Source organism: Pelophylax lessonae, assembly GCF_965119305.1.
Source record: "Pelophylax lessonae genome assembly, chromosome: 1".
Lineage (NCBI taxonomy): Eukaryota > Metazoa > Chordata > Amphibia > Anura > Ranidae > Pelophylax > Pelophylax lessonae.
Genome location: NC_138768.1, coordinates 476256728 through 476545085, shown reverse-complemented (window position 1 = coordinate 476545085; position 288358 = coordinate 476256728). Strand labels below are relative to the sequence as shown.

The window sequence follows — 288358 nt, the reverse complement described above, 5'->3', positions numbered from 1 at the left end:
CTGGGAGGTAGCAGCCGCGGCGAGCCCGCTTGGTCTGGGAGATGTGATGCTGACGCTGCCGACACGGGGGGAGGAGCCCAGGCTCGGAGAGCCGAGCAGTGTGGATGTAAATACTGCTAGGGGCTGCTGATGCCCTGCTAGTAGCAGGGCTTCCCGTGCCGGGCGCTGCATGGGGGGGAGAAGGCTGTGCAACATGAAAGACCATATCACTGATTGTAGTGCTGCTTACAGTTTAATATTCTTAACTGATATATATAGAAGTTTCTCATTGTTTATTAATAGTAAAACAAATGACAGTGCATCATGTATATACATGAAATATATATAGATAAATCATTTTGGCATTTTTACAGCAGTCCCAGGTATTGGATCCTGGACATTGTTGACAGCATAAATGGGTCTGGGGTTTGGAAGGAGACAATGACTGTCCTAGGACATTTTAAAAGGAAGGAGAGTGATGCTTTATTCCCATGGGGAAGGGACCCCATTTCGAGCAGTCAATCTATATGTATTATTCTCCCAGTAGTTGGGGAGGAGAGACAGATCGAAATGAGCAACAGATGTTCACAAAAACTGTACAGGATGGATTGGGGTGCACAGGGGTGCGAATAATGAGATAAGTGTATATTTGTGATAGAGATGCGGGGAAGGAGGGGACAGTGGGGGATTCTTTGTCCCTTGATATTTGTGGTCATTAAGGTGGGGCTCCGACTACCGATTGGTTATTTAAGTCTTAACTGCCTTTTTGGCAATTTTAGTCGGTTTTCCCGGAAACAAAGCCTTCCAAAAAGGGTCGGTAGCTCTCTGTTTCATTGAGGCCTGGTGGTATGGTGGCTCCCAGTCGCATTCCATCATATATACAATACCCTTCGTTTTGCAATTAACAAAGTGTGTTGGTGAAAACCATTCGCCATTCGGCAGCATTTTGGTGGTGCTTTTGATGATAACCCTGCATTGGGTGCAGCTCCCACAGGGTAAGGTGCCCTTTTCTTTACATGGGTCTTTTCTATAACCCTCTCTGTACTCGCTGTGTATGAGTGTCTGTTGTAGTGAGCCAGCTTTCCTGAAAGTGATTAGTGGTTGTTTTGGAATGAGATGTTTAATTAAAGGATCGTCAGTCAGGATAGTCCAATTTCTCCTAAGAATTTCACGGATCCGGTCGTGTTGGTTGGTGTATCTCATAATGAGTCTATTCATTGTGGTTGTTTCAGTAGGTTCACTTTTCTTAGGTTTTTTTGAAGAGGATTTCCTGTCTGTCTCTCTCGTTGGCTCTATTAAAGGCCTTTCTCAGGCAAGTTTTACTATAGCCTCTGATGGTTAGATGTTTTCTGAGGGCATCGGACTCCCTTCTGAAGTCCTCCTCATTCGTGCAATTACGCTTTAGTCGTAAGTACTGACTGTACGGGATGGATTTCTTTAGCACCTCCGGGTGAAAGCTTTTGGCATGTAGTACTGTGTTGCCAGCTGTCTCTTTCCTAAAAAGGGTTCCATTGAGGTTGTTTTCTTCGTCCTTGTATACCCATGTATCGAGAAAAATGATTTTTTCCTTGCTGTATTGCATTGTGAAGAACATATTCATATTGTTCTTATTCATTTTGTCGAGGCACTTTCTGATGAGTTCTTCCGGACCATTCCATAGGATGAATAGATCATCTATGTACCTTTGCCACAATGTTATGTGGCTGGAGTATATTGCATTGTCCTCATCCGATAGAAATTCCTCTTCCCATTTTCCTAAATATATGTTGGCGTATGACGGGGCAGAGCTAGTGCCCATCGCTACACCGCATGTCTGTAAGAAGTATGTTCCATTGAAGGAAAAGTAGTTATTATACAAAATGAATTCCAGCATCTGGAGAATAAAGTTATTAAATTTATTATCATGGCGGCTCTGTTGGCTCAATGCTTGTCTGACAGCTAGGATCCCTTTTTCATGCGGAATATTATTGTATAAGGACTCCACGTCGACTGTGATCAAGAAGGTATCTGGTGAGACTTATCTGGTGAAGCGTTTGGAGAAAGTGGATCGTATCTTTGGTGTAAGATGCGAGTTTTGTGACATGCTGTCTTAGGTGTGCATCGATCACACGGCTTATGTTTTCGGAAATGTTCCCGTTGCTGGAGATAATGGGTCTACCGGGTGGATTTTTTTCGTTTTTGTGAATTTTCGGTAACGAGTAGAAGGTTGGAGTGCGGGGATGTTTAATGCGTATGAATTCCCAGAGTGTTTGGGAGATTGCTCCCTCGTTTAGTGCTCTGTCCACTAACCTATAGAATGTTTCATTATATGATTTGATCATGAGGGGTGAGATCTTTTTGTAACATTTACTATTGTCCAAAATTTTCATGCACATTTCTGTGTATTGGTTATTGTCCATCAGGACGATGTTGCCCCTTTTTTCAGCGGGTTTTATATTGACATTATCCAGGCTTTTTAGTTTGTTGAGTGCATGTCTCTGTTGCTTGGTAAGATTATCCATCGTCTTGCTTTCCTCTAGTTCTTCAATCTGTTTGGTTGTCTGTCGGACAAACAGGGCAATGGAAGGATACAGGTTAAGTTGTGGAAATTTTTGAGATTTCTTTTTAAATTTATTGATGTTGGGGTTGTCATCTTCTTCCTCACTATCATCATCATTATCTGATATCGGTTCCTGTATTTCTGTGTCGTCATCAAAGCCACATTCTTCCAATAGTATATTTAAGTCTCTGATGGCCCTGTATTCTGCGGCTGTCAGGTTTGAGTCTTGTACTTCTTTTCTCAGGTTTTTTTTTCATACATGGCGTGTGATCGATGCACACCTAAGACCGTATGTGACAAAACTCGCATCTTACACCAAAGATACGATCCACTTTCTCCAAACGCTTCACCAGATAAGTCTCACCAGATACCTTCTTGATCAGTCGACGTGGAGTCCTTATACAATAATATTCCGCATGAAAAAGGGATCCTAGCTGTCAGACAAGCATTGAGCCAACAGAGCCGCCATGATAATAAATTTAATAACTTTATTCTCCAGATGCTGGAATTCATTTTGTATAATAACTACTTTTCCTTCAATGGAACATACTTCTTACAGACATGCGGTGTAGCGATGGGCACTAGCTGTGCCCCGTCATACGCCAACATATATTTAGGAAAATGGGAAGAGGAATTTCTATCGGATGAGGACAATGCAATATACTCCAGCCACATAACATTGTGGCAAAGGTACATAGATGATCTATTCATCCTATGGAATGGTCCAGAAGAACTCATCAGAAAGTGCCTCGACAAAATGAATAAGAACAATATGAATATGTTCTTCACAATGCAATACAGCAAGGAAAAAATCATTTTTCTCGATACATGGGTATACAAGGACGAAGAAAACAACCTCAATACAACCCTTTTTAGGAAAGAGACAGCTGGCAACACAGTACTACATGCCAAAAGCTTTCACCCGGAGGTGCTAAAGAAATCCATCCCGTACAGTCAGTACTTACGACTAAAGCGTAATTGCACGAATGAGGAGGACTTCAGAAGGGAGTCCGATGCCCTCAGAAAACGTCTAACCATCAGAGGCTATAGTAAAACATACCTGAGAAAGGCCTTTAATAGAGCCAATGAGAGAGACAGACAGGAAATCCTCTTCAAAAAACCCAAGAAAAGTGAACCTACTGAAACAACCACAATGAATAGACTCATTATGAGATACACCAACCAACACGGCCGGATCCGTGAAATTCTTAGGAGAAATTTGACTATCCTGACTGACGATCCGTTAAACATCTCATTCCAAAACAACCACTAATCACTTTCAGGAAAGCTGGCTCACTACAACAGACACTCGTACACAGCGAGTACAGAGAGGGTTATAGAAAAGACCCTTGTAAAGAAAAGGGCACCTTCCCCTGTGGGAGCTGCATCCAATGCAGGGTTATCATCAAAAGCACCACCAAAATGCTGCCGAATGGCGAATGGTTTTCACCAACACACTTCATTAATTGCAAAACGAAGGGTATTGTATATATGATGGAATGCGAATGCGGTGCCTACTATGTAGGAAAGACAAAACAGGAATTCCGGAAACGAGTAGGAAAGCGCATGTTAAGCATGGAAATGTGCAATTTCCACCTACCCCTTGGAAGACATGTCAGAGACAAACACGAATCCAAAACACCCAAAGTCAACTTCATGGCCTTGGATAGAATGCATGAACCCAGGAGGGGGGGGGGCGATTGGAACAAAATCCTGTTACAGAAAGAAATGCGTTGGATCAAATGACTGGGAGCCACCATACCACCAGGCCTCAATGAAACAGAGAGCTACCGACCCTTTTTGGAAGGCTTTGTTTCCGGGAAAACCGACTAAAATTGCCAAAAAGGCAGTTAAGACTTAAATAACCAATCGGTAGTCGGAGCCCCACCTTAATGACCACAAATATCAAGGGACAAAGAATCCCCCACTGTCCCCTCCTTCCCTGCATCTCTACCACAAATATACACTTATCTCATTATTCGCACCCCTGTGCACCCCAATCCATCCTGTACAGTTTTTGTGAACATCTGTTGCTCATTTCGATCTGTCTCTCCTCCCCAACTACTGGGAGAATAATACATATAGATTGACTGCTCGAAATGGGGTTCCTTCCCCATGGGAATAAAGCATCATTCTCCTTCCTTTTAAAATGTCCTAGGACAGTCATTGTCTCCTTCCAAACCCCAGACCCATTTATGCTGTCAACAATGTCCAGGATCCAATACCTGGGACTGCTGTAAAAATGTCAAAATGATTTATCTATATATATTTCATGTATATACATGATGCACTGTCATTTGTTTTACTATTAATAAACAATGAGAAACTTCTATATATATATCAGTAAAGAATATTAAACTGTAAGCAGCACTACAATCAGTGATATGGTCCTTCATGTTGCACAGCCTTCTCCCCCCATGCAGCGCCCGGCACGGAAGCCCCGCTACTAGCAGGGCATCAGCAGCCCCTAGCAGTATTTACATCCACACTGCTCGGCTCTCCGAGCCTGGGCTCCTCCCCCCCCCCCCGTGTCGGCAGCATCACATCTCCCAGACCGAGCGGGCTCGCCGCAGCTGCATGCGCGGCTGCTACGGTTGAAGCCCTTCCGCCCTGACGTATAGGACCGCGATGCGCTGTACTGCGCATGCGTGGCCCTAATAAAAATACGCCGGGAATCCCTGGAGAGTGTCATTCTTCCCCGAGCAGCGGAGGAGAAGCACCTCCAAGAGGACACAGGAACTAGAGGCTCTATAGGTCTAGACCCACTGGCCACCAGGTACTTTTCCAACCTTTTCAAAGGAATTTCTTTATGCTCCCTCAGCGGATCAACACTCAACAAATCTTTTTTAACCTAGATTGGCCTGAGAAAAAGAAAAAAACGCAAAACAAAAACGATCCAGACTAAGGAGAACCACTAGCCACCAGGTATTTGATAACATATGTGCAAGGGGTTGGTCCACTGAACTTATGGGCACCAATAAATAAAAATTGTATATATCCCGTATTTACCCAGATGGGCTAAGAATACCACAGAAATAGGACAAAGGAACTGTTTCCCCTAACCGCCAGCTAAAGGAGACGCTTATGGAGTCCCTTTAAAGTAAGAACCTGCCTTTAATTACCCTGAATGGACCATACCGCCATATACAATCTACCGAAATTACTCCTAATTGATGTCCTCCAATTTTTTAGGGATTCTTGCTGCTGCATAGGAGAAAAGTGTAATGAAGGTACCCTATAAATCGTGATTCTAGCATATCTGCAAAAAATACAATTGTAAGTGTTCCATGTATAAATTACTGTAACTTACCGTTACTGAAAGATACATATCTCATTACAATCTAATATACTTATAGATATGGTGATATCCGTAAAAAAAGGCAAGAGCCGAAACGCGTAGGTCTGGGATGTCTCACGTAGAATCCAGAAATCGCATGGATAACAGAGCATCCTTTAAAGTCACCAATCTCACACGTCACTTCTTCTACTCTTTATCACTACTCACTCTTGGGCCACTTGCCCAAATGAAGCACCTTTTATGATCGATGTTAGCACGAACAAATATATTTTATATAAAAATCGCATATGAAAATCGCATTATACTTTTTTATTTTCTTCTCCACTGCCTTAAAAGTCCCATCTTTTCTCTGTTGGCTTGAGGAACCAACAAAATCTCCAAACCGTTCAAAATGGATGTTGGCACACTTTACTATTATACTAGGCATCTGAGAAACCCCCCCCCCCCCCCTCTAGAACCTAGATAAATTTAAGCCTGTGGATGTGGTGTATCTGGACTTTCCAAAGGCCTTTGACACCGTTCCCCACAAACGCTTACTGTACAAACTAAGGAATGTAGGTATGGACCATAGGGTGAGTACCTGGATAGAGAACTGGCTCCAGGGGAGAGTCCAGAGGGTGGTGATAAATGGGGAGTACTTGGATTGGGCGGGTGTGGAAAGTGGGGTCCCCCAATGTCTTGTCCTGGGACCAATCTTGTTTAATTTATTCATAAATGATCTAGAGGAGGGGATATCTAGCGCAATCTCTGTATTTGCGGATGATGCTAAACTAAGCATGCCAATATCTTCTATGCAGGATGTGGAAATCTTACAAGTGGACCTGAACAAAATAATGGGGTGGGCAACTACATGGCAGATGAGGTTTAATGTTGAAAAATGTAAAGTAATGCACTTGGGCGTCAGAAACACGAAAGCAAGCTACTCACGAGGGGGGGGGGGGGAACCTCTGGGTGAATCTAAGATGGAAAAGCACCTGGGGGTCCTAGTGGACAACGGGCTTGGCAGTGACATGCAATGCCAAGCCGCTGCAAGCAAAGCCAACAGAATCCTGGCTTGTATAAAAAAGGGGATTCACTCCAGAAATAAAGAGATTATTCTCCCACTCTACAAGACTCTGGTCCAGCCACATCTGGAGTATGCTGTCCAGTTCTGGGCACCGGTCCTCAGGAAGGATGTGCTGGAACTGGAGAGAATCCAGAGAAGGGCAAAAAAAATAATTAGGGGAATGGAGGGTATCGGCTATGAGGAAAGACTACAAGCATTGAACTTATTCTCTCTGATATCATTTCCCCCTCAAGCGTCTCTTCTCCAATGTACAAATAACTGTACTGGTGAGGACCCTAGCATAAGGAACAAACTTTTTAGAGAAAGGGAATACAATAAGACACGTGGCCACTCACTAAAACTAGAGGAAAAACAGTTTAACCTTAAAATAGGTGAGGGGTCAGAGCAGAAAGGATGTGGAATTCTCTTACGCAAACAGTCGTATCAATCAGCAGGGAGCATCAATAGTTTAAAAAAACTATTAGATGGGCACCTTAACCACTTAAGCCCCGGAAGATTTTACCCCCTTCCTGACCAGGGGGTATTTTGCGATTCAGCACTGGGTGACTTTAACAGACAATTGCACGGTCGTGCGACGCTGTACTCAAATTAACGTCCTTTTTCCCCACAAACAGAGCTTTCTTTTGGTGGTATTTGATCACCTGTGTGATTTTTTTTTTGATCATGCGCTATACACAAAAAAATGGTATAGCTTATAATAGCTCCGATATTAGTGGCAAACTCCTTACTTCCAGCGGAGGTCCGAGTGTCATATTGGTATGAAATCCTCCACATCGCAGGCTCTCCTGCACGTCACAGTGCCCCCACACACACACACCCCTTTAGGGCCCACACACAGATCACACTTTGTCTTTTTTTTTTAATTAAAATGTCAAAATTAAATTTCATTTTTGTTTATGCACCACAGCTCAGTTTCAGTGCATATAAACAGTAGGCATTTGCACTGCACTGCTCTGCACTCAGTGGTACTGTTGCAGTGTGAATATGACACATAGAAAACAATTGTTTTCTATTGCCCATGCAGAGATCTCTGTTTTGCTAGGGCAGAAATCACAGACTCCCCTTTTACATCAGTGTCCTCAGTCCCCTCATTCACATCACAGACCCCCTTTTACATCAGTGTCCTCAGTACCCCCCTTTCACATCACAGACCCCCTTTTACATCAGTGTCCTCAGTACCCCCCTTTCACATCACAGACCCCCTTTTACATCAGTGTCCTCAGTACCCCCCTTTCACATCACAGACCCCCTTTAACATCAGTGTCCTCAGTACCCCCCTCCACATCACAGACCCCCTTTTACATCACAGACCCCCCGATCACAGACTGACCCATCACAGACGGACCCATCATGGAACCCCCTAGCCACAAACTGACCCATCTCAGACCCCCATCACAGGCCCTCCTTCACAGACTGACCCATCACAGGCCCCCAATCACAGAACCCCCCCAATCACAGACTGACCCAACACAGACCTCCCCATCACAGATTGACCCACCACAGATTGACCCGGAGCGACAATTTTGCAAAAATAACAATATTTCTCTTACGTCCTCTGACAGTCGCCGCCCACTCATTCAGTCTTCACCAATGGGTATTGACCTTTTATCCATAGGAGCAAGCTAGGCATAAGACTTGTTAAAAACAAAGTAATTTACATAGACACACCTATGGGGGCTGTCCCACTGGTCCAATACCCCCCTGCTATCAGCCATCCCAACTCTGTTTTTCTTCTGCCTAGTTAAGGAGTTAGATAGGCTTCCCTGTGCTGGGGCTACTGTCTCTACTGTCTCAGCCTTTCTTCTATTTTATGATTTTATTTTCTCAAGAGTGTTTTCTTACACTGCTAGCTGTTTATTTCTCAGCATTTAGTTAGTCGATTCTTCAGATGACGACGGCGTTGCGGAGCTGGGAGTCGCACTGGTCGCCCTGGTGTTAAAGGACAGAGGGCCTTATGGAATCCCAACCTGCCATAGAGAGTTTAGCAGGCTATGCATATGCCCTGGCCTCGCAAATGACCTGTCCCTGTCCTTAGGGATGAAAGCCTGCGAGGTGGCCACCTCGCTTGGACGTCTCACCCACGGTTCCGTGCGTTGCTAGCGTCCTGCTTTTTTTGGCTGACGGCACCCCCACCACCTGGGGTGGGAGGCTTCCTGTCGATGAGAGGCACCCACGCCATCGGGTACGGTAAGTACATTCTGTGTGGGGCCTCTGTCTGGGGATGGCAGTCTGATGGTCTGTGGTATCCCCTCATGTCTGTGTGTTTTTGGGGCTCCCTTACTACCGGTCCCTGCGGGGGGCGCTATCGCAGCGGGATCGCTATGTGGGGGGGTTGTGGGGGTCCCTCTCCTAAGTGCTACTGTTTATGTGGTTAGAGGTGCAGACATGTGTGGCGACCGCTGCGGGTTAAAATACCGCCGATCCGCCATTTTAGGTGTGGGCGTGCTGCTGGCTTCACTGTGGGCACTTATGCAGCATTGAATGTAGTGTGTTTTTGGCGCCTTGCGGCGCCATCTTGTGTGTGGCACTGTGTTCGTCTGGGCACATGTCGACGGCCATTTTTCCGGAGCCTCCCATTCACTTCTATGGGCATCCATTTTTCCTTGGTCTGTTTTTCCTAGTTCAGCCTCCTGCGGTGACATCACTTCCTTTTTTCTCTGCAGTGGAGATCGCTGGCGTGTGGTAACACTTGTGGGGTCTGTCTTGCTGTCTTTTTGTGGGGAATATCTCTGGCTGTCAGCTCATTCCTGCTTGCGGGGTCTGCTTGTATAGTACTTCATAGCGGTGTACTGCGGTGGGATCGCTGTGCGCTTAAAGGGCCAGTACGTTTAAAAAAAAAAAAAGGGAAAAGTTTTTTTCCCGATGGAGTCCCAGGACAGCAAATTTCCCCCAGCTTTGGTGGATGATTCAGGGTCCTCTGGATCTTATGCGATGCTTGCTGCACTTGCGAATTTAGTGTCCAAAGTGGATCTTTTGATGGCTGAACGGGATACTAAGAAGAGGCCTAGGCTTTCTTTTTCTTCCGATTCCGATAAGGTTGCCATGGACAATGTGCCCCTTGAGGGGTCTCGTTCTTCCCAGTCTGATGGGGAGGGGGAGGATTAGAAGGGGGATAAACGCGCGGCAATGGCTGCGCTGATTTCTGCTATTAAAGATACACTACATTTAGAGGATGAGCCCAAACCTCCGCGCAATCGGTCCTCTTTTGGTACCCGCAGATCCCGTAAGGCGGCGCAGGTGTTCCCTTGCCCCGCTGAGTTCCACGAAACTGTAAATGAACAATGGCGCAATTTTGTGGTGCCAAAACGGTTTCAGGTCCGTTACCTTGATGCGTCTCCTACGGATTCGCGCTGGACTGTGGCTCCAAAAGTGGATAACACTGTGTCTAGGTTGAACAGAGCCACTCTGGTACCCACCAAGGATTCCCCGGTGTTCCGAGACCCTATGGATAGGAGGCTGGAATCCCTTGCCCGCCATTCCTATATGGTGGCGGGGTTCCATACTGGAACCTATTTTCGCCTCTGTCATGGCGGCTCAGGCTGTGGCAGATTGGCTAAGGTGCTCAAACGCACTCTCGTGACGGATTCTGCCCCTTCTACTACTTTGGAGATGGTGGACCAGATTTACCATGGGGTCATGTATCTGTATGATGCGGCCTTCGATGAGGCCCCATTGGCGGCTCGCCTTTCGGGGGTCGCAATGCTTAACCGTCGATTGATTTGGTTAAAAAGCTGGTCGGCCGACCAGACTTCCAGGAAGACGGTGTCTGACATCCCTTATGCGGGAAATCGTCTTTTTGGGGACTCCCTGGATGAATTGGTTAAAGGTGTCACTGGGGGCAAGAGCACTCTGCTACCCCAGAATCCTAAGGGTAAATTCTTCCGCGGTAAGCGGGGCCCTTCCTTTAAACCAAATCAGAGGTCCTTTCGTGTCTTCAAGGCGCAGGACAAGGGGAAACCCTTCAAGGGCCAGGGTGGCCAGAGAAAGGCCTGGGCGGGCAAGCCAAAGGCTGCCCAGGCTGGTGCGGCGGCTCAGTCTGCCACTGCCTGAAGGGGCGCCCTCACCCGTTTCAGGGGTGGGGGGACGTCTGCGTGGTTTCCTCCAACCTTGGCTGCTCCGGATTCTGGACAGGTGGGTTCAGGAAATCATTAGATCGGGCTACAAGATCGAATTACTTTCGCGGCCGGCGGACAGATTCTTTCCCTCAAATCTTCATTTGACCCCAGATCGAGCGGTGCAGGATCTCACCCAGGGGGTTGTCGTCCCGGTGCCTCATCGGGACAGATTTCGGGGGTTTTACTCAAATCTGTTCACTGTGCCCAGAAAGGAGGGCAAAGTGCGTCCGATTCTGGACTTAAAAGCTCTGAACCGCTTCGTGCATGTTCAAAAATTCCGCATGGAATCCCTCCGTTCAGCGGTTGCCTCCTTGAGTCCGGGAGATTTCCTGGCTTCTATCGACCTAAAGGATGCGTATTTACACATCCCCATATTCGAGGTTCATCAGAGGTACCTCCGATTCGCTATCGCGGAGGAACACTATCAGTTTGTGGCGTTACCTTTCGGTCTCGCTTCGGCTCCAAGGGTGTTTACCAAAGTGCTGGCTCCTGTTCTGGGCCTGTTGTGGGCACAGGGCATTGCGGTCTTGGGATATCTGGACGATCTCCTGTTAAGATCGAGTGCCAGTCAGAGCCTACTGTGCGATCTGGCCACTACCATTCAGACGCTCTGGGAGTTCAGATGGACCATCAACGTTCAGAAGTCGACCTTGTCTCCTTTGGTTCGTCTTCCGTATCTGGGGATGGTCCTGGACTCCGCCCAAGCGAAGGTGTTTCTGCCGGAGGACAAGCTCCGGACCCTGCAGGACGAGGTCAGGTCCCTCAGGGATAAGAGGTCAATACCCATTGGTGAACACTGAATGAGTGGGCGGCGACTGTCAGAGGACTCAGAGAAAGGAATTTTACAGTAAGATTTTATAAAATTTAGGTTTTTTCACATTTTTTTTATATGAAATTCCCCCAAGAAATATGTAAAAATCAAAAACATTTTAATCCAATTTGTTTTCTGCTACATAGGTTTGGTAAAAAAAATCGCAAAAAGCGTATTTTGATTGGTTTGCGCAAAAGTAATTGCGTTTAATAACTAAGGGAAAGATTTTTGTCATTTTTATTGTTTTTTTTTTTTTTAACGAGTAATGGCGGCGATCTCCCTTTTTTTTTGCGGGACTGCGACATTGCAGTGGACAGATCGGACCCTTGACTGAAATTTTTGATACTTTTGGGGGTACCAGTGACATTACTACAGTAATCAGTGCTATACATATGCACTGTTACTGTAAAAATGACACTGGGAGGGAAGAGGTTAACTTTATTGGAGAGGGAGGGGTTAAGTGTGTCCCTAGGGGAGTGCTTCTAACTGTGATGGGATGCGGCTGTGTGTGTAACAGCAGAGATCGACGGTCCTACATAGCAGGACCATATGATCTGTGCTGTTACACAGGGGAGAATGACAGGCGGCTGTGTTTACATTAGCCGCCTGCCTTTCTCCCGCTGTATCCGACGATCACGAGTGACCGGCAGACATCGGGTCCACCGGTCACACGCGCGGGCTGCTTAGTGAACGAGCAGGGGCGGGAGCACGCCTCCGGCGGCGCACGTTGGCTCCCAGGTAACTATTATTACAGTAACAGTAAATATTTTTAGCACTGATTACTGTAGTAATGTCACTGGTCCCCCCCAAAAGTGTAAAAAATGTCAGTCAGGCGTCTGATCTGTCCGCCGCAATGTCGCAGTCCCCCAGAAAATCACAGATTGCCTCCATTACTAGTAAAAAACAATAAAAATGACAAATCTTTCCCGTAGTTAGTAGACGCAATAACTTTTGCGCAAAGAAATCAAAATACGCTTATTGTGATTTTTTTTTTACCAAAAATATGTAGCAGAAAACAAATTGGCCTAAAATGTAAAAAATTTAGATTTTTAAATGTTTTTTTTTTGGAATGTTATATAGCAAAATGGGAAAATATTGTTTTTTTTTCAGAATTGCCGCTCTTTTTTTGTGTATAGCGCAAAAAAAAAAAATCGCACAGGTGATCAAATACCACCAAAAGAAAGCTCTATTTGTGGGGGGAAAAAAGGACGTACATTTCTTTTGGGTACAGCATCGCACGATGGCGCAATTGTCAGTTAAAATCATGCAGTGCCAAGTTGAAAAAAGTGGTGCTGTACAGTGCTTTTAACCACTTCCATACAGAGCAGTTACACCCCCTTCCTGCCCAGACCTATTTAGCTTTCAGCAGTCTCACACTTTGAATGATAATTAGTCATGCAACGCTGTACCCAATCACGTTTTTTATCATTTTTTTTTTCACACAAATAGAGCTTTCTTTTGGTAGTATTTAATCACCAGTGGGTTTTTTATTTTTTGCGATATAAGTGAAAAAATAGCGAAAACATTTTGCAAAAAAAATTTGTTTTAGTTTTTATTCGAATATTTTGCAAATAAGTAATTTTTTTCATAAATTTGGGCCAAAATGTATACTACTACATATCTTTGGTAAAAATAACCCAAATTAGTGGATATTATTTAGTTATAAAAAGTTAGTCTACAAGCTATGGTGCCAATCATTGAAAATTGATCACACCTAATCACACCTGATGTAGCGACGGCCTATCTCATTTCTTGAGGCCCTGAAATGTCAGGACAGTACAAATGCCCCCCAAATGATCCCTTTTTGGAAAGTAGACATTCCAGAATATTTAGTAAGAGGCATCGCAAGTTTTTTGAAGTTGTAATTTTTTTCCCACAATTCTTGGGAATATGAAGAAATATTTTTTTTTTTTTACACAAAATTGTCATAACAAGTTATTTCTCACACACAGTATATGCATACTTGCAATTACACTCCAAAATACATTCTGCTACTCCTCCAGAGTATGGCAAACCCACATGTGTAAGACTTTTACACAGCCTAGCCACATACAGAGGCCCAACATGCAAGGAGCACCGTCAGGTGTTCTAGGAGCATAAATTACACACATAATTTCATTACAACCAATCACACTTTTGAAGGCCCTGGAACACCAAGACAATGCAAACCCCCACAAAATGACCCCATTTCGGAAAGCAAACACCCCAACACATAATCTCAGAGGCATGGGCTGCAGATAGGTACTCAGGTACTCTGATGGGCTGCAGACAGGTACTCCGGTACACTGATTGGTTTCAGAAAGGTACTCTGGTACTCTGATGAGCTTTAAAGAGGTACTTGGGTATTCTGATGGGCTGCAGATAGGTACTTGGGCACTCCTGGCTGGAGACAGGTACTTGGGTACTCTGGGCTGGAGACAGGTACTTGGGTACTCTGGGCTGGAGACAGATACTCGGGTACTATGATGGGCTGCAGAGAGGTATTCGGGCACTCTGATGGGCTGGAGACAGGTAATCGGATACTTTGATGGGAAGAAGGCAGGTACTCAGGTACTCTATTGGACTGCAGATAGGTACTCAGATACCCTGATGGGCTTGAGACAGGTACTCAGGTATTCAGAGTACCTATCTGCAGCCCATCAGAAGGGCTGGAAACAGGTACTCGGGTACTCAGATCACGAGTACTCTGGTGACAGGTACTCGGGTACTGTGATCATGGGTACTCTGATGACAGGTCCTCGAGTACTACGATGACAGGTACTCAAATTACCCGAGTAGCTGTCATCAGAATACCCAAGTACCTGTCACCAGAGTACTCGTGATCTGAGTACCCGAGTACCTGTCACCAGCCTATCAGAGTACCTGAGGCGTGCACGAGGGAAGTGATTGGACACAGCCGGTCACACGGTAAAGAGACATTTTTTTACTGGCTCTTTACACCGATCGGGGATGGGCTGTGTCCCGACGAAAACGCCGCATCCCCGATCGCCGCGCTGCGTGCCCCCCGGGGAAAGGGATTTCGAGGGAGTCTTCCTGCCGTTGCTATTTTACTATGGCCCGGTAAGGAAGTGATTAAGGGGGCAAAACCTTCCGGTCTTAAAGTGGTTAAGTGCAGTTATTTCTAAGAGTGTTCTCAAAATCAGCATCCTTTTCAGTCAAGTTGTGAAACCTGTATTTTTAAAAGTGTTTTTTTTTTTTTTATCAATAAACAACCATGAATTTGGAAAGCTGGTTAAAGCAGGGAACTCTTCAGAGAAAAATTATTACTACTTCTACTGTTTGCCACTTATAGAAACAGAGAAAGAAGATACAACTAAAAATTCAGAAAACATGCCTGAAATAGTTGTATCCACTGTTCCTTAACCACTTAAACCCCGGAGGATTTGACTGCTCAAAGACCAGAGCCCTTTTTCCAACTTGGCACTGCGTGAATTTAACTGACAATTGCGGGGTCATGCAATGCTGTACCCAAACGAAATTTACGTCCTTTTTTTTCCCCACAAACAGAGCTTTCTTTTGCTGGTATTTGATCACCTCTGCACGTTTTTATTTTTTGCGATATTAATAAAAAAATAGCGAAAATTTTGAGAAAAATTACATTTTCAACTTTGTCTTTTAAAAAATATCCAATATACTCAATTTATGTCATATATTTTGGCCAAAATGTATTTAGCTTCATGTCTTTGACAAAAAAAAAATCTCAATGAGCGTATTTTTATTGGTTTGCGCAAAAGTTTTAGCGTCTACAAACTGGTGTAAATACTGGAATTTATGCAGCTTTTACTTTCTGACTGCCTATCTCATTTCATGAAGTGCTAAAATGGCAGGGCAGTATAAAACTCCCCCAAATTACCACTTTTTGGAAAGTAGACATCCTAAGGAATGTCCTGAGAGGCATTTTGAGCTCATTGAATATTTCATTTTTTTATCACAGGTGTTTGTGTAAAAAAAAAAACAATTTTTATTTTTGTTATTTTTGAAAAGTTGTCATTGAAATTATATATTGCTCACACATGCCATGGGTATATGTGTAATTGCACCCCAAAATATATTCTGCTGCTTCTCCTGAGTACAGGGATACCACATATGTGAGACTTTTTGGGAGCCTAGCTGTGTACGGGACCCCGAAAGGGCGTAAATTTTTCATTGCATTTTCGCACTACCTATCACGGTTTAGGAGGCCCTGAAATGTCAAGATACCACAAACCCCCCCCCCCCCAAATGACTCCATTTTGGAAAGTAGACACCCCAAGCTGTTTGCTGAGAGGCATGGAGAGTCCATGGAAAATTTTATATTTTGCCACAAGTTTTGGGAAAATTAAATTTTTTTTTTTTACATTTTTTTTTTAACACAAAGTTGTCACTAAAAGATACATTTCTCACACATAACATGGGTATATGTGGAATGACACCTCAAAATACATTCTGCTGCTTCTCCTGAGTATGGGGATACCCCATGTGTGAGACTTTTTTGGAGCCTAGCTGTGTATGTGACCCCGAAAACCAATCACCATCTTCAGGTTTTCTAATGGCGTAAATTTTTGATTTTACTCCTCACTACCCATCACAGTTTCGGAGGCCCTGAAATTTCAAGATAGCACAAACCCCCCCCCCAAATGACACCATTTTGCAAAGTAGACACTCCAAGCTATTTGCTGAGAGGCATGGTGAGTCCATGGAATATTTTATAGTTTGCTACAAGTTCCGGGAAAATTATTATTATTTTTTTTTGTTGTTTTTTTTTACACAAAAGTTGTCACTAAATGATATATTGCTCACACATGCCATGGTTATATGTGAAATGACACCCCAAATACATTCTGCTGCTTCTCCCGAATACAGGGATACCCCATGTGTGAGACTTTTTTGCAGTCTAGCTGAGTACAGGACCCCGAAAAGCAATCACCATATTCAGGCTTTCCAAGGGCGTAAATTGTTGATTTCACTCCTGACTACCTATCACAGTTTCGGAGGCCATGAAATGCAAAGACAGCACAAACCCCCCTAAATGACCCCTTTTTCGGAAAGTAGACACCCTAAGCTATTTGCAGAGAGGCATGTTGAGTGTTTTGCAGATCTCACTTTTTGTCACAAAGTTTTGGAAATTGGAAAAAAAGGAAAAAAATGCAGTTTCCTGTTTTTTCTTCATTTTCCAAAATAAATGAGAGCTGCAAAATACTCACCATGCCTTTCAGCAAATAGCTTGGAGTGTCTACTTTGCAAAATGGGGTCATTTGGGGGGGTTTTGTGCTATCTTGGCATTTCATGGCCTTCAAAAGTGTGATAGGTAGTAAGGAGTAAAATCAACAATTTACGCCCTTAGAAAGCCTGAAGATGGGGATTGGTTTTCGGGGTCCTGTACGCGCCTAGACAGCCAAAAAGTCTCACACGGGGTATCCCTGTACTCAGGAGAAGTGGCAGAATGTATTTTGGGGTGTCATTCCACATATACCCATGGCATGTGTGAGCAATATATCATTTAGTGACAACTTTGTGTAAAAAAACAAAAAAAAAATAATAATTTTCCCGAAACTTGTGGCAAAATAAAAACTATTCCATGGACTCGCCATGCCTCTCAGCTAATAGCTTGGAGTGTCTACTTTGCAAAATGGGGTCATTTGGGGGGGGGGGGTTGTGCTATCTTGAAATTTCAGGGCCTCTGAAACCGTGACAGCTATTGTGGAAGTAAAATGCCCAATTTAGGCCATTAGAAAACCTGAAGGCGGTGATTGGTTTTCGGGGTCCCATACACAGCTAGGCTCCCAAAAAGTCTCACACATGTGGTATCCCTTTACTCAGGAGAAGCAGCAGAATGTATTTTGGGGTGTCATTTCACATATACCCATGGCATGCGTGAGCAATATATAATTTAGTGACAACTTTGTGTAAAAAAAAAAAACAAATGGTCACCTTCCCGAAACTTAGGGCAAAATATAAAATACTCCATGGACTCAATATGCCTCTCAGCAAATTGCTTTGGGTGTCTACTTTTCAAAAAAAGGTCATTTGGGGGTGTTGGAACTGTCCCGGCATTTTATGCTCAATCTTACCCACACATCAACCACTCTTCTAACCACTTGAAAACCAAGCCTTTTCTGTGACTTTTTGTTTACATGAAAAAATATTTTTTTTTACTAGAAAATTACTTTGAACCCCCAAACATTACATAGTTACATAGTTTGTGAGGTTGAAAAAAAGACATCAGATCATCCAGTTCAACCTATGATGTGCTTGTGTTTGCTGTTAACCGTACATTGTATACCCCTGTATGTTGTCATCTTTAAGGTGCCCATCTAATAGTTTTTTGAAACTATCGATGCTCCCTGCTGATACGACTGCTTGTGGAAGAGAATTCCATATCCTTACTGCTCTGACAGTGAAGAACCCCTTACGTATTTTAAGGTTAAACCGTTTTTCCTCTAGTTATAGTGAGTGGCCACGTGTCTTATTGTATTCCCTTTCTCTGAAAAGTTTGCTCCTTATGCTAGGGTCGCCAGTACAGTATTTGTACATTGATATCATATCCCCCCTCAATCGTCTCTTCTCCAGAGAGAATAAGTTCAGTGCTTGTAGTCTACAGCCAATGTTCTACATTCCCCCTAATTATTTTTGTTGCCCTTCTCTGGACTCTCTCCAGTTCCAGCACATCCTTCCTGAGGACCAGTGCTCAGAACTGGACAGCATACTCCAGATGTGGCCGGACCAGACGGTGGGAGTGGGTGAATAATCTCTTTATTTCTGGAGTGAATCCCCTTTTTTATACATGCTAGTATTCTGTTGGCTTTGCTTGCAGCGGCTTGGCATTGCATGCCACTGACAAGCCTGTTGTCTACCAGTACCCCCAGGTCCTTTTCCATCCTAGACTCACCCAGAGGTTTCCCCCCCCCCCAGTGAGTAGCTTGCTTTCATGTTTCTGATGCCCAAGTGCATTACTTTACATTTTTCAACATTAAACCTCATCTGGCATGTAGTTTCCCACCCCATTATTATGTTCAGATCCGCTTGTAAAGTTTCCACATCCTGCATAGAAGATATTGGCATGCTTAGTTTAGTATCATCCGCAAATACTGAGATTGTACTAGATATCCCCTCCTCTAGATCATTTATAAATAAATTAAACAGGATTGGCCCCAGGACAGAACCTTGGGGGACAACACTTTCCACACCCACCCAATCAGAGTACTCCCCATTAATCACCACCCTCTGGACTCTCCCCTGGAGCCAGTTCTTTATCCAGGTACTCACCCTATGGTCCATACCTACCTTCCTTAGTTTGAACAGTAAGCTTTTGTGGGGAACGGTGTCAAAGGCCTTTGCAAAGTCCAGATACACCACATCCACAGGCTTACCTTTATCTAGGTGGCAGCTCACTTCAACGTAGAAGGTTAATAGATTGGTTTGAAAAAAGAACGATTTTTCATGAATCCATGCTGATTACTACTAATAATACCGTTTTCATTACTAAAGTCTTGTATGTGGTCCCTTAACATCCCCTCCAATATCTTGCAGACTACTGATGTTAGGCTAACCGGGATATATCTCGGCCCTTTTTTAAATATTGGTACCACGTTGGCTTTTTTTAATCAGCTGGCACCATACCTGTCAGTAGACTATCCTTAAAGATCAAGAATAATGGTCTGGCAATCACCTGGCTGAGCTCTTTAAGAACCGTTGGGTGCAAGCCATCCGGTCCCGGTGATTTATTTATGTTAAGTTTCTCTAGTTTAGTTCCAAGTCAATCTTCTGTTGGCCATGGCGGTACTTCCTGAGGTGTATTATTTAGTTTAGCATTACAAGCTGAGTTAGTGTAGCCCCCCGATTCTTTTGTGAAGACTGAAGAGAAGAAATTATTTAACACTTCCGCCTTTTCTCTGTTCTCTGTGGCCATATTTCCTTTGTCGTCTTTTATGGGTCCAGTGTGTTCTGGCCTCGCTTTCTTACTGTTTATATACTTAAAGAATTTCTTGGGGTTCTTTTTACTCTCTTCTGCTATAAGTCTCTTGTGTTTTATTTTAGCCGCCTTGATTTCGTCTTTACATTTCTTATTACACTCTTTGTAATGCTTGAATGCTGCCAATGACCCCTCAGTCTTGTATTTTTTGAAGGCCTTTTCTTTAGTTTTAATATGCATTTTTATGGTGGAGTTTAGCAACGCAGGGTTCAGTTTTGCTCTTTTAAATGTATTTCCCTTTGGAATGCACTGGCCAATCCATTTGTTTAGTATGCTCTTGTAGCACTCCCATTTTTCCTCCGTGTTCTTTGTTCCCAGGGTTCTATCCCATTTGATATTTTCTAGCAGAGAGCGCAGTTTTGGGAAATTGGCTCTTTTAAAAATCCTTATATTACCCTTGTGTTTCCTATTACTGTAATTAATACTGAAACTTATTGACCCATGGTCACTGTTTCCTAAGTTGCCCCGTATTTCTATATCCGTGAGCAAGTCTGTATTGTTGGTAATCAGTAGGTCAAGTACCGCATTGTTTCTTGCCGGTGCATTCACCATCTTACACATGAAATTGTCCTGCAAAACATTTAGGCACTGCTGAGCCTTGGCTGAATGCGTGGTTCCTTCTGCCCAGTCTATATCTGGATAATTAAAGTCCCCCATTATAATGACATTTTCCATCCTTTCTGCCAATCCTATCTGTAAAAGGAGGTCTGCCTCCCTCTGGTTGGGGGGCCTATGGCATACGCCCAATATTAATAATATAATACGCTCAATTAAATAATATCTCATGGCTCTTTTGATCACTGAAAACAATCTTGGACACCTGTGATAATCAGATTGCCAGGTGAGCCCAATTTAAGGAAAAACTACTAAAGGAGGGTGTCCCACATTAATAAGCAGAGCACCATTTTCGTGCAATATGGGGAAGAAAAAGGATCTCTCTGCAGCCGAAAAGAGTGAAATAGTTCAATGCCTTGGAGGAGGTATGAAAACATTAGATATTTCATGAAAACTTCAGCGTGATTATCGCACTATTAAGAGATATGTGGCTGATTTAGAGTACAGACGTGTTTGTGCAGATAAAGGCACATTAAGGAAGATTTCTTCCAGATCCACGCATCGGATCAAGACAGCAGCTACTAAAATACTGGTGCCTCTGGAGTCCCACGGACATCAAGGTGTAGAATCCTCCAGAGTCTTGCAACTGTGCATAAATCTTCTATTCGGCCACCACTAGCCAATGCTCACAAGCAGAAACGGCTGCATTGGGCAGAAAAATACATGAAGAATTATGCCCCGTACACACACGTCGATAGTTGGCCGTGAATTTTCGGCCAACGTCTGATCGGCCTATTTTCGGCTTGTTAGTATGATGCTTTCGACAACTGACTCCGACTTTTCGGCCGAAAAAAATCTGGTGTGCAGGCTATAAAATTTTTGTTGGCCATCACCACAACGGCCGATTTTCCGTCAGTCAGTACAGATTTTGGCAGACAAAAATCTGATGAGCAAGACTGGGCATGCTCAGAGAAGAAAAAACACACGGACAGTAAACCATCACGTGACATCACTTCTGAAGTCGATTTTTGTTGGCCGAGAAAATTTGTGTGCGGTCTAGAGCACATTTCAACCAACACAACAACACTGGACAAAAGTCGCGTGTGTACGAGGCTTAATTTTCAAACAGTCCTGTTCACTGATGAGTGCCGTGCAACCCTGGATGGTCCAGATGGATGGAGTAGTGGAAGGTTGGTGGACGGCCACCGTGTTCCAACAAGGCTGTGACGTCAGCAAGGTGGTGGTGGAGTCATGTTTTGGGCCGGAATCATGGGAAGAGAGCTGGTCGGCCCCTTTAGGGTCCCCAAAGGTGTAAAGATGACCTCTGCAAAGTATGGACTTTCTGACTGACCACTTTCTTCCCTGGTACAGAAGGAAGAACTATGCTTACCGTAATAAAATCATCTTCATGCATGACAATGCACCATCTCATGCTGCAAAGAATACCTCTGCATCAATGGCTGCTATGGGGATAAAAGGAGAGAAAGTCATGGTGTGGCCTCCATCCTCCCCTGACCGCAATCCTATTGAGAACCTTTGGAGCATCCTCAAGCAACCACACTGATTAGTGACAATCTCGTCAAAATAGGCAGGAAAGGGAAAAACCTTATTCACCATGGAAGATTTGGTCAGGTGGTAAAATGAGCTCCCCAGGCTCCATGACCATAAAGAATTAATCAGAACCGCTGCTCAGCAAAGAAAAAAATATATATATTTTTTATAACGGGAGGCCCCTCCCCCCTGTGCACCGCTGTGGGACTACAAGAAGCAGCGCACGCGCGGCGCTGTATACAGCAAGGAAGGGTAGTGTACCCCCAGAGACTCACCACCTGACTGAAAAGTGCAAAAATGATCTGCCACACTGCTGGAAAGAGGAAGAGGAAATGCTGACCTGACACCCCGAGGCCTCAGCACTGTCTTCAGAAAAATGGCCGCCAATGCAAGTTTATGGGGAAACCAAAAACCTGGTCGGCAAATCACAGAGACCATGGAAAAATTGGCAGTACCACGTGGCGCTGTACAGGGCCCTGGACCCCACATAAAAAATTTACAGACCCCAGGAGAGGACCTCCCCTGCAGCACCCAGGTACAAACACCCCTAACCGGGACCGACAGAGGCATCACCCATAGCTGCTCCACCCCAGTACCATGTAGCCCCCAGTAACCAAATTCACCCATGCCCCCAAACAGGGGCCGGGGGGGGGAACAGGGGACAGGTGAGGACATCCAAATTTAAGGGGGAACCCTGTAAGGAGGAGGGGGAAGCACAAGGGGAAGGAAGGACACAGGAGGGCCTACCATCCCCAGGGGTGGTCCACGAACACAACAACAATTCCGCAGGAAAAGAGGGGGGACACTACTTACCATACCACGATCAGGTGGGCGCCACTCCCAGCAGTCCACCGCACCATCTTGGGATGGGGGTGCTGCGGCCTGAAGTATGCTGCAACTCTTGCCGTGACTACTGTCGTGACCAGTGCTAAGCGACCTCGGGAGGTGTTTCACTCGCCGGTCAGTCCCCGTCCAGTGGGACTTTTTTGTGGCATGAAGCTAGTAGTTTGGTTGCGATTGCAGGCCAGACTGGGAAGACCGTAAGGATCTAGAATATCCAGTGCGTCGCCCAGTCTGGCTGTTGATTATAGTTCTCACAGAAACAGTCGATTGTAGTTCACACAGGAACAAAAACAAAAGAAAAAGTAAAAAAAATTAAATTTAAATAGGAAAAAATGCTAGGACTGCAGCAGAGAGCCAGGTCCTTACTCCTGACTAAAAAACTGACAGGCGAATCTGATCGGATCATTCGTGTGAAAGGGGCCTTAAGCTTAATGCCTATAAAGTTTGGCAGAGTGTTAAGACTGTATTCAAACAAACTTCCCCACTAAGAAACCTTAGCATCTTAAGGTGACTACCTTTTTGTATATTTACTTCATTCAACTTTTATAGTGCTTATATTCATTACGGTTTTTATTTGTTTATGATAGTCATATATTGCAGTTAGGAAACGAAGTTCTGAGTCAGAATTTGAGTTAAGTAAGGTGTTCTGTTCTGGGGCACCCTGGTTTTACTCCTGCTGCAATATTGGATTTGAGAAAGATGTTAAAAAATAATATATATATATATATATATATCTAGTAATGGAAACTGCTGCTAGGAAACATTTTATTTCTGCACGCTTTATGGACTTATGATTGAATTCTTAGAATGGCAGAGCATTATTTTTAACTCCTCCAAAAGTTAAGAGTCATCTAGTAAATTAGGTGATTCCGTGGTTATTCATGTTAACTAGAGAGTATCCACCCTGCCCAATTCATGTGAAAAAAAAAATGACTTTGCCAAGCCATCATGAAGGTATGATAAGTCTTCACTCTTCATTGCTGAAGGTTAAAGGAGGACTCCTGCTGGACAATTTTCCTGGGGAAGCCTAGAGGAGAAGCCATGATGCCAACCCAAAGCCTGAGCGTTCCAATTAAAACCATAAGAGAGATCTGAGGTACCAGCCCGAAGACCTAGCCCAGAGGATGCTTTGTTCCTCTGCCAGTCTGTCTGTGAATGTCAAGTTCTGTCCTTACCCTTACCGAGAGGCAGGTTTTGATGGGATGGAGAACCTTCTAATTGCATGAGTGGGTACAGAATCAAAGTTTGGAGGTGTTGTAGAAGTTTAGGAAATGAACTTAGGGAGTGAAATAATGTGGACTTTGTATCCTGGAAATTTATGGACATTTGCAGGCCATACAAGAGAGACTCTTTGTGTTCTTTTCTATTCTTACTGAGGAATATTTTTTTCCATCCAAAGACTGTCGCATCCCCTCCCCTTTTTATCTTTCATGGACATGCTAGACAATTGAGATCTGATCTACTAATTTTGGTGTGTTCATTACTTTCTATTTTATACAGGCCTAAGGTAGGGTAGCACATCTATGGGATGATACATATTAAAATACAGGGTTTATTAATGTCACGGATGTGACAAATGAGGAGGTTGAAGGAATCTATCTTGTAAACACCCCTTGAATTATTTACAATGCTATGTGAAACTCAGTCTGGAGAACTTCTTTATGATTGAATATGATCTTACAGTTTGTACTTACATAGAAAATGAGGAAGTTACTGTAAGCTTAGCTCTGATCACAAGATTGTAGCGCAGAACATTTACTTAACTGTAAAAGTGAGTTGTTTTTGTATAACTAAAGATTTTATATATATATATATATATATATATATATATATATATATATATATATATATATAGATAGATATATATATAGATATATATATATATATAGTGGAGAATGTGCTCTTGTGGTCACTGAACGTACCCTAGGTAAAAGGGAGCCTATCCTTGTATGGTAGTAAACCATGGTGGAGTCACGTGTCATATCCTGTTTTGTATACTGTATGATACCCAGAAATAAACAAGCAGTGCTTTTCTGACACATGGTGTTTGGGTCAAAGTGCATTGCTTCCAAGGCCTTGTATATATATCTGGGCATGGTGAAACAAAGAAATGCTGGCAATTAAGGTAAATAAATAGAAAGTAGTAAAGGTGATAATAAGTAGCAGAAGTGAAGGGAAATAGAGTTTTTAACACCCACCTTAACAGATATTGAGACTTTCCTGTCGGAATGCCTGCTGCCCCAAGCTCTTCTGATAGGGCCCTCCTGAATGCCCCTCTTACAGTGGAGAAGCTCACTGAAGCTTTAACTCTTTCTTCCCCATGCTAGTTCCCGGGAGCTGACGGGCTACCAGTAGAGGTATATAAGAAGTATGCAGCTTTACTTTTACCCAGACTCCGAAAAGTCTTTGTGGATGCCCTAGAACTAGGACGCCTCCCTCCATCAATGAATGAGGCTGTGATAGTTCTAATACTAAAACCTGGCAAGGATAATTTGATTATTCTGATTCTTACAGCCTCATCTCCCTAGTGACCACAGATTTGAAATTATTGGCGTGCATGCTTGCAACGCACATAGCTAGGGTCATATCTAAACTTCTACATGGAGATCAGTCTGGGTTTATCCCAGCCAGATCCACCACACTAAATATCTGACAGCTGTTTTTAAATCTTCAAATACGAGTTGACAAACCTGGAGGCCAAGGTGATTTTTTTGCTTCATGCGGCTAAGACCTTCGACCGTGTCCAATGGTCCTACCTGTGGGAGATGCTGGCACGCTATGGCCTAGGGGCGATGGGTTCATTAAATGGGCAAATCTTCTACGCTCTGCCCGCAAGATTAGGAGACAATGGAGAGCTTACAGATCCCCTTCAGCTTCATAGAGACATAGGGCGGGGGTGCCCTTGTCCCCTCAGCTATTTTCACTAGCAATGGAGCCCCTAGCTGCTGCAACAAAAGCATCTCAACATATAATTGGGTTCAAGCGTGGTTTAGTTGAGGACAAATGGCTAAATTCACTATCCATGTGGATGTCTGTGAGTAGAGCTCAATAATTCAGTGAAAGGAGGATTGCACTTGTCACGGCTGTTGAGATTACCTGCTCTGAAGATTGGTGTGTCTGGTAAGTGGCTTGTCAGGACACACTGAGGTGCTGAGTGCTTTCTTACAGCTTCTTGGTGGTGGTTTCCTTGGTTACTATATTTTAGTATTAATCCCAATTACCACACCATGAGGATCTTTCTTGTTGTTTATATACCATTCCAAATATCCTGCCTCCTTCTTATCAAGTGGACTCATTGATGTCTGGATTACCCAAGACATCTTCCCATATCTGATGATAGGTTATTTCCTTTCATCTGGTAAGCAGTTTGAATCCTACTTTATTGCAGAAGCTGATTGATATATCATCTCAAGCGCCGCATATGAACTTTGCTTATATTTTGCACCGATTGTCAATTTCGGATTTTGCTGGCAGCTTTACTTAGGATTTATTTTGCAATTTTTTTAGCACGGATTTTTCCATATTTTTTTATGTCCCTAATTGCTTGATTTGGTGCTTTGTCTGGCTTCTCCATTAATTGGAGTAAATCTGTTCTGCTCCCTTTGGATACACCTAATTAGAAACTTCCATCTGATGCCCAAGAAATTAACCTGGTAACATCTTCCAGGTATCTTGGAGTCCAGGTCACAGTGGACCCTAGGGAATATTTAAAGCAAAATTTACTTCCCCTTCTTAAACAACTCCAGCTTAAATGTAACACCTGGTGTAAGCTTCCACTAATGTCATAGGTAGAGTAAACCTGATAAAAATGGTTTGGGCCCCACAACTTTTACAGATTTTTCATAAAGCTCCTCAATGGATTTTTGCGTATTGAAACTTTATTTAGAGATCTTATATGGTGGAAAAAGTAGTCCAGAATTAAATTAGCTACCTTACAATACAGTAAAGATCAGGGGGGGTCGAGTGGTTTCTAATCCTAGACCAGGGATCTCCAAACTATGGCCCCCCGGCTGTTGCGGAACTATATGAGGCATTGTAAAACTCTGACATTCACAGACATGCCTAGGCATGATGGGAATTTATTGATCAAAAGTTAGGATACACTTACATGGACATCATGAATAAACACCATGAATGACTGCCGAGGGGTTCCTGTGGTCCGCGGCTGCCTGCAGTTCAGACCACGGCGATGTATGTGACGATGCGGCGCCTCCTCTCTGACGCATTTCCTCCCTAATCGGGCATCAACTGAGATAGGAGGAAGCACGCATCGTCACTTCCGCCCTTTTGTGTGAGGTTGAAAGAGTACTTCCGGTGTCTGCATAGGATGTCCCGGTGTAAGTGCAGCATTGCCTGCTGCAATATTCTTAATATTTGAACAATGGCAACTTCGTTGGATGCACAATACTTTTAATATGCATCCTCTGAAATAAAATACAAATTAAAACGAATATAATAAAATGAATAAAATCCATGTGTGGTCCAATATTACGTGTTAAGTGAGTACCCCAGAAGTACCCCTCCCACATCTGATATATAATCTTTTTATTTTACATGCTTATTTGAAACGCAGGAATAAAATCAAAAGTTTACATCAGTTCTAAAATCAATGCTCAAATCTATCTGTTAATGCAAAAAGGAGGGACACCAGGAATCCCATTTCCTTTTCTTCCCCACTATAGGCCACTATAACGATTGCCAGTGGGTAAGGGTGCCCTCTACTGGTGCAAAACAGAAAATACCTGAACCTGGAGAATATTGACATTAACAATTTATACAGTCAGTAAACTGCATGTGAAATGTAAATATTCCTTTATCCCTTTGCTACTGCATAATAAAGGCCCATGATTGGGATATGCAGATCCAATGGGACAAATGGTATTTAAAATAGAGGAAAAATAAAATTAAAACAGTTGAATGAGAGATGAATGGAATTGAATAGTACATCTGTACTATGGAGGATAAATTAGCTATTATTGATGTAGGAAATGATGTCCCATTCAATGTTGTGTCCTGAGGGACGAAAACATTTGAGTTCATATATCCAGAAGGTCTCCCTTCTGGATATAGTTCTCTTCATGTTACTTCCTCGCCAATGTGGAGTACTTCTCTATACCTGTAACTTCTAGATTGGTGGGATCTTTACGGTGATGTGTTGCAAAATGTCCTGTAAAGCCTTTACGGATATTTGAAAGGTGTTCCCCTACTCGTATATTGGCTGTCCGAATGGTTCTACCTACGTACAGCGAATGCTGCACTTACACCGGGACATTCTATGCAGACACCGGAAGTACTCTTTCAACCTCACATAAAAGGGTTGGAAGTGACGATGCGTGCTTCCTCCTATCTCAGCTGATGCCCGATTAGGGAGGAAACGCATCAGAGAGGAGTCGCCGCATCGTCACATACATCGCCGCGGTCTGCACTGCAGGCAGCCGCGGACCACAGGAACCCCTCGGCAGTCATTCATGGTGTTTATTCATGATGTCCATGTAAGTGTATACTATCTTTTGATCAATAAATGGTTTAAGGGTAATGCACTATTGGCTACTTTTGTCTCTCTTGCTGCATACGGAGGATCAAGAGTAGTCAAGACTACCAGGGAAAACCGGTCCATCACAGCATCTGGATAATTTCAGTTTGGGAATTCCTTAAGGTTCTTACAGTTTGAATATCTGGTAAGAGGCTCACCTACCTCGTGTGCATAGGAAGTTGTGGGATGTGGATTCTCATCTGTCCCTCTCCCCAGCACGTGGTTTGTGTATTGGATCCGGTTGCACATGTGCCCTTTTTCATAGATTTCTGGTAAGAAGTAAAACGACACTGGTGGTGGGACCTCAGGCACTTCTTAGTGTTTTCTGGCTGTCACCGTCAATATCACCTGCTTCGTTTGTTTTATTTTTCACGGACATTTGCCGTTTTCACTTGAACTTTACTTACTTTTGTACACTTTTGTGCCACATTTGTCACGGACTTTGGTTATTTCACATGGACCTTTCTCCACTTTGTATTAATTGTTCACTTGTACCAAATTTGTGCACTGTCACATTATTTTCAGCAGATTTATTGTTTGGTTTTCACCTTATTGTATATTGCACAATTTGTTTGTTTATTTTGCATAATAATTTATTATTTTGCTTGATTTAAAAATTACTTTTTCAGCAGCAGCAGATTCTCTCTCTTAAGGGTGTGAGAGAAACATGGGATCATGGGTAAACCTTATACCTTTTTAAAAAATGATTTTTTTCCTTGTAGCTAAAAGGGCTGGGCTGGAAGGGAGCATATGCCTTTAGATACATGCCCCCTTCTATGAGACTGTAGTAAGAGGAGAGCCTCCACTGCAGCATTTTTATTGGACAGCTTGGACCAATGGTGCTTTACCATTGGTCCAAGGCTCCAAGCTGTCCATTGAGCTCAGTGCCTCTGACAAGAACTCAGAGGCACTGTGAGCTCATCCACTCAGTCTGCTGCAAACAGTGTGTGGCAGCTTGTATTTAAACTGGCCGCACTTTATGTAGCTTCTGACAGGCTGCGCAAGGAGCCCCCGTATCTCCGGAACCATAGGTGCTAGGAGGAGCCCCAATTTTGACCAGTAGTGGGGTAGGACTTCGGCTACCTATCCCTCCCCCCCCCCCAAATTTAGGGTCTCTGCGATCCCAGGTCGCCGAGCTACTACCTTGATCGTTTTTTTTTTTTCCTCACCTGCCTCCCCTGACTGTATGTCCTTGGACCCAAGCTATATATCTCAATTGTATTCACAGAATGTACTGAAGTCTTTCCTGGAACAGACAACTATTCTTCCAATATCTCCAGCTGAGACATGCCCTTCAGGCTCAGGCCAGATCTTCCACCCTTTCACTAGTACTGTAGATTATCCTTTGGTTAATGAGGTAATGATGGATAGGAATAAAAAAGTAATCATTTCTAGAATATGGCCCACCTTAACAACTTCTACACACTTCTTAAACAGTATTCCACTAAATTGCCATGTGGGAGCAAGACATAGGAAACTTTGGAGGAGAGGTATGGGAGCTAGCAATCCGCCCATCTTAGCTCAGTTTCACCCCCTTATAAACTGCCATAGTTATTTCTGTTACACAGTGCTTTATTTAGATATGGTAGACATGATTCTCCCCTCTGTTATAAATGCAGTAGACCGGTCAGAGACCTGATACATCTACTGTGGAGATGTCTGATACTCTTCATATACTGGAAGGAGATATGGATACTTCTGCTATATTCACGCTTACAGTTCCGATGGATTCTACTGTATGTTTATTGGGAGTGTTTGAGGAGGAACTCTTCCCTTTCCCCGCTTCACTTAAGCGTATCCCGTCAGCTGTATATAGCATGTAAACAGATTGCCAGATTTTGGTTGTCTTCACATGTCCCCACTACTAAACATTGGATTGATCAGGTCAATTCTATCATGATACGGGAAGAATTGCTGTATCAGCATATAAATGCACAGCGTAAGTTCCATTCTCTATGGCAAGCTTGGCTAGAAACGCCAGGATCATCTCCTCAATAATTGGTTCTGGATCGTTTGTTACAGGTGTTAGGCATGGTTATATTTCTTAGTTGTTTTTTTTTTTTTTTGTGGAATGAGATATTTAATGATTGAGGCTGTTACCAGCCTGTTGCCGCTTTGTTTTCAAAGGGCTTTTTTCTTTGTTTTATTTTCATATTCGTTTTCAGGGTGTTTCTTACTCCTTTTTTCTACCCTGATTGCAGTTTACACCTGTTTTGATTTAATTTTGATGTTAACGCCACCTTGGGGACAATGACTTTATTTCATTGTACTTGGTCCTTTATTCAATATTTACATATACCTCTTTATTGTACATTCACTATATCCCTTATACTGGAACTTCTGATCATATTGTACAATGTTATTCAACTGTAAAAGTTTATTTGTACTCTTTTCTCTACCTTTTGTGGTGGCCTGATAAAACTTTTTGCGATTGTGAAAAAAAAAATTTTGGGAGTGTCCTTCAAAGAAGATGATTAAACAAAATGACCACCTACCTCTAAATACTTCCCATTCGGCTGATAAAAAAAACACAGTCAGGAGGCAGTAGTTTCAACTCCTGCACTAACAATAGGAGGGTCTTAAGTCCAAAGTGAAGGGTTCAGGTGTGAACTACGTACAGAGTGCAGGGTTCAGGGATACCCACTTTTTCCTCAAATTGCCCCCTCCCTCAGTACAGTGCTTTACTCCCAAATCCCTCTCCTTGACAGTACCTGATAGAGAACTGCGGCTGCAGAAGAGCAGGACAGATTACTCAGGAGGGGAGTGTGGTATAGCTGCGGGGCCCTGGGCACAAGCTTCAGGAGCTAACAAGCACCATGTCTCAACTACCTATTTATGCAGAGAAGCAGCAGGCAGAGCACAGTTGAGATCACTCCGCAGCTGGAACTAGAACAGGATCGGCAAATGTGGTCCCCTGCTCCTCCTGTCACAGGCTTGAGCCTGCTTCTAATTAAAAATAATCCCAACTGGCTCCAAACTCTGGCTGGATAAGTGGTTGCTGGGGCCGAACCAACATTAAAGTAGAACTATAGTTAAATTGTTATTTTATTTTCCATTTTGGAGAGAGCAAGGGAAGGTTATAACCCCTGTGAGATTTTTATTTTTTTTTTGTTTCCCACCATGTGTCCCACGAAGATTTCCCATTACTTCCTGTCCCACAGCCAAACAGGAAGTGGGAGGAAATCTCTGCAGATTAAGGGAATTCCTTGGGGACAATATGTAAATAAAAAATAATCAGCGCAAGCCCACATTAAACAGAAAAAAAGAATCAATCAAAATTCTTGTGCACAAGGCTGCAAACAATCAGTGCCAAACACAAAAACACCTGTGAAAACTTAAAGAAAATAATATTGCTGCGCCAAGTCTTTCATTGGCGATAAATAAATAAATAAATATGTTTGGTGTACAAAATGTTATCACAATAACTCTAAATCAGTCCATCAACTGTGATACTAAAGTAATAAATCAAATTTCTGAGCCGTGATTATAAAATCAATAATAATAATATTCCCAATCCTCAGTGAAAATAGTGACTGAAAGAAAATCAAAAATCTTCATCCACAAACGTGATCAAAAGTGCTGCATGCTTCACTCCAGGTGCTCCTAGTGACAGGCTAGCAGCTCACCTTAGGAACAGACTCCTGAGAGTCAATACACACTCTGGGATAATCACTGCAGTCTGGTTTGCCTTCCCATCACCGCCTCCTGATAGTCCCTCCAGGTTTATATGGCATCGGTGTGGAAAAATAAAAGCAAGATCTAGTGCTCTCTGTGCTCAAACGCTGCCTGTGGTCTCTGGGGGGAGGGAGCCTGCACGTCATCACGACCACAGGCAGCGTTTGATGCTATAAGTCCGCACTGCTGAAGTGCTTTGAAATGTAAGTGCGATTTAACCATTTATGATTTAACCACTTAAGCCCCGGAGGATTTGGCTGCTAAAGGACCAGGGGTTTTTTTGCGATTTTTTACTGCGTGACTTTAACGGACAATTGCGCGGTCGTGCGACGCTGTACCTAAACGAATTTGACGTCCTTTTTTTCCCACAAACAGAGCTTTCTTTTGGTGGTATTTGATCACCTGTGCGATTTTTTGATCACGCGCTATAAACAAAAAAAGAGCGTAAATTTTGCAAAAATAACAATATTTTTCACATTTTTTTATATGAAATTCCCCAAAAAAAAAAGTAAAAATCAAAATTTTTTAACATTTTTCGGCCAATTTGTTTTATGCTACCTATGTTTGGTAAAAAAAATCGCAAAAAGCGTATTTTGATTGGTTTGCGCAAAAGTTATCGCGTTTACTAACAAAGGGAAAGATTTTTGTCATTTTTGGTGTTTTTTTTTTTAACGCGTAATGGCGGCGATCTGCGATTTTTTTTTCGGTACTGCGACATTGCGGCGGACAGATCGGACCCTTGACTGACATTTTTGACACTTTTGGGGTTACCAGTGACATTACTGCAGTAATCAGTGCTATACATATGCACTGTTACTGCAAAAATGACACTGGCAGGGAAGGGGTTAACTTTATTGGACAGGGAGGGGTTAAGTGTGTCCTAGGGGCGTGCTTTCTACTGTGTAGGGACATTCCTATTGGTGTAAAAGCAAAGATCAACCGTTCTACATAGTAGAACGGTCAGATCTTTACTTTTACACAGGGAGAACTGACAGGCAGCTTGTTTACACAAGCTGCTCTGTCTTTCTCCCTTCACAGGAGCGATCGCAGTGTGACTGGCGGACATCGAGTCCGCCGGTCACACGCACTGACTTGCCTGTGAACGAGCCGCGGCGGGCGCGCGCCCGCCCGCGATAGGCTCGCAAGTCAGTGACAGGCGAGTGACGTACCGATACGTCACTCTGCCTGGCCGGGGCTGACCGCCGCAGTATATAGTCGTGCGGCGGTCGGCAACCGGTTAATAAATAGCCTTAAAATCAGAGAGCACTAGATCTTGCTTTTATTTTTCCACACCGATGCCATATAAACCTGGAGGGACTATCAGGAGGCGGTGATGGGAATGCAAACCAGACTGCAGTGATTATCCCAGAGTGTGTATTGACTCTCAGGAGTCTGTTCCTAAGGTGAGCTGCTAATCTGTCACTAGGAGCACCTGGAGTGAAGCATGCAGCACTTTTGATCACGTTTGTGGATGAAGATTTTTTGATTTTCTTTCAGTCACTATTTTGGGATTGGGACTATTAATATTATTGATTTTATAATCACGGCTCAGACATTGATTTATCACTTTAGTATCACAGTTGATGGACTGATTTAGAGTTATTGTGATAACATTTTGTACACCAAACATATTTATTTATTTATTTATCTCCAATGAAAGACTTGGCGCAGCAATATTATTTTCTTTAAATTCCTTGGGGACCCCCAGGTCACCAGAACTAGTGTCCCCATTGGAAGTTTTCCCCTCTAATAAATTTGGGATTTTGTTTTATTTTTAATGATTTTGATAAACAGGACAAATAGAGAGGGTGAATTACCTTAAGGCTCCGTTCATATGTAGGCGTTTTTGGGCGTTTGTGTAGCGCGTTTCTGCTCACTGATCAGCTCTCAAAACGCCCAACAAGACAAATCCCATTCATTGCAATGACCCCTGTTCACATCTGAGTGTTTTGACGCCCTAAGGAAAACGCCCAACGCTCAAAAAAGTACTTGAGCTTCTTTTTGGGTAGATCACAGGCGTTTTGTCCCATAGACCTCAATGTAAAGTGATATTTGACGTTTCACAGGCGTTTTACAAGCGTTTAGTTGCTCCTGATCAGCTCAAACAGCACAACTCTCCACCCAGCTCTCCACCCAGGTCTCCACCCCCTTGGCATGCCTCTGCTGTGAGCACATTTTCCTGAAACATGGAGAACAGCAGTTAGGCAGTTTAGGTGACCAGACCCTGCCATACCAAGGTGACCGTAGCCTGCTGCCATACCAGGGTGACCGTAATGTAGTTTAGGTGAACCGACTCTGCTATGCCAGGGTGACCGAACTCAAGGTGACTGTGAACTGACTCTACTATGCCAGGGTGACCAAACGCTTCCATGCCAAGGTGACCGTAATGTAGTTTAGGTGAACTGACTCTGCTATGCCAGGGTGACCGAACTCAAGATGACTGTGAACTGACTCTACTATGCCAGGGTGACCAAACTCTTCCATGCCAAGGTGACCGTAACGAAGTTTAGGTGAACTGACTCTGCTATGCCAGGGTGACCAAACTCTTCCATGCCAAGGTGACCGTAACGAAGTTTAGGTGAACTGACTCTGCTATGCCAGGGTGACCAAACTCTTCCATGCCAAGGTGACCGTAACGAAGTTTAGGTGAACTGACTCTGCTATGCCAGGGTGACCAAACTCTTCCATGCCAAGGTGACCGTAACAAAGTTTAGGTGAACTGACTCTACTATGCCAGGGTGACCAAACTCTTCCATGCCAAGGTGACCTTAATGTAGTTTAGGGTAAATTGACTCTGCTATGCCAAGGTGACCGTAATGTAGATATATATATGGAATCAAAAAACACCATTTTGAAGCCCTAAAACCCAATAAATGCCCCTAAAAAGTGCCTAGGGTTCTGGATCATGCCCCAGGGACTATGAATCAGGCAAAAAAAAGTTCTTAAAAATTGTTGTTTTTGATAGAGAGCCAATTATTGAAAAAATTAAAAAAAAAAAAAAAAGAGATTTTTTGATTTTTACTTTGGATTTCAGATCTGGGGGGTCTAAAAAGTGTACCTGTGAAGTTTCAGCTCTGTTAGCATGTCCAGAACCATAAAAAAAAAAGATCATGCAGAAGAGGAGGTCCCTGGGAGGTCCAATGCAGAGGAGGAGGTCCCTGGGAGGTTCCTTTGCAAATGTTGTAAAAAAAACACTCTGCTTTTCCATTGGTCACCAAAAACACCTGTTAAAAACGCCCAAAAAAACGCCTGTAAAACGCTTGCAAACGCCTATAAAAACGCCTGTAAAACGCCAACGCCTACATGTGAACGGAGCCTTACACTCGGGGTATCGCCAGGAAGATCGCTGGATCCTGGTAGAGGTTTTACTTACCTTGTCACCGGGATCCAGCGATGTATGCGGGCGATGTGCGGCGGCGAAGCTTCCTCCCGATCCTCTGTGAGCCCCGGCTTCCGTCTCCTGCGACGTGACGTCCGCAGGGGAGTGGAACCGGCCGCAAATTCAAAAAGTATATGCACAAACACACTGATACACTGTAATCCTATTGGATTACTTTGCCAAAATAAAATAAACTGACCTTTGATTGCCCCCCAGTGCTTTCTCCATTGCACTTCCTGCATTTTTCCTGTACTTTGTGTCTGGATACTGCAGAGCGACCATGGCATCAAACAAGCGCGCTGCAACCTCAAAAACGGTATATGACCTGCTGGGCGACCACGACAGCGATACAGAATCGCTTGCAGAATGGAGTGATAGTGATTCGTGGGGAAGTTCGTCATTGGACGCAGAAAGTGATTTCAGCAATGATGCTGCGACTGTGCCGAGCGATGTGCGGACTTGGTGCGTGGTCGACTGCGGTACGGAGCACATAGCGCCCCCAAGGTTCCTGTTTCCCGGAGCACCTGATATCAAAGTGGATGTTGAGGATGACAACCCCTTGGCATACCTGCAACTCTTTTTGACCGAGGAGGTTATCGAAAAGATTGTTGTGGAAACCAATCGGTACCAGGAGCAACAAGCCGCAGCGCATCGGCGGTTTTCAAGGAGCAGGATGTGGGAACCCATGACCAGAGCGGACATCTGGAAATTTCTGGGCCTAATTATTCTGCAGGGAGTGGTGAGGAAATCCCTGCAGAAGTGGTATTGGACCACCAACAAATTATTGGCCACTCCTTTTTTTGGCACGGTTATGTCGGAGTACAAATTTTCGCTCATTATGAAGTATTTGCACTTTACAAATAATGACGAATTTGATGAGACTTCTCATCCAGCTCCGAAGCTCAAAAAGATTTGGGACATTTATCAACTAATTTTGAAAAATTTCCAGGAGTCCTATGTCCCAGAAAGAGACATTTGTATAGATGAAAGTCTAATGGCCTATAAAGGGAGACTCCGCTGGATACAATATATTGTGTCCAAAAGAGCACGCTTTGGCATAAAGTAATTTATGCTGTGTGAATCCAGCTCTGGATATATTTGGAATTCGGTCCTATACACCGGGAGAGGAACCAAGTTAAATGAAAGGTTCAGCAGCTATGGAATGGCAACGGCTTCAGTTCTGACGCTGATTGAGCCTCTGTTGAATCAGGGGTACTGTGTCACCACAGACAATTTCTATACATCCCCAGAACTGTATGAGTTCCTTCTACACAACAAGATGGATGCGTATGGGACCGTTAGAGCTAACCGGCGTGACATGCCCCCCACCTTTGCCAACAAAAAGCTCAAGCCCGGAGAATTAGTTGCCTGGCAGAAAGTAAAAATTTTGGCACTGAGATGGCGCGACAAAAAAGATGTCTGCCTGATGAGTACCATCCACAACACCGCTACTAGGGCTGGGGAATATAATCGAAAGATCGATGCATCGCGATTCGACCCTTCGCGATTCTGCATCGATGCGGGCTGCCGGCATAATCGATTATACGAAATGACGTCATCAGGCGCGGCCACGCCCTATCGCGCAAGGGAAAAAAAAAATCGCAGGATCGGCAGCTGATTGGTGGGTTAGTGGCGGGAGCTTAATAAAAAGGCTCCGCCCCTCCCCTTCCGCCTCTTTGACCCGGGCCGAGGCGCAGCAAGACATCCCCCACGTGTATCGGCGTCCCACCTGCGGCCTAGAAGCCAGCCAGCCAGCCAGCCATCCAAGCCAGAAGCCGCCAGTCCAGTGAGTCCACACACAGGAGCGAGGAGCCCCAAGTGCGTCCCCATCGCAGCCAGCCAGCGCCGCCAGCCTCACCTCACCTCACCGTAGCCGACAGGCCCTGGAGGCCCAGCCGCCACGCCACTGCCAGTGACTCCAGCCGCCCGCCACAGAGCCCAGAGAGCAGCACAGCACCTCTCCTCCTCTGCAATGCAGTGCACAACAACCCACACAGTAACACAGCAGGTATGTCTGAACAAATAATTGTGTAATCATTCATGGGGGTCTCTCGTCTGTATCTCTGGGGGATGTCTGTGATGGGGGGGCCTGGGACAGGGGACGGTCGGTCGGGGCCCGAGGGTACTGTTCTGCTGTGGCAGTCTGGCAGCCAGGGGGGTCAGTCAGTGTCAGTGGGGGCCTGGGGGTCTCTGTCAGTGTCAGTCAGCTATGGGGGTCTGGGCAAGGGGGGGACTCACTCAGTGTTTGTCAGTGCTGTGGGGGATTGGGGAAGGTGTGGGGGACATCCAGGTCTCTGTCAGTGTGGGGGTCTGGGCAAGGGGGGGACTCACTCTCACTCAAGTGTTTGTCAGTGCTGTGGGGGATTGGTGAAGGTGTGGGACTTCCAGGTCTCTGTCAGTGTGGGGGTCTGGGCAAGGGGGGGGACTCACTCACTCTCAGTGTTTGTCAGTGCTGTGGGGGATTGGGGAAGGTGTGGGACATCCACCCAGGTCTCTGTCAGTGTGTCAGGCTGCAGTCAGCTCAGCTGTGGGGGGAGGGGGGTCTCTGTCAGTGTCACTGTCACAGGCAGCTGTGGGGTAAGGGGGGGCCCCGGGGGTTTTGGCTCAGTGCATGCAGGGAAGGGAGTCTGACAGACAGACAGTCATATTTTATGAAAGATGTTGCTTGGTTGATTTGTTGCGGCTTAGTTTACAAGTTTTTTTTTTTTAGTTTTTTTTTAAACACTGACAGAGTTTGGCAACTTACGTCATCCGTCTCCGTCACATACGTGGTAGTATGGTGGTAAATATGGCAGAAGGAGAAAAAGATTGAGAGATAAAAAATGCACAAAGCGTTTTAAGAGCAAACATCTGGGCACATTTCGGATTTTACGAACACACAGGGAAGCGTGAGTTGGACAAGACACACGCCGTATGTAAAGCCTGTCACACAAAAATTAAATACCTAGGGAATACTACGAACTTGAGAAACCATGTTAGCCGTTTTCACTCTGAGTTAGTAACACCTGTCGCCACCAGCAGTGCCACCACTGCCAAGGAAAGACTGCTAGACCCAGATCAGCCAAGAATTGATGCCATATTGTCAACTTATCCGCCCAACTCCGAAAAAGGGAAGAAACTAACCAAAGCTGTGGCAGCTTTCATCGCCAAGGACCTACGGCCTTACTCAGTTGTGGACAACGCCGGGTTTCTCTACCTTGTGAAGACGCTAGAGCCACGTTATAAGATCCCATCACGCAGGCACTTTACAGAAAACGTTATACCTGCACTCTACCACGACACCAAAGCTCAGGTACTTGCGTCAATGAACCAAGCCAGTCGAGTCGCAATAACGTGTGATTCATGGACGTCAGTCACAACGGAGTCCTATGTTACAATAACAGCACATTACGTTACTAAGGACTGGCAGGTCTTGTCACATGTGTTGCAAACAAGAGCCATTTATGAGTCTCACACAGGTGCTCATCTGGCAGAGCTACTGTCATGTTGTGGAAGAATGGCAGCTGTCTGATAAATCTGTAGTGCTTGTGACCGACAACGCGGCGAACTTGATAGTTGCAGCTCAAGTTGGTAAATTTCCTCATGTTAAATGTTTTGCCCATACACTCAATCTTGCATGTCAGCGGGCACTGAAAGGGGCCACGCTCTCCAGGCTTCTCGCCAGAGTGCGACAAATATCCACATTCTTCCATCGCAGCACTAGAGCAAGCCACTGTCTAAAAGAGAAACAGAAATGTCTGGGCCTGAAGAATCATAAGCTAATAACTGATGAGCCAACAAGATGGAACAGCGCATATGACATGGTCGAGAGGTTCTTAGAACAACAACCTGCAGTTTGTGCCACCTTGCTGTCTCCAGAAGTCAGAAAAGGAGAGTCTGATCTCTGCACTCTCAATGAAACAGATGTGTCAAATGCAGAGGACGCTGTGAGTGCATTAAAGCCAATGAAGGATGCAACCTTGCTGATGTCAGAAGAGCGCAACCCAACAGTGTCTCTCATTGCCCCTCTAAATGCACAACTGCTCCAGAGCATGACAGACACCATGGGAGACACAGCCATGACCATGACATCAAGAATGCAATCAAAACAGATCTCCTGAAGAGGTACAGCAGTGAGGCAGAGAAGAAGATCCTTCATACAGCCTCTGCTCTGGATCCTCGCTTTAAAGGACTGCCTTTTATTCTCACAGAGGAGGAGAGATCGGAGATATACAGAGGAGTGACTGAGGAGGCTGCATCTTTGGAGGTAATTAGAATTTCATCATGTTTCCTGCCAGACAGCTAGAAGCTCAGCTACATTGTGTTGTGTAATAACATGCCCTGATTCACTGATGCGGTGTGGGAAGTGGAACTGTATGGTATGTATTACCGTGCAGTTTCCCACACCTCATCAATGAATCACACTCTTAGTCAGTTCAGCTCTTCTTATACTATTATCTTTTGTTCAAACACACAGATTACATCTAATAGAAGGACAAATGTGGATGAAGTGCCTAGGGAAAAAGCAACTGTGGAAGAAGAAACAAAACCCATTGAGGACAGCCATTCTCCTCCCAAAAAAAAGGCCACAACATCGCTGCTCATGACTTTGCTGGGGCAGTCTTTCACTGATGGTGCAATAGAAGCTAAGACCCCCTATGCCAAGGCAAAAGACGAAATGGAAAAATATTGTAAAGCCCCACCTCTGCCTCTCACTGAGGACCCTTTAAAATGGTGGCGTGAGCATGAGGTCATATTCCCCCTCCTCTCTCAGCTGTCAAAGCAATACTTGTGTATCCCAGGTACAAGTGTATCTGCAGAGCGGGTTTTCTCTACTGCAGATGTTATAACAGCGAAAAGAAGCAGTCTTAAACCTGAGCATGTGGATCATCTAGTGTTCTTACAGAAAAACCTACATGTTCCCAAATGCTAAGTGCTGAAATAATTACTAATTCATGTTTTTAATGAATTAGTAATTACTAATTCAGTCTGCCGCCAGTCACCAGTCAGTCACATCACCAGTCTTGTTTTATAGCTTTATAGCACTGATGGTTTGTTTTTGAAGATTGTCCTGTCCAATGTGTCCATTTCCAATCCATAATCCGTTCCGTTGCTTCACACTAAAAGTGTCTAGGCAAGTACTAGGGGTTAATTTAACCCTCAACCAAATAAATAATATTAAAGTGTATTTTCTTCTAGACAACTGACACCAAGCCAGCCACGGTGCAGCATTATAGGAAGGAAAATCATTGAGAGAAATAACTTGTACATTTGAAGCTTAACCTCGAGTAAATCTTATCATATTGGATCACAAACACCAATTGTGGATTCTTGTGTAATATACTATATTTGTGAGTTTGTGAATGTGACCCCCATAGGATTTCCTCAAGGTTAAGCTTCAGTTTACAATTTATTCTCTCAAGGATTTTCCTTCCTCTAATGGTGGCTTGTTGGCTAGCTTGGCTTCAGTTACAGATGTAATCGACATGGTAGAGTGCTGCTCAGTGCAGTGCAGGTAAAGTTTTCTTTCTGTAACGTGACTGACTGTCGTGACAACTCAAGAGGTTATAACGCAGCTCTAGCATTAACTCAACACACACACACAGTGTGTGTGTGTGTTGAGTTGATGCTGATGAGGCTGCGTATAAGCTTTTGAGTAGTCACGACACACACACACACACACACACACTGTGTTTAGTTGACTGGCAATGGCAGGGGCAAACACAATCGCAGTGAACCTGGAACATTTTATATTTTTTACAGCTTTTCTAGCACTGGAGAGATGGAGAATGGCTTGTTTTCAAAAATGGTCCATTCACATAAGTGAATTGATAATTATTTAAGCTTAAGCTTATATTTGTATAACTCCCCTCTAGCAGCCATCAACTCACTTCACTTGAGTTGACTGGCAGTTGCAGGGGGAAACAAACATCACGGTGAACATGGAAGTTATGCAGCAGTGCACTATTGCCAGGTTCACCTTTGATATTTGCTACTAGTCAGGAAGTGCTCTGTTTTGTAGAGGACAGGTTATGGCACACACCTGGAAATTATTGCAACGCATGTCTGTCTGCTGGTCTGTTGTACTCTGTAGCAATAGCAAGTGTAGGGGGTTTCCTCAACCAAACAAATACTAAAGGTAAAAGTGTATCTAGACAACTGAAGGCAAGCCAGGCAGCCACGGTACAGGAAAGGACATCCTTGAAAGATTAAATCAATCATACATTGAAGCGTAAAACCTTGATTAAATCTTTACTGGATCACAAATACACACAAACCTGACCTAACCTATATACCTTGAGTTGTACCAGTGTGGCAATGCCAAACCTTTCTTCAGTTCTCATGATTCTGATGCAGACAATCGTGTTGTGTGTTTTTTTGTGATCCCATGAAGATTTACTCAAGGTTTAAGCTTTAGTTGATGATTTACTCTGTCAAGGGTTTTCCTTCCTCTAATGGTGGCTTTGGCTTGGCTTCAGTTGGGTTTAATCGTGGTAGAGACAGAGACTGTCTGCAGGACAGGTAACGTTTTCTGTAAAGTAAGTGACATAAAAGTGACATAAGTGAATTGATAAGCTTAAAGCTTATATTTGTAACTCCCCTCTAGCAGCCAATCCATCAACTCACTTGAGTTGACTGGCAGTTGCAGAGGGAAACAAACATCACGGTGAACATGGAAGTTATGCAGCAGTGCACTATTGCCAGGTTCACCCTTGATGTTTGCTACTAGTCAGGAAGTGCTCTGTTTTGTAGAGGACAGGTTATGGCACACCTGGAATTTATTGCAATGCATATTCACATAAAAGGATTTATATATAATGTTTTGTGGGAATTTATGATGACCATTTTCACAAGAATATTAGCTTGGCTGGCTGGCTGGCTTCTTCTATCTTGGCTTGCCTTAAAGTACAACTATAGGCCAAACTTTATCCAAAATCCAAAAAGTTTGGCCTTTAGTTGTAATTTAAATGGTGGTAGGCCTGGCTTATATTAATATTTTCTTTTATGAAGCAGTAAACTGCACTACTACAGTTTTTTACTAATTTTACTGTTACTTCTAGTAAAATACTAGTGTTGTTGTCTGTCTCTGCTATGCTGTTTGCATTTTCAGACCTTCCTATATGTTTGCAGTGCAAGTGCACTAAAGTATGCAGGGCTTGTAGGCCATGACAGGGTCCAGGAAAGTGTCCTTTGAAGCAAATGAAAATAAAAAGGATTCTTTTATTTGTGACTGCTTGATTGTTTGTTTTTTTTGATAAAGTTTTGAAAACCATTGGGCAGTGGGCTGGGCATGGGCATTGGGCAGTAATCGTGATGCATTGTGATGCATCGCAGAATCGAATCGTATCGAATCACGACCCTAATAATCGTAATCACATCGAATCGTGAGGTAAGTGAAGATGCACAGCCCTAACTGCTACTGTCATGGTACATACAAAAGGGGGAAAAGATGTTATGAAACCGCAACTGGTCCTAGATTATAACAACACCATGGGAGGTGTGGACAGAGCTGACCAGGCCATGACTTTCTATCCGGCAATGCGGAAACAACAGAAAAAATATTATAAATAAATATTCAGGCACCTCCTGGAACAGTGTTTGTGGAACACATTCATTCTCCTAAAAAAGAAGAGTGACAGGCCTGTGGTTCATGCGGACTTTGTGTGGAAAATTGCTGAGCTAATATTTCTCAGGCACCAAACACCAACAGTAAATAGATCCGGACGCCGTGCTGCTGGTGTTGTGAACCCGAACGCCTGACCGGTCATCACTTTATGGACCACATTCCACCGACGGAAAAGAAGTCTGCACCCACAAGGATGTGTGTGGTTTGCTGTTCCAAGCATTACAACACTGGATGGAAAATCAGAAAAGAAACGCGGTACTACTGTCCTGACTGACGTTGGACTTTGCGCTGTACCCTGTTTCAGAATTTTCCACACCCGGGACGTTTATTGAAGCAATATGACCACTAATATTGCATCCTTTTTGGAAAAAAAAAAAAAAATATTGCATCCTTGTTTGACAAAAAAAAATGTCAGTGTTTTTGATTACGTTATTTACTATAATTTATTGAATAAAAAGTGTTATTTTTTGGAAAAAAAGTGTTATTATTTGTTATTATTTTATAGTTATTATATTATAATTTAGGATTTTGTGTTTCAAACTTTTTCATACCCAGGATGTTATAGAGAAAAACGCACAGTAAAAAAAAATCATATATAAATAGTTGGTTTGGACTGCTCATCCTTAAGAATTACATCCAAAATAATGGTACCGCTTTCAGTACCTAAAATCCGAAAGAATCATACCATACCGCCAGGGAGGTTAATGGGGCAGACAGCAATAAAAACTGAAAATTATATATTCACCTTTACATCATTTTCTTGCTCTGATGAATCTTCATAGCAGCATGGCATAGGTTGTGGCTCCACCCCTACAAAATAATAGGACTGGTTAACTATAAATCAAAGACAGACGGATCCCTCCCTGCAAGGGGCGTGACTGTGGAAATGGCGCCGTGAGACAGCGTGCAGCAAGGCTTCCGGAACGCCGGTGATTGACCGCTCTGAACAAGTTGGCGTTCCCTGCTAGACGCCGTGGAGACTGACCGAGCGGCCGGACACAAGAAACGATCATAACGGATAGCACGGCGGGAATAAGGAGGTGAATACCGTTTGCACCTGACCCATGAGGTAACCTCGCCGTAAATCGGAGGCAGAAGTGGCTGAAGTGTTGGCCGGGCTTGTGAGCAGTGGAGGAGAACGCTGACGACCGGGGTGTCTAGACTGGTGGAGCATAGGGGAGCAATACTACCTGACTGAACATCGGGAGTGCGTAGGCGAACCCGGAGGTAATATCGTTTTATCCTGATGTGTATGAGAGTATTGTGTGCTGCCCTAGGAGACAATAAAAGGAAGTAACATCTTGGCTGACTTCACCTGGTCTATGAGTAGTGGAGGGGAACGTTCGGCTGTTACAACGGCGGTAAGACACTAAGATATATCAGAATATTTTATTCGAAGCCTCCCCACACAGGAAAAAAGTGTTTTACATCCCAAAATGGCTCAGACACGCTCAGGGTCAGCCAACGCAAACACCTCCAAAAAAACTGGTAGTAATCAGCGAGATCCTAATGAAGCCCTATCAGTAGGCCAGCATCAGCAAGGAGTGGACAGAAGTGTAATAGTTCATGGAATAGACTCCCTAACTCCCCAGGGACCCCGAACTCAGGACTGGCAAGAGTTGTTGGCAATAATCCCCACAAAACAAGACATGTCAGATATGGCGTCTTCAATTGTAAGCGCCTTGACACAAGAGATAAATTCCCTTAAAGGACAAATGGACGTAATGTCTAAAAAAAAATAGAATCAGTGGAAACGGGATCAAATGCTTTGAGTGCCAGAGTTGATGACATAGAAGAAACCTATAAAGTATTTACCAGGCAATTGGTGACATTAAAACTCCAACAAGATGATGGGGAGAATCGGAGTAGAAGGAACAATATACGTTTGAGGGGGCTTTCGGATAAAGTCCAAGGGTTTGATCTAAAAACCAAAGTGATATCCATATTAAATACACTCATGGAAACTCCCCAATCTGAAGCCATAGAAATAGACCGGGTGCATCGGGTACGGGTACCTAGGAGTATGGGATCAGATTTTCCTCAAGATGTCCTGATAAGGATTCATTTTTATGCAATTAAAGAGAAAATAATGAAAAACGCATGGGACAAGGGTCCATTTGACTTTGAGGGTTCAACCATACGGCTACTGCCAGATCTTTCAAGACAGACACTCAGGATGAGAGCTATATTAAAGCCATTATTGGAAGTTATTCAAAATTCGGGGGCAAAATATCTCTGGGGTCACCCTTTTCATTTAATTGTCATTAAAAAAGAGTGTGTATATACTTTAAGGTGGCCTGATCAGCTGCCAGGTCTTTTTGAATTCCTGGAGGCCACTCCGGTGGTAATCCCGGACTGGCTCGGACTACAGGGATATAAAAATTCCCTGGGGTTCCTGGCGGCCCGGAGATGATAAGTGAAGGTCGGCCCTCGGATCTGGGGGGCCCCCCTCGGGGGTGGAAGAGGAGTACACTCCCCGGGGGTACAGTCTCCTAGATGCGGGGGGATATGATGCACCGAGGGGTCCTTATAAGGAGTATAGAAAGTAGGGGAATATTGTAGTAGATGTGAGTAGGAATGAGGGCTGCGCGGGTGGGCCATTAGCTGATGAAGTGGTATAAAACAAAATAAGGGAAAATTGGAATATGAATTTTTATAGTAAAAACCTTAGTTGGCTACTTAGTTAGAATGCCTCGGTAGAGGATTGAGTAAAATACAGGGACTCAAAACAATTCCCTTAAATAAGAGTGGCCCATTGCGCAGCCCCGCTCCTCGAAGTAAGATGTCAGAGCGGTCTCACCGGGTTCATCAGAGCCGCGCTCGCAGATTAAGCGAAGAAGTTATTGTTTGTATTGGTTTTTTTTTTGTTTTTATTCTCCAATGGGAATATGTTTTTTTTCCTCTGTCGTTTTTATTTTTTTTTTTCCTCCCTTTTTCTGTAATATAACGTAAGTCTCATGGAGCGACCCTCCCACACGCCCCTAGAATAGATAAGCGCTTAGTTGCGTTTTAGGTCAAGGATTGACAAATAGGGAAGCAAGGGGAAGCAGGTAGAGAGGATCAGCGTTTTTGATATATCCCCCCCCAAGGGTGAGACATTGAGTGGGGAAGTTATACCCCCCTCAAAAAAAAAATTTTTTTCTTTTTTTTTCTCTTCTTTTTTTCCCCTCGTCCCCCCCCCCTGATGGTTACAGGGACTGTCCCTGCAGCAAGATGAGTAGAGGAGGAGTGAGCGGGATGATCAGGGCTGTTAGAGCAGGTCTGAAATTTTCCTCTCTGAATGCAAGGGGGTTGTCCACCCCAGAAAAACGTATGCAGGTACTCAATGATATGAGAAGAGGACATACTCAGGTGGCCTTTTTCCAAGAAACATATTTTAAATGTGAGAGTGTACCTAAATTTTGTAATAGAAACTTTCCATGGGTGTACCACGCCCCCTCCCCAATTCCGAAGTCAAAAGGGGTCAGTGTTGTGATAGCAAAGGAAGTAGATTGGACATATAAGGAATCAAGTGTAGACCCACAAGGTAGATATCTCATGATAAAAGGAACAGTAGGACAAAGGGTAGTGACACTGATTAACGTTTATTTCCCAAACGTTAACCACTTAACATTTTTACAGCAATTACTACCTTTGATACTGGACTTCCGGGAAGGCCATTTAATAATGGGCGGAGACTGGAACTATGTGGCAGAACCCCTGATGGACACGTCACGGGTTCCTCCCATTTATCATATGCAAAACTCAATGGGCTTAGGAGGGAACTCTCCCATCTCGACCTAATTGACCCGTGGAGGATTATGCACGCAGGGGAGAAAGACTATTCATACTTCTCCGCATCTCACAACACTTATTCAAGGCTGGATAGATTCCTGATCCCTCAGGGTGACCTGGGCAGGGTCAAGGCTACTGCTATTGGGATGCCCATTATGTCAGACCATGCGCCTGTACATATGGTGATTGATTTGGACTCTGTACCACCGAAACCTCCTACTTGGAGATTAAATGAATCCCTATTGCAAGTCCCGGAGATGAGACTAGAAGTAGAAGTAGCTTTGGTAAATTATTTTAAAGAAAACACGGACCTGCTAACATCTCCATCTATAGTATGGGAAGCACATAAATGCGTGATTAGGGGGATATTAATGCAGCTGGGTTCTCGCCGTAAAAGGCAATATGAAAAAAGCGTGACGGAATTGACGATGCGTATGGGCGAGCTGAGTACAGCACATAAAAAATCACTGGCGCAGGAACACCTGCAACCTCTTATTAGGACAAGGGAGGAGCTAAATTAATCTTTTATACCAAAGAACAGTAAAAAGCTTGTCTCTGATGAGGAGACAATTATACGAATTCTCTAATAAACCAGGAGCTATGTTGGCCAGGGCACTTAGGGGACCCCAAAAAAAGACAGTGATTGCACAGATACAATCAAAACAGCATGGAAAAATTACAGAGACAGGGAAAATTGTAGAGGAGTTTGGGAGGTTTTCCCAATCCCTTTATAATATAGATATAGGGGGAGATAAGGACGAAAGGGACAGATGCTCGCTTCCAAAAGTGCGGGAGAACATTGAAACATCCGGGATGCCCTCGTTAAAAAAAGAGCAGGCGGAGGCAATGGAAGGAGACATCTCAGAGGAGGAATTAGATTATGCCCTAAACCAAAATAAACCACATAAGGCCCCCGGCCCTGATGGTCTAACTTTACCGTACTATAAACAATTTTGGACACAGCTAAAAATCCCCTTATTAGCCCATCTTAATAGCATCGGGAAGGGGGGTTCTTTGCCATCAGATAGTTTGCGGGCATATATTTCACTTATACATAAAGAAGGCAAAGACCCGTCATTATGTGGTAATTACCGCCCCATAGCTTTACTGAATTTAGACTTGAAACTATTCTCTAAGGACATTGCAAACAGGATTATAACATTTATACCTCAACTGATCCATTATGACCAGGTGGGTTTTGTCCCTTCAAGAGAAGCAAGGGACAATACGACTAGAGTAATAGACCTCATATTCCATGCCCACAGTATACAGAAGCCATTGTTGCTTCTATCTATTGATGCGGAGAAGGCATTTGACAGGGTGGCCTGGGACTTTATCCGGGCCACCCTGTCACATGTTGGGCTGGGGGAGTGGATGAGAACTTGCATCGTGGCTCTATATTCAGGACCTACAGCAGCTGGAGTTCTAATTTTTTTTAAATTAAAAATGGTACACGCCAAGGATGCCCTTTATCTCCATTAATTTTTATACTGACACTAGAACCATTATTATGTAAAATTCGGAATGATTTAGAGATCAAGGGCCTTCAGGTGAAAGGGACGCACCATAAATTAGCGGGTTATGCAGATGATTTAATTTTTTTTATAACAAATCCGGAGCAAATGCTACCATTAATCCTAGGGGCAATTCAGGAATATGGGAATCTCTCCTACTTTAGAGTAAACTTAACAAAATCAGTGGCATTAAATATCTCAATCCCCAATGATAGATGGAGGGAATTACAACCACTTTATACTTTTAAGTGGGCAAAAGACTCACTAGTATATCTTGGGGTGCATATTACATCTAAAGTAGAAGACATGTTTGAGGCTAATTTCCCTCCTTTGATGAAAACCCTGAAGAGAGACACTCTGAAATGGCAGTCCCTGGCCCTAACGTGGTTCGGAAGAAGTAGTGCTTGGAAGATGAATGTACTTCCACGAATGTTATATCTTTTGCAGGCATTACCAATAGAAATACCAGAATATTTTTTTACGCAAATGAGAACTCTATTGAGAACATTTGTATGGGCCAACAAATCCCCGAGGATAGGTATAAAAACTCTCTCCAGGCCCAAGTGTGAAGGGGGGATAGGGTTGCCGGACTTAAAGCGTTACCATAGGGCGGTACATCTTAAGCAGGTGCTTGATTGGCATAGTAATTCGTTAACTAAACAATGGGTGAACCTGGAAAATGAGATGACAGATCGACCAGTCCCCCTGGCCCCTTGGGTTCCAGTATCAAAGGATGATTCTATACTTTCCCATCCGTTGATGGGAACCACAATCAAGGCATGTAGGCACATACAAAAAAACGCAGGGATTGCACCCACAATTTCCCCAATGTTGCCATTAGTGGGAAATGCGGACTTCCCGACAGGATACTCAAAGGGGAAGATAAGAAATCTTGCCCGGAGGGATAAAATTTGTTTGGTAGACATATGGAGCCGGGAGAATCCTCCCACTTTGAGGGAGATCGTGTCCTGGTCGGAAGAGACCTTGGATGTGTTCTCTGCGTTTCAAATTAGACATTATCTTAGTAAATTACAAAAACAGGGATATTCCCCTCGACCTCTGACTCCATTTGAATCCTTATGCAGAGGAGGTAGTCCAATCCCACATGCCTTATCGTTTTTTTATTCCCTCTTATCTAAAGGACAGGATGAACAGACGCTGATTTTTCTTGGTAAATGGGAACGAGAGCTGGGGATTAATTTTAATCCTCAGCAAAAAAAAAAAAATACTTGTACTCACACATAAGGCCTCCATAGCTAATAAATATCAGGAGATTAGTTATAAAATATTGGTAAGGTGGTACAGAGTCCCAACAATCTTGCATAAAATGGATGGGAAAAACCCAGACAATTGTTGGAGATGCGGAGAGGGAGGTGGATCAATGCTCCACATCTTCTGGTCGTGCCCTCGGATTAGGGGTTATTGGTCAGAGGTAGCGAGAGTGATAAAAAATCTCACTGCAGTCGAGGTGGGAGGGGATCCGGCCTTATGTCTCCTACATGCGACAAAGTTATCAATTAGGAAATATAGAAACTCCCTCTTGAGTCAATTACTTAATGCAGCTAAAGCAGGTATTCCGGGGGTATGGAGACAAACCAATCCGCCTGCCTTACATACCTGGTTTTCGAAGGTGAATGAGATACACCGAATGGAAACGTTGATAGCGGTACGCAATGGGAGGGAGGAGAAATTGCGTAAGTGCTGGCAGCCCTGGAATGTCTATACTTCCTCGGAAGAATATCTGAGGGTCCGGGGAGATGGGGAGGAGGAGGGACGAGATACATAGAGAATCTGATGGTTGTGTGTTAGATACATACAGTGTACAGAGTGTAGTCTGTTCCATTGGGGGGGGGGGAGGGGAGAGATTTTTTTTTTCCTCCTTTTGTGTAGACGTTATGGTCTCGCTGTGGGTTGGAGGGGATATATTAAGGCCTGGCAGCAGATAGGGTGGTATATGGAGCTCAGGGGGACACAAATCCCATATCTCTTTTTTTTTTTGTTCTCTTCTTTGGTTGATAAGACAAGGTTGTGATTATGGTATATTTTTGTTTTGTATTTTACTTATACAGTCTACAAGATTGTGGACCTTTTCTAAACAACATATATGTGGTCATGGGTGGGATTGGGTTTCAGGGTGGTATTTCGAGTGGAGATGGTTTGGTGTTTGGTATACCTTGGTATGCCCTATATTACACGTATATATTCTACAAGATTGTAGTCCTTTTTAATAATATGTATATGTGGGTGGTGGGTGTTTTATTATTTTTTTTTTCTCCCCCTCCTTTCCTTCTCTCTTGAACTCCCCCTTTTGGGGAAGGAGGGAAGGGAAGGACGGGTAGTACACTTGAGTTGGGTTGATGGAGATGGTTTTGTGTTGGTATATTCTAGTAAGTCTTGCATTATGCTTACATAATCTACAATTTTGTAGTCCTTTTCAATAAATATGTGTATATGAGTTGTGGGTGGCGGGTTTTTATGGTGGTTGATTCACTTCCCTTTTTTTTATTCAATTTTTTTTTTTTTTTGTGTTTTGTTTTGTTGTTGGGATTAGTGGAAGCCGGGGTGAATTTATGGAAAGGAATCCTTATGTTAAACAGATATACAGGCAAATAAGTACTGCCAATTTGTTTTTGGATTATATTATATGTTAACGTTTTGTATTTCTGTTGAAAAATAATAAAATTGGAATTATAAAAAAAAAAAAAAAAAAATCAAAGACAGACCAGGCTTACAGCATTCTCTGTAACTCTCATAATTTGGGTGGGAATCTGTATGCTGCCATGAAAATCCACCAGGAAGGGAAAATTACAGAAAGGGGAGTATACGACTTTCAGTTTTCCTGGCGCATCATGGCAGCATACAATAGGAACTAACTTGTCATATGGTGGGGCAATAAACATTTTGTAATGGTCAATAGAGTAAGCAGAATGAATCTTCCAAATGTCGTGAACTGCGTCGGGTTTACCTTATGAAAGCGTAATGAAGGTATCCTGGGAGGACCAGGTTGCTGACTTGCAAATAGCCTCAGGAGACACTCAGTACTTCGCTGTCCACAGAGTTGGTATTGCCCTTGTTGAATGTGCTCTTAAGTCCTCCGGAACAGAAAGGTCTTGTGAAGCGAAGGCTCTTACTTGTTTTATTATTTTGGAGGTGACTGTACGTGTTGATGCTGACTGACCCTGCCTTAAGCCATGCCAGAACCAAGCACAGATTTTTAGCTTTCCTGAATAAAAAGGTAGCTGTCAAGCAGGCCATCAGAGTTAGATCAACATCCAAGTTCTCCCACTTCACCAAAGAAAGATGGTAAATTGACTTCCTGGTTAAAGTGGAAGGAGAAAGACACCTCCAGGATAAAAACGGCCTGAGGGTTTGAGGACTATTCTGTCCAGGTAGAACAATAGGTGAGGCTCCTAGAGCACTATGCCTGCACCTCTGACATTCTTTTCACAAAGGTTGTAGCAACCATAAATATGGTCTTCAGGCTTAGATTGTAGAATGTAGCCAATTCTGTAGGATAGCAATAAGGCTTTGATAGAGCTGAGGCCCATAAGCAAGTCCCACTTAGGGAACAATGGTTTCCTGGCAGATCTATAATTTCATGCAAGCCTTTTAAGAATTGCATTAAGTGCGGATATGACTGAATTTTAAACATATTTGAAACAAAGCCCCTATCCAGCCCCAGTTTTAAGAACTCTAGAACCTTGGCTGGTTTGGCTGGCAGAAGCAGCAGTGATTTAATGCTCAACAGTAGGAGAGACAGACCCTGGAGCCTCCTCAGCCAAAATGGTATAGTTGCAGTTATCAATACAGGATGTTCCACAGCCTAATGCCTCGTACACACGCAACGATTTTTGGCCGTGAATTTTCGGCCAACGTCCGATCAGCCGATTTTCGGCTTGTTAGTATGATGCTTCCGACAACCGACTCCGACTTTTCGGCCGAACAAAATCTGGTGTGCAGGCTATAAAATTTTTGTTGGCCGTCAACAGAACGGCCTATTTTCCGTCAGTCAGTACAGATTTAGGCAGACAAAAATCAGATGAGCAAGACTGGGCATGCTCAGAGAAGAAAAAACACACGGAAAGTAAACCAACACATGACATCACTTCTGAAGTTGGTTTTTGTTGGCCGAGAAAATTCGTGTGCAGTCTAGAGCACATTTCAACCCACACAACACTGGACAAAAGATGGCCGATAATCATTGCGTGTGTACGAGGCTTAAGAATTCTACCCTTCCACAGAACTTTTGTTCCTCTTAAAAAAGGAGTGAATGACCGAAGGGCATTGAACACTGCTCTCTGTTTCAATGCTATGCCTCATAAGCTGAATATCTCATGACCTTGAGCAGCCTGCTCTTTGAAATGCGTCTGCCAACCTTTCTGGCTGGGGTATGATGTGATAATGTTCCATTCAAAAACAATTGGTCAGTTTAGAAGTACCAGGGATACTCAGGCACTGCTCTGCTGACGAGACTTTGCTCCCAAAGTACCTTTTGACTTTCTCTATCAGAGGACAGATCTTACCCCGTGGAAGTTCTACTGAATTTTTCTGTGTATCCAAAAATGCCCCCAATAACCTCATCCTTTGGGCTGACCAGAGGAAGCGCTTCTTCCAAATAATTAGCTATCAAAATTTTGTAGATTGTATAGCAGAGCATCCTGAGGCTGGATAAGCATCTCACAATAGTTGGCTAGAAGAAGAAGGTCGTCCAAGTAGTGGTGTATCTATTTAGGGTTGCCACCTCATCCCTTTAAAAGCGAACGTATTAATTACACAGGTTCTGGGCCCCAGAACCTGTGTAATTATTGTGTTTGGTTTTAAAGGGATAAGGGGCAACCCTAATTCTCATCCTTGTCGCTATTGCAGACAAAAGGACCTTTGTGTATGTCCTGGGGGAGGTGGACAGACCAAAGGGGAGGCAAAGACACTGGTAGTGGAGCTGAAATGCAGGATGGATTAGGACAAGTAGGTGTCTGATAAACCTACAGAGAGCATCCCCCGATTTATCAATAATAGAATTGATTGGAGGTTCCCTATCTCTCAGGCTTCAAAATAAAGTGCAACTAGGGCTGCAACTAACGATTATTTTAATAATCGATTAGTTGCCGATTATTTTTTCAATTAATCGGATAAAATCCTAAAAAAACTCAATATGCCTTTTTTTTTTTCATTTATTTAAAATAATAATGAACAAACAGAGTGTTAGTGCCGGTTCACACTTGTGCGGTTTGCGAGATCGCATGTAATTCGGTGCGCACTGCTCCTAAATTACATGCGCTCTCATATGCGGATGCGAGTTCAGCCATACACTTTGTATGGCTGAATTCGCATTGCATCCGCAGCAAACTCGCACATGAGGCTTTTTTTGAGCCGCATCAGAATCGGATTGCACAGTGGTTCACACTTGTGCGATCCGATTCTGTGCGAACTTGCAGATCGCACTGCGATATGCGATTGCAACTGGGGGTGTCATTAACTTTTAATTGACACCCCCTGCATATCGCATATGGCAGTGTGAACTGCCAGATGTGCGGATGCGATGCGGGAACACACTGCATATTCGCAGCGTTCCCGCATCGCACAAGTGTGAACCGGCACTCGCACACAATTGCAGAAACAAAAACGTAAACTTTACAATTAACATTACACAACTATGCAAATTTTTAGAAAGCAGTACAAAAACACAAAACATTCAGGAAAAAAAGGTGGGCTTGGACTACACCTGTGCAAGAAACTTCTGGCAACACCAGTGATGGGGCACCGTTCCCCCACCCCCCCAGGCAACACCAGTGATGGGGCACTGCCCCCCCCGGCAACACCAGTGATAAGGCACTGCCCCCCCGGCAACACCAGTGATGGGGCACTGCTCCCCCCCACGGCAACACCAGTTATGGGGCACTGTCCACCCCCTGGGCAACACCAGTGATGGGGCACTGTTTACCCCCCCGGCAACACCAGTGGTGGGGCACTGTTTGGGAATAAAATCAAGTAACATTTGCAGGACACATAATGCTCCCAGTACTTTTATACCAAAACATTCAGAAAAAAAAGGTGGGCTTGGACTACACCTGTTCAAGAAACTTCTGGCAACACCAGTGATGGGGCACCCCCCCCCCCCCGGCAACACCAGTGATGGGGCACTGTCCACCCCCATGGCAACACCAGTGATGGGGCACTGTTTACTCCCCCCTGGGCAACACCAGTGATGTTTACATAGTAGGTGAGGTTGAATAAAGACAATAGTCCATCCAGTTCAACCTGTGTAGGTGTGTGTGGCTGTAATCATCTCACATACCCCTGAATGTTCTGATCCTTGAGATGTACGTCTAATAGTCTTTTGAAAGCCACCATACTACCCGCAGAAACCACCTCTTGTGGTAGAGAATTCCACAATCTTTTAGCCCTAACAGTAAAGAACCCCCCACGCTGCCTGAGATTAAAACCTCCTGAGACCGGCAACCAGAACTGGACAGAATACTCCAGATGTGGTCGGACCAGAGTTTTATAGAGTGGAAGGATTATAGACTTATCTCTGGAATACATCCCTTTCTTTATGCATGCTAATATTCTGCTAGCCTTGGCAGCTGCCGCTTGACATTGCATGCTGTTGCCTAGTCTATCATCAACCAAGACTCCCAGATCTTTCTCCATTTTTGATTCCCCCAAGGGTTCCCCTCCTAATGTGTATTGTGCTTTTATATTTCTAGTCCCCAAGTGCAAAACCTTACACTTCTCCACGTTAAACCTCATTTGCCAAGTCGTTGCCCACTCCGTTATTTTGTCCAGGTCATCCTGTAGGATATCTGCTTCATGCTGTGCAGTTATTGCCCTGCCCAATTTTGTGTCATCTGCAAAAACTGATATTGAACTACTGATCCCGACCTCAATGCTGTTTATGAATAAATTGAACAAGGTTGGTCCCAGGACTGAGCCTTAGGGAACCCCGCTTATTACCTCAGACCAGTCTGAGTATGCACTGTTTATTACCACCCTTTGGACCCGCCCTTTTAGCCAGTTCCGTATCCAAGAGCAAACCCTGCTGTCAATACCTGCAGACCTTATTTTATAAATTAAGCGCTTATGGGGAACTGTATCAAACGCCTTAGTGAAATCTAGGTACACCACATCCACTGGTCTGCCCCTATCTAGCTCACAGCACACCTCCTCGTAGAATGTTAAGAGACTGGTTTGACAAGAACGCCCATTTGTAAACCCATGCTGGTTACTGCTGATGATGCTACTATCTTTAGCAAACTCTACGATATAGTCCCTTATCATCCCCTCCAGAAGTTTACATACTACTGTCAGACTGACAGGCCTATAATTTCCCGGTATATGCCTCTGACCCTTTTTGAATATCGGAATCACGTTTGCTTTCCTCCACTCCCCTGGTACATCTCCTGTCCTAATACTGTTAGCAAAGATCAGGAACAGTGGTCTGGATATAACCTTACTGAGTTCCTTGAGTACTCTCGGATGTACGCCATCCGGGCCTGGTGATTTGTTTGTGTTAAGTTTATCCAGCCTTTCCCTGATTTCACCCTCTGTTAGCCATAGTGGCAAGTCCTGTGTATTACTACTAACCATACAGTCATGGTTAGTGTACCCCTCCTTTTCCTGTGTAAATACTGACGAGAAAAAAGCATTCAGCACGGTTGCTTTTTTAGTGTCCTCTGTAACCATCCTCCCATCATCGTTAATTATGTGTGCAATATGCTCTGCCCTAGTTTTTTTGCTGTTGATATATTTAAAGAACTTCTTTGGTTTTTTTTTTACTATCCTCCGCTATTTGTCTCTCAAAGTCTATTTTAGCCATCTTGATTTCGTGTTTACACTTCTTATTTGCCTCCTTGTATTGGTCGAAAGCCAATACTGTGCCCTCTGATTTATATTTTCTGAAAGCCAATTTTTTTCCCCTAATAAGTTTTTTAACGCTACGGTTTAGCCAGCCAGGTTTGGCTTGGTCTCTTCTAAATTTATTTCCCGTAGGAATGCACTGCAAGATGCATTTGCTTAATATGTTCCTAAAGCATTCCCATTTCTCCTCTGTCGTCAGTGATCCCAAGTTAACCCTTTCCATCAATGAGTACAGTTTTGGAAAGTTTGCCCTTCTGAAGTTAAGGGTTCTTATGTTCCCCACTTGACTTGCTATATTGTTATTTACGCTAAATGTGATCATCCTGTGATCGCTAGAGCCCAGGTAGTCCTGGACTTCTACCTCCGAGATTATGTCTGGGTCATTAGTGATCAATAGATCCAGGATTGCGTTTTCTCTAGTAGGAGAATCCACCAGCTGTGACATGTAATTATCCTGTAAGGTTTCCATGAATAGACGGGCCTTATGTGAGTGTGTAGTCCCCTCTCCCCAGTCAATGTCGGGATAATTGAAGTCCCCCAATATGATGACTGATCCTAGCTTTGCCACTTTACCCAAAAGTGCTAAAAATTCCAGCTCAATCTCCTCCCCTTGTTTAGTGGTCTATAGCACACCCCCACAATTACTTTTCCCTTTTCTCCTTCCCTGTGGAGTTCTACCCATACGGATTCTAACTCCATACTCATCCCTTCCGTAATGTCACTCCTCTCAATCACCCTTGCATTATTCTTGATGTAGAGACATACCCCTCCCCCTCTTTTTCCTACCCTGTCCTTCCGGTACACTGAATACCCTTGGATATTTGCCAGCCAGTCATGTGAGGGGTCGAACCAAGTCTCCGTTATTCCCACAAGGTCTATGTCCTCCTCATGTACTAACATTTCCAACTCATCCATTTTATTAGCTAGGCTCCTGGCATTAGCATATACCCCTCTTAGTGTTACGGAAGTTAAACGTGATTGGTGGTTTTGTTTATTCCTGTTTGGTCTGCGGTTCTCTCGCACAGACCTACCGATTGACGTTGTGGACCTACTGTCGCTGCTGACCCTACAACGGTCTTCAGTCCTTTGCTCCCCCCCCCCCCCCTGGCAACAACAGTGATGGGGCACTGTTTGGGAATAAAATCAAGTAACATTTGCAGGGCACATAATGCTCCCAGTATTTTTATACCAAAACTTTTATTTTTTATTAAGCTCCTATATACGGTAAATATAATAAACGCTTATCTGGATTAAAGAGTTAATATTCCTTATAAGGTGCAATATAATAATAGAAAAATAAGTGAATAAAAACATCCGTGTCAGCCAGAGATATGAAATAGGGAGCATAGAAAGACCACCTATATGTGCTATATGGACGTTTTTAATCACTTATTTTTCTATTATAATATTGCATTTTATAAGGAATATTAACTCTTTTATCTGGATAAGCTTTTATTCTATTGTTTGGCAGGCTGCATTACATGGACAGGACACTGTAACACTAAGCTCGGCACTCACGTGCTGCTTCTCTCCTCTTTTCTCCCTCGCCTCGATCTGACTGACTCCCTCACTGACGGCAGCAAGAAGGCGGAGAAGAAAGGCAGAGAGGATAGGAGGAGGGAGGGGGAGGTCACATAAGTGCCGAGCTGTGAGAGACAATGAGTGCACCGGCAGTTTCAGAGGAGAAAGGCAGGGAAAGTCCAGAACGCAGCGCAACTAATCGGAGGATCAACTAATCGATAATGACAATCGTTGACAACTATTGTAATTATTGATTTTGTCGATTAGTTGTTTCAGCCCTAAATGCAACCAACACTATGATGTCAAATCAATCAAGTAATACAAATTGCATGAATGCAATTTGTATTACTTGATTGATTTGACATCATAGTGTTGGTTGCATTTTATTTTGCATATTTTACAGCAGCTGCTATTAGTGTGATTGTATCATATGTTTATAATTTAACATTTATTTGGCTTTTAGCGCTGGGTGAGTGTTTGTCGGTCGTATCTCAAAAAACACTTTTTTTGTTATCTTTCAAGCTTGTTGAGTTTTTTCAAGTTTACCACTGGGCACAGATTGCCTAATTTTAACTTTTTTTTTGTTACTTGGAACAGAGGTGAATCAAATCCTAATCTCCTCTGGGCATTTGGAACCTTCACGATTGCTAGTTTTTTTTTTTTTTTATTCGGCTACAAACTGGACCAGAATTTTTTTTTTTTTTCCATCAAATCTGGTAGCCTGGCCGGCTAAAAGTGATCAGAACGTGGACATACCTTAAACTTCCACCAATGTCACATCAATATAGCCGATATGGGCCACTGATCCTGAATATTTTCCATTCAGGTGTGTGCGCAAAGCTTCACACAGGCACCCCCTGGATGAGTGCAGTTTTAAAAAGACTTCTGCTGTTCTCCCAAAGACCGGTGCCTTAAATTTTTAAGGCTTCAACAATGAAGATTGGGTACTTCTCCAGTTCCTTTTGTAATCTTTCCCTGGTCTGTTGAATTTTGCAGCTGGTGGTCGGCGGGATCTCCAGCCATAATGCCCTCCTTGCCGTGACCACGGGCTACATCTTGAAATGCATCAATTGATGTCTACTGACACCTCCACCACAGAGTTTCCCCCCCAATTTTAGCTCTTAAAAATTGGTTACCAACTTGTCACCCCATTTCCTCGAGAAGGGCTTCTTTAAAGAGTAACTTCACTTTCCTTTTCAATCTACAGGGCTGTCATTTTCTGTAAAATGCAATATGGCTATCTAGAGGTGTTCTAAGATACAAGTCAGATTTTTGGCCTCCACGGCAACAAAAGTGTATTTTTTTTTGTAAGATACTCCCAAACAGGAAATCAAGTCTAAAGGGATACAGACCCTGCCACTTTCCTCGTTAGAGCTCTGCAGGTGCAGCAGCTACTTGATAATTATGAAACCACTCCCATTAGGCTCACTCAGCACATGGGCTAGTTAATGCTGGTCTACAGTCACCTGCCGATGCTACAGTACGTAGGAGCACTTCAGATCTAGATCTAATTTTCTGATTAGAGCCTCCTTGAATGTAACTGCAAGGTGACGTGTCTTGCCAGTCGCATTAAATGATGCATCCATCATCGGAGGAGACAGCAGCAAGTTGACCTTTGGCTTTTTCAGATGATACAGTTTTGACAACCTGTTTATACAGGCCTTTTTCTCTGAACCCTTCCGTTCTTCCTGGATTAACCCCTCCAGTTGTTCAGTGAAGAAAAATTAGTAAATTCTAACCTTGTGGAGTTTCCTCCACTTCACCCCAGGCAATTGTGTCCTTAACTGCCATTGCAAAAGGCTCTGTTGGGCAAACGTCATAGCCTGTGGCCCCTTTAATGTCTTCATCCTCCAACAGGCTGTCCAATTTGGACACCACCTTCTGGCTCTGGTTGAAAGTGCTAGCTAATTCAGCTGCTGACTGAGGACTACAGGCTTCATATATCGACTCCTTGGCTGATTCTTTAATCAAGGCTGGTACTTTCCTGACATCCCTTTCGTTGTCAGTTGTCGCTTCCTCCAAGCAGACTTGACATACTAGCTTGTCAGGCAAGGCCTTTCCACCACAAACACAGCAACCATTAGGGCTCATAACCTTTGTAAACGAGAAGCAATAATAATGAGAGGCGCGATGATGACCTTGATCAATGTTGTCTGGACCTAAATGGCAACTGTTTTGGCTTACATCTTGAGGTCCTTGAAGGGCTGTATGCTGCTTGCTCCAGGCAGACTGGACATACAAGCTTGTCAGGCAATGACTTTCCACCACAAATGCAGCAACTTTAGGGCTGGTAACCTGTGATGTTTGTAGATGGGGAGCAATGATAATGAGAGGTGAGATGATTACTTTTATCAATTTTGCCTTGATGTCTGCTCTTAGATGGTGACTTGTCTTAAGCTTTAGAGGGCTCCCTCCATTTTGAGGTCCTTACAGGGCTGCAGATTTTGGCCCACTTTTTCTCAAGATCTTCACTACTTACCTAATACCTTTACCTTAAAAGCAATGGGTGGTCAGATTGGGCAGTGTTCCCCAAAGAAACAGAGCAAAGCGGCAGCCTGAAGTGAAAAAAAAGCATGACAGTGATCCCAGAGCAAGCATTGAGAAGGAGATGGGAAGAGCCAAGGTGAATGCCATAAAAAGGGAAAACATACCTGTAAACAATGGCCACATAAGCATCCCGCATGCATAAGTAAAGAATTCCACCAGGTTTTGGCCAAAACTGCCATAAAACCATTTAAAACTGGCCCATTTGGCCATTAGTGATATCAGTGTCTTAGCATGCTCAGATTGCCATCTTGGAAAAGGGCAAGCCAGGAAACTGATCAAAGAGGCCGTATCACTTCCTATCTTTAAATGCTCAAGAGTGTACTTGCATTGCTGCAACCATCTTGGAAATGGCAAATGCCCACAACACAGATAAACAGAGAAAAGAAGTAGAAAGCAAAAAGAAACCGCTGCCAATTAAGCCAAAGCTTGTTTAAAGCTTTGACAGGCCTGCACCACCAGAATGGGGCTTCAACCATATAGCTCATTTAGAGGCTGTACAGGAAAGACTAACCACACAGGAGAGGCTGAACTATGCCCCTGCAGACCACGAGAATGGGACTCCAACCATATAGCCAATTTAGAGACTGTACAGGAAGGATTTCCACCCAGGAGAGGCTGAACCTGGCTGGGGAGACAAACGGTAAGGGATACCTCATGACTCAAGTCCTGATCAGGTGAAGACAAAAATTAGAATGCTGCAAGTCGGGACTGTCTTTGATTTATAGTTAACCAGTCCTAGCAGGTTGTGGGGGCAGAGCCACAACCCATTGTATGCTGCCATAATGCGCCAGGAAAAGTTGACAAGCATTCTAATCCCTCTGCACTCAAGGCAAAATTTAAAAAAAACGTTTTTCCTTCAATTATACTTTAACCTGCCTAAAAAAAAAGATAAAAAGAGATTTTAACTGAAATTTAGTAACAGCTGTAAAAATCACAGATTTTTACAAACTGTCAATAAATGTACTGATGGTTGTCAACCCCGACACGTGTGTCACTACCATTTTTAATATTCCTGTACATTTTTTTTTTTTTTAGCAAACACAAACACACATCTAAATGTTTTTTTGGACTTATCTACACTCTCTGCTAGCACCAATAACTGTAGAAGGGAGTTCCACATCCTTATATGATAGTTTCCTCTCAATGCTAGAGTTCCCCAAGATTTGTATATTGCAATCATACAGTATCCCCTCCTAATCATTAAGTTACAGGGAGAATACGTTTAATGTTTGTAGTTGTTGCCCTTCTCTGGACTCTCCAGTTCAACAACATCCTTCCTGAGGATTAATTGTCAGGTCACAGTGGAAAGCATACTCAAAATGTGGTAGAATTATAGTTTTAGCGCTTGGGTAAATACTCTTTATGATGCATGCTAAAAGTCTGCTGGCCCTGCTTTCTGCAGCATGACATTACATGCTATTGCTGATTCTGTCATCAACTAGGACCCCGGATCCTTTACCATCTCCTTCTGTGAGTAACTTGCATTCATATTTTTAGTTCCCAAGTGCATTACTTTACATTTTTTAATATTAAATTTAGCTGCTTACCCTCTAAGTTATAGCCCTGCTTCGCTTTCGATCATCAGTAAACACTGTAAATGATATATATATTGGAATAAATAGGTCAAAATCAAACAAGTTAAACAGAATTGGTCCCGCTACTGAGCCCTGGGGTACCCTGCTTACAACTTCAGATCCTTTAGAAAATATGCTATTAATCATTACCCTTTGGAAGTATTCCTGCAATCAGTTTTCTATCCAGGTACATAACAAATCGTCAATGCCAAAAGACCTTAACATTGAAACAGTACATCATAAAACGCTTAATTTACAAATTCCTTAGCAAAATACAGATATGCTACATCCACAGACCTTTTATCCAAATACAACTTACCATCTCAAAGAATATTAAAAGGTTGGTCTTGCAAGAACAGTCTTTCATAAATCAATGCTGGTTACTACTAATGATCTGATTTTCATTAGCTAACTAATGGATATGGTCCTTTATCATACCTTCCAAAAGTTTACATACAGGTTAGGCTTAATGGTCTGTAGTTTCCAGGTACTGTATATACTGTATCTTGACCCTTACTTTTGAATACTGGTACCTAGTTTGCTTTTTGCCAATCATCTGGTACCAATGTAGTAAGCGTTCCTTAGCCATGGTATAGCCAGAACATTATTCCTAATGTTTAAGTTCTTTGAGGACTCTCAGGTGTAAGCAATCTGGTCCCAATGATTTGTTCTGATTACACTTTTCTAGTCTTTTTTGAACACTGGTATCGGTTAGCAACACAAGGATCTGTTAAAAATACTTAGCAATTATGGTAGTTTATTATATCCCTCCTTCTCTAGCATATAAATGGAGAAGAATGTACACTACTCAAAGAAATGAAAGGAACACTTTTTAATCAGATTATAGCATCAAGTCAATTAAACTCCCGGGATATTGATTTCTCCAGTTAAGTAGCAGAGGGGGTTGTTAATCAGTTTTAGCTGCTTTGGTGTTCATGAAATTTACAACAGGTGCACTAGATGGGCAACAATGAGATGATCCCCAAAACAGTTATGATTTTGCAGGTGGAGGCCAATGGCATTTTTTCCCTACTCATGTTATCTGACTGTTTTTCACTAGTTTTTCATTTGGCTAGGGTCAGTGTAACTACTGGTAGCATGAGGGAATACCTGGACCCTATAGAGGTTGCAAAGGCAGTCCAACTCCTCCAGGATGGCACATCAATATGTGCCATTGCCAGAAGGTTTGCTGTGTCTCCCAGCACGTCTCCAGAGCATGGAGGAGATTCCAGGAGACAGGCAGTTACTCTAGGAGAGCTGGACAGGGCCGTAGAAGGTCCCTGACCCATTAGCAGAAACCGGTATCTACTCCTTTGTGCAAGGATAAACAGGATGAGCACTGCCAGAGCTCTACAAAATGACCTCCAACAGGCAACTGGTGTGAATGTCTCCGCCCAAACAACCATAAACAGACTTCATGAGGGGGGCCTGATGTCCTCTAGTTGGCCCTGTGCTCACTGCCCGGCACCGTGAAACTCGATTGGCATATGCCATTGAACACCAGAATTGGCAGGTCTGCCACTGGCGCCGTGTGCTTTACAATGATGAGAGCATGTTCACCCTGAGCACATGTGACAGACGGGAAAGGGTCTGAAGAAGCCATGGAGAAGGCTATACTGCCTGCAACATCATTCAGTGGTGGTGGTGTTTTAGTGATGGTCTGAGGAGGCATATTCATGGAGGGACCCACAGACCTCTCTACAGGCTAGACAATGGCACCCTGACTGCTATTAGGTATGGGGATAAATTCCTTGGACCCATGGTCAGACCCTAAGCTGGTGCAGTGGGGTCCTGGGTTCTTCCTGGTGCACAACAATGCCCGGTCTCATGTTGCGAGAGTATGCAGCCAGTTCCTGGAGGGAAGAAATTGATGCCATTGATCGCCCCCCAAGCTCGCCTGACCTAAATCCAATAGAAAACCTCTGGGACATTATGTTTCAGTCCATCCGACGCCTCAAGGGTTGCACCTCAGTCTGTTCAGAAGCTCAGTGATGCCCTGGTCCAGGTCTGGGAGCAATTACCCCAGGAAAACATTAGTCATTTCTTTAGGAGCATGCCCCAACGAGTGGCGATTTTGGCTCTGAGGAAGAGGGTCCTCCCTCGAAACGCGTAAGCCACATCAGGTTTTGCGGACGCCATCACGCTATCCAGCAGTAGAGAAGTGTCCTGGAAGCAAGCGGTGCCCATTTCCTATATGCTTCTTCATATGCTGCGTTTGTGAGTATATTGTACGCTACCCTTCTTTGATTTTAATAAACTTTTAAGTGGTAATGCACAAGGTCAGTGCACCCTTCTCTTGTTGTTTTCTTGTCATGCCCCAACGTTGTCAGGCATGCATACAAGCACTTGGTGGCCATAAAAGACTATTGAGTATCATTTTGAGTTGCTGCAATGAAATTTCAGCAAAATGGACTAGCCTGCTGCATCATTTTTTTCACTTTGATGGAAATTAAAATTATCAACCTACAGATGGCTTAACTCAAAGGCATCCCCAAAATCAAACGTTGTGACATCCTTTCATTCCTAACACATTACCCAGTCCATATCAGTAAAGATATCCAGCATGAGATTTTTTTACCCCCATTGAGCTCTGATGGGTTTTCAAAGTGTTCCTTTAATTTTTTTGAGCAGTGTATTTAATATTTACCTTCTTCCAGTCACTTGTGACCAACTTCCCTTGGTCATCTTTTATAGGTTCAGCGTGTTCAAACCTTGTTGTTTTACTATTAATATATTTAAAAAAAACATTATGGGATTTCATTTTTTAACTCCTTAGCAATGTGTCTCAATCTATTTTCGCTAATCTGATCATGCTCTGGCATTTCCTATTGCACTCTTTGAATGCTGATGGCAACCCTCTGGTCTTATATTTTTTTTTTAAAGGATGTTTTTTTCCCTAATTAACAGCTTGCCAACTATAGAACACAGATATACAGAGGCAAGGCAGCTCAGCTGTGCCAGATCATGTACCTAGCAAGTGATCTGACACTTCCACGTAGGGGCACACACCACCGGCGACCGGGATGTGCAGTGATTAAACACAGCAGATGTCAATCACGGGTTTTGGCCAATGGATTACAGCCGGCACCCAGTGATCGTCATGAATTTACACAGGACAGAGTTCTGCCTATGTAAACAAGGCAGAGGCCTGTCCTGCCAACAGGGAAGTAATAGATTTTCTTTCCTAGCAAAGCAAGGAATAAAATCCATTATTCTATCTAGTAAAAGCACCTAACACAGTACATCAAAACACTGGCTAGGCACACATTTAACCCCTTAAGTACCAGTGTCATTAGTAAAGTAACGATACATATTTTTAGCACTGAATCCCAAAAAGTGTCAGTGTCCGAATGTCTGCTGCAATATCGCAATCCCGCTGATCACTGCCATTACTAGTAAAATAAGTAAAAAAAGAATTCAAGTATATATCCTTAAAGGCCCGTACACACAATAAGAAAATCGGAAGGGAAATCTCATCCGACAAACGATTTTCGGATTGTAAGTATAGTGCTCTCGACAGCCGATTACGGATTTTCGGATGACAAAAACTGGATGTGCAGGCTATAAAATTTTTATCGTACGTCAACACAACGTCTGATTTTCGCTTAATTAGTACAGTTTTCGTCTGAAAAAAATCTTAAGAGCAAGACTAAGCATGCTCAGAAACGAAAGAACACATACAAAACAATTCAACACATGACATCACTTCTGAAGTAGAATTCTATCGTACGGGAATTTTCATATAAAAGTAACCTCTTCACTTTCGAGGCTATGAGACTAGCATGAAACAAAAAACAGTCGACAGATCATTCGATAATCTGATCGTGTGTACGAGGCTTTAGTTTGTATACGCTATAACTTTTGCACAAACAAATCAATATACGCTGAATCCAAATTTTTTTTTTTTTTACTGAAAACATGTAGAAGAATGTATATTGGTCTAAATTTATCAAAAAATTAAGATTTTTTATTTTTCTTATTGGATATGTATTATAGCAAAAAGTAAATAATTTTTTTTCTTCAAAATGGACGGTCTTTTTTTGGTTATAGCGCAAAAAATAAAAAACGCAGTGGTGATCAAATACTATCTAAAGAAAGCTCTATTTGTGGGGGAAAATAGAATTTTTGTAAAGTCTTACCGTAAAATTCTTTTCTCCGAGTACTCTGACAGTCGCCGCCCCTTTTCAAATCCATTATGATTGGGTAATGACTGCACTTCCAGGAGTAAGCTAGGCAGTTATTAAACAGTTAATAACACAGGTTTTTTTTTTTTTTTAACCAGACACACCTCTAGGGGGCTGTCTCTCAGGCATTATCCCTCAGCTACTTCCTGTATCTTACCAGTTCTTGTAGCAAGCAGTACCGCCAGGCAAACACAACCCCACATCTATAAAAATAGACACCAGAGGGGCGGGGACTGTCAGAGGACTCAGAGAAAATAATTTTACGGTAAGACTTTACAAAAATTCTATTTTCTCTTACGTCCTCTGACAGTCGCCGCCCCATTTCAAATCCATCACGATTGGGATGTCCCAAAGCAGTACAAAGGTGTGAGGGGTGGGGAAACAAAGCAACCATCAAAGAGGTAACAAAGGCCACCCTAGGCAAAACATTGCCCTAAAGGAACTGGAAAAAACCAGGACAAGGAAAACCAAAGAAGAGACAAGACTCTTCAAACAACTGCCGCACTCAAAACCTTTGCTGCCAAAAGAAACATCCGAGGATGCCAAAAACCTCAATATTGTTGAATTATGGAAAGGTGTGCACAGGCGACCAAGTCGCCGCCTTACACACCTGAGCCACAGAAGTCTGATGGCGAAAAACCCAAGAGGCACTAATGGCTCGAGTGGAATGAGCCTTTACAGGGAAAGGAGGAACCTGACCCTTAACAAATTAGGCCTTAACCACAGTCTGTCTAATCCATTTTAAAATGGTTGCTGCAGACGCAGCTAAGCCCTTCCAAGGTCCCCCAGGAAGAACAAATAAGGAATCAGATTTCCTAACAGACTCCTTGGCAGATAGGGAAATCCTAATAGTCTGTACCACATCTAAAGAAGGTAAGACCACTTCTTTAGGACGCTTAAACTTTGCACAGAGCGAAGGCAACACAATAACCTCATTAAAGGTGGAAGAAAAAGACCACCTTGGTCAAAAAAACAACTGATTTAGTCGCAAGACTACCTTGTCCCTATGGAGCACCAAGTAAGGTGAACGGCAAGACAAGGCTGCAATTTCAGACACTCTGCGAACAGATGTGAAAGCCACTAAGGCGGCAACCTTCTGGGATAAAACAGGCAGAGGAATATCTCTGATGACGCACCCCCTGAACGAGGAACGAATCAAAGGATTGTTCGCCAAGGGGCGCTGAAAAAGGACAGCCAAAGCCAACAACTGGCCCTAAATCGTGGTCAGTGCTAAACGCTGATCAACCCCTTCCTGTAGGAAGGTCAAAACCTTCGCTACCGAGAAGGAATGAGGGTGTAAACCCCACGATTCACACCAAGTAAAATAGGCGTTTCAGGTGCGATAATAAATCTTCCTGGAAACAGCCTTCCGAGCCTTCAACAATGTAGGGATGACCGAATTCGGAAGACCCCTATCCCCTAAAACTTGGCTTTAGACAGCCACGCCGATAAAGCCAGCGACTGTAAAGCAGGCTGGAAGATCGGCCCTTGAGACAGAAGAACGTCTCTCAATGGTAGCCGCCAAGGAGGTTCGATTGCCATTTGTACGACATCTGCGTACCACAACCGGCGTGGCCATTTTGGGGCCACCAGAACCACCGGAATTTGTTCCGACGCTCTCTGCGAAGGAATCTGGATAACTGTAGAATCGGAAAAAAGGCATACATCAGTCGATACTGATGCCAGGGAATCATCAACGCGTCTGCTGCATCCGCCAGAGGATCGCGCGTTCTGAACACAAACCTGCTTAGTCTTTTGTTCAGCCGGGACACAAACAGATCCACGCCCGGAGACTCCCACCAGGCACACAGGAATTGAAACACCTCTGGAGGTAGGGACCAAACCCCCTGGTCCAGGGTCTGGCGGCTCAGAGAGTCCACCTGCCAATTCTCCACACCTGGAATATGAGCGGCTGAAAATAGCCAGGACATGCATTTCGGCCCAATTCAGGATCTCCATCACCTCTATAGTCGCCCGGGCACTTCTGGTGCCCCCTTGGTGATTGACGTAAACCTCTGTCGTGGCATTGTCCGTGAGTACTCGGACCGGACAGCCCCGAAGTTGGGATGTCCACCGGAATAGGCAAAGCGTAATCCTCGAAGTTCCAACCGGTTTATCGGAAGGCCTCCTCCATGGACCATCGACCAGGGGCAGACATCTTGCCCAGTACTCCACCCCAGCCCAAAAGCTGGCATCCGTGGTGATCACTGTCTATGACAGAGGTCGGAATGACCAGCCCTGATACAAGGCTGGCGATTGTAGCCATCACAAGAGGTGCAATCTCACTTGATGACGCAGAGAAAATCTCCTGACTAGACTGAGAAGATCTGTCCCACCTGGCCAGGATCCCCGCTTGCAGGGATCAGGTGTGAAATTGAGCAAACGGGACGGCTTCGAAAGCCGACACCATCAGACCCAGAGACCGCATACAGGTCCACAGGGAAGAGAGATCCTCGTCCCTAAGGGACTAGATCTTGTCCAGTAGAGTCTGAAGTTAGTCCTCCGGGAGAAAAACTCATGCCTGGGCAGAGTCCAAGACCATACCCAGATACTGAATACACACTGACGGTGTCAGTGTCGATTTTTGGAAGCTTATGGCCTATCCAAACTCCCAAAGTGTCTGGATCGTCACCGACAGATCCTGCGACAGGGCTGCAGCTGAGCTGGACCCCAACAGGGGTTCGTCCCGATAACCGAGGACGGCAATTCCCTTAAAACACATTAAAGCTAGGACAGGAGCCAAAACTTTGGCGAAGACTCTGGGAGCCGAAGCGAGTCTGAAAGACGCCACAAATTGGGAATGCTCCACCGCTACTGTGAAGGAATTTGAACCGACTAGGCACCAGGAATGGACGTTTTAACGTGCGCCACATTTCATTAACAGTGTAATGAAACTCAGCCGGGCAGGGAAAAACCTGCGCCGACTTGCGGGTCCTGTGCGTCCCAAATGAGGACACAACGCCCGGAGGACTGGGCTCATCCTCCAAATGTAGTGTTTCCTTAAGAGAAACAATTAATTCATCCATGGTCGCCCACTCTTCAGGCGATCCCGGGGAGGAGGTATCAACCCCTTCCACCTCTGCCTCCCCCTCAGACCCCAGCGGGTCCAAGGACGAGCGAGACCCTGGAAAGGGCACGCTCGCAGCAGCAGCAGCCCTATCACCATCTGAATCAGAGGAGAGAGACAATCTGGGCCTCTTTTTAGCAGCACGTTCAGCCATCAGCATTTCCATATTTGACACCAAGGTCGCCACTACAGCGGCCAAATCAGGTCTCAGAGGGGCAACAGGAGAACTGGGGACCCCCACCAAAGCTGGGGGGAATTTGTCACCTTGAGCAATGGCTTCTCAGGACAGCAAAGTTTGTACTGCCCCTTTAAGATCGCTGCGGAGTGCACAGCCCACCGCTACAGCTACAGTGACAAAGACCCCCAAACAGGAGAAGAAAAAACTGAGCCAGAAGCGACAATACAGAAAGATATTGAGAGAGATGACCTGCAGGCCCCGCAGAGCGTTGCCTGCCACCGATGTCCTGCTTCAGAGGAAAAGGAAGTGCTGCTAGAGTAGGCTGAACTTATAGGCTGCATGACTCAAGGAAAATGGCTGCCCCATAGGATTGCATGGAAGGCTCCGCCAAAATGGCCGCCGGACATGCGGTCGGAACGATCATTCTGCTACCGCAAAATGGCAGCGGATGGCGCCAAAACAGCATGTAATATTGCCCAAAGAGAAGCCAAACATGCCTGCCCATACTAAAAATGGCAGACCACGCGGATTTACCCCGCTGCACCCCCAACAAGCACCGAAGTGACACAGGGAAGGGGACCCCCTAAAACATACAGCACCGCAGCGCATGCACAAGCGATCCCCGCAGGGACCACATGAGGGAGTCACACAGGCACAGACATGGGGGACACACAGCAACACAGGACTGCCACCCCAGACAGAGGCCCCACACAGAAGTACTTACCTGTACCAGATGGCATGGGGTGCCTCTATGAACGGAAAGCCGCTGTCCTCATCTGACAGGGAGTGCCGTTAGCCAGGGACCTGACACTGCAGCATCGCAGATGTGTCCTGTGAGGTAGCCACCTCACGGCTGCATCTCTGCTGCGAGCAGGGATGGGTCGTTCATAGTGCCAGGACGAACCACGGCTGAACGCTCGATGGCGGGCTGGGGGTCCATCTGACCCTCTGCCCTGGAGAACCAGGGCAGTCAGTCCGAATCCCAGCACCGCATGAATCCATCTTCATCCAAAGAATCCACTAAAACTAAAGCTGACAAAATCAACAGCTAGTAAAGTAAGAAAAAACTGACATTTTCAAAAGAATATCAAATAAAAAAAGATTAGATAGGCTGAGACTGTAGCCCCAGCACAGGGAAGCCTAACTACTCCTGAGGCTAGGCAGAATGAAACTGAGTTGGGAGTGGTCACTGCAGGGGGGGTATTGACAAGATGGGACACTCCCCATGGGTGTGTATATGCAAATGCCTTTGTTCTTTTGACTAAGTCTTTATGCCTAGCTACTCCTGAGGAGCGGAAGTCAATACCCAACAGTGATGACATAGAGGTGGCGGCGACTGTCAGAGGACGTAAGAGAAAGCAGATTTTTCCTAGCTCATTCAGTATACTTATGTTTTCTGCAACAGCAAATTCTGTGGTGGCACCCTGTCTGTCTAAAGGTCAAAACAGTGCTCTATCTGGAGTGTAGCAGGGCCAAAGCTGCGGCAGTAAAGTCCTTCTTCCCAAAGCCCTTGCTTTTGTTGTGAGGTACTGTAGCAGGTGGATATACTGAATGTGTCCTTTAATACTCTGTGTATAAAATTAAATAAGTGCGCAGGATCAGTAGTGTGAATAGCTGCAACCTTCGAACCAAATGGTGATAAAAATGTGTAGAAAAGAAATCAGGTGCGCTAAAATTCACTGGTGTCACAAATCAGGAAAAGGTGTGACACTATAATGAGTGTCCCCCATATACCTGTGATGTGTTTCCAAAATTGATGTGCACTTGAACGGGTGTACAGTAAATACTATACACCCTGGTGCATATACTTGGGTGTGTTATGGTGAATAGGTGATGATAAATGGATAATGTGATACCAACATAAACCAACAAAGTGCACAAGTAATTCAAAGAAAAAGTGTCCAATATTTCAATGGTTGCCACCTCAGTGTATAGTCCATATACATATAAAAGTGCATAAAGTCCCAATCGTCCCCTCACAGGCTAAAGTAAAATCCACTCTGTGGGTTCCTCTAGATCCGTGGGGTGCAGATGGGTTCCACCACCTTTGTGGGGATTAGCCCCTTACCATAGAGAAAAGAGGTTAAGGACGGATAATCAGCCCAGTAGTGTCTTGGGAATTCAGGGAGGTCACCGTGAAATAATCAGATAGTAAGTGTGGCCTCTTACCGGATCGCTCAAACCAAAAGGCGACTGTCTCACTGATCTTTCGGTGTCTCAACCAAATCCCGGTCCACTCTTGTTCTGGGTGTTACTCTCCGCACAGGTGAGGGCTTCCACGTGTATCTCACAGAAACAGAATCAGACCATAGCGCAGTACCTTTGACAATTTATTAAAACAAAAGTATCCAGTGCACTTACAGTTAGATGTTAACTAATGGACACAGGAAACCGATACCGATATTGGAGAGGCCGTGGCCGTCTGCAGTGCGGTCCTCGGCAACTTGCGATGACGATGCGGCGCTCCTCTGTGACGCGTTTCCACTAAACAGTCGTCAACGGAAATAGGAGTAAGCCAGCACCGCCATCATCCGCCCTTAAGTATCCTGATGTGTGCCGAACTTCCGGTGTCTGCAATGTATGTCTTCCCCAGTGCACACAAGAAGTGACTTCACACTCGGGTCTGCCTAGGAGACTTCCTGTCTTTGAAGAAGGTAAACATCCGGGTTAAAGGCCGGGGATGTCAGCCTGACATTTCTTTTCTACCCATTAATACTCTCCCTGCCATGTTTTACTTGCAATTTAGCCTTCCAATGTGGAGTCTGAGCAATGATGACATAGTGGGGGTAAAGTCTTACATGCATGTCGTCAGTTACCCCTTCCTTCCCATTGCTTCTTTCAGTCAGTATATGGAATAGAGCTCTCCTGACTACTGCCACTGACAATTTATCCATTGCATGCACTCATGGCCAGGGAACATAGCAGCATCACACTACCTTCTCCTGACTACTGCCACTGACATTTTATCCACTGCATTCACGCATGGACCAGGGGACATAGCAGAATCACACTACCTTCTTCTTACCCTCTTCACGCCAGTGCTATAGCCAAATAATAGCTACAGCACAGTCGTACATTTCTGGGAGGGCGTCTATTGACGTCCTCCCGTGATCACGCGCATCGGCAGGGATCTGTGATCGATGTGTCCTTTGGATACAGCTGATCACAGATTCGGGTAAAGAGCCAATCATAGTGGCTCTTTACCATGTGTCCAGCTGTGTGCAATCACAGCTAATCACAGTGTAAACAGGATTTTACAATTATAGGCATTCCTCTTCTCATGCTGATAGCACATGAGAGGAGAGCCGGTAAGTGACAATCCCCACAGGGGACATTTACAATAATCATTAAAGCCCTGATTATCAGTGCAGCCCCAACAGTGCCCATCAGCATGATCATGCAAATGTCAAAGTGCGACAGCGCTGAAAGCTGAAAAAAAGGTGAACGTGCCAATGGCAAGTGGGAGAATAGCTTTCAAAGGGCTCCACAGGCTGCAAGGGGGTTGGGTGCAAGATTGCAAACCTGCACAAAAGGAAACACATCCTCCTTCTCTTGTTCTATAGTTTACGTATCTAAATTAAATTCTCCATCCTGAGCCCAATCTTATGTCATCAAAACTCAGCTGTGCATAAAAAGCAGATGCACACGCTTAATCCACCTTGCACTCTGGAATGCTGAATATCATAGGTATACAGATATTTGCTAGGGGACTAGTATTCCTATTATGATATTACACCAAGTCATGTCCACAATGTAGCCCCAAGGAATGAAATAGAATTTAAAAACATTTTCTGATTTTTTTTTTGCTTGTAGAAAATACATTAAACCACAAAAATAATCTTTAATGTATTCCGTGAATTCCGGTGTTTTAAGTATTACATGTACTAGTCAATATGGTTTGCTAAGAACGACTAGTCCTTAGAATTTCAATTTCATTCGAAACAGCCAGAATATCACACCATAAAAAAAAAAAAATCAAAGTGCGCCTGTCTGTGAGAAAAATTATAACGTGAAGGTAAACTCTCTTTGCATGCACCTGGAGAGGCCTACAGGCGTGCCACAGGGCCCTCTGATATGCTTGATTCAATACTTTCTGGTAGAGTCCATTTTCGCTTAGTAAATTCCAGTTATGGTGGTTGTGCATATTTTTTTTTTTTTATTATAAACAAGATTACAACAATAGCCTCATCATTTACAAAACCTAGATCTGCAAAGATTTACAATAAAGATTGCTTAATTCCTTGCATTGCATTTACTGACACAGAAGGGATTTTGTTTCAGCCAAACTACAATTTTACTTTAAACTGCAGTCAAGCCTCAAACTTAAATAATCGATCCTTATTTTACATCACAGACAAGGGAAGACAATTATTGCTGGATCTTAAACATCAGGCCCGTTTGTAGGCTGTCCTTCAGATATTCTTCAGAGATAAGTTGGGGTCTCCTGTCCAGTCAGCAGTCTGTAGGTGGAGGCTGGCATGGTTTTGATGTGGACCTGTTGAAAGACACCTATTGTTAAAGATTTACAAATATTTATATCACTTCTAGTCATCTAATGTATGTAAGAGGCATCTTGAAATTTTTAGGAAGAATATGCATTTGGCTGAAAACTACTATACCATATAAAAGTAAAAAATTAAGGCTGATGGTAACAATTTAAAATCATTAATTTCCACATTGGATTTTAATTATTTTAATCCTACTCCTATTAATCTGAAGAGTCTTGCAGTTACTATGCACTGCCATGTCACACATCACAGAGCCTGTGTTCTGAACTACAGAGGCTCAGAGGAGGAGTTTCAAGAGGCAGCACAATCATTTTGCTAGAAAATTACTTTGCAAAACCCACCATTTTATTCTCTGGGGGGGTTCTGTCTGTTATGCCACACAGTATTTGTGCAGAGACATTTCAAATGCAAATTTTTGGGGAAAAATACACAACACATTTTAGTGCACACAAATCCAATTTTTGGTAATATATATATATATATATATATATATATAAAAAAGAGGGTGGTATGCTGAGTAAATAGATACCAAACATGTCACGCTTTAAAATTATGCACACCGATGGAAAAGCGGCAAACTACAGTACATTAAATTATCAATAGGCGACATTTTAAAAGCCTTTACAGTTTACCAATTTAGATTTACACAGGAGGTCTGGTGCTAGAAATATTGCTCTCGCATTTGCCGTAATACCTCCCATGTGTGGCTGTGATCGCTGTTCACATATGCGTGCGTTCGCCTTTCCGCGGTAGGGGGGGAGGTTTTTTTTTTAAACCGTCACCATTTTTTTTTTTATCTACACGGTCTCAAATTTTTGGGGTTTTTCATCTACTTTATTGCTATCACAATGGATAAACAACATCCCTTTTGATAGTATGGGCAGTGACAGGCACTCTTTTCTGCCTTTTAAAGGATCAGATCAAACCAAGATCACTATGATCTAGGGATAGACCAATATGTTTTTTTCAGTGCCAATACCGATATTTTGGTCACAACATATCGGTATTGGCCGATATTTTGTACATTTAAAGTTCTGAAAATTAAAGACAATTTTTGACACAAATCTGGTACTGAACATGTTAATTTTTGTTTAATGCTTAATGGCTGGCTTGCTGGCACCATGTGGTGGGTGGCTGGCTGGCACCCTGTGGTGGGTGGTTGGATGGCTGGCACTGTGTGGTGGATGGCTGGCTGGTACCCTGTGGTGGATGGCTGGCTGGCTGGCACCCTGTGGTGGATGGCTGGCTGGCACCCTGTGGTGGGTGACTAGCTGGCACCCTGTGGTGGGTGACTAGCTGGCACCCTGTGGTGGGTGACTAGCTGGCACCCTGTGGTGGGTGACTAGCTGGCACCCCTGTGGGTGGCTGGCTGGTACAGGGCCTGTGGGTGGCTGTCTGGCACCCTGTCTGTGGGTGGCTGGCTGTCTGGCACCCTGTCTGTGGGTGGGTGGCTGTCTGGCACCCTGTGGTGGGTGGCTGGCTGGCACAGGGGCTGTGGGTGGCTGGCTGGTACAGGGCTTGTGGGAGGGTGGCTGGCTGGTACAGGGCCTGTGGGTGGCTGGCTCGCTGGTACAGTGCCTGTGCCTGGCTGGTACAGGGCCTGTAGATGTGGGTGGCTGGCTGGCACCGGGCTGCTGTGGGTGGGTGTATGGCTGTGATACACTCCCGCGAGACTAGTCCCGACTCAAGACGACACTGTCCAAGGCAAGGGAGGCGGCCTAAGAAGGTAGAATGACGTCACAAAAATATCGGCAATATCGGCCAGTTCCAGGGCCGATACCGATATATCGGGGAAAGTGCATATCGGCCACCGATATATTCGCATTGCCGATAATCGGTCTATTCCTACTATGAGCCAATGCTTTCCTAAGCCAGTTTCCCCATCGGTGATAGTGGAAGTGATGAAATACTCTACAGGTTCTTAGACCACAGAGATGATCGGGGAGATTTCGGTCATCAATATGGTCAGCCGGTGGAACCGTCCGCTTCAGTTCTGGGTGGGAAAGGGGGGTCCCTTCACTGCCTGCAAATGCAATCCAGCAGCTAAAAGGATCAATCTAGGGTCGCTTTTACAATAAAGCCCAATCGCCACCCGGAGAGGAAAAAAACTGAAAATACCGCGATGATGTGATGATGCTTGTAGCTGTAGGCATCATCCTGGTTTAACCCCTTCCACCTGGCGATGTACAGGAATATCATAACGGCTGAAGTGGTTAATATGCAGGTAAATTATTATAACCCTAGATACAATCCTATATCTAAACATTACCTCCCCTGTGGCATCCAGCAGGGTTCGGATAATTTTATCATGTGATGTGGCCACAACGCTTTGTCCATTTATTTCAATGATTCGATGTCCAACTCTGATTCCTCCTTTTTCAGCAATTCCTCCACGGACAAGGCTGCAAATCTGTATAGAAAAACACTGTAAATATATAATGATAGGAATTCCACAGATGTACATAAAGTAAAGAGCTACATCACATTTACCACTCCATCTTCCACACAGAAGCCCAGTTGGTAGGAAGCATTTGGCCTATGTATGATGGCAGTGACAACTGGCGGACAGTGCACAATTCTCAGGGTCACTTCAGACTGACCTTTTAGCTCCTACAAAAGACAACAGATAAATGGGAAATGAAGAGAATCTGTTATATGTTAAGGAAGATTACAGCATTGTATAGCGGATTAAATTGAATGGAAATATTTTTAACTTACTGTTACTGTATAGTTATCATTGGAGAATCCAGTGTATTGAAATAGGTTATATAAATGCCTGACTCAAATTTGCAAATCCTACCACACAAACTTCATGATGTATTACACCTTTAAAACACACGAGTGGTAATAGTAGAACTATTACCATGCCGTGCTTTTTTAAAAGGTAGAACTGTTACAACTCCGTGCATTTTAAAAGGTAGAAGCATATACTATACATTACCACTGTTATAGACAAATGTCAGCAAAATGTTTTTAGTTTTGGACAAAGTGAGAAAGGGTTAGACTCTTTCAGCAAAAGCCAGTTCTGTCTTTATATGTATTTTACAGTTTTTGGTGAGTTTAGGCACAATATGAATTCAGGTGAAATCCTTTCCAAATGGGACTTACTATATACCAGCACTTACATTCTTAAGCCAGATAAATGATTGGAGCTCCAGAGAACAAAACTAAAAAAGTCTTCAGGCAAAACTCCCTTTTGTAGAATACTTGCAAATATCAAGTGTAAATTTGAGGAGTTGCTAATAGCTAAAAATATTAGTACAGCATGCATAGATTGAAAGAACAGAACATTTGTACTGTTGAGCAATCAGCAACTTGAAAGACATCAGATTACAGAAAGAAAAGCAATTAGATATAATTACAATACAGGGTAGGTTATTTTGACTGACGTTTTTTAAACTGATTACATTAGAACATGTTTTTTTCCCCCATATTGTTAGTGTACCTGTACTGTTAAAGCCAAAGTCCTTTATGTTCTAAATCGGTTAGGGCTAGTTCACACCAGGTGCAGGAAAAACACGCTTCCACACCCCGCTCAAAGTGCACTGCTTGTGTGATTTGCTGAAGGTATCAACATATGGGACAGCAGACAGGAATCTTATACCTAAAACTTAAACTATTGAGCTGATAACTAAACGGAATAAATAATAAAACACAACACGATATTGGGTTGGAATAAAAATTAAGGCCGCGGCCGTTTATTATTTGTTTTTATTATTTAAACCAAACAAATAAACAATTGATTTCATAAGTTATTCATACAAAAACACGCAACCAACCTAGCCACTACGACCCAGGTTGTAAAATAAACAGAATTAACTCAAATAATATTATCCAACGATAAATGATAACACCGCAATCATCAAATCGAAACATTAAACAAATAAGTCCCCCTTTGCATTACACAAAGGTGACCCTAACAAATAATAACAACTGGCCACGACAAACACAAGGGAGGGAGGGAGGGGAACAACACAGCTCCGTTTCTAAGGCGACTGAGCCCGAGCTGCAGAGGGTCCCCCTTAAACAGCCCTGACTAGGGATTCTGGCATGAACTGGCTGACATTTAGGCAGGAGTTTTGAGCAGGAAGGGGGAACTTGACCTCAAATAAAGGTCATCTACACTAATCTCCACAAAGACCAGGCTAGTTTTGAGCAGGAAAAGGAGGCCGTCTGACCCCAAGGAAAAGGTCAGCTGACCTTTTCCCCAAAAACAGCAACATCACTCTCCTCACCCTGTGACCTGATCAACAGGAGCCTTGAAAATACTTTATCCCTGCCACTATCCCATGAGGAAAAGGGGTTCTAGAGACAGCTTCCCTTTTCCTTACATGGAAAGAATGCATTCAGATCCAGTGGTTAGACTGGGTATTGCCAACATCCCTGGGTAATGGAACTGGAAAAAGAAGAAATTCCCCTTGGGTATGGGACTTTATGGGCAATAACCAGACCTTGAGCAATAAGCATATTTCAATAGATTTATTATTATTATACAAAAAAAGTATATGAAAGTTCAATTCAAAGAATAACAAATTACAAACAAAACTTTAAAATGTCATGTGGCCATGTGCTACGTCACTTGGACCGAAGGTAGCTGAGACTCCCAAAGACGACCAGACGCGTTTCGGACAATCGCCTTTTTCAAAGGTCAAATAGTGACAAATCTCAGACTAAGGGTACAAAAGGTAATAGTCAGTAACAGAAAAAAATGGATTATCAACAACATATACATAAGGAGTTGTATAGCAAAAAATACAAAGTGTTTACTGTAACATGGCTTATAACCTCAGTATATTTGTTCACAATACAAAGGGTGTGTATCTAAATACGTACCACATGGGATAGTGCTTGACTAATAAGGCCACAACTATTAAAAACAGGCAGGAATGAACCTGCATCCAATAGGACTGCTGTGCTCCTGACAAGGTCACATATCGTTTTGCCAAGAAAGGGAGTATGTAAAACTCCAGCGAGATAAGGAAAAGCAAGAAACCAAGGACAGAAAGAGCTGTAAGAACAGCATAATGTCGTTGCACAGCAGGAATGGCCGCGCTCAGCCAAAAATTCCCACAGGGATCCCAAAGATCAGTCCAAGAAAAAGACGTCTAAATAAAAGAAAAATTAAAGTGTATACTAGTACTGGGAAGAAGTATGGTAAATATGGAAGACAAAATATCCCCACAGTGAATGACTATCAAATTTAAGAATACGTACTGTATTATGTGTATCGCCCTGTTATAATCCAGGAGGGTATGAATTGATGTCTTATAGGAGTATTAGAGTTGAAAAATCCCTGTGGAGAAAGTCCATGACAAAGAAACAATGCTGAGTGAGTTAGGTATGCACTCAACCGAAAAACGAATAAATATTAAAAGGTACCAGGGATCTAAAGGGCCTCCAGACAGAAAAGGTGTGTATCACCAAGACTGAAAGGTAGTCACCATCCGCCGTGAGTTTGAAAAATAGAGGGGGTCCAAAAGTAGAAAGGAGAAAGAGGGAGGGACCAAAAGAAAAGGAATAGAATGACATAGATAAGAAAGCCCAAGTAATGCTGAGTATAGACGTTTAGGTGAAGAAAGTACCTAGTAGTACCGACATGTCCAAGGGAGAAAGGGATCAAAGCCAAAAAGGTAAGAGAGGAAAGTATCTTGTGACCGGGCTATGGGCAATAGAAGGAATTGTCTGCCTTGTCACTTTACCTGGGTATCCGGTGAGGTGTGTTCAATGGCGGCGCGCACTCGGGAATGAGTGCGTCCGCCATAAAAGGACGCTGACGTATGCGCAGAAACGCAGATGGTATCCGCCCCTGGGTATGTTGTGGACCAATCGGGGTCCCCGGTGTCCGGATCGCACAGCGCCGCCCACGCCAGGGACATGCACCGTGGCGTGCGCTCCGGGCACGCCGACGCACATCATAACGGCCAGCAGAGCCCGTCCAGTGACGTGGCTTAGCAGCCGATAGTCAAATGTGTTGGAAAATCTTAGACAACCCCAAGTAGTATAAAAAAATATCTAGATCCACAATCGACAAGTATTTTTTTAGAATTTTACACCCTTGTCGATGGCGGCTACTGGGCAGGCTGCATCGACAAAAACACTTGGGATTATCTTCGTATCAAGTACCCTAAAATTCCGAATTTCAACAGCCTGCCAAAAATCCACAAGAACAAAACTGACCCGCTGGGCAGACCAATTGTTTCCGGCAGGGGCAGCATTGCAGAAAACCTTAGTAGGTACGTTGATAGCAAACTCTATCCTTTTGTACAGATCCTCCCCTCCTTTTATAAAGACACGATACATCTGCTACAATTACTTGAAGGCATGTCGATCCCTTCAGATGCCCTGCTGGTGGCGATTGTTGTAGAGGCTCTATACAGCTCCATCCCCCACCAGCAGGGCATCCGAACGATCGGACGTGTCCTGACCCAATCTAATTCAGACTCACCATCCACACTGAATTTTATTTCACAAGCCTTGGAGTACATTTTATCGTGAAATGTATTCTCATTTGATGGTTCCCACTTCCTCCAGGTACAGGGCGTTGCGATGGGGACTTGCTGTGCCCCATCGTACGCCAACCTGTACCTGGGGGGAGTGGGAACGATTTTTTCTTTCAGAGGAACTCCACCTGAAATACACACAATACATACTAGCATGGCATCGGTACATCGATGACGTGCTGATTATTTGGACAGGCACTCGTGAATTGCTCCTCGAGTGTGTTGACTGTATGAATAAAAACTCATACAATTTGACCTTCACTCTCAATTACGATCTAAACACCATCGACTTCTTGGACATCACCATAACAAAGGACCAAAGCGGACAGATAAAAACATCCATATTTAGGAAACCGACAGTGGCAAACACACTCCTATACGCTACCAGTTCCCATCCACCTCTGCTCTTGAAATCTATCCCATATGGACAATATCTGCGACTTCGCAGAAATTGCTCTGAGGAACACACCTTCAAGTCCGAGGCAGATAAACTGAGAGCCAGGTTAACAAAACGGGGATACTCACAGAAATGTCTAAAAAAAAGCCAACCGCAAGGCGAAAGCATGTAAGCGACAGGAACTTCTATTTAAGAACAAGGAGGTGAACTTGACGCAAAGGGAGGACAAAACACAACACCAAGTGCGCATTATCACCAAATATACCAAACAACACGACCGAATTCACAACATTGTGAACAAATATTGGCATTTGTTGACTTGTGACCCCAACCTAAATCCCTTTGTGACTGATAAACCTGCCATTACGTACCGTAAGGCACGTTCACTTAAGGATAGATTGGTGAACAGTGAATTTACGGGAAAATTTAGATGTGACCCTTGTAAGTGACCAAGCATATTTAGATGTGGTGGTTGCAACATCTGCCACCAACACTAACATTCTCTTACCCAATGGCCGACCCTACAGGCCTTTGCATTATGCAAACTGTAAGACCATTGGGGTGGTCTATCTCCTCCTCTGCTCCTGTGGGTGCTTCTATGTGGGAAAAACTAAGAACGAGTTTCATAAACGAGCACAAAGACACCTTTCTTGTATGCGTCAGTGCAACCCTGATCTCCCGTTGGGGAGACATGTTCTTGGCACACACAGGGGTATCTTCCCACAAGTCCATTTTGTCATCTTGGATAGAGTGCACCCCAGTAGCAGAGGAGGAGATTGGGATAAAACACTCCTTCAAAGAGAATCCAGGTGGATTCACAACTTGAAGGATATTATACCTCCGGGCCTCAATGACAATATTAGTTTTAAGCCCTTCCTGGAGGGTTTTTCTTCAGGGGGCTGGGACCCCTAATTTGGGAGATTTTGGTTGTTTGTCGATTGTGCGATTCGATACGAGATCTGCGATTCGATACGAGATCTATGTAATTGAAGTATCTCTGCCCCCCCTCTCTGACTCGCCACCTCTTCGGTCGTCACATAGTTTGGGATCTAACTAACAATATCCATAGGTACAATATGGGACCAAAGCAATTAACCCTACCATTTATTGTAGGGATAGAACAAAAGGCTGTATGGATGGAAATCCAACACTCATTAGTTTTTACTACAACCAATGTACAGATGATATGGACCAAACTCATGTCATGTTTCATGATATAAACCTCTCTTGAACTTCTATGGAATATGGTGAAATTGCATTGACAGTTCTGTGTGTCCCCCTGCAAAATGTGTCATATATTGGGGATCAGATGTGGTTTGAGGTCCTTTAAATGACTTGTCCTCTTTCTCTGTGCCGTGCTCAATATTCATACAGCTGCCTCTGCAAATATTTGTTACCATCAAAATTATTATCTTGTAAATTAGGGGTTTTCTGTTCCATGCTCATGTCCTGATAGTGGGATGTGCCCTGTTGTTGCGCCCACCAATTCCCCCCGGCGCACAAAGGGGTGGTTCCATGGGTGCAATATGGGACCATAGCAATCAACCCTGCCATGTGTTGTAGGAATAGAACAAAAAACTGTATGGATGGAGATTTAACATCCATCAGTTTTTGCTACAACCAATGCGCAGACGATATGGACTAAACTCATGTCATGTCTCATGATATAATCCTCTCCTGAACCTCTATGAAGTATGGTGAAATTGCACTGACAGTTCTGTGTGTCCTCTTGCAAAATGTGTCAGATAGATATTGGGGATCTGTTGTGGTTTGAGATCCTTTAAATGGCTTGTCTTCCTTCTCTGTGCTGTGCTCAGTATTCATACAACGAACTCTACATATATTTGTTACCATCAAAATTATTGTCATCTTTGTATACAAGGTGTTTTCTGTTCCATGCTTATGTCCTGACAGCGGGATGTGCCCTGCTGTTGCTCCCACTAATTCCCCCCTATCGGCTCCTAAGCCACGTCATTGGACAGGCTCTGGCATGGGCGGCGATGTGCTCTCCGTACATGGGGGACTCCGATTGGTCCACAACATGCCCAGGGGCGGATACCATCCGCGTTCAGCTCATGCGTCGGCGTCCTTTTATGGCGGACGCACTCATTCCCGAGTGCGCGCCGCCATTGAACACACCTCACCGGATACCCAGGTAAAGTGACAAGGCAGACAATTACTTCTATTGCCCATAGGCCCGGTCGCAAGATACTTTGCTCTCTTACCTTTTTGGCTTTGATCCCTTTCTCCCTTGGACATGTCGGTACTACTAGGTACTTTCTACACCTAAACGTCTATACTCAGCATTACTTGGGCTTTCTTATCTATGTCATTCTATTCCTTTTCTTTTGGTTCCCTCCCTCTTTCTCCTTTTGGACCCCCTCTATTTTTCAAACTCACGGCGGATGTATGACTACCTTTCGGTCTTGGTGACACACACTTTGATATTCATCCCCTTTTCTGTCTAGAGGTCCATTAGTTACATAGTTACATAGTAGGTGAGGTTGAATAAAGACAATAGTCCATCCAGTTCAACCTGTGTAGGTGTGTGTGGCTGTACTCATCTCACATACCCCTGAATGTTCTGATCCTTGAGATGTAAGTCTAAGAGTCTTTTGAAAGCCACCATACTACCCGCAGAAACCACCTCTTGTGGTAGAGAATTCCACAATCTTGTAGCCCTAACAGTAAAGAACCCCCCACGTTGCCTGTGGTTAAAACGCTTCTCCTCTAATCGCATTGTATGCCCTCGAGTCCTCATGCAATCCCTTCGAATGAACAGCTTTTTTTCTAAGCTGGGATCCCCATTAAGATATTTATAAATTGCTATCATGTCCCCCCTCAGACGTCTCTTCTCCAGGGAGAAAAAATCGAGCGATTGTAGACGCTCTTCATAGTCAAGGTCCTCCAATCCCCTAATTAGTTTAGTTGCCCTTCTCTGGACTCTCTCCAGCTCCAACACATCCCTCCTGAGGACTGGCGACCAGAACTGGACAGAATACTCCAGATGCGGTCGGACCAGAGTTTTATAAAGTGGAAGGATTATAGTCTTATCTCTGGAATACATCCCTTTCTTTATGCATGCTAATATTCTGCTGGCTTTGGCAGCTGCCGCTTGACATTGCATGCTGTTGCCTAATCTATCATCAACCAAGACTCCCAGATCCTTCTCCATTTTTGATTCCCCCAAGGGTTCCCCTCCTAACGTGTATTGTGCTTTAATGTTTTTAGTCCCCAAGTGCAAAACCTTACACTTCTCCACGTTAAACCTCATTTGCCATGTCGTTGCCCACTCTGTAATTTTGTCCAGGTCATTCTGTAGGATATTTGCTTCATGCTGTGCAGTTATTGCCCTGGCCAATTTTGTGTCATCTGCAAAAACTGATAACGCACTACTGATCCCGTCCTCAATGCTGTTTATGAATAAATTGAACAAGGTTGGTCCCAGGACTGAGCCCTGGGGCACCCCGCTTACAACCTCAGACCAGTCTGAGTATGCGCTGTTTATTACCACCCTTTGGACACGCCCTTTAAGCCAATTCCGTATCCAAGAGCAAACTCTGCTGTCGATACCTGCAGACCTTATTTTATAAATTAAGCGCTTGTGGGGAACTGTATTAAACGCCTTAGCGAAATCCAAGTACACCACATCCACTGGTCTCCCCCTATCTAGCTCACAGCTTACCTCCTCGTAGAATGCTAAGAGATTGGATTAGATTAGATCCCTGGTACCTTTAATATTTATTCTTTGTTTTTCGGTTGAGTGCATATCTAACTCACTCAGCATTGTTTCTTTGTCATGGACTTTCTCCACAGGGATTTTTCAACTCTAATACTCCTATAAGACATCAATTCATACCCTCCTGGATTATAACAGGGCGATACATATAATACAGTACGTATTCTAAAATTTGATAGTCATTCACTGTGGGGATATTTTGTCTTCCATATTTACCATACTTCTTCCCAGTACTAGTATACACTTTCATTTTTCTTTTATTTAGACGTCTTTTTCCTGGACTGATCTTTGGGATCCCTGTGGAAATTTTTGGCTGAGCGTGGCCATCCCTGCTGTGCAACGACATTACGCTGTTCTTACAGCTCTTTCTGTCCTTGGTTTCTTGCTTTTCCTCATCTCGCTGGAGTTTTACATACTCCCTTTCTTGGCAAAGCGATATGTGACCTTGTCAGGAGCACAGCAGTCCTATTGGATGCAGGTTCATACCTGCCTGTTTTTAATAGTTGTGGCCTTATTCGGCAAGGACTATCCCATGTGGTACGTATTTAGATACACACCCTTTGTATTGTGAACAAATATACTGAGGTTATAAGCCATGTTACAGTAAACACTTTGTATTTTTTGCTATACAACTCCTTATGTATATGTTGTTGATAATCCATTTTTTTCTGTTACTGACTATTACCTTTCGTACCCTTAGTCTGAGATTTGTCCCTATTTGACCGTTGAAAAAGACGATTGTCCGAAACGCATCTGGTCGTCTTTGGAAGTCTCAGCCACCTTCGGTCCAAGTGACGTAACACATGGCCACATGTCATTTTAAAGTGTTGTTTGTAATTTGTTATTCTTTGAATTGAACTTTCATATACTTTTTTGTATAATAATAATAAATCTATTGAAATATACTTATTACTCAAGGTCTGGTTATTGCCCATAAAGTCCCATACCCAAGGGGAATTTCTTCTTTTTCCTTACATGGGACAGCAGAAAGGAATCTTATATCTAAGGCCTCATGCACACAGGGCGTCAGAAAAAACGAGCTGCAGAGCCACTTCTAACGCCAGGAAAAAGCAGCTGTAAAAACATGCTTTTAGTAGCTTTTTCCATTGACGTTATTGCGCGTTTGGCCACATCGCTTTTAGCAGCGTTTTTTCTGCCTCCATTCAAAATCAATGGTTCCCTATGGGAGCCTATTGATTTGAATGTAAGGCGCACCGTAAGACGGATCAGGATGATCCGACTTGCATTGCGACTTGCGCTGTGAGAATCTTGAGGGGGGAACTCCACGCCAAAATGGGAAAAAACGGCATGGGGGTCCCCCCAGGTTCCAAACCAAGCCTTTCGGGTCTGGTATGGAATTTGAGGGTAGCCCCACGCAGAAAAAATGGCGTGGGGTCCCCCCAAAATCCATACCAAACCCTTATCTGAGCATGCAGCCCGGCAGGCCAGGAAAGGGGAGGGGACGGGTGAGCGGCCCCACCCCCCTGGACCATACCAGGCCACACGCCCTCAACATGGGGGGTGTGGGTTCTTTGGGGCAGGGGGGCTCTGCACCCCCCTACTGCCCTCCGCCCTTCTGCTCTTTTGCCTCCTCTGGTCTTCTTCCTCCGGTCCTCCTCCGACGCTGTCCTCGGTGATTATGTCGGTCTCCGGAGCTTATTATATAGCCATTGGGGGCGGGGCCTCCCAATGACATCATCGGGAGGCCACGCCCCCTAATGGCTATATAATAAGCTGCAGAGACTGGAGATCGACATAATCACCGGGGACAGCGTCGGAGGAGGACCGAAGGAAGAAGAAGACCAGAGGAGGCAAAAGGGCAGAAGAGCGGAGGGCAGAAGAGCGGAGGGCAGAAGAGCGGAGGGCAGAAGAGCGGAGGGCAGAAGAGCGGAGGGCAGAAGAGCGGAGAAAACCGGATGAAGATTTTTAATAAACTTTTCAAAACGTCTCCTGTCATTATTAACATACACTGCCTTTTATTGGGTAAATGGGTAGGGGTACAATGTACCCCATACATTCACATAGGGAGGGGGTCCGGGATCTGGGGGGCCCCCTTGTTAAAGGGGGCTTCCAGATTCCGATAAGCCCCCTGCCCGCAGACCCCCACAACCACCGGCCAGGGTTGTTGGGAAGAGGCCCTAGTCCTCATCAACATGGGGGCAAGGTGCTTTGGGGTGGGAGGGTGCAGAGCCCCCCCTGCCCCAAAGCACCCACAACCCCCATGTTGAGGGCGTGTGGCCTGGTATGGTCCAGAGGGGGTGGGGCCGCTCACGCGTCCCCTCCCCTTTCCTGGCCTGCCGGGCTGCATGCTCGGATAAGGGTTTGGTATGAATTTTGGGGGGGACCCCACGCCATTTTTTCGGCATAGGGTTACCCTAAAATTCCATACCAGACCCGAAGGGCTTGGTTTGGAACCTAGGGGGGAACCCCACGCCGTTTTTTTTTCAATTTTGGCATGGAGTTCCCCCTCAAGATTCTCACAGCGCAAGTCACATCCTGATCCGACTTGCAGTCCGCCTTCCATTCAAATCAATAGGCTCCCATAGGGAACCATTGATTTTGAATGGAAGAAAAAAAATCGGATTTTTGTAAGATCTTACCGTAAAATCCTTTTCTCTTAGCTCATTGACAGACGTAGTCCTCTTTGATTCACATCAATTGGGTTATGTTGTCTCCGCAGGAGTAGGACTAGGCAGAAAGAAAAAAACGTTCTGGCTCCACCCTAGGGGCAGTCCCAGAGGGTATATCCTCCCGCTCTCTGCTACAGGAAATCAGTTCTGTTGTAAAGCAGTAACAGAGAATTTAACCCAACTCAATGATAGAGGGGCGGTACTACGTCTGTCAATGAGCTAAGAGAAAAGGATTTTACGGTAAGATCTTACAAAAATCCGATTTTCTCTGTCGCTCATTGACAGACGTAGTCCTCTTTGATTCACATCAATTGGGACATCCAGAAGCAGTGCCACAAATGAGGGGTGGGATTGACAGAAATCAAAATCCAATCTAGAAGGCCCAACCGGTGCCAACTAGAAGTTTTAAAGGCTCATTATAAACAAAGAATGAGACTCAAATAAAAATTTCCAACGGAAAAAAACCCTCGAGGTAGACCACTGGTCTCCTCAAATTGCGGCCTGCAAAACCTTGCGGCCAAACGAGGCATCCGACGATGCCATTACATCAACTTTATAATGTTTTGTAAAGGTATGCACCGACGACCAGGTAGCCGCCTTGCACACCTGGACCACTGACGCCTGATGGCGAAAGGCCCATGACGCACTAAGTGCCCGAGTGGAGTGCGCCTTAACAGGGAACGGGGGCTCCCGACCCTTAATAGAATAAGCCTGTACCACCGTCTGCCTGATCCATTTGGAAATAGTCGCGGCAGATGCAGGCAACCCCTTTTTGGGTCCATCCGGGACCACAAAAAGTGAATCCGTCTTGCGAAACGAGTCTGTCGTTTTCAAGTATACCCTGATCGCCCGGACCACATCCAAGGAGTGTAATCCGGCGTAATTTGCTTGAAGATCTCACAGGAAAAACACACTGGAGAAACTACCTAAAAAAATATTTTTTCTAAAAAAAAAATCTTGCCAGGACCAGAGATCCCAGCAAGGAACTTAGGTCCTTACTCCTGACTAGACAGAAAAAAACTGATTTCCTGTAGCAGAGAGAGGGAGGATATACCCTCTGGGACTGCCCCTAGGGTGGAGCCAGAACGTTTTTTCTTTCTGCCTAGTCCTACTGCTGCGGAGACAACATAACCCAATTGATGTGAATCAAAGAGGACTACGTCTGTCAATGAGCGACAGAGAAAAATGTATAATGTGGCTTAACGCACGTTAAGCAACAATGTTGAGCCTTTAGCAGCGTCAGACGTTTTTACAGCTTGACGCTGCAGCTCCAGAAAGCACTGGTCCTGGGTTTTTTTTTGCAGCTATTAAACGCCTATGCCACTTGGAGCTCCTAAAAGCTCTATGTGTGCATGAGGCCATAGAATAACATGGATTAGCGTTCTGCAGCTGCAAAAAAAAAAAAAAAAAAAAAGTCTGACGCTGCTAACAGCAGCTGCAAAAACATCCTGTGTGCATGGGGCCTAAAACTTAAACTATTGAGCTGATAACTAAATGGAATAAATAATAAAACACAACACAACATTGGGTTGGAATAAAAATGAAAGCCGCGGCCGTTTATTATTTAAACCAAACATAAATAAACAATTGATTTCATAAGTTATTCATACAAAAACACGCAACCAACCTAGCCACTACAACCCAGGTTGTAAAATAAACAGAATTAACTCAAATAATTTTATCCATAAGACAGGTGGGACTAAACCTGCCTGTCACAAAACGCCCACACCGTGGCCCCCTGCACACAAGTGCTTAAATGTGCATTAAAAATGTCCAACCCAATGTCGGATAAGTGAACGTCGTCATTCCTATATAAGCTACAAATACCCCCCTCTAACTCTACATGCCTAAAAAATAGGATCCCTATGGCCTTTAATAATTTTTCCACCGCCCTATTAACCCTCTTTCTAATCTTCTCAAATGGTTAAAATACCATTCTTTAAGACTATTTCAGTCTTGGGATAACCCCGGAGAAGACTAGCACAATTTTGGGGTAGGATAACTTAATGTGTTGTAAATTATCCCTGATTCCAAAGATGAGAATCAACATTTTTACATCTGGATGAGGCAACAACTGTAATAACTTGTAAACTTCAAATCTCAACTCAGACCAAACCATTCCTCTTTTACTGAACCACTGAACCTAAAATTGAGAAGGATCCAATCCAAGATTCTCTGAGTAGACCCTCTCCCTAGCTCTTTTTTTTTTTAGCTCAAAACACGAAAGAATGGCCGAGTATCCAAACTGTATACTTGTTACCTGAAAATAATTTAATAAGAGAAGTTAGGGCGAATGTAAGTAAGATAACTATTATATTTCCATCTGCCCACCTTCTTAACTAACTCCCCATCCAAACCCAACCTGGCTGCTTCTGTTGCTGATCCAATCCTAAATGAATGGGATGTAAGCGTAATATTAATGCTTTAAATTCAATACTTTTAGACATTTATTAAAGACACAAACAAATTGAAATTTTGAAAGAGGTTTACCCTAAGGGACTAAGGGAAAATGGCCACCATCAGCTACAAACACTGATCTTTCCTGACTCCCCATGAAGGTAGGACACACATTTGGGGAATACTCTGCTGTGCACTCTGCACCGGTCTCTGCACTGGAATCCCCCCTGCACTATACCCACACCTCAAACAGCAGGGCATGCACCTAGGGGTCTGTAACGACTCCCCAAGTATGAAAGGGGTTACAGTCGTCTAGGATAATCCGCTCCCAAACACCAGGACAGCTATCGACCACTCCAATCCGCCATACATGAAGCCCATCAATAATTCCCCCCCCCCCCCCCCCAAGTACGAGACAAGGCTCTGTAGTGAGGTTCGATCAAGAGTAACTGTCTTCTTCTTTATTGAAAGAAACACAGCATTTATATATACTTTGAGAATACCACATGAACAATGACTGTGTAATTACCTCCCTTAGTAGACAGCCAGGTGAGCTCATTAACATACTTATCAATAGTCTCAGACCCAATTAACATACTGTCCTATTTTAGACAAAAGCACTTAGTTAATCAGTAGACATTCTTTAGGAGGGGCTGCTGGAAACAATCCCCCCCCTCTCTCTGCAGCTAATACACATTGATTAGCAGATACGGTGTCTCTACTAGTTCCTGGACGCCCAAATTAGGAGTTGCACTTCCTGTGCCTTACAGTGTATAGGAATAAGGTAGATCTCCATATTTCCTGAGAGATATTGGTAATGCCTATACTGTCCCATTTGAAATAGTCCAAACCATATTCTCAGTGTACACCACCCTCCCGGTCACCCTGCATCCATAAAAGATGCAGGGTGACTTAAACATAAGAAAGCCCACAAGGCTGGACATGGTGCCTACCAACCTCTTTAAAAGGAATTTGGGGTCCACAACTCCCATGCCCAAAGTGACTCCTGTCACAGGGTCTCCTTCACTGGGACCCCTCCAGACTACAAGGGCGGGACACACACTATCCCAGGACTCTTAAAGAGTGAGGATAGCGGGGGAGACCACAGGGGTCTTTGCTGCACTCTCTGCCCTGGGACCCCCCACCAGACTCTAGGCCCAAAGAGGGAGGAATGGGAGTGGGAGAAGTCCAGCTCAGTAAGGGATTTAAAGATGGGAAGAGGGAACCTGCAGGCACGTCAGACTGTCCCTGGAGGTTATCCGCGTCCACCGCAAACAAAACCACCAAAAGGGGAGAGGGGGGACTGCAATTACCCTTCATTGGAGCGGGTAACGCTCCAGACAGAACTCCTCGCCACCGAAGTAGGGGAGTTGTCGGTCAGGGGACCGCTTCGACTTAGAACCAAGCCGGTCGTATGCGACCCTGCGAGACATTTAACTTGCGGGCCAGCCTCTGTACGTGAGGCTATGTCACGACCGACCTAGCCGGAAGCTGCGGTCTTCACATGCTTGCTGGCTGGGCTGGGGGGACCACTGCATCTTGATTATCCAGACCGTTACCTGGCCCGGCAGTGGATTGTAGATCTCTCGAGAAAACAAAAAAAGATTTAAGGAAGGAGAAAATTGCTAGGACCAGAAATCCCAGCCGGGAGCCTAGGTCCTTACTCCTGACTAGATTAAAACTCAATACCTAGAGCAGAGAGGGGGGTTATATACCAGCTGAGGACAGCCCATGGGCATAGCCAGGTGTCTTTGTTCTGCTTAGTCCTACTCTTGAAGGAGGTAATATAACCCACTAGTTATGATTTATGGAGCACTGTGTCTGTCGATGAAGGAAAGAGTAGTTCCCACCTTTTAGCCATGCTGGATGTAAATAATTGTATAGGGACTCACTGTTTAAGGCATGCAGAAGAGAAGAGTTGTAAACCCACTATCCAGAGCTGTAAACACAATAAACATTAACACATATTTATAAAGGTTTTTATAAAGGACCAACCACCTTAATAAAAAAAAAAAAATTCTACTGGCAGGTATGAAATGCAGGCAACCTCCCAAAATACTTGGCTACTGGGACAGGAAAAGTCCTGGCAATTCCAAGGTAGTGTTGGAGCTTGCCTGGTCCCTCCTACCATTCCACATTCTGTTCTATTGCCAACAGTTGTCTCACTTGGCAATAGCAATTTGTGGCAGCCAAGAAGGGGCAGGAAGTACTGAAGCTCTGTCTTTTAAAAACAGCTGTGGTCTCTTTCACATGTATGAGCAAAACACTAAATAGCTACTTACTATCTACCTTTTACATAATTACATTGGCTAGGTCAGCCACGAAATAGCCCCAACTGGACAGGGGCTGGCCTGCTATTTAAACGTCTCGCGAGGGCGCATACGACCTGACCTCAGCCTGAGTCGCAGGGTTCCTTCTGGCCGACAGCCACCCACATTCCGATGGAGCAATGGTCTGTCCGAAGCGGTTGCCACTCTGTTCCTGGTATGGGCAAGTAGCTGTCCCCCCTCTACTCCTGGAGGATTTTGGGGTGGACATGGGCCCCTCCCTGGGACAGTGGGGTTCCCCTCTATCCCCCCAAGCCCTCAAAAATTTTGGTGGTTACGGTCGGTCTTTCCTGCCCCCCTACCTCCCTCAGGGAGGTTATGAGCTGGCCATAGCCACATGCTCCAAAAGGGGCTTGTTGGAGCTGCTGCTGACCGGGTTTTTTCTGGTGCGCAACTGGGGGTTGAGCAAGGTTCCCTGCCACCCTGGGAATTGGCGACTAGGGCAGGGATGTCCTCTGGGATCCCCGCGGGGGCTGTTGGGCTGGGAGAGCAGATGGTTTAGCATCCGTGGGTCCGCGTCTCACGCCGCCAGATCCAGACAAAAATGCAGGCCGCGGGTTTATGGCCTACTGGTCGGAAACTATGGGGTGCGGCCCCTGTGAGTGTGGCTGAAGCCACTGCCTCCCGTATGGGCATCTGCCCAGCCCTCCGCTGCCCCTGGGTGGTGGGCTTTGCTGGGGCTCCCAATCAGGCAGCTGGGCGCCCACAAAAATTTAGGTCGTGGCCTACTAGGCCATGCGGCCGAATTGGGCGCCTCTGTTGGGAGGCGGCCCCAGTGAGTTTGGCTGAAGCCCCCACTCTTCCTTTGGACATCTGCCGGAGTGGGATCTGTGCACTTGCGGCTGGGCTTCAACGAAAATTGGGGCCACGGCTTGCTTAGAAGGGGTGGCGCTGCGACCCCCTTGTCCCCTTTTTGCGGGGTCCAGTTGGTGGTCCATTGGTGGTCCTTCAGTCCGCGTCCCCTTTGCAGGATCGCAGTCGGCAGTCCTCCCCTGATTGTTACATCAGATCCTGAAATTGTTGTGAACGCGAGTCACCCTGCTGGGTCTGCTTCCACGCACCCTGAGTGCTCAGATAGCAAGAATAATTCCTCTGCTCTTCTAGCCGCGCATGAAAAGGCCCTGGGGATGCACTGTTTGTGTCGGTGCATGAAATTTTGAAAATGGAGGTTGCGGCTGATGCTGCGTCGGAGGCCCACGGTCCTTTTCGGCACTCACAGGCCCTCCAAAGCGGTGAGGGTTAGCCCATCTCCGCTTACTTTGACAATGTTGTCCCAAAACAGTGGGGTTGTCCAAAACACAGTGATTCCCAAGCGTTTTTGCCTTGCGGTAGCCTTATGAGGATTAACTGCTTAAAAAGGTGGACGGTCCCACCTGTAGCGGAGTCGTTGGTTTCCAGGTTGACTAAAGCTACCTTCATTCCGGTTGAGTCCACGATCTTTACAGATCCATCCGATAGGAGAGCGGAAGCTCTGGCCCACCATATTTTCACTGTGGCTGGTTCGGCACTTAGGCCGGTATTCACTATTGCCCTGGTGTCGCAAACTCTAACCGAGTGGGCTAAACTTTTACACAGGGACCTGGAGGGAAAACAGCTTCCCCCTGTCTTGCTGAGCTGGCGGATCGGTTGATCCAGGGGCTACAGTTTATCTGTGATGCTTCTTTGGATGCAGCTCCTTTGATTTCTAGGCTCTCTGTGTCAGCAGTGGTCCTTCGGCGTATTATTTGGCTGAAATGCTGAGGATCAGACTCCTAAGAAGGCCTTATCTGATCTTCCCCTTGTAGGGGTTCCCCTGTTTGGGGCTTCCTTGAATGACTTCAGTAAGAGTCTCATGGGGGGGGGGGGGGTGAGAGTATTTTTCTTCCACTGGCTACCAAGGGCAAGGAGCCCCGTCGTAGACGTGGGCCATTCTCTTTGGCTCATGAGAGCTTTTTTCATCCCTCAGGGTTTCAAGATAAGGGATCAAAAGTCAGGGCCTCCACTGGAGGTTCCAAGAGGACCTGGTCTAAAGCCACACGCAGGCTCTTCCAGACCGGCGGACAAGGCTGCCTCTGCATGAAAGGGCGCCTTCCCCCATATCTAGGGTGGAGGGGGACATCTTTGCTGGTTTCTGGATCTATAGACCTACCTGGTACAGGATGCGTGGGTCCCCGAAGTTATTTGGTCAGGCTACAAGATCGAGTTCGGTCTTATCCTCCGAAAAGGTTCTCCCCTTCCAACATGCACTTGTCCCTAGATCGCTTACTGGGTCTCTTTGGGGCAGTGCAAGACTTGTTACTTTAAGGGGCGATTGTTCTGGTCCCGACTTTGGAAATTTTTCAGGGGTTTTTTGAGGGCAGAGTCCAGACTGCCGATTAATGTACTGGAACTCTGAGCGATCAGACTTCTCTGGCTGATTGGACAATTCGTCTTCAGGGGTGTCTGGTACGAATTCATTCAGACAAGGCCAAGGCCATGGTCTGTGTCAATCACCAAGGGGCACAAGAAGTGTCCTGGCAGCTCGGAAAGTAGCCAGCATTCTAAGATGGGCTGCCGATTCGTTCCAGTCCTCTTGAACTCCTGCCACGACTCCTGTGCAGTATCAAAGCAGAAAGGATTCCGGTCATTCTAGTGGCTCCAGACTGGCCTTGCCGGTCTTGGTACGCCGATCTGGTACGGCTGGTCACTGATGCTCCTTGGGGACTTCCTCTCAGGGGGGATCCGCTGTCCCAAGGACCAGACTTCCATCCTGCTTTACAGTCTCTGGCTTTGAAGGCTTGGCTGTTGAACACCAGCTGCTGAAGGATAGAGGTTTGTCGGAGTCTGTGATTCTTACGCAGTTGAAAGCTAGGAAATCTACTTCTAGGAAAATCTACTGTTGTACGTGGAAGACGTACCTTGTTTGGAGTGAGTCTCTTGGGGTACATCTTCGCTCCTTCTCGGTGGATTGGATCTCAACCTTCCTTCAACGGGGGGGGGGGGGGGGGGGAAGTTGTACAGCAACTGACCTGGAGAACAATCAAGGGCCAGGTATCGACTTTGGCGTTTTTTTTTCCAACGACCTTTGGCCACACACTCCCTGTTGCGTACCTTTCTTCAGGGTGTCTGACATTTGGTTCCTTCAGTGCAGGTTCCGTTGTCGCCCTGCGATCTTTTTTGGTGGCTTTCACCTCTGCCCTCAGGGTGTCGGAACTAGCGGCGTCGGCGTTATCTTGTAGTTCACCTTATGGTGATTTACAAGGATAAGGTGGTGCTTCGCCCCGGTCAGTCATTCCTTCTTAAGGTAGTCTCTGACTTTCATTTGACTGAAGAGATTGTGTTGCCTTCCCTGTGTCCCAGGTCTAAACATCCAAAGGAAATTGCCTTGAATGTGGTCCGGGCAATTAGGGTGCACTTGGCAGCTACAGAGTCTTTTAGGAAGTCAGACTCTCTATTGTGCTCACGGACGGACCCACAAAGGGTTGTCTGCTTCCTCTGCGACCATTTCCAGATGGATCAGACAGAAGGTGGTTCACTCTTATTAGGGCACCTATTGCCTCTTGGGCTTTCCGTCATCCTGCGTCAGTGACGCAGGTTTGCAAGGCAGCCACCTGGTCGTTGGTGCACACTTTTACAACGTTTTTACAAAGTGGATGTGTTGGCATCTACGGATGCTTCTTTTTGCCACACGGTTTTGTAGGCTGCTGTTTAGAGGACCTGGTCCTCCTTGAGGGTGTATTGTTTTTCAGGTAAGCTCTAGTTGTTTATGGAAGAGCTCTATGTTACCTGATTGGCTATGGTTAGCCTTGGGATTTTTTTTTCTGCTTTTTTTCCCACTCCTCATGTTTAACACTGCTTTGGGACGTCCCAATAGTTAAGAAGGATCAGGAGCTGTGTCCGTCAATGAACGAAAGAGAAAATGGGATTTTTGACCTACCGTAAAATCCATTTCTCTAAAGTTCATTGATGGACACAGCACCCACCCCTCTGTGGAGTTGGCTTTCTTCTGACACTGCTTGTAACAAAACTAAGTGCCTATAGCGGAAAGTGGGTGTATACCCCCTGGGACTGCCCAGTCAAGCTTTTTCCTGCTTCGTGTCCTACTCCTGGAGGGAGCAGTATAACCCAATGGTTAAGAAGAATCAGGAGCAATGAACATCAGAGAAATGGATTTTACGGGGAAGTCATAAAGCCCATTTTCTCTGAGTTTATTGAGGGATACAGCTCTACAATATTCAGAAGCACAGGGTTATATTGCCCCCTATAGGAGGACAGTAGGCGGAAAATGGACTTGGCTATGCCTATGGGCAGTCCAAGGTGGTATACATCCCCCTCTCTGCTATAGGCCTTCAGTTTAGTAACAAGCAGTGTCAGAAGGATCAAAACTCCATTGAGGGGTGGAAGCGGTGTCCATCAAAGAGAAATGGATTTTACGGATAAGTACTAAAGTCCTATTTTCTCTTTTGTTCACTGACGGACGCAGCTCTCCATTATTAGGAACCACAGGAACGCCCCCAAGCAGTGCCAAACATGAGGGATGGGACAACAAAAAATCCCAAGGCTAAACACAATAGCCAACAAGGTAAACAGAAGCAAAAAAAAAAAATGGAGCCAAACCTGAACAAAACTCCCCCAAAGAGGGAACAAACCCTCTCAACACCAGCCTCTAAAACCAACAAAAAAGTATCCACAGATGCCAACACATCCACTTTGTAGAATTTAGTGAAAGTGTGCAATGACCAATTGGCCGTCTTGCAAACCTGCGCCACTGACGCCTGATGACGGAAGGCCCAAGAAGCACTAAGCGCCCGAGTAGAGTGCATTGTTACAGGGAAAGGAGGAACCTGACCCTTAATAGAATAGGCCTGAGTCACCATCTGTCTGATCCATCTGGGAATGGTCACAGAAGAAGCAGACAGCCTCTTTCTTAGCCTGTCCGTGATCACAAACAGTAAGTCTGACCCCTGAAAAGACTCAGTGGCTGCCAAATATACCCAAATCACCCGAACCACATCCAGGGCATGCAACACAAATTCCTTAGGATGAGTGGGCCTGGGACAGAAGGAAGGCAACACAATGTTTTCATTCAAATGGAAATCAGAGACGTCAGAAAGGAACGATGGAAATGGGTGAAGAACCACCTTATCTTTGTGGTGGACCATCAGATAGGGGGGTACGACAATATAGAATTCTGCCAGCTCCAACAACCTGCGAGCAGAGGTGATGCCTCCAAAAAAATCCACCTTCTGGGACAGCGTAAGCAGGGGAATCTCCCGAATATTTTCAAAGGGAGGCTTTTGGGGAGAACCGAAATCCCACGGTGGTAGAGGAGACTGCACTGGCGGAGTCAGGTGTCCCTTGAATAAAAGTATGCACCAATAGGCGTGTGGCTAGGAGGGTCAGTGAAAGAAGACCGCCAAGGCCGACACCTAGCCCTTGATGGTACTCAAAGCCAACTTATGCTCAACACCTCATTAAAGGAAGGTCAAAATGGGAGTCACTGAAAAAGAACGAGGGTGAACACCGATTGACTCACACCACAAAAAATGGATTTTTGTAAAATCTTACCGTAAAATCCTTTTCTCTTAAGCTCATTGACAGACGTAGTCCTCCTTGATTAATATCAACTCGGGTTATACTGCCCTCTACAGGAGTAGGACTAGACAGGAAAGAAAACGTTCTGGCCACACCCTAGGGGCAGTTCCAAAGGGTATATCCTCTCACTTCCTGCTACAGCAAATCAGTTATGTCACAAAGCAGTGTTTAGAGAATTTAACCCAACCCAACTCAAAAACAGAGGGGCGGGTACTACGTCTGTCAATAGGCTTAAGAGAAAAGGATTTTACGGTAAGATTTTACAAAAATCCATTTTTCTCTGTCGCTCATTGACAAACGTAGTCCTCCTTGATTAATATCAACTCGGGACGTCCCAAAGCAGTGCCACAAATGAGGGGTGGGAAAATGGAAATCAAAATCCAATCTAGAAGGCCCAACCGGTGCCAACTAGAAGATTTAAAGGCTCATCAATCACACGATGAGACTCAACTGAAATTCCAACGGAAAAAAACCCTTGAGGCAAAACCATGCGGCCAAATGAGGCATCCGCCGATGCCATCACATCAACTTTATAAAATTTTGTAAAGGTATGAACCGACGACCAGGTAGCCGCCTTGCACACCTGGACCACTGACGCCTGATGGCGGTAGGCCCAGGAAGTACTGAGCGCTCGAGTGGAGTGCGCCTTAACAGGGAACGGAGGATTCCGACCCTTAATAGAATAAGCCTGTACCACCGTCTGTCTAATCCATTTGGAGATTGTCGCGGCAGATGCAGGCAACCCCTTTCTGGGGCCATCCGTGATCACAAAAAGTGAATCCGTCTTACGGAACGATTCCGTAGTCTTCAGGTATACCCTGATTGCCCGAACCACATCCAAGGAATGCAACGCATATTCCTGAGGATGATTGGGCTTAGGACACAAGGAAGGTAGCACAATATCTTCATTCAGATGAAAATCTGAAACCACCTTAGCAAGAAAGGATGGCTTCGGATGAAGAACTACCTTATCCCTATGAACCACTAGATATGGGGAATGGCATGATAATGCAGCCAGTTCTGACACCCTGCGTGCAGAAGTGATAGCCACCAAGAAGGCCACCTTCTGGGATAATGTAAGCAAGGGAATCTCCCTGATATTTTCAAAGGGAGGTTTCTGAAGAACCGACAAACACCAAATTAAGATACCAGGGCGGTAAGGGCGCGCGCACTGGCGGAGCCAAGTGCCGCACCCCCTGGACACCAAGGAATGAGTAGCCTAAGGCTTCTGAAAGAAGATTGCTAATGCTGAAACCTGACCCTTGATAGTGCTCAAGGATAGTTTCTGCTCAACCCCCTTTTGCAGAAAAGCCAAGATTCGGGTCACCGAATAGGTACGTGGGGGAAATTCCAAAGATTCACACCACGCGATACAAGTCTGCGACTGGTGAGTATCTTTGCGACTGGTGAGTATCTTTGCGACTGGTGAGTATCCTTGCGACTGGTGAGTATCTTGCGACGGGTGAGTATCCTTGCGACTGGTGAGTATCCTTGCGACTGGTGAGTATCCTTGCGACTGGTGAGTATCCTTGCGACTGGTGAGTACCCTTGCGACTGGTGAAGTAGCTTGCGACTGGTGAGTATCTTTGCGACTGGTGAGTATCCTTGCGACTGGCGAGTATCCTTGCGACTGGTGAGTATCCTTGCGACTGGTGAGTATCTTGCGACTGGTGAGGATCCTTGCGACTGGTGAGGATCTAGTGACTGGTGAGGGTATTAGCGACTGGTGGGTACCCCAGGTTTTGTACCAGGGAAGTTAGAGGTAGTGTAGGTAAGGAAGAGCAGGTCGTTAATATTATCCCCATAGAGTAGTGGGTAATAATGTCCGACAGGATTGGGGATGCCACTCAGTGCACTTCTTGCGGCATGTATGCGTTCCTTGATGAAACAATCGAGGACGAATACTGCTGTGCAAGATGTGAGCGACTTGTTGCTCTGGAAGCCCACATCGTGGATCTAGAGAACACAGTGACAAGACTGCGTGGCATCTACAACCTGAAAAGGAGCTTGGACATTACCCAGCAGGCGCTGGCAGGGGTCAGCATAGAGGAGGGAGGAATAGAGGAGACGCAAGCAGCAGAGGTACGCAGCTGGGTGACTGTTAGGAATGTTAGGGGGAGGAGAGTCAGGGAGGCCAGTCCTGAGTTGGTAGACCCTAACATGTTTGCTGAGTTGCAGGTTGAGGGGGATATCAACTCAGGGGTGGCAGAGCTGGAGCATGCGCCCTCCCCCAGCTGCCAGGGGAGGGACGGCTCCAGGAAGAAGGGGGGCCGTAACGCAGGAAAGGTTAGACAGGTTGTGGTAGTTGGGGACTCAATTATCAAGAGGACAGAGAGGGAAATCTGTAAAAAAGATCTCGTGAACCGAACAGTTTGTTGTTTACCGGGCGCCCGAGTTCGGCACATCGCAGATCTGGCAGACAGATTGTTGGGCGGGGCTGGGGATGACCCAGCGGTCATGGTGCATGTGGGCACTAATGACAAAGTTAAAGGTAGGTGGAGGATCCTTAAGAACGATTTCAGGGACTTAGGTAATAGATTGAGGAAAAGGACCTCCAAGGTGGTTTTCTCTGAAATACTGCCTGTACCTCGAGCCACACAGGAGAGGCAGAAGGAGCTTAGGGAAGTTAACAAGTGGCTGAGGAATTGGTGTAGGAAGGAGGGGTTTGGGTTCCTGGAGAACTGGGCTGACTTCTCAGTCGGCTACCGGCTCTTTAGTAAGGATGGGCTGCACCTTAATGGGGACGGTACAGCTCTTTTGGGGAGAAAGATGGCCACCAAGTTGGAGGGGCTTTTAAACTAGGAGACGGGGGGGAGGGCTCAGAAGTAGAATCAGTCAGGAGGGAGCAGAGGACTGAAGGCAGTTGTAGGGTCAACAGCGACAGTAGGTCAACAACATCAATTGGCGGGTCTGTGCGGGAGAACAGCAGACCAAACAGAAATAAACAAAACCGCCAATCACGTTTAACTTCCGTAAAACTAAGAGGGGTATATGCTAATGCCAGGAGCCTAGCTAATAAGATGGATGAGTTGGAAATGTTAGTACATGAGGAAGACATAGACCTTGTGGGAATAGCGGAGACTTGGTTCGACCCCTCACATGACTGGCTGGCCAATATCCAAGGGTATTCGGTGTACCGGAAGGACAGGGTTGGTAAAAGAGGGGGAGGGGTATGTCTCTATGTCAAGAACAATATAAAGGTGCTAGAAAGGAGTGACATTACGGATGGGATGAGCATGGATTTAGAATCTGTGTGGGTTGAACTCGATAGGGAAGAAGATAAGGGAAAAGTAGTTGTGGGGGTTTGCTATAGGCCACCTAACCAAGGGGAGGAGGTAGAGCTGGAATTTTTAGCACTAATAGGTAAAGCGGCAAAACTAGGATCAGTCATCATATTGGGGGACTTCAATTATCCCGACATTGACTGGGAAGAGGGGACTGCACACTCGCATAAGGCCCGGCTATTCACGGAAACCTTACAGGATAACTACATGTCGCAGTTGGTGGATTCCCCTACTAGAGAGAATGCTATCCTGGATCTATTGATCACTAATGACCCAGACATAATCTCGGAGGTAGGAGTCCAGGACAACCTGGGCTCTAGCGATCACAGGATGATCACATTTAGTATAAATAACAATATAAAAAGGCAAGTGGGGAACATAAGAACCCTAAACTTCAGAAGGGCAGACTTTCCAAAATTGTACTCATTGATGGAAAGGGTAAACTGGGACCAAACCCTGGGATCACTGACCACAGAGGAAAAATGGGAATGCTTTAGAACAATATTAAGCAAAGGCATCTTGCAGTGCATTCCTATGGGGAATAAATTTAGAAGAGACAAAGCCAAACCTGGCTGGCTAAACCGTAGCGTTAAAAAACTTATTAGGGGAAAAAAATTGGCCTTCAAGAAATATAAATCAGAGGGCACAGTATCGGCCTTCCAGCAATACAAGGAGGAAAATAAGAAGTGTAAACACGAAATCAAGATGGCTAAAATCAACTTTGAGAGACAAATAGCGGAGGATAGTAAAAAAAAACCAAAGAAATTCTTTAAATATATCAACAGCAAAAAAACTAGGGCAGAGCATATTGCACACATAATTAACGATGATGGGAGGATGGTTACAGAGGACACTGAAAAAGCAACCGTGCTGAATTCTTTTTTCTCGTCAGTCTTTACGCAGGAAAAGGAAGGGTACACTGACCATGACTGTATGGTTAGTAGTAATACACAGGACTTGCCACTATGGCTAACAGAGGGGGAAATCAGGGAAAGACTGGATAAACTTAACACAAACAAATCACCAGGCCCGGATGGCGTACATCCGAGAGTGCTCAAGGAACTCAGTATGGTTATATCTAGACCACTGTTCCTGATCTTTGCTGACAGTATTAGGACAGGAGATGTACCAGGGGATTGGAGGAAGGCTAACGTGATTCCGATATTCAAAAAGGGCCAGAGACATATCCCGGGAAATTATAGGCCTGTCAGTCTGACATCAATAATATGTAAACTTTTGGAGGGGATGATAAGGGACTATATCGTAGAGTATGCTAAAGACAACAACATCATCAGTAGTAACCAGCACGGGTTTACAAATGGGCGTTCTTGTCAAACCAATCTCTTAGCATTCTACGAGGAAGTGAGCTGTGAGCTAGATAGGGGGAGACCAGTGGATGTGGTGTACTTGGATTTCGCTAAGGCGTTTGATACAGTTCCCCACAAGCGCTTAATTTATAAAATAAGGTCTGCAGGTATCGACAGCAGGGTTTGCTCTTGGATACGGAATTGGCTAAAAGGCCGTGTCCAAAGGGTAGTAATAAACAGCGCATACTCAGACTGGTCTGAGGTAGTAAGCGGGGTGCCCCAGGGCTCAGTCCTGGGACCAACCTTGTTCAATTTATTCATAAACAGCATTGAGGAAGGGATCAGTAGTTCGTTATCAGTTTTTGCAGATGACACAAAATTGGCCAGGGCAATAACTGCACAGCATGAAGCAGATATCCTACAGAATGACCTGGACAAAATTACGGAGTGGGCAACGACATGGCAAATGAGGTTTAATGTGGAGAAGTGTAAGGTTTTGCACTTGGGGACCAAAAACATAAAAACACAATACACGTTAGGAGGGGAACCCTTGGGGGAATCAAAAATGGAGAAAGATCTGGGAGTCTTAGTTGATGATAGATTAGGCAACAGCATGCAATGCCAAGCGGCAGCTTCCAAAGCCAACAGAATATTAGCATGCATAAAGAAAGGGATGTATTCCAGAGATAAGACTATAATCCTTCCACTTTATAAAACTCTGGTCCGACCGCATCTGGAGTATTCTGTCCAGTTCTGGTCGCCAGTCCTCAGGAGGGATGTGTTGGAGCTGGAGAAAGTCCAGAGAAGGGCAACTAAACTGATTAGGGGGTTGGAGGACCTTACCTATGAAGAGCGGCTGCAATCGCTCGATTTATTTTCCCTGGAGAAAAGACGTCTGAGAGGGGACATGATAGCAATTTATAAATATCTTAATGGGGATCTCAGCTTAGAAGAAAAGCTGTTCATTCGAAGGAATTGCATGAGGACTCGAGGACATACAATGCGATTAGAGGAGAAGCGTTTTAACCTCAGGCAACGTGGGGGGTTCTTTACTGTTAGGGCTACAAGATTGTGGAATTGTCTACCACAAGAGGTGGTTTCTGCGGGTAGTATGGTGACTTTCAAAAGACTCTTAGACTTACATCTCAAGGATCAGGAGATTGAGGGCTATGTTAGATGATTACAGTCACACACACCTACACAGGTTGAACTGGATGGACTATTGTCTTTATTCAACCTCGCCTACTATGTAACTATGTAACTATGTAAGTCTTCCATGTGCGATAGTAGACTTTGCTGGAAGTCGCTTTCCTTGCTTTAATTAGAGTAGGAATAACTGAAGCTGACAACCCTCTGTCCTTCAGTACCTGGGTCTCAATAGCCAGGCCATTAAAACCAGCGACTGTAAAGCACGATGGAAGATCGGTCCTTGAGACCGCAGATCCTCCCTGAGAGGAAGTCTCCAAGGAGCGTCAGCGACTAGCCTGTCCAAGTCGGCGTACCCGGCTTGACGAGGCCAGCTCGGAATTTCCAGGATAACTGGAGTTCCCTCCACCTCTATCCTGCGGAGAAATCTCAGCAGCAATTTGAGAGGGGGGAAGACATATAGTAGCTGATACTGCCTTTACAGGCCGTTCAGCGCGTCTGCTGCGTCCGCTAGAGGATCGCGGGTGCGAGCCCTGTTGAGCCAACCTACCAACAGATCCATATCCGGGGTGCCCCAATGAAGGGACAGCTGGTGAAATACCTCTGGATGAAGAGACTATTCCTCTTGATCCAGAATCTGACGGCTGAAATAATCTGCCTGTCCACCCCCGTGATAAATATCGCGGAGAGAACTGGAACAACTGTTCCCCCAATAAGAATGTTGGCCACTTCTATGGCCGCCAGGGCACTGTTGGTGCCCCTTGGTGATCGACCCAAGTCATGACCGTGGCATAGTCCGATTGGATCCGAACCGGGCTGCCCTGGAGCTGCTCGGTCTAGTAAATCAGACAAAGTCTGATCGCTCTCAGTTCCAACACATTTATCGGTAACCTGGAATTTATCAGAAGAAATTACTTCCCCTGGCTGAGCATCGGAGACCGAAGCCACCAGACCAGAGCCTCCCTGGTCCGCTCACTCAATTGGATCCGATTGTCCAGGGAATCGGGATTCCGATTCCATATGAGAAGAATCTCCTCTTTGGAGAATTCGGGTATGAGACTGGGCAAATGGTACTGCCTCTAAGGAGGCGACCATCAATCCCAGCCAGTTGACAGACAGCAACATCCGAAATATTGACTGAATCTTCTGGAGTTTCTCCGCATGGAGAAACACTCTTGCCAAGGATGTATCCAAAATTAGGCCCAGATAGTTCAGTCTCCTGGCGGGAACCAGGGATGATCTTTGGGAAAAGCAACGAAAACGCTGATGTCCTGCGAAGATGGGGATATAAGGATAGGCATCCTAAATGTCTATGGACGCCAGGAAATCCCCCTGATGCAGGGAGGCCACCACTGTATGGATGGACACCATCTCTTCCAAGACCAGAATTGGACGCACCTAGCCCTTTCTCCTGGGCATTGTGAACAAGTTTGACTAGAACTCCTCCAAGGAATGGGAACTACCACTGCTTGCTGTATCAAGCTGTCCCCCGCAAAGCTTTTAAGCGACCCGGGGATGTCGACTATTGGAAGGGAAGAATCGCACCGGTGGAAGTGATCGAAACTCGATCTTGTATCCCGACCATATGACCTTGCGAACCCCTTTATCCGGGATTCTGGAAAGCCCTGGATCCGGTGAAGACGTCCCCCCACCCTAGAGATGGTTGGGGCCCATTCTGTCAATCCAACGGGATAACAGTGGCTTTATTTAGTCTGGAAATCGGTGAGTCCACTATTGGTGGTACTGTCCATCTTTGTAATGAGGGATTCCTCAAAATGATAGCGCCTAGCCATGCGTTTGGAAATAGCAGGGCTCATTTACGGACAACCCTATTTGGGCAAGGGAAACCCTTCACCATTTTGGTAGGCTTGCTAGTACCAAAAAAGGAATATGAGTCTCAGCTACCTCTGCCAGTGTAACCTCAAGATTTAAGGTTTCCCGGACAGACACAACTAGTGCTTCCACCAACGCTTCTTGTGCTATGGCGGAGGCAGAAGCGTCCTCCTTACTGTCTGAGGAGACCGTACCTGAGACAACAACCCCAGAAAAGGGACTGCAATGACCAGCTCAGAATTCGTATCTGAGGTATCAGATGACATAGGGGTAGGCGGGGGTCGCTCTTCTTGACCCCCGTCCCTGACAGGCTACCTCCACCCGGGATACCAAAGACTCCAAAACTGCTGATAATGCATCATCACAAGTGGGGTACTGGAGGGTCCTGCGGCCACCCTGAGGGGATCAGGTGGGGATACATGTGTGGCAGGGTTCATGTAACAAGACACTTGCCAGCAAACACAAAAAAATTAATTGCAAGAAAAAAACATCTTTTTTTTTTTTTAACTTAGTCCCCCAGCGCAGTAGCGCCCCTCAGTCTACCTGCTTGGACCCCTCAGAAAGAGAGAGAGAGAGAGAGAGAGAGAGAGAGACCCCAAGGCTCACCTGATGCACAGAAGTTTCTTATCAACCTGCTTCCAGCACTGTCTGTTACAGACAGGAAGTCTTTGGCTTGCTTTCCCTGGGCCAAGGAGGCGGCTCCGCCCCTTTACACGCCTTCCGGCGCCTCCCAATTACTCCACTAGGTGTTTGGTCACCTCAAACATGGCCGCCCCCATGCTGGAGACACGAGGCTACGCCAATATGGCGGCCTCGTGCCATCTGCAGGAAAATGGCGGCGGCCTGTGTAGGATAGCGGCGGCTTGCAAGTTAGCAGCGGCCTGCGGGATGTGTGCATTCGGCCCGTGCGGCCTGCGGAAGTACCTCGGCCTGCGGGAGGTGTCCTCGGCCTGCGGGAGGCTGTGCGGCCTGTGGAAGTGACCGGCTTTCTGGAGGGATGGCGATCTGTGGCTACAGTAACTCAGGCATAGGCATCGGCCTGTGTACACACTAGACAGGTAGGATACCTCTATACCTCAATAGTAATGCCTTTTAGTAGTCTGCCACTGACTTCAGTCACCCTTACAGTCATATAGTGACTTTAGATAGTCAGCTCCCAAACCAAGCCTCCTGGTTTCTATTCACAAAAATCACACTCAAATTGGGGGATCTGTGACCTATTATAGGATAGAGGGGAGACCCAGAAACTGAGTGTCCGACCATCCCAGAGAGGGGCCCGCGTCCACCAACAAACCCAACAGGGGGAGGGGGGGAACATTCTACTCACCATACCGGAACCAGGCGGGCGCCAACTCCTGACAGAACCCCTCTCCACCGGGGTGGGGGGGCTGTCGACCAATACGGACGCCGTGACTCTGTTGTTCATTGGCGTCCAGGCGAGACGTTTAACTCGCAGGGTCAGTCCCCGTCCAGTGGGACTATGTCGCGGCCGACCCAGCGCGGAGCTATGGCCTGCACGCGCTCGTAGGCTGAACTGGGGTGACCACTGGATCTCAACATCCAGCCCGTCGCCCAGTTTCAGCGTACTTGCTTGAAGATCTCACAGGAACACTGGAGAAAAAAAAGCTGTCTAAAAAAAGTATTTCTAAAAAAATCCTGCCAGGACCGAAGATCCTAGCAAGGAATCTAGGTCCTTACTCCTAACTAGACAGAAAAAAACTGATTTGCTGTAGCAGGAAGTGAGAGGATATACCCTCTGGGACTGCCCCTAGGGTGTGGCCAGAACGTTTTCTTTCCTGTCTAGTCCTACTCCTATAGAGGGCAGTATAACCCGAGTTGATATTAATCAAGGAGGACTACGTCTGTCAATGAGCGACAGAGAAATGTACGCTTTTCTGGTACGACGGTAGGTCTTTCTAGGGGTAGACTTCTGCAGCATCGGAATCACCAACCCAGGCAAATCTCTATCCTTCAGCACCAGGCTTTCAACAGCCAGACCATCAAAGCCAGCGACTGTAAAGCACGATGAAAGATCGGCCCTTGGGACAGCAGAGCCTCCCTGAGAGGCAGTCTCCAAAGGGCCATCAGCGACCAATCGCACCAGATCGGCATAACAAGACCGACAAGGCCACATGAATGACCAGAATCCCATCAGCTTTGATCCTGTGCAAAAGCCACAGCAGAAGCTTGAGAGGAGGGAAGGCGTAGACCAGAAGATACTGGCCCCACCAGAGCGTTTATGGCATCTGCTAGAGGATCCTGTGACCTTGACACAAACCTCTATACCTTTCTGTTGAGCCAAGACCTCAACGGATCCGTTTCGGGTGTGCCCCACGGGAGACATATCTGAGGAAACATGTCTGTCAATGAGATAGTCCATCTGCTAGTTTTCCACACCTTGGATGTGCACGGCAGAGAGGGCTGAAATTAAGCATTCTGCCACCAGAGGATGCCAGCTACTTCCAGGGCTGCCAACACACTCTTTGTTCCGCCCTGGTGATTGACATAAGCCACCGCTGTGGCATTGTCCCACTGGATCCGTACCGGGAGACCCCAGAGCCGATTAGTCCAGTGATCCAGACACAGCCTGATCGCCCAAAGTTCCAAGACATTGATCCATAGTCTGGACTCCTCCAGTGTCCAACAACCCTTAGCAGAGCTCAGTCCAATGACACCTCCCCACCCAGACAGACTGGCAACCATGGTGACCACTGTCCAACACAAGGGGAGAAGGGATTTGCCCTGCTGAAGTGCCAGAGAGTGAAGTCATCATACCAGGAACCCCCTGGTTTCCCATCTCAGCCTAATCCAATTGTCCAGAGACCTCAGACACTTGTCCCATTTCACCAGGATCTCTCCTTGAAGGGACCTCATATGCAACTGTGCAAACTGAACTGCCTCGAAGGTAGATACCATCAGGCCCAGCACCCACATGCAAGTTCCGAGGGAGGACCACCTGCTGGACAGCAGTAGATGAATCGCAGCATGCAACTTCTGGAGTTTGTCCAGAGGAAAGAACACTCTGGCTAGAGCTGAATCCAGAGTAAGAACTCCGATAATCCAATTTTCTGGATGGAATCAGAGCAGACTTCTGGTCATTTAGAAGCCAACCAAAAACGCCATCAGGGTCTGTATAGTGATCTCCACGTCGTCCATCAAGGCAGCAGAGGACTCCGTTCGCAAGAGGAGGTCGTCCAGGTAGCGCAGTACCGCAACCCCCTGCTGATGTAGCAACGCCAGAACCTGAGCCAACACTTTCGTGAAGACCCGAGAAGCGGATGCGAGACCAAAGGGAAGTGCCACGAACTGATAGTGCTCCTCTCCCACAGCAAAACAGAGGAAGCGCTGGTGTTGGGTACATATTGTAATGTGCAGGTAAGCATCCTTGATGACGATAGAGGCTGAAAAAATAAAAAAATGCAAGGACCTTAGATCCTGGCAGGGAACTAGGTCCTGACTAGGTAGAAAAAAAAACTGAAGGACTATAGCAGAGAGAGGGGGGTGTATACCACCTAGGATTGCACATAGGCATAGCCAAGTCTTTTTTCTGCCTAGTATTCTACTCCTGTAGGGGGCAATATAACCATATGGTTCTGAATAATGGAGAGCTGTGTCCGTCAATGATTGAAAGAGAAACAAAGTTTATATTGACTACGTGTCTAAGAACAATCCACCCTTTTCTCACATTCTACAGATCTGCAGCCCGCTTTACAGAGTCTTTAAACTATTAATAAGATGTGGACTGCACTGTTTGGTTGTGAAAAGTATGCTTGCTTAGTGTTCTTAACTCACCCGTATTACTCCCTGGCATGTAGAAAAGGGAAGCCCAACTAAGCTTGTGCCGTTGACACATATCACATGATCTCCAATGCTCAGCTCTCCACTGCGCTCTGCTGGTCCTCCATGCATAAGATTTGCAATTACAACTGTAGGAAGTAGAGATCCCCAACCGGATTCCACAATAGTCACACCCAGCACTTCTCCTTGTTGTTTCTGAATAAAAACCTATGGATTACACAAAAAAGTAAGAGGTTTGTAGCATAGCGCGTTCCCAAAACAACTCTAGAGCAAACACGTTCATCTCTGCTAATGTTAACATTTCTATAAATTTCACATGTCAGCCAACAAGTCACTCCAAATAATTACTAGGAAAGAAAAGCAGGCGGCTTCAAAATATGCACCAAATACACAAAAGCAATATTTCACTATAAAGTGTACTGCATGTGGTATTTTCCTTTCCATTGAATATGTGCTTAAACATATTTCTCTTTTTAGCCAATTCTTTTTCACAGTTGGGCTGAAGTAATCATGGGTTAGTATATAAATTTGTAGATATTTTGTATGTAAAATTAATTTCATAAAGAGCATTACATTTGGCTTCTAAGCAAAATCACAAGCTCCTGCCTGGTGTTTTAAGAGCATTTCAATGGAACTTTGTCAACAGAACATTGTGAAGTGAAATAAAACAAAAAAAAACAAAACCGCAAACAAGCTAACTTATGTAACTTGACAGCAAGGGCCCTTTCACATCGATGTGCTTTAGATGTGTTCCCATTAATTTAAACTGGAAGGTGCCCTTTTGGTGCCTTTTTGAAAAACTACACCAAAGATGCAGCATACAGGACTTTTCAAAGAGCAGCGCACCTGCATTGCGAAGAGTTACATGGGCGTTAATGGGAAATAGTTTTCATGTGCTTTTGTCCTGGAAAAGCACAACAAAAGCGTACCAGTTTGAAAGGGACCTAACAGAAAATATAAAAGTACACTGCAGTGCTGATCTAAAAAGTGAAATACGTTTAGGCTAAATAAAAAACAAACTAATTAAAAGCTCAAAAAAATATAGAAAAGTATCCAACAAGTGTGAATTTCAAATATTTTCATTGAGATGATTACAGCCATTTTAGTGTACTTGCAACAGGAGTACAGCTTGGACCTTGAAGGTGGGGGAAAGTGAAAGCCCCCATAATTTGGGTAGGAGCTGCACAAAATATGTAGGAAAAAATAAAAAAGGAAAGATTTAAATTGCTGTGTACCCTGTATTTTCAGAAACATCTCTGTGGGATCAATCGTTTTCTGGCTTATTAAAACATCAGTACAGGCATGTATTACTTTGATATTAATGCTTTTTTTTTAAATTTCTACTGTATATTCTATATAAAGCAGGAACCAGTCGAAATTCACTATGAGTGACCCTTGATCTTGTGTTATATTCTGCATATTTTATAACCCTACAACACAGTAAGGATTAATGGAATGGGAGTTTAGGTCATAAAATCATTGTAATGTCCTCCTAAATTGCCTGACAAAATCTGACTGGATAAAAAAAAAAAGGCTCGCTCCCGCTGTTTTCATTCACAGCGGGAGTCGGGCCAGGGGAGGAGCAGCGGCGTTCGCCGCTGCTCTGCCCCGATCGCCGGGGATCTAGTGTGGAGATCCGCCCGCCTGTGTAAACACAAGCGGACGGATCTCCATAGTGACAGGGAGTGACAGATCGGACTGTTCAGCATAGCTGGACATCCGATCTGTCCATGACTCACTCAGTCACCTCCCCCCCTACACGTCAGTAAGCACCAGGCATACATTAACCCCTCCCTCTCCAATTAACCCCTTCACTGCCAGTGTCATTTTTACAGTAACAGTGCATATGTATAGCACTGATTACTGCAGTAATGTCACTGGTACCCCCAAAAGTGTCAAAAATGTCAGTCAAGGGTCCGATCTGTCCGCCGCAATGTCGCAGTCCCACAAAAAAAAAAAAAAAAAATCGCAGATCGCCGCCATTACGCGTTAAAAAAAAACACCAAAAATGACAGAAATCTTTCCCTTTGTTAGTAAACGCAATAACTTTTGCGCAAACCAATCAAAATACGCTTATTGCGATTTTTTTTACCAAACATAGGTAGCAGAAAACAAATTGGCCAAAATTTTTTTAAAAAATTGGTATTTACATCTTTTTTGGGGGGAATTTCATATAAAAAAATGTTAAAAATATTGTTATTTTTTCAAAATAAACGCTCTTTTTTTGTTTATAGCGCAAAAAGTAAAAATCGCACAGGTGATCAAATACCACCAAAAGAAAGCTCTGTTTGTGGGAAAAAAAGGACGTAAATTTCGTTTGGGTACGGCATCGCATGACCGCGCAATTGTCAGTTGAAGTCGCACAGCGCCGAATCGCAAAAAGTGGCCTGGACGGAAGACAGCAAAATCCTCCGGTGGTAAAGTGGTTAAAAATCGATAGTAAAGATTAATTTTTAAATAAAATAAAAATGTTATACTCACCTGCTCTATGCAATGGTTTTGCACAGAGCAGCCCCAATCCTCCAGGCTCCTCCTTTTAGGCAAGTCACTTTCTATGGGGGGCACTATGTGGGCTCGCTCCTGCGTCACAGAATTTGATTGACAGCCAATGGCTCCCGCTGCTAACAATCTGCCCTGTGAGGACAGAGAGAGACGCTGCACTCGAGCACAGTGCTGGATCGAGAATGGGCTCAGGTAAGTATAAAGGGGAATTCTGTGACACGGAAGGTTTTTCCACCTTAATGCCTAGAAAGCATTAAGGTAAAAAAAAAAAAGCCCTTAGGCTTTGGAAAAACTTAATTTACTTATCAAAATGTGCCTGTTTGCTGAGTGTGATAAAATAGCATAAATTCCCCAAAAATTCCCAGTGGTATGGATGTATCAGATTGTGTATAGAGTTCAGCAGTTTAGGAATGCAGTGTACAGCATAGCATACAAATTCAGCAATTTCTATACTTTTCTGTGCTGTTAGACTGGCTGTAGTCAGTAAACAAGTGAGTGATTACATTTGTTATAAGTGGCCACACATGCAAGTAAAGAGGCAGTTTCTAAAGAAGCATGCTGGTACCTGGACTGCTCAGATAAGTGCATCAGTGCTGTGGCAATAGGCGGAGAACATTGGAGTAGTGGTAGTCAGCTAGGAAGTTACTGGGTGTAGTCTCGGTTTGTGCAAATGTACTTGAGTGCAGTGGCTACCAGCAAAGAATTGTGTGGTTATGTTAACAGTCAGCGAGGTTGTTGCAATAGAGGTAAGTGCATAAGTGCACAGGTGTAAGCCGAGGACAGCGAATAGGTGTGATGGGTGCAGCGGTAGTCAGTGGAGAATAGTGCAGTTTCCATTGCAAAACACCAGATATGTGCATGAGTGCAGTCACAATCAGTGCGTTGAACAGGTACAGTTTCAGTCAGCAGAGAAGTGTGTAGATGCAGTGTTAATGGAGATATCCATGGGTATGGTGGCAGTCAGCAGAGAAGTGCATGGGTGGAATAGTGTTCATTAATGAATTGGAAGAGGACAATAGTGATCAGAGAAGTCTGTTGGTGTGATAAGGGTCAGGGGAGACACGTTAAGGTGCTGTGCTGGTTCAGAGTTAAGTGTGCAGGTGTCTTCGACAGAGAAGTGCCAATTCGTGATAATCAGGGAATGGCATGAGTGTGGTCAGCAGAGAAGAGTGCGGTGAAGGCCACTGGCAGGCAGTGCCCACAGCAAACTAACATTTACTTGAGATGATTTTGTCCTAAAAAATGGTAGTGACTGAACACACACAGTAGGCTGTGGTAATCATTTGTGCTGTGTTCACCATTTTATTTGTGGAATGCCGTGATGTTTGTTCCTCAATAAAATGGCTTCACTTCTAGACACAGGCAGTAGATCTACAGAGTTCCAACTGCTTCTCCCATTTTCCTAAAGAAACAAACATCACTGGTGTAGACATGAAAATGGCAGCCACAGCAATAAACATTAAGCCTTTTAAAGTTTAACTAAAAAGGCAAAAAAAATTTTCATTTTGTATAGTGGAAAGAGGGATTAGAACCACTAGTCATTTTTTATTGCTGTCTGTTCCCCCGTTAAAAGGAGATTCTATTTGTCCTGTTTACCTTTATTGTTGAAAGTGAAAGAAAATCCAAAATGTTGAGTTGTCCCCAGAAAAGTAATAGGGTGGAAATCTTCCAAAGGATACACTACTTCTGGTGACCTGGGAGTTCCCAAGGAAATCCATTAATTTGCAGGGAGTTCCTCTCACTTCCTGTTTGACTACGGGACATGGAGAAGGGAAATCTCCGCAATGAGGCACAGATGTTGGGAAAATAAATACATAAATATGACAGGGGTTTTAAAGGAATTGTAAAGTCAGATGCATGAAGATAAAAAAACCTTCTGTGTGCAGCAGCCTCCCTCAGCCCCTCTAATACTTACCTGAGCCCATCTCTATCCAGCGATGTTGCAGGAGTGTCTCGGCTGCCCGGGACTTCCCTCCTCATTTACTGAGACAGCAGAGTGGCGCGATTGGCTCCAGCTGCTGTCAAAGTCAGTCAGCCAAGCCAGGAGAGAGAGGGGCCTGGGGCCAGGTCCAGGCTCCATGTCTGAATGGACACAGGGAACTGCGACTTGGGTGCCCCCATAGCAAGCTGCTTGCTGTGAGAGCACTGAACAGAAGGGAGGAGCCAGGAGCACAGAAGAGGGACCTGAGAAGAGGAGGATCAGGGCCACTCTGTGGAAAACCAACTGCAAAGAGCAGGTAAGTATAACGTTTGTTATTTAAAAAAAAAAAAACTACTATTGATGGCACTCAACAAAATGGTGGCCACTGCAGACATGACGAATTATACATGTCCAGTGGCAATGCCGTTTTGAAAAGGATATTCTTCCTCTACATGGTGTCAGGGACCAGTATTTGCACCACAATTGTGACAGATAAATACACATTGTGTACAAATCAGTGCTGCTACTCAAACCACTAAGGCTTTGTTCACATCTTGGCCTACTGGATCCCGAATCACAGCAAATCGCAGGGCGCCCGTGCGATTCCCGTCACTTCCATTGGCACTCCAAATGTGTCACGATTTTGCCGCCCGACGCCGGTCGTCAAAAAAAGTACAAGAACTTTTTTGGGCCACAGGCATCCCGCAATTCTGTTTGCGTGCTTTTACCGTGAGTTGTCGGACGGCAATCGTGGCAAAATGGCGCCGTGTTTGGGATGCCATTGGAAGTGACGGGAATCGCATGGGTGTCCCGCAATTTGCCGTGATTCGCGGCGATTCTGCCCGTGATCTGGAATGGCAAGAGTCTTAGTACATTTTCCACCAATACAAAAAAACACCAGAAAATGAAACAAAGTGTAAATCCTGCAATGATAATACATAACATGTGTAATGGTGCACGCCAGGTGAATAGCAACCACAGCCCCCTTGAGGATAAATGCTCACCTTAAGATCTGACCCTTACTTCAAAGGTCAAAATGCATATCTATTACACCAGAATCCAGCAAGTTGCTTAGTAATGGACACAAATTGCAACCCTCCAGTCTGCCTCAGCCAACAAAAATCACTGATCGCCGCCATTACTAAAAAAAAAAAAAAAAAAAAAAAAAAAAAAGTCCAAAAATCTATCCTGTAGTTTGTAAACGCTATAACTTTTGTGCGAACCAATTAAAAACGCTTTTTGGGATTTTTTTTTTTTAACCAAAAATATGTAGCAGAATACAAATTGGCCTAAAATGATAAAAAAAATTGATTTTTTACAATTTTTTTATTGGGAAAGTAAATATATTGTGTTTTTTTCAAAATTGTCACTCTTTGTTTATAGCGCAAAATCCAAAAACCACAGAGGTGATCAAATACCACCAAAAGAAAGCGCTATTTATGGGGAAAACATCAATTGTATTTGGGTACAGAGTCGCAGGACCGTGCAATTTTTCGTTAAAGTAACGCAGTGCCAAATAGCAAAAGATGGCCTGGTCATTAAGGGGGTAAAACCTTCCGGAGCTGAGGTGATTAAACAGCAACACCATCCCAGGATTACTCTGATTATGCATGATTGACCTTCCTTGGTGGGGATCTACAGTGAGGGGTAAGAGGCAGTGTGAAAGGGTGATGGTGACGGCTCCTCTTTGGATACTCCCTTCTCCTTTTTTCTTATCAAACACCACTTCTCAGCGTTCAAATGTGAACTACAGTTATGCAAATTGGACCGATATATTATTCTTTAGATCTATTAGCTCTGCATTGATATTTAGTGATTAGTGTTAGTGACAATGTCTGAGTTGAGGCTGTCGAATACAGCTGATTCAGGTGTACCATCCTTGAAATGTGGGCCACTGTCAGCCTGGGTTCATACAGGACGATAGCACCCTTCCTCTTCCCTTGATGCCGGCTTTTACACACAGGCAGTGAGTGAAGCCTTCATACACTGATCCATACTGTGACTCTTGCCCTAAGAGTAAAGTTCCTTAATTTTTATTATTGGTAATAAAGTTGTTTCATGTACACTATCCAGTGCAGTTTGCTTGTTCTTTTGTTTTGTAACCACAATTTTGACACTTCCACGTGATTTTAATTTCATTGTGGGGGTACAGGATATGGAGCATTTTTAGTTGGACTAACTAAAGTTGTATTCACTTCCTATCTTTCTCTTTAATAACCACTATAGGATGAGTTTAGCTTTTATTCAGGAATTTCAATTAGGTTTTTTTCAATTACTATAAAATATTTTTGAGTACATCACAGGATGCAGGGTATCGTCATATCCATTAAGGTTATGCTGCCATCTTCAGTTGACTAGACATTAGGGGAAAAAAAAAAAAAAAAAAAACAGACCAACCCTAATCACTCATTATCTCTCAGACATACATAGCTTTAGTTTTGCAAGACATGAAACAATTAAGTAAGAATGGTGGGATCCCTGTGTCCTGTGATGCACTCCAAGATAAGTAAGCCACTAAATAAAAAATCCCTTTTTCTTTAAGGTACATCTCAGGACACAGGGTATCTTCATATCCATTACAATAAAGACATCCCAAAGGACTGAAAATGAGGGGAGGGCAACACAGCAACAAGCCCCAAAGAACCAATACAGAACATGTTAGAACATCATATAGCAGCCTACAAATACCCACCAACCAAAAGTCATGTCTGCAAAATCCTGAACACCTAACTGGCAAAACTTCGTAGAAGTGTAAACCAAACTTGAACTACCAAAGCCTGCTGCTGAATAGCCAGAAAAGCACCAACAGTCCTGGTACAATGAGTCATCACCCGACAATGATAGAGCTTTGCCATTTAGACCATAACCTTGAGAAATGAGCCGATAGATTCAATGAGAAATAGTAGAAGTCGAAGTTATATGAATGAACCTTTAAGAGCTCCTTCAGGAATTACAAAGGAGTCAAACTGACGATATGCAGCATTCGCCAGGTAAATTTGAACTGCAATAACCATGTCCAATGTAGGAAGAGCCATCCCCCAGCATCTGAGGCTTAGGACAGAAAGATGGCAGCACAATATCTTGGTTAAGACAGAACGAGGAAACCACCTTAGACAAAGAGGACAGCAGAGGCCACAAGACCATCTTGTCATGATGAAACCCTGTGAGCTGGAGTAATGGCAACATGAAAAATAACCTTCCGAGTTGGAAAGACTAAGGGGATATCCCAGATGGGTTGATAAGGATATTTCTGTAACACAGAAAGTACAACGTTGAGTCACCAGAGTCCTGACCAGTGGAACAATACATGTGACCCCTTGTACAAATGGCACACACCAAGAAATGTACAGCAAAGGGTATCCGAAAGAGGACTGCCAAGGCTGAAATCTGACCCTTGATTTTAGTCAACGCCGGCCCCCAGTCGACTACAGATTGGTAAAATGACAGATGCGGGCCGCAACATTCTTCCATGTCTGATGTTAAATCTTCCATGAATTTGCCGTCCTACTCTTCCAAAGGGTAAGGAAGTGGCACATAATTGTGAAGTTAAAGGAAAATGATAAATGGTTTTCAACATTTTTACAAATAAATATCTGAAAAGTGTGGCATGCATTTGTATTCAGCCCCCTTTACTTTGATACCCCTAACTAAAATTGCCTTCAGAAGTCACCTAATTAGTAAATAGAATCCACCTATGTGTAATTTAATCTTAGAATAAATACAGCTGTTCTGTGAAACCCTCAGAGGTTTGTTAAAGGACCTTAGAGAACAAACAGGATCATGAAGGCCAAGGAACACACCAGATAGGTCAGGGATAAAGTTGTGGAGAAGTTTAAAGCAGGATTAGGGTATAGAAAATTATCCCAAGCTTTGAACATCTCAGGGAGCACTGTTTAATCCATCATCCGAAAATGGAAAGAGTATGGCACAACTGAAAACCTACCAAGACTTGGTCTCCCACCTAAACTGACAGGCCGGGCAACTAAAGCATTAATCAGAGAAGAAGCCAAGAGTCCCATGGTAACTCTGGAGGAGCTGCAGAGATCCACAGCTCAGGTGGCAGAACCTGTCTACAGGACAACTATTAGTTGTGCACACCACAAATCTGGCCTTTATGGAAGAGTGGCAAGAAAAAAGCCTTTTGTTGAAAGAAAGCCATAAAAAGTCCTGTTTACAGTTTGTAAGAAGCCATGTGGGGGACACAGCAAACATGTGGAAGAAGGTTCTCTGGTCAGAATTTGAACTTTTTGGGCCTAAAAGCAAAACGCTGAAGTGGTGATCGAAAGTTTGGGCACCCCAGGTAAAAATTTGTATTCATGTGCATAAAGAAGCCAAGGAAGGATGGAAAAATCTCCAAAAGGCATCAAATTACAGATTAGACATTCATATAATATGTCAACAAAAGTTAGATTTTATTTCCATCATTGACACTTTCAAAATTACAGAAAACAAAAAAATGGCATCTGCAAAAGTTTGGGCACCCTGCAGAATTTAAAGCATGCACTGCCCCCTTTGCAAGGCTGAGACCTGCCAGTGTCATGGATTGTTCTCAATCATCGTTTGGGAAGACCAGGGGATGTCAATCTCAAAGGTTTTAAATGCCCAGACTCATCTGACCTTGCCCTAACAATCAGCACCATGGAATCTTCTAAGCAGTTGCCTAGAAAACTGAAATTGAAAATAGTTGACGCTCACAAAGCTGGAGAAGGCTATAAGAAGATAGCAAAGCGTTTTCAGATGTCAATATCCTCTGTTCGGAATGTAATTAAGAAATGTCATCAGGAACAGTGGAAGTTAAAGCAAGATCTGGAAGACCAAGAAAAATATCAGACAGGACAGCTCGCAGGATTGTGAGAAAAACAATTCAAAACCCACGTTTGACTGCACGATCCCTCCAGAAAGATCTGGCAGACACTGGAGTTGTGGTACACTATTCCACTATAAAGAGATACTTGTACAAATAAGGTCTTCATGGAAGAGTCATCAGAAGAAAACTTCTTCTACGTCCTCACCACAAAAATCAGCATTTGAACTTTGCAAATGAACATATAGACAAGCCTGATGCATTTTGGAAACAAGTTCTGTGGACTGATGAGGTTAAAATTGAACTTTTTGGCCGGAATGAGCAAAGGTACGTTTGGAGAAGAAGGGGCACAGAATTTACCCCTGTGCAACTGTTAAGCATGGGGGTGGATCAATCATGCTTTGGGGTTGTATTGCAGCCAGTGGCACAGGGAGCATCTCACGAGTAGAAGGAAAAATGGATTCAATAAAACTTCAGCAAATTTTGGATGGTAACTTGATGCCATCTGTGAAAAAGCTGAAGTTAAAGAGAGGATGGCTTCCACAAATGGATAATGATCCTAAACACACCTCAAAATCCACGGGGTATTACAGCAAGAGGCGTAAACTGAAGGTTTTGCCATGGCCTTCACAATCTCCTGACCTCAACATAATTGAAAATCTATGGATAGACCTTAAAAGAGCAGTGCGTGACAGACAGCCCAGAAATCTCAAAGAACTGGAAGACTTTTGTAAGGAAGAATGGGCAAAGATACCTCAAACAAGAATTGAAAGACTTTTGGCTGGCTACAAAAAGTGTTTACAAGCTGTGATAATTGCCAAAGAGGGCAGTACAAGATATTAACTTTTTTTGGGTGCCCAAACTTTTGCAGACGCCATTTTTTTTGTTTTCTGTTATTTTGAAAGTATAAATGATGGAAATACAATCTAACTTTTGTTGACATATTAGAAGAATGTCTAATCTGTAATTTGATGCCTTTTGGAGATTTTTCCATCTTTCCTTGGCTTCTTTATGCACATTAATACAAATTTTTACCTGGGGTGTCCAAACTTTCGATCACCACTGTATATGTGTTGGAAAACTAACACACTGCACATTACCCTGAACACACCACTGTGAAACATGGTAGCGGCAGCACCATGTTGTGGGGATGCTTTTCTTCAGCAGGGACAGGGAAGCAGGACAGAGTTGATGGGAAGATGGATGGAGCCAAATACAGGGCAATCTTAGAAGAAAATCTGTTAGTCTGCAAATGACTTGAGACTGGGGCGGAGGTTCACCTTCCAGCAGGACAACGACCTGAAAAATACAGCCAGAGCTACAATGGAATGGTTTAGATCAAAGCATATTCATGTGTTAGAATGGCTCGGTAGAAGTGCAGACCTAAATCCAATTGAGAATCTGTGGCAAGACTTGAAAATTGCTGTTCACATATACACTTCATCCAATCTAACAGAGCTTGAGCTATTTTGCAAAGAAGAATGGGCAAAAATTTCACTCTCTAGATGTACAAAGCCAATAGAGACATACTCAAAAAGACTTGCAGCTGTAATTGCAGCAAAACACAACCTATAACATACAACCATAAAATTCCTACTACCTGGCTAGACACTTTGAAAAAGAATACCAAAAATAAGGCAAACTAAATTTGGTAAACTTAAGCGAGATTTGGATGACTACCAGAATAAAAAGATCTTCTCCTGGAAATGTAACAACCAGATACCTCCATTGATGGCCCGTCCACCCAACTGCATGGACCTTTGCATTGTTACCCTGAGATCTACCAAATCTGGCACAACCCATTTCAAACTCTCTGTATCAAAGACCTATCCATTTAACTAACCTAACTGGCATTTCACCTGCGCAATCAAAAAGCTCTGCTAGCACTGATATACCCCTTCAAAAAACCGGTAATTCACACGCGAAACCCCCTAAAAAGGACCTTGATCCACCAAACCCGCAGCTCAGTCTGTAACTAAATCACCTACTCCTTCTGGCCCCTCTTTATCCTCAGTAATATCAAATCCTCCCTCCTTAGTGTCCCCAAGCTGCTTGCCTCCTACTACAGATGACTCACTGCAGCCTAGAATCCATGCCTGCTCAGCTGGTTCCCCCACACACACACGATCGCCAGCCACGACAGTCCCCAGCTATCTCCACCGACTGCAGAGATTAACATACAAATTGCCGACTTCCATAGGGGTGAGATATCATCTCACTCATCTTCGCTTTCTTTTTTAGAGATCAGTCCCCACCCAAAACAACAACTAAAAAGAAAATACACAGGCGAGGTTAGGAGGGGGGACGCAGGAAACAAAAAAAAAAAAGCAAAACTCCGGAAAACTGTAAAGCTATTTAATCTATCCTCTCATCTATTGTCCTTAAATTACATCTCTTTATTGAGTAGAGGTCTTAGTTTTGCTCCCACCATACAACCCAATTCATTTTTATTATTTAAGGACCTCAATAAATTCATCAGCAAACTTACTCTTAAAAGATTTTAGAATATAAAATCTAAAAAAAGACATCTTTTCAGATCCCCAATAACCTAGACAGTCTCAGATCTCTATGATTCTGCCTTAGAAAATATCCCAGAAAGTCTCATAAGTGATGTATCATCATACGATGCATGTTTAGATTCTGAAGAGGCTGATCTGGAACCAGGCCTGCTCCTTTTTGCCCAGCACCTTCAAACATCACCTCCCATTGTACATACCCATTTACAATCTAAATCAGTTTTTTATCCCACTCGCTCCAAGGAACCCTATATTGAGGCCTTTTATAGAGTAGTATTTTCGGAATTCCAAAAATGTCATCAGTCTACCAACACTAAGAAATATAAATACCATAATCTCAATTCAGGTGAAATGTTGGCCTTAAAACAACTCACTCAGAACCCCGATTTAGTCAAAACCCTGCTGACAAAGAACAAGGAATTGTACTCCAAGATAGAATGGATTACATCGCAGAAGCCTTGAGACTTCTCTCAGACTCTAAGACATATAAAAAGCTTCCCAAAGACCCTTTACCCCTCCTTTAAAAAAGAGGCAAAATAACTAATTTCAGGGGCTCTTTGAGATCAGGTGATTGACCTCAAAGAGGCCTCTTTTATATGCAAGGACTTTTATAATACGCCATATTTCTATCATCTACCAACAGTACATAAGAATCAACAACATCCCCCAGCAAGGCCCATTGTGGCATCCAGGGATAGCATTACTAGTGGTTTTTCACTGTATGTTGATTCCTTTTTACAACCACTAGCCCAGTCTCTTCAATCTTATATATGTTACTCATCACATCTATTAGAACTTCTGGCCCCTTATTTATGGGAAGACAACTATCTTTGGCTGTCCCAGGATGTAAATGCAGTGTACACCTCAATTCCCCATGACATAGGCATGCTAGCCACAGAACACTTTCTATTGCAGGACCCCATGCTCAATAGTAAACAAGCAGCATTCATCCTAGATGCTATTAGGTTTTGCCTTACGCATAACTTTTTTCATTTTGGGGAAGATTTCTACCTCCAAACCCATGGTATGGGTGATGGGGGCCAATTTTGCGCCTTCATACCCCAATCTTACCATGGGCTTTTGGGAACACTTACTTATATGAAGTAACAATCCCTTTTCACAACATTTGTTTTTTTTCGGCAGGTATACTGGCGACATCATCATAATTTGGGATGGTACCTCCACCATGATTTCTTCAAACACTGCAATTATAACCATATAGGTCTTTCTTTCACCTCTCTTTGGAACCAGGACAGCCTTGCCTTCCTAGACCTTGAACTCGGTCATGAAGGAAATTCTATCTACAATTACACCAAACCCACTGCAGGTAATTCATACTTACATTTCGATAGTGGTCATCACCCTCAGTGGGTTAAAAACATACCCAAAAGTCAGTTCTGATGACTAAGACTGAATTGCACCAGAGACTGACTATGTCGCCCAGAAAAACCACCTCAAAAACAAGTTTTTAGAAAAAGGTTACCCAGAAATGTTGATAGACAAGGTCTATACAACCGTTCTCCCTGGTAAACCGCTAAAAGCTGGAAAAAAAACCCTGACTAGGTACCATGGTCAATATAGAAAAATGGAAAATATCCTGAAAAAACATTGGAATAGCCTTAACCACTTCTGGACCAAGCCCATTTCTGACACATGTTGTTTACAAGTTAAAATCTGTATTTTAGCTAGAAAATGACTTAGAACCCCCAAAAATTCTATATATTTTTTTAGCAAAGACAAAAAATAAAGACGAAAATAAAATGGTGGTCATTGCAATATTTGATGTCACGTAGTATTCGCGCAGCGGTCTTTCAAACGCCATTTAAAAAAAAAAAATTTCACTGCATTTAAAAAAATTTAACAGATTTTTTGTATATTGGGAAAGATGAGGTCACGCCATGTAAAGAGCTACCTAACATGTCACGGTTTAAAATTGCGCACACCCGCGGAATGGTGACAAACTACGGTCAATAAAAATCTCCATAGGCAATGCTTTAAAAATCTTTTAACGGTTACCAGTTTAGAGTTACAGAGTAGCCCTTTTTTAGAATTATTGCTCTCGCTCTAGCGATTGCGGTGATACCTCACATGTGTGGTTTGAACAGCGCTTTCATTTGTTGGCGCGACTTCCATATGTGTTATCTTTCGTGCACGAGCTCACGGCGACGGGGGCGGTTTAAAAAAAAAATAAAATTTCCCTATTTATTTTATTTAATTTTAGCACAGTTTTAAAAATAAATAAATCTGATCACTTTTATTGCTGCGACAAGCAATGTAAACTAGGAATCGACCAATTATTGGCAAGGCCGATATATCGAGGGCCGATATGCACTTTCTCCAATAAATCGGAATCGGCCCTGTAAGTTACCGATATTGCCGATGTTGTGCCAGCAAGCCAGCCATCGACCCACAACAGGGTGCCAGGCCAGCATCCAGCCACCCACCCCACAACAGGGTGCCAGTAGCCAGCCACCTACCCCACAACAGTGTTCCAGCAAGCCAGCCACCCACCACAGTGTTCCAGCAAGCCACCCACAACAGGCCAGGGTGAGTGACACCAAGCCTGCCACCCACAACAGGGTGACACCAAGCCAGCCACCCACAACAGGGTGACAACAAGCCAGCCACCCACCCACAACAGGGTGACAACAAGCCAGCCACCCACCCACAACAGGGTGACAACAAGCCAGCCACCCACCACAGTGTTCCAGCAAGCCAGCAACCCACAAATGGGTGACACCAAGCCAGCCACCCACAACAGGGTGACACCAGGCCAGCCACCCACAACAGGGTGCCAGCCAGCCACCCACACTGCCAGGCATCAGCCACCGACCCACAACAGGGTGCCAGCCAGCCACCCACACTGCCAGGCGTCAGCCACCGACCCACAACAGGGTGCCAGCCAGCCAGCCACCCACACTGCCAGGCATCAGCCACCGACCCACAATAGGGTGCCAGCCACCCACACTGCCAAGCGTCAGCCACCGACCCACAACAGGGTGACCGCAGCAAGCCACCCCACAACAGGGTGACAGCAAGCCACCCACACTGCCAGGCGTCAGCCACCGACCCACAACAGGGTGACAGCAAGCCACCCACACTGCCAGGCGTCAGCCACCAACCCACAACAGGGTGCCAGCCACCCACACTGCCAGGCATTAATTAGCCACCGACCCACAACAGGGTGCCAGCCAGCCACCCACACTGCCAGGCGTCAGCCACCGACCCACAAAAGGGTGACAGCAAGCCACCCACACTGCCAGGCATCAGCTATCGACCCACAACATGAAGTAGCAGCATTATATGAAAAGAAAAAAAAGCAGTTTAACAGGTGAACATGCTGAAATGTTCTGCTTTCTGCAGTATAATATTGTTCTACTTAACTGGGAGTATTGAAAAGTGTAGTCGTAACCAGTGTCCACTCCAATCCACTGTCTAGCTTTTTTTCTAGCAGTTTTGCACTGACTGAAGTAGTGAATAAAATCATTGCAGTGAGTGCACTACTGCAGCAGTAGTCCACTGACTCCAGTCCAATCCACTGTCTAGCTTTTTTTTCTAGCAGTTTTGCACTGACTGCAATAGTGATTAAAATAATTGCAGTGAGTGCACTACTGCAGCAGTAGTCCACGGACTCCAATCCACTGTCTATCTGTTGTCTAGCTTGTTTCTAGCAGTTTTGCTGCCACTGACTGCACTGCTGCAGTAGTGATTTAAAATTATTGCAGTGAGTGAGTGCAAAAAAAAAAATGGTACCAGGATGATGCCTCTAGTTGAAGGCATCACCCCGGTACAACCACTTCTGCGAGCCGACATAGAGCTACGTCGATTCCCGGGAGTGGTTAAACAAGATCCTCACCCTACACTGTATGTGAAAAACCTAAGGTCACTTATAGGAGAGCCCCCAATTTGAAAAATAAAATAGCACAGAGTAAATAAAAATGCCAAAAAGAGCCAAATCCTTTATGCCTAATCCCTTTAAAAAGGATGTACCATTGCCGAAAAGCCCTTTGCAAAACTTGTGATTTTGTGAGACATGGCCAAAAAAACGTATAATTGCTCCACCGATTACACTCTTTACTGCCTTACGTGTCCATGCAAGCTCCTGTACAATGGTCACACCATCCGTCCACTGAGACAACGTTTTGGCAAACATTGACACTTTGTCGAAGAGGGATGCGACCAACACAGTGTGCCATGACATTTTTTAGAGTACAATAATACACTACAGGCTTGCAGGTTTGGATTATTGAAGCCATACCCAAACATCTATCTGAAGCAGAATGCTTCTCCAGATTATGCGATTCTGTATCTATACTCTCTATACCCTCTCGCCAAAAGGCCTCAATGAAGAGTTAGAAATTAGTACCCTTCTCTAGCAAAAAATCTGCTAAGTATCTGTGTCCATTAATACATACTTCTTGTCCCTTATTTTGTTTCCAGGTTACACAATTGTTATATGCAGCCTAATATACATTACCTATAATTTACATCAGCTCAAGACATCCTACTGTAAGTAATGGCCATGTTTTGGAAAAATATTCTGGTTATTCTAGACAATAGACCACCATCCTTTATACTGTTGCCCCTTCCCTTTGAGCTAGTCAATTTTTGGTACTCCCTAATATTGAAAGGGGTTTTAGATATCCACCTATGTACACTAGCAGATATAAATTTCTGTAGTGCATATATACATTATTTGAACACCAACAATATTTGCTATAACCGGTTCCTGTGCTATATTTCTAATATATTTTTAATGCATCTCCATCCTTCCTTTAATGCTTTTTATCCAGTGTCCGCATAGCTTGTGAAATTTCATGTTGTTTTTAGTTATTTATAATATTGGTATTGTCCCTTTAAATGTTAAACCTAATGTGTTCTTACTGAGTATTTATATCCGGCTCTTACTAATCTCCGTATCACTTGACAAAGGAGCGCACATGCTCAGTATGAGCCTTGCGCATGCTCTGAAATGCGTTGTGGTTCTTCTCCCTTCCTGGTGATGTCACGCCCAGAGCAGCGCTGCACTCTTAGCTGATCCACCTTCAGCTGCACCCGGAAGACACTGATCTGTCGGCACTCTCCCGTGGTATCGCGGCTGACACATCCTTGGACCAAAGGGGCATTATGCAGGACATGTCACCGGGCTTATAGCCCCCAGATAAGCCCCCTTTTTATCAGCTATTATGCAAGTGTTCACCTGTCTGCCTGCCTGATCTTTAATTAAATACTGCACTTAGAGGTGCTTCTCTTTCTTTTGCATCTCATTCACAGAGCTGGCTTCACTCTCCAGACTTTCCTTGCCCTTAATGCATGTCAACAATGAGACTTTGTACATTGACAGGTGTCACCCGCCTGTTTTATGGACTCAATTTAATGGACTCATTGGACTATTTTTAGTTTTTTAGTCTTTTTTGCTGATGTAATATCTTGCGCGCTAACATTAACCCTCCTTGTAATTAGGTGGTTCTACAATGCATTTACTCAGGGGGGTCTGAATACAAATGCACGCCACACTTTTCAGATATTTATAAAACATTTTGAAAACCATTTATCATTTTCCTTCCACTTCAAAATGATGTGCCTTTTTCAGTTGGTCTATCACATAGAATCCCAATAAAATACATTTACATCACATGCAATGTCTGTGATCTCACAAGTGTGATCCCAGCCTAAATGTGTAGATAAAATCTTTTATTTTTGATTACAAGACACATTTTATAACAGTGATACCAAAGTATGACGTTTACCATTCTGGTAAAACAGGAGGAGATCGCTTCTTTAGGAAGGAACCATTGCCCAAAACCTTAGACTCTATATGCATTCCTACCTCTTTACAGTTGTCTTGCTTGGTAAAGTGGGCAAGATCTGCATTGTACAGTTCAGTCATCCGAGTTTTCTCAGTTTGCTCAGGTTGTACACCTTTAGAATGGAGAAAATTTTGGTATGCCAACGCAAAGGCCTGTCCAATGGCCTGAGCAATGAGTTGTGCCTAATCAGGAATAGTAAAATGTAACTGTCAAAAAATAATAAAAACAACCATAATTTTTACTTACTTTTTATAATGAAATAACCCCCCAAGGAGACTGAATCATAAAGTAACAAGAGACGGAGATATGTATTAATTCTCTATAAAACCCCAAATTATTAAAATCTGGATCAATCCAATAGTGTTATGGGGGAGATACACAAAGAATAATGCAGTTTGTCTAGGCACTGATTACCCCTAAAAAATGCTATACAAAAACACTACATACGATCCTATGTATGCAGAAAAAAAGTAATGCATGCATAAAATAAAACAGAATTAAAGGGGAGTTTTAAAAAATATATCCTTTTTAAATTAGGATATTAAAATGAAGAGTAGCAAGAAATGTTACTGTAACTTACATCCACAGACTGAAAGACATGACATATAATCCTATGTGGTTTTTTATGGGAGGAAGGCTTGTTTGAGCTACGAGGTAATTTTCTGTGTGCCATAATAACCACAATATTACCAATGTCAGCTGTGTAGGAAATTGTCTGTAACGGATGGTCCATCAAGGCTTCCTAAAGTTGCAACAATAAAAATTGTACAAATGACATGAAACCTTACAAGCATTATCCACTACATATTTTATTACTACTTATCGAAGCAAAAAAGGCACATCATAAAATCTAACCTGTGTATTTGCAGTTAATACTTTTACGCGTTGTGTTGAAACCATAACATCTACCTCTGTCATGGGTTGAGACTCTCCATCTGGTGCCTGAGAAGTTACAGAAAAGAAAAAAAAAAAAGAAAAAAATCAAAAGTAGTACTTTGTGGTACAATAATCAAATCAATTATCCCATTTAAAGAGTAACTCCACTTTTGTTGAGAAAAAAAAAAATAAAAAAAAAATAAACCATTCCCCTCTGGGTGATCTCTGTACATCGCATGGATTTGAACAAACTTTGTTGCAGATTCCTAGCTTCTGTTATTCTGAAGAAATCATTGTTTTTTTCCTCTGTGCTGAGTGAGTGTCTAACGGGAGTGGTTTCATAGTTATCTATCAGCTGTGGCAGCTGCAGGGTTCTAATGAGGAAATCTGCTGGGCCTGCATCCTTTTAGACATGCTCCCATTAGGAGTATCTCACCAAAAATGACATTTTTGTTGCAGGGGATACCAGAAATCGGACTTGTATCTTAAGCAGACTTCTGGGAAAATTGGTGAGCCAATCACACAAGCAGGAAATGATGTTTCTGGGGTGTGGTCAGTACACATTCTGTGTACAGAACACCTCCAGGTAGCCATATTGCATTGCATTTTCAGAAAATTACAACAGCTGCAGATTGAAAAGGAAAGGTCATTTTGAAAAACATTCAATTACAATATGATTTATGTCGCAATTGTATATGCTATATTGTTTTTTCTTTATTTGCTGATTTTTTTTCCCGACGAAACCCTTTAAGTTTAACATTGTCAAAAACAACCAGAGAAAGTGCAGCACAAGAACTAGTGTATATTTAAAAAAACAAGTAAGATGCACTTTCAAAAGCTGTGAGTAATAGACTGGAAGAAGCTTGTGGGTATCAATCACTGCCCATCCCCCAAAACTTACCCTTGACAGCAGCAGAACGTGCAGTCTGAGTCAGGTAGACAAAAATAGGCCTCATAACTCTACGGAAAATCCTTTTCTTGGGAGTCCATTATGGGACACATAGTCTAACATCTGGGTTATACTGCAACAAAATACTAAAGGCAACCCCAGGTTAACCCCTCCTACTAACAATAACCTATTATCTGTGTTCGGAACAAAATTTGAAAATAATAAAGAACACATTCCAAAAATGAATAAATCAGCTGCCAGCAGAAAGACAGATATACAGTATAACTCCCAATGCTGAAATGTGAAAAACTGTAGTGCTAGGTAAAGTCTTACTAAGCCCCCGTTCACACCGCTGCAATTTGTCATGCAATTTGACTGTTCCAAATCACATGACATGTCACAACCCATTGTCAGCAAGGGAACAATCCAAATTGCTGTGACTCCTGTCGCAGCGACTTTGAAAAAGGTTCCTGCACTACTTTTTGCCGATTTGATTGCCACTTGCATAGACTTCTGTTGTATGAAGTCACAAGTCGCAATGAAACTGGTCGCGCAAATCGCAATGTGTAGCTTTAAAATCGTGCTGAAGTAACGCAATATCAAAGTCACAGTGGTGTGAACGGGGGCTAAAGGAAATTGTTTTTACAAATTAAAATAACATGGTATACTCCCCTGCTTTGTGCAATAATATTGCACAGATCAGCCCTGAACTACTTCTTCTGGGGTCTCCCACCAGTGACCTTGGCTCTACCAAATCCTCTACCACAATAATCAAAATGTATCACTTTTCCAAAGCAATTCTACAGCATGAGTGAGACTTTAAATGATCGTCCCCAGGTTGAAGGCTAAAGCTTGAGTATGGTATGATTACCATATATGATTAACGAATGGATTCCAGTCACCTCATCTGCTCCCGAAGTCATATTTGGCCATCAACAGAAAAAAGCTCCAAAAGTGGCAATGAACCAATCTTTTTGACTGTAAAAGCCACCTTTAATAGATTGTATATAGCAAAAAAAAAACAATACATACTAGGGCAGCTATCTGTGTGACAAGCATCAAATGTGATGTCAAATGTCAAAAAAAGAAAAAAAAAAAAAAACCTCTGCCCCAACCATTTCATCCAAGGACGACTAGAAAGAAATAGGACTTTGGGCTTCATTGCAAGCAGGCCAGCAGCCATGTGTAAAAGGTGATCGGAGGGCCAACCCAGGAGTTAGGTCTAGAAAAATGGGACTTTTTTTACTCACCATAAAATCCATTTCTCTGAGTTCATCTACAGACACAGCGCTCTGTTAATCATGACTATAGGGTTATCTCACCTTCTGCAGGAGTAGTACTATGCAGAACAAAAAAAAAAAAAAGTTGGCTATGCCCATGAGCCATCCTCAGCTGATATACAGTGCCTTGCGAAAGTATTCGGTACCCTTGAACTTTGCGACCTTTTGCCACATTTCAGGCTTCAAACAAAGATATAAAACTGTAATTTTTTGTGAAGAATCAACAACAAGTGGGACACAATCATGAAGTGGAATGAAATGTATTGGATATTTCAAACTTAGTTAACAAATAAAAAACTGAAAAATTGGGCGTGCAAAATTATTCAGCCCCTTTACTTTCAGTGCAGCAAACTCTCTCCAGAAGTTCAGTGAGGATCTTTGAATGATCCAATGTTGACCTAAATAACTAATGATGATAAATAGAATCCACCTGTGTGTAATCAAGTCTCTGTATAAATGCACCTGCACTGTGATAGTCTCAGGAGGTCCGTTTAAAGCGCAGAGAGCATCATGAAGAACAAGGAACACACCAGGCAGGTCCGAGATACTGTTGTGGAGAAGTTTAAAGCCGGATTTGGATACAAAAAGATTTCCCAAGCTTTAAACATCCCAAGGAGCACTGTGCAAGCGATAATATTGAAATGGAAGGAGTATCAGACCACTGCAAATCTACGAAGAACTGGCTGTCCCTCTAAACTTTCAGCTTATACGAGGAGAAGACTGATCAGAGATGCAGCCAAGAGGCCCATGATCACTCTGGATGAACTGCAGAGATCTACAGCTGAGGTGGGAGACTCTGTCCATAGGACAACAATCAGTCGTATACTGCACAAATCTGGCCTTTATGGAAGAGTGGCAAGAAGAAAGCCATTTCTTAAGATATCCATAAAAAGTGTCATTTAAAGTTTGCCACAAGCCACCTGGGAGACACACCAAACATGTGGAAGAAGGTGCTCTGGTCAGATGAAACCAAAATCAAACTTTTTGGCAACAATGCAAAATGTTATGTTTGGCATAAAAGCAACACAGCTCATCACCCTGAACACACCATCCCCACTGTCAAACATGGTGGTGGCAGCATCATGGTTTGGGCCTGCTTTTCTTCAGCAGGGACAGGGAAGATGGTTAAAATTGATGGGAAGATGGATGGAGCCAAATACAGGACCATTCTGGAAGAAAACCTGATGGAGTCTGCAAAAGACCTGAGACTGGGACAGAGATTTGTCTTCCAACAAGACAATGATCCAAAACATAAAGCAAAATCTACAATGGAATGGTTCACAAATAAACATATCCAGGTGTTAGAATGGCCAAGTCAAAGCCCAAACCTGAATCCAATCGAGAATCTGTGGAAAGAACTGAAAACTGCTGTTCACAAACGCTCTCCATCCAACCTCACTGAGCTCGAGCTGTTTTGCAAGGAGGAATGGGCAAAAAATTCAGTCTCTCGATGTGCAAAACTGATAGAGACATACCCCAAGAGACTTACAGCTGTAATCGCAGCAAAAGGTGGCGCTACAAAGTATTAACTTAAGGGGGCTGAATAATTTAGCATTTTTCAGTTTTTTATTTGTTAAAAAAGTTTGAAATATCCAATAAATTTCGTTCCACTTCATGATTGTGTCCCACTTGTTGTTGATTCTTCACACAAAAAATTACAGCTTTATATCTTTATGTTTGAAGCCTGAAATGTGGCAAAAGGTTGCAAAGTTCAAGGGGGCCGAATACTTTCGCCAAGGCACTGTATTTTCAATTCTGCATTATTTGAACTAATTGTTTATTGCAATTATTCAGATGGCTAAAATGGAGGACATGGGTTTAATATACTCCATAATTGCATTTTTTTGTCTAGTTTCATTAACCACTTAAGCCCCGGAGGATTTGGCTGCTAAACGACCAGAGGGCATTTTGCGATTCGGCACTGCGTGACTTTAACGGACAATTGCGCGGTCGTGCGACGCTGTACCGAAACGAATTTGGCGTCCTTTTTTTCCCACAAACAGAGCTTTCTTTTGGTGGTATTTGATCACCTGTGCGATTTTTTGATCACGCGCTATAAACAAAAAAAGAGCGTAAATTTTGCAAAAATAGCAATATTTTTCCCTTTTTTTTATATGAAATTCCCCCAAAAAAAATGTAAAAATCAAAATTTTTTAATATTTTCGGCCAATTTGTTTTATGCTACCTATGTTTGGTAAAAAAAATCGCAAAAAGCGTATTTTGATTGGTTTGCGCAAAAGTTATTGCGTTTACTAACAAAGGGAAAGATTTTTGTCATTTTTGTTGTTTTTTTTTTTAACGCGTAATGGCGGCGATCTGCGATTTTTTTTGCGGTACTGCGACATTGCGGCGGACAGATCGGACCCTTGACTGACATTTTTGACACTTTTGGGGTTACCAGTGACATTTCTACAGTAATCAGTGCTATACATATGCACTGTTACTGTAAAAATGCACTGGTAGTGAAGGGGTTAACTTTATTTGAGAGGGAGGGGCTGTGTGTGTCCCTAGGGGCGTGATTCTAACTGTGATTGGCTGTGGCTTCAACTGTATGCAGAGTGATCAATGGATCTACATAGTAGATCCATGTGATCAGCTCTCATACAGAGAGGAGAATGACAGGCAGCTTGTTTACACAAGCTGCCTGACTATCTCCCTCTCCCCCGCCGATCGCAGAGTGGCCGGCGGCGATCGGGTCCGCCGGTCACACGCGCGGGGGGGTCCGTGACCACGCGGGAGCGGGAGCGCGCCTCCGGCGGCGCGCGCTCGCTCCCTAAACCCTCACAGGCGAGCGACGTAGACCTACGTCACTTTGCCTGTGAGGGGCTGACCGCCGCCGTAGATAGTCGTGCGGCGGTCGGCAAGTGGTTAAGCATTCTCTGCTGGATCATAGTTGAGCAAGTTGTTATGCTTGAGACTGTATTTTCTATTTAGACACGTAGGGTTCTCCCTTAAAAAGTTTCCTTTCTTCAGCTGCGTTCTCACGAGTATAAAAAAAAAAAAAAAAACGAGATAACATTATTTCTGGGCACGTTGTCTTAGTAGACACCCACAAGGTCACTGTAGGCATAGAACTGTATGGTTTAAAGGCAATTAACATGTGATGTAACTTTATCTCTAAGCTGTATACTAAAGCCAGTGAAAGTTACTGAATAGATGAGAGAACTTTCTTGCAGTCTTTGGCTTCATGTACATTTCTGCTGACAAACGGATGTTTAGGAGCAGTTGGGCTTTTTTTTTAGCAGCCCCTGAACTCTCCTCCGTTATCCTATCTGTCCATGTACACAGACATTTAAAGTCGTTTAGAGGCAGTTGAGTTTAGTGGCATTTTTTGAAAGCAAAAAAATGCGTTCAGATGGATGTTTATTGGCATTCGAAGCGCCAAACGCTTGTAAAAGCATGCAAACGTGTCTAAACGTGGTAACTCACGTTTATAAGCGTTTAGTTTATAGGTGTTTTCAATGGGGATACATTTCTGACCATTTTACAATGTAAAACACTGCTAAAAGCAAACATCGCTAACCGTGCATAAATGCGGCAAAACGGTAATTTTAAACTGTCGGTTACTAGCTGTCAAGTTCCAGCATTCAGAAGAGTTTTTCAAACATCCCGTGTACATGAAGCCTCTTTGCCTTTTCCCTCCCTATGTACACAGCTTTTTTGGGTATTTTTGTGGATATATTTTTTATAGTATAGTATGCAACAGACAGATTCTGAATTTAAGACAGTTATTTAGATTTTTCTTGTAAACTGATATTTCAATGCTATGTACCTTTTGCATTACACATCTAAATTTAGCTCAGATTTTTTTTAATCCATGTCCCCTGAGCACTATTGAATATTATTTTTGTTACTTCCATCTCACCTTTATCCTGTCCACTGCTTCTTGCGCCTGTTTCATTTGAGTACTTGCCATTTGGTGTCTTTCACATTCCAGTTGTGTAGATCCAAGATAACTTGCCCCAAAAATTACCCCACCCAGCAAATCTTCTGGTTCACAAGGGCCTGGAACTGATTAGAATACAAAAAAAAAAAAAAAAAAAAAGAAAAAACATTGTTAGCAATCCTTACCATTAGCATTCTGGAACTGCCCTAAATGGAATGGAAGCTTTTTGCTATTAAAAAAAATCCACATTTAAGATGTATACCATATTTTAACACAAAAAGTAGTGATAAGAACTCTTTATCTAGAGTGGACAAAATAGTATTCGACATAACAGGCGTGATATGTTAGACCAGTGTTTGTCAACCTTTTTTAATTAAAGGCACCCATTAAAATTATGGACAGTCTTGAGGCACCCCATTCCAAAATGTAAAAAACTATTCTATTCTAGTTTTACATAATGCAGCAACATCGACACAAGTAAGACACCCAATGTTAGAGGCGATTCATCTTTCCAAAGCAAATACACTTTTAAAACACTGGTACTATTAGTCCAATGTTTCTCGTCTCCCTCAATCAGGTAATGTGACCCCAGCACTAATGAATAGGGGCAGGGGAGGGTCAAACAAGGATTCTGTGCATGCAACCGTCATCCTCCATTTTAACCAATTCTGGACCAGATGTTTCCCCTTAATGACCAAGCCATTTTTTGCGATTCGGACAATTGCGCGGTCGTGCGACGCTGTACCCATATAAAATTTATGTCTTTTTTCCCACAAATAGAGCTTTCTTTTGGTGGTATTTGATCACCTGTGCAATTTTTCTTTTTTGCGATTTAAACAAGAAAAAAGCGACAATTCTGAAAAAAATAAAAATAAATATTTTTCACTTTCTGCTATAGAACATTCCCAAAAATAATATTAGAAATCAAAAGGTTTTCATCATTTTAGGCCATTTTGTATTCTGCTACATATTTTTGGTAACAAAAAAAATCCCAATAAGCGTATTTTGATTGGTTTGCGAAAACGTTATCGCGTCCACAAACTAGGGGAAAGATTTAAGTCATTTTTATTTTTTTAATTATTTACTAGTAATGGCAGTGATCAGCGATTTTTAGCGGGACTGCAACATTGCGGCGGACAGATCGGACCCAACATTTTTGACACTTTTTGGGGGACAAGTGACATTACTACAGTAATCAGTGTAAAAAATATGCACTGTTCCTGTTCTGACACTGGCAGGGAAGGTGTTAACACAGGGGCGATTAAAGGGTTAAGTGTGAGCCTAGGGAGAGTTTTCAAAGTGTGGGAAGGATGGGCTTGTAATATCAACACAGAGATCTGTGTTCCAAAATAGCAGGAACACAGGGGCTCTGTGTTGATAGCAGAGAGAACAACGGTCTGCTGTGTTTACAACAGCAGACCGCCGCTCTCTCTTCACGGCAATCGCGGGTGCCCAGCGGCTTTCCTGCGAGCGTGTGCCCACAGGCACGTTCCCGGGAACCACTGTACAGGTACAGTGATTCACAGGGACCTACCGCCGTATAACTGCGGCGGCTTGTCGGCAAGTGGTTAACTGATAATGTCATTGGCTGTTAGGACACTGGTGGCTCAAAGGTTGTAATGGTGCACAATAAAAAAATATGTGTTCCACCTACTGACTTGTATACCATTTTTGGACAATTTTTAGGCCTTTTGCCAAGGCACCCCTGAAGGTACCTCAAGGCACCCTGGTTGAAAAAGGCTGTGTTAGACAATGAAGGAATTTTCAAAGCACTTTGCTGTTAAGACTTCTGCCCTTACACTATCCAAAAATTTATTGCCTGGAAGGTTTTATAGGCTAAATTGCACTTCTTTGACATAACATTGTTCTACAACAGCATGTATTGCAGTGCATTAGCTGGAAGTTTTTTCAGTTCCTTTTTGGTCCATCTCCCCACACTGGATGTTCATAGAAAAAACACACAAAAAAATCCTGGTGCTAGAAACTGATTAATCAGAAAACCCAAACACCTGTGTTGTCAAGCTGAATGGGATGGACGATCATAAGTAAAAATGCCAGTTAGTCCATGTCAGGGGTGCAGCTGACCCATGCTCAGATCCAGCTGAGAAAAGTACAAAAACAAAACAAATGGATGGAAATGTAGGCGCTCCCCACAACAAGTACAAGTTGGCACAGAATTCACAGATGAAATGTCTCAATGGTAAAAAATCTAATTTAAAGTAATACAAAACTTGTCATAACATACTTGTCAACAGGATATGTCCAAATGATTGGTGGTACCTGTGATGGAAGTCAGGGAGACAGATGGGAACATCTCATAGGTCTCACAAAGTTGTGGAAACAGCCCAGGGAGCGACCACACACGGGGAGTGAAGGAGAAGGGGATCCGTAGCCTGAGAGTAGTGGGAAAGGCAATCACCCTGTAGAATGAGCCGGCCGCAGCGAGCCGGCGTGTTCTCTCCTCAGCGGTCTCGAGCAGCGCCGGCAGATGACGTCATCGACAAGCGACAATCGGCTCACAGGAATCCATGCCAAGCTGCCGGACGAGATGTGAAGGCAGCTCCACAGTGCTACATGTGCCGCATGCCAACAGACATATCCAGGAGTTGAAGGGGATGGTAGTGGGATTAAAATTGATCGCCACAAGGGGGGGGGGGGGGAAGTGGAAATGAGGAGATTACATGTTTCGGGACAAGCCCTTCGTCAGATCTACTAGAATAGCCTAGAATAGACTACTTTCTTACATACTTTCCTACCAACAGCTCAGTATTTTAGTAAACCATGCAGAGTAACACAAACATGAAAAGGAGGGGAGGGTGGTGTGTGTCCTGAACTCCAAGACATAAATTCCTTAAATTTTCTAAATAAGTTTTACTGCGTCCTTTAGCAAAACTTACAATGGAAATTGACCATAAGGATATGATACAGACAGAAAGCAGAGGAATTGGATTCCAGAATGAAATGCACTACTGATCTAGAGCAGTGAAAAGTCAAACATGTTTAAAATGTAAAATAGGAAGTTGCTAATGAAAAGGACAAGGAACCAATCCCCTGTGATTTCCACATATAGGTAGAAGTCCCAGAATAAAAACATGGTGCATATGCTGAAAGGACTAATTTTCCAAACAAAAAGTCCTTAAGTGGGGTTTGAAAAACGCTCCTAAAAAAAAAAAAAAATAGGGAGATAAATAGGGAATAGGGGAAGCAGGGAGAGAAAAAAAAAAAGGGGGGGGGGAATTAAAAAAGGGAGAAGCTGGAGAATGCTAAATAACTCCAAAGCAACCCTATTGGAAGCGTGCCATTCATGGCATAATATATATATATATATATACACACACATATATATATATATATATATATATATATATATATATATTTTGAATCGAAAAGATGAACCGTTATGTAAAAGATGGTTTTGTTGGCATGAATTTTATATATATATATAAATCATGCCAACAAAACCATCTTTTACATAACGGTTCATCTTTTCGATTCAAAACTGCTGTTAATCACTCATAATAAAACACATTATCGATCAAGTTTATCACAGCTATCCATTGACCAACTGTCGGCGGTTCTGAACCTCTCCATTTTTGCAGAATGCACACACTTTAGTGTTAAAGTGGTGCATCAGGAGGGATTTTTTTCTTATATCTGTGCCTCAAACACATAGTTGGTGGGGGGTGATTATTCCAGGTTGATATCAATTAGGTTGTAGACCGGTCTACCGACAACTTCCCAAAACAGACATATACAACGGCACGACCAGAAGATATGGAAAAAGGTGCCAGTGCCCTGTTGACAGCACCAGCGTAGGGGAGAAACTGGTGGGAAAATTTGAGCAAAAGTGAGGGGTCCTATACTATCAGGCTATGGGGTGAACCATTTTTATTCTGTCTCTTAATATCTAATAGAGGTGGAGGACCTATAAGCAAAGAAGGGGACATGCTCAGTTTATCTGTAAGGAACCTATACAAGTCCCTCTCCCATTTCTGGGGGAGAGTGCAACAGGGAATAAGATCTATAAAGTGTGAAAGGGTGCAAAGTGCAAGAAAATGTATGTTTAAACGAGGAGTTGGTTGAACTGGATAGACTAGTGTCTTTTTTCAACCAGATTAACTATGTAACTAGATCAGAGTCAAAGATACATTCCGCATAATAGTCAAAAATTGTTGTATTTGCATGGCTTGCCAATAGTCCAGTGGAAGGAAGAGTAGGCTGAATTTTAATAGAGGAGAGGAGAGATTGGCGCAATCAGATGATCAGAACTGTAAACAGTTTCTATGCATATAGCTAGGTATGGCAAGGTGGGCTTCAGTGTACAAAGTCCGGTGTGGCTTGCTGAACACTTCGATGGCCGCCTCCAGTAAAGGGTGAAGTAACCCTGTGTGAGCCAAAACAAGAAGAGAAAAGACCGGGCGCCGATCTAAGTGTAGCAATAAAAACTTTTAATAGCAATAGCAAGAGTACTACTCACAGGAGTATGTTAAAAACAGGCATCTCAATAGTGGGTGTGCAGAGTTCGTCCGGGGGGTCCTCCAAAAGTCCTGTTGGAACTGGTGCTGCGAGGGATATGCAGCGGCTTCCTGGTGCGGGACGCGCTGATCTCTCTGTGTTGATCCGGCAGCGTGGGTCCGTAGGATGGAGGGCCGTGGTGTCACTTCCTGGTCGACTCTGCGTGCTTGAACGGCGACGCGTTTGCGGAGCATGCGCTCCTTCTTCAGGCCGTGCAGGGGCCATATTGGATGTGGGCTTTTATGCCAGTAGTGTGGGGAGCTCGGGTACGGTGGCTCGATATGGCAAAAAGGTACTAGCACTGCAGCGGAGCGCCTCGGGGATGTGTGACAGGCAGGGAACAGTGTAGAGAAATCAGGATGAAGAAAAGTGTATGTAGCTTAAAACTTTGATTGGCAACATATGTTGTGAAGTGTCCCGATAGTGTGTGGCATAAGTGTCGGTCTGTATTAGATTTGGGAAAAGGGGATGCCAATTGCCGATGGGTAGGGTTGAGCGAACACCTAGATGTCCGTGTTCGACGGGTTCGGCCGAACTTTAAAAAAAAGTCCGGGTCCGTGTCCCGGACTTTTACCGAACTTTTCCCGGACACCGAACCCCATTGAAGTCAATGGGGACCCGAACTTTAAGGCACTAAAATGGCTCTAAAACACCAAAGGAAAGGGCTAGAGTGCTGCAAATGGCAGCAAAACGTAATTAAGAGCATGGCAAGTGCTCTGCAAACAAATGTGGATAGGGAAATAACTTAAAACAACAAAAAAAAAACAGAAAAATAAAACAATGTTCTTCTTCATCTCTGAAGGACGAGGCCCATATGGAGTAGGAGGGAGGTTGAGGTGGTGGTGGATGTGGCGGTGACATAGGCGTGCGCACAGGGTGTGCTGGGTGTGCCTGGGCACACCCTAATCACCTAGGGCACATAGCATTGCCAGTGAGGAGATGGGAAAGATCTCCCTGGGACCTGCTCTGCTCTATTTCTCCTTGCCTACAGGTACATGGCCCCGATACATTACTCTCCCTGCTGGCAAACACATGCATGTGTATTTCAACTTTGGGGTGCACACCTTAATGCAATAGGCTGCGCACACCTATGGGCGGTGTAGGTGGAAGCGGCGGTGGAGGAGGACCAGGGCCGGATTAACAGCATCATGGGCTTGGTGCTGAGGATTTTGAAGGGCCTTAAGGGCCGTGCCTTGCCATGCACCCAGAGGAGGAAGGGTGCAGCCATGCATGCCTAATTCAACATGGGATGCTGTCTCTGAAGCCCATAAACACATCCATGCATCGCCAACTGTCCCTCCTTGTCCGGCCTTCACGCTGTGTGGGGAGGTTCTGAGGGTGCTGCCTGGGGAAGCGAGCATAGAAGCCAGACTTCTGTGTTTACAAGTGACAGAAGAGCGGTAACAGTGAATATGGCCAACCCGGGGCCTATATAAAAGGTAGGGGCCTGGAGCTGCAGCTCCAATAGCCCCTACATTAATCTGGCCCTGAGGAGGAGGACGAGGTAGCCAACACTGCTTCTTTTCAAAAATTTTAAATGAGGGTACACCCCAAAAGAGTTAGAAAGAGCAAAAATGGAACAATGGGTGGGTAAGGTCGGTATCCATTGCTATTCTGCATAAGGTACGGAAAAGTCCCGTGGGATCCATGCCTGGTTCATTTTAATGAACGTGAGCTTGTCCACATTGTCTCTGGACAGGCGGCTGCGCTTGTCTGTTATAACGCCCCCAGCCGTGCTAAATACCCGTTCAGATAATACACTGGCTGCAGGGCACGCCAGCACCTCCAAGGCGTAAAGGGCAAGCTCAAGCCATGTGCCCAATTTGGAGACCCAGAAGTTGAAGGGGGCAGACCCGTCATTCACTACATGTAGGCGTGTGCACACATACTGCTCCACCATGTTGGTAAAATGCTGCCTCCTGCTAAGACGTTCCATCTGAGCTGCTGGTGCTGCTGTTTGTTGTGGCGTGCTGACAAAGCTTTTCCACATTTCGGCCATGCTAACCCTGCCTTCTGAGGTGCTGGCGGTGCCCTGGTTGCGTTGGCGACCTCCTCCTCCTCCTCCTCTGCCTTGTGCTTCCACTGTGGCCCCGCTGTCAGATGGGAATGCCAGCAGCATGGCGTCTACCAGCGTGCGCTTGTACTCGCGCATCTTGCGATCGCGCTCCAGTGAGTGAATTAAGGACGGTACGTTGTCCTTGTAACGGGGATCCAGCAGCGTGGCCACCCAGTAATCAGCACAAGTTAGAATGTGGGCAACTCGGCGGTCGTTGTGGAGACACTGCAGCATGTAATCGCTCATGTGTGCCAGGCTGCCCAGAGGCAACGAAAGGCTGTCCTCTGTGGGAGGTGTATCGTCCGTGTCCTCTGTATCCCCCCAGCCACGCACCAGTGATGGCCATGAGCTGGCCTGGGTGCCACCCTGCTGTGAACATGGTTCCATCTCCTCCTCCAGCTCCTCCTCCTCCTCATCCTCCTCATCCTCCAGAACTGTGCCCCTGCTGGACAATTGCGTCCCTGGCGTTTGCGTGTGCAGGAACCCACCCTCGGAGCCCCTTGCGAATGACTGCCCTGAAAGCCTTGGAAATGTTACCTCTTCATCCTCCTCCTCCTCCTCATCCTGTGCCACATCCTCTTCCATCATCGCCCGAATTGTTTTTTCAAGGAGGCATAGAAGTGGGATAGTTAAGCTGAGAACGGCGTCATTGCCACTGGCCATGTTGGTGGAGTACTCAAAACAGCGCAACAAGGCACACAGGTCTCGCATGGAGGCCCAGTTAAATTAAATAGCGGAATAGAAAATATGATCCAAAAAAAGTGTATGTATATCACACGTACACAACCACACTGGGCCCCAATTACTATTGTTTGTACCCCTAAAAGGCTAGATGAGGAGTAGGGGGAGTATGGAACAGGCAGCACCCTCAAACCTTCAGAAGTATGAGATGAACCCCAACAACTTGGAAAGGTGGATCTCTCTCACACGTACCGACACAGACTATCCCGCAATTCAATTGATCCTCAAAGGTTTTTATTGAATAGCGGAATAGGAAATATGATCAAAAAAAGTGTATGTATCTCGCACGTACACAACCACACTAGGCCCCAATTACTATTGTTTGTACCCCTAAAAGGCTAGATGAGGAGTAGGGGGGGTATGGAACAGGCAGCACCCTCAAACCTTCAGAAGTATGAGATGAACCCCAACAACTTGGAAAGGTGGATCTCTCTCACACGTACCGACACAGACTATCCCCCAATTTAACTGATCCCCAAAGGTTTTTGATTAAATAGCGGAATAGAAAATATGATCCCAAAAAAGTGTATGTATATCACACGTACACAACCACACTGGGCCCCAATTACTATTGTTTGTACCCCTAAAAGGCTAGATGAGGAGTAGGGGGAGTATGGAACAGGCAGCACCCTCAAACCTTCAGAAGTATGAGATGAACCCCAACAACTTGGAAAGGTGGATCTCTCTCACACGTACCAACACAGACTATCCCCCAATTTAACTGATCCCCAAAGGTTTTTGATTAAATAGCGGAATAGAAAATATGATCCAAAAAAAGTGTATGTATATCACACGTACACAACCACACTAGGCCCCAATTACTATTGTTTGTACCCCTAAAAGGCTAGATGAGGAGTAGGGGGAGTATGGAACAGGCAGCACCCTCAAACCTTCAGAAGTATGAGATGAACCCCAACAACTTGGAAAGGTGGATCTCTCTCACACGTACCGACACAGACTATCCCGCAATTCAATTGATCCTCAAAGGTTTTTATTGAATAGCGGAATAGGAAATATGATAAAAAAAAGTGTATGTATCTCGCACGTACACAACCACACTAGGCCCCAATTACTATTGTTTGTACCCCTAAAAGGCTAGATGAGGAGTAGGGGGGAGTATGGAACAGGCAGCACCCTCAAACCTTCAGAAGTATGAGATGAACCCCAACAACTTGGAAAGGTGGATCTCTCTCACACGTACCGACACAGACTATCCCCCAATTTAACTGATCCCCAAAGGTTTTTGATTAAATAGCGGAATAGAAAATATGATCCAAAAAAAGTGTATGTATATCACACGTACACAACCACACTAGGCCCCAATTACTATTGTTTGTACCCCTAAAAGGCTAGATGAGGAGTAGGGGGGGTATGGAACAGGCAGCACCCTCAAACCTTCAGAAGTATGAGATGAACCCCAACAACTTGGAAAGGTGGATCTCTCTCACACGTACCAACACAGACTATCCCCCAATTTAACTGATCCCCAAAGGTTTTTGATTAAATAGCGGAATAGAAAATATGATCCCAAAAAAGTGTATGTATATCACACGTACACAACCACACTAGGCCCCAATTACTATTGTTTGTACCCCTAAAAGGCTAGGAGTAGGGGGAGTATGGAACAGGCAGCACCCTCAAACCTTCAGAAGTATGAGATGAACCCCAACAACTTGGAAAGGTGGATCTCTCTCACACGTACCAACACAGACTATCCCCCAATTTAACTGATCCCCAAAGGTTTTTGATTAAATAGCGGAATAGAAAATATGATCCAAAAAAAGTGTATGTATATCACACGTACACAACCACACTAGGCCCCAATTACTATTGTTTGTACCCCTAAAAGGCTAGGAGTAGGGGGAGTATGGAACAGGCAGCACCCTCAAACCTTCAGAAGTATGAGATGAACCCCAACAACTTGGAAAGGTGGATCTCTCTCACACGTACCAACACAGACTATCCCCCAATTTAACTGATCCCCAAAGGTTTTTGATTAAATAGCGGAATAGAAAATATGATCCCAAAAAAGTGTATGTATATCACACGTACACAACCACACTAGGCCCCAATTACTATTGTTTGTACCCCTAAAAGGCTAGGAGTAGGGGGAGTATGGAACAGGCAGCACCCTCAAACCTTCAGAAGTATGAGATGAACCCCAACAACTTGGAAAGGTGGATCTCTCTCACACGTACCAACACAGACTATCCCCCAATTTAACTGATCCCCAAAGGTTTTTGATTAAATAGCGGAATAGAAAATATGATCCCAAAAAAGTGTATGTATATCACACGTACACAACCACACTAGGCCCCAATTACTATTGTTTGTACCCCTAAAAGGCTAGGAGTAGGGGGAGTATGGAACAGGCAGCACCCTCAAACCTTCAGAAGTATGAGATGAACCCCAACAACTTGGAAAGGTGGATCTCTCTCACACGTACCAACACAGACTATCCCCCAATTTAACTGATCCCCAAAGGTTTTTGATTAAATAGCGGAATAGAAAATATGATCCCAAAAAAGTGTATGTATATCACACGTACACAACCACACTAGGCCCCAATTACTATTGTTTGTACCCCTAAAAGGCTAGGAGTAGGGGGAGTATGGAACAGGCAGCACCCTCAAACCTTCAGAAGTATGAGATGAACCCCAACAACTTGGAAAGGTGGATCTCTCTCACACGTACCAACACAGACTATCCCCCAATTTAACTGATCCCCAAAGGTTTTTGATTAAATAGCGGAATAGAAAATATGATCCCAAAAAAGTGTATGTATATCACACGTACACAACCACACTAGGCCCCAATTACTATTGTTTGTACCCCTAAAAGGCTAGGAGTAGGGGGAGTATGGAACAGGCAGCACCCTCAAACCTTCAGAAGTATGAGATGAACCCCAACAACTTGGAAAGGTGGATCTCTCTCACACGTACCAACACAGACTATCCCCCAATTTAACTGATCCCCAAAGGTTTTTGATTAAATAGCGGAATAGAAAATATGATCCCAAAAAAGTGTATGTATATCACACGTACACAACCACACTAGGCCCCAATTACTATTGTTTGTACCCCTAAAAGGCTAGGAGTAGGGGGAGTATGGAACAGGCAGCACCCTCAAACCTTCAGAAGTATGAGATGAACCCCAACAACTTGGAAAGGTGGATCTCTCTCACACGTACCAACACAGACTATCCCCCAATTTAACTGATCCCCAAAGGTTTTTGATTAAATAGCGGAATAGAATATATGATCCCAAAAAAGTGTATGTATATCACACGTACACAACCACACTAGGCCCCAATTACTATTGTTTGTACCCCTAAAAGGCTAGATGAGGAGTAGGGGGAGTATGGAACAGGCAGCACCCTCAAACCTTCAGAAGTATGAGATTGTGTTCACTGTACCCCACAAAGATTGAGTTCACTGCACCCCACAATGATTGTGTTCACTGCACCCCACAAAGATTGTGTTCACTGCACCTCACAAAGATTGTGTTCACTGTACCCCCCAAAGATTGTGTTCACTGCACCCCACAAAGATTCTGTTCACTGTACCCCACAAAGATTGTGTTCACTGCACCCCAAAAAGATTGTGTTCACTGCACCCCAAAAAGGATGTTGTTCACTGCACCCCAAAAAGGATGTTGTTCACTCCACCCCAAAAAGATTGTGTTCACTGCACCCCAAAAAGATTGTGTTCACTGCACCCCAAAAATGATTTTGTTCACTGCACCCCAAAAAGGATTTTGTTCACTGCACCCCAAAAAGGATTTTGTTCACTGCACCCCAAAAAGATTGTGTTCACTGCACCCCACAAAGGATTTTGTTCACTGCACCCCAAAAAGGATTTTGTTCACTGCACCCCAAAAAGATTGTGTTCACTGCACCCCAAAAAGGATTTTGTTCACTGCACCCCAAAAAGGATTTTGTTCACTGCACCCCAAAAAGATTGTGTTCACTGCACCCCACAAAGGATTTTGTTCACTGCACCCCACAAAGATTGTGTTCACTGCACACCAAAAAGGATTGTGTTCACTGCACCCCAAAAAGATTTTGTTTACTGCACCCCAAAAAGATTGTGTTCACTGCAGCCCAAAAAGATTGTGTTCACTGCAGCCCAAAAAGATTGTGTTCACTGCAGCCCAAAAAGATTGTGTTCACTGCAGCCCAAAAAGATTGTGTTCACTGCAGCCCAAAAAGATTGTGTTCACTGCAGCCCAAAAAGATTGTGTTCACTGCAGCTCACACACAGAAAAATGGATGTGGATCACTGACACCTGCCTATCTCCAATCCCACACCACACAGCAATATCGATTGTAGTTTGTAGAACACAGTTTCCCTAAAATTCAGCAGACTCTGTCCCTAACAGGATTGAGAAGAGATCGTAGATCAGGATTGAGTGCAGATTCACCCCACCCCCCACACAGCAATATCGATTGTAGTTTGTAGAAGACACTGACCCTATAATTCAGCAGACTCTATCCCTAAAATGCCTACAACTCGCCCTGCCTAAACACTCCGACCTGTCCCTCAATTCTATCCGGACACAAATGGTTTTTTCCTGCCTATCTTTCCCTAATCAGCAGCCAGCACGTTGATGTGTGCTCTGTCCCTGAATCTAAGCAGCATAATGACACCGCTGCGGCTGCCTCGAACTTATAAAGACTTGGTCACATGCTTCAGACGGCCAATCACAGCTACTGAGACATTTGCAGGCATGGCTGGGATGGCTTAAGGCACACCAGTTAAACGATTGATTGGCTGTTGAAAGCCCGCCATGAAAAGAGCGCCAAAGCATGCAAAACCCGGAAATAAAACGACCGAACACGGATTTTTACCCGAACATACAGTAAAGTGTCCGTGTCCGTGTTCGGGTACAAAAAATCCAATTATTCGGTACGAACACGAATAATACAGTCCGTGTTCGCTCAACACTACCGATGGGACTGGGGGTGATGGTGATGGTCAGGATTGCTTGTGGAAGTTAGAAATTTGGATTAAAAAAAATATAAATAATTAAAGGTTGGAACTTAAAAGATGAAGATAAATGGAAAATTAGATATAAAATGTCACAGGTGTGAGAGAATGTACGGACCTGTAAAGCCACATACACATGCACTAGCTGCATATATATGCGCATATATATTTACGCGTAAAAGATGTATGTATGGAAAATGTATATATAAAAAAATGAGTGTATATAAAAAAATTCTCTACATATAAAAAATCTGTATATATAAAAAATCTGTGTATATAAAAAATCTGTATTTATAAAAAATCCTGTATATACTGAAAATTCCTATGTGGAATGTACATAAGGATATGAACATGGTGTAAATGAAGAGTATGTATAAGGAATATGCATATATATATATATATATACATACATACATATATATATACAAATACACACACATGTTTAAAAAATGGTGTAACATATACACATACATATCATATATTCTATTAGTAAATATGCGAGGTGTCAAGAGAGGGGGGGGGGGGGGGGGGTTTGCGAGAAGTGTGAGAAAGTGTTATGAGATTGTAATGCATTGTATGTGGGACAAAAAGGTGGTGACCATAGTTGTCGGGTGTGGTGGCAATTATTGTCGGGAACCATGACAGTAATTGAGGATATTGGCGAATTACCATGGTGAAGCGTAGACAGCAAGGAGTTGGATGTTAAGGTATGGGAAGTGGTCACGTATGAGCGATAAACACTTGGGACGTCTCAGGTGGTACATACATATATATATATGCATGTATATATACACATATATACATATATATACACAACCATATATATACATATATGTGTGTGTATTCTTAGCTCTAAAGACCTATATATGGGTACTTACTTTGGACGTTGCGCTGGGAAGGGAGTTGTAGTCGGTGGAGATGGTTGGATGATGGGATGAGAGAAACCGCTGGAAGAAGAGATGATGAACCTGGGCAGAAAATATTCACATTAATATGAGAAGACCAATTGGGGGTAAATGCACTGTAGGGGAGGGGGATGGGCTACAGCAGCACATTGATCTCAATCTCCTCATTGAGGCCCCCAGGAGAGAGCGTTTCAAGGGAATAAATCCAGTATGTCTCTCTTTGGCAGAGACGCTTGAAACGCTCGGTCCTGGGTAGTGTGCTGGGGATGGACTCGATCACCCATACCTTGAGACCTGTGGGGGACTTGTCATGGGCTTCTGCGAAGTGTCTGGGGACACTGTGTTTGTCCTTCCCTTTTTCAACCAGGCGGCGATGTTCGCCAAACCTTTTCCTTAGTGGTCTGATTGTGCGTCCCACGTACAGTAGCCCACAGGGGCAGGAAAGGCAATAGACGACATATTCTGATGAGCAGTTGTGGAACTGTTTTAGTGGGTATGTTTTGCCTTTGTTGGTGAATTCTTTTTGGCCATGCTGGATGTGTGAACAGGTGAGGCACAGAGCTTTCCGGCATTGGAACATCCCTACCAGAGGGATGAGGCAGAGGGTATTGGCTGGGCGGGTGGAAACGGATTTGAGTTTACTGGGGGCTATCAAGTTCTTTATGTTGGTGGTTTTGCGGTAGGAAACTTTTGGCGTGGGGGTGATGGTGGTTTTGAGGTGCGGGTCCTCCATTAGGATGGACCAATGTTTTTGGAAGATTTTTTCCATTTTCCTGAATTTTGTGTGGAATTGAGTGGTAAACCGTAGGGGTTGGGGCGGTGGGCTGCGTGGGCTGGACGAGTTTTGGGGGGTAGTGGTGTCATACTGTTGGAGGTAATGTGTATGTGCTTGCTGGACCAGGGGTGGGGGGTAGCCTTTGTCCAGAAATTTTTGGGATAGTAGAGCGCTCTGCTCGCGGTAATCTGATTGTGTGGTGCAGTTTCGCTTGAGGCGACAGAACTGGCTTTTCGGGATGTTGGATACCCACCTCGGGTGGTGGCAGCTCTCATAGTGTAGAAAGGAGTTTCCTGCAGTGGGTTTTGTGTAGTTTTTGGCTAAGATATTGCCTTCATGGTGGAATAGTGTGAGATCTAGGAATGCTAATTCAGCCGAATCGCATACTGAGGTGAATGACAGATTGTAGGGATTTAGGTTACAATGTTCAACAAACTGCATGAATGTGGATTGGGGTCCGTCCCAGATCACGATAATATCATCTATGTAACGGGCATAGAATATGATGTTGGGGGAGAAGGGGTTGTTCTGCCAGATGTGGTTGGCTTCCCAGTACCCCATGGTGAGGTTGGCATAGCTAGGGGCAAAATTTGCCCCCATAGCTGTGCCAGTGGTTTGGAGATAGAATTCCTCATTGAATTCGAAATAATTTCGGGTGAGGCAGAATTCGGTGGCATCTAAGATGAATTGTGCTTGTGTGGGGTTGATGTTAAGATCAGCAGACAGAAAGTGTGAAACGGCCCTGAGTCCGACCTGATGGGGGATGGAGGTGTAGAGTGAATTGACGTCTAGGGATGCCCACATGTAGGTGGGTTCCCACGTGTAATGGCTGAGGAGGTCCAACAGGTACACCCCATCTCTGATGTAGGAGGGGAGACTTTGCGCTAAGGGTTGAAGAAATTGATCAATGTATTGAGAGAATGTGCTTGTGATGCTGTCCATGGCGGCTACGATGGGGCGACCTGGGGGGTTACTGCTGTTTTTGTGGATTTTGGGTATGTGGTAAAAGTACGGGGTAGAGAAGAAATCTTTGTTGAAGAATGAAAATTCGTGTTTATTTATACAGCCATTTGCTTTGGCATCTTTGGCGAGGGCCTGTGCTTGAGCTTGGAATTTGGGGAGGGGATCTTGTGGGAGGGGGTGGTAGGTGGAGGTGTCAGAAAGGAGACGAAGGGCCTCCTGGATGTAGTCGTCCCTATTTTGTATGACTATACCGCCACCCTTGTCGGCAGTTTTGATAATGAGATCTTTGCTGTCAATGAGGTGTTTGAGCGCTTGTTTTTCTTCTGGGTTGAGGTTTGAAGCTTGGGCATGGGTAGGATTTTTGGAGTGTTTGCACATCTCGAGGATGTCCGCATACACTACTTGGTAAAAAGTCTGCAGGTAAGGACCTTTAGACTGGGTGGGATTGAACACTGATTTGGGCCTGAGTGATGAGTGTTGTACTGGTGGGGAAGAGGGGAGGTATGGGGTGGATGGTGTGGGGTCCCAATCCTCATGGTCTATGTATAATGTTTCTAATATTTCAAGGGCTCGTGCATCTGTCGAGGAGTCATGCTCCGTCGTTGGTAAGGGAGAAGGGAGGGAGGCGGGGTGGGATAATTCTTTAGATGATTGGATGTTGTAGTATCGTTTGAGGGTGAGGTTCCGAATAAATCTATTGAGGTCTTTGAATAATGTGAATTGGTTGGGTGGGGTGGCGGGGGCGAAGTTCAGACCTCTGTTGAGCAGGGAGGTTTCTGCCGGGGATAGTGCATGAGTGGATAGGTTGTAGATTTTTATTGTGTGTGTAGTTTGGCCCTTTTGTTTATTTCCGTTTCTTCCCCCCCGCTTTCCTCTTCGTCTAATTTTCTTTTGTTTGTTAGAGGGGTTGATGCTAGCGGGGGGGTTTTTTCTAAAAAATGGTCTGTGGAGGAGCCACTAGGGCGCTCATCTGAGGATTGCGGGGGTGGGTTGGTGGGACTGGGTGTTATGGATGATCCACGTGTGTCGCTGTTGATGGATGTAGACTGGGGTGTTGCAGTGGGGTCAGTGGCAAGTGCTATCCGTTTGGTGATGACACCGCTGGGGATGGGGTGGGCTGTTGTGATCTTTGATGTGGCTGCCTCTGCGTTCATGAGGGTGTGGGAGGTCCCCGGTATAGGGGAGGCCCCAGGTGTAGGGGAACTGTTGAGAGTCTTACTTTTTAGTAGTGTGGTTCTGGGTTTTTTGTTCCTTTTGGGTTTGGGAGTAAGAGTGGTAGGGTGTGTGTTACCGGGCCTAGATCTAGGTAAATTGGGACATAGGGGGGGTATGTGGGGAATGGGGTGGGGGGGTGGGATTAAGGGCCGGGGGAGGGGACGGAGTAGGGGACGGGGAGGGCGGGGGGATGTGGGGTGTAAGGGGACTTCGGTAGGTTGGGAGTTATGGTTGGGGAACATGGGGCCTCTTTTCCGTTTCCAGTTGAATACTCTGTGGTTGTTGTAATCGTCCAGATCTCGTCTGATTTTGTTCAGTTTGGTGCGTAGTAGTGAGTCTTCGTCTTTTTTGGTATGTAGTTTTAGGGTGGAGAGCCAGCTGGTCGGGACATGTGGGACATATTGGGTTAGGTTGGATATTTGTTTGGAAATGCTGGAAAGGGTGTCCTGATATTTCAGTTCTCTTTGTTGGGAAATGATCTGCATCCATTTTCGTGTGCAGAACTCAGAGATGTGGGACCATTCTTTGTCTAGGTCCGAGTTCAAAAAGGAGCAGGTTTTAAGGATGCGTAGGCCACGGGGGGTGATGTTCTGGGATATGTAATGTTCCAGAAAAAACTTGTCCCACCAATGGTGGTTTGCTGTGGAAATCAGTCGCTCGATTTTCCTGAAGGTCTGGCAACTGCCTTGCATTTTATCAGGGGGAATGTTGTACAGTGGATAGAAGAATTTGTTGGGGAAGGATGCATATAGTTCCTCTAATGTTTGGTATTTGGTGGATTCAACTTTTTGTAGGAATTGCATGTTTGCAGGGGGAGGATGGTGAGTGGGTATGGGTGGATGGATGGATGGATGGATGGGGGTCTGAGGCTGATGTCAGTGTGGTTAGGGAGGATAGGAAGGCATACGGGGAGAGGCAAACACTGCTGTGTGCGGTTAAAAAACTGTAAATGAATTAATTGTGTAGATGATCTGGGTCACCTCCTGGAATTTATAGGTTTTGAACTGTGTCAGTGCAATTTAACAAACTAAGTACTGGTATGCTGCAGGCAATACATGTAACATATATCATCGATAATGGCAATCAGGGGGGAGAAACAAAAAAGGGGGGGGGGGGGGGTTGTATGAGGGAGCAGTTCAGTCTCTGATGCTGCACAAAATGTACTTCAGAAAGTTTGCAAGGAGGAGAGGAGAGATTGGCGCAATCAGATGATCAGAACTGTAAACAGTTTCTATGCATATAGCTAGGTATGGCAAGGTGGGCTTCAGTGTACAAAGTCCGGTGTGGCTTGCTGAACACTTCGATGGCCGCCTCCAGTAAAGGGTGAAGTAACCCTGTGTGAGCCAAAACAAGAAGAGAAAAGACCGGGCGCCGATCTAAGTGTAGCAATAAAAACTTTTAATAGCAATAGCAAGAGTACTACTCACAGGAGTATGTTAAAAACAGGCATCTCAATAGTGGGTGTGCAGAGTTCGTCCGGGGGGTCCTCCAAAAGTCCTGTTGGAACTGGTGCTGCGAGGGATATGCAGCGGCTTCCTGGTGCGGGACGCGCTGATCTCTCTGTGTTGATCCGGCAGCGTGGGTCCGTAGGATGGAGGGCCGTGGTGTCACTTCCTGGTCGACTCTGCGTGCTTGAACGGCGACGCGTTTGCGGAGCATGCGCTCCTTCTTCAGGCCGTGCAGGGGCCATATTGGATGTGGGCTTTTATGCCAGTAGTGTGGGGAGCTCGGGTACGGTGGCTCGATATGGCAAAAAGGTACTAGCACTGCAGCGGAGCGCCTCGGGGATGTGTGACAGGCAGGGAACAGTGTAGAGAAATCAGGATGAAGAAAAGTGTATGTAGCTTAAAACTTTGATTGGCAACATATGTTGTGAAGTGTCCCGATAGTGTGTGGCATAAGTGTCGGTCTGTATTAGATTTGGGAAAAGGGGATGCCAATTGCCGATGGGACTGGGGGTGATGGTGATGGTCAGGATTGCTTGTGGAAGTTAGAAATTTGGATTAAAAAAATATAAATAATTAAAGGTTGGAACTTAAAAGATGAAGATAAATGGAAAATGAGATATAAAATGTCACAGGTGTGAGAGAATGTACGGACCTGTAAAGCCACATACACATGCACTAGCTGCATATATATGCGCATATATATTTACGCGTAAAAGATGTATGTATGGAAAATGTATATATAAAAAAATGAGTGTATATAAAAAAATTCTCTACATATAAAAAATCTGTATATATAAAAAATCTGTGTATATAAAAAATCTGTATTTATAAAAAATCCTGTATATACTGAAAATTCCTATGTGGAATGTACATAAGGATATGAACATGGTGTAAATGAAGAGTATGTATAAGGAATATGCATATATATATATATATACATACATACATATATATATACACAAATACACACACATGTTTAAAAAATGGTGTAACATATACACATACATATCATATATTCTATTAGTAAATATGCGAGGTGTCAAGAGAGGGGGGGGGGGGGGTTTGGGTTTCCACCATGAAGGCAATATCTTAGCCAAAAACTACACAAAACCCACTGCAGGAAACTCCTTTCTACACTATGAGAGCTGCCACCACCCGAGGTGGGTATCCAACATCCCGAAAAGCCAGTTCTGTCGCCTCAAGCGAAACTGCACCACACAATCAGATTACCGCGAGCAGAGCGCTCTACTATCCCAAAAATTTCTGGACAAAGGCTACCCCCCACCCCTGGTCCAGCAAGCACATACACATTACCTCCAACAGTATGACACCACTACCCCCCAAAACTCGTCCAGCCCACGCAGCCCACCGCCCCAACCCCTACGGTTTACCACTCAATTCCACACAAAATTCAGGAAAATGGAAAAAATCTTCCAAAAACATTGGTCCATCCTAATGGAGGACCCGCACCTCAAAACCACCATCACCCCCACGCCAAAAGTTTCCTACCGCAAAACCACCAACATAAAGAACTTGATAGCCCCCAGTAAACTCAAATCCGTTTCCACCCGCCCAGCCAATACCCTCTGCCTCATCCCTCTGGTAGGGATGTTCCAATGCCGGAAAGCTCTGTGCCTCACCTGTTCACACATCCAGCATGGCCAAAAAGAATTCACCAACAAAGGCAAAACATACCCACTAAAACAGTTCCACAACTGCTCATCAGAATATGTCGTCTATTGCCTTTCCTGCCCCTGTGGGCTACTGTACGTGGGACGCACAATCAGACCACTAAGGAAAAGGTTTGGCGAACATCGCCGCCTGGTTGAAAAAGGGAAGGACAAACACAGTGTCCCCAGACACTTCGCAGAAGCCCATGACAAGTCCCCCACAGGTCTCAAGGTATGGGTGATCGAGTCCATCCCCAGCACACTACCCAGGACCGAGCGTTTCAAGCGTCTCTGCCAAAGAGAGACATACTGGATTTATTCCCTTGAAACGCTCTCTCCTGGGGGCCTCAATGAGGAGATTGAGATCAATGTGCTGCTGTAGCCCATCCCCCTCCCCCTACAGTGCATTTACCCCCAATTGGTCTTCTCATATTAATGTGAATATTTTCTGCCCAGGTTCATCATCTCTTCTTCCAGCGGTTTCTCTCATCCCATCATCCAACCATCTCCACCGACTACAACTCCCTTCCCAGCGCAACGTCCAAAGTAAGTACCCATATATAGGTCTTTAGAGCTAAGAATACACACACATATATGTATATATATGGTTGTGTATATATATGTATATATGTGTATATATACATGCATATATATATATGTATGTACCACCTGAGACGTCCCAAGTGTTTATCGCTCGTACGTGACCACTTCCCATACCTTAACATCCAACTCCTTGCTGTCTACGCTTCACCATGGTAATTCGCCAATATCCTCAATTACTGTCATGGTTCCCGACAATAATTGCCACCACACCCGACAACTATGGTCACCACCTTTTTGTCCCACATACAATGCATTACAATCTCATAACACTTTCTCACACTTCTCGCAAACCCCCCCCCCCTCTCTTGACACCTCGCATATTTACTAATAGAATATATGATATGTATGTGTATATGTTACACCATTTTTTAAACATGTGTGTGTATTTGTATATATATATATGTATGTATGTATATATATATATATATATATGCATATTCCTTATACATACTCTTCATTTACACCATGTTCATATCCTTATGTACATTCCACATAGGAATTTTCAGTATATACAGGATTTTTTATAAATACAGATTTTTTATATACACAGATTTTTTATATGTAGAGAATTTTTTTATATACACTCATTTTTTTATATACACTCATTTTTTTATATATACATTTTCCATACATACATCTTTTACGCGTAAATATATATGCGCATATATATGCAGCTAGTGCATGTGTATGTGGCTTTACAGGTCCGTACATTCTCTCACACCTGTGACATTTTATATCTCATTCTCCATTTATCTTCATCTTTTAAGTTCCAACCTTTAATTATTTATATTTTTTTTAATCCAAATTTCTAACTTCCACAAGCAATCCTGACCATCACCATCACCCCCAGTCCCATCGGCAATTGGCATCCCCTTTTCCCAAATCTAATACAGACCGACACTTATGCCACACACTATCGGGACACTTCACAACATATGTTGCCAATCAAAGTTTTAAGCTACATACACTTTTCTTCATCCTGATTTCTCTACACTGTTCCCTGCCTGTCACACATCCCCGAGGCGCTCCGCTGCAGTGCTAGTACCTTTTTGCCATATCGAGCCACCGTACCCGAGCTCCCCACACTACTGGCATAAAAGCCCACATCCAATATGGCCCCTGCACGGCCTGAAGAAGGAGCGCATGCTCCGCAAACGCGTCGCCGTTCAAGCACGCAGAGTCGACCAGGAAGTGACACCACGGCCCTCCATCCTACGGACCCACGCTGCCGGATCAACACAGAGAGATCAGCGCGTCCCGCACCAGGAAGCCGCTGCATATCCCTCGCAGCACCAGTTCCAACAGGACTTTTGGAGGACCCCCCGGACGAACTCTGCACACCCACTATTGAGATGCCTGTTTTTAACATACTCCTGTGAGTAGTACTCTTGCTATTGCTATTAAAAGTTTTTATTGCTACACTTAGATCGGCGCCCGGTCTTTTCTCTTCTTGAATTTTAATAGACCCTGGGAAATCTCCAAGCAATAAATAAAAAGGGTGCACAACAGCAAGGCAAGCAGAACTGTGCCAACAGGCTGAACAATAAAAGGGATCAACAGACCCACCTCAGTTCTGCTTCAAGAACCTTACAGCAAAAAGCTAAATTCCCAGAAGCCTGGATATCCACCTGGCAGAACTTGCAGAAGGTATGAATGAACTGAAAGCCAGGTGGCGGCTTGCAAAGCAATTAAACCAATCTGATGGGGTGAGCACATGAACTGTTAGCTCCGACAATGTCTACACAGTGAAGAGCCATCTCTTTGGGGTGCTTCGGGGAAGTTAAATACCTCTATAGGCAGAAAGGTAGGTCTTGCGCACAAGACAACTTTGTCTTTGTGAAGGGTCATGAATGGCTTTTTACAAGTGAGCCACTAGTTCAGGGACCTGATAGCTACCAAGAAGGCCACTTTATAGGCAAAATGGTCTATTATAGTATCCTGTCGAGATCAATGGGTGATGTAAAGGTAGTTTATTCTGGCCAAAATTGGTTACATTCCAATTGTAGGAAGGCCAGAATGGAAGCCATAGAGAATTCTCTGGGATTGAAATGCCTTTGTTTGGTGGGCGCATGTGCATGGCTGAAGATGTCGGACATGTGATACTCCAGCTCTGCTCAACGCCAGCCTAAATCCACAGACCCTGGCCGATTGTGATCCCACCTGCATTCAATATCTACCCAATCCAGCTTCCAATACCTTTGGGACGTGGTTTATAGCCAAAGACCGGGCGAAACCCTCTAAACAGCCGCAGCTAGGGGACTATCCTGAGAGCTCCCAGGCCGACAAGATGGCGCTGCCACAAGCATCGCAGCCACAGCCAGCCTTACAGACTCAGCTCCGGGATGATCCACTGACTGTCTGGACAGGTGGGCTGGTCGGTTATTCCACCCAGACTCCATCATCCTCTCCTGTGGGCGATTTATTCTCCTCTCAAAACTCTGAAAAGCATTCCGTGAGATAATGTTCAGTCAAGGGAGAGGGAGGATAGCCCCCCCCCCCTCTGAACTAAAACATGATGCTCACGGTGTGCAAGAGATTACAGGATCACCTATAGGAGATTGAGGTATCACCTCTAATTCCCCCCTAACCAGGCACAGTTGTCTGGAACATAACAGACCCGAAGTCGTCCTCGGGAGGACTGGGAGCGGGGGTGGGGGGGGGGCATGCGAAGGGGACTTTGACAAGTTGGTCCTTCAACAAGAAACCAGGATGATCTGGAAATTGGAGGTGACCAGGCCCCCGGGATTGAATGACAATCTTGGCTTTGCCCCTTTTTTGAACAACTAGTCCGTCTATGCTCCGTGGCTCCACAATGGATTTAACACAGTTTTTGATTGGGTCTGCAAGAGATAAAAGAATCACACCTTCAAAAGGTGCACTTGTCTAAATATTAGAGATAAGGTAGCCAAGGCACTGTTAGCTCTACAAAAACTGCATTTTTGTAAGAACTTACCGTAAAATCCATTTCTATAAAGTTCATCGATAGACGCAGCTCAATCCGTTCAGAGACCATTGGGTTATGCTCCTCCAAACAGGAATAGACACTAGGCAGGAAAAAAAGTTTAACCACGCCTATGAGGCTGTCCCTGCAGGCATAAACCCACACACTGCTATCATCAGTTTATTTGCAAGCAGTGTTTAGAATACAAAAAAACCCCATTCACTCAGAAGTAGAGGGGCTTGTGCTGCGTCTGTCGATGAGCTTCAGAGAAAAGGATTTTACAGTAAGTTCCAGTTTTCTCTATCATTTATCGACAGACGTGGCTCCATCTCTTCAGAGACCATTGGGATGTCCCAAATCAGTATATTCATGAGGGGTGTGAAGACAATGCAAAGAAGCCATAACTCCCCCAAAGGCTAAACTCAGCCAACCAGGTAACATGGAGCTCAACCAGGAACAACTGGAGCTCACCTTGAAAAAACATACACCCTCAAAAGAGAAACAAAAAGTATTCTTTTTAAAAACAACAGCCAGCAAAACCTTGTGGCCAAAGGAAGCATCCGGAGATGCCAACACATCTACTTTGTAGAATTTTGTGAAGGTATGCACAGACGACCAAGTTGCTGCCTTGCAAACTTGCAGCACTGATGCCCGATGGCGAAAAGCTCAAGAAGCACTCCGCATTCTAGTAGAATGCACTTCACTGGGAAAGTAGGAACCTGACCCTTCAGTAAATAAGCCTGAACTACTACCGTCTGCCCGATTCATCTGAATATGATCGCAGCAGACGCAGCCAATCCTTTACGAGGTCCTTCGGTAAGGACAAAGAGCATCTGACTTTCTAAAAGACTCAGTGGCCTCCAGGTAAACCCTGATTGCCCGAACCACATCCAAAGAATGCAAGGCAAATTCCTTTGAATGTTTGGGCTTAGGACAGAGTGAAGGCAGCACAATGTCTTCATTCAGATGAAAATCAGAAACCACCTTCAGAAGAAATGACTGATTAGGTCAAAGTACCACTTTATCTCTGTGTACCACCAGATAAAAGGTGAGTGGCAGGACAACGCCGCCAATTCAGATACTCTGCAAGCAGAAATGATAGCCATAAAAAAGGCAACCTTCTGAGACAAAAGCAGAGAAATCTCCCAAATTTCCTCAAACGGAGGCTTTTGAATAAAAGACAACACCAAATTGAGATCCCACGGTGAAAGCGGGGACTGACTCGACGCCACTATATGGCGCACTCCCTGTATGAAGGTACAAATCAAGGCATGCGTAGCTAAGGGGCGTTGAAAATTTATAGCCAAAGCCGACACTTGGCCCTTGATAGTGCCCAAAGCCAACCGCTGTTCAACCCCTTTCTGCAGGAAGGCCAAAAACCTAGCGATCGAAAACAAGCGAGGGTGCACCTTCAGTGACTCACACCATGAAGTCAGAAAGACCTCTATCTCTCAACAGCCATGCCATTAAAGCCAGCGACTGTAAAGCAGGATGGAAGATCGGGCCTTAAGACAGCAGATCTTCCCTGAGAGGAAGTCTCCAAGGAGCAACGGCTACCAACCCTACCAGGTCTACGTACCAAGACCGGCGAGGCCAGTCTGGAGCCACCAGAATGACCGGAATGTCTTCCACCTCTATCCTGCGGAGAAGCCTCGGTAGAAGTTTCATTGGAGGGAAGGCATAAATCAGTCGGTACCGACCCCAAAGGAGCCACCGGTGCGTCCGTGGTGTTGGTCAGAGGATCCCAAGACCTGGCTACAAACCTCTGAACCTTCTTGTTGAGGCGAGAAGCAAAACAGATCGACCTCGGGTGTCCCCCACCGAACACACAAAAGATGAAACACCTCAGGGTGTAGGGACCACTCCCCTTGATCCAACACCTGACAACTCAGGTAATCCGCCTGCCAGTTCTCCACACCTGTATAGTGCACAGCAGAGAGGGCTGGAACAAACCTTTCCGCCCAGGCCAGAATCTCGGCCACTTCCTTGGCCGCCAAGACACTCTTGGTGCCCCCCTGGTGATTGATGTAAGCCACTTCCAGAAAAAAATGGATTTTTGTAAAATCTTACCGTAAAATCCTTTTCTCTTAAGCTCATTGACAGACGTAGTCCTCGTTGATTAATAACAACTCGGGTTATACTGCCCTCTACAGGAGTAGGACTAGACAGGAAAGAAAACGTTCTGGCCACACCCTAGGGGCAGTCCCAGAGGGTATATCCTCTCACTTCCTGCTACAGCAAATCAGTTATGTCACAAAGCAGTGTTTAGAGAATTTAACCCAACCCAACTCAAAAACAGAGGGGCGGGTACTACATCTGTCAATGAGCTTAAGAGAAAAGGATTTTACGGTAAGATTTTACAAAAATCCATTTTTCTCTGTCGCTCATTGACAGACGTAGTCCTCATTGATTAATAACAACTCGGGACGTCCCAAAGCAGTACCACAAATGAGGGGTGGGATAACCGAAATCAAAATCCAGAAGGCCCAACCGGAGCCAACCAGAAGCATCAAGGACTCATCGAGCAAAAAGATGAGACCTAAGTGAAACACCCAACAAACCCTTGAGGTAGACCAACAGTCTCCTCAGATTGCGGCCTGCAGAACCTTGTGGCCAAAAGAGGCATCTGACGATGCCATCACATCAACTTAATAAAATGTTGTAAAGGTATGAACAGACGATCAAGTCATCGCCTTGAAAACCTGGATCGCTGACGCCTGACACTAGGCGCCCGAGTAGAGTGCGCCTTAACAGGGAACGGAGGATTCTGACCCTTAATAAAATAAGCCTGTACCACCGTCTGACTGGTCCATCTAGATATGGTCGCGGCAGACACAGGCAACCCCTTTCAAGGGCTATCCGTGATCACAACAAGTGAGTCCGTCTTACGAAAACAAGTTAGTAGTAGTCAAGTGTATCCTTCTGAACCCCATCCAAGGAGTGTAATGCAAACTCCCAAGGATGGCTAGTCTTAGGACACGGGGAAGGAAACACAATATTTTTATTCAGATGAAAACTCTGAAAACCACTTTAGGAAGGAAGGATGGATTCGGAAGAAGAACCACCTTATCCCTATGAACCACCAGATATGGGGAACGACAAGATAATGCGGCCAGTTCTGACACCCTGCGTGCAGAAGTAATGGCCACCAAGAAGGCCACCTTCTGGGATAATGTAAGCAAGGGAATCTCCCAAATATCTTCAAAGAGAAGTTTCTGAAGAACCGACAACACTAAATTAAGATCCCAGGCGGTAAGGGTACACGCACTGGCGGAGCCAGATGTCGCACCCCCTGGATGAAATTCCGCACCAAGGAATGATTAGCCAAAGTTTTCTGAAAGAAGATTGCTAACGCTGAAACCTGACCCTTGATAGTGCTCAAGGACAGTTTCTGCTCAACCCCTTGTTGCAGAAAGACCAAGATTCGGGTCACCGAATAGGTATGTGGGGGAAATCCAAGAGATTCACACCACGCAATACAAGACTTCCATGTGCTGGAAGTCGCTTTCCTTGCTTTAACTAGAGGTAGGAATAACTGAAGCTGACACTCCCTTGTCCTTCAGTACCTGGGTCTCAATGGCCAGGCCATTAAGCCAGCGATTGTAAAGCAAGATGGAAGCTCGGTCCCTGAGACCGCAAATCCTCCCTGAGAGGAAGTCTCCAAGGAGCGTCTGCGACTAGCCTCACCAAGTCGGCGTACCAGGCTCGACGAGGTCAGTCCGGAATTTCCAGAATAACTGGAATTCCCTCCACCTCTATCCTGCGAAGAAGTTCCCGCAGTAACTTGAGAGGATGGAAGGCATGCCGTAGCTGATACTGCCCCCATGGGGCGATCAGCGTTTCTGCTGCGTCCGCTAGAGGATCGTGGGTGCGAGCTACAAACCTCCACACCTTCCTGTTGAGCCAAGGTGCCAACAGATCCACATCCGGGGTGCCCCAATGAAGGGACAGCTAGTGAAATACCTCTGGATGAAGAGGCCATACCCCTTGATCCAGAATCTGACAGCTGAAATGATCTGCCTGCCGATTTCCCACCCCCGGAGTGAACACTGCAGGGAGATCCGGAACAAACCGTTCCGTCCAACGAAAGATGCTAGTCGTTTCGATGGCCACCAGGACACTCTAAGTGCCCCTTTCTTGACATAAGTCACGACCGTGGCATAGTGCGATTGGATCCGAATCGGGCTGCTCTAGAGCTGCTCGGTCCAGAAAATCAGACAAAATCTGATCGCTCTCAGTTCCGATACCCTTATTGGTAACCTGGATACTATCGGAAAGAAATGACTTCCCCTGGTTGAGCATTGGAGACTCCCTGGTCCGCTCGCTCAACCGGATCCGCTTGTCCAGGGAATCGGAATTCTGATTCCATTAGAAAAAAATCTCCTTCAGTAGAATTTGGGTATGAGACTGGGTATACGGTACTGCCTCTAAGAAGGCCACCATCAGTCCCAGCCGATAGACGGACAGCAACATCCAAATCGTTGACTGAACCTTCTGGAGTTTCTCCGCAAGGAGAAACCCTCTTGCCCAGGATGTATCCAACATTAGGCCCAGATAGTTCAGTCTCCTGGTGGGAACCAGGGATGATCTTTGGGGAAGCGAAGAAAACGCTGATGTCCTGCGATGATGGGGATATAAAGATAGGCATCCTAAATGTCTATGGACGCCAGGAAATCCCCCTGATGCAGGGAGGCCACCACTGTTCGGATGGACTCCATTTTTCCCAGAAATTGGACGCACCTTGCCCTCTTTCCTGGGCATTGTGAACAGGTTCGAATAGAACCCCTGAAACCGTTCAATGTTAGAAGGGAAGAATCGCACCGGTGGAAGTGATTGAAACTCGATCCTGTATCCTGACCGTATGACCTCGCGAACCCCTTAGTCCGGGGTTCTGGCAAGCCATGGATCTGGAAACCGGTGAAGACATCCCCCCACCCCAGAAATGGCTAGGGGCGCATCAGGCTGTATTCTTCAGGCTTAGCTGAGCCGGACTTTTTGTTTAGCCGACCAGCGCCCTTTGAAAACCCTCTGAAGGGGCTTTGGAGGGTTTCGCCTTATCGCCCGCCCTCGCGGAACGAACAAACTCTTTGTGAGCAGAAAAGGAAGGTCCTCGTTAGTTACGAGGTCCTTCTTATCCTAACAGTCTGTGGCAAGACAGCAGGTGGTACCGTCTATCCTTTAAAGAGGGATTCCTCAAACGGATAGCGCCTAGCCCTGCGTTTGGAAAGAACAGGGGTTGGTTTCAAAACGACCCCAATTGGGTAAAGGAAAATCCTTCACCCTTTTGGTAGGCTAACAAGTACCAAAAAGGTATTTCAGTCTCAGCTACCTCTGCCGGTGTAACCTCAAGACTAAAGGTTTCCCGGACGGACACAACTAGTGCATCCACCACTCTTGTGCTATGGCGGAGGCAGAAACGTTCTCCTACTGCTGAGGAGACATTACCTGAGACAACAGCCCCATAAGAGGGACCTGCAGCTGCATTGACCAGCTCCGAATCCGTATCTGAAGTATCAGAAAAAAAATAGGGGTAGGCGGGGGTCGCTTCTTGACCCCCGTCCCTGACAGGCCACCTCCACCCGGGATACCAAAGACTCCAAACCTGCCAAAAATGCATTAAAAACAAGTGGGGTACTGGAGGGTCCTACGGCCACCTTGAGGGGATCAGGTGGGGATACCTATGCGGCAGGGTCAATGATTATACAAGACATTTGCCAGCGACAAAAAAATGACAAAGTAAAAAACTTTTTTTTTTTTTTGTATCCCCCAGTCGCAACAGCGCCCCTCAGTGTTACCTGCCTTTTTGGACCCCACAGAGAGAGAGACCCCGAGGCTCATCCCTGATGCACAGAAGTTTTCATCAGCTTGCTCAGTGCTGTCCTGTTACAGACAGGAAGTCTTTGGCCCTTTTTCCTGGGTAAAGGAGGCGGCTCCGCCCCTTAACACACCTTCCGGCGCCTCCCCCTGGCTCCACGAGGTGTTTGGTCACCTCAAACATGGCCGCCCCCATGCTGGAGACACGAGGCTACGCCAATATGGCCGCCTCATGTGCTCTGCAAGACAATGGCGGCGGCCTGTTAGGATAGCGGTGGCTTAGCAGCGGCCTGCGGGATGCTGTATTCGGCCTAGCGGCCTGCGGGAGTGCATCGGCCCCCCAAACTTCACCCTGGATGGTGATCACCTGGCCGGCGGTACAGGACCCTGGCGGGCCGCATGCGGTCCGTGGGCCGTCGGAAGGCAGCCCTCTGCCCTTGCTGGAGGAATGCGATCTGGACTGCAGTTATACATGCATAGACATCGCCCTGTGAACACCTCTGACAGGTAGGATACCTTATGCTACTACAGTAATATTCTAGTACTGCCACCGACTTCAGTCATCTTTACAGTTTTGAAATGACATTAGATTGTCAGCTCTCAAACCAAGCCTCCTGGTTTCTTGTTCACAAAAATCACACTCAAATAGGGGGATCTGTGACATGTTATAGGATAGAGGGGAGACCCATCCTTACCATTTCAGAGAGGGGCCCGCGTTCACCACAAACCCGTCAGGGGGAAAAGGGGGAACATACTACTCACCATACCGGAACCAGGCGGGCGCCAACTCCTGACAGTACCCCTCTCCACTGGGGTGGGAAGGCTGTCGACCAATACGGACGCTGTGACTCATGGTCATTGGCGTTTAAGCGAGACGTTTAACTCGCAGGGTCAGTCCCCGTCCAGTGGGACTATGTCGCGGCCGACCAAGCGCGGAGCTATGGCCTGCACGCGCTCGTAGGCTGAACTGGGGTGACCACTGGATCTCAACATCCAGCCCGTCGCCCAGTTCCAGCTTTCTTGCTTGAAGATCTCACAGGAACACTGGAGAAAAAAGCTGTCTAAAAAATCTTTCTAAGAAAAAAAAAATCCTGCCAGGACCGAAGATCCTAGCAAGGCATCTAGGTCCTTACTCCTAACTAGACAGAAAAAAACTGATTTGCTGTAGCAGGAAGTGAGAGGATATACCCTCTGGGACTGCCCCTAGGGTGTGGCCAGAACGTTTTCTTTCCTGTCTAGTCCTACTCCTGTAGAGGGCAGTATAACCCGAGTTGTTATTAATCAACGAGGACTACGTCTGTCAATGAGCGACAGAGAAATGTTACCAGACCGCTCAGGAGACTGCCAGCATGTTCTATGCAAAACTAAAATGACATCCTATTCCTAAAACTAGGCAGAAACAAACTGATTGCTGATAGCATCTCTGAAGAGATGGAGCTGCGCCTGTCGAACGATAGAGAAATGTATATTTGCTTTTTTTGCAAATTATGTCATGATGCGGCACGCATGTATGATGGAGACTGAGCAGCCATTTAAGATCAGATGGGATGCATACCAAACATGGTAGCCGTTCCTCTGAAGCAGCTGGTAGAACCAGCAAAACCAGTCAGGTTGACCTTCTGTTCTTCTCTTTTCTCAATTCAGATGACCCGATTATTTTACTATTGAAAAAAGATTAGGTGGAAAGCAGAGTATCTTTCCCCCTAAAGGCGATCAACAATGGGTACCAATGAGGCAAATTATGTGAAATATAGATCAAAAATAATGTTTATTTAGGCACTTGTGCCTCAAGAAGGAACAATAATATACAGGTGACAAGGTGTGGCACAGAGACAAGATAAAAGCAATTTCACTTGGGCCAGCTGGATCAATCAACAATGGCACACAGCCACCATTGTTAGCACGGTGTCATCCTTTTGATCCTGATTTTCATCAGGCACAATTTCTAGGTCCTTGCTCAGCGGAACCAGCACTGTTCTCATGGTCACAGCAGTTCTTATCCTCCTTCAGGAATTTTGATTCATACAATCACCTGGATGGACATTTGGGAAAGTGACCATTTAGTCGATTCAGCTCACATTATCAGCACGGTTGTGTTTGCATTCATTTATATCAGCCTACCACTGCTATTTCTGTCCAGGGTAATTTACCACATGTGTTCGTTGTTGTTTTTAATTGCTTTTATCTTGTCACTGTGCCACACCTTGTCACCTGTATATTATTGTTCCTTCTTGAGGCACAAGTGCCTAAATAAACATTATTTTTGATCTATATTTCACATGATTTGCCTCATTGGTACCCATTGTTGATCGCCTTTAGGGGGAAAGATACTCTGCTTTCCACCTAATCTTTTTTCCATATATGCCCTGATCAACGGTTACCTGTTAAGTATTTAAATTCTATTTACACAATATAATTTTTGATAATTTATTTAGAGGCCAGTATGGGAACATACCTTCATTTTTTTCAGTACTTTACTATTGAAGCAGACATGGCTGACCAATAAGTATACGGATTACTGAATATATGCATGGAAGCCCAGGACTGCTTTTATGTTGTGATGCCCAATCTTTGCATCCCACGGGACTTCCTATCTCTCAGTGGAGGTTTAATTGACATGGGGACACCTGCAGTGCACACGAGACTTTGTGGGCAACTAATGGATACGTGGGTGATTTACAAAGGCATGTGAGGGAGGTATAGAAGTTTTCTATGGTTGGAGTCCTCCTCTTGACCGAACCTTTACATTGGCTTACAACAGGATTTGCATACAGTCAGGTCCAGAAATATTGGGACATTGACACAATTCTAATCTTTTGGCTCTATACACCACCACAATGGATTTGAAATGAAACAAATACAATGTGCTTTAACTGCAGACTTTCAGCTTTAATTTGAGGGTATTTACATCCAAATCAGGTGAACGGTGTAGGAATTACAACAGTTTGTATATGTGCCTCCAACTTTTTAAGAGACCAAAAGTAAATGGGACAGATTAACAATCATAAATAAAACTTTCACTTTTTAATACTTGGTTGCAAATCCTTTGCAGTCAACTACAGCCTGAAGTCTGGAACGCATATACATCACCAGACGCTGGGTTTCATTCCTGGGGATGCTCTGCCGGGCCTCTACTGCAACTGTCTTCAGTTCCTGCTTGTTCTTGGGGCATTTTCCCTTCAGTTTTGTCTTCAGCATGTGAAATGCATGCTCAATCGGATTCAGGTCAGGTGATTGACTTGGTCATTGCATAACATTCCACTTCTTTCCCTTAAAAAACTCTTTGGCAGAGGGGGTGGGTGTGGAAACGCGATTTTGGCGTCTAAGTGATTCCCTTTTACAACACCAGGAGGTACAGGCTGATGTTTTACGGGAACTCACGGAATACTTCAGAGTAAAACACGACCGATGACTGTGACCTGGGGATTGTGTGGGAAGCCCACAAGGCGGTCATCAGGGGGGGGTTTACGTAAAACATGGAGCCAGACTTAAGAAACAGAGATCGCAACAACTTGCGAAACTGTTGGGAGACATCCATGTTTTGGAATCATCCCATAAGAAGGACTTGGACAAGGCTACCGAAGGTGAACTTTTTTCTTTGCGTAGGCAGGTGCAAGACCTTCTCTTCACCAGGGCTAAATCAGACTTGCAGCGAGCCCAACACTCATTTTACGTGGAAGGGAACAAATGTGGGAAGCATCTGGCAGCCTCGGTTCGGGCACAGAGGCTGGCAATCTATGTCGCACGCATTGCCTCCTCGACCAGTGGCACTGCGACCTTGCCCAAACTGATCGCAAATGCTTTTAGGGGATTCTACGATTCACTGTATAACCTCCCCGATTCGGAGACCTCTCAGTCCCGAGTGGACGCATATTTAGCCTCTGTTGACTTGCCGTCCTTATCGGCTGAGGCGAGGGACGACCTGGAAGCTCCTATCACACTCTCAGAACTTCAGAAGGCCGTGGGAGTATTTAAAGCAGGTAAGGCCCCGGGTCCAGGTGGCCTTACATTGCCGTACTATCTCACCTACTTTTCGGTGCTGGGTCCACACTTCCTCTCCTGGTTTAACCTTTTGGGGGCGGGGGAATCATCCTTTCCCAGATACGCTTCATGCCCATATTTCTGTACTTCCTAAGGAGGGCAAGGACCCTTCCCAGTGCAGTAGTTATCGGCCTATTTCGCTGCTGAACATGGATCTTAAGATATTTACGAAGGTTTTGGCCAACCGCTTAGGTCCGCACATGCCGCACTCTGTACATTTGGATCAAGTGGGGTTTATACCTTCCAGAGAAGCGAGGGACAATACCTCTAAGGTGTTAAACCTAATCCACGTAGCTAAGACTTCCCGGACGCCATGCGTGCTGCTTAATACAGATGCTGAAAAGGCGTTTGATCGTGTCCATTGGCGATTCATGATGTCCACCCTGCGTTCTGCAGGTCTTGGTGATACTATGTTGTCCTGGATAGGTCACATTTACTCTCGCCCCTCTGCCCAAGTAAAGTGCAATGGTATACTTTCTGACTCATTCCCTATATCTAATGGTATGTGTCAGGGGTGCCCGCTCTCCCCATTACTTTTTGCACTTTCGTTGGAACCTTTCTTGTGCAGAGTTCGGTCTAACCCTGATATCACAGGCATTAAAGTGGGGGATTTAGAATGTAAGGTCTCAGCTTATGCTGAGGACATGCTATTCTCACTCACTAACCCTGTGATTTCAGCTCCTAACCTCCTGAAGGAACTAGAGCAGTAGGGTCAATGTTCTAATTTGAAGATCAACTTCCATAAATCAGAGGCATTGGGGGTGGAAATACCGATGCCACTGTTGACCCACCTTTCCTCGACGTTGCAGTTTCGGTGGACTTCGACGGCGATCACGTACTTCGGCACCCAGATGTCCCCTGACCTGTTGCAGATTTACGAGCTGAACTCCTCCCCCCCCCCTCTTCTAGCCACTATTCGTAAGCTCCTGACGTCTTGGAATACGGGATTGCATTCCTGGTTTGGGATGTGTAAACTAATTAAGATGACGGTTCTCACCAAGATTCTTTACCTTCTGCAAGCTCTTCCCATCAAAATCCCGTCATCATTCTTTTCACAATCGCATACGCTCTTTATACATTTTATTTGGGCAAATGGGAGGCCTTGTCTTTCCCGTAGTCACCTGACTCTTCCTAAGCAATTTGGAGGTCTGGCCCTTCCAGATGTGGTGAAATACCACCAGGCAGAACACCTTAGCCGCTTATTGGATTGGCGCAGACATTTTGCGGGTAAGCTTTGGGTGCAGAGCGAATCTGCTGCCTCCCTTGGCGGGGCACAGTGGTTTGCTGGGGAATTCTTGCACCCCATCGTTCGCCCACTCTTATCCCATTCTACGATTTCTACGCCGACGTCCCCACTTTACCCCATTCTAGGTAATCCAGCTTTTGCGCCAGGCGCCGCAGACCCGACCTTCCGCAGGTTAGAGAGCCGGGGCATCTTCCAGGCCTCCCACTTCGTTAGAGGGTACCAATCGCCATCAATAGAAGACTTGATGGCGATGGATGGCCTTTTTCGCCTGGGGTTTTGGCAGGCGGCCCAACTCCATCATTTTTTGCACTCTTTGCCAGCGCCCACTTTATATACACGGGACCTTACGCCTTTCGAGGAGTATTGCGTGGGCAGTGGCAGTCTTCCCAGTCCCCTGTTCAAATCATATGGTTTGTTGATCACTCCGGCGAATGACTATGCATTGCCTTGCCTGGGGAAATGGGAACGGGATCTGCAACTGCATCTGACCCCTGCTCAACAGTTGAAGATCTGTACTCTGGCCCTAAAAATCCCGACATGTACGAAATTACAGGAAACTAATTACAAAATTCTTACTCGGTGGTACAGAGTTCCCTCCCTCCTACATAAATTATTTTTCGGACACGTCGGATGTATGTTGGCGATGTCAAGAGGAGGTGGGAACCATGTTGCATATCTTCTGGTCGTGTCCTCGGCTTGAGACCTTCTGAAAAGATGTCCGGGCTCTCATGGGGGAACTTACGGACCGTGACCTCCCTGACACCCCAGACTTACCTTCTACACTTGTCTACCTTGCCGATTTCCAAATGCAAGAAATCAATCCTCCCTCATGTGCTTTGTGCAGCTAAATCATGCATCCCGATGTTTTGGAAAATGACTCGGGCCCCCACTATTAAAGATTGCATGCGTAAGATGGAGGAAATTAACCAGATTGAAGATCTTACCCTTACGGCCCTTACGGCGCAGCACAGATGGGAGCGTTATGAGAAGATCTGGGGTTACTGGAACGTCTTCATCTTATCTGACAAGGGGAAGTCCCTGATGTGTGCCTAGAGACATGGCCTATGTGGCTCGCGGTATCGTCCATGTCAAGGTCTCCCTATGCCCTTTTTTTTTTGTTTTGGCTCCTTTCCGTTTCTTTCTCTCTTTGTCTTCCCTCTGAGTTTCTGTCCTGCGCTCTGACTTCCTTTCTCTTGTGTCTCTGGCACCTTGAAAAGGCTTGGTAGTGACAGTTGGGAAAGTTTTGCTACCCTACCGATCTTTTTATGCAATTTAAGGTGCCTTACTCTGATGTGTTCCGGACGCGGTTCGAGGGCTTTCCCCCAGATGTGGGGGCTGGTTCTACGGTTTTCTCTTGCACTTATTTGAACACTGTCTTGATTAAATATTTTGTATTGATGCTATTTGCACCTTGAGATTGTTGCACCTTTCCAACAAATGTTACTTATGTTTACTTTTCCACTGTTCCGCCTTTCTAAATAAAATATTTGAAAAAAAAAAAAAAAAACTCTTTGGTTGCTTTCACAGTATGCTTCGGGTCATTGTCCATCTGCACTGTGAAGCGCCGTCCAATGAGTTCTGAAGCATTTGGCTGAATATGAGCAAAAGATATTGCCCGAAACACTTCTGAATTCATCCTGTTGCTTTTGTGAGCAGTCACATCATCAATAAGATCAATCAAGAGAACCAGTTCCATTGGCAGCCATACATGCCCACGCCATGCCATGACACTACCACCACCATGCTTCACTGATGAGGTGGTATGCTTTGGATCATGAGCAGTTCCTTTCCTTTGCCATACTCTTCTCTTCCTATCACTCTGGTACAAGTTAATCTTGGTCTCATCTGTCCATAGGATGTTGTTCCAGAACTGTAAAGGCTTTTTTTTAGATGTTTGGCAAACTCTAATCTGGCCTTCCTGTTTGAGGCTCTCCAATGGTTTACATCTTGTGGTGAACCCTCTGTATTCACTCTGGTGAAGTCTTCTCTTGTTGACTTTGACACACATACACCTTCCTCCTGGAGAGTGTTCTTGATCTGGCCAACTGTTGTGAAGGGTGTTTTCTTCACCAGGGAAAGAATTCTTCGGTCATCCACCACAGTTGTTTTCCATCGTCTTCCGGGTCTTTTGGTGTTGCTGAGCTCACTGGTGCGTTCTCTCTTTTTAAGGATGTTCCAAACAGTTGATTTGGCCACACCTAATGTTTTTGCTATCTCTCTGATGGGTTTGTTTTGTTTTTTCAGCCTAATGATGGCTTGCTTCACTGATAGTGACAGCTCTTTGGATCTCATATTGAGAGTTGACAGCAACAGATTCCAAATGCAAATAGCACACATGAAATGAACACTGGACCTTTTATCTGCTCCTTGTAAATGGGATAATGAGAGAATAAACACACACCTGGCCATGGAACAGCTGAGCAGCCAATTGTCCCATTACTTTTAGTCCCTTAAAAAGTGGGAGGCACATATACAAACTGTTGTAATTCCTACACCTTTCACCTGATTTGGATGCAAATACCCTCAAATTAAAGCTGAAAGTCTGCAGCTAAAGCACATCTTGTTTGTTTCATTTCAAATCCATTATAGAGCCAAAAAGATTTGAATTGTGTCGATGTCCCAATATTTATAGACCTGACTGTATGTGATCTACAGTATCTCACAAAAGTGAGTACACCCCTCACATTTTTGTAAATATTATATTATAGCTTTTCATGTGACAACACTGAAGAAATGACACTTTGCTACAATGTAAAGAAGTGTGTACAGCTTGTATAAACAGTGTAAAGTTTCTGTCCCCTCAAAATAACACACAGCCAATATTGTCTAAACCGCTGGCAACAAAAGTGAGTACACCCTTAAGTGAAAATGTCCACATTGGGCCCAAAGTGTCAATATTTTGTGTGGCCACCATTATTTTCCAGCACTGCCTTAGGGTTTAGGTCTGGAGACATGCTTGGCCAGTCCATCACCTTTACCCTCAGTTTCTCTAGCAAGGCAGTGGTCGTCTTGGAGGTGTGTTTGGGGTCGTTATTTTGGAATACTGCCCTGCGGCCCAGTCTCCGAAGGGACTGTACATGTTGGCATTTATGGTTCCCTCAATGAACTGGATCTCCCCAGTACCAGCAGCACTCATGCAGCCCCAGACAATGGCACTCCCACCACCATGCTTGACTGTAGGCAAGACACACTTTGTATATCTTGCCTGGTTGCTGCCGCACACGCTGGACACCATCAAAACCAAAAAAGTTTATCATGGTATCATCAGACCACAGGACATGGTACCAGTAATCCATGTCCTTAGTATCCATGTCCTTAGTCTGCTTGTCTTAAGCAAACTGTTTGCAGGCTTTCTTGTGCATCATCTTTATAATAGGCTTCCGAAAGCCATGCAGACCAATTTGATGCAGTGTGCGGCGTATGGTCTGAGCACTGACAGGCTGACCTCCCACCCCTTCAACCTCTGCAGCAATGCTGGCAGCACTCAAATGTCTATTTCCCAAAGACAACCTATGGATATGACGCTAAGCACCCTCACTCAACTTCTTTGGTCAACCATGGCGAGGCCTGTTCTGAGTGGAACCTGTCCTGTTAAACTGCTGTTTGGTCTTGGCCACCGTGCTGTTACTCAGTTTCGGGGTCTTGGCAATCTTCTTATAGCCTAAGCCATCTTTATGTAGAGCAACAATTTATTTTTTTATTGATCCTCAGAGAGTTCTTTGCCATGAGGTGCCATGTTGAACTTCCAGTGACCGTTATGAGAGAGTGAGAGCTAGAGCTATAACACCAAATTTAACACACCTGCTCCCCATTTACACCTGAGACCTTGCAACACTAAACGAGTCACATGATACCGAGGAGGGTAAATGGCTAATTGGGCCCAATTTGGACACCTTCTTTTAGGGGTGTACTCACTTTTGTTGGCAGCGGTTTAGACATTAATGGCTGGGGGACAGCAAATTTACATTGCTAAAATGTAAGGTAGTGAGTGCACAGTTTGTATAGCAAAGTAATTTCTCCAGTGTTGTCACCCAAAAAAAAAAAAAAAAAAGAAAAAAAAAAAACACTTTTACAATAATATGAGGGGTGTACTCACTTTTCTGAGATACTGTATTTTTGTCCTCATCAGAGCCTCCCCCCACATATTTGTGCCCCCATCAGATATAGTCTTCCCTCCCCAAATCTGTATCCCCCTCAGATCCCATCCTCACATATGTTTTCCCCATCAGAGCCCCCCTTTCCATATTTGTGTCCTTACGTCCCCATCAGAACCCCCTTACATATTTGTGTCCCTATAAGAACCCCCTGCATATGTGTCCCCCATCAGACCCCAGACTAACATTTGTATCATCAAAGACCCCCCTGAATTTTTGTGTCACCATGAGAGCCCCTCCTTCCACATCTGTGTCCCCATCAGAGCCCGTACACAGTATTCTAAAATGAATGCTTAGTAGAAAGCCCTGTAAGGCTACATTTGCACAGGTGAATAGTCCCCGTCAGAATGACATTGTCAGGAATCTGCATATACTTGCAGCTGTTGCTAGCTGCTGGCTTTCTTGCCTCCCCTCACCCAGCCCTAGAAATAGACTCCTGAAGCTTGATACGTGTGCAAAAATGCCTGAAAAACATGCTTCCAGATCAACAGGAACACGGTCTGCTCAGGTGTAAAGGCGGGCTAAGTGTAGTCTGCTCTGTCTGGGGGGGTAGGGGCGGGGTGTCGGTTCATACAGGTACTAGAATAGTAATATACCTTAAGGCTGCATTTGACACGTGAGCATTTTTCTGGCAGTTTTTCACAGGTTTTTATACAGCGTTTGGTCTTTGGCGTAAGTTTTCTTGATTAGCTAATAAAAAAAAATAAAATAAAAAATCATCTGTTGCTAGGTTTACCGTATATACTTGTGTATAAGCCGACCTTTTCAGCACAGATCAACGTAAATGGTTCTTTAATCAAAATACCTTGCAAGTCTCCTACCCTTCTAGCTGTTGCAACAGCTAATAGGAAGGCTAGTTTTAGGGACAAAATCTTAAAGGAAACTTCTTCAATAGGTTCAAAAGGGTTCCTAGATAACGCCTCTAGAACCCTAGTCAGGTCCCATGGTGGAAACCCATCTCTGGTGACGGGGGTAGCTCTATCCCTGGCCGTCAAAAATCTTAACTAAAAAGGTACTTAGGCTAGTCTTGTGTCTAGAATAACAGAGAGCTGCTATTTGTACCCGAAGCGTGTTGACCGCCACACCCTTCTCTACCCCATCTTATAGGAAATCTAAGATTGCAGTGACAGAAGGTGGGAAAAATTATTTCTGCCTGCATCAAGTACAAAATGTTTTCCAAACCTTAAGAGTTTATTTTCCTCGTAATGGATTTCCTGCTCAGGAGGAGTGTGTATCCCTCTGAGCAGCCTTTTATCCTAAGGATCTGGAGCTCACTAACTAGGCTCTCAACTGGAAGAACTGGGGTGCAATAATGGACTCAGAGAGTAGGTCAGGAAGGTTCAGGAGCTTCCAAGGAGGGGCCACTGATAGCGCCTTCAGGGTCGCAAACCACACCCTCCTCGGCCACCATGGTGCAATCAGGAGGAGGCGGAGGTCCGGGGAACGACTGAGTTTCTGTTATACTCGAGGGATTAGAGTTAGAGGGGGAGAGGCATAAGCTAACTCGAACCGCCATATCTGGGCCAGAGCATCCAGGCCCTCAATCCCTCTTTCCCATGAGAGGGAGAAGAATCTCCTTACCTTCTTGTTCTTGAAGCTGGCAAAAAGATCTCTCTGGACAGCCGAATTTCCGAACTAGCGTCTGAAACACTTTCGGATTCAGCTCCCATTCCCCCTATCTTATTGGTTGGTGGCTGAGGAAATCTGCTTCCCAGTTGCTCTCCCCTTTTATGTGAATAGCTGACAGAGACCACCCTTCTTTTGGCCCAGCCTAAGACCTCCTTGGCTAGCTCCAGTAGGGGTCTGGACCTGGTACCTCCTTTGTGGTTCAGGTAAGCTACTGCCGTAGTGTTGTCAGAGCAGACCTGAATCTCCATGCCTGAAATGGAACTCTCGAAGGCCATTAGAGCTTCGCCCACAGCTCGGAGTTCCCTAAAATTGGAAGAAGCCTGAGTCGGCTTATTTAGGGGATCTTGGAAACAAGCACCAACCGTCAAGTGCCTAACAAACAAAAAATACAGATATTCGAGATATTCCCATACCACGAAGAGATCCAATATGATAGCAGTGCTATATCTAAGTAGTAGTGTGTTGGCAATCAATGTATTCATTCCCATATGAGACTCACCCCAATGATGTTAAACAGTAGGCGCTGGTCAGCGTCCACTTCGATACAGCAGTTATCATAATTGATCTCTTGGTAGTATGTGAATATCTCTAATATCTGTATTTTTTGTTTGTTAGTCACTTGACGGTTGGTGCTTGTTTCGAAGTCCCCTGAAGAAGCCAACTCAGGCAAAACATGTGTGAAACAAAATTAAAACAGCGCTTAACACATAGAGAATATGTTATATGTGAATATAACATGAAAACGGAGACCTGTTTGGAGTGATCCTAATTAAAGGCTTTCCTCATCCCTTGGGAGCAATATCATTGGAGCCTGGTTGCCATAACCGCACACGATTATTTCAAGCGCTTATTATACATATCTGTGGTGAGTAGGGGACCTGGAGGGACGGGTCACTCACCTGAGCACCATTTTGATCGGACGGTTTCTGCACCTGAGCACCTTATACTTATCACACTAATATATAAGGACTTTTTATAAGAATATTTTTTACCTTATGGTGATTTATTGTTTGAATATTATTGTGATTTATTGAAGGTTTTTTTATATTTATATTGATGCACCTATATAATATATTTATTAGTTTTATATATTTATATATTTTTTTTATGATGCCAGCGCTGTTTTAACTTTATTTCACATCAGGCAAAACATGTTGGGATGATTCGAAGACGATCCATCTCTTTTTGAAAATGATCTAAAGGCCCGTACACACGTACCGATCGTCGGCATACAAACGTCGGTGGACGAAGGATCTGCCGATTGTACGCGTGTTAGTATGGTGCCTCCGACAGATGTCTGCGCACAATCCGCGGACAAAAGTCTTTCGTGCAAACATGAAAATATTTGTATGCCGACACCAGAACGGACGATTGTTCGCCTGTCAGTACACAATTCGGCCGACAGACCGCAGATTTGCAAGACTGGGCATGCTCAGAAAATAGAAAACACAGGGAAAGTTAACCATTACATGACATCACTTCTGCAGTCGGCGGACAAAATTCTTGTGCTGTCCTTGTGCTGTCTTTGCACTTTTCAGCAGACACCGACATCCCGGGGAGAAAAGAGGAACATTTGTAAGCCGACCATCGGTACGTGTGTACGGGGCTTGAGTATATAGCTGTCCACCTTTAAGTTTGTATACTAACTCCCCATTATCTGTTGACAAATTGTCATGGCGACTGCTGTTTTGTGCCGTTGCCTTTTTATATGATATGTTTTAATCAGATACCAATAAAATGTTTTTTACTTTTAATTAAAGAAAATCTCTTGGCGTATTTTTTCGTACTGCAAAAGTCCCGCCTTTTCACACCCCTTTTGAATTCCACTTCTTATTAGGTATCTTTTTGGTTCTTTGTTGATTTTGCCCCGGGGGGGCCGCAAAAAAGTTTCCTATACCATTCCCTCTTGGGTTTGATAGGAAATTTCTTCCCTTATTCAGAGGATCTGGACAAACTTTATCCAGGCCTGGGGCAAACAGCAAGGGCCCTTCAAAAGGAATACCACACAGCTTCACCTTTGACGTAAAATCACATTCCCAAGCTTTGACCCAAATGGCTCTCCTAGCTGAATTAAGAAAAGCGCCGGTTTTAGCTGAAGCTTTAACTGACTCGACCGCAGCATCAGCCAGTTAGGCAACAGCTTTCCCTATACCTGAAGGGGGGATCTTGCACTTCCTTGAGACTTACTTCCCTGTAAAAGGTGCTTAGTGAGTCTTTCTATCCAGAAGTCTGCATTCCTGGCAACGCAGGTTGCAGCCAGCACTGGGGCCATAGCGGATGAATTGGCCTCCCATGCTTTCTTTAGCATTTAGAGTCTGACTTACGGTCCATGGATCATGGATACTCCATGTATCCTCAAAGGAGAGGTCAGATCTTGTATTCACCTGCAACAGGAAGCGCCCAGTTTAGGACTCTTTAGGAATTTCTCCACCGCTTTTGGTCTGATTAAACTGTTTTCAGGAACATCCCATTCTTGAAGAATTAAATCCTTCAAAGACTGGTGTACAGGAAATACTTTGGATTTGTTTTTAACCAGTCCCCCTATTCATCCTATTCTGTACTGAACTCTCCTTGGGGGGTTCCGGGATCGCTTCAGTTGCATAAATAGCTTGAAGGAGTCCCTCTAGGTCTTCCAGACCAAACAGATGTCTGTTTAACTTGGTCTCCTCTGCCTCACTATCTAGATGCAGATCAACCTCATTCCCAGAGTTGGGCTCAGATTTTGCCTGACTTTCTGCCTCTCCCAAGTCCTCTTTCTCTCTTGCTTGAGCAAGGGGAAAGGCACTCGGCCCTGTCTTGGAAAGTAAACTTTCCTGAGAAGAAGGGCCCTCTTTAAGGGTTAGCTCTTCCGCGTCTGCTACCTGGGGTGAAGCTACAGAGGTGTGAAAGGACTGGATAGTGGCTAGCATTTCCTCCTGAACAGACTTAAGGAAATCCTTCATTAACCCTGAGGCTTTCTTACCAGCCAACTAGTTAATACACCTATAACAAAAGGCTTAGTGTGAGATTTGGACAATCGCTCCCCACAATTACCAAACTTCTTAGAGGAGCTAGTGCTAGCGGATATAGGGGGTGGTTTGTCAGAGGCCTCCTGGGTTCCACTTAGGAATTCTGCAAGAGAAGAGGAAACAAGTAAACCATCACTCTTCCTGTCCCCTTATTAACTTGGCCATAGGCCCCGATGAGGGGGGAAGAGCATGGGGACTACCAGGGACTAAGCCTGACACTGGTATTACCCCCCCCCCCCCAAGAAAAAGCACTTACCAGGCCCTGATTTGCTCTTGCCTGCAGCCACCTGTGCCGTCTTTCCATCCTCCTCTTCCATGAGTTGGGGTCCAGACAGGCTTCACGCTCTTAGCAGCCTTCTGGCTCTTGGTAGCTAAAGAGCCTGTCACTTTCCCGCTGCCATGCGATCCCGGAGTCTCCTCCTCGCTCAACTCCTTCTTCCGGGTCGCACTGCGCATGCTCCGCTTTATCCCTGTTCAAACCAGAAGTTCCGGTTTAGCAATAAGGCTTGGAGCTCACTGAGTTCTCCCCTCATTGCTGCTATGTTATGCGACCTGCCCTTCACAGCATAGCACTGGCTATATGCAGGGGAGGACAGGAGGAGACCTGAGCTGCTGAGTGGGGCAACAAGCCGAGGGACCACCAACGCTGTGACCGGCTGCCTGTGCCACAGAGGCGACCTGTGAGAAGCTCAAAAAGGCGTGAAGGTAGAGTGCAGCCCTCACCGGCTTCCTGAACCTGCCTCACAGGGGTATCATCCCACTCTCTAGGCCTTCTGGTCAGAGAAAAAAAAACAAACGTTTCCCTGTGGGAGAAACACAATCAATACTGAGGGACAAGGGGAAGGATGGGGCCTTTTAACAGCTGTGAACTGATTGTGTTTCCTGTAGGGTGGAGCCTCTCGTCTCTCGTGTGTTGCCGTCCTGGAAGGTGAGAGGAGAAATGATCTTGCTTTAAAAAAGGTACACAAACTTAACAGCTTTCCACTGTGCACTTATATTTTTGGCACCTTTCAAGATTTACTTTTTTTTTTTTTTACAAAATTTTTACCAATACTGACAAAGAAGAAAAGGGGAATATAAATCTTGCACCTGTGACACCTGTTCCAGTGAACTGTACAGGAGGGAAAATATTCACGCTGTGTATAGATTTCAGGTTGCTTCTTGTTGTGTCTCTCTATGACAGGAAGTAAAGGGATAGTTCCCCAACAGGACAGAAGAGTTTTAAGCCCTCCCTACTCTATACAAAACCAAAATTTTGACATTACATGCACTTAAAAGGATTTTGTAACAGTTGCACTGAAAGAGGAAGACAGAGGTATTGCATGTTTCTCAGCATGTTGGACTGAAGACGTTTTTCCAAGTCAAAGGCACAGGCAATTATCTAGAAAGCTTGTAGGAGGAGTTTTCTGACTGTGCAAGACCCCTGACCCTCTGTCTAGACAATGCTATCTGGCACTGTGCTGATCACATGCACTCTCCCAAGAAAACAAACCCTCTCTAGAATTACACACAAAACTGAGCATGTGCAGCCTGACTCCAGAGAAGACAGGATCAAACAGCTTTTTTTTTTTTTTTACACAATGCAGAGGATAAACCCCTTGGGTTCCACAGTGAGTATAACAAGCATGCTTTACTACATATACGGACTGCTTTTACCGTTGTGGGTTTAGGAACACTTTAAATGCACTCTTCCAAAAGTACAAAACAAATGAAATGCATGTGGTTTTAGAGGATATTTACCTAAAAAGTACCATTTGCACTCAAAAAATGATAAACAAGGTTTCAGGAAAAATCAACTTGCATATAGAACGAGGAGAAAGACTGTGGTCTACTTTCTGAGATGGGGTTCTTTTCCAAGGATCTGAAGTAATGAAATACCTAAGTCTTGGGTTCATTATCAGCAACCCTCAAGTAATTATAAATTGATAGCAGAAAGGTTCCTTATTACAGAAGAGACTATGGGGGAATTCAATAGCGCAGTTACAATTGTGCTAAAAAGCAGTTGTGGGATGGCCTCCTTAAAAATGGCCAGCAAATAATTCTGGAAAGCCTTGGGAATGTTTTGCAAAGCTAACACATGTGCCAGATTTGGGCTGTACTTACCATTTTTTTTAAAAATCGGTTGCTTTGACAGATTCTAAAAACGATTGCCAGTTTGCTGATAAGCAATTAGAGGTAATTAAGACCAATTCTGAGTTGATATACCGAGAAAAGCCAGTGCTCAAAGCAGGGCAGTTTGTGCTGAGAGTTTCATGAATATAACTACTTTCTACACAAGGCTCCCTGGTTGCTATGAACCAATGACTCTTTCCCAGTTCATTCAGCTGTCACTGGTAGATTCCTCGACCAACACCTACAGTGTTCAACATTCTGGGAAAGACACAGTGTGTAAAAGGGAAAAAATTTAATTTTTGTAAGAATTTACTGTAAAATTCTTTTCTCTGAGTCCTCTGACAGTCGCCGCCCGATGGTATTAGCCTTCAATAATGGGTAATGGCGCCCTCTGCAGGAGCTTGACTAGGCAGATAATTATCAGGTTAATACAAAAAAACTTTTTATACCTCAGCACGCCACTAGGGGGGCATCCCTCAGCCATTATCCAGCACCCAATCTGATATACCTCAGTTTGTAGCAAGCAGTACCGGAAGGCAACAACCCCCAGATCCAACAACCAGAGGGGCGGCGACTGTCAGAGGACTCAGAGAAAATAATTTTACGGTAAGTTCTTACAAAAATTTTATTTTCTCTTCCCCTGATGGCGAAAAGCCCAAGAGGCACTAACGGCTCGTGTAGAATGAGCATCAGACTGTCGAATCGACTTCGTAGCGGTCAGGTAAACCTTGACCGCCCGGACCACATCCAGGGAGTGCAAGGCAAACTCCTGGGGATGCTTAGGCCATGCACACAGCGAAGGCAAATCCTCATTGAGGTGGAACGCAGAAACCACCTTGGGAAGAAAACAACTGATTCTGTTGCAGAACCACCTTATCTCTATGAATGACCAGATAAGGAGAACGGCAGGACAAAGCCGCCAATTCGGATAAACTGCGAGCCGATGTGATAGCAACCAGAAAGGCAACCTTCTGTGACAACACAGAGGAACCTCCCTGATGTTCTCTGAGGTTGTTGTAACACAGACAAAACTACAATTCAGATACCAGGGAGGCAAAAGAGCTCTCCTTGGGGGAGCCAAATGCCGCACCCCCTGAATGAAGATGCAGACCAAGGAATGCGACACCAAAGGTCGCTGAAAAAAGATGGCCAAGGCTGACAACTGACCCTTGACCGTAGTCAGCGCGAGACGATGATCCACGCCCTTCTGCAGGAAGGCCAAGACCCTCGCCACCGAGCAGGAACGAGGATGAAGACCCTGTGATTCGCACCAAGCGATATATGCTTTCCAGGTGAGGCGATAAATCTTTCTGGAAGTGGCTTTACGAGCCTTCAACAAGGTAGGGATGACCGCCTGTGGAAGACCTCTATCCCTCAGGACCTAGCTTTCAACAGCCATGCCGTTAATGCCAGCGACTGTAAAGCAGGATGGAAGATCGGTCCTTGAGACAGAAGATTGTCTCTCAGCGGCAGACGCCAGGGAGGTTCGACGACCATCTGAACGACGTCCGCGTACCAGGACCTTCAAGGCCAGTCCGGGGGCCACGAGAATGACTGACATCCGTTCCAACGCCACCCTGTGGAGCAACCTGGACAGCAGTTAAATCAGAGGAAAGGCATAAATCAGCCGATATCGGTGCCAAGGCACCACCAACGCATCCGCGGCGTCCGCCAGAGGATCGCAAGTTCTGGCCACGAACCTTTCCACCTTTTTGAGACGGGACGCGAATAGATCCACGTGCGGTGTCCCCAACCGTGCCCATAACCGGCGAAATACCTCCGGATGCAAGGACCATTCCCCCTGGTCCAAAGTCTGGCGACTCAGATAGTCTGCCTGCCAGTTTTCCACATCCGGAATGTGAACAGCCGAGATCACCGGTACATGCGATACGGCCCAAGACAGGATCTCGGCCACTTCCTTGGCTGCCCGGGCACTCCTGGTGCCCCCTTGGTGATTGATATAGGCCACGGCCGTGGCATTGTCCGTCTGTACCCGGACCGGACACCCATGTTGCTGAGATGACCACCGGAACAGACAAAGCTTTATCGCTCGGAGCTCCAGGACGTCGATCGGCAACGAGGTCTCCCCCGCCGACCAAGTCCCCTGGGCACAAAGCGTGCCCAGAACTCCTCCCCAGCCCGACAGGCTGGCATCTGGCGAGAATCGTCCACAACAGAGGCCAGAAGTTCTGGCCCTGCGTCAAGGACGGCGACTGGAGCCACCACAAGAGATCCGACCTTACCGGACAACAAGGAAATTCTCCTTTCCAAGGACTGAGGCGTCCTGTCCCACCTGTCCAGGATCTCTGCTTGCAGAGTCCTGGTGTGAAATTGAGCAAATGGAACTGCTTTGAAGGCCAAAACCATCAGGCCCAGAACCCGCATGCAGGTCCACAAGGAGGAGAGATCGTTGTGCCTGAGAGCCCTGATCTCTTCCCGTAAAGTCCCGAATTTGTCCTCCGGAAGGAAGACCCGAGAGTGAGCGGAATCCAGTACTGGAGACGAGTTGAGGAAGTCTGTGCTGACTTCTGAAAGTTGATGGTCCACCCGAAATCCCATAGCGTCTGAACCGTCACGGCCAGATCACTCGCCAAGGTCACACGAGTTCGACCTTAAGAGGTCGTCCAGGTAACCGAGGACCGCAATGCCCCGTAAACGCAGTAAAGCTAGAACCAGAGCCAACACCTTGGTGAAAACTCCGGGAGCCGAAGCGAGACCGAAAGGTAACGCCACGAATTGGTAATGTTCGCCAGCCACCGCGAAGCGGAGATATTTCGGATGACCCTCGAAAATAGGGATGTGCAGATACGCATCCTTCAAGTTGATGGACGCCAGGCCTCAACGATGTCACCCCCGACCAGATGGGATTCCATCCTGAACTTCTGTACCCGCACAAAGCGGTTCAGAGATTTCAAGTCCAGAATCGGACATACCTTGCCCTCTTTTCTGGGCACCGTGAATAGGTTGGAACCCGCGAAACCGTTCCCGTGACAGAACGGGTACAATGACTCCTTGGGGAAGCAGATCGTGCACCGCCCCCATGAGGACGATCGGGGGACAGCTGGAGATTGGGCGGGAAGAACCTATCTATGGGGCGAGATCTAAATTAGATCTTGTACCCTGAACGAATCAGTTCTTGAACCCACCTGTCCTGAATGCCGGACAACCAGGGATCCTGAAAGCAACGCAGACGTCCCCCACCCCGACAACTGGTGAGGGCGTCCCTTCAGGAAGAGGTGGACTGGGCCGCCGAGCCAGGCTGACCGGCTTTTGGCTTACACATCCACGGTTTCTTGTGACCACCAGGGGGTCAGAAGGACTTACCCTTCTCCTGCGACCGAAAGGAATTACGTTGAGTCTTGAAGGAGGGTCCCCTCCGCGTACGGGGGGACTTACCCTTAGTGACCTGGGGCAACAGAGTACTCTTACCTCCCGTGAGCCCCTTAATTAACTCATCTCAAGTCTCCCCAAAAAGACGACCCCCCCGCATAGGGGATTTCAGACACAGTCTTTTTGGATGCGTGGTCAGCCGATCAGCTCTTCAACCAGGTAATGCGGCGGATCGCAATCCCCACCGCTGACAACCGGGTGACCAAAAGGAGCCTCGTCCAAGGCCGCATTACATAGATACATCCCAGTTTGGATGAGTTGATCCACCATGGCAAGAGCAGTTGGAGAGCATCAAGGTGGACTTATTCAGCCTAGAGACAGTGTGATCCACTGGCGGGGACACCGTCCAACGTTTGTCCACCGCCTCCACGAAAGGATAACGGATGGAAAAACGCTTAGGCACCAGCATGTGCTTTATGCGCCGCCACTGGTCATTCACAATCTCGTGAAATTCCTCAGGGCAGGAATAAGCCTGACCAGACTTCTGGGGTCTGCTGAACCTGAAAGCAGATCGCTTACGGGACTGGGATGGCTCATTATCAATAACGAGAGCTTCTTTAAAGGCGTTAATGAGTGCATCCATTTTTGCACTTTCCCACGCTACCGAGGAAGATTCCTCCTCCTCCTCTTCCCACTCGGAAGCGGGGGACCGGGACCATCGTCCGTGGCAACCAATTCAGGCTCAGAATCAGAGGACTGGGGGGGCATAGGCCGTTTTTTGGAGGAGCGTTCCGACATCAGCAGATGCACCTGAGATGCAAAAGTCGCAAGGGCAGCAGATAAGGAGGCCATGGAGGAGGATTCAGGAGTACCCGAAGCCCCCACCAGGCCTGCGGGAAGTTTGTTGTCCTGGGAGTCCATTTTGCCTTAAAATGAAAAAAGGGACGCTGGCCCTTTAAATCGGTGGTTCCCGTGGTCCCCCCCCCCCCGCAATCTGCACCAACTGAAAGAGCCCCTTGGGGAAACACACTAGCCAAAAAAATTTGATCTGGTCTAATAATGGCCGAGATATGAGCAAAAATCCCCAGCCTGTCAGCACATTTTTTACACAGGAGAAAGTGTAAAGAAAGAGGAAGTGACCTCACATCGCTAGAGGCCAGCCCTCGAGCCCAGAGAAAAGGTGCCTATGGAAATCAATGACAAAAGTCACAGGGAAAATGGCCGCTTGCCCTTACTAGGCATTTGCCCACATCCAAGATGGCGCCCGACCAGGAGCCAATGCAGAATTCTCACATGGCTGCTGTCTTACACAGAGCCTAGAATCTGCATGCCACAAAACGTGGCAAAATGAATGTACAAAAACACATTTCTGGCTATCAGCAGGGACCACAGGGAGACCAACACAGTACCCCATACAGCGCCCCCAGAGGGAGCAGGGAGGGAGGGAAAAAACCACAACCCGGCCAGAAGGGGGATCCTACAGTGACCACCAGCCCTGCTATCCCCTAAGAGTGGGCCCACAACCCCCCAAACATCCCCAAGGACAAGGGGGTATCAGTACTCACCAGTCCAGGAAGCAGGCACCGCTCACATACGGGAGACCTCCTACCCTAAGTGGGGGTGCCGTCAGCCATGGAGGGACACTGGCAACACGCGGGCGATCCGGTTTGAGACACCCTCAGCAAAGCGCAGCTCCGCGGGCTCGTCCCCATTCGGAGGGGCACTGTCGTTGCAAGGCCTGGGTGTACCAGTAACCTGCGACGCTCGTTGGCAGGCTGGGATTCCTTAAGGATCTATATGCCCAGTCCATGGCCCAGCTCTGCAGTAACTTGTAGTCCTCCAGGAAAGGAATCCCTGACTAACTAGTGATAGTGAGAGAAAACAAAAACTATTGTGTAAAGAAAATCACATTAATTTAGAAAAAAACATAAGCAAGCCAAGACACTAGGTCTCAGCAGGAAAGACCTAGCTCTGCTCCTGACGCTAGGCAGCTTCAAACTGAGGTATATCAGATTGGGTGCTGGATAATGGCTGAGGGATGGCCCCCTAGTGGCGTGCTGAGGTATAAAAAGTTTTTTTGTATTAACCTGATAATGAATTATCTGCCTAGCCAAGCTCCTGCAGAGGGCGCCATTACCCACTAGTGAAGGCTAATACCATCAGAGGATGTAAGAGAAAAGGCGCACACAAAAAAAAAAATACAGTCACCGGTGTGGCAGTGATCAGGAACAGAGATTGGCTACGCTGGTTTGCGGACATTGTGTCAGTAAGAAAAAAGGTGCTAAAAGACAGTAAGTGCCGAACTGTTTGTTGTTTACCAGGCGCTTGAGTTCGGCACATCAAGGATCTTATGGAGAGATTATTGGGTGGGGCTGGGAAAGACCCAGCTGTCATGGTACACGTGGGTACTAATGACAAAGTTAGAGGGAGATAGTCCTAAAAAATGATTTCAGGGATTTAGGAAGTAAAGTGAGGAGTAGGACCTCCATGTAGTATTTTCAGAAATACTACCTGTACCTCGAGCTACGCCAAAAAGGCAGCGGGAGATTAGGGAAGTTACAAATGGCACTTTTACACTGCAAGTACCGGCTCAGCTCCACTCGGCACTGCTTGGCCCAGCTCAGCTCAGTTTGCTTTTCCACTGCGTGGTACGAGTCGGCACCTTTCAGCACTGTATAGGCTCTACTCGGCTCGGTTTGCTTTTCCACTGTTGTAGTACTTAGTAGTTAGTGGGTGGGATTACAACGATTCTCTGACCAATCAGTGGCTAGTAGTGAGAAACAATCAATGCTGCATGCAAAGGATTGTGGGATATGGTATCGGTACGGCCTGCTTGGAACCCTAACCGAGGTGGTACTGTTTAAGCGAGCCGTACCGACGCCGTACAATGTAGTGGAAAAGCGCCGCTGTACCAAACCGTACCGAACCCGTACCATGCGGTACCATGCAGTGGAAAAGCGCCAAACTGAGCCAAACCGATCCGTACCATGCAGTGGAAAAGCGCCACAAGTAGCGAAGGAGCTGGTGTAGTAAGGAAGGTTTCGGGTTCCTGGAGAACTGGGCGGACTTCTCAGTCGGCTACCGCCTCTTTAGTAGGGACGGATTGCACCTAAATGGGAAGGGTGTAGCCATACTGGGAGAGAAGATGGCCAACAAGTCCAACAAGTTAGAGGGGCTTTTAAAACTAGGTGATGGGGGGGGGGTACAGATGTAGAATTGGCCAGCTCGGGAAGCAAGGTTCAGTGGCCATAAATGGGGGCATTAGCGGTAGGGTGTCCAGAGATCCTAAACCCAGGGTGGGTAGGCGGACAAATTGCAAGTGCAGCCTCAAAAAACATTGAAAGAGGATATAGTAAGCAACCGGACAAAACTAAGAGGGTTGTATGCCAATGCTAGAAGCCTGGCCAACAAGATGGGAGAACTGGAGCTGCTAATGTATGAGGAGGATTTTAAATTTGTGGGAATTTCAGAGACTTGGTTTGACAGCTCTTATGATTGGCTGGCGACTATTTAGGGGTAACCCTATAAATCGCAGAGATAGAGCAGGTAAAAAAGGGGGAGGGTATGTCTGTATATCAAGAACAGTGTGCAGGTAAAATGGGGGAGCTAATGGAGCTAGGGAGGAGGTAGAATCCCTATGGGTGGAACTTCAAAGGGAAGGCACTATGGGGAAGGTAATATTGGGCGTATGCTATAGGCATCCAAACCAGAGGGAGGAGGGGAAGGCGGACCTCCTATAACAGCTTGGAATGGCAGCAAGGGCAGGAAATGTAATTATAATGGGGGACTTTAATTATCCAGATATAGACTGGGCAGCAGTGTTAATTTCGTCGACTAAAACCGACTAAAATGTTTTCGTCGACTAAATTAACACAATTTTAGTCGACTAAAATACGACTAAAACTAAAACAATTCAGATGACTAAAATACGACAAACTAAAATGGCATTTTAGTCAAAAGACTATAACTAAAACTAAATCGAAATTTGCCGCCAAAATTAACACTGGTGCAGGCTGAAAGCTTAATACCACCATAAATAATAACATTCGATTTTTCCCTCCAGGACCAGCAGTAGTATATAATGAGTTTGGAAATTGTAGAGAAATGCTTAAATAATGCATTACAATTTACAATTGAACTACACCCATTTGATTATAGATGACTAAAATGAGTTTTAGTCGACTAAAAATGTAGGACGTTTTAGTCGACTAAAATGTACTGGAGTTTTAGTCGACTAAATACGACAAACTAAAACACTTGCAGAAGACTAAAATGGGACTAAAACTAAAATGCCATTTTAGTCCTAAGACTAAGACTAAAACTAAATTGAAATTTGCTGCCAAAATTAACACTGCTGGGCAGAAGGAACCACGCATTAATCGAAGGCTCGGCAGTTCCTAATTGTTTTGCAGGACAATTTCATGGGTCAGATGGTGAACGCACCGACAAGAAACAAGGAGTTACTAGACCTACTGATTACTAACAATACAGACCTGATTACAGATATAAAAATACAGGGCAACTTAGGAAACAGTGACCATAGGTCAATTAATTTCAGTATAAATCATAGAAACAGAAGGGGAATATATAAAAGAGCCAATTTCACTAAACTGCGCTCTTTGCTGGAAACAGAAGGGGAATATATAAAAGAGCCAATTTCACTAAACTGCGCTCTTTGCTGGACAATATAAAATGGGATAGAACCCTAGGAACAAAGAACACGGAGGAATAATTGGAGTGCTCCAAGAACATACTAAATAAAGGGATTGGCCAGGGCATTCCAAAGGGGAAGAAGTTTAAAAGAGCTTAAATAAACCCTGGGTGCTAAACTCCAAACATAAAAAGGCATATTAAAACTAAAGAACGGGCCTTCAAAAAAATACAAGGCTGAGGGGTCATTGGCAGCATTCCAACATTACAAAGAGTGCAATAAGAAATGTAAAAGGCGAAATCAAGGCGGCTAAAATAGAACACGAATGGCACATAGCGAAAGAGTTTAAAAAAAAAAAAAAAAAACAAGAAATTCTTTAAGTATATAAATAGTAAGAAAACAAGACCAGAACACATTGGCCCCATAAAAGACGACAAAGGGAATCTGGCCACAGAGGACAGAGAGAAGGCGAAAGTGCTAAATAAGTTCTTCTCTTCAGACTTCACAAAAGAATTGGGGGGCTACACTAACCCAGTTTGTAATGTTAAAATAAATATTACACCCCAGGAAGCACCCTCATGATTAACAGAAGACAGACTCAGAACTAAACTTGAAAAACTTCATAAATAAATCACCGGGACCGGACGGCTTGCATCCAAGGGTCCTTAAAGAACTCAGCCAGGTGATAACCAGACCATTATTCTTGATCTTTATGGATAGTCTACTGACGGGAAAGGTGCCAGCTGATTAGAAAAAAAAAGCCAACGTGGTACCAATATTTAAAAAAAGGTCCAAAATTGATCCCGGGGAACTATAGGCCAGTCAAGCCCCATACACACGCACCGATTGTTGGCCGTAAATTTTCGGCCAACGTCCGATCGGCTGATTGTCTGCTTGTTAGTATGATGCTTCCGACAACCGACTGCGACTTTTCGGCCGAACAAAATCTGGTGTGCATGCTATAAAATTTTTGTTGGCCGTCACCAGAACGGTCGATTGTTCGTCAGTCAGTACAGATTTCGGCTGACAAAAGTCAGATGAGCAAGACTGGGCATGCTCAGAGAAGAAAAAAACACACGGAAAGTAAACCAGAACATGACATCACTTCTGCAGTTGGTTGTTGTTGACCGACAAAATTAGTGTGCAGTCTAGAGCACAATTCAACCAACACAACAACACTGGACAAAAGACGGCCGATCGGTCGGCCAACAATCGGTGCGTGTGTACGAGGCTTTAGTCTAACATCAGTAGTCTGCTAGATTTTGGAGGGGATGTTAAGGGATTAATTACAAGACTTTAGTAATGAAAACGGTATTGGTAGTAATCAGCATGGAAAGCATATGAAAAATCGTTCTTGCCAGACCCCTCTAATTAACATTCTATGAAGAAGTGAGTTACCATCTAGATAAAGGAAGGCCTGTGGATGTGGTGTATCTGGACTTTGCAAGGGTATTTGACACAGTTCCCCACAAACGCTTACTGTACAAGCTAAGGTACATAGATATGGACCATAGGGTGAGTACCTGTATTGAAAACTGGCTCCAGGGGCGAGTTAGAGGATGGTGATAAATGGGGAGTACTCAGATTGGTCGGGTGTGGAAAGTGGGGTCCCCCAAGGACCAATCCTGTTTAGTTTATTCATAAACAACCTAGAGGATGGGATGACCAGCACAATCTCTGTATTTGCGGACGATACTAAGCTAAGCAGCACAATATCTTCTATGCAGGACGTGGTAACCTTACAAGCAGACCTGAACAAAATAATGGGGTGGGCAACTACATGGCAGATAAAGTTTAATATTGAAAAATGAAAGGTAATGCATTTAGGTGTCAGAAATACGAATGCAAGTTACTCGGTAGGCAGTGATCCTCTGGGTGAATCTATGATGGAAAAAAGGACCTGGGGTCCTAGTGGACAACAGGCTTGGCAATGGCATGCAATGCCAAGCCGCTGCAAGCAAAGCCAACAGAATACTGGCATGTATAAAAAAGGGGATTCACTCCAGAGATAAAGCGATTATTCTCCCACTCTACATGACTCTGGTCTGGCCACATCTTGAATATGCCATCCAGTTCTGGGCACCGGTACTCGAAGGATGTGCTGGAACTGGAGAAAGTCCAGAGAAGGGCAACAAAGATGAATTAGGGGAATGGAGGAAATCAGCTATAAAGGAAAGACTACAAGCATTTAACTTATTCTCTCTGGAGAAGATACGCTTGAGGAGGGGAAATTATTTCAATATACAAATACGGTACTTGTGACCTTAGCATAGGTAACAAACTTTTCAGAGAAAGGAAATTTAATAAGACACGGTAACACTCACTAAAACTAGAAGAAAAACAGTTTAACCTTAAACTGCGTAAACGGTTCTTTACTGTCAGAGCAGGAAGGATGTGGAATTCTCTTCCACAAGCAGTGGTATCAGCAGGGAGCATCGATAGTTGCAAAAAACTTTTAGATGGGCACTTTAAAGACCGCAAAATTCAGGTGTATACAATTTATGGATAACAGCAAACACACATCATAGGTTGAACTGGATGGACTGAGGTCTTTTCAACCTCACTAACTATGTAACTTATCAGTCTAGGAAGGGACCACTGCCTGGAGGACCTTTTTAACTAAACACCTTCTCCTGGGAAGAGAGGGAGGTCCAGGTGATAATGCTCAACAAAGGTTGAAAAATTGGACCAAGTGGCCACATATTTGTTTTGGTGCGGACAAGGCTCTTGTTGAATGCGCATTGGCAAATGGCAGGAAAACCTTAATAACTCTATAGGCTTCAGCAATTGCCCGCTTTATCCACCCGGCTATGGTAAACTTAGAAGCTCCAGTACCCTTGTGGGCCCCAGAAAAAAAGTACAAATAAAGGCATCCGATTTCCTAAAGCTTTTGGTAACCTCTAGGTAGGCAAGAATTCTTCTGACATCTAGAAAACTAAAATTCTTCCCTTTTTAATTGGTGAATTGCAAAAAGTTGATAGCACAATTTGGAAAAAAACCCAGGTCTGTTTTTAACACCACTCTATCATCAAAAATCGTGAGGAAATTTTCCCTAACAGAGAGCCTGCAATTCGCTGACCCTGCAAGTTAACATAACTGCAACCAGGGATTTTGTCTTTAGTGTGAGTAAACTCACTAACAAATTCTTCAGGGGCTCAAAGGGAACAACCACTGAAGCTTGTAGAACCAAAACAGGTCCCAGGTAGGACATGCTCTGACAACCACTGGTTTTGACCTAGCAATTGACTTAAAAAAACCTGGTGTGACAGGAGTCACTTTGGTTGGGGGTTCAAGAGGTTGAGAAATCCCTCTTTCAGCTCCCTAGGCCCCTTTTATGTGTAAGTCACCCTATGTTTATTAGGGACACAGGGTGACCAAGGAAATGGACAGGTACTTAATGGACACTGAGAATATGGTTTTGATTACTCAAATGGGACAGTAATATTTATCCACAATATCGCTCAAAGGAATTTATGAAGACTCTGGGACTCTTGTAGTTGACTATCCCCAAATGGTAGCTAGGCGTGCCCCTAATCTTGCAGACAGGCTCACCCAATTAGAATATATGCGTCACAAGATCCCACTTGGCTTTCCTCTATGCCTAGGTCAGTTGAATGTTCTCATATGGTCACTGTCAAATCTGCCCACATGTGGACAGGACAGACAGGTTTCTTGACTCAAGTGGTAACAATTCTTATTCAATCAAAACCTTAATTAATTGTGCCACCAGTCGTGTCATATATAGTATCAGCTGTCCTTGTGACAAAATATATATAGGCAAGACAAAGAGCCAATTGAGAGTACGCATAGGGGAACACCTAAGAGTTACAAAGAAAAAAGAACCTGAGAGTCCCCTGCCCCAACATTTCCTAAAGTTTCATGATTCAAAGATAGAGGGTTTTAAGGTTAAGGGCATCTTTGCACTTAAAATAAGCCCAAGGCGGGGTGATTTTGATAAAATTCTATTGAAAAAAAGAAAAATTTTGGATTATAAATTAAATACATTATGTCCCTTTGGTTTAAACAAGGAAATTCATTTACACATTTTCTTGGACTAAATCATAGTTGTATATATTTTGTTAACCCTCTCTTTTTTTTTTTGTTGCTTCAGTCTTTACCCCAGAGTTATCTTTATCACCTTTTTTAGGGTTATGTTTAGGATACATGTTGGTAGAGTTCCCTAGAACAGCTGTCCCCTTTAAATTTACAGGCTTGCTTAATTGATGGGTGTATTTAAGACACTGGTAGCTAGGTGGCACCACGTCCTGACAGAGCTGATTGGTCAGCGAAATGCATTGACATCAAGCCACCTGCCTGCTGTGGCTCACCTGAGCTCACCTGGCCTGGAGCTTATGGAGCCTGTGAGCTGAACGGTGTTCACTTTTGAGCCGCCTTGCTGGGGTTATGCATGGTCTGGCAATGTCTGCAGGCACGGAGGTGCATTTAGTTTTCATATGAAACTGTTTAATGGCACTCACACATTGCCTGGACACCACCGACTATGTGTTGGCCTCTTTATGAGTAGAGCTGGGAACCGGGAACTAATGAATAGCAGCACACAGCTTTGCAATCATTACACATGGAGGATATGAACCATATGAAGGTTCCAGTGCTGCCTATACTCCATCTATGATCACTAGCACTGTGGACTTGCACTCTCTACTCAATACAGTATGTGCACGTATTTTCATCCTTGGATGTTTGATCCTGAACCGACAGCAAGATGGTAAGCCTGGGATATCACTTTCATATGTTTGTTACGGACGCCTGAGAAAGGCTTGCTTCACAGCAGGTGGCATGGTGATTCCCGATTAGAGCATGTCCGGCTATTGTGGCTGATAATATTTTGCTACAATTTATGATCTTTCCATTTATCTTCTATGGACTGCCCCTGCTGCATTATATGTCTGGAGTGCACCTTTTGAAGTTTGCTACTTGAGGCTATGCATATAATTATCCTAAGATTTTTAGCCATATTGAGCAGCTTAATGTGCTGTGATGTTACCTCAAAAGACTCCCATGGTTCACCACACTAGGATTTCATGATAGTTGGAACCCAGGCTTGGTCTTCATTACCAATCTTAGGACACTCTGCTTATTGCAGCAACCTTGTATCTATTTATTTAGAGCATATTAGATGATGTGCATCTTTTGAAAGCCAAGTCTATATCTGCATTCAGGACTTTCTATGTACGAGAGGTTGTTACAGTTATTTCAAGAATACCACTGGAAGTTTATCTTCCCCTCAGAAGCTATTGATGTTCTATGATACATTTGGATTGCTTGATTGTCTATATCCTAGCACAATGCATCATATTGCCTCCATTGTATAAGCTATATCAAGGTCAAACTCTCATTTTCTATCAGCTGTTGAATATGCTTCCCCCACATTGCTGAGATTTTTTTCAGAGTGCCCTGGGCTTTAACTACTATGAATATTTTTTGCAGTGCACTGTCTTTCGGTGGCGGCTTGCAGTCTGCATGCTGGTATCGCAAGAGCATGCTGCATGGGCCATGGTATTTCGACTTTGTGGTTTCTTGACACCTGTATTGTCGGCCGGTGTATGTGGGCTCATCTGATACTGCTACTCAGCTCTCTACTCTGCAAATCAGCGATTCTCCTTCTGCTGATCTCTGGATGCGCCTAGCCACTGTTTGAGTATCGCTTTGGCTTGCCACATGGGCCATGGTGCCTTGTATTGTCGGCCCGTGTGTGTAGGCCTATCCGATACTGACACTTAGCTCGCTACTCAGCTGGAGCGGCTTCTCCTGTGCAACCGGCAATCTTCTGTCTGTCCATCCCTGGATATGCTTAGCCGCTGTCTGAGTATTGTCAAGCCCCACCATGACCAGTATATATTGACACATTCATTCTTTCACTATTGCTCTGATGGTGTGTCACGGCAGCATGAGTGGTGTGCATGTATTGTTTTTAATGAATATATATTATTATTATTATACCGGATTTATATAGCGCCAACAGTTTGCGCAGCGCTTTTCAATGTGGGGGAAGACATTACAGTTACAGTACAATGCAATACAGGAGGAATCAGAGGGCCCTGCTTGTTAGAGTTTACAATCTATGTCTTACATTTTTATACAGTATTGAGTCGGTTATTTTTGGAAATTTAGCACATCTATACACCGATTACTCGTATATCGCGCTTTGGGGCACTTTCCTTCTTTTGCTGTCCCTGTTTTCTTTATAAGCCTTTTTCTTGCCATATGAATACCACTCTTTTGCATATACTGCAATTATCTGAGTGAGTGTGTTTCTGATAAGAATTTTTTCAATTTAGACTATTATTTAGCATTCCATCCTTGGTTGTTTTTTGTGACTCTAGGCCTAGCTGCCTATTGCCAATAAGAGACAGCTTCACACAGGCAGACTCATTGCAGATGCCAATATCATCAGCTCAACCCCCCTGTCTTCCACACATTGTTGATTGTGTTGATTTAGTCACCTATTGTCTTCTGTGGGTTCTGTGTTTATACTTAGGATAATGTGTAATGTATTTTGTTTTAGCCTTGTTGCAGTGCTGAGTTAATGAACATGTTAATGATAACATTGTCTGGGTCTGCATTCCCATTTACATATTGTTTCTGTCCAGAAGGCTAGGTAATTAGTTCAGGCAATAATGTTTCTGTATACAATTTCATCTGCATATGATAATGTGATCAGGTTTACCTGACCTAAAGAGGTATATGTGACGAATGCCCATTTGCTGGGACGTTCGCCACGGGCTACTGGAGGTGTGTGGAGGCCAGACTCCTGCCCACGGACTATGGGCCCTGGCTTTTGGTGAGTGCACCTCTGTGTGGGGGTATATGCTGGAGGACCATGGGAGTAGTGTTGCTCTGGATTCAAATCCATGTCACCCCAAGATACAGACTCTGAGACTAGGATCAATGTTGCAGGCCTGAAGCTGCCTGTTACAGCAGAGGACTTCTCCACACAATGAGAGACTAAAGAGATGCTAATGACGTCAAACTAAGCTATTGTCTACTGTGGGGGTGTGTATTGACATTTATAGTAAGGTGTTTTGAAAACAAAGACGGGCAGTCTGCGAGCCTACGTCTTCTGCTGTCATATGTTTAGAGGTGGTTTTGTATTACGTATTCGGCTTTGTTTTGGGGGTTGTTTGTTGAGTTAATTATGATAATGTTGCAGTCTTATTCACCTATTGTCTCTTTCCAGATGACCAAGGTATGTTGACTATGTTCTGTATGCAATTTCATTTGCATATGATAATGAAATCAAACACATGAGACTGTATATATTGGAAGTGAGTTGTTGAATAAAGTGTCTTGTTTTACCCTTCATTGAGCTTAGGTTGATGTTTGGGGGGAATTGAGGGGCCAGGTCACTGCATCACGTGAGATTCTGGAGACCTAAGACAGAAATACTTGGTGCAAGTATTGAGGATCTGTTACAGTATATATTCAGTGGGAGTTTGTTCAATAAAGGATGGAGATCTATACAAGCTATTCCTGGCTAGTTTTGTATGGAGGCAGCTAGAATATCTAATATCTATAAAAATGATCAAGAGAAGTGCAGCGCCACTTAAATAAATATACAATTCATATATATTGAAAACAATCCATGCAAATTGGGTGATATTTCTTTAAATAAAATCTGGTAAATATATGATCAAAATCAGTGAAAGTCGCATCCAAGATAAATAAATAAATGTATAAAGTCCAGTGCAAAAAACTCATGCAAAAATGTCAAATATGTTATCACAGAATAGAAAGGTGTCAGATCTTGAAAGTGAATCTAAGGTGCAATCCTTCACCAAATATAGATTGGCTGCTCATTTCACGCTCTGACCCCTGTATTACCAGTGGATCAGAGCACGCTGAAAAATTATCCTCCAATCTAGTTTCCCCTTGGATATGACTCCAGTATAAGAAAAAGAGGGACAAATCTAGTGCTCTCCGTATATATATAGAATTTTATTAGGGGAAGAAATGTTTTTGGATCTTAACTGGAAGGGAAAGTAATAGTTTCTGCCACCATCCCGAGAGTATAGTTTTGTCGATTTGTGGTGCCTCAAGTCAGGTATGGGATTTTAAGGGCAGGAGTAAAGCGAGTAAACAATAGTAGTACAGTTTATAGATAAAATGTATTCACATGTATAATTATATACAGAAATTTGAGTGAATTGATGGGTAAAGTCCCATTGTGATAGTGAAGAGAAAGTAGTAGGTGTGTTTACACGTGAAAACGGTGACTTAGACAAGAAAAATAGATGGTCCTGCTCTGCTGTTCCTCATATCAAAGAATGGGAAATGGTTGCAGAGAGGGGCCTGATCGGTATTCCGACATGTTTCGTCCTGTAGCGGCCTTTATCAAGGATGTTACCGATTCTAGGAATAAGTACAATAGATTTGTCAGTAATAATAATATATAGTTGTTCAGATTAGATTATATATAGAATTGTAATGTAACATACATATTTTTTGTCCACTTTCTGGAGTATTGCTTTCCCAGACTTTCTCCGGGAGCTGCAGGAACAATGCTGTATTGGATGAAAAAGGTGTGGTAGGGTTGTAATTTGAGCCACAAGTTAAAAACAACATGGAGGGTTGTTTGTAGTAAATAATATAAAGTATAATAATAATTACTTCTTGGGCCACGTTTTTCTGGTCCAAATGGTTCAATGTGGCTATGATATATAGATTTCCACATTGATAGAGATCATCTGTGGTGTTTGCACATTGATGGAGATCATCTGTGGTGCGGGGTATATAAAATTTAGTACATAGTAAAGGTAAAGGATGTGGTTTAAGGTAAAGTAGAACATCCTTAGTTGAAGTACTAAAAATTAAAAGTTTTGGAATTGTATAAAGAATTAGGACTTGGTTGAAAGATGTTTGCACATCTTTTCCAGGTCTATGCTTACGCTTTGTGGAAGAGTATTGGTGTAGTATCACAGCATGTTGCCTCCAGGTCCTGTCCTCCTGCGATCCGGGAGAGACTGAGGACCTGGAGGTGTTCCCCGGCCTTTTAAAGGCTGTCGCACATGCGCAGTGATGTGCTGTGTGACGCCTAAGGGCGGTGTCCGTGGTCTGACGAGAGATGCGTCTGCGTGCGGCAGATGCGGCATCCCTTGTAGCCGTGCGGACGTGCCCCTACGGCACAATTGTCGACGGCCGTAGGGGCACGTCCGCACGGCTACAAGGGATGCCGCATCTGCCGCACGCAGACGCATCTCTCGTCAGACCACGGACACCGCCCATAGGCGTCACACAGCACATCACTGCGCATGTGCGACAGCCTTTAAAAGGCCGGGGAACACCTCCAGGTCCTCAGTCTCTCCCGGATCGCAGGAGGACAGGACCTGGAGGCAACATGCTGTGATACTACACCAATACTCTTCTACAAAGCGTAAGCATAGACCTGGAAAAGATGTGCAAACATCTTTCAACCAAGTCCTAATTCTTTATACAATTCCAAAACTTTTAATTTTTAGTACTTCAACTAAGGATGTTCTACTTTACCTTAAACCACATCCTTTACCTTTACTATGTACTAAATTTTATATACCCCGCACCACAAATGATCTCCATCAATGTGCAAACACCACAGATGATCTCTATCAATGTGGAAATCTATATATCATAGCCACATTGAACCATTTGGACCAGAAAAACGTGGCCCAAGAAGTAATTATTATTATACTTTATATTATTTACTACAAACAACCCTCCATGTTGTTTTTAACTTGTGGCTCAAATTACAACCCTACCACACCTTTTTCACCCAATACAGCATTGTTCCTGCAGCTCCCGGAGAAAGTCTGGGAAAGCAATACTCCAGAAAGTGGACAAAAAATATGTATGTTACATTACAATTCTATATATAATCTAATCTGAACAACTATATATTATTATTACTGACAAATCTATTGTACTTATTCCTAGAATCGGTAACATCCTTGATAAAGGCCGCTACAGGCCGAAACATGTCGGAATACCGATCAGGCCCCTCTCTGCAACCATTTCCCATTCTTTGATATGAGGAACAGCAGAGCAGGACCATCTATTTTTCTTGTCTAAGTCACCGTTTTCACGTGTAAACACACCTACTACTTTCTCTTCACTATCACAATGGGACTTTACCCATCAATTCACTCAAATTTCTGTATATAATTATACATGTGAATAAATTTTATCTATAAACTGTACTACTATTGTTTACTCGCTTTACTCCTGCCCTTAAAATCCCATACCTGACTTGAGGCACCACAAATCGACAAAAAGAATTTTATTAGGGACAATTAAAAGTATCCAACTCACATTTACAGGCACGATAACCCGTGCAAGCTCTAATGAACAATCTGCTCTCTCTCACAGATCACCCAGGGAAGAGACATCCGACAGCAGGCTCCGTCCCCCTATACGCGTTGCGTCATCCATTGACTTCGTCAGTAGGGGTGAAGCCAGTAACGAACCTCGGATGCTTATATATAATCAGGCAAACTTGCATACAATCACCGCAGGTAATGGATATTCAATATAGCCGTCCAACACTTCATGCGGAGACTTTGTAATGTATGTTCAACTATGTGGTAAAGAGAACATGCGCTAGTCCAATGGTATACAAGCAGCACCTAGAATTCCCTGAACCGTGGGAAATATTTAAATGTTCAACTATGGCCATCCAATACCTTATGTAAACCCATGACACCGGAAGAAAATATAGACTAAATTCATTATGGAGACACCGGAAGAAAATATAGACTAAATTCATTATGGAGACACCCGACAGGAGGCATGAAAGGAATGTATTAAACCATAGAAAAAAGTATATTTATACCATAGACAAAAAAAATAATATAATACATTTGCAGAGCCTGCATTCCAAATGTCTTCCCCGCTGTGTGTTAATCTATAGATTGTTTAATTTGAAAACCAAAAATACAATTAAACAAAATTAATATTAAATGATAAAAAAAAAAAAAAAGGCACATTCTAAAAAAAGTCACCAATAAAAATATTAAATTATATATATATATATATATATATATATATATATATATATATGCCTGTATATAAATATCCAATATATTTCTCTCTCTATATATATATATATATATATATATATATATATATATATATATATATATATATATATATCTCTATCTATATATAGTATCACTGAAATAAATGAATATGAATTTCTTATCCATTGAAGATCAAAAGATGTATCTATTATACAACATAATCTGTATTAAATGTTTGAGAAGGGTTATATAAAATAAACTAATCCCCAATAACATATCAAAGCTTATATATAACATTAAAAATTCACCATTATATATCCCTCTGCGCTACTTTATTAAAACGCATGTTACTATGAATAAAGAAATATTAAAATATCATCCCCAATAGTAAAATCGCATTCATAATAGATTATTCATAGGCATTACGAAAAAAATGTTTTAAAAATTTTAAAAAGTAGAAAAGTAACAATATCCACCCCTACTACCTATCACTTATGAAACAAGTTAGGTCGAACTCAACATTTAGTCCTCTGGGAGTCAAACGTTTGTCTCATACATCCAAAAGGATTCCCTTTGGCTCAACTGCCTAATGAAATGGCCTCCTCTCCAATGTTGCTCCACTTTTTTGATTCCCCCAGAATTTCAAGGAGCTAGGGTCTTGATTGTGCACTAATTTAAAATGTTTGGATACATTATGATTGGTTTTGGCTTTTTTCTATGGTTTAATACATTCCTTTCATGCCTCTGTCGGGTGTCTCCATAATGAATTTAGTCTGTATTGTATTCCAGTGTCATGGCTTTACACAAGGTATTGGATGGCCATAGTTGAATATTATATATATCAAGTAGTGCAGCGCTATGAACAACAAAATAAATTGTGCTTAAAAAAGGATAAACAAATGCAATATGGTGACATAATATGCATCAAAAACGTAAGTCCATTCAGCACATGGAGATATAAAGAGTCCACTTAAAGAATGAAGATCCCAAGATGTGGAAAACAGAATGGAAAACAGGCACCCGTGCAGATAGACAAGGTGGCAGCTTACCACAATGCGTGGGCCTCCAAGTTAATGGAAAGGCCACTGAAAGTATAAGATGTTAGCTCTTATGGGCTGGACTCTCTCCTCTGCACGAACAGACCAGGTTTGCACTTCAGTTATCCTCCGCCTATTCATAGATCCAGGAATGACTCCGGAGTATATGGCAATATGTGGAGGAATGAAGATAACATAGTGTACTCCCGTATGGTAAAAAATGCAGTTTTATTACAAGTTCTACTTACAAGAGGATGAATATGCACAAGCGACTGGATATAAAAAGCGGCGTCCCGCTATGGTAAGCATGCAGCCGGCGTACTGGGGGCGTGACAAGCGCGATGTCCGGAACCTCCCGACCGGTTTCGTCAGAGTGACGTCGTCAGGGGCGTGGTTACCGGACATCGCGGGCACGCCTCACATATACCCCATACAGTAATTACATCCGGAACTTCGTCCAATCACGGACGAGAAAGGGCGGAAGTGACGCACCCGATGTCTGGCCATTGAGGGCGGAAGTGTCCGGAGACACAACAGCGATCACGGAGGACACAAAACTCAGATCAAATGAGTAATCCGCCATCCTCAATATACTGAAAATATAAAAACAAGGGCTACTACCACTTGCGCGGTAATAAAAATTATAAAAAAATAAACATATATGGATAAAAAACGGGACTCTATAAAAATACCACCGATATAAGGAAAACGCCATCTGGTGGCCAAACGAAGTATTGTCCCGGGAGAGATGTTAGAAAAAAGACCAGGCCAGAAAACGAATTGCAGCACTTTTCCCTTTAACATACAATCCATCTAAATAACATAACAATAATCTCTAACAAATCAATAAAGGACCGTAAAAGATTAAATACCACTTACTGATAAATGGAAATAATGAACAATGAATAAAAAAATTCCATAATAGTGTACATATAATAATGAAAGGGAAAAACGTGGCTTTACCTTTCCTGTCTTTGGCAACACTAACTGTTATTAATGAAACAGTTAATGTCCCATTCGACATTAAGGCCATGAGGTACATAGGTTTTCAAAATATAAATCCATCGCGTCTCGGCACGAGATAATTCCCTTTTTGCGTTCGCCCCTCGCCAATTAGGAGTAAACTTGTCAAAAGCCACAAACAACGTGTTTCTAGGGTCTTTGTGTCGACAGTGGTCAAAATGTTTTGACACACTGTGGCCAGGGAACCCTTTACGAATATTTGCCACGTGTTCTCCCATGCGAATTTGCATATTCCTCAGGGTTCGTCCGATGTAATGCTTCCCACATTTACATTGAAGTAAATACACAACATTTTGTGTTGAGCATGTGATGAAGGATTTTATCGGATATTCTCTCCCGGTGACATGGGACCTAATTTTCTCAATCTTTCTACCTTTAAATACATTTAAGGCGCAAATATTGCATCTCTTGCAGGGATAAAACCCTTTTAGTTCAGGTAAAAACATGGGCCTCTCTGGTTTTTCAATGACATTGTGGGCCACCTGGTGTCGTAGTGATGGAGCACCTCTAAAAATAACATTAGGTCGGTCTGGGAGAGCCGGACCCAATATTCTGTCATTCTTAATAACTGACCAGTGTTTCAGCATAATTTTCTTAACCTCATAGTGCTGTAAGCTAAAAGAGGTGATAAAAATGGATTTTTGTAAAATCTTACCGTGAAATCCTTTTCTCTTAGCTCATTGACAGACGTAGTCCTCGGTGATACACCACCTTCGGGTTATGTTGCCTCCACAGGAGCAGGACTAGACAGGAAATTAAAAAGCTCTGGCCACACCCCAGGGGCAGTCCCAGAGGGTATATCCTCTCTCTCTCTGCCTCAGCAAATCAGTTATGTGAAAAAGCAGTCTTTAGAGATTTTAACCCAACTCAAAAAAACAGAGGGGCGGGGACTACGTCTGTCAATGAGCTAAGAGAAAAGGATTTTACGGTAAGATTTTACAAAAATCCATTTTTCTCTAGCGCTCATTGACAGACGTAGTCCTCGGTGATACACCACCTTCGGGACGTCCCAGAGCAGTATCACAACTGAGGGGTGGGAAAATGGAAATCAAATCCCAATCTAGAAGGCCCAACCGGTGCCAACTAGAAGTTTACAATGCTCATCCTTAATGATGAGACTCAACAAAAAAAGAGAAAATTTTTTTTTTTTTTTTTTCCCAGACAGAAAAAACCCTCGAGGTAGACCACCGGTCTCCTCAAATTGCGGCCTGCAAAACCTTGCGGCCAAATGAGGCATCCGCCGATGCCGTCACATCAATTTTATAGAACTTTGTAAAGGTATGTACCGACGACCAGGTGGCCGCCTTACATACCTGGACCACTGACGCCTGATGGCGAAAGGCCCAGGAAGTACTGAGCGCTCGAGTGGAGTGCGCCCTAACAGGGAACGGAGGACTCTGACCCTTAATAGAATAAGCCTGTACCACCGTTTGTCTAATCCATTTGGCAATGGTCGCGGCAGATGCAGGCAAACCCTTTCTGGGGCCATCCGTGATCACAAAAAGTGAATCCGTCTTACGGAATGATTCCGTAGCTTTCAGGTATACCCTGATTGCCCGAACCACATCTAAGGAATGCAACGCATGTTCCCGATGATGCTTGGGCTGAGGACACAAGGAAGGTAGTACAATATCTTCATTCAGATGAAAATCTGAAACCACCTTGGGAAGAAAAGATGGCTTAGGATGAAGTACTACCTTATCCCTATGAATCACTAGGTATGGTGACTGGCATGATAATGCAGCCAGTTCTGACACCCTGCGAGCAGAAGTAATAGCCACCAAGAAGGCCACCTTCTGGGATAAAGTAAGCAAGGGAATCTCCCTGATGTTTTCAAAGGGAGGTTTCTGTAGAACCGACAAAACCAAATTAAGATCCCAAGGCGGTAAGGGCGCGCGGACTGGAGGAGCCAGGTGCCGCACCCCCTGGATGAAATTCCGCACCAAGGATTTGGTAGCTAAAGGCTTCTGAAAGAAGATTGCTAATGCTGAAACTTGACCCTTGATGGTGCTCAAGGCTAGCTTCTGCTCAACCCCTTGTTGCAAAAAGGCCAATATTCGAGACACCGAATAGGTACGTGGAGGAAATCCTAAAGATCCGCACCACGCAATATAAGTTTTCCATGTGTGATAATAGACTTTGCTGGAAGTCGCTTTCCTTGCTTTAATAAGGGTAGGAATGACTGAAGCTGACAAACCTCTGTCCTTCAGTACTTGGGTCTCAATGGCCAGGCCATTAAACCCAGCGACTGTAAAGCATGATGGTAAATTGGTCCTTGAGACCACAGACACTCCCTGAGACGAAGTTCCCACGGAACGTGTACGACTAACATGTCCAAGTCGGCCAGGCCGGCTTGAGGAGGCCAGCCTAGAATTTCTAGGACCACTGGCGCTGATTGAATCTGAACCAGGCGTCCCTAGAGGTATCTGGCCCCGACCATCCGAGAAAGTCTGGTCGTTTGCTGTTCCCACACATTTATCAGGAAAGGTGATCTTTTCTGGTTGAACCTCAGGGACCGAAGTCACCCGACTAGAGGCTACTTGGCCTATCTGGTCAACCAGATTCGATTCCTGTGAGGTATCGGGACTAATCTTGGGAAAAGGTAAAGGAAAAGATCTATTCAGGGAACGGTAACTACCGCTTCCTGTAGTACTTAAATGTTGGAAGGGAAGAATCACACCGGTAGTAGTGGTTGATGCTCGATCTAATGTCCTGAATACCGGTGAAAAACGTCCCCCCACCCTGAAACCGGGTGGGGGCGCACCTTCAGGCTGTGTACTCCTTTGCTTCGGGTTTGGCTGGGTTGGTCCCCTTCTTGAACCCTCCTGGAGGAGTCTTGCCTTTCCCGCTAGTACCAGCCGGGCGCCCTTTATGGGCGGTAAAGAAAGGTCCTCGCTTGTTGCGAGGTCCCTTAGCTTTAGCAGCCTGTGGCAAAAAAGTGCTCTTGCCCCCAGTGGCATCCTTAATGATTTCATCTAGGTTGGCCCCAAATAGACGATTCCCCTGAAAGGGGAGATTTGTCAAGGTCTTCTTGGAACCTAGGTCAGCTGACCAGCATTTTAACCACAGCACACGTCTGAGGATCACCGCTGTCTTAGATGCATGCCCTAATAAGGGAGTAGTGTCCAAGGCTGCGTCACAGATAAACTGTAGCCCTTGTATAATCTGTTCCATCAAATCAGATGTCTCCTGGGGAATATCTTTTCCCCTAAGATCTTGGCGTACCATTTTCGCCCATTCCGTAAGTGTCTGGGAAACTAGACCAATAACAATTACTGGTCTAAAAGCTGACCCTATCAGAGAGAAGATGGTGCGGGACTCTGCTTCCATCTTTCGATCCACCGGATCCTTAAAGGACGAAGTGTCCTCCACTGGAATAACCGTGGCTTTATTCAGCCTGGAAATAGGCGGATCCACGACTGGTGGTACCGTCCATTTCTTAATGATGGATTCCTCAAACGGATAGCGTCTAGCAATACGCTTGGAAATAGTAAAGGTACGTTTAGAATGCTCCCATTCTCCTTTAATCTGATTACCGAAACATTTAGGTACAGGAAAAGCCTTCATCGTCTTGATGGGCTTATTAGTACCAAAAGGAATCTCTGTTTCAGTTGCCTCTGCCGGTAAAGCCTCAAGTTTTAAGGTTTCCTGCACTGCCACAACTAGTGCGTCCACCAATGCTTCTTCCTGAATAATAGCAGGAGAAGAAGCGTCCTCCTCACTGTCTGAGGGGGCTTTACCTGGGATAACAGCCCTTGCAGAGGAACCTGCAATTGCCGTGACCACCTCCGAATCTGAATCAGAGGTGTCAGATGGTATAGGGCTAGGCGGGGGTCGCTTCCTTGACCCCCGTCTCTGACAGGCCGCCTCCACCCGAGCCACCATAGACTCCAAAATTGCTGTAAATGACTCTATACTCTGTGCACCGGCGGGTCCCGTGGCCCCCTCGAGGGAAACAGGTGGGGGAATATGTGTGGCAGGGTCCATGATAATTCCAGTTACTTCCTGGATAATATAATTCAAAAATAAAACTTTTTTTTTTTTTTTTTTTTTTTTTTCGACCCCCAGCGCCACAAAAGCCCCTTAGTGTTACCTGCTAGGGATCCCTATCGATCGAGAGAGAGAGAGAGATAGACCCCCAGGCTCACCACTTGATGCTCAGAGTTTAACTGCAACAGGTTACAGCGCTGTCTTGACAAACAGGAAGTCTTTTGGCTGGCTGCCCAGGAAAAAAGGAGGCGGCTCCGCCCCTCTGTACGCCTTCCGGCGCCTCCCCCAAGCTCAAACATGGCCGCCCCCATGCTGGAGACACGAGGCTACGCCAAAATGGCGGCTCGTGCGATCCAGCAAAAAAAATGGCGGCGGCCCGTACTGAATAGCGGTGTGCTGCAAGGCACACAACACTCTCTCTGCATGGGGATATGGCGTGGTTGGCGGTACCGGCCCTGGCGGACCGCATGGCCGTTCGGGAGGCCTGCTAATAGCTGGAGATCTGATTAGGAAAGCAGTCTACATGTCCGTGGCTTCTGACTGGTAGGTAGCTTATTCTTAACCCTTAAGATTCCCAGAATGCCACAGATTACATCTTTAAACATGTATACAATAGATTGTTAGCTCCCAAACCAAGCCTCCTGGCTTTTTGCACACATAAAATCACACTCAAAGTAGGAGGATCTGTGTCATGTTGTAGGATAGAAAGGGACTCTATCTTACCATACAGAGAGGGGCCCGCGTTCACCACAAAACCCGTCAGGGGGAAAGGGGGAACATACTACTCACCATACCGGAACCAGGCGGGCACCAACTCCTGACAGTACCCCTCTCCACCGGGGCGGGAGGGCTGTCGACCGATACGGACGCCGTGACTCATGGTCTTTGGCGTTTCAGCGAGACGTTTAACTCGCGTGGACAGTCCTTTAATGGGACTTTGTCGCGGCCGACCCAGCGCGGAGCTATGGCCTGCACGCGCTCGTAGGCTGAACTGGGGTGACCACCGGATCTCAACATCCAGCCCGTCGCCCAGTTCAGCTTTCTTGCTTGAAGATCTCACAGGAACACTGGAGAAAAAAAGCTGTCTAAAAAATCCTTTAAGAAAAAATTCTTGCCAGGACCTAAGATCCCAGCAAGGTATCTAGGTCCTTACTCCTAACTAGACAGAAAATAACTGATTTGCTGAGGCAGAGAGAGAGAGGATATACCCTCTGGGACTGCCCCTGGGGTGTGGCCAGAGCTTTTTAATTTCCTGTCTAGTCCTGCTCCTGTGGAGGCAACATAACCCGAAGGTGGTGTATCACCGAGGACTACGTCTGTCAATGAGCGCTAGAGAAAACAATTTTTAAATGGTTGACAGTCATTGTTTCTAATGCGTGGGGCTAATAGGTCAGGTCTATTCATATCAGCTACTTCCCTGATGGTCTTATCCAGGGAGTCAGCATGATAGCCCTTGTCCAAAAATTTACTTTTGAGTTGTGAGGCCTGTGTGAGAAAAGTATCGAGATGGGTACAATTCCGCCGTAGCCTCATAAACTGTCCCTTAGGGACAGCTTGTAACCATGATTTATGGTGACAGCTGTCAACTGGGATGAAGCTATTACGGTCGGTTTGTTTGAAGAAGGTGGAGGTGACCAACCTGTCCTCTTCAACTACCAGGTTAAGATCCAGAAAGTTGACACTGGTTGTACTACTGGTACAATCAAGTTTAATGCCTCTATTGTTCTCGTTTAGGGTAGACATGAATCGGTCAAGGGAACATTGATCTCCATCCCATAGGAGGAGGATGTCGTCTATGTACCTACGCCACAGCACCAGCTGGGGCGGCCGGTCCCTATAGACGACATCCTCCTCCCACCTGGCCATAAACAAATTGGCCAGGCTGGGGGCAAATTTTGCCCCCATAGCCACACCACGACATTGTAAGAAATACGTATTATTGAACCAGAAAAAATTGTGAGTCATTGCAAAGTTCAAGATCTCAAGAATGAACTCAATCTGTACTCTATCTAAACCACTGAGAGTGTTCAAATAGTATTGTACTGCCTCATATCCTAATTGGTGCGGTATGATCGTGTACAGGGACATGACGTCCGCTGTAGCCACGATCATGCCTTCCTTCCATGTGATATCTTTAATGATATTGAGGACATGTGTTGTATCCTTAAGGTAGGAGGGCATCTGCGATACCAATGGTTGGAGGAAAGAGTCCACGTATCTTCCGACACGGGAACAAAGGGAGTCTATCCCGCTAATAATGGGGCGGCCGGGAGGTTTCATGGGATTTTTATGTACTTTTGGAAGGAAGTACATAACCGGCAGGCGGGGAGCCAGAGGTACTAAGAATAATTTCTCCTTCTCCTTCAAGATGCCTTTATCAAAGGCTTGGTTTACAAGAACCTGAAGCTCTTTTTTATATTTAATTGTTGGGTTCCTATTAAGGATTTGATAAGTATCCCTATCACTCAAAATGTTATTCATCTCAAGGACATAGTCATCCTTGTCGAGCACGACAATACCACCGCCTTTGTCGGCCGGGCGGATGACTATGTCCTTGTGTTTACACAATGTTTGCAACCCAATTTGTAAAGAGTTGTTGGTTGGTGGCTTTTTTATTTTGATCCTTTCAAGGTCTCCCAGCACCAGTTCCTTGAAGACCTGTACAGAGGAGGAGACCTTACCGCGTGGATTAAAAAGGAAGGCGTTGGCCAGGGTGGTATGGGTATATTTACTAACATTATTTGATGTTGTTCTGGGGTTAGACAATATATGTCTTTGTATATTCAACTTCCTGATGTATTTTTGGACATCAATAAGGTGTCAAACTTATTGAGTGTCCTAGGAGGTGCAAACTTTAACCCGCGGTTTAGCACGGATTGTTCCTCTTTTGTAAAAGAGGCTTTAGAAAGGTTGAATATACCCCCATCATTTAGAGTCGCCTTCTTTTTTGCCCTCGCCTTCCGCCCCCCTCTGGTCCCTCTCTTAGTTCGGTGTCCCTCTGGGTATTTTGATTGCCCCTGGGAAAATCCCTCTGGATATTTTGGTTGCCCCTGGGAAAATCCCCCTGGTATGTATTAGTATTAACTGGTGGAAGTGGACGGAAATTTCGTGGACTCAAATTGTTCATATTCAGAACCGAAGCGGTCACCGAAACGATCACCGTTATCATTCCACCCCCTAGGTTCCATCCTAGGATGTCGGGTAATGACCCTGTTGTTATTAGGGGGGATTTTCCCAGGGGCAACCAAAATATCCAGAGGGATTTTCCCAGGGGCAATCAAAATACCCAGAGGGACACCGAACTAAGAGAGGGACCAGAGGGGGGCGGAAGGCGAGGGCAAAAAAGAAGGCGACTCTAAATGATGGGGGTATATTCAACCTTTCTAAAGCCTCTTTTACAAAAGAGGAACAATCCGTGCTAAACCGCGGGTTAAAGTTTGCACCTCCTAGGACACTCAATAAGTTTGACACCTTTATTGATGTCGAAAAATACATCAGGAAGTTGAATATACAAAGACATATATTGTCTAACCCCAGAACAACATCAAATAATGTTAGTAAATATACCCATACCACCCTGGCCAACGCCTCCCTTTTTAATCCACGCGGTAAGGTCTCCTCCTCTGTACAGGTCTTCAAGGAACTGATGCTGGGAGACCTTGAAAGGATCAAAATAAAAAAGCCACCAACCAACAACTCTTTACAAATTGGGTTGCAAACATTGTGTAAACACAAGGACATAGTCATCCGCCCGGCCGACAAAGGCGGTGGTATTGTCGTGCTCGACAAGGATAACTATGTCCTTGAGATGAATAACATTTTGAGTGATAGGGATACTTATCAAATCCTTAATAGGAACCCAACAATTAAATATAAAAAAGAGCTTCAGGTTCTTGTAAACCAAGCCTTTGATAAAGGCATCTTGAAGGAGAAGGAGAAATTATTCCTAGTACCTCTGGCTCCCCGCCTGCCGGTTATGTACTTCCTTCCAAAAGTACATAAAAATCCCATGAAACCTCCCGGCCGCCCCATTATCAGCGGGATAGACTCCCTTTGTTCCCGTGTCGGAAGATACGTGGACTCTTTCCTCCAACCATTGGTATCGCAGATGCCCTCCTACCTTAAGGATACAACACATGTCCTCAATATCATTAAAGATATCACATGGAAGGAAGGCATGATCGTGGCTACAGCGGACGTCATGTCCCTGTACACGATCATACCGCACCAATTAGGATATGAGGCAGTACAATACTATTTGAACACTCTCAGTGGTTTAGATAGAGTACAGATTGAGTTCATTCTTGAGATCTTGAACTTTGCAATGACTCACAATTTTTTCTGGTTCAATAATACGTATTTCTTACAATGTCGTGGTGTGGCTATGGGGGCAAAATTTGCCCCCAGCCTGGCCAATTTGTTTATGGCCAGGTGGGAGGAGGATGTCGTCTATAGGGACCGGCCGCCCCAGCTGGTGCTGTGGCGTAGGTACATAGACGACATCCTCCTCCTATGGGATGGAGATCAATGTTCCCTTGACCGATTCATGTCTACCCTAAACGAGAACAATAGAGGCATTAAACTTGATTGTACCAGTAGTACAACCAGTGTCAACTTTCTGGATCTTAACCTGGTAGTTGAAGAGGACAGGTTGGTCACCTCCACCTTCTTCAAACAAACCGACCGTAATAGCTTCATCCCAGTTGACAGCTGTCACCATAAATCATGGTTACAAGCTGTCCCTAAGGGACAGTTTATGAGGCTACGGCGGAATTGTACCCATCTCGATACTTTTCTCACACAGGCCTCACAACTCAAAAGTAAATTTTTGGACAAGGGCTATCATGCTGACTCCCTGGATAAGACCATCAGGGAAGTAGCTGATATGAATAGACCTGACCTATTAGCCCCACGCATTAGAAACAATGACTGTCAACCATTTAAAAATTGTTTTATCACCTCTTTTAGCTTACAGCACTATGAGGTTAAGAAAATTATGCTGAAACACTGGTCAGTTATTAAGAATGACAGAATATTGGGTCCGGCTCTCCCAGACCGACCTAATGTTATTTTTAGAGGTGCTCCATCACTACGACACCAGGTGGCCCACAATGTCATTGAAAAACCAGAGAGGCCCATGTTTCTACCTGAACTAAAAGGGTTTTATCCCTGCAAGAGATGCAATATTTGCGCCTTAAATGTATTTAAAGGTAGAAAGATTGAGAAAATTAGGTCCCATGTCACCGGGAGAGAATATCCGATAAAATCCTTCATCACATGCTCAACACAAAATGTTGTGTATTTACTTCAATGTAAATGTGGGAAGCAGTACATCGGACGAACCCTGAGGAATATGCAAATTCGCATGGGAGAACACGTGGCAAATATTCGTAAAGGGTTCCCTGGCCACAGTGTGTCAAAACATTTTGACCACTGTCGACACAAAGACCCTAGAAACACGTTGTTTGTGGCTTTTGACAAGTTTACTCCTAATTGGCGAGGGGCGAACGCAAAAAGGGAATTATCTCGCGCCGAGACGCGATGGATTTATATTTTGAAAACCTATGTACCTCATGGCCTTAATGTCGAATGGGACATTAACTGTTTCATTAATAACAGTTAGTGTTGCCAAAGACAGGAAAGGTAAAGCCACGTTTTTCCCTTTCATTATTATATGTACACTATTATGGAATTTTTTTATTCATTGTTCATTATTTCCATTTATCAGTAAGTGGTATTTAATCTTTTACGGTCCTTTATTGATTTGTTAGAGATTATTGTTATGTTATTTAGATGGATTGTATGTTAAAGGGAAAAGTGCTGCAATTCGTTTTCTGGCCTGGTCTTTTTTCTAACATCTCTCCCGGGACAATACTTCGTTTGGCCACCAGATGGCGTTTTCCTTATATCGGTGGTATTTTTATAGAGTCCTGTTTTTTATCCATATATGTTTATTTTTTTATAATTTTTATTACCGCGCAAGTGGTAGTAGCCCTTGTTTTTATATTTTCAGTATATTGAGGATGGCGGATTACTCATTTGATCTGAGTTTTGTGTCCTCCGTGATCGATGTTGTGTCTCCGGACACTTCCGCCCTCAATGGCCAGACATCGGGTGCGTCACTTCCGCCCTTTCTCGTCCGTGATTGGACGAAGTTCCGGATGTAATTACTGTATGGGGTATATGTGAGGCGTGCCCGCGATGTCCGGTAACCACGCCCCCGACGTCACTCTGACGAAACCGGTCGGGAGGTTCCGGACATCGCGCTTGTCACGCCCCCAGGACGCCGGCTGCATGCTTACCATAGCGGGACGCCGCTTTTTATATCCAGTCGCTTGTGCATATTCATCCTCTTGTAAGTAGAACTTGTAATAAAGCTGCATTTTTTACCATACGGGAGTACACTATGTTATCTTCATTCCTCCACATATTGCCATATACTCCGGAGTCATTCCTGGATCTATGAATAGGCGGAGGATAACTGAAGTGCAAACCTGGTCTGTTCGTGCAGAGGAGAGAGTCCAGCCCATAAGAGCTAACATCTTATACTTTCAGTGGCCTTTCCATTAACTTGGAGGCCCACGCATTGTGGTAAGCTGCCACCTTGTCTATCTGCACGGGTGCCTGTTTTCCATGCTGTTTTCCACATCTTGGGATCTTCATTCTTTAAGTGGACTCTTTATATCTCCATGTGCTGAATGGACTTACGTTTTTGATGCATATTATGTCACCATATTGCATTTGTTTATCCTTTTTTAAGCACAATTTATTTTGTTGTTTATAGCGCTGCACTACTTGATATATATACTGAATGGGATGGCTATGATTCCAGTGTTCTAGCTGCTATTTGCTTATGTCATTTGCCTATGTCATTTCACTACATTGAACTCCTCTACCATTAAGCGCAGGTTTCCCCCCTTGATTTCATAGTTGAATATTCATTACCAAGTCTCCGCACAAAGTGTTGGACAGCTATATTGAATATCCATTACCTGCGGTGACTATATGCAGATTTGCCTGATTACATATACAGTGCCTTGCGAAAGTATTTGGCCCCCTTTAACTTTGCGACCACATTTCAGGCTTCAAAGAAAGATATAAAACTATTTTTTTGTGAAGAATCAACAGGTGGGACACAATCATGAAGTGGAACGAAATTTATTGGATATTTCAAACTTTAACAAATAAACTGAAAAATTGGGCGTGCAAAATTATTCAGCCCCCTTAAGTTAATACTTTGTAGCGCCACCTTTTGCTGCGATTACAGCTGTAAGTCGCTTGGGGTATGTCTCCATCAGTTTTGCACATTGAGAGACTGAAATTTTTGCCCATTCCTCCTTGCAAAACAGCTCGAGCTCAGTGAGGTTGGATGGAGAGCGTTTGTGAACAGCAGTTTTCACTTCTTTCCACAGATTCTCAATTGGATTCAGGTCTGGACTTTGACTTGGCCATTCTAACACCTGGATATGTTTAATTGTGAACCATTCCATTGTAGATTTTGCTTTATGTTTTGGATCATTGTCTTGTTGGAAGACAAATCTCCGTCCCAGTCTCAGGTCTTTTGCAGACTCCATCAGGTTTTCTTCCAGAATGATCCTGTATTTGGCTCCATCCATCTTCCCATCAATTTAAACCATCTTCCCTGTCCCTGCTGAAGAAAAGCAGGCCCAAACCATGATGCTGCCACCACCATGTTTGACAGTGGGGATGGTGTGTTCAGGATGATGAGCTGTGTTGCTTTTACGCCAAACATAACCTTTTGCATTGTTGCCAAAAAGTTTGATTTTGGTTTCATCTGACCAGAGCACCTTCTTCCACATGTTTGGTGTGTCTCCCACGTGGCTTGTGGCAAACTTTAAACACTTTTTATGGATATCTTTAAGAAGTGGCTTTCTTCTTGCCATTCTTCCATAAAGGCCATATTTGTGCAGTATACGACTGATTGTTGTCCTATGGACAGAGTCTCCCACCTCAGCTGTAGAGCTCTGCAGTTCATCCAGAGTGATCATGGGCCTCTTGGCTGCATCTCTGATCAGTCTTCTCCTTGTATGAGCTGAAAGTTTAGAGGGACGGCCAGGTCTTCGTAGATTTGCAGTGGTCTGATACTCCTTACATTTCAATATTATCGCTTGCACAGTTCTCCTTGGGATGTTTAAAGCTTGGGAAATCTTTTTGTATCCAAATCCGGCTTTAAACTTCTCCACAACAGTATCTCGGACCTGCCTGGTGTGTTCCTCGTTCTTCATGATGCTCTCTGCGCTTTAAACTGACCTCTGAGACTATCACAGTGCAGGTGCATTTATACGGAGACTTGTTTACACACAGGTGGATTCTAATTTATCATTATTAGTCATTTAGGTCAACATTGGATCATTCAGAGATCCTCACTGAACTTCTGGAGAGAGTTTGCTGCACTGAAAGTAAAAGGGGCAGAATAATTTTGCACGCCCAATTTTTCAGTTTTTTATTTGTTAACAAAGTTTGAAATATCCAATAAATTTCGTTCCACTTCATGATTGTGTCCCACTTGTTGATTCTTCACAAAAAATTACAAATTTATATCTTTATGTTTGAAGCCTAAAATGTGGCAAAAGGTCGCAAAGTTCAAAGGGGCCGAATACTTTCTCAAGGCACTGTAAGCATCGGAGGTTTGTTACGGGCTCCACCCCTTCTGACGAAGTTAACGGATGAAGAAGCGCGCATAGGAGGCGGAGCCTGCTGTCGGATGCTTCTTTGCTGGGTGATCTGTGAGAGCGGATTGTTCATTAGAGCCCACACGGCTTATCGTGCCTGTAAATGTGAGTCGGATACTTTTAATTGTTGTCCCTAATAAAATTCTATATAAAATTCTATATACGGATACTAGATTTGTCCCTCTTTGTCTTGTACTGGAGTCATATCCAAGGGGAAACGAGATTGGAGGATAATTTTTCACAGGATTTCTGGCTGACCATAGGAATACATCTTTTTGGGAACAGCTCGCTCTGACCCAATGGTAATACAGGGGTCAGAGTGTGAGGTGAGCAGCCAATCTATATTTGGTGAAGGATTGCACCTTAGATTCACTTCCAAGCACTGGCACCTTTCTATTCTGTGATAACATATTGGCATTTTTGCACTGGACTTTTTACATTTATTTAATTTATCTTGGATGGGATTTTCACTGATTTTGATCTTTTTTTCCAGATTTTATTTTTAGAAATATCACTCAATTTGCATGGATTGTTTTCAATATATATGAATTTTATATTTAAGTGGCGCTGCACTTCTCTTGATCATTTTAATTTGTTTGGTATGCAGTGGAAACATACATAGTGATAGCAGCCACTTTATTTATTGCACATTCACTTAATACTAGTATACATTATTTGAATTTCTATCAGTACACTTAAATTATTTACATTAGTCATTAGTGTTGAGCGGATTTATATTATTTTGCATTTATCTGATATCTATGTTCAGACTGGAGGAAGCTGTATTCTGACGGAAGCCCACAAGCACATTGTGGGTTGTGGTTCCGTTACACCTGGCTATAACAGGATTTTCCAAAAAAAGAATACTGGAGGAAAACACTAATACAGGCAGTCCCCGACTTACGAACATCCGAGTTGCGAACGACTCCTACTTACGAATGGGGCCCCGTGACGAACGACTCCTACTTACGAACGGGGGCGTGACGAACGACTCCTACTTACGAACGGGGGCGGCGCCCGCGTGACGTCACTACTGGCTTCTTCCGGCTTCTTCTCGCTCCTGTGCTGGATAGCATCCATCTTAGTGCCGGCCACAATGCACGCTGCAAGTACTACATGTACTGAATGCCCCACACTGCCCAGGAGCATCCCACTGCACAGGCAGAAGCTGGTGGAACTGTCTGGAAACTGGTGAGATTACATTACTCTGTATTGGGAGCAGGACCACTGTATTGTACTTGTACTTCTAGCTATGTTGAATGTAACTATCCTTCTGGGTCTCTTTTAGCCTTTTAGTTTTGGCTAGTACAGTACTGTATGGTGTGGGGTTAGAGCCACAATGAGGTTTGTACTGCTGTCTGTATCCTTATGAATTTTTTGGGCTGGAGTTACACTTAAAACTTAAAAAAGTACATGTTCCGACTTACAAACAAATTTGACTTAAGAACAAACCTACAGTCCCTATTGTGTTCGTAACCCGGGGACCGCCTGTAGTCGCAGCCTGAACATTTAAAGCACTAAGGAATAGACCCTTGCTGGCACCCTCTTGAAAAAATTCCAGAACAAAAGGAACATGGTGAGAAAATCTCTGATTTTCAGACAACCAAGAGTGAAATCTTTTCCAAACCTTGGAGTATATAGCTCTTGCAACAGGCTTCTTGCAATTAACCAGGGTTTTAAACAACTTTGTCTGAGAATCCCTGGTAGCTTAATATCTGCTCTTCAGATACAAGGCTGTCAAATTTAATGATACCACCTGACGATGTGACACCGGACCCTGAGACAACAGGTCCTGTCTCATTGGGAGAGTGACTGGAGGCTCAGAGGCTAGAGCCTGCAGGAGTGAAAACCATGGCCGTTTGGGCCAAAAGGGAGCTATCAGGATCAGATTGGTTCTTTCTAGGAGCTTCCGGAGGACTTCTGGGATTAGCCTGATAGGAGGGAAGGCATAGCAGAGGCGGAATATCTTGATCGCAAGAGCAACGTAGTCAAGCTTTTTCCTGTTTCGTCTCCTACTCCTTTAGGGGCAGTATAACCCAATGGTTACAAAGAATCAGTAGCTGTGTCCGATAATGAACGAAAGAGAAAAGAGTCTGGCAACACCATCTCTGGGCTTCTAATGAGTAGCCAAAAAAGAATAGCATTGTCAAATTAATTTGGTGCTGCCCTCCACATGAATCAGAGTGTTAGATGCAACCAGTCACCCAATAGATTCGCTAATTGGGAATGGGGTCATGTTTTGACCACTATGCCTGATATCTTAAGGTGGATAGGAGAACTGCAAGGAGAGTGGGAAAAATAAGAGAAGGTCCATACACTCCATCATGGCTCACTAGTTGTGGGGACATCCTCCGTAACCCAAGCCTGGAAGACTGGAGAATCGAAAAAAAAAGACCACGGTGGTCAATTAGTTTTAACTGTTCCTCCCTATCCATTTCAGGTGACAGCAGGTGTTCAAGGTTCCCGATGGAGTCCAGCTCATTAGCCCATTTCACAAGGGAAGGTGTGGCAGTCATCTTCCAATATCAGGGAACGACCATCCAGACGGCTGCTAAAAAATGTCTAAGGACATCTTTTTGTGCAGACTGAATAGGGCCCGGAATCATGGAGAGGAGTGCCAGTGTGGATGACATGGGAACATGGGTCGCTATAAGCTTACAATAAGTGAGGATTTGCAAACAGAATGCTTTAATGGGAGGACAAACCAACCAAATGTGGAGCATAGTGCCATAGTATCCAGGACTGTATGATTGAATTTGTGGAGGACAGATGGGCACCTATAAAGGGCAGCATTAAGTAATATGAAGCGAAGATCGAGAACACAGGGACATGACCTCAATCTAGCAGGTGGAAAGTTCAAGTTCTTCCACCACCACCTTTCTATGTTTTACTAAAAATAATAAAAAAAAATGTAAAAAATGTCTCTCAATTTTTCAAAATGTGCCAATAAATGAAATCTTCAAAAGAATCACCATTTATCTTTTGCGTCTTCGTGCGCGTTTGCTTTCCAAAATGTTGTCAGTGTGTAGAGGTTTCCATTGCCCTGGTGCTCCAGGCCCTCCAAAATGTGATAGGTAAATATATTGTGTAATTTATGCCCCCTCTATGCAGCCTACTCCAAAGGAGTCTTACACGTGTGTATCTCCACGTAGCAGATTATGTTTTGGGGTGTAATGCCAAGTATGCCCTTGCTGTATGTAATAAAAATGTGGAAAGAAAATCACTTTTTTTTTTTACATTTAATATGATACATATTAAATGTCCAAAAAAAATAATTTTCTTTCCACATTTTTCAAAAGCTTGTGGCAGAAAAGTAAATTTTCAGAAGACTCACCATGTCTCTTAAAAAAAAAAAAAAAAAAAAAAAAAAAAAGACCCTTTGGGTGTTTACTCTCCAAAATGTGGTCATTTTGTGGGTGTTTCTACTCTCCTGACACTTCAGGGTCTCCAAACGCATCACAACCAGGAATTTAGATGCCTGATGTATGCCCCTTGAGGGATTGGAGGTGCTCCTTTGGTTTTGGGCCTCTCTATACGTCTAGGCAGCCAAAAAGGCATTTTTAAGAATAGTCAATGTTAGGTATTAACAACTTGAAGACCAGGCCTTTTTGTTTACTTAGAAACCCCAAACACACACATACAAACAGTATCTCACAGAAGTGAGTACACCCCTCACATTTTTGTAAATATTTTATCTTTTCATGTGACAACACTGAAAAAAAAGACAGTTTAAAAGTAGTGAGTGTACAGCTTTTATAACAGTGTAAATTTGCTGTCCCCTCAAAATAACTCACACAGCCATTAATGTCTAACCACTTTAGGACCGCGCGCGGTAATACTACTGCGGCAGTGCGGCACAATACCGCTCAGCCACGTAGTATTAACGTCAAGCGCGATCGCGGCTCCAGAGCGCGCTCCCGCGCACCGCGGGTCCCGATACCGATGGCATTCGGTAGGGAACCGATCAATCACCAGATACTGACCAATGATTTTTGGTCAGTGTCTGTAGATCGGTCCCCACCAATGGCAATCTGTCCCCTGTCTGTGTAATGTAAACACAGACAGGGGAAGTGATGTCACTGTCCCTCCTGAAGTCCTTTCGGTTCCAGGAGAGAGACAGAGACACACCAAAAACGTGAGTTTCCACCAACACTACACTGACACACCTCACATAGGCACATTTAACCCCTTCATCACCTCTGATCACCCCCTGATCACCCCCAAACCCCTCACAGTGAACACTATATACAGTGGTATACAGATATTTTACTGATCACTGTATAAGTGTCACTTGTGAGCGTAGTTTGCGCCTGCGTTAGGCCCAAATAGGGTTAGGGTACCCGCCACCTATCCCCTAATAAAGTTTTTACCCCTTGATCAGCCCCAGTTAACCCCTTCACTACCTATTACTCTGTGCACTAAATACAGTATATAGGTAAATACTGATCACTGTATTTAGTGTCACTAGTGACCCTAATTTGCGCTTGCGCTAAGCCCATATAGGGTTAGGGCACCCGCCACCTATTCCCTAATAAACTTTTAACCGCTTGATCTTCCCCAGTTAACCCCTTCACTCCATATAAAACAGTGCACTAATATATACAGTATATCAGATAACTACTGATCACTGTATTTAGTGTCACAAATATGTTGCAAAATGGGGTCATTTGGGGGGGTTTTGTGCTATGTTGAAATTTCAGGGCCTCCGAAACTGTGATGGGTAGTCAGGAGTGAAATCAACAATTTACGCCATTAGAAAACCTAAAGATGGAGATTCATTTTCGGGGTCCCGTACACAGCTAGGCTCCCAAAAAGTCTCACACATGGGGTATCCCCATACTGAGGAGAAGCGGCAGAATGTATTTTGGGGTGTCATTCCACATATACCCATGTCATGTGTGAGAAATTTATCTTTTAGTGACAACTTTGTGTTAAAAAAATAAAAATAAATTGTAATTTTCCCAAAACTTGTGGCAAAATATAAAATATTCCATGGACTCACCATGCCTCTCAGCAAATAGCTTGGGGTGTCTACTTTGCAAAATGGGGTCATTTGGGGGGTTTTGTGCTATCTTGAAATTTCAGGGCCTCCGAAACTGTGATGGGTAGTGAGGAGTAAAATCAAAAATTTACGCCATTAGAAAACCTAAAGATGGAGATTGATTTTCGGGGTCCCGTACACAGCTAGGCTCCCAAAAAGTCTCACATATGTGGTATCCCTGTACTCAGGAGAAGCAGCAGAATATATTTTGGGGTGTAATTACACATATACCCATGGCATGTGTGAGAAATTTATCTTTTAGCGACAACTTTGTGTTAAAAAAAAAAAATTTTTTTTTTTTTATTCATTTTTCAAACACCTGTGACAAAAAAATTAAATATTCAATGAGCTCAACATGCCTCTCAGAACATTCCTTAGGATGTCTACTTTCCAAAAAGTGGTAATTTGGGGGGGGTCTTGTACTGCCCTGCCATTTTAGCACTTCATGAATTGAGATAGGCAGTCAGAAATTAAAGCTGCGTAAAATTTCAGTATTTACACCATAGTTTGTAGACGCTATAACTTTTGCGCAAACCAATAATAATACGCTCATTGAATTTTTTTTTGTCAAAGACATGTAGCTAAATATATTTTGGCCAAAAAAAAAATGACATAAATTGAGTATATTGGATATTTTTTAAAAGACAAAGTTAAAAATGTCATTTTTTTGCAAAATTTTCGCTCTTTTTTTATTAATATCGCAAAAAATAAAAAGCGCAGAGGTGATCAAATACCACCAAAAGAAAGCTCTGTTTGTGGGAAAAAAAGGACGTAAATTTCGTTTGGGTACCACATTGCATGACCGCACAATTGTCAGTTAAAGTCGCACAGTGCCGAAGCACAAAAAGTGGTCTGGACGGAAGACAGCAAAATCCTCCGGTGGTAAAGTGGCTAAACCGCTGGCAACAAAAGTGAGTACACCCTAAGTGAACATGTTTAAATTGGGCCCAAAGTGTCAATATTTTGTGTGGGCACCATTTTTTATTAGCACTGCCTTAACCCTCTTGGGCATGGAGTTCACCAGAGCTTCACAGGTTGCCACTGAAGTCCTATTCCATTCCTCCATGATGACTTTACGGAGCTGGTGGATGTTAGAGACCTTGTGCTCGTCCACCTTCCATTTGAGGATGCCTCACAAATGCTCAAAAAGGGTTTAGGTCTAAAGCCATGCTTGGCTAGTCCTCAGCTTCTTTAGCAAGGCAGGGTTCGTCTTGGAGGTGTGTTTGGTCGTTATGTTGGAATACTGCCCTGCTGTCCAGTCTCTGAAGGGAGGGGGTTCATGCTCTGCTTTAGTATGTCACAGTACATGTTGCATTCATGGATCCCTCAATGAACTGTAGCTCCCAAGTGTCGGCAGCACTCATTTGATTGCCACCACACATGCTTGACACCATCTGAACCAAATAGGTTTATCTTGGTCTCATCATACCACAGGACATGGTTCCAGTAAGCCATGTATTTGGTCTGCTTGTCCTCAGCAAACTGTTTGCAGCCTTTCTTGTGCATCATCTTTAGAAGAGAGGCTACCTTCTGGGACGCCATGCAGACAAATTTGATGCAGTGTGCGGTGTATGGTCTGAGCACTGACAGGCTGACCCCCCACCCCTTCAACCTCTGCAGCAATGCCGGCAGCACTCATACGTTTATTTCCCAAAGACAACCCCTGAAGGTGGGTTCACCGTTTCTTTTGAACACTTGTCTTTTTGAGCATCCTCCAGAGGGCAGTGGAGAGCGCAAAGAAAGACAGAGGGAGAGCGTGCAGCTGGAGGGCATGCAGGGGAGACGCCGCATGAGCAGAGCTGATCAGTGAGACTGGGATCGTGACAGCGGGACCCCCCACCGGCAGGTGACAGAGACAGGGAGACCCCCCCCCCTGGTGATTACAGAGCGACCCCCCCCGGTGGGGGACAGGAAGCAATCGGCGGTGAAAGCAGACTGAGGACCGGACTCCACTGACAGGCACGTGAAAGGCAGGGGACAGTGAGTGAACGGAGCTGTGGATAGGGGAATCAACAAGTGCTGGGATGTGCCGATCAGCTGAGGGACGAGGGAGCCGGCTCTGATTTGACAGGGATCTGACAGCAGACCACGGGCAACCCGGCAGGTGGACTGGGAGTACTCTTTGCGACAGGGAGTACCCTTTGCGACCAAGAGAACCCTAGTAACAGTAACTGCCCCAGAACTGCCACCCCTGAGCTTATATCCCCAACATAATGCAACTTGGCATATATTTTTTGGGGTGTACCAAGTCAGGACTGGCCTCCCTAGCGCTCCTCCTTCTGTCGCCCTGTCGGCTAAACCGTAAAAATACTTAGAGAAAACAAAAATGGCCTTTAAGAAATATAAAACAGAGGGGACATTATCGGCTTTCCAACAATATAAGTAATGCAACAAGAAATGTAAAAACAGAATTAGGGTGGCTTAAAAAAACTACGAGAGAAACAAAGCAGAGGAGAGCAAGACAAACCCTAAGAAATTCTTTAGATTTATTAATAGTAAAAAAAGCGAGGTCAGAGCATGTTGCACACATAAATAACGATGAAGGGAGGATGGTTACAGATGACACAGAGAAGGCAACTGTACTAAATGCTTTCTTCTCCTCCTTTTACACAAGAAAATGAGGGGTATACTGCCCACGACAGTATTGTTAGCAGCACATCACAGGACGTACTGCTGTGGCTAACAGAGGCTAGAATCAATCAAGGAAAGACTTGATAAAAATAACACAAATAAATCACCAGGACCAAACGGGTTATACCCAAGAGTACTCAAAGAAATCAATCTGGTTATATCTAGACCGTTGTTTCTTATCTTTGCGGACAGTATACTGACAGGAACTGTACCAGCTGACTGGAGGAAAGCCAATGCGATAACCGTATTCAAAAAAGGGCAGAGACATATTACGGGAAACTGCAGGCCAGTCAGCCTGACAGCAATAGTATGTAAATTATTGGAGGGGATAAAGGACTATATCCAAAAATTTGCTGAGGACAACAGTATCATTAGTAGTAATCAGCATGGGTTTACAAAGGGACGTTCCTGCCAGACCGATCCGTTAACATTCTACGAGGAGGAGAGCAACAAACTAGACAGGGGGAGGCCTGTTGAAGTGGTGTATCTGGATTTGCGAAGGCATTCGATACAGTTCCCCATAAAAGCTTAATCTACAAGCGAAGGACTGCAGGCATTGACTGCAAGGTTTGTTCTTGGATAGAAAACTGGTTACAGGAGCGTGTCCAAATGGTGGTGATAAATATTGTGTCCTCAGACTGGTCTGGAGTGGTAAGTGGGGTACCCCAAGGCTCTGTTCTGGGGCCAATTTTTTTTTTTCTGTTCTAATTTTTTTTTTTAATTCTGTTCAATTTATTCATAAATATAGGACGACGGGATTATTAGTTCAATTTTCGTTTTCGCAGATGACACAAAAATAGGCAGGGCAATAACTTCACATCACGACATAGAAATCTTACAGAAGGACCTGAACAAAATAAGAGTGGGCAACAACATGGCAAATAAGGTTTAATGAGGAGAAATGTAAGGTAATGCACTTGGGGGCTAAAAACAAACGCAAACTACTCACTACGGGGGGAACCTCTGGGGGAGTCAAGGATGGAGAAAGATCTGGGGGTCCTAGTGGAAGATAGAATAAGCAATAACATGCAATGTCAAGCTGCAGCTGCCAAAGCCGGCAGAATATTAGCATGCATAAAGAAGGGGATTTATTCAAGAGATAAAACTATAATCCTGACACTTTATAAAACTCTGGTCCAGCCACATCTGGAGTATTCTGTCCAGTTCTGGTCGCCAATCCTCAGAAGGGATGTGCTGGAACTGGAAAGAGTCCAAAAAATGTGAAGGTGTACTCACTTTTGTGAGATACTGTATACACATACATACACTTCTTTTTTTCCAGCAGAAAAGTTACCCGTGTACGTTTTATCCCCCCAGGACTTTCACAACTTTTGTTGCCTGTCTCTGGACTCGTTCTATGTTATCAACATCTTTCTGTAAGGATCTAGGCATAGAGGAACTCACTCATAAATATGCAAGTTGTCTGTGACGAGTGACTGAAGTAATTGGAATTAGTTATTCCCTGGTCATTACAGAGCACACTCTTTACGTCCGGGAGGAAAAAAGACAACCTCCACATACAGAAATGCTTCCTCACAGTAATACAAAATATAACTGGATACAAACATTTATTAGGTAATAACACCAGGGACAGTTTATCCAGGAAATATTCAATTGCCTCTTGGGGGGGGGGGGGGGGGAATTGGATAAGAAGGAATTGTTTTCCACTGCTGGAGCAAAATGCATCATGCTTTATTGGGGTTTTTCCCTCTCTAAACTGTGTGTATAGGAAAGTGTATATGGAGGTTGTTAATTTTTCTTTTTTCTCTTCTCCATTGCTGAAACTAGATCAGGGGTCCCCAAACTTTCTAAACAAAAGGGCCAGTTTACTATCCTTCAGACATTATGGGGGCCAGACTGTGGCCATTAGGAATAGAAATGGTCCTGGTGTCAGTGGGCACAATAGCGCCCCATCGTTGGGGTCAGTGGGAGGAATCCAATCTTGTATCGGTGGAAGAAAAAGTGCCCCAAAGGCTGGATAAAGGCAAATAAAGGGCCACATCTGGCCCCAGGGCCACAGTTTGGAGACTACTGAACTACATGGAACTGGATACAGTACTGGTAAAAGAGGTCTAACTAAAAATGGCTGAGCAAGTCAAACCTTTGTTGTGTCAGAATTTATTAAAGTGGTTGTAAACCTTTGATTTTACTATACTTATCTGCTCTGTGCAATCGTTTTGCAAAGAGCAGCCCCAATCCTCTTCTTCTGGGGCCCCCGGCAGTGCTCCAGGCCCCTCCTCTTCATTGGGTTTCCCCATAGGAAGCCATTTACCCTGGGGGCACCTGTGCAGGCTCGCTCCAGAGTCCCGCTGCTGCGTCCATCGACAGACAGCGGGACTTAGTCCCGCCTCCCACTCCCATGTCACAGGATTTGATTGACAGCAGCGGGAGGGAGCCAATGGCTCCTGCCATCAACCTGTCCAATGAGGAGAGAGACAGAGGCTGGAGCCACTGCACTCATGCACATTGCTGGATTGGATCGGACTCCGGTAAGAAAAGGGGAGGGGGGGGGGAGGCGAACTGCAGAACAGAATGTTTTTCACCTTAATGCAGGGGTGTCAAACTCAATTTCATTACGGGCCACATGTACATTATGGTTGCCCTCAAAGGGCCAGTTATATCTGTAAGATTAGATGTCCAGAGCACCCCACGCCCCCTTATACCCTTATAAGAGAGGTGAAGAACTCCCTACCATCAGAAGTCGAGTCACCCACCCTTCCTTACACCACAATGCTCCCTCTGAACTTGTGCTGCTGCAAGGAAGAAGGTGGATCTGGGAGGAAGAAAGTACAGGGCCTGGAGCAGGATCAGAGGAGGGCTGGGGTCAGCTTCCAGAGTCTGCTGCATGCTGAGACCAGGGGAGGCAGAGACAAAGTGGTGTTGTGACTACACAGAGAGGTGCAGGATCTGTAGGAGGAGTTCTGCCCTCCTCTCTGCTGTGGACTGCTGAGAAGGGGGGTGGTCAAAGACGAGCCTTTCTTCAGCTGCATAGAGAAGCGCTGGATCTGGCAAAGGATTTCTGTCCCCTCTGCTGCCGACTACTGAGACGGGGGGTGCTGCAGGAGAGGTGCAAGGGCCACATGAAATAGCCTGGGGGGCCGCATTCGGCCCGCGGGCCTTGTTTGACACCAGTGCCTTAATGCATAGAATGCATTAAATGAAAACCTTGAGGCTTTAGAGCCACTTTAAACTCTACAGTTTTCAACTGCCAGATTAAAGCTAGAATAGATTTCATTTGCTCCTATGGAGTCGATTTCTTTATGAACACCCAAAGCACAGATGGGCGTATGTCCCCTGTTGACTATTGTATTTTGAGAGCTGCAAGGTCTGGCTGTCAAAAGAGTGGCAGGTGACTGGCTGCAGAGACAATTTTGCCAACATTTCTCAGCCTGGCTCCTTCAGCAAAAGTTGATTGAAAAAAATCTTTTGTTGAGCTGTCAGGGCAACCCACTGTAGACGTTTTGCCAATTTAAAGAAGGTCTAAAATATGGCAAGCTTAAGGCTCGGTTCACACTGGGGCGACACGACTCTGTACTACTTCGGGGGCGACTTGTGCATTCCCATGCACCACGACTTCAGAGCGACTTCTATGGACTTCACATAATGGAAGTCTATGCAAGTCGCTCCGAGGTCGCCCCGAAGTAGTACAGGACCCTTTTTCTAAGTCGGAGCAACTTGTGTCGCTCCTATTAGAACAGGTCCTAAAGGTGTCGTTAAATGATAAAACAAATTCAGTGCCTAAACAAATAAATCTGACATAAATGTGTAAATTTATTAATTCATAAACATCCAAGAAGAGATCCTTATAGAGACAAAAATGCACAGTGCAAAGAGTCCATCAATAAATGTGTCACCAAAATCCAATAATCCATTTTGAATTTACACCATTTCACTGCCGAGTGCACACCCCACTCACAAGCCACTTAACAGGTAAGACCTCTAACACCCATGGATGACGTCCTATTGGACAAAATGTGTCAGTTAGGACTAAAGCGGTGACATCATCAGGCCCTCTGGGGTGTTCATTGTGTTTATCTGTTTTACATGCAATCTCCTAATAAATGGTGGAATTTTTATACTACTAAACTAGGAGTCCCTCTTTTGCCTTTATTCTTTGAGCTTCATCTGTGGGCTGCCCTGGCTATTTGGAAGCCATTTTCCTGAGTCCAGGATTACGTCATCCATCCCAGTGGGATATCACCCATAAGTGCAGCCAGACCTCCATCTTTGAGGTCTTACCTGTTGGTAAATGACTTATGAGTGGGGTGTGCACTCGGGGTGAAATGTGTATATTCACATTGGATTTTGGTGACACATGCATTTATTGACAGACTGTTTGGACTGTGCACGTCTCTCTCTATAAGGAACTCTCCTTAGAGGTTTATGAATTTATTTGTTCATTTACACATCTAGGCCAGATTTGTTTAACCACTTGCCGACTGCTCACAGTATATTTACTGCGGCGGTCAGCCCCTCACAGGCAGAGCGACGTAGGTCTACGTCGCTGGCCTGTGAGGCTCTGTGGAGTGAGCGTGCTCCGCCGAATGCGAGCTCCCGCTCGGTCACGGACCCCCCGCGCGTGTGCCCGGCGGACCCGATGTCCGCCAGGCACTCGCGATCGTCCGTGACACCGGGAGAAAGGCAGGTGGCTAATGTAAACAAGCCGCCTGTCATTCTCCCTTGTGTAAGAATGGTGATTATACGGTTCTACTATGTAGGACCGTTGATCACTGTTCTTACAGCTCAAGCTACAGCCAATCACAGTTAGAATCATGCCCCTAGGGACACACACCACCCCTCCCTCTCAAAAAAAGTTAACCCCTTCACTACCAGTGTCATTGTACAGTAACAGTGCATATGTATAGCACTGATTACTGTAGTAATGTCACTGGTAACCCCAAAAGTGTCAAAAATGTCAGTCAAGGGTCCGATCTGTTCGTCCCAATGTCGCAGTCCCGCAAAAAAAAAAAAAACACAACAAAAATCTTAACCTTAGTAAACGCAATAACTTTTGCGCAAGCCAATCAAAATACGCTTTTTGTGATTTTTTTTTACCAAAAATATGTAGCAGAAAACAAATTGGCCTAAAATGTTAAAACATTTAGATTTTTACATTTTTTTGGGGTGAATTTCATATAAAAAAAAAATGTGAAAAATAATGCTATTTTCGCAAAATTGACGCTCTTTTTTTTGTTTATAGCGCATGATCAAAAAAAAAATTAAAATCGCACAGGTGATCAAATACCACCAAAAGAAAGCTCTGTTTGTGGGAAAAAAGGTACAGCATCGCACGACCGCGTAATTGTCCGTTAAAGTCACGCAGTGCCAAATCGCAAAATAGGCCCTGGTCAGGAAGGGGGTAAAATCTTCCGGGGCTTAAGTGGTTAAGCACTGAATTTGTTTTAGTATTTAAAGGGTTGGCATTTTTCTGAATTATTAATGCACTAGTACGTTTTTGTTTAAATTTACTGATAGAGATATATATATATATATATATATATATCATAGTTGTATAGTACTTGTATAAAACAGGAAAAAATCCACCCTAGGTCTAGCAAAAAAAAAAAAAAAAAAAAAAAAAAAAAGGTAAGCAGCCACCTTACCAGCTATATCAGCTGTAAATGATCAATAAAAGTAAGAAGCGGCGCTAAATTATATCAGCTGTAAATGATCAATAAAAGTAAGAAGCGGCGCTAAATCTCAATAGCGCAATCATGAATAATTACATGGTAAATAATGTAGCATGAAAACCACTAAACATGCAGTGAATAAAATTATGAGCAAAATAAATCATTGAAAAAAAAAAACAATCATATGAAAGTAATATAATGAAATGGGTGCAAAATCCAGGTGTTAGGTGAACAAAAAGTCCTTTCAATGAAAAAGTCCTTTTCAACATTAAACAAAAGTGTCCATAAAGTGCAAAAAGTGTATAAGTAACGTTGATTGATGAAATCCACCACCAAGCACCAACACTTAGCATACACTTCTTACCAGATAACAAAGACCATAAATTATAATGGTCATAAAAGCACAAAAATAACCCAGCATCCGAGATAGGTGGTGGCTGCTCAGCAGCAGCTGCAAATGGATCGGGAATAAAATAAAATTAACGAGCACAGTGAAGCCTGCTAACATTTAAGTCCTTTTATTTAAAATATATAAAAAAGTACCTTGGATGAGTTGTAAACAGGCACAAATGAGTAAAAACTAGAAGCCCGTCAGCTCTTGAGAAAGGAATGCCGTGAGTGACGGCTAAGCAAGCGTGATGTCTTCAGTAACAGCCAATCCTGATGTTTTTAATCAGTGACGTCTTCCCAGGGGCAGGCCGAACGTCAGATACTATTTAATGAGTACCTGAGGTCCGGCCGCCCCTGGCAAGACGTCACCGATGAAGAAACACATTGGCACTGGCTGTTACTGGAGACATCGTGCTTGCTTAGCCGTCACTCACGGCGTTCCTTTCTCAAGAGCTGACAGTCTGCTGGGTTTTACTCGCTTGTGCCTGTTTACAACTCATCGAAGGTACTTTTTATACATTTTAAATAAAAGGACTTAAAGGTTAGCAGCAGGCTTCACTGTGCTTGTTCATTTTTTTTTTTAATTCCCGATCCATTTGGTCCACCCACTGCAAATCTGAACTAGTAATAAAAGAAAAATATTTCAAACCTCTGCACATGCAGAAATGAGTGTCACAAAAAAAGATGTAAATGGTCCTTAAATAGCCTTCTGAGAACTTCCACAATTTAGTCACTCCGACTGTATTCACAGCCTTTGAGAACGTCACCGGATGTGACGAAGCGCGTCAGTACGTGGACCGCACAGCGTAACTCACGTGGCACACCGTTGGAACGCAAGCCAGAATCACCTCCGCTCGCCACTCTGCATGGTCGTAGTGTATGTCACGGATATCAGCACAATATATCCTTGCTGGAACCTGCTGATTTGCTGTTAAACCTTGCTCTTTTTTGGGAATAAACCTCTTATTACAATATCACACTATCTGGAGTTTATCTTTTTATCCTATTACAACCTGAGCTGCTCTATGAATCCGTGAGGAGGAAAACCACCAGCGGCAGAGGAGGATCCTTAAAGGGAACTTGCCATTAAGCTTGATTGGTCTCAATATTATACGATATGTGAGACCCACTCTATTTGGTAAGTTACCCACCTTATAATTTATTGCACGGGAAGAAGGCTTCAAGCACCTGCACTTTTACCAGTCACTATTTATGGTTTTTGAAAGAGCACTGGCACATCCCCTAAGAAAAGGGATTTTTCACGGATTTTATATTTTAAATAGTTTTTTTTCACATATTTATACTTTGAATATTTTTATACACAAGATGGACTTTTATTCATAAATTTTATGTTTACAAATTGTTGATTTTGGATGATTGATTGGCACTAGTTGTTTGCACAGTTGCACTTTATTGGGAATTTATGTTTTTATGTATCATTATTGCACAGATTTATGGTTTATATACTTTTAGCATGCGCTGTAGATAGCCCTATTTTTAGGACTATTTTTATCACTCCGACTGTATGTCTTGTCTCTATGCAATTTTTTTTTGGGGGCGGGGCAAAGCACTCTGGGCTGTAAATATTAAATATATGAAGGAATAGAGGTAACTATATTGTGTTAAAGTTAACCTGTCACCACAGGGTAATTCAAAAAAGCCCACCTGTAAATAATTGATGGTTGGATAGGTCAAATGCATACCTCCCCTGCTGGCAACTGTTGTTTCTCCCACTGGCTCATACATCCCTTACCGATGTATGCACCTGTGCAAAGAACCATGGCACCTGGTGGGAGAGCAAGAATTCAACTCAAGTAAGCATTCAAACCTAGCAGATGAAAAAAAAAAGGGCCTCTTTAGGCCTCATGCACACCGGACATGATCAAAATGGCAGTAGAAAGCTGTAGCTGTAAAAGGAGTTTTTCAGCAGCATTTTCAACTTTTTTCAGCTCTAGCATTGTTTAGCTTTTTTTTTAGCAAAAACTATACTCCCACAAAAGCTTATGGCTCAAAAACGTTGATAAATGTCGAATAGCATTTTTTCAGCTTTTATCAGAGTGGAGCGTTTTTACAGCTGAAAAACTCCTCTTAAACCCACTAGTTGTGGGTTTTTTCCATCCAAAAAAAGGCCCTTGCCAAAACCTGCTGATAGCAGCCTGTGTCTGCATGGACACATAGGATAACATGCTGGGGAGTTTACTGGCTGCAGAAAAAAACATCTGATGCTAAAAACAGCAGCTGTAAAAATGCCCAGTGTGCATGAGGCCTTATAGGTGAACTTTCCTGCAAAAGTGACCCTATGGTGAGACAGTGTCCCGTACTTCGGTGTGTCCTTTTTCAGACACAGAGCTTTGATTACAACTCTGTCAGCACAGTCAAACCTTTTTGTAAAATATTTGGACTCCAGCACATAGCTTGAATGGAATTTCCCCATGGACTTCTATTGCACTCTTGAATGTCTATTTAATGAGAAAGGAGTAGAACATACAGCTATATGTTAAATGGCTTGTCAGTTACTGAAAACACCTACATTCTTAACATAACTTTCATTGCTTACATTAAAAGGTTAGTCCCTAATATGAATTACCATTTAAAAGACCAATGACTTTCAGTTTACAGCTCATGAAAATGACACAAAATATAAAATAAAATTATGATGATTTCAGCATACACTTGCTGTAACCCCACCCTCTGAGCCTTTGCCACTGGATTCAGATAGTGATGCTGGGAGGAGTCTTGCAGAGCTAGCATGTCATTGCCTTCCATTCTGCGTCTCCAACAGGGAACTACAGTGCCCATGATTCAATCTACAGTGGCATAGGCAGGGCATAGGTGGACTGAAGGTGAGAAAAGTGGGCGAAGCCTTGGCAGGCATGTCTTGCAAGTTGATTGAGACACAAGCGCCGCCGCACTGTAGTCTTTTAAGTAACGGCATAACGCAAAAGGGGACAACGGAAAAATTTGGAAAATTAGGAAATATTGGCTCCACAATAAAAGAAAGCTGACAAGCTCAAGGGGGAGCAGGTAAATTTCTATGTTTACTTGCATTTACATGACAAAAGGCAGACATATTTTAAATCCTACTTCCTTGTTTCACATAGATTTTTATGTTTTGACCTTAGTTCTACTTTAATGCATTCATTCACTGTTTTTATATATACCTTTTGCAACAGCTGGATAGTGAGGAAACCGCATCAGAGTCTGTGGGAAGAAAAGACTAAATAAATACAAAAAAGAAAAATCTAGATTGAAAATATACAATAAACATGAAAAATTGTGCAGGATTTCTAAGATTAGGCTATATTCTAAAAATATCTGTTGAGCATTAATGTAGAATACATCCCATCTGATTTTGGCTATATGGCAGAATTAAACACCACCCACAGCTCACACTAAATCCATCATAGAATTGGAAAGAAAAAAGTATTGAATAAAATCCATTGTGTATGTGCAAGCGAGAGGGACACACAATCATGTAAAAAAAAAAGTACACTCAATTGTTACTTTTTCAACACATTTGAACAAGTAAACAGTAGATATTTGCTCAATGAAAAAAAAAAATGCAGATTTGCCACATATGAAAAAAGTATGTACACCCCGTCATTTACCACCATTTTAAATGCAGAAAATGAAAATCAGGTGTTCCGGATCAGATGTCAATGATCATAACCTCCAGGGAGTATACAGATGGAACCTGCCGTATTTAAACTGAAAGTAAAACCTCCTATCCTTTTCAGCCAAGAAAGCTGCCATCTTGGCCTCTGTTTATTTGAGCCATTGGAAGGTTTGACAGTTTGGTTGAGGTTACAACCAATGTGACAGTTGGCATGTCTGGCATGCCGGGTTTGTAACGTTTTTTTGAAACTATTAAATCGATGGAGTTATTCGAGACTTATTCTCTCTGGAGAAGAGACGATTGAGGGGGGATAGGATATCAATGTAGAAAAACTGTACTGGCGACCCTAGCATAAAGAACAAACTTTTCAGAGAAAGGAAATACAATAAGACACGTGGCCACTCACTAAAACTAGAGGAAAGGCGGTTTAACCTTAAAGCGGAGTTCCAGCCATTTCACTCACCTGTCCAACGGTCCAGCGATGCGGCCGCCGAAGCCTCGATCCTCTCCCTCGGCGCCGGCATCATTGCTGTGGGCACCCGGCTGTGACAGTTTGCGGCTTCACAGCCGGGTACCCACTGCGCATGCGCGAGTCGCGCTGCACGTCTTGATTGGCCGGCAATCTTCTGGGACCTCTGACATGTCCCAGAAGATTGCAGGGAGGGAAAGGGAGAGGAGAACTTCCGCTCAGGGCGCCGCGGTGCTCCGAGCGGAAGTGGGAGCGGGTACCTGTCAAAACTAGGTACCCGCTCCCCCCCAAAAAAAATGACATGCCAAATGTGGCATGTCAGGGGGTTAGAATACCTAAAGCGGAAGTTCCACTTTTGGGTGGAACTCTGCTTTGAAATACGTAGGGGGTTCTTCAGTAAGGATGTGGAATTCGCTTCCACAAGCAGTTGTATCAGCAGGGAGCATCGATAGTTTCAAAAAACTATTAGATGGGTTAGATGGGCACCTTAAAGACCACAACATACAGGGGTATTCAATGTACGGTTAACAGGAGACACACACACACACACACACATCATAGGTTGAACTGGATGGACTGATGTCTTTTTTCGACCTCACTATGTAACTATGAAACTATGATGGGTTTACGTCTGCTTTAAATCTTTCTCTCAGTCTGTAACAGTCTGGCCAAGTTGGAGGACACTTTTGTAAAGGTGAAATTATCCTTTAAAGGCTAAGTCCACCTTTCGTAACAAACAGGCAGTGGCGGCTGCTGCTCGAAATTTTTTTTTGGGGGGGGGGGGGGGGGCGGCTCAAACAGAAAAATGTAATAGGCATTGCTTTGCGGCAAAAAACGATGTAAAAAATTGTATGACTTTGAGGTCACAAAAGTGTGAAAGGGGCCTTCAGTAATTAAGGTATAGCGTGCCCCCTTTCAATGCAGAGAGACCAGCGTGCCCCCTTTCAATGCAGAGATGCCAGCGTGCCCCCTTTCAATGCAAAGATGCCAGCTTGCCCCCTTTCAATGCAAAGATGCCAGCGTGCCCCCTTTCAATGCAGAGATAATATTATAATCTTCTTTTTCTACTTTACAGTTCTTTTCACATTCTTCAAAACTTTGCTTCAATCTTCCATCTTTTACTGATTCAATATAAGTAATACCATGTGATTTCATATACAACATACTCTCTTACTCATCTGATACAGGTATACGCTACTACTTATATTACTGCAATTTCTTCAATTTACAATTTTTCCTGTGTGGCGCTATTCGCCCTTGCCGCTGACCCTCTGCGTCCTCAGCTCCCGTGGGAGGCTTTTGGGTCTATGCCTCGCCATCTTTGCCAGCTATTGCCGGGGCTACCATGTAAGTTGTGGGACTGCGGGGGCTATCCCCTCCCTCTCCCCCCCTCCCCCTCTCAGCTTTTAACAGCCACCATGTTATGCAATGTTCTTATATGTATTTTTTGTCTATAGATACGGATCATACACCTACTCTTGAAGAAGTGGCAATACTAAGTCCGCGAAACGCGTCAGTTACAGATGTTATGATTTTACTCAAACTACCTACATGATTGTCCATTGCTATGCTGGTTCTTTTAAGCTGGCTTGGGGTTTATTTATTATTTGTACCACGTTCGTTTTTATATATGCCATACAATATGTGTTGTCCTGTACATTATGTTTATCTGATATATGTATACAACAATAAATGTTATACTCTGCCCTATCAGCCTTGTCATGGTCATGTCTCTCACACAAAGTCCCAACCTTTTGCTCTTTTTCTACATTTCAATGCAGAGATGCCAGCGTGCCCCCTTTCAATGCAAAGATGCCAGCTTGCCCCCTTTCAATGCAAAGATGCCAGCGTGCCCCCTTTCAATGCAGAGATGCCAGCGTGCCCCCTTTCAATGCAGAGATGCCAGCGTGCCCCCTTTCAATGCAGAGATGCCAGCGTGCCCCCTTTCAATGCAGAGATGCCACCGTGCCCCCTTTCAATGCAGAGATGCCATCGTGCCCCCTTTCAATGCAGCCCACCACTCGGAAAAGAGCATGCCCTTCCAGCTAACAGCAGTGAGAGTGAGCCATCATGTAGCAGAGCCAGACCGCTGTTCTCCATGTATAAGTAGCAGCCATCTGTGCTGCAATCCAACACACTCCCTGTGAATTAGAGCCGGAGCCCACTACTCAGCAACGAGCAAGAGCTTTGCTGAGTTACAGGAGCTGAGTATTACAGCACAGATTCCCAGCTGGTTATCACTGTGAAATGACAGTGGTCATCTTACAAGGCAATAAGAAAAAAAAAAAACAGTGTTGTCTCATAACAACTTAGAGGCAAAGAAATAAGTGCTACCCTGTGCTTACATTTTATAGCTATCTAAGAAAAAACCTTTTGCATGTTATAACTGATTGTGCAGACACAAATTACCAGTGCTCATTAAATGGTTAAATAGTAAGCCTCAGGGAAGCAAATAAACCTTTTCGCAATTTGTTTTTTTTTCTTTTGCTTGTTTTGCGCTCTCAGACAACTTCAAAGTGAGATTTTGAAAATGTATAGTTCACTTTCAGTCATATGCAAATGCAGATAGCTACTCGCAGACAGAATGCGAATAAGGCGATCGATGGAGAGAGAAGTGGTAAGTATTTTTACACATATAGGGACGCGCTGTCAGCAAAAGTCACAGAGAAAACTTACCGTTAGTTCACCGGTAACAACTTTTCTAAAGAGCCTTCCAGGACGGCCCAAACATGAGAGATGATAGGCTCCTCCTACCGGAAACACAATCAATTAAACACAGTTAAAAGGCCCCACCCTTCCCTCCATCCTCAGTTGTAAAAAAGTATCTTCCACAACCAGATCTCTTGAGGGAAGTGTTAAACATTCAGTCCATAGGTACTTACCCCTTTTTAACTTGTTTGCACCCTTTGATAGGGCGGGTAGGCCGGCCGTCCTGGAAGGCTCTTTAGAAAAGCCGTTACCGGTGAACTAACGGTAAGTTTTCTCCAATCGCCTTCCAGGACGGCCCAAACATGAGAGGATACTAGATTACCCCTGGCCTACCTTAGGGTGGGACAACTGCCTGCAAGACCTTGCGTCCAAAGGTTAGGTCCTGTTGAGACAGAACTTCTATCCTGTAGTGTTTCAGGAAAGTGTCGTGGCTGGACCAAGTGGCTGCTTTGCGGATCGACTCCCAGGATGCTCCTGCTTTCTCGGCCCAAGATGTTGCTAGGGCTCTTGTAGAATGTGCATTAACTTTTACAGGAGCTGGGACACCTGATGCCTTATAAGCGCTGGCAATTGCCTGCCTGATCCATCTAGATATTGAAGGCTTAGAGGCCTGCAACCCTTTCCTGGGTCCAGAGTGGAGGACTAAGAGGTGGTTTGATCTTCTGAAACTCCTTGTCCTGTCTAAGTAGATGAGAAGAGCTCTTCTAACATCAATACAGTGGAACCTTTCTTCCTTGCTGTTTTTAGGATTGTCACAGAAAGAAGGTAAGTTAATTTCCTGTGTTCTGTGGAAAGGAGATGCCACCTTCGGTAAATAGAGCGGATCTGGTTTTAGAACTATCCTGTCCGGGCAAACCGTCATAAAAGGCTCTTTGATAGAGAGGGCCTGGAGATCTCCTACCTCTTCTTGCTGAGGTGATGGCCAGTAAAAAGGTCAACTTAAGAGACAACCTTTGGAGGGGAATTTCCCACAAAGGTTCGAAGGGAGGCCTAGATAACGCCTCTAGGACCCTTGTCAGGTCCCAAGGTGGGAACCTGTCTTTTAACAAAGGAGTAACTCTTTGTCTGGCTAACAAAAATCTCTTTATTAGCGGCTCCCTCGCCAGACGGGTGTCAAGGAACACTGAGAGGGCCGCAATTTGTACCCTAAGGGTGTTAATGGCCACACCCTTATCCACCCCTTCCTGTAGGAACTCTAGAATTACAGGGGTAGAGGGGGAAACAAACCCTTTTTGCTTGCCCCAGGTACAAAACATCTTCCATACCTTAGTGTAGATTTTTTTGGTAATAGGTTTCCTGCTCAGCAGGAGAGTATCTACAACTCTCTGTGAGCTACCCTTTGAAATTAAGAGCTGGCTTTCAGTAGCCAAGCTGTCAACTGAAAAAATTCCAGGTTTGGGCAGAAAACCGGACCCTGAGATAACAGCTTTTGTGAAATCGGCAGGTGCCACGGGGGAACTAGTGCCATGGACTTTAGAGTGGCAAACCAAGGCCTCCTTGGCCACCAAGGGGCAATTAGAATCAGCCGAAGATCCTCTGAGTGGTTCAGTTTCTGAAGAACCCTCGGGATCAACATCAGGGGAGGGAAGGCGTAAGCCAGACTGAAGCGAACAGATCTACTTCTGGTGTTCCGAACCTCTGGGTTATCTTTAGGAAAATTTTGGGATCTAACTCCCATTCCCCCTCCTGGATAAGATGACGACAGAGGAAGTCTGCTTGCAGATTGTTTTCCCCCTTGATGTGGACCGCTACTAGGGAGATCACTCTTCCCTCGGCCCAGCCTAGGATTGAGGTAGCTAGATCCAAGAGGGGTCTGGATCTGGTCCCTCCTTGTCTGTTCAGGTATACTACCGTCGTAGTATTGTCTGAGAGTATTAGAAACTCCTTGTTGAGGATGTTCTCTCTGAAGGCTTTCAAGGCCTCTCCCACAGCTTTCAACTCCCTGAAATTTGAGGAGGCTTGCATTGTTTCCAACTCCCAGACTCCCTGTGCTTGGGCTCCTTCCATGTGAGCCCCCCAACCCTGGGTACTGGCGTCTGTGGTGATTTCTACAGGATCCCATTGTCCCCAGGGCCTGCCTCTGTCCAAGTTGGTCTGCACTTTCCACCATTTCAGGGATTCCCTGACCTGAGGGGTGAGGATGATTTGTTCGTCCAAGGACTCCGTTTTCCTGTCCCAGGATGATAGATGGAAAAACAGAAGTTCCCTTGCGTGTAGCTGTGCCCAAACCAACGCTGGTATACTGGCTGACATGAACCCCAAAACTCTCAGAACTTCTCTTCTGGAGCAGGATGGGGAGTCCTCTAACGCCTGGATCGCGGAGACTATTTTTTCCCTTTTCTCTTGGGTTAAAAATAGTTTGAGCCTTTGAGTCCACCAGGAACCCTAGAAAGTTCCGTAGTTGGGATGGTATCAGAGCTGACTTTTTTAGATTGATGAGCCATCCTAAGCTCTCCAAGACCTTTATTACCCGACGGGTATCTAGATCTACCTGGATCTCGGATTTCCCGAAAATCAGCAGGTCGTCCAAGTAGGGAATTAGGGCAATCCCTAACATATGTAGGTGTGCTACTGCCTCTGCAAGAACTTTCGTAAATATCCTTGGACTGGCAGCTAGACCGAAGGGCAATGCCCTGAACTGCCAATGAGTCGTTATCCCCTCGTTCTCTATGGCAAACCTTAAGAACTTTTGATGTTCTGGGTGGATGGGAACGTGCAGATAAGCGTCTCTGAGATCTAAAGTGGTCATGAAGACATCCTTTAGTAAGTTCTTTCGTACAGAATAGATTGTTTCCATTGAAAATTTTTTGTACGTCAGGAACTTGTTGAGTTTCTTTAAATTTATGATTAGGCGGAATTTGCCTGATGGTTTTGGGACCACGAACACATGGGAATAGAACCCCTGAAGATGTTGATCTTCTGGTACTGGAGTTATTACCAGTTGCTCTGCAAGTTCTTGGATTCCCTGCAGCAGAGCCTGTTTTACGAGGTTTCTTGGGGACCTGGGTTAAAGTAATTGTGGTGGGTGGAATTGTGGTGAATTGAAGGCGGTAACCTTCTTGAATTAGCTTGTAAATATACTGAAATTTCTCTCCATTGAGTGAGAAATTGGCTCAGCCTGCCCCCCACCTTGATGCTGGCGTCACTTGTTGTCTCTTGAGCCTGCGGTGGAGGGAAAGAGCAGATTATTTCTTTGTTTTCCCTTCCTGAATCCCCATCTCTTGTTGGGTTCCCTTTTTCGTCTATTTTGACTTTGTTCCTGGGGGCCTCGAAAAAATTTCCTGGGAACATCCTTCCTTTTTACTGGAAATTTCTTACCCCTTTCCGAGGACCTGACTAGGACCTCATCCAACCCAGAACCAAATAATAATGATCCCTCAAAAGGCAAAGCACAGAGTTTTGTTTTTGAGGTGAGGTCTCCCTCCCACTCCTTCAGCCAGATGGCTCTTCTGGCTGAGTTTAAGAGGGCACCCGTCTTGGCTGCAGCTACTACTGACTCTACGGCTGCATCCGCCAGATAGGCTACTGCCTTCCCAATTAGGGACAGTGAGTCCTGCAAATCCAGAGTCTTATCCTGGGGTAAATTTTTATTTAGCCTGTCCAACCAACAGTAGGTATTTCTTGCTACACAGGAGGCAGCCAGGGCCGGAGCCATGGTAGAGGCATTGGACTCGCAGGCTTTCCTCAGGAGGGACTCTGCTTTCCTGTTCATGACGTCCTTAATATTGCCTGTATCTGCAAAGGAGAGGTCACACTTCTTGGTCACTTGGGCCAAGGACGCATCTAATTTGGGACTCTTGATCAGCTGATCTATATCCTCCTCTTTGAAGGGGAATCTCCGTTTCCATGACACTGGCCTCTTAAATTTAGTTTCTGGGAGCTGCCATTGTTGAAGAACCAGCCCCTTGAGGGATTGGTGGATGGGAAAAACTCTAGAAGGAGTCTTGCCTAGACCCTTATAGAGTCTGTCCTGGGCTGATGTCCCCTTTTGCACATCGGGTATTTCTTCAGAGGCATACACTGCTTGAAGGAGTCCCTGCATGCTGTCTAGCCCAAACAGATTCCTGGATGGTTCCGTTTCCTCTATTTCTTCTGAGTCCCTATCTCCTTCTCCCTCTGAATTGGATAAGGAGGCAGAGCGGTCTATGTCCTCTTCTTCCTGACTATTCCTTTGCAATCCTGAAGGCAGACCTTGAGAAAGACTGGCTATCTTGCCCTGGTTTAACCGAAAGACTCTCCTGTGAAGAGGTCCCTTCCCCTGCAGGGGAGGTTGAGGTTCCTGAGTTCCCTAAGGAGGATTTTTCAGTCTGGATAGTTGACAACATTTGCTCTTGGACTGTTTTTAGGAATTCCTTTAATTAAGGCTGAAGACTCTCTCCCTGCTAGCTTGTAAATGCACTTGCAGCAAAAAGGCTTTGTGTGGGAACTAGGGAGTTTGTCTGCACAATTACCGCACTTTTTTGAGGCAACAGATCCTAACCCTACAGGTGCACCAATAAAGGTTTCCTGAACACCGCTCTGGGACTCTGGAAGACAGGATACAACATCAATTAGTATCACACTTCCATTTCTCTGAAAAGGTAAGGCCCCTAGAAAGGACGCTTAAAACAGTCCTACTATGGGCAGGGAGAGGGAACATCAAGCATTGCAGGAAAAGCAAAAAGACATCAGCAGACTTTTTTCTTTTTTTGGAGAAAGTTAAATGCATTTCAGCACTTACCCGGGTCCGACCTGGGTTTGGCTGTTGTTGCTTGGCCCAGCGCTTCTTCCTTCCCCGGTGGGTGAGTAGAAGGCTTCATCTCCCTGGCAGCTGTCCGAGCTCCTGTGGCCTGGGAGTCTGCACTACCGCGTGATAGCGGTTCCGGCGTCTCCTCCACCTTCCTCTTCCGCATTGTGCAGGAACTGACGTCACCGGATGTTGTCGGGTCCTTCCGCTCCAACCGCGAGGCTTGAGGCGCTCGCGTCTGACGTCACTTCCAGCGGGAAATTCGAATCCGATCTGTGGAGGAGAGCTGCTGGCGCCGGGAACAAACGGTGAAAGAAACCTAGAGGGTCACCCGGGTGACCGACGGTTCCACCGATGGAAGAGGCGACCTGTGAGAGACCCGGGAGGGGTGGCAGGTAGAGCTCTACTCTCAGTGGCTTTGTTGAACCTGGCTCACAGGGGGGCCATAGGACTATCAAAAAGTCTGCAGGTCAGTAAAAAATAACAAATGTTTCGTAGGAAGAAACACAATCTAAACTGAGGATGGAGGGAAGGGTGGGGCCTTTAAACTGTGTTTAATTGATTGTGTTTACGGTAGGAGGAGCCTATCATCTCTCATGTTTGGGCCGTCCTGGAAGGCGATTGGAGAAATTACAATGTAATTATATATATCAGCTACACTAAATTTCACACCTCTCATTGGTAGCATGTAGCAGCAGCGGCGACGGCTTCTCTCAGTCCCCCGGCACGTCTCCTCGAGTCCTCCCACTCCCGCCTCCTCCTCGGCCAATGGCATGGGGTTTTCTTTGCGGCCAATCAGGTATTCGACCCGCTCCCTGATTGGCCAGGAGGAGGATCCGTGTGACAATAGCAAATTTTCATATTTGTCACACAATGGGTGGGGTCGGGGCGCACTATTCTGCGCCTCGGGACCACCCTTTGCATCACGCTATTAGAGTCTCTGGCTCTAATCAGGTGATGCAAAAAAAAAAAAAAGCCCCATTGAACTCCATGCGTCCGGCGCTCCGCATGCAGATTAGGGGGCCAGATGCATGGATGGGGGAGGCCCTGCGCCCCCAACGCACAGGCCGCCACAGCAACAGGTTACATGTTATAACCATATATGTACGAACAGACCAGCCCCTGCACCCCAACACAACCCCCCCGATCATCTTCCTTTCCATTAGCCATTCACAACATTCTGCTGATCGCTTGTTCGCGCTACAAAAATAATAAATGCACATTTTTTTTTACCTGCAAACAAAATGAGCATTTATTATTTATTTAAAAAAAAAATGAACTTATCCTTTAATGAACCACCACAAAGATCCTCTGCTAGCTGTTAGAATGGGGATCGGGGGCCAGTGCATCTGTAACAAGTTACACCCCACCCTGAATATGGGTGTAACATGCCACGTTACAAAAGGTGAACTTATCCTTAAAGGCAGATATCTTTATATGGTGCTCTTTACACCATTGATGTTGAATAGCACCATCAAACCAAGATCAAAAAGCTGAAACCCGTGCCCTTCTCCCTCTTCTCTGTGCAGCGCATCTGGGGTGATCCCCATTGATTTAATGTGCAGATACTGACAAATCAATCACTCTGGACAGTCGCAAAAGCATTGCACAAAAAGCAGGGAAATTTAAAATCCCTGGACCAGCTGTATTTGGCACAGACAGCTCAGCAACCCCAGTGGCAAGTACAGAGGAGACCGGGTTGGGGAGGGTGTACCATGTTAGTTCACCTTAACATTTTCTCTGTAAAAGATGAACACTTTAGCCATTTCCCAGAATGGAAGATGCACTACAAGGGGTGTAAATTACAAACAAATGCTTGCCTAGCAAATTCAGATCAAACAAATAAAAAAAAAAAAAGGAAGAATAAGAAGAAGAGAAGGGAGCAAGACTACAATTTGCCATTGAACATATATTGGCAAAGGTAAGGCCTTCTAGGAAATTGTGCTGTAGACTGATGAATCAAATATACAGTTGTTTGGCCACAGTAACAGTAGACATTCTTGGAGCAAGTTAGCATCTTAGGAGAAAAACCTCATGCCAGCTGTAAAACATGGGGCTGGAAATGTTACAGTTTGGTGTTAGTTTGCTGCTTCAGGGTCTAGGCAGCTTGCAAACATCATATCAACTATAATTATGCAACAAAGTGTACTTGATGAGAATGTGACGCCAACTGTCTAAAACTAAGTTGACTAGAAACTGATTTTAGAACGGTAGTAAACAGATTTAAAAAAAAAAAAAAAAAAAACTGGTCTCCTTGCAGGCTCGTGCTAGTATTCTCCACACATCATGACAGACTTGGCTAAAAAATGGATCCCTCCAGTGGCATGCTATCACCACTGTGAGGGATTCCATCTTCACCCGGTCTTCCTTCCAGGTTCGCAGTCTCTGGTTGTTTGAATGGCCGAGCCGCAATTATGTCATTCCCACACATACAGTGCATTGCAAAAGTATTCGGCCCCCTTGAACTTTGCGACCTTTTGCCACATTTCAGGCTTCAAACAAAGATATAAAACTAATTTTTTGTGAAGAATCCACAACAAGTGGGACACAATCATGAAGTGGAACGAAATTTATTGGATATTTCAAACTTTGTTAACAAATAAAAAACTGAAAAATTGGGCGTGCAAAGTTATTCAGCCCCTTTACTTTCAGTGCAGCAAACTCTCTCCAGAAGTTCAGTGAGGATCTCTGAATGATCCAATGTTGACCTAAATGACTAATGATAAATAGAATCCACCTGTGTGTAATCAAGTCTCAGTATAAATGCACCTGCACTGTGATAGTCTCAGCCCCGGTTCACACTTGTGCGAGTGCCGGGTTCACATGTAATGTCGGAGCGCACTGCTCCTTCATTACATGCGATCGGCTGTGCGGTGCGAGTTTAGCCATACACTTTTTATGGCTAAATTCGCACCGCAGCCGCAGCAAACACGCACAGGGACCCTTTTTGGAAGCCGCATCAGGATCGGATCGCACAGCGGTTCACACTTGTGCGATCCGATCCTGTGCGAACTGCACGATCGCACTGCGATATGCGATCAAACTGGGGGTGTCGTTACGATTACATTGACACCCCCAGCATATCGCATATGGCAGTGTAAACTGCCGGGGGTGCGTGTGTGATTTGGGAACAGGCTGCGGATTCGCAGCCTTCCCGCACTCGCATAAGTGTGAACCGGGGCTTAGAGGTCCGTTTAAAGCGCAGATAGCATAAATGAAGAACAAGGAACACACCAGACAGGTCCGAGATACTGTTGTGGAGAAGTGTAAAGCCGGATTTGGATACAAAAAGATTTCCCAAGCTTTAAACATCCCAAGGAGCACTGTGCAAGCGATAATATTGAAATGGGAGTATCAGACCACTGCAAATCTACGAAGACCTGGCCGTCCCTCTAAACTTTCAGCTCATACAAGGAGAAGACTGATCAGAGATGCAGCCAAGAGGCCCATGATCACTCTGGATGAACTGCAGAGATCTACAGCTGAGGTGGGAGACTCTGTCCATAGGACAACAATCAGTCGTATACTGCACAAATATGGCCTTTATGGAAGAGTGGCAAGAAGAAAGCCATTTCTTAAAGATATCCATAAAAAGTGTCGTTAAAAGTTTGCCACAAGCCACCTGGGAGACACACCAAACATGTGGAAGAAGGTGCTCTGGTCAGATGAAACCAAAATCAAACTTTTTGGCAACAATGCAAAACTTTATGTTTGGCATAAAAGCAACACAGCTCATCACCCTGAACACACCATCCCCACTGTCAAACATGGTGGTGGCAGCATCATGGTTTGGGCCTGCTTTTCTTCAGCAGGGACAGGGAAGATGGTTAAAATTGATGGGAAGATGGATGGAGCCAAATACAGGACCATTCTGGAAGAAAACCTGATGGGAGTCTGCAAAAGACCTGAGACTGGGACGGAGATTTGTCTTCCAACAAGACAATGATCCAAAACATAAAGCAAAATCTACAATGGAATGGTTCACAAATAAACATATCCAGGTGTTAGAATGGCCAAGTAAAAGTCCAGACTTGAATCCAATCGAGAATCTGTGGAAAGAACTGAAAACTGCTGTTCACAAACGCTCTCCCATCCAACCTCACTGAGCTCGAGCTGTTTTGCAGGGAGGAATGGGCAAAATTTTCAGTCTATCGATGTGCAAAACTGATAGAGACATACCCCAAGCGACTTACAGCTGTAATCGCAGCAAAAGGGGGCGCTACAAAGTGTTAATTTAAGGGGGCTGAATAATTTTGCATGATTGTGTCCCACTTGTTGTTTATTCTTCACAAAAAATTACAGTTTTATATCTTTATGTTTGAAGCCTGAAATGTGGCAAAAGGTCGCAAAGGTCAAGGGGGCCGAATACTTTCGCAAGGCACTGTACATTAATGCAGTTTTTTTTTCCAACCAGGGTTTCCTCCACAGGTTGCTGGGAGTTCCAGAGCTGATGTTATTTTTCAGAGCTGGAAATGTTAGACCAGTGCAGCTTCTATGCTTGACTTTCAAATAAGTAACCACTGACACCAATAATCTTTTTAGTGGTCTGTAACTGGGCAGTCTTCCCATTGTAACGAGGGACCTTTTTATCTGACCACCAAAGAAAAGGATCATGCTTCCACTGGTGGTCAATATGAGGAAGGCCTTCTGCCACTGACAAATGTGCAATCACACTACTCTACTGAGATCTAAATGTTTGTTTCAACTTAATTCATTTTCTACATTAAAAGCAGTAGAAAAAGGTTCTGAAACAAAAAAAAAAAAAAAAAAAACCTGAAAAGGTAAAAGGCATAATGTGCTAGTTTGCATTGCATACTAGCAAATCGTGAAAGACCTACTATGAAACGAAGCCCTCCAGCGCTGCGCTGTCAACGCTGCAGAGGCTTCCATCTTCATCTGGTCTTCCTTCTGGGTTTACAGAATGGCTAAGCTGCGATGATGTTACTGCCACACATGCGCGTGGGAGTCACTGTTTTCGGCACAGGGCTTTGAAGGAACAGAGCCCTTTAACATTTACTTTCACTGTATTTTTACCTAGCACAGCTATGTATATATGATTCAAATGGATAAATCAGCTGCTAAAAATACCAGAGTCCTAACAGACCAGGATCACTGTTGGGCACACAGATTAAAATGCTGGAGGGGCTGATAGTAACTATGATGACCAGTCTGACTCAAATCTAAGACGAATATAATCTTTTTAATTTAACAAATATTAATTGGTTTTAAAACAGTGGTTTCCAAACTTCGGCCCCGGGGTCGGATGTGGTCCATTGCTTGCCTTTACCTGGCCCTCAGGATATTATTCCACCAACTGACACCAACGATAGGTCACTACACCCTCCCATTGATACCAACAATGGGGCACTACCCCCTCCCATTGATAACAAGGATGTGGCATTGTTTTTGCCAAATTTCCACAGTCTGACTCTCCTAGAGCCTGAAGGACAGTAAACTGACCCTTTGTTTAGAATGTCTGGAGACCCCTGGTCTAAAACATTATTTTAACAATGCAATGACAAAATAAAATATACAAAATGATTCAAACACATCTCCAAGTCTCAAACGAAAGCCAGGGCACTCAGAGGACCTGGGGCATGTGCCCTGTGTGCCAAGGATGTAGCAAGGCCCCTGCTTCCAGGTTAAATTGGTTGTAAACCCTCACATATACTCAGATAAATGAACAGCCTCAGATTATACAGAGATTAAACAAATCCTCCTACATACGTTTTACTTGTTTATCTGCAGTCTTCTTTTCCCTGCACCCCTTCAAAAAGGGCAGAACTGTGTTAACATCCTTTACCTGTTAGGATCACAGAGGAGGGAACTGGGAGCTGCAGTAAGGGTCCATTCACACGAGCGATCCAATCAGATCCGCCTGTCAGTTTTTTAGGCGGACCTGATCGGATCCTCCATGCATCCCTGCTATCCGCTTCCGATCCTGTCTGTGAAATCCGGACAGATGGAAACCCTATTTTCCATCCGTCAAACGGATTGGATCGGATGAGAACGGACAGGCGGTCTGTTCTCATCAGATTCCCCCATAGAGGACAGCGGGGATCTGACAGCTCCCTCTCTGCACACAGAGCGGAGACAGAGCTGTTACCTGCCTGTTCAGCGGCTGATCAATCCCCGCTGAGCAGAGAATGGACTGCGTCGGATGGCGCATCATGTGAAAGGATCCTTAGTGTGTGAAAGCTGACTGTAGGAAAGGCACAACACTCACCTTCACACAGCACACAGGAGCGAAGGAAGGATACAGTGCTGTTTATGAATAGACAAGCAGTGTTATGAGCTTAACTTAACTGAGGAACAAAGCTCCAGAGAAAGCAACACTTAAGCCTCGTAAACACGCACAGATTGTTGGCTGACCGATCGGCCGTCTTTTGTCCAGTGTTGTTTGAAATGTGCTCTAGACTTGCACTGGACTTTTGTTGGCCAACAAAAACCAACTTCAGAAGTGATGTCATGTGATGGTTGACTTTCCGTGTTTTTCCGTCTCTGAGCATGCCCAGTCTTGCTCATCTGATTTTTGTCTGCCGAAATCTGTACTGACTGACGAACAATCGGCCGTTCTGTTGTTGGCCAACAAAAATTTTATAGCATGCACACCAGATTTTTTTCGGCCGAAAATTCGCAGTTGGTTGTCGGAAGCATCATACTAACAAGCCTACAATCGGCCGATCGGACGTTGGCCGACAATTTACGGCCAACAATCTGTGCGTGTGTACGGGGCTTTAGAGCTTTAAAGTGAGATTTGTAAACACAGTAATATGTGCTTTGCTCAGATTTCATGACTGAGGTTTACAACCACTTTAATATAGATTGAGAAAGGCGGCAATAGGCCTGTTTCACGTGGGCTTGAGCTTGTATAAGAGCAGTGTGAACAGCAAGATTTATGAAACGTTCAGGAAGTTTTTGCAAAACTTTCTCTAAGCTTTTAAAGTGTCTTTAGCTCCTCTTTGAAATTATATACACAGATCTAAATAGGAGTGCTAATTGTCACTTTAACCACATAACGCCAGTTTTACTGCGGCAGGCAGCCGTTCCTGGGAAAAGGGATATTATGTTACGTTGCTCGCTCAGGAGACTCTAGGTGGCTAACGCGCGCCTCCGCTCGTTAGCTGGGGAGCCAGTGTGTGTGACCGGCGGCTCCGATGGCCACCGGCCACTCGCAATTTCCCGCAGCAGAGAGAGAAGGACAGACAGCTGATGTAAATACAGCCGTCTGTCATTCTGCCTAAAGTAATCACAGAGGCTATGTGATCCTGCCATCGCATGTCTCTGTGATTACTTCACAAGCCACACCCCCTGACAGTTAGAATCCCGCCCCTAGGGACATATTTAACCCACTGATCACCAGTAATATTAACCCCTTCCCTGCCAGTGTCATTTTTACAGTAACAGTGCATAATTTTAGCACTGATTATTGTAGTATTCATTGTCACTAGTACCCCCAAAAGTGTCAAAAATGTCAGTTAGGGGTCCGATCTGTCGCAGTCCCGCAAAAAAAAAAAATAATAATATTCGCAGATTGCCGCCATTACTAGTAAAAAAAAAAAAAAAAAAAAAACACACACAATAAAAATGACATAAATCTTTCTCGTAGTTAGTAAACGCAATAACTTTTGCGCAAACCAATCAAAATACACCAATTGCGATTTATTTTTACCAAAAATATGTAGCAGAAAACAAATTGGCCTAAAATGTTAAATTTTGATTTTTACATTTTTTTTTTGAGAATTTCATGAAAAATATTGCAATTTTTCTTTAAATTGTTGCTCTTTTTTTGTTTATAGTGCAAAAAAAAAAAAAAAAAAAAAAAAAAAAAAAAAAAAAAAAAAAAAAAAAATCGCACAGGTGATCAAATACCACCAAAAAAAAGCTCTACTTGTGGGAAAAAAAGGACATCAATTTCGTTTGGGTACAGCGTCGCATGACCGCGCAATTGTCCATTAAAATAACGCAGTGCTGAATCGCAAAATAGGACCTGGTCATTGAGCAGCCAAATCCTCCGGTCTAAGCTGTAAGCAGGCTCTCAGCAAGCTTGAAGTAGTGCTTAAGCCTACTAGCAGTTTGCTTAACCACTTTCCGTCCAGCGTATGTATATATACACACACATCCTGAACTGGAAGCGGATATACAGGATCATGGCTGCAGATAAAACCATGGTCCTGATCTTTTTTTTTTTTTTTTTTTTTTTTTTTTTTTTTTTTAAGATGAAGACTTTAGTGTTGCTTCACACTATGACGATCCGACTTCGGGGGCGACCTGTGAAGTCGCGTGCATCGCGACTTGCACGGACTTCACATAAAGGAAGTCAATGCAAGTTGCTCTGATGTCGCCCCAAAGTAGTACAGGAACTATTTTCTAAGTCGGAGCGACTTGAGTCGCTCCTATTAGAATGGTTCCCGTAGCACAGAATGGACCGCGACTTGTCAGGCTGACCAGTCGCGGTAGTGTGAACCGGGACTTACTGTAAAAGTCATCAGAGCGGTTGAACCGCCACCTGATCAATTTTACATGGCTTGGAAGAAGCCCCTCACCTGCTGTTTCCAGGCTCTACCATTCCATCAGGGAGGCAGGCACCACTGTAAGTAGTCTGATTGGTAGCACACAAAGGAGGAGGAGAAAAATCAACACCCTTCCCTCCTCTGTGACGAATGAAGCCAGAAGCAATGAGGGTTTCATCACTTTCGGTTCTATGTTTACCTGGCTAGTAATGGACAGGAAGGCAGCTGTTCAAACCGATCTGTGTGTAATTAGTTGCCTTGGAGGGCAAAGGAGAGATCAGGGGTCTAAGTGCATATTTCCTAAAAATTTACATTTTAAAAATGGTTGCGCAAATATAATGTGGCACGCAACAACCACTATTTTTTACAGGGCCTCTGCTTTCAAAAAATACACTGCTTTGGGGGAGATTCTAAGTAGTTTTTTTTTTTTTTTTAACATGCATGTGAAAAATGTCAAAATGAACCACTTCAATACCGGACACTTTCACCCCCTTCCTGCCCAGGCCAATTTTCAGCTTTTGGCGTTGTTGCAATTTGAATGACAATTGCGCGGTCATGCAACGCTGTACCTAAACCAAATTTATGTCATTTATTCCCCACAAATAGAGATTTCTTTTAAAAGTATTTGATCACCGCAAGGTTTTTTCTTTTTTGCTAAAATAGAAAAATGACCGAAAAGTCTGGAAAAAAAAAATATTTTTTTTGTTAATGTTATGCAATTTTGTAAATGGATATGTTTTTCCCTGCACTGATGAGCACTGATGAGGAGGCACTGATGGGGTGGCACGGATATGTGGCACTGATAGGCAGCACTGATATGCAGCATTGGTGGACACTGATAAGCGGCACTGCTGGGCAATGATATGCGGCATTGATGGGCACTGATAGGCAGCACTGGTGGGCAATAATGGGCACTGGTGGGGCGCACTGATAGATGGCTGTAGCGGAGTAGCAGTCTGATCCATGATATCTCCACTGGTAGTCAGACACAGCATACAATAATCCTGGTAGCGTATAATAATCCCAACCCTCCAATAACCAGACGACACATGGCTTGGAGGTCAAAACTAGACGGCCTTGTTTATTGAAAAAACACAGGGATCTACACTCAGCCAAAACCCCTCACTCTTCGAGACATTCCACACACAAAGCTGGACATCCCATAATACAGGGCTTGACAAATTTGCCTGAAATCTAGGAGCCAGCTAAAAAAGTTAGGAGCCAGTTTTTTTTTTTTAGGGTCCATTCACACTAGCGCGACTTGTCAGGTGACTTGTCTCTTTCCATCCGATGCCATCTGATCCGATCCACGGGGTGGATAGAAAATAGAACAACCATCCGTCTGTTTTTGGTGGACAGGATCAGATGGTGGCAGATTACTGCTCCATAGAGGAGAATGAAGGGTCCGATCAGGTCTGCCTGAAAAACTGACAGGCAGACCTGATCAGACAGCCCGTGTGAAAGGGGCCTTCGGCTGTGATATGGCCGAGGAAAAAAAAAAAAAAGATTTTATATTATATATATATATATATATATATATATATATATATATATATATATATATATATATAATTATTTTTTTTTAATAATAATAAAAAAAAAAAATATTATTTTTTTTTTTTTTAAATTTAAATTAATAATAATAACCACACTCCAGGGAGATGAAACCTGTAAAAAAACTTCCCTCTCATCTGTTCCCATTAACAGGCAGTGGAAACAGTAATTACTACCGGCCACCACAAGAGGGCGCCAGTTCCCTATTGGAAGCCTCATCTCACAGAAGAAGGCCGAAAAGCCGGGGCCTCAATTTTCGGACGGCATGGAAGTCCGTGCACTCGAGGAGGAGGTGGGGGGCCAAAAGGGACAGGACATCTCCTGCAGGGCACCCCAGGCGCCAGGTCGCTAATTCTAGTCGCAAATGCGACCTGGCGCCCGGGGATTGTCGAGCCCTGCCATAATACCTTACTCTGCCAGATGGAAACAATAGGACAATAGAAGGCAGGTATTTAACAATAACAAACCCCCACCCATCTCCTGAGGGACACTGCTCAGACATATGATAGTCCCAAGTGAGAGAGTTCTCACTCTCTCCACATAAACCACACTCCAAACACTTGGTTCTTAAAAAGGTATACACATGCAATAAATATAATGCATATACGAAGGACAATATACAGTGGCTGTGTTTGCCACAATGCTCCCCCAGAACCAAGCCGGCATACACAGTCTGATCCATAACGGATCGGCTTGGGGATGTCCAGGGAGTACTCACAGATCATTTTTCCAGTTCAGTTTGTCGCGATAACCCGTCAGCATGGCCATTCTGTTTTCCGGGGGGGGTAGTGAATAGTAAAGTCATAAGGTTGTAACGCCAAACTCCAGTGCAACAACCGGGCTCAATACTGTTCTTAATCTAAACATTGAAGCGTCTGGACCTCAGAAGGCCATTAGGTCTCCGGGATGTTGGCCTGGGATCTGGACTGGCAGGAACAGTGAGGGCAACTGGCCTAGATCGTTCCCCAGTAAGATGTCGGTGGGGAGCTCCCGTATCAACCCCACATCAATCAGACCTGACCCGGCACCCCAATTCAAGTGGACCCTCGCAGTGGGTAGTTGGTGTACTGTTCCCCCTGCCATCCGTACCACTGCTGAGCCTCCGGTTCGGGTGGCATCTGGAACCCGGTGTCGCTTGACCAAAAGGTGAGAGTGTCTCCCGTGTCTCTGAGACCTTGAGCGGGCATTCCATTTAACTGGACCGATTGTAGATGATGCTGTTGGTTCTCCGTAGCGGTTTGCACCAGGTTAGCTTCATGAAGGGTACCCCATTGCTCCTCAGTGTGTTTGAACCTGGGTACGACTGGGGAAACCTCTGTGGGATAGTAGGGGACCGTTGTCCGTGCTGAAGGGGATGACCCTGGTCGGATCCATGCAGCTTGGTTCCTGCTCTGGGTACAGTCTCGTCGATAGTGCCCAAACTGCTTGCACCTGTGGCACTGTACCCCACTGCGGGACGGGTATCTGGGTGTCTGGTGTTTGGAGGAGTTTTGCCCCGTCTGTGGTAGTAGTGGTCCTGTGGTGCGAGCCTGCTGCCGGGTAACAACCAAATAAACTTTGTGGATGGTAGATTGGGGAACAAAAGCTGAAGTCAGCTCCCCCAGGTCGTTGCCCAAAATAAAGTCTGCGGGTAAATCCTGCATCATGCCCACCTCCACATTCCCTGACCCAGCTCCCCAATTCAGGTGTACTTTCGCAGTGGGAACTTTGAAAATGGCTCCCCCAGCTACAGAATCCCCAGTGAGTTGTCTGGATGCAATAAGGTGATTCCGGACCAACGTGATGGTAGCCCCAGAGTCACGTAACCCTTCTAGTTGTCTCCCCTCCAGGTGAACAGCTTGTCGGTGGTGGTCGATTGTCCGATGCCGCTTGGATGGGGTTAACCCCGTGTAGGCTGCCCAGGGGTTCCTCCATTTGGATTGCTGTGGAGGGTTGTAATGCAGGGGCTGCTTGGTAACAGTGTACAGCGGCTCGAGGTGCTGGTGTGTAGCCCTGATTCGGCCAGGGCTGACGAGGCCGATTTCGGGGACAATCTTTCTGTATGTGCACCATTTGGTTGCAGAGATGGCACCGGGTATGGGCTCGTGGTTGGTACCTGGGGTACTGACTGTTACCTCCTCCTGAACGCGGGTGTGCTGGTTTGGTGACTGCTGGTCGGTGATAGGGTTGCTGGGCAACTACCCTAGGCGGTGGTCATTGTTCCAGTCTAGTGTCTTGGTGCTCATCTGCTAATTTAGCAGCCTCTGGAAGGGTGCAAGGTTTACGGTCCCTTACCCAGAGCTGCATTTCTTGAGGTAGTCTCCGGAAAAACTGCTCCAAACAATAATAATTAAAAGACATCCTCTCATGAAGTGGCTTGTGTTGCATCTAACCATCCGGTGGCCGCCCTGTGCAAACGATGGGCAAACTCAGTGTGGGAATCTTGGTCCTGCTTTTTAAGATCCCGTAATTGGAGTCGGTATGCCTCGGAGGTGATGGCATACCTGGTCAAAATCGCCTGCTTAACTTTCTGGTAGTCACGGATGTCGGCATTAGGGACTGCCCGATACGCATCGGCCGCCCGGCCAGACAATTTCCCAGCCAATATCTGTACCTGATCCTCTGGGTCAATGTTATGTAACTGGCACAGCCTCTCGAAGTCTTGCAAATACCCATCTATTTCTCCCTCCGTGTCCATGAAGTTTTTAAATGCCTGGTACGGTATTTTGGGTTTACCTTGATGCATGCTGAGTGGAGTTGGGTGTACTTGGAGAGGTTGTGGCTGGGGCCCCCTTATGGCCATGATGAATTCATGTACGTCCGCTGCGACCCGTTCATGGGTTTCCATTGATGGGGTACTTGGATACAACGCTATCCTGCTGCGAAATTCCAGTTCAAATTCTCGGTCTGTTTCTGGCCTTGCATCCATGGCTGCTCTGTCTTCTTCCATGAGTTCTTCGATCAGGGTCGCCTTGTTTTTGTTGCTGGCTATCTTGCCTCTTGCCTCCAGCAATGCTTTCAATGTCTGCCGCTTTAGCCATGTATAATCCATTCCCATTCACCAGCCTTTCGTGTAGTTTTACGTACTGCCGAACTCCGATTTCATCTGAATGGTTTCTTTTCTCTTTGTTCGCATGAATACTGCCGAAACGCTGCTTCGCTGTGTGGATAAAGATCCCACCGCTGCCACCAATTGTAGCGGAGTAGCAGTCTGATCCACGATATCTCCACTGGTAGTCAGACACAGCATACAATAATCCTGGTAGCGTATAATATTCCCAACCCTCCAATAACCAGACGACACATGGCTTGGAGGTCAAAACTAGACTGCCTTGTTTATTGAAAAAACACAGGGATCTACACTCAGCCAAAACCCCTCCCTCTTCGAGACATTCCACACACAAAGCTGAACATCCCATAATACCTTACTCTGCCAGATAGAAACAATAGGACAATAGAAGGCAGGTATTTAACAATAACAAACCCCCACCCATCTCCTGAGGGACACTGCTCAGACATATGATAGTCCCAAGTGAAAGAGTTCTCACTCTCTCCACATAAACCACACTCCAAACACTTGGTTCTTAAAAGGTATACATATGCAATAAACATAATGCATATACAAAGGACAATATACAGTGGCTGCGTTTGCCACAATGGCAATTATGGGCACTGATGGGCAGCACTGATGGGGAGGGCACTGGTGGGCTCTCTGGGGTCATGCGTGGGCATCCCTGAGGTCATGGGTGGGCATCCCTGCGGGTTCTAGTGGCACCTCCCCCTAATGATCCGCACTGGTAATCAATGCTCTGATTACCAGTGCAGACCCCCCCCCCCGTCAGGAGAGCCGCCGATCGGCTCTCCTATACTCGTGCCTGTCAGGCACGAACTAAGGAAAGCCAATCAACGGCACTTCCTATTTACTATTGGACACAGCTGGTCACATGGTAAAGAGCCTACATCAGTAAGCTCTTTACCGAGATCGGAGATGCGGTGTGTCAGAGTGACACGCCGCAGCACCGATCGCCGCTATGTGTGCCCCCGGGGGCCGCGCAGAGCACATTATCCTGCCGCCATCATATGACGTCCGGTCAGGATAATGCAACCACATTCCCGCCGTAAATCGCCTATCGGGCGGGCAGTGGTTAAAGTGATTGTAAAGTCTCTTTTTTTTCTATTAAAATAACAAACTTACCTCCTCTGTGAAGTGGTTTTGCACAGAGCAGCCCAGATCCTCCTCTTCTCAGGTCCCTCCCCCGAGCTCCTGGCCTCTCCCCCCTGTCGAGTGCCCCCACAGCAAGCAGCTTCCTATGGGGGCACCTGAGCAGAGCTGCAGCTCTGTGTGTCCATTCAGACATTGAGATACCATTTTGGCTCTGTCCCCTCTCTCTCCCGATTGGCTAAATCATGTGTTTGATTGATAGCAGCAGGAGCCAACGACGCTTCTGCTGTATCTCAGCCAATAAGGAGAGAGAGTCCTGGACAGCTAAGGCACTCGTGGACATTGCTGGATAGAGAGGGGGCTCAGGTGAGTATTAGGGGGGCTGCTACACACAAAGTATTTTTTATCTTAATGCATAAAATGCAATAAGATAAAAATAAAAAAATACTGACTTTACAACCACTTTAACCCAGGGCAGCAATTAGTTAAAGTGGCATACAGCACCCCCATTTGGATCTGTATATAACAGTTTGTAAACTGGCGCTAAATGGTTCTTCAAAAGCTTCAACACACCTTGCTGAAAGCTCTACAAATGCTTTGAAAAGCTTTCTGTTCACACTGCTCTTCTACAGGACGATAGGGCTGTTGAAAATAATTGATGCATCGCGATGCGGCCACCCGCGATTCTGTATCGATGCGGACCTCCCGAATAATCAATTTCTGGCTCCTCCCCTCCCTCCCTCCCTCTTCTGTCTCCTCCCCCTCCCTCCCTCTTCTGTCATTGCTGGATAAGACGCATGTAGGCGTCCACTTCCCGCCTAGCTCTCCTGCACAACAGCTCTGCTTACTTCCGTTAATCGTGATGTATCGTATCGAATCGAATCGAATCATGACCCTAATAATCATATTCGAATCGAATCGTGAGGGAAGTGAAGATGCGCAGCCCTACATGACAAAGCCCATGTTACATTGTTAGCCTGGTTGAAAAAAAGACACAAGTTCATCCAATAAAAGGGAAGAAAAAAAACAGGTGAAATAGGCCATAGTGAGCACACAAGATGTGCGATGCAAGAGCAATGAACAGCGCACTCGCCCATTTCTTACCTCCTGGTCATTTTCCTGCAGGGGTCTTTGTTGCTCAGAAATTTCAGATTCAGCCAAACTAGTTGAAGTGTCTTCTCTGCTGAGCTCAGAAGAGGAGGATGAGGAGGAAGGGGTTTCTCCCTGCTCCCACGCTAACATGCCACTACCTGAGTGCTCCTCATTTTTATTTAAGGCGTCTAATGTAGCTAAGGGCGTCCCTGTACTCCCATCTGCCAGAGTGCCCCCTTCATGCTGAAAAAGGCTAAGCATATGCCCAGCGTCACCTTCTGTCAAGAACAGTCCACGGCTGCCAGAAGCTTGCAGGTCAGTTTCAGAAAAGCGGCTCACCATCTGTGCCTGTCCTTTCCCTATGGCTATATGCAGAGGGCAGGGTGGGCATGGACTGGCAGTCTCCTGGAAGTCCTGATCCTTGCTTTGCAGAGGACTATCAGTAGAGGTGGAGTTGTTCAGCTCTGTTGGCTGGCAGTCCAGTGTTGGTAAGTCACTGATGAGCTCGTGCATATGGAAAGCGCCTACTGGTGAGTGTCTGCCTGGCTGGGAGTCCAAATCCAAGGCCATCATAGTATCTGGAGTCAAGGGAGGTCTGGTGTCCATTTCTGAGTAACTATCTACACGAGGGGGCGCTCTGCCAGCACTGTCCAGGGACTCTTCCTCACTAAGGCCGCTCTGGGGTTCTGTATCCATGTGAGGAGGTGCAGATACCATCTCCATTCTGTCTTACCGTGTCACTGCAACGTGTCACACCTAAGGGGACTCTTACTGTGTCCTCCCCCCTCCTTCACCATAACTTTCAACTCTTTAGCTTTTCTTCGCGGATGTCATGTCACTTTACTACTTCCACCGCCGTTATAGTAACTTCAGCTTTCGCATTTCACCACACTCTGACTGCCATGGGATGCAGATGTAACACCGCACCGGGCATGCCGGGTAATGTAGTCCCCGGCGAATAAGACTGTGGCTAACGTAGAGGCGGGGCTTGTGTGCGCAGAAGCAACCTTCCCATAGTACACCGCGCCATCGATGACCCGGAAGTTAGTAAAAACGATGGCTGCCCCAGGAACGTTTAGAGCTGTGGGTGCTCTGCTTAGAAGTAACGGGAGTGTCCAGCTACGGGGATACGCAAAGAAAGCGGGTGAGGGGAGAGAAAAGAAATGATCATTATTATACGAATAATAATTGTTGGTGACAACAGTTAATTGTAATGAGGACGGTGTTTTCTACCTATACTGAGAAGGTCAGGGGACCAACTGAAGTGCATATTGGGTAGAGCTGAGACGACTAATTGGCAGAATCGATTATGAAAATAGTTGGCAACTATTTTCATAATTCATTAGTTGGCCTGGGTACAGAATGCATTATTTGTTTACATCTTAGAAAATATAGTGCAACACACACCTCAGTACACCGTCCTTATGTGTCAGTATACACAGTGCAGCGCACATACAGATCAGTACACCGTCCTTATGTGTCAGTATACACAGTGCAGCGCACATACAGATCAGTACACCGTCCTTATCTGTCAGTATACACAGTGCAGCGCACATACAGATCAGTACACCGTCCTTATGTGTCAGTATACACAGTGCAGCGCACATACAGATCAGTACACCGTCCTTATGTGTCAGTATACACAGTGCAGCACACATACAGATCAGTACACCGTCCTTATGTGTCAGTATACACAGTGCAGCACACATACAGATCAGTACACCGTCCTTATGTGTCAGTATACACAGTGCAGCGCACATACAGCTCAGTACACCGTCCTTATCTGTCAGTATACACAGTGCAACACACACCTCAGTACACCGTCCCTTGTGTGTCAGTATACACAGTGCAGCACACATACAGATCAGTACACCGTCCTTATGTGTCAGTATACACAGTGCAGCACACATACACCTCAGTACACCGTCCTTATGTGTCAGTATACACAGTGCAGCGCACATACAGATCAGTACACCGTCCTTATGTGTCAGTATACACAGTGCAGCACACATACAGATCAGTACACCGTCCTTATGTGTCAGTATACACAGTGCAGCGCACATACACCTCAGTACACCGTCCTTATGTGTCAGTATACACAGTGCAGCGCACATACAGATCAGTACACCGTCCTTATGTGTCAGTATACACAGTGCAGCACACATACAGATCAGTACACCGTCCTTATGTGTCAGTATACACAGTGCAGCACACATACAGATCAGTACACCGTCCTTATGTGTCAGTATACACAGTGCAGCACACATACAGCTCAGTACACCGTCCTTATCTGTCAGTATACACAGTGCAACACACACCTCAGTACACCGTCCCTTGTGTGTCAGTATACACAGTGCAGCACACATACAGATCAGTACACCGTCCTTATGTGTCAGTATACACAGTGCAGCGCACATACACCTCAGTACACCGTCCTTATGTGTCAGTATACACAGTGCAGCGCACATACAGATCAGTACACCATCCTTATGTGTCAGTATACACAGTGCAGCACACATACAGATCAGTACACCATCCTTATGTGTCAGTATACACAGTGCAGCACACATACAGATCAGTACACCGTCCTTATGTGTCAGTATACACAGTGCAGCACACATACAGATCAGTACACCGTCCTTATGTGTCAGTATACACAGTGCAGCACACATACAGCTCAGTACACCGTCCTTATCTGTCAGTATACACAGTGCAACACACACCTCAGTACACCGTCCCTTGTGTGTCAGTATACACAGTGCAGCACACATACAGATCAGTACACCGTCCTTATGTGTCAGTATACACAGTGCAGCGCACATACACCTCAGTACACCGTCCTTATGTGTCAGTATACACAGTGCAGCGCACATACAGATCAGTACACCGTCCTTATGTGTCAGTATACACAGTGCAGCACACATACAGATCAGTACACCGTCCTTATGTGTCAGTATACACAGTGCAGCACACATACAGATCAGTACACCGTCCTTATGTGTCAGTATACACAGTGCAGCGCACATACAGATCAGTACACCGTCCTTATGTGTCAGTATACACAGTGCAGCACACATACAGATCAGTACACCGTCCTTATGTGTCAGTATACACAGTGCAGCACACATACAGATCAGTACACCGTCCTTATGTGTCAGTATACACAGTGCAGCACACATACAGCTCAGTACACCGTCCTTATCTGTCAGTATACACAGTGCAACACACACCTCAGTACACCGTCCCTTGTGTGTCAGTATACACAGTGCAGCACACATACAGATCAGTACACCGTCCTTATGTGTCAGTATACACAGTGCAGCGCACATACACCTCAGTACACCGTCCTTATGTGTCAGTATACACAGTGCAGCGCACATACAGATCAGTACACCGTCCTTATGTGTCAGTATACACAGTGCAGCGCACATACAGATCAGTACACCGTCCTTATGTGTCAGTATACACAGTGCAGCGCACATACAGATCAGTACACCGTCCTTATGTGTCAGTATACACAGTGCAGCACACATACAGCTCAGTACACCGTCCTTATCTGTCAGTATACACAGTGCAACACACACCTCAGTACACCGTCCCTTGTGTGTCAGTATACACAGTGCAGCACACATACAGATCAGTACACCGTCCTTATGTGTCAGTATACACAGTGCAGCGCACATACACCTCAGTACACCGTCCTTATGTGTCAGTATACACAGTGCAGCGCACATACAGATCAGTACACCGTCCTTATGTGTCAGTATACACAGTGTAGCGCACATACAGATCAGTACACCGTCCTTATGTGTCAGTATACACAGTGCAGCACACATACAGATCAGTACACCGTCCTTATGTGTCAGTATACACAGTGCAGCGCACATACAGATCAGTACACCGTCCTTATGTGTCAGTATACACAGTGCAGCGCACATACAGATCAGTACACCGTCCTTATGTGTCAGTATACACAGTGCAGCGCACATACAGATCAGTACACCGTCCTTATGTGTCAGTATACACAGTGCAGCGCACATACAGATCAGTACACCGTCCTTATGTGTCAGTATACACAGTGCAGCGCACATACAGATCAGTACACCGTCCTTATGTGTCAGTATACCCAGTGCAGCGCACATACAGCTCAGTACACCGTCCTTATGTGTCAGTATACACAGTGCAGCACACATACAGCTCAGTACACCGTCCTTATGTGTCAGTATACACAATGCAGCACACATACAGATCAGTACACCGTCCTTATGTGTCAGTACACACAGTGCAGCACACATACAGATCAGTACACCGTCCTTATGTGTCAGTATACCCAGTGCAGCACACATACAGATCAGTACACCGTCCTTATGTGTCAGTATACACAGTGCAGCACACATACAGATCAGTACACCGTCCTTATGTGTCAGTATACCCAGTGCAGCACACATACAGATCAGTACACCGTCCTTATGTGTCAGTATACCCAGTGCAGCACACATACAGATCAGTACACCGTCCTTATGTGTCAGTATACACAGTGCAGCACACATACAGATCAGTACACCGTCCTTATGTGTCAGTATACACAGTGCAACACACATACACCTCAGTACACCGTCCTTATGTGTCAGTATACACAGTGCAGCACACATACAGCTCAGTACACCGTCCTTATGTGTCAGTATACACAGTGCAGCACACATACAGCTCAGTACACCGTCCTTATGTGTCAGTATACACAGTGCAGCACACATACAGATCAGTACACCATCCTTATGTGTCAGTATACACAGTGCAACACACATACAGATCAGTACACTGTCCTTATGTGTCAGTATACACAGTGCAGCACACATACAGATCAGTACACCGTCCTTATGTGTCAGTATACACAGTGCAGCACACATACAGATCAGTACACTGTCCTTATGTGTCAGTATACACAGTGCAGCACACATACAGATCAGTACACCGTCCTTATGTGTCAGTATACACAGTGCAGCACACATACAGATCAGTACACCGTCCTTATGTGTCAGTATACACAGTGCAGCACACATACAGCTCCGTACACCATCCTTATGTGTCAGTATACACAGTGCAGCACACATACAGATCAGTACACCGTCCTTATGTGTCAGTATACACAGTGCAGCACACATACAGATCAGTACACCATCCTTATGTGTCAGTATACACAGTGCAGCGCACATACAGATCAGTACACCGTCCTTATGTGTCAGTATATACAGATCAGTACACCGTCCTTATGTGTCAGTATACACAGTGCAGCACACATACAGATCAGTACACCGTCCTTATGTGTCAGTATACACAGTGCAGCACACATACAGATCAGTACACCGTCCTTATGTGTCAGTATACACAGTGCAGCACACATACAGCTCAGTACACCGTCCTTATCTGTCAGTATACACAGTGCAACACACACCTCAGTACACCGTCCCTTGTGTGTCAGTATACACAGTGAAGCACACATACAGATCAGTACACCGTCCTTATGTGTCAGTATACACAGTGCAGCGCACATACACCTCAGTACACCGTCCTTATGTGTCAGTATACACAGTGCAGCGCACATACAGATCAGTACACCGTCCTTATGTGTCAGTATACACAGTGCAGCGCACATACAGATCAGTACACCGTCCTTATGTGTCAGTATACACAGTGCAGCGCACATACAGATCAGTACACCGTCCTTATGTGTCAGTATACACAGTGCAGCGCACATACAGATCAGTACACCGTCCTTATGTGTCAGTATACCCAGTGCAGCGCACATACAGCTCAGTACACCGTCCTTATGTGTCAGTATACACAGTGCAGCACACATACAGCTCAGTACACCGTCCTTATGTGTCAGTATACACAGTGCAGCACACATACAGATCAGTACACCGTCCTTATGTGTCAGTATACACAGTGCAGCACACATACAGATCAGTACACCGTCCTTATGTGTCAGTACACACAGTGCAGCACACATACAGATCAGTACACCGTCCTTATGTGTCAGTATACCCAGTGCAGCACACATACAGATCAGTACACCGTCCTTATGTGTCAGTATACACAGTGCAGCACACATACAGATCAGTACACCGTCCTTATGTGTCAGTATACCCAGTGCAGCACACATACAGATCAGTACACCGTCCTTATGTGTCAGTATACCCAGTGCAGCACACATACAGATCAGTACACCGTCCTTATGTGTCAGTATACACAGTGCAGCACACATACAGATCAGTACACCGTCCTTATGTGTCAGTATACACAGTGCAACACACATACACCTCAGTACACCGTCCTTATGTGTCAGTATACACAGTGCAGCACACATACAGCTCAGTACACCGTCCTTATGTGTCAGTATACACAGTGCAGCACACATACAGCTCAGTACACCGTCCTTATGTGTCAGTATACACAGTGCAGCACACATACAGATCAGTACACCGTCCTTATGTGTCAGTATACACAGTGCAACACACATACAGATCAGTACACTGTCCTTATGTGTCAGTATACACAGTGCAGCACACATACAGATCAGTACACCGTCCTTATGTGTCAGTATACACAGTGCAGCACACATACAGATCAGTACACTGTCCTTATGTGTCAGTATACACAGTGCAGCACACATACAGATCAGTACACCGTCCTTATGTGTCAGTATACACAGTGCAGCACACATACAGATCAGTACACCGTCCTTATGTGTCAGTATACACAGTGCAGCACACATACAGCTCCGTACACCATCCTTATGTGTCAGTATACACAGTGCAGCACACATACAGATCAGTACACCGTCCTTATGTGTCAGTATACACAGTGCAGCACACATACAGATCAGTACACCGTCCTTATGTGTCAGTATACACAGTGCAGCACACATACAGATCAGTACACCGTCCTTATGTGTCAGTATACACAGTGCAGCACACATACAGATCAGTACACCGTCCTTATGTGTCAGTATACACAGTGCAGCACACATACAGATCAGTACACCGTCCTTATGTGTCAGTATACACAGTGCAGCACACACACAGATCAGTACACCGTCCTTATGTGTCAGTATACACAGTGCAGCACACACACAGATCAGTACACCGTCCTTATGTGTCAGTATACACAGTGCAACACACATACAGATCAGTACACCGTCCTTATGTGTCAGTATACCCAGTGCAGCACACATACAGCTCAGTACACCGTCCTTATGTGTCAGTATACACAGTGCAGCACACATACAGATCAGTACACCGTCCTTATGTGTCAGTATACCCAGTGCAGCGCACATACAGATCAGTACACCGTCCTTATGTGTCAGTATACACAGTGCAGCACACATACAGCTCAGTACACCGTCCTTATCTGTCAGTATACACAGTGCAACACACACCTCAGTACACCGTCCCTTGTGTGTCAGTATACACAGTGCAGCACACATACAGATCAGTACACCGTCCTTATGTGTCAGTATACACAGTGCAGCGCACATACACCTCAGTACACCGTCCTTATGTGTCAGTATACACAGTGCAGCGCACATACAGATCAGTACACCGTCCTTATGTGTCAGTATACACAGTGCAGCGCACATACAGATCAGTACACCGTCCTTATGTGTCAGTATACACAGTGCAGCGCACATACAGATCAGTACACCGTCCTTATGTGTCAGTATACACAGTGCAGCGCACATACAGATCAGTACACCGTCCTTATGTGTCAGTATACCCAGTGCAGCGCACATACAGCTCAGTACACCGTCCTTATGTGTCAGTATACACAGTGCAGCACACATACAGCTCAGTACACCGTCCTTATGTGTCAGTATACACAATGCAGCACACATACAGATCAGTACACCGTCCTTATGTGTCAGTACACACAGTGCAGCACACATACAGATCAGTACACCGTCCTTATGTGTCAGTATACCCAGTGCAGCACACATACAGATCAGTACACCGTCCTTATGTGTCAGTATACCCAGTGCAGCACACATACAGATCAGTACACCGTCCTTATGTGTCAGTATACACAGTGCAGCACACATACAGATCAGTACACCGTCCTTATGTGTCAGTATACACAGTGCAGCACACACACAGATCAGTACACCGTCCTTATGTGTCAGTATACACAGTGCAACACACATACAGATCAGTACACCGTCCTTATGTGTCAGTATACCCAGTGCAGCACACATACAGCTCAGTACACTGTCCTTATGTGTCAGTATACACAGTGCAGCACACATACAGCTCAGTACACCGTCCTTATGTGTCAGTATACCCAGTGCAGCGCACATACAGATCAGTACACCGTCCTTATGTGTCAGTATACACAGTGCAGCACACATACAGCTCAGTACACCGTCCTTATCTGTCAGTATACACAGTGCAACACACACCTCAGTACACCGTCCCTTGTGTGTCAGTATACACAGTGCAGCACACATACAGATCAGTACACCGTCCTTATGTGTCAGTATACACAGTGCAGCGCACATACACCTCAGTACACCGTCCTTATGTGTCAGTATACACAGTGCAGCGCACATACAGATCAGTACACCGTCCTTATGTGTCAGTATACACAGTGCAGCGCACATACAGATCAGTACACCGTCCTTATGTGTCAGTATACACAGTGCAGCGCACATACAGATCAGTACACCGTCCTTATGTGTCAGTATACCCAGTGCAGCGCACATACAGCTCAGTACACCGTCCTTATGTGTCAGTATACACAGTGCAGCACACATACAGCTCAGTACACCGTCCTTATGTGTCAGTATACACAATGCAGCACACATACAGATCAGTACACCGTCCTTATGTGTCAGTACACACAGTGCAGCACACATACAGATCAGTACACCGTCCTTATGTGTCAGTATACCCAGTGCAGCACACATACAGATCAGTACACCGTCCTTATGTGTCAGTATACCCAGTGCAGCACACATACAGATCAGTACACCGTCCTTATGTGTCAGTATACCCAGTGCAGCACACATACAGATCAGTACACCGTCCTTATGTGTCAGTATACACAGTGCAGCACACATACAGATCAGTACACCGTCCTTATGTGTCAGTATACACAGTGCAACACACATACACCTCAGTACACCGTCCTTATGTGTCAGTATACACAGTGCAGCACACATACAGCTCAGTACACCGTCCTTATGTGTCAGTATACACAGTGCAGCACACATACAGCTCAGTACACCGTCCTTATGTGTCAGTATACACAGTGCAGCACACATACAGATCAGTACACCGTCCTTATGTGTCAGTATACACAGTGCAACACACATACAGATCAGTACACTGTCCTTATGTGTCAGTATACACAGTGCAGCACACATACAGATCAGTACACCGTCCTTATGTGTCAGTATACACAGTGCAGCACACATACAGATCAGTACACTGTCCTTATGTGTCAGTATACACAGTGCAGCACACATACAGATCAGTACACCGTCCTTATGTGTCAGTATACACAGTGCAGCACACATACAGATCAGTACACCGTCCTTATGTGTCAGTATACACAGTGCAGCACACATACAGATCAGTACACCGTCCTTATGTGTCAGTATACACAGTGCAGCACACATACAGCTCCGTACACCATCCTTATGTGTCAGTATACACAGTGCAGCACACATACACCATCTGCACATGTCAATGTATACAGTGCAGCACACCTACAGCTCAGTACACCAGCTGTACATGAATGTGTAAGGGCCAGCGCTGCTTTCAGTGCAAAAAATCCTTACAATGTATAAATTAATATTCAAATAAACAACACAAAATATATACATAAATAAAATGCTGGGTGCAAAAGAGTGCTCAAGCTTCCGTGAATACTCAATAAATCAGTCAATCAATAAATAAAAAAAAATGTCCTCCAATTTTATAAAATCCAACAAATGTCCTTCAATTAGTGCACAAAATTCATAAAGTGGTTGTGCTGAAAGGTGCTCCAGTGCTCCACTCCTGTACAAAAGTGCTGGTGCTTCCCCTTAGGTATCCCTACTCACCAGAACTCTGTGTGTGTAAAGCCCTGTACACATATGCTGTTATCAGGTTATCCAACATTGTATCTGTATTTCACTGCAGGGGCTGCTAGAACTGTATCGCTGGCTGCATCTCCCCTCATTCATCAAAGAAAATAAATCTCGCCATGGTGAAATACGTTTAAATAAACTTATTAAAGAAAGAAATATATATTGCACTTACAAAGATTGATAAAAACTGGCGCTGTATGTGTGGTTCGGTGGATGCTGCTCCCGCAGCGTACGTTCCACTGACCGAAAGTGATTGTGACAGGAAATTATGTCGTACGTCGCACGCTCTCTGCCTTGCTAGACACTGTGTTTCGCCTTCCCTCTGGGCATTGTCATTCGCTTAAATGGTATTGACAGAAGAATGCAAATTGTCTCTCTTTCTGATAACATGCTAAATTAATCTTGCCATCAACTTTCACAAGATTCCTCGTGCCTTTAGAGCTAAGCCCGCCCCACTCCCAAAATATCTGTGAGCCTCCAACATGCTTCACAGTGGGAATGGTATTCTTGTTGACCCCTGTCAAAACATAACATTTATGGTTGTGACTATAGAGCTCGATTTTGGTCTTGTCTTGTTACTCCAGATTACAGTATGCTGGAAGCTGTGAGGAGAGTTAAGGTGTTGTCAGGCATATTGTAACAGGGCTTTTTTGTGGCATTGGCGCAGTAAAGGCTTCTTTCTGGCCACTCAGCCATGCAGCTCATTTTTGTTCATGTATCCTTGTATTGTTGTACATATTTTTGGTAAAAAAAATCCCAAAAAGCGTATTTTAATTGGTTTGCGCAAAAGTTATAATGTTTAAAAACTACGGGATAGATTTTTGAACTTTTTATTTATTAATTTTTTTTATTAGTAATGGCGGCGATCTGCGATTTTTAGCGTGACTGCGACATTACGGCGGACAGATTGGACCCCTAACTGACATTTTTGACACTTTGTGGGGACCAGTGACACTAATACAGTAATCAGTAGGGATGCACCGAAATGAAATTCTTGGCCGAAGCCGAATAATATTAAAATGTTTGGCCGAATACCGAACGCGGTGTTTCGCATTTTTTCCATTTATTTTGCCAATTTTTTGTCCTCTCTCTTGTCCTCTCTTGTCTCTCTCTCTCTCTCTCTCTCTCTCTCTCTCTCTCTCTCTCTCTCTTGTCCTCTGACTCTCTCTCTCTTGTCCTCTCATGTCTCTCTCTTGTCCTCTCACTCTCTCTCTCTTGTCCTCTCATGTCTCTCTCTCTCTCTCTCTCTCTCTCTCTCTCTCTTGTCCTCTCTCTCTCTTGTCCTCTCATGTCTCTCTCTCTCTCCCTAAATGTTACTGTAGGGAATGGGATTCAGTGCACACTGCAGCCTTGTACCATAGGGTTAATGTTAGTGACACTGTAGGGATTGGGAAGGATGCTGGGAATGGAAATCAGGAAGCATGCAGGCAGCCTTGTAAATTTTAATTGCAGATACAGGGCACTGGGCAGGTCAGGGTTAATGTGGTAACATCAATTACTCAGTGACAGTCAGTCAGTGTCAGTGTGGACTCGATCAGATTATACAGTGACAGACAGTCTCTCATAGTGGTGGTAGTAGGAGGCTGGAGGTGGACTAGTAGGAGCCTGGAAAGGAACACAGCCGCATACATACATTACTCACTCGTGCACTGCAGCCCGCCCTACACATTCAGTGAGTCTTACTCTCCTCCCTAGTTTTTTCAATGGCACATTCAGGAAGCCAATCACGCCGTGAGTAGCGGCACAGCGGAACCAATCTGGTGTGCAGGCACGCGTGATTGGTTCGCTGTGCAGCTAATCACGGCGTGATTGGCTTCCTGAATGTGCCATTGAAAAAACTAGGGAGGAGAGTAAGACTCACTGAATGTGTGGGGCGGGCTGCAGTGCACGAGTGAGTAATGTAATGTATGCTCACCGCTGAAGTGTCCCGGCTTCACGGAAGTCTGAGAGTCCTCCTGTCCTCCTCCGAGTCCCTTCCCCCTGTAAATATCGTGACCTCGGCGATATGAATATCGCCTACGGCCACAGAACGATAGTCGATATCATATCGACTATCGTTCAGCCCTATTATTCGGCACAAAATTATTCGGCCTTTTGACTTATTCGGCCGAACACCGAAAGTGCTATTTTTTCTATTTTCGGCCGAATAATTTTCGGCCGCCGAACATTCGGTGCATCCCTAGTAATCAGTGCTAAATAATATGCACTGTTACTGTATAAATGACACTGGCAGGGAAGGTGTTAATATTGGGGGTGATCAAAGGAGTTAAATGTATGCCTGTATGCTTACTGACTCTGTGGGGGTGAGCGGTGGGTTTCTCCCTGCCCATCTAAGAGAAGATCCGCCTGCTTTGTTTATATAAGCAGGCGGGTCTTCTCTTAGTTTCCCGCGCAATCGCGGGAGAGCAGCGGCAGTTGCTGCCGCTCCTCCCTCGACTCGCCTCCCGATGTGTCTAAACACAGCGGAAGCGCAGCTCCGGCGGTGCGCGCACACCGCCAAAATCACATGCACTCCAGTCACGTAGTACTACGTGACTGGACGCAGCTGAGCGGGCGAGTGGTTAAAACCCTTTTTATTCTTCGAATCCTCCCTCACAGTTTTTTCCTTTTTTTTTAATTTTAGTAATTCATTTTTTTTACCTTACCTTCACTCTCACCTAGGAGAGAATGATGTCTCCTCTGTTACTAAGGCCATCCAGGATATACATCCTATATAACCCAGGAGGCACCTGCTACAACACAGTGGCCTGAGGAGGGCAAGTTTCGCAGTGCATTATCAACTGGTCAGCTGCCTGAACCAGGTAGACACAGCTGGCTCCTGATGATGTCAAAAAAGGAAGATGGCAACATAAGACCTAGCATGCAACAACAGATTATTGTTGGAACCGGGGTTTATTTTTATTTTTTGTGTGTAAAAAAAAAAATATATATATATATATATATATACACACACTATATTACCAAAAGTATTGTGACGCTTGCGTTTACACGCACATGAACTTTTAATTGGGTCTTAGTCCTTAGGGTTCAATATTGAGTTGGCCCACCCTTTGCAGCTATAACAGCTTCAATTCTTCTGTGAAGGCTGTCAACAAGGTTTAGGAGTGTGTCTATGGGAATGTTTGACCATTCTTCTAGAAGAACATTTGTGAGGTCAGGCACTGATGTGGATGAGAAGGCCTGACATGCAGTCTCTGCTCTAATTCATCCCAAAGGTGTGTGTATCGGGTTGAGGTCAGGACTCAGGCAGGTCAAGTTCCTCCACCCCAAATTCACTCATCCTTGTCTCCTTGTGCACTGGTGCGCAGTCATGTTGGAACAGCAAGGGGCCATCCCCAAACTGTTCCCACAAAGTTGGGAGCATGAAATTGTTCAAAATGTCTTGGTATGCTGAAACCTTAAGAGTTCACTTCACTGGAACTAAGGGGGCAAGCCCAACCCCTGAAAAACAACCCCATGCCGTTATCCCCCCCTCTACCAAATAATTTGGACCAGTGCACAAAGCAAGACCCATAAAGACATGGATGAGGGAGTTTGTGGTGGAGGAACTTGACTCTTCTGACCTCAACCTGATAGAACACCTTTGGGATGAATTAGAGCGGAAACTGCGAGCCTGGCCTTCTCGTTCACATCAGTGGCTGACCTCACAAACACGCTTCTGGAAGAATGGTTAAACATTCCCATAGACACACTCCTAAACCTTGTGGACAGCCTTCCTAGACGAGTTGAAGCTTTTTATAGCTGCAAAGGATGGGCCAACTACACAGTTACATAGTTAGTCAGGTTGAAAAAGTCCATCTGGTTCAACCAACAAAAAGAAAAAAAAACAGTATTGCAAACCCAACCATACAATCCCATATACACAATCCTATACCCACAGTTGATCCAGAGGCGAAAAAACCCAGCAAAGCATGATCCAATTTGCTACAGCAGGGGAGAAAATTCCTTCCTGATATCCCGAGAGGCAATCGGATATTCCCTGGATCAACTTTACCTAAAAATAAATTTTAGTACCCACTTACTGTATATTAAGTACACCCAGAAAATAAACTAAATATTGAACCCTACAGACTAAGACTGGGATGGCATTAATGCAGTGCTCGACAAAACCCAGGTCGCAGTGGTGACTGGAAATCGCGTCCTGGCGCCTGGGTTACGCTGCAGCAGTGGTCGGGATCCTCCCATGTGGCCCACCCATGGGTGCGCAGACTAGCGTCGGGCTGGCCAATTGAGGCTGCGGCTTTGTGGCCTGCTGGAGCGGGATACACACCCCAATATGAAATCTGGCGCCCTCTGGTGGACGGTGCTCCCTCTGGTGGACGGTGCTGTGATGAGTGCGACTTGCTCTCACTGCCTGTCCACCTCCGACATCATCTCCCCAGGTTGACAGGTGGGTTGATTAGTCGCCCTTTCCTTACTGTCGCTGAGTGGACGGGGAGTGCCGCTTATCAGTGCCACATATCAGTGCCCATGAGTGCAGCCTCATCAGTGCTTATCAGCGCAGCCTATCAGTGCTTATCAGCGCAGCCTCATCAGCAAAGCTTAGTCAGTACCACTTTTTTTTTTTTTTCCATTTTTACTTTCAAAAGTTTTTGATTTTGTAAGACATATGTAGATTAATAACATACAATCTCAGGAAATATTGCATAAGAAAGGTATACAATGTGTCATATACAGAGCCCACTCGGGAAGGGACTTTGTAATGATAACAATGGCAACAATGCAATACGAGATAGGCATGGTTACTAAAACAGTATTACTAAAACGTCTGAGGATCAGACCAGAATCCCAGCCCGCAAGCAAAGCACAGAAAAATATAACCGTGGACCTCCATGAAAGTTACAAACGCCCTCTGTAAACCAGGAAGGGGAACCCCCCCCCCCCCTGAATCTTATGAACTGGGGTTGCATATAATCACCCTCTGAAGATATAGGTCCTGAGAGAGGTAGATACCCTATAAGCCACAAGAAAGGAGGAAGTATGGAACATCCGAAAGGAAGAAAAGGAAAGGAAAAGAAGGAAAGAACACAAGAAGAGAAAGGGGATAGGAGAAAGGATGGAGATGCTGGAGTGGATGCAAGAAGGGATCGGGTGGAGAAATACAAAACACAGACAACTAGGATGAGGGAGGTGAGATGTACAGACGCCAGGGTTCCCATACTGCTTCAAATTCCGCTTGCTTGTCACGGAAGATGCTGACCATCTTCTCCTGGGTCATGATCCAAGAGATTTTGCGTTTGGTCGCCCCCATTGAGACCGAGGGGGACTTCCAAGCCCGAGCCAAGGTAAGCTTCCCCCCCAACAACATGAAATGCATGAGCTTCAAACTGGTTCTGGGCCCTTTTACACCAGAGCCAAGAAGCAGTGCTACTTCCGGGGTCCTGGGAGCCGGAAGCCCAGTAACTTTGCGGATCAGACTAAACAATTTAGTCCAAAAACTACGGATACGCGGGCATTCCCACCAAATATGGAGCAAGGAACCCTGATGTCCGCACTCGCGAAAGCAAAGAGGATCAGTCCCCGGGTACATTCTGGCTAGACGGGTGGGAACAAGGTACCAACGCGTAATAATCTTAACATTGGCTTCAACTAGAGACATATTCAAGATACCTTTAAAAGCCCTCCGGAAAATGGAGTTCCAGGTGTCCGGTTCCCACGATCGCTCCAGATCCCTTTCCCAGGAAAGGGCGTAACCGGGCTTGTCAGGTGAGTCGATCAAAGCCCTGTAAATCAACGAAATACCTCCCCTCTGGACTTGAGCTTGTGCACACCAGCATTCATATGAAGTGGCCCGGGGTTCAACATCTGAACCTGCGACCATAGATGATAGGAAATGTCTAATCTGGTGCAACCTAAATTTTTCTGAGGAAGGCATATCAAGCTTACTCGTACAGTGTGCGACTGACAAGGGGCCCTGAGGTGAGAGGAAGTGTCCTATCCTGAATAGTCCCTTGATGGTCCACCATCGAAAAGCCCTTATGTTTAGTCCCGGAACAAAGTCCGGATTGTTAAAAATATGTGTCAGGGGTTTGTGAGCCGAGATAAGTGTAGGATGTGTATATAGTCTATCGCACAGCGCTAATGAGTGAGAGAGGGAAGGTGCCAATACAGGAGGTCTCCTACTTGGAGGAGCCCAAACCAAGTAATCTATGGTGTGATTAGGGACCGATTGTCGTTCCATATCAACCCAATCCGGTCTGCCCCCCATAGCATATACCACCGAGAATTGTGCCAGTTGGGCTGCCTGGTAGTATCTCCAAAGCAGGGGGACCCCTAGGCCCCCCTGTAAGCGGCTTCTGAAGAGGACCCTCCGCGGGAGTCGGGGACCTCTGGTGCCCCAAATAAACTGAACCATCTTGGATTGAAGACTCTGCAATTTCCCTTTAGTTACCTGTATCGGGAGTGATCTAAAAAGGTACAATATCCTGGGGAGAAGGTTCATTTTAACAGAATGAACTCTTCCCAACCAGGAAATGTTCCCTCTGGCCCAAAGTTCCATATCGGTAGACAATTTAGCGAACAGAGGCGGGTAGTTGGCTTGGTACAAAGAGGAGATGGAGGCGGTCAAATTGACCCCCAGGTACGGGATAGAGGTGGTGGCCCAGGAGAACGGAAAATTTTCCCAGAGGGTCTGCAACATTGATTGCGGGAGACTGACGTTCAAGGCTATTGACTTAGAGAGATTTACCTGGAGGCCTGAGATTTTCCCAAACTCATCCAACAGTCGGAGAAGATTGGGACTAGTAATGAGCGGTCTCGAGAGGAAAAGAAGAAGGTCATCAGCGAACAATGCGCACTTGTGTTCTCTACCCCCGCACGAAATCCCTTTAATATCAGGATGGCTTCTGATTGCTATAGCCAGCGTTTCGATGGCCACCGCAAAAATGAGGGGGGACAGTGGACAGCCCTGTCTGGTCCCCCTGTGTATCGGAAACGTGTCCGAATAGTGGCCCTGCAGTTTCACGTGCGCAGTAGGAGAAGAGTAGAGGGCTCTTAAGGCGTTTAGGAAAGAGGGGCCAAAACCCCACCTGCTCAAGACATCAAACACATACGGCCATTCAACCGTGTCAAAGGCCTTCTGGAGGTCCAAGGAAAGGAGGAAACCCTGTTGGGGTCTCCCTCCATCCCAGGGGGCCCCCAGAAGAGAAATGATGTCCACAGCCCTTCGGATCTGGTCAGGTCCCTGCCTCCCCGGCATGAACCCCACCTGATCTTTGTGAATATAGCGGCCTATAAAATCCGCCAACCTATTGGCCAATATTTTCGTCATAATTTTTAAATCGTTATTAATCAGTGAGATTGGTCTATAATTTTTAACGTCAGAAGTATCCTTGCCCGGCTTCGGGATAACCGAAATGTATGCGGTATTGGCCGAAGCCTCTAATTGCTGTCCCTGCCTAAGGGAATTAAAAAAACGAGCCAAATGCGGGGCAAGCACTGGACCAAACGCTTTATAATAACCCGAGGAAAACCCATCAGGCCCGGGGGCCGAACCTTTTTTCAAATGCTTAATTACCTCTAAGATTTCTAGCTCCGAGATGGGGGATTCCATGGATTTCATATGAGCCTCGGAAATACTAGGTAATGCCAGGCCATCCAGGAAGGCCGTCCTGCCCTGGATGGTCGCTCCCTCACTAGGAGTGTACAACTGAGAGTAGAATTTGTAAAAAGCGGTCATAATTTTTTGTGGGTTCTGAGTCATGGATCCATCTGAAGTCTTAATTTTGGGAAAAGCATAGGATCTGGGCCTGGGGGAAAGTTTAGCAGCTAGCCGGGGTCCTATTTTGTCGGTTTGGTAATAGAACTGTGCAGAGGACCAACGTAAACTTTTCTCTGCCCGGGTGGTAAGAGCCATGTTCAGGGCCAGACGAACCGCTTCCAAACACTGTCGCGACGCTAGAGTTGGTTTTTTCTTATGTGCCCTAGACACTTCCCGGAATTCCTTCTCCAGTTTAGCTATATCAATTTGATTTTCCCGCTTAAGTTTCGCCGCCAGCTGGATAAGCTTACCCCGCATGACAGCCTTATGAGCAGCCCACACGGTTTCTGGTGAGACCCCGCTTTGAGCGTTCAAATGAAAGTATTCAGTAATGTCTTTTTCCAGCATATTGCAGAGAGAGGGATTACTGAGCAAAGATTCGTTCAGACGCCACCTGCGCACCCCATCCCGTGATCTAGGGGACAGGAGGTCCAAGATGACCACGGAGTGATCCGAAAGAGGTGATTCCCTAATATTCGCTTTAACGGCCAGAGGGACCTCAGCCGATGACAAGAAAATGTGGTCAATCCTGGCAAATGTGCCATGAGGGGCAGAGAAATGTGTGTATTCCCTGGAGGAAGGGTTGAGTTCCCGCCATATGTCTATCAGACCCAGTGAGTTAAGTTGCTTAGCGATGGTGAGACCACGTTTGGGTGGCCCCAAGACCCTAGGGCGCCTAGGGCTGGACTTGTCCAACATCTTATCAAAAGACGTGTTGGAGTCACCCCCAACTATCAAGGTACCCGTTAAATACGGTTCAAGCTTCGCCCACATTCTGGTGAAAAACCTAGCCTGTCCCTGATTGGGGGCATAGTAGGACACAAACGTGTAGGAAATCCCCTCCATTGTCCCTGACACCAGAATGTATCTCCCTTCCGGGTCTCTAACTTCTGATGTGGGGGAGAAGCCCAAGTGTTTAGAAAAGAAAATGCCAACCCCTTTTGTCTTATTAGCTGCGTTAGCCAGGAAGAACTGTGGAAATTTGGAGTGTATGAATTTAGGCAAATAAGTATCAGGGAAGTGGGTTTCCTGGAGCAGGAGCACTTCAAATTTTTGGGAGTGTGCATGTTGAAAATATTTCCGTCTCTTAACTGGGGAATTCATCCCCTGAACATTGTGCGATGCGATTTTTAGAGGAGCCAGAGATGGTTTACTAACCGCCATAAATCCAGAGAGGAGCTATAACGCCAATGAAGGACCCACCTGAAGTTCCGAGGAGTTCGGGAAGTCGGAGGAATCGGAGCACCAGCACAGCAGTCCACCCACCGTCTGAAGAGGAGACAGAGTCCACTCCAGCATCTGAAGAGAAAGCAGACAGATAAGAGAGAGAAAGGCAAAGAAGAAGAGAAAGAGACGGGGAAGAGGAAGACCAACCCAGAGGCCCCTGAGGCATGTAAGCCAGGGGAGCCCCCTCCCCCCCCAGGTCCGGGCCAGGCCCGCCTAGGCCCAGACCATGAGACAAGCAAAAGTTACCTGTCCGCGAAAGTTGCAGACAGACGTCTGACGCCGCCCAGGGCATATTACACTGGACGGGGTCAGAGGGAGGCGCAAAGCTCGCGCCCCAGACCTACCCGGCCCCAACCCAAATGCTATGATAACGAACATAAACTTAAATACAACATTGTGGTGAGAACCAGGGCCAACCATCCGACCCAAACCCCCCACCCTCCAAACATGTATGTCATTCCGGATGATGAATCAAGGAGTGATGAATCCCTCTACTTCCTCTGGGAGGTGGTGGAAGGACCCGGGCAGAGGCTATACCAACCCAACGGGCGTCAGCCAACAAAACCATGCGACCTCTAGGTCGTCCACCAACCCCCCAAAGCAAAAATTTGACTCCCACCGCAAGGATGAGGTATGGGGGATATCGAGCAAGAAAAGAGCCGTACAGCAAGATTTCAATGTACGGCCAACCTGTAAAAAAAAAAAAAATAGCAACAGATAGCAAGAATTTAACCAACTTAACACACCCGGCCTGATCCCAGGCCTGAAATTAACCGGGAACAGAGTTCAAAAAAGAGTCCAAGGAGTCCCCTATCTGAGAAAAAAAAATGAAAACATTTCTCAGAGGAGGTGGAAGAAAAATTTGGAACACAAAAAAAAAGGGGCTGGAAAGCAGTTCAGGTGACATGCGAGTCCTTGGATCGCTTAGATTGCTTCTTCACCCACGCCTGGGCAATGGGGCTGGCTGGAGAAGGCCTTTTGGATGGGCCAGCTGGAGCCGGGGATGTAGAACGTGAAAGTTCCAGGGAGATGATGCCCAATTGTAGAAGGAGTTTTTCGCCTTCCTGAAAGCTAGAGAAACCAAGTGTCTTACTCTTGTAGGCGAAAGAAAGACGAAATGGGAACGACCACCAGTACTTGATTGCCTTTTGGGTTAAAGCATGTAGAAGCGGTTTAAGAGAACGCCTTTTCTGGATCGTCAGGGGCGATAAGTCCGCGAATATTTGGACCGGGTGTCCTTGAATTTCCAGACGATCAGAGGACCTGGCCAGTCGCATGACTTCTTCCTTCACTTTATAAAAGTGTGGCTTTACCACAATGTCCCTGGGGAGATTATCGTTCCGGGGTGCTTGAAGGGCCCTGTGTGCCCTGTCTAACTCCAGCCTATGTGCTGGGATGTTGGGAATCAGGGAGGCAATAAATCCTTGAACAGCGTCATGGACATCCTGAACTGCTTCAGGCAATCCTCTAATGCGAAAGTTGTAACGCCGTGAGCGATTTTCAAGGTCATCAATTTTGGAAATGGCGGTTTCCAGGCGATCTGTTAGATCCTGAATGCGGTCAGTGTTTTGGTTCGTCCTGGAGACTGTTTGGTCCATCTTGGACTCCATGATTTCAATTCTGGAACCCAGGTTTTGTAGGTCTGCTTGAATGGTGTGTGTGATTTGGCTTGCTGTCTGCGCTAAGCCATCAGACAGCATCTTAGAGAAGGCCGACATCATAGCATGAAAGTCCAAAGAGTGAGCAGGGGGAGTAAGCTCAGAGAGGTTGGATACTGAGGGGCTGCACTGTAGGCCTCGGACTGGGGTGTGGAGTAAATCCCCTAGGGTGTGCCTGATGAGCGACTCTGTGGAGGTAGGGGATGGGACCGCGATGATGCTGGTACTCACTGCGCCTTCCGGGAGTGCATGGGGGGTTGGGAGACCCCCTCCGTCGCTGTCCTCCATCCCCTCCGTCCCGGGATCTTGATCCTCCGGCGCGGGCGGCGCCATCTTGTGTAGGCCTGGAGCCTCCGCTCCGAAGCCCGGGTTGCGGGAGAGATCCCTGCGGACCGTCCCCGAGGCCATAGAACTGATCCTTGGTGTGCCCGAGTTGGATGGTGGGGTCCTGTGTCGGCTGCGCTGCTCAATGTGGCTGTATGGGGCCGGATGGTCTGGGGCGAAACGGAGCCTCGGAGCTAAGCGGCCATCTCCGCTGCTCCGCGCATGCGCACTGAGAAGATATCACTTAAATGTTTCATCGACTGTAATTCATTAATTTGGAATGCAATTTAGAGGCATAGGTAAGTCTGTGAGGACGTTATGATCTCTCAGGGTGAAGCTTGTCAGAATTTCTGCTTGCTCAGAAATGATATTGAATGAGATCAGGAAGGCAAATTGTAAAGGTGGATTGAGGAGAGAGGGATCCACTGTTTAGGATAGATTGTAGCTGAGGCAGAAAGCAGGATAGGCTGGGCTTGAGCAAGTGAAGGATGGCAAAAAGTGAAGAATTCAGTGCCTACCCAGTCCACCGTGATATATGGATCGTCCCTTTAGGAAAAGTCCTGGATGCAGTGTCTGCTAGGCCTCAAACCTGTCTGCCTCCCTGCAGCGTGTATTTCGGACCAAAAAGCAGGATGAAGGTTCCAGGGAGGATCAGATTAGCTGTGGGTACACCGACTCTCCACCCAGGTGATCCTGGGAGCCGGATGGCTGCAGATTGGGGAGTAAGGTAGGCGATGCTCCTCTCTTGCCGATCCTGCTCAAACCCCTTTTTTGTAATCAACCCCGCAAAATATAGGCATCGGCCGATACCTATGCTCCCATAGGGCAGCTGGGGTGAGTGATCTTTTTTTTCCATTTTTATTTTTTTTATCACTTGGCACCCGACGTGAGCAATTCTTATTGCCTGACGCCCCGGACATGCAGTTCTGGGCACTGGCAGCAGATTTAAAAAACTGGCTCCTAGCTTTTTTTTTTTTGCTGGCTCCTAGATTCTAAGCAGATTTGTCAAGCTCTGCATTATTGTTCATGTGCATGTAAAGGCAGGCATCCCAATACTTTTGAATATATACAGTGCCCTGCAAAAGTATTCACCCCCTTGGTGATTTTCGTGTTTGTTGCCTCACAACCTGGAATTAACATGGATTGTTTGAGGATTTGCATCATTTAATTTACATAACATGCTCACAACTTTGAAGATGTTATTTATTTATTTATTTATTTTTATTGTGAAGCAAACAACAAATAGGACAAAATAACAGAAAACATCAATGTGCATAACTATTCACCCCCTAAAGTCAATACTTTGTAAAGCCACCTTTTGCAGCAATTACAGCTCCAAGTCGCTTTGTATAAGTCTCTATGAGCTTGCCACATCTTACCACTGCTCCAGCTCCTTAAAGTTGGATGGTTTGCGCTTGTGAACAGCAATCTTTAAGTCTGACCATAGATTTTCTATTGGATTAAGGTCTGGGCTTTGACTAGGCCATTTCAACACATTTCAACACATTTACATGTTTCCCCTTAAACCACTCATGTGTTGCTTTAGCAGTGTGTTTGGGGTCATTGTTCTGCTGGAAGGTGAACCTCTGTCCTAGCCTAGAATCACTCACAGAGTGGTACAGGTTTTTGCTCAAGAATATCCCTGTATTTAGCACCGTCCACCTTTCCCTCAACTATGACCAGTTTCCCAGTCCCGGCTGCTGAAAAACATCCCCACAGCATGATGCTGCCACCACCATGTTTCGCTGGGGATGGTGTTCTTTGGGTGATGTGATGTGTTGGGTTTGCGCCAGACATAGTGTTTTCTTTGATGGCCGAAAAGTTACATTTTAGTCTCCTCAGACCAGAGCACCTTCCTTCATACATTTTGGGAGTGTCCCGCATGCCTTTTCGTGAACTCAAAACGTGCCATTTTGTTTTTTGCTGAAAGTAATGGCTTTCTTCTGGCCACTCTTCCATAAAGCCCAACTCTATGGAGCGTACGGCTTATTGCAGTCCTATGTACAGATACTCCAGTCCCTGCTGTGGAACTCTGACGCACCTCCAGGGTTACCTTAGGTCTCTGTGCTGCCTCTCTGATTAATGCCCTCCTTGCCCGGTCTGTGAGTTTTGGTGGGTGGCTGTCTCTTGGCAGGTTTGCTGTTGTGCCATATTCTTTCCATTTGGTTATGATAGATTTGATGGTGCTCCTGTGGATCATCAAAGATTTGGATATTTTTTTTATAACCTAACCCTGACTTGTACTTCTCAACAACATTGTCCTTTACTTGTTTGGAGAGTTCCTTGGTCTTCATGGCAGTGTTTGGTTAGTGGTGCCTCTTGCTTAGGTGTTGCAGCCTCTGGGGCCTTTCAAAAAAGGTGTGTATATGTAATGACAGATCATGTGACACTTAGATTGCACACAGGTGGACCTCATTTCACTAATTATGTGACTACTGAAGGTAGTAGGTACTGATTTATTTTTATGAGGAGGGAAGTAAAACCTTGGACAGAGGGGTGGCTGTGGACGTAGTATACTTACATAGTTACATAGTTAGTGAGGTTGAAAAAAGACACCAGTCCATCCAGTTCAACCTATGATGTGTGTGTGTGTGTGTGTTTGCTGTTAACCGTACATTGTATACCCCTGTGTGTTGTGGTCTTTAAGGTGCCCATCTAATAGTTTTTTGAAACTATCGATGCTCCCTGCTGATACGACTATTTGCGGAAGAGAATTCCACATCCTTACTGCTCTGACAGTGAAGAACCCCCTACGTACTTTAAGGTTAAACCGCCTTTCCTCTAGTTTTAGTGAGTGGCCCTGTGTCTTATTGTATTCCCTTTCTCTCAATAGTTTGTTCTTTATGCTAGGGTCGCCAGTACAGTATTTGTACATTGATGATATATCCCCCCTCAATTGTCTCTTCTCCAGAGAGAATAAGTTCAGTGCTTGTAGTCTTTCCTCATAGCCGATGTCCTCCATTCCCCTAATTATTTTTGTTGCCCTTCTCTGGATTCTCTCCAGTTTCAGCACATCCTTCCTGAGGACCGGTGCCCAGAACTCAACAGCATACTCCAGATGTGGCCGGACCAGAGTCTTGTAGAGAGGGAGAATAATCTCTTTATTTCTGGAGTGAATCCCCTTTTTTATACATCCCAGTATTCTGTTGGCTTTGCTTGCAGCGGCTTGGCATTGCATGCCACTGCCAAGCCTGTTGTCTACCAGTACCCCCAGGTCCTTTTCCATCCTAGACTCACCCAGAGGTTCCCCCCCTAGTGAGTAGCTTGCTTTCTGGTTTCTGGCACCCAAGTGCATTACTTTACATTTTTCAACATTAAACCTCATCTGCCATGTAGTTGCCCACCCCATAATTTTGTTCAGGTCCGCTTGTAAGGTTTCCACATCCTGCATAGAAGATATTGGCATGCTTAGTTTAGTATCATCCGCAAATGCCGAGATTGTGCTGGATATCCCCTCCTCTAGATCATTTATGAATAAATTACTTTGATTTTGCAAAAGCGTTTGACACAGTTCCCCACACACGGCTAATGTGTAAGGCAAAGTCTACAGGCTTGGAAATGGATAGAAAATTGGCTAAAATATAGAATTCAGAGAGTAGTGGTTAATGATTCTTACTCTGAATGGTCTAAGGTTATTAGTGGTGTACCCCAAGGTTCAGTGTTGGGACCCTTACTTTTTAATATCTTTATAAATGATATAGGGTCTGGGATTAAAAGTAGCATTTGCAGATGACACCAATTTTTGCAGTGGAATAACTTCTTTACAGGATGTCTCCAACTTACAAGCTGACCTCAATGCACTGTTTCATTGGGCAACTATGTGGCAAATGAGGTTTAATGTTGATAAGTGTAAAGTTATGCACTTGAGGGCTAAGAATATGCATGCATCATACATACTAGGTGGAGTAGAACTGGGAGAATCCATAGCAGAGAAGGATCTGGGTGTTCTGGTAGATCATAAGCTTAATAATAGCATGCAATGCCAAGCTGCTGTTTCCAAAGCAAGCAAAGTCCTTTCTTGGACTCCAGATAGAGAGATATCGTTTTGCCCCTGTACAAATCATTAGTACGACCTCATCTTGAATATGCAGTTCAGTTTTGGGCACCAGTTCTTAAAAAAAGATATCGGGGAACTGGAGAAAGTGCAGAGAAGGGCAACCAAACTGATAAGAGGCATGGCGGAGCTCAGCTATGAGAAAAGATTAGAGGAACTGAATTTATTCTCTCTTGAGAAGAGGAGATTAAGAGATTAAGAGGGATATGATCAACATGTAGAAATCCATAAGGGGTCCATATGGTGAACTTGGTGTTGAGTTGTTCACTTTAAGGTCAACACAGAGGACAAGGGGGCTCTCTTTACGACTACAGGAAAACTTGATTTTGTCTCCAAATATGGAAAGGTTTCTTCACTGTAAGAGCTGTGACTCCTTCCAAAGGTGGTTCTGGCTAGCTCACTAGATTGCTTTAAAAAAGGCCTGGATTCTTTCCTGGGTGTATAAGTGGGTACTATAATTTTGTTAGGTAAAATTGATCCAGGGAATATCCGATTGCCTCTTGGGGGATCAGGAAGGAGTATTTTTCCCCTGCTGTAGCAGATTGGATCATGCTTTGCTGGGGTTTTTTCGCCTTCCTCTGGATCAACTGCAGATATAGGATTGTGTATATGGGTTTGTATGTTTGGGTTTTTCAATACTGTTTTTTTTTTTTTTTGGTTGAACAAGATGGTGTCTTTTTTTCAACCTGACTATGTAATTGGTTGCACCAGAGCTTATTATGGGCTTCATAACAAAGGGGGTGAATACATACGCACATGCCAATTTTTGTTTTCTATTTCTAAAAAATTGTTTTATGTATATGTTTTTCTCATTTCACATCACCAACTTAGACTATTGTGTTCTGATCCATCACATAAAATTCATATTAACAAAACATTGAACTTAAGGCTGTAATGTAACAAAATAGGTAAAAAGTCAAGGGGGAGGGTGAATACTTTTTCAAGGCACTGTGTATATGTATATATAGTGTGTGTGTGTGTGTGTGTGTGTGTGTGTGTGTGTGTGTGTGTATATATATATATATATATATATATATATATATATATATATATATATATATATATATACAGTGCCTTGCGAAAGTATTCGGCCCCCTTGAACTTTGCAACCTTTTGCCGCATTTCAGGCTTCAAACATAAAGATATAAAACTGTAATTTTTTGTGAAGAATCAACAAGTGGGACACAATCATGAAGTGGAACGAAATGTATTGGATATTTCAAACTTTTTTAACAAATAAAAAAACTGAAAAATTGGGTGTGCAAAATTATTCAGCCCCCTTAAGTTAATACTTTGTAGCGGTTGGATGGAGAGCGTTTATGAACAGCAGTTTTCAGTTCTTTCCATAGATTCTCGATTGGATTCAGGTCTGGACTTCGACTTGGCCATTCTAACACCTGGATATGTTTATTTGTGAAGCATTCCATTGTAGATTTTGCTTTATGTTTTGGATCATTGTCTTGTTGGAAGACAAATTTCCGTCCCAGTCTCAGGTCTTTTGCAGACTCCCATCAGGTTTTCTCCCAGAATGGTCCTGTATTTGGCTCCATCCATCTTGCCATCAATTTTAACCATCTTCCCTGTCCCTGCTGAAGAAAAGCAGGCCCAAACCATGATGCTGCCACCACCATGTTTGACAGTGGGGATGGTGTGTTCAGGGTGATGAGCTGTGTTGCTTTTACGCCAAACATAAAGTTTTGCATTGTTGCCAAAAAGTTCGATTTTTGGTTTCATCTGACCAGAGCACCTTCTTCCACATGTTTGGTGTGTCTCCCAGGTGGCTTTTGGCAAACTTTAAACGACACTTTTTATGGATATCTTTAAGAAATGGCTTTCTTCTTGCCACTCTTCCATAGGCCAGATTTGTGCAGTATATGACTGATTGTTGTCCTATGGACAGAGTCTCCCACCTCAGCTGTAGATCTCTGCAGTTCATCCAGAGTGATCACGGGCCTCTTGGCTGCATCTCTAATCAGTCTTCTTGTATGAGCTGAAAGTTTAGAGGGACGGCCAGGTCTTCGTAGATTTGCAGTTGTCTGATACTCCTTCCATTTCAATATTATCACTTGCACAGTGCTCCTTGGGATGTTTAAAGCCTGGGAAATCTTTTTGTATACAAATCCGGGTTTAAACTTCTCCACAACAGTATCTCGGACCTGCCTGGTGTGTTCCTCGTTCTTCATGATGCTCTGTGCTTTAAACGGACCTCTGAGACTATCACAGTGCAGGTGCATTTATACGGAGACTTGATTACACACAGGTGGATTCTATTTATCATCATTAGTCATTTAGGTCAACATTGGATCATTCAGAGATCCTCACTGAACTTCTGGAGAGAGTTTGCTGCACTGAAAGTAAAGGGGATGAATAATTTTGCACGCCCAATTTTTCAGTTTTTTATTTTTTTTATTTAGGCATTTGGTACAATCCCGTGGCGCTGGGTGTGGTTATATCAATTTATTGTTTGACCACCTATTTTCACAGTATAAAATGCTTTAGCAAAATCAGGATACATTGCGTCCCCTTGACTTTCACCATCCAGTTTCTTACTTCATCATAGAACGATAACAGGTTGATCTGCCAAAAAAGGTCTTTCATAAATCCATACTGGATCCTGTCACTTATGATATCTTTAGCTCACACATGTTTCTGGATAGAGTCCGTTGCCATTAAATACTTTCCATAGTATTAACTGGTCAGTGGTTTCATAGTATACAGGTACATCTCGATCCTTTTTTTTTAAATTGGTACCACGTTTGCTCTATACAAATCAGTTGGTGCCATTCCAGTCAGTAAAGTGTCTGTAAAAATTACAAATAGCAGGTTTGTTATAACTAAGCTAAGTTTCCTTAGTGGAGGAGAAAAAATATATAATTTCAAACTATTTTTTTTTTTTTTTGCAGTTGTTAAAGGGAAAGGAAAAGGACTTGTCAAAGAAGTTCAGAAAGGCCCTGAAGTTTGCAAAGACCCATATGTCTTGGCCACGCATGCTATGGGATTAAATATATACAAGTCTGGTTCAGATGTGCAGCTGAAGGACGATTCTCATTACCCAGAGTGGTAAGTAGAACCTTTTCTGTGCAGCCTGTTGAGTTCCACTTTAATCTAACACATTTTTCCCTTTCCATATTTCTCACAGGCTTTTCCAACTAGATCTTGGTCCACCTAAACCTTTGGAAGAGCGAAGTCCAGATACTCCTCAGTACTGGAAGATGCTTAGAAAACTACACATGTGGAGAAACAACCGTCTAGCCAAAGTGAAGAAGTTCTGATCAAGAAATGGTTCTGCTTTGTTGTTTTTGTACTCTGCAGTGCATTGTTTGTTGGCAAGCTTATAAACAACCATCCAAAACTTTTCAATTAAATTATTTTTCTTTATATTGTGTCCTATTGTTGATAATGAGAACTTGCGTCAAAGTAAGCCTTTAGACCTTTCACTAACATTTGTCACAGGTAGGAGGGTTCTCGCGCATTGCAATAAGATCATTAACACACAATGGGGTTGATTTGCTAAAACTGGACAGCACAAAATCTGGTGTTGTTTTTTTTTTTTTTTTGTCAAAGCTTAAATAAACAAGCTGATGTTAGAAGCTAAGACCCCGTTCACACTGGGGCGACCTGTCAGGCGACCTGGTCGCCGTAGGTCGCCTGCCATAGAGAAGCTGTGGACCCGTTCTAATAGGAGCGACACAAGTCGCTCCGACTTAGAAAAAGGGTCCGGAGCTTCTTTAGGGCGATGTTATGAAGTCCGTGCCGGCAGCTCCGAGGTGTGAACGGGGTCTTATAATCTACCATGCGCAGCTGCACCAGATTTTGCACTCTCCAGTTTTTGTATATCAACCCCTCTGTTAGAAACCCCCCAGTATTTACTGTTACATGTTGCCAGTGATTCAGACTTGTTGCCATAATTTCATAATCAAAAATGGGGGAATTTTTCAAAAATGGAGCAGCCAATCTATGGATTGCTTTGCATGGCAGCCAATCAGTTTCTATCTTTAATTTTCCTAAATGAAATGGGGATAGTAGCTGATTACCATGTTTTTTGAATTCACAAATATCCTGATACTTCGCTCTGTATCCCATCTTCCCTGAGAATTAAGGAATCAAGCATACAAAGATATTCTCAAAGTAGTTTGTTGATTTTTTTCACTAAATGCTTGCCAGAAAACATTGACCACATGCTTTCCTAAAAGCAAAAAAAAAAAGTCTCCTGTTTCAAAAAAGTCCAGTTATCTTTTAACCACTTTACCACTGGAGGATTTTGCTATCCTACGTCCAGGCCACTTTTTGCGATTCGGCACTGTGCGACTTTAACTGGCAACGCCGTACCCAAACAAAATTTACGTCCTTTTTTTCTCACAAACAGAGCTTTCTTTTGGTGGTATTTGATCAGCGCTTTTTATTTTTTGTGATATTAATAAAAAAATGCGAACATTTTGAAAAAATAACAATATTTTTCTACTTTGACAGTTGAAAAATATCCAATATATTCAATTTTTGTCATATATTTAGGCCAAAATGTATTTAGCTACACGTCTTTGACAAAAAAATTCTCAATGAGCGTATTTTTAACCGCTTTAAGACCGGAAGATTTTACCCCATTCCTGACCAGGCCATATTTTGCGATTCGATACTGCGTTACTTTAACGGACAATTGCGCGGTCGTGCGATGCTGTACCCAAATTAAATTTTATGTCTTTTTTTTCCCCCACAAATAGAGCTTTCCTTTGGTGGTATTTGATCACCTGTGCGATTTTTTACTTTTTGCGCTATAAACAAAAAAAGAGCGACAATTTTGAAAAAATAACAATATTTTTCACATTTTTTTTTATATGAAATTCCCCCCAAAAAATTAAAAAATCACCATTTTAGGCCAATTTATTTTCTGCTACATATTGTTGGTAAAAAAAATCGCAATAAGCGTATTTTGATTGGTTTGCGCAAAAGTTATCGCAGCTACTAACTACGGAAAATTTGTCATTTTTATTGTTTTTTTTTTTTAATTGGTAATGGCGATGATCTGCGATTTTTTTTTTTTTGCGGGACTGCGACATTGCGGCGGACAGATCGGACCCTTGACTGACATTTTTGACACTTTTGGGGGTACCAGTGACATTACTACAGTAATCAGTGCTATAAATATGCACTCTTACTGTAAAAATGACACTGGCAGGGAAGGGGTTAACTTTTGGTGATCAAGGGGTTAATGTATGCCTCGTGTGTGGGGGGAGGGGACTGTGTGACACAGGCACAGATCCCAGGTTCAGCTATGCTGAATCCTGCAATCTGTCCCTGCCTGTCACCTAGGAGATCCGCCCGCTTTGTTTACACACAAGCGGGCGGATTTCCACACTCGACCCCCGACGATCGGGGAAGAGCGGCGGTGATCACCGTCTCTTTTCCCCTGGCCTGACTCCCGCTGTGGCTGAATACAGCGGGAGTGAGCTTCCAGCGGCGCGCGCGTGCCGCCCACAAGGGGAGGAGTCCAGCGACGTAGGTCTACGTTGCTGGTTGATATCGAGCCACTTTGCCGCAGTACGGTCAACGTGACTGGTCGGCAAGTGGTTAAAGTGGTTTTATAGTTACATAGTTAATCTGTTTGACAAAAAATACAAGTCCATCCAGTTCACACACAACACACACAAATTGAAAACTGTCTTGGATCTTAATGTACTCTTGATGCGCAAGTAACTCAGTTGCGCTAATAGGTGCATATTTAGATATTAATATACGCCAAGCGCAATTAATCCAGTTGTGCTAAAAAGCACAGTTCTCAGCTCTTTTGTATAAGGTAATGGAGCACGCTCAGCAGTACCCAGTAATACAGACACACAGGCTGTAATCACATTGGATGCTCAATAGAATGTCCTGCCTAAAGCATTGAGCTTGGTTCATATATGGGGCAACAAAGGGATAACAGAAGGAAGTGATGGCTATACAACATCAGCCAATCAGTTCCAAATGTACAGTCACATGACTTAAGTTACTCACATAGAATCAGCCAAACACACACCAAATATACAATAGAAAGGGGGAGTACACGATCGTGAATGAGCAGAACAGCGTGCACGGCTTCCCGCCGGTTTTCACTGCCAGTAGTCTTTCCTCAATGCCGGTTCGCCTGCACACGCTCATGAATGTATTGTAAGCAAACCAACAACAGGAGCCATAACAACAAGCTAAAAAAAAACATCCTGAAAAATGTCCACACTAGTCCTAATAAAATTTCCACAACAGTCCCTCCTCTTTGTCATATGCTCCCATGTGTCCCTCGATGAATCTTGATCTCCTTCTTCCAAATAAACAGAACAGCTCTTCTCATACATAAAAACAATCCATTTCAAAAAGTTAAAAAGAAAGATAACGGAATCAGTGTTGACATGTAGACTCAAAATAAAACGAATGTTGACACGTAGGTTCTGTTCATCTGGAGGTGACTCAGAGGGAGGACATGAGGTGGTGGGTCGTATTGATAGTCAGTCGATTTGGTCATCTGCTCGGGCTTTGGTGACTTGATCAATCAGACAACAGGAAAATTTCACCACGGCATATAAAAGGAATGGAAACAAAAACATAAGCATATATACTCGGATTTCCTTCAACCAAGATCCAATGGAGAACAAGAAATTCCCAAAGCCTTAAAATGATTCCAAGCTTCACTAGCTATAGCTCTGGCTCTGCCTTTCAGGGAGGTAACCTTATCCATATGGGCCTGAACCTTGTCACTGGTATCTGCTATCCAGGTCCAACAGTCTCCTCCTATGAATTCGCAGAAACCCCCCTTGGAAGCTAACAGATAATCAAGTGCCAGTACAAGAGTCTTCATTTGTCATTGTTCCTGAGTAATCTCCCTTACTGCTTCAACTGTCTCATTGAACATCTCTTCCACAATGGACGAGATATTGTTTAGTCGCTTCATAAATTCAATCCCCCACCCGGTCCAAGCTGGGAACCATGCCCAGGCCTGGTTGTGGTTGGAGAACAGTTCCCTGCTAGCTCTCCCTGACTTCTTTGCATCAGCAGATCGCAATGTAGGATGCCGGTACAAGCTTTACTAAAGCATATGAACCTCTCGCATTAGGGGGAATTACCTTATAAGCGGCAGAACCACATAAGAAATAATAAGGACCTGTCAGAACCTGCCACATCCCCCTGAGGAAGACACGTAGTCCCTGTGTAGTCACGCGCATGGGAGGGGCCAAGTCCATGTCGGTGAAACGGGCTATAAGGCAGTGACAGAAATGCTGAGACAGACAGTGAGCAGCTGACCAGGATCATCTGTCACTGTACCAATTATATGGCACATGGCCTGGTTAGTCTGGTGTGCTGCAAGCTCCTGACATATGTGAGTGAAACAGATTTTTAATAAATTCTTGTTTTTATTTAAACAATACTTGCGCTTTGGACATATGTTTTCTTCCTATGTATGAGAGTTGTTGAGCCTAATACAAACAGGCTGGGAGCCAGCATATGGGAGGAGAGAACCTATCCACCATCTACAGGGATCTCCTTGAGGCTTTATTTGACCAAGCTTAGTTGCGAGGTCACACTCCTTAAGGTGAAAACTCACCCAGCGGGTGGTCACAAGACTGGAGGTGGCACTTGAATATATTGTCAGATCAATTACATTCCACAGCCTGTTATTAATGATATGAGCACTGGTGAATGGGATATACTTTTTAATATATGATCACGGACATTTATTATCACAGACATTTTTAATGTATCATATTGATTTTTTATTTTTAGCACCATATTGTTTATATTTAATTCATTTATTTTATAGGAAATATTTATTTAATTTATGGAACGCATTTATATATATGTAATTATTCATGTTTTTTAAGAAGAGCGTTTTATTAATTTTTTAACACCAAAGTTAGGACATCACAGATATAGACACACTGATCCATTATATATCATTTATTTTGCGCAGCACAATATATAATTAATTAAACCAAAGCCCACCACGGGGCGCCACAATGTCTCTGCTTAATAATCCTACTTCGTACAGTGAAATAGAGATGGCCATACGACATAACTCCAGTGATAATCATGCCATGAATACCTCCCCGAGTATTACCTGGGCAGCAAATAAAGTTACAATTTGTGGCAAACTGATTCAAATTTCCTCCAGAACTAAGTGCATCCACACACAAACGATACAACAACAAGAGGATGAGCTGCGACGAATCATGCGGGGACAAAAGTCTAACCCTCAATTACATTTAAGACGTAAAATTGAAGCGGCGCATACAACGTTAAACCTCAGCCCCATCACCAAGGCAGAGAAGTGATTGTGTTGGTCTAGACATCGCTTTTATACTTTAGAGGACAAGCCAACTACATTGTTAGCGAGGAAATCTACCCCTCGACCATATAATCCAGCCCTATCAAAATTATGCTTATGAGATGGCAAGCTGACCCAAAATCCACAGCTTTTGTTCGATAATTTTTGGATTTTTATTCTAAGCTTTATGCGCCTCTGGACTTGTTTCCCAAAGCGCAAGCGGATAATTTCTCAGATGACGAGGGACTACATAGAACTGATGGAAGGAGATTTTACAGAAGGGGAATTTAGGGTAGCCATTAAAAGCCTACATCTGTCAAAGGTTCCTGGTCCTGATGGATTTTCTGGCAATTATTATAGAAATATTTAGATTTCCTGGTACCTTACTTATGTTCCTTTTTTAGTGATTTAAAAAAAGGGTCTTCCTTAGCTATGCATGAAAACACTGCCATCATTAATGTCCTTCCTAAACCAGGGAAGGACCATGGGGACTGTGCATACTATTGCTTAATCTCACTTATTAATGTGGATCTCAAGATAATTACCAAAGTTCTGGCGACCTGAATGAATACCTTTCTATCCAGATATATCCATTCGGAACAGGTGGGGTTTTTCCCCAATCAACAGGCGCCCGATCCAACCAGATGGTTAATAAACATAATAGCAGCGATACATTCCAATTGGGATAATCACAGTACGTGGAGGGGCTTGCTGTTTTTGTTATAACTTCATAAGGCCCCTTTCACACATACAGTCCGTTCAGTTCATCAGTTCAGTCACGTCAAATGTATCAGTTTTTCATCCGTTTTTCATCAGTTTTTCATCCATTTTTCGTCAGTTGTCATCAGTTTTTCATCCGTTTTTCGTCAGTTGTTATCCGTTTTTCATCCGTTTTTCATCAGTTGTTATCCGTTTTTCATCCGTTTTTCATCCGTTGTCATCAGTTGACATCAGTTTTTCATCCGTTGTCATCAGTTGACATCAGTTTTTCATCCGTTGTCATCAGTTGTCATCCGTTTTTCGTCCGATCCGTTTTTTTGACGGATGAAAAATAGGGCATTCATCCGTTCAAAAAAACGGACATTGACGGAAGTGGATGAAAACGGATGTTAACTGATGATCATCAGTTGTCATCCGTTTTTACATAGAGATGCATTGATGTCCGTTTTTCATCCGTCAACGGATGGATGAAAAACGGACAAACGGACAGCATGTGTGAAAGGGGCCTTAGGCTTTCAACTCCGTGTCATGGGAATATCTGTTTTATGTATTGGCCCCAATTTTTGGATTATATGACAGACACTATACAGAATTTCCACTGCCAGACTCTTAGTAAAAGGATACAGTTAACAAAATATAAAAATATAAATATACAAAGAGGAACGCATTAAGGCTGTCCCCTATCTCCAATCTTATTCCGAATAGCCTTGGAACCCTTGCCAATTAAGCTTAAATATCACCCCAACATAAAAGGCATATATTGTGGAGATCGAGAACATAAATGTGCCCTTTTCGCTAATGATACCCTGATTCTCCTTTCTTCCCCAGTAACGTCGCTGTCTATCTATACCAAATCTTGAGACAGTTTACTACCATCTCGGGCCTTAAAACGAACCATTCAAAATTGGTGGCCTTAAACACACACTAGAAGACGGCACGGTCCAAGTAATAGAAAAACACCAGCTACCCAACTCGGAAATTTACCATTGTATTGTTTTGATGACTTTACACCATACATCTGATTAAGCCACTTCCACCTCAATGGAATATTTATGTAGGTCTTTCGATAGGCATACAGGTCACATTTTAATCATTTATAACGTTTTGACTTGACATTTTGAAGTCAGAAAAGTTGCTTTATATGGATGGATGGGAACAAGACATAGGAGAAACATTTGAAGTTGTTAAATGGTTTAAAATAGCACAATATGCTTCAAACCGTACATTCATACAAATCGTACATTAATAATTCATTGATCGAAGCAAATGACAAAGTTTTGCTGAGGTGGTACATGGTACCAATGAGGGTAGCGGTGTGTGTCCCGGGGACTTTCCTCATATGTTTTTGGGGATGTGGTATGGAAGGCACGGTGATCCACAACTGGTGGACATGCCCAAAAGTCAAAAGGTTTTGGATCTCATTCATAACTTTATTTACTCACTGATCCAGGGGAACCTTATTAAATCACCACAGCGGGCGTTACTGGTAAGCCCATTTGAGCTGGCACCGGGACACGTGAGGAAACTCATAGTATTTATTTTTTACGGCAACCAGGATTGTAATAGCCAGGTCTTGGAAGTCACCTACAACCCCTTTGACCTGGTGAAAACTATGTTCTCGTGGATCATGGTTAATGAAGGCCTTTCGGCAATATTACTTGACAAGCGGACCATCTTTCACAAAGTTTGAGAACCTTGGATCAAATATCTGTGGAATGCCTAATGAGGTACTATTAGTCAGCTATGCTCTAATTCAATATGGTGCACTCTTTTCTTTACCTTGCTCTTCCTTCCCCCTGTTAATTTCACGTGGCTATATATATATTAATATATATAATGGCTACATGAACATGTTATCACAGTTTCCCCTTCTCTATCAATATTGTGCACAAAGGAGCAAAAGGGAAACCTGAATATACCTATTTTCTTGTATTTTGTCTTTTTTTTCCTGTTAATTATTTTGTTTTAGCTCACTGAGCCAAGTTATGTACAAGGTAGGCTTGCTGTAATATATCTCTAAGTTTCACTCCCAATACCCCTTGTACCTTGATGTATATCTATAGCATACTGTTTTTTTGTTTTTTTTTCTATGTGAATAAGTTTTGGAT

The 288358-nt window shown here is 44.6% G+C and overlaps 2 protein-coding genes and 1 pseudogene across 10 annotated transcripts; 1 reads left to right on the top strand and 2 right to left on the bottom strand.

Annotated features, from left to right (window-relative positions):
• Nucleotides 1-73253: 73253 nt before the first annotated feature.
• Nucleotides 73254-252812, bottom strand: APBA3 (amyloid beta precursor protein binding family A member 3; the record flags this gene model as incomplete). 8 transcript variants are annotated; one of them, XM_082243765.1, is made up of 11 exons in its annotated part: nt 73254-73612; nt 75895-76035; nt 76116-76235; nt 108531-108743; nt 126110-126271; nt 126670-126831; nt 126945-127031; nt 133000-133145; nt 227651-227728; nt 228431-228470; nt 252102-252812. In XM_082243765.1, the coding sequence occupies 11 exons, from the start codon at nt 252810-252812 to the stop codon at nt 73541-73543; spliced, it is 1932 nt and encodes a 643-aa protein (XP_082099891.1). In that variant the 3' UTR covers nt 73254-73540. The 8 variants fall into 8 exon arrangements, with proteins under 8 accessions (XP_082099891.1, XP_082099893.1, XP_082099892.1 ...); XM_082243767.1 differs by having other exon boundaries at nt 133048-133145; XM_082243766.1 differs by having other exon boundaries at nt 133000-133139.
• A 289-nt stretch (nt 252813-253101) lies between these two features.
• MRPL54 (mitochondrial ribosomal protein L54) lies at nt 253102-280618 on the top strand. The gene is made up of 3 exons (XM_082242647.1): nt 253102-253233; nt 280144-280300; nt 280380-280618. Exons 1-3 carry the CDS (start codon nt 253122-253124, stop codon nt 280510-280512), a joined length of 402 nt encoding a protein of 133 aa, XP_082098773.1. The 5' UTR covers nt 253102-253121; the 3' UTR covers nt 280513-280618.
• A 3098-nt stretch (nt 280619-283716) lies between these two features.
• LOC309544489 lies at nt 283717-284448 on the bottom strand (annotated as a pseudogene). Its single transcript has one exon. The product of its transcript is annotated as an uncharacterized misc_RNA (transcript).
• Between the last annotated feature and the right edge of the window lie 3910 nt (nt 284449-288358).

Coding starts and splice junctions, on each gene's coding strand:
- MRPL54 (XM_082242647.1), top strand. CDS start 253,122: ATGACCCGGAAGTTAGTAAAAACGATGGCTGCCCCAGGAACGTTTAGA. Junction 253,234..280,143: donor GGGATACGCAAAGAAAGCGG/GTGAGGGGAGAG, acceptor TTTTTTTTGCAG/TTGTTAAAGGGAAAGGAAAA. Junction 280,301..280,379: donor GATTCTCATTACCCAGAGTG/GTAAGTAGAACC, acceptor TATTTCTCACAG/GCTTTTCCAACTAGATCTTG.